The 263904-nt window shown below is 41.3% G+C and overlaps 4 protein-coding genes across 11 annotated transcripts; 3 read left to right on the top strand and 1 right to left on the bottom strand.

Moving 5' to 3' along the window:
• The first annotated feature begins 25017 nt into the window (after positions 1–25017).
• ZFAND6 (zinc finger AN1-type containing 6) lies at positions 25018–61648 on the top strand. 4 transcript variants are annotated; one of them, XM_054077742.1, is made up of 8 exons: positions 25046–25113; positions 27604–27696; positions 49218–49339; positions 49912–50082; positions 51799–51910; positions 54046–54146; positions 59946–60059; positions 60685–61648. In XM_054077742.1, exons 4-8 carry the CDS (start codon positions 49932–49934, stop codon positions 60831–60833), a joined length of 627 nt encoding a protein of 208 aa, XP_053933717.1. In that variant the 5' UTR covers positions 25046–25113; positions 27604–27696; positions 49218–49339; positions 49912–49931; the 3' UTR covers positions 60834–61648. The 4 variants fall into 4 exon arrangements, with proteins under 4 accessions (XP_053933718.1, XP_053933717.1, XP_053933715.1 ...); XM_054077740.1 differs by lacking the exon at positions 49218–49339 and having other exon boundaries at positions 25049–25113; XM_054077743.1 differs by lacking the exons at positions 27604–27696; positions 49218–49339 and having other exon boundaries at positions 25018–25113.
• Positions 61649–64465: 2817 nt separating this feature from the next.
• On the top strand, positions 64466–81548 carry FAH (fumarylacetoacetate hydrolase). The gene is made up of 14 exons (XM_009561723.2): positions 64466–64728; positions 67147–67257; positions 67881–68002; positions 69110–69159; positions 70997–71087; positions 71628–71725; positions 71985–72037; positions 73458–73557; positions 74305–74435; positions 75172–75247; positions 75840–75886; positions 76896–76997; positions 77979–78096; positions 81346–81548. Exons 1-14 carry the CDS (start codon positions 64648–64650, stop codon positions 81423–81425), a joined length of 1260 nt encoding a protein of 419 aa, XP_009560018.2. The 5' UTR covers positions 64466–64647; the 3' UTR covers positions 81426–81548.
• Positions 81549–90762: 9214 nt separating this feature from the next.
• CTXND1 (cortexin domain containing 1) lies at positions 90763–127203 on the bottom strand. Of its 2 annotated transcripts, none has more exons than XM_054078213.1 (3): positions 126700–127203; positions 98049–98226; positions 90763–92206 (listed from the first exon to the last, which is right to left on the bottom strand). In XM_054078213.1, exon 3 carries the CDS (start codon positions 92150–92152, stop codon positions 91973–91975), a length of 180 nt encoding a protein of 59 aa, XP_053934188.1. In that variant the 5' UTR covers positions 92153–92206; positions 98049–98226; positions 126700–127203; the 3' UTR covers positions 90763–91972. The 2 variants fall into 2 exon arrangements, with proteins under 2 accessions (XP_053934188.1, XP_053934190.1); XM_054078215.1 differs by lacking the exon at positions 126700–127203 and adding an exon at positions 126428–126669.
• A 29047-nt stretch (positions 127204–156250) lies between these two features.
• On the top strand, positions 156251–263354 carry ARNT2 (aryl hydrocarbon receptor nuclear translocator 2). 4 transcript variants are annotated; one of them, XM_054077548.1, is made up of 20 exons: positions 156251–156423; positions 183045–183156; positions 189357–189404; positions 192491–192535; positions 195122–195335; positions 197512–197725; positions 217162–217264; positions 219238–219303; positions 219611–219696; positions 229789–229865; positions 231836–231970; positions 232846–232920; positions 237088–237239; positions 244481–244553; positions 244711–244834; positions 248997–249096; positions 251726–251864; positions 253963–254128; positions 256776–256912; positions 258903–263354. In XM_054077548.1, exons 1-20 carry the CDS (start codon positions 156393–156395, stop codon positions 258999–259001), a joined length of 2196 nt encoding a protein of 731 aa, XP_053933523.1. In that variant the 5' UTR covers positions 156251–156392; the 3' UTR covers positions 259002–263354. The 4 variants fall into 4 exon arrangements, with proteins under 4 accessions (XP_053933523.1, XP_053933525.1, XP_053933524.1 ...); XM_054077549.1 differs by lacking the exon at positions 156251–156423 and adding an exon at positions 176821–177014; XM_054077550.1 differs by lacking the exon at positions 192491–192535.
• The last annotated feature ends 550 nt before the right edge of the window (positions 263355–263904 follow it).

Below are 263904 nucleotides of genomic sequence, written 5' to 3'. Positions count from 1 at the left end.
TGTGCCACTCTAATACTCTGATTTTCTACATTAGGAAGTGCTTTCCTTTCTCTTACCTTATTCACACTTTGTAGTTATAAGTCAATACCTTTAATTTAATGAATCTCTGCTTTTCTTCCTGCCTGCTCTGTCTCCCCAGCGATGCATGGACGGCGTTCTCCTACAGTGCAGTGCTTCTTTCGTCTTTTCCTCTTTGCTGTATCTGCCTTGGCTCTTATAAGTGTTAATAAAAGGTTTGAAGCAGAAAATAGCTTGATATGGAAGCTCAAATGCAAACCCTCCCCTTGCTACCTGGCATAGCAAGGGGCTTCAAATACTTTAATTTAAATCTGAGCTCTGTGGATTTGACTCTACATCCTGCCCTAACCTGAAAAGGCTCATTTTCCAGAACAGATGGGAACTGAGTTGACAGATCCTCATAAAATTGACTTGTGAGAGACGATGTTATCTCCTCGTGTTCGAGACAAAACTAAGCCAAAATGACAAAAGCTTCGCTGAGCTGTTTGTGCTGCATCTGCCTTGCCAAAGCTGTTCCAGTTCCAGGTGAATATCGGAACTGTGAGCTCTTCTAAGGCAGCTGATCTTTGTCTGGAGGAACAGTCTGAGGCCTTGAGAAAATTCTTGCAGATTTTTTTTTTCCTGTTTTTCGTCCCTTTTTGATGCCCAAACCGGGACGACTTCTGTGTGCTATTGCATTTCATTGCAAAAGAACATATCAGCTCACTTATAGCTTCCAGCTGTCCTGCACAGACCTGATATAAGACTTCAGGAGGCTTTGGTGACTTCTATTTACCCTCTATTTTCCTATAAACTGGCATATGCAAACTGGCTTTTCCGTGAGCTGCAGTGGTTCGGTGGGATGACAGGCAGAGGCAGGTTTGCCCAGTGGAGTGCTGCCACCTAGTCGCAGCCAGAGGGAGGAGATCAGCACGGGAGAAATGCCTTTCATCTCCCGGGATCTCAAATACGCTCACGTCTTCTCTCCCGTGGTTTGAGAGTCTCTGTGCAGGAAAAAAAACCAACTACAATACAATAGCATTGGGACTTATCCCTGGTAATTAATCTGAATTAATAAATGATATTGTGCTTCCCAAAGAATTCTGTTAGCAGGAAAGCACCAAAGTCTCCAGTCCAAAGCTTGGAAAGGTCATCTCCAGGAGAGGTTTTACAGTTCATTCTAAACACTTCAGCACATCTTCCGATGTTTCTAGGATGCAGAAAGAATAGGAAATATAGAATCATAGAATAGTTTTGGTTGGCAGGGACCTTAAAGCTCATCTAGTTCCAACCCCCTGCCATGGGCAGGGACATCCCACTGGATCAGGCTGCCCAATATCTGTGGCAAGACGCTGGATGTCAAATTCTGTGGCAACTGAAGGAGAAACTTAGAGCTGGCTTATATTCTGTATGTCTCAGGAAATGCAGATGTAGCACAGAAGACAAGCCCCAAGAAGGAGAGGAGGATGTACCTGGGGTTTGCATCTTCTGGGCTGAGAGATTTTGGGCCAGTTGGAAAGTCAAAGTAGTCTCCAAAATAAACTAAACCAAACAGTTACTCCAGCTTACTGTTGAGCTGTGGTGCAGTCCAGAGTGACTGAGAGCTGACCAATACAGCATAAGCTCTCTCCTTCTCCCAAAAAAGCCATACAGCAAAGGCTGGGAGGCTGTATCATATGAAGATGCACACCATTGCTCTCTATTTCTCAAGCATGGGAGAATTCTCTGCAAGGCCATTCAGCTCCCCTAATGACTCTCTATAGCACTCCTGCAACATAAGGGAACTGAGGGAAGGGTTGGGTTTAACTGTGTTGCTCAGGTTCAGCTGCTGCCTCGTCACTTCCTCTGGTGACTCATCTCAAATCACAATTTGGCTGCTTCCGGATCCCAGCTTCTTTCATCATCATTATGAGTCAAGAGCACAGCCAAACACACTGCTCCACATGTGCCATGTGTCACCATAGGCATATGTGTAGACACATGTTCTACATTCCCATAAGCCTTTCCAAATGTTTATTTAGGATTAGGAGAATTCGAACATATAGTCATAGCTGTCAGCAGTGAGCTACAGAAACGTGGGGCTCCAGAAGCTTCCCAAATGATGGAGCATGAATAAGTAAAGTCTTGGCAGGAGCTTTGCAAGATCTTGCGGATGCCAGCAGAAGCTCTGTCTGCTGAAGCCAGCTTCATTGCTGAAAATACTTGATCCCAGAAGGGGGGGAAAAGGCCTGCTTGCGGATATTCATGATATAAGAAGTCAAGAGCTCAAGCCTCAATATGATAACCAAAAATTTGTGTCACTGGCATCCACAAGGCGAGGATGGTCTTGACTTTTGGTTTGTTCCGCTTCAGCAGGTGCACCATGAACATGTGCAAAGTCCACCTGTATATTGATTGCAGCTTTGGTTCAAATCTGTGTCTTCCAAAGACATGATACCATCAGGAGAGACAGGTATTCAACGTCAGCTGCATCGGTGCTTCAGAGCTACTTTAAATGGTGGTGACATTGAAAATGTGGTGAGACAGCATTTCAGTAACATAGCTGAGCCTTACTTAGCATATCGACAGTCCCACTGGATGAGATTTTCAAAATGTGAAGAAGATTTAGGTAAAAAGTTTCCACTGAGTGTGAACAGGAGACAGGTGCCCAGTTCCTTCAGGTGCCCTCAAAAAAAATTGCAGCTATTCGATAAGGCTTGTAACAGTTTAAAGTTAGGCATACTTTTAAATTCTTCGCTGTTTAATTTTCCAAGGAAAGCTTATGTATCTCATGTTTTTTTAAAATACATTGCTTAAAAATTCAAGCTCACTTCACCAGGTACAATTTACCCAGATGCCTCAGAGGTCTGCAGTCCTCCCAGGAGCGTGCTTGCTTCTGTGCTTCTCCCTCATTTAAATCACGCCTATATCTGCTTCTGTACTTCTCCCTTATTTAAATCAAGCCTGCATCTGCTCCTGTTAGTACTAGAAACCTTTGCACTGGGTCAAGTGTTAATGATTCATAGATTAAATAGCTCTCCTTTAGAAGATAATGTATTCTTCTAATAAATCATTTTATTCCCCATTTATAATATACCCTCAGCTGACAACCCTGTAAAAGAGGGTTGTATCAACACTACTATTTCTACTATAAATCACTCTTCATGCAGGTTCATAACTCATCTTTAGTTTGTTTATATGCAGGGTTCCAGTCTCTGGGCACATTTGTTTTTATTCCCCTTTCAAATTGCTTTGAATTATTTTAAGTTATAAAAATGGACAAAAATACAAATGTACAGCGTACAGGTATTATTCTCTTTTATAATCAATCCGGATCTTTGAATAGAAATTATGTTTCAGGAAATTAATGTCTAATGTGATTTCAGTAAATTTTTATATAATGGAAATAAATATTTCTATTAAACCACATTTCTGAACACTGTTTCAGTAATTTTGCTGTACTTGTATTTGCATTAAAATGTTGTGTTGCTGGTGTCTACTATTTACAGTCTTTTTTTTTAAAAAAAAAGCCCTTAATCTAACATACGAGGAAGACACTGAATACATCACCTTTGGGTAGGACTTGTCTGAAGCCTAACAGCAGTTGATCTGAAACTTGTTCCCTCCACCTATAGCCTAAGACACTTCACATATGGTGAACTAAAATCTCCTGCGTAAGTCAACCGCAAGGAAGAACTTGTGAACCTAATATCCCAAACAACCCTTCTGGAGGGGGTTTTAATTCAAACTGCAGTTCTCATTCTTCTGATTTCCACCATTTCAGCAGACACTCTGCTGTTGGCACTGTGCAGTATTTTCAAACCCGCTATGATTATGTGTAAATTGCTGCAAATTATAGCAAGAAATTAGCTGTAGCTCCCCTGGTATATTTTTATCCTTGTGTTTATTATGATTTTCTGATCCTCCAAAAAAGCGTGCTGAGATGGCATTTCTGTGCTCCTAGGAGAAGGCTGTGAGCAGAAATAGCTAACTAATCTGTCTCCCCAGGTATTTATACCACATTCATTGCTGTGCTGTCTGAGCATGTAATGCTATCCCTTCAATCTTTTTAAGTGAAATGACGTCCCATTAAATAAGTGTGGAGGAAGCTGATACTACCGTGACTAGTTATCCAAACCTCCTGCCATTCTTTAGCTGGAGCAGAAAGAAATGTACTTTTGAGCTCATTTTTAATAACTTTACAGTGCTCTGTGCTTTGAATTACATTTGCCCATCACTTCATTGCCGTGGCTGTGCGTAGAGCCCCAGGTTCATCCAGGGAATTAAGGCTGCCTAGACGCTGCACGGTGTGTTAGCAATGATGCGAATACTGGTGCCTGCTCTGGCCCTAAAATGCTGTCTTTCAGAAAGGCGAGTTCTTTTAGACCCTTTCAAATAATCTCAGTGCAAAGCATTTACTTGCTTGTGCTGACTGTTACAGGCGATGGAGCAGCACCTACACACCCCAATCAGGAGCAGGGATTGTCTTGTGCTGGGTGCTTCCCCCATTAAAGCCAGGAAGAGTTTCCTGCTCCAGCTCGGTGAGCACGGGGAGAAGTGCTGAGCCCACACAAAGCCCACTGGCTTCACAAAACAGCAGGACGGGGACCGTCATAGTCTTTCATTAGGCAACAGTGAGGATGACTGCATTTAATCTGCGAGGCGTTTTAATGGCTATCGGTAGCAAGAGCAAGCGAGCTCCGTACCAGCAGTTCTGCGTATGTCATTTGGAGTTTTCACAATAAAACCCCCGAATGCCCATTCATCCTTAGCCGACTTGCCTGTGTATCAATTTGGGACCAGATTCTTGGCATGCCAGGGAATTATGCACCATAATGACTTAATCAAGGGCTTTCATAGTGTATTCTAGAGCCGAGAAACCTTTTTAAACCCAAATGCAGATGGAAGCTTGGACCCAGCAGTGAGTTCTTTGCTCATGAAGTCAGAGGAGCTCTGCACAGACTGACCCCCTGTGCCTCAGCAAAGCTCTATTGATTTTGGTAACTTCATCTGTGCAGGGATGTGAATCTATCTACAGGGAGCTAAATGACGCCTAGAGTTACTGATTTTCAAGATAAAAGAACTTTAGTTGAAAATCTCCTTTGGTTTCTTAATTACTTGTGATTTTGAAACATGACATCAGAGCAGACTAATGATACTAAGAAGCAACAGTAAATAAAACAGCCAGTTTCACTTGATTTAATGCAGCAAGGCCAGAGAGGATGGGGTTGACCGAGTTAGACAAGGTTTTTATTTGCTCTTTGTGCGGGATAACTGTTAATCACTCAATGAGAAATGCATTTCCAATGGACAGTGCCCAAGCAACATAAATAATAGCAACATCCTTGTTTCTCCTTTGCCCTTAATTTCCTTTGGAGGCTTGACAATAAACAGCCAGTCCCCATCTATTTTGCAACTCAGAACCCAGATCCAAAAAGCCTCCATCAAGAATAATTAGTTTTCTTTACATCCCTCCTCTATATTCCTGAGCTAATAAATGGCTGCTGCAGTTCCAGAGGGAGTTCATTTTTCTGGCTGCCTACGGGGCATTGAGAGTTGTTGTCTCACTTGAGCACAACTCAATAGTTGGCTGGATGTATTGGCAGGAACCAGCGCTCTCTACAAAAGACAGCTAGCCACGACATTTGGAGTCATTATACTTAGTATAAAACTTGGTGTTCCTATGGCCTGGCAGATCCCTTCAGCTCTCTGAGCTTTGGTTTCCCCATCTCTGGGATCCAGAAAGATTGACTGATTCAGCAAATACAATTTAATTTTTCTACATAATACCACAGCTTTCTTACATGACCTCAGGAAAGCGGCTCATCTCCCTGTGACTCAATTCCCCGCTTCTAAAATAGAGGAAATTAGACAATTACATTCAGGTGAGTGCCTTTTGCCTATATTTAGCAGCCTTCCCCATGAGGCACGTTAAAGGGAATTTATGTGTGTGCCTCAGCTGTTTTGGGTCATGCTGGGTTGACTTAGTCTGGGCTAGTGATGACAACAAGTCAGTGGCCACAAGCCAAAACTGAGCTGAAGCAGGTAAGAGCTGACTCGGAGCTCACTCCAGTCATTTGTCATCTGTGTGTGAGTCAGAGCCCTAATATTTGTTTTTGTCTATCCTTTGGTGGAAGTCATTGGAGCTGTTTATTTGTACAACAGCTAGCACGTTAGGACCTTGATCTCCGCCAGGCCTTGGTGCTAGTTTTAATTGTCTAATGTAGCTTAGCATAGAGTGAGATGCTGATTTTGGCACATAGATATTTATGTTTGTGTATGTGTGTATATCTCTTGGATCCCATTTTTCTCCCATGTGACTGTAGATACTAAATAGATCTGCCTTAGAGATGCCAAAGGTAGGGCACTCATAATTCTTTGGACATACGTTTTAGTTAAGTCACCAAAGACTGAGTAGACTGAGCGCTTGTGAGGCAATCTGAAAGAGTTTTATCAAGTTCATCTTTTCAAATCACTTTTTTTTTTTTCACGGCAATGCTTGCTAGCTGGAAAATTATTCTATTAAACTGTGTTACCACACTCTGAGGCAATTCATTTTCTTGTGCATTGATCTTTAATCCAAGGTACTTGCTCCTGAAAATGTTTTTCCTTTTTAACCACTTAAAAGCTACTTTTGTATAACCTGGAAATTGGTGTAAAAAATCATTGCTTTTGTAGTCTGTCCTTTGTTATTTGCTAATCACTCTTTCTGGATAGTCAGTTTGTGAGTGGATTCCTAATCAGTCATGGCCAACATCTTTAGTGCTTAGTGTACTAAATGAATTTGTTGTGTAGCTCTCCAAAATAGTTTAAAATGATAGATTTCATAAAAGGGTAGAAATCTTTGTTTACAATAAAGAAATAGTTTTATCAGTATGTAATGCTTTACAAATAGAAAACTGGAAATAATTGTAATAGCAATAAATGATATTTAATTATATAATAATTATCTTGTAATGTAATAGAAACTGATCTCCCTCAGAAGGTAGAAGCACAGCATGCTTGCATGGTGTTACCAGGTTTTCTGTTCATGGTGTCCAGCTGGATACTCAACAAAGAAAATAACTAGTGTTTTATTGTATTAAGTCCTTGCCAAACAAGGCTCTTGACATTCACTGTGGCCTCTTGAGAAATCGGGAGGCATTTTAGCTGCACTGGGGCCTCTAGCTATTGTGTCTCTTTGAGACATTGCTGTTTTCAAGCTGAAACATTCATGCAATCCAATTCTTTTTCTTTCTTTAGATGTAAAGCCCTTTCTGCAGCGTCGCAAGCATGTGTGTTTTACTGATGGCGCATCCTCCTGTGTGGAGGAAGGTAGCGTGCAGCTCCAGGATCCAACCTGTAAAGCTGCCATGTCAATTGTAGAGAGTTATGAACACTTCTGTCATCTCCTGAGGAAGGAGGGCTGGATAACAAAGTGTGGTCCAAAAACTCACATTCAGGAACAGTGTCCAGTTTTAGCAAATGTATTCCCTGATTCCTGACAATACTAACAAGTTAGGAGTGCTGAGACAAACATTACAACCCCAATGATACAGTGAAAGTGGTGTTCTGCTGTGAAAAGTGACTCGGTGAAAATGTCATTTCCAAGCTGCGGGATTATTGTCTCTCTTGAGTCCAGACCAAATGTGCTCGATTTACAAGCAGATATATAATATTTCCTAGATGCCAGTAATAAAAAGGGGTTATGCTCTAGGTTGGTTGCCCTATAGCCCAAGTAGTCATTTCCCCAGGTAGGTGCTACAGTCATGGCTTGGCAGTGTTTTACATCTGCAATATATTTACACTCACCAGGTTGTAACTGGATGTGAATGAGGTCAAAATGGGTTCCTTCCTTTTGATAAATGTGTGGCTCTTTGAATTGGATCTAGTCAGCCCTCTTTGACACAAACCATAGAATTTCAATTAGTACCTTCTTGTGGGTTGCTCAGAAGTCTCAGCTAAGACAGACTCTGCTAGCTAGATGAATCCCCCACAGCTTTATCCTTTCATTCCTTTTAATGGTTTTGCAGAGATCTAATAACCCAGAATGGGTGCTATGATTCACACATGCTGATGACTTGCCTTGCAACCAGCTGTTGTAGTTCTTTCTCCCAGAATTCATTCTCATTCTCCCTTTCCTGCAAAGGCAGCTCAACTGTTCGTCAAGCAGAACCTAAACTGCTGCAGCCTAGAGCTCAATGGATCAAGGTGGACAAACGCTGAGTTAAATTGTCCTTAGTACCCTGGGTGCTCACTGGGAGCAGTGCAGTAGGTGTGATGTGACAGCTGAGTCATCCTTAGAGCAGAAGCAAATCTTCCTGCTGCCTTGCTGTAAATCATCAGAGCCTTCAGTAGATGATTCTTGCATGTGACTCTGGAGCTATCTGAGTGGTGGTGCAGTAACATTGTAAACCATCTTTCCATCCTGAGGTACCTGTTTGGTATTCAGTGAGAGTTTGTTCTGTGTCAGTGGTATATTTTGCAGCAGTTTCAGTGGCTGAACATCCAAACTGGTAGGTAAGAAGTTGACCAATAAAGCTAAATACCTTCACTGCAGGTATCTTTCTGCCCATGTTTCTATACATCCCTGTACTTTAGTTAGGATATAGTGGCAAACTATTCTGTACTCTTTAAACAAAATAATGTTGATGTCTCTAGTCCCCGTGTCCCCTTTACTGAAGTCTGAGATTTTGGTACCTTCTGATATTCAAATTGGGAAGAATGCTGAGTCAACACAGTCTGTCTCTTGTTATTGTGGGTAAATGATTGCATCAGTCAGTGTTGACTCCTAAGAAATTTGTAGAAGTTTATTTCCAGAGCAGCTGAGTTATCAGCTTATAAGGGACTGATCGATAGCAATTGGTTTCAACTATTACAGTGCTTTTAATTTGGTATGTTGTCCTTTTGTCATGCAACATCACAGGCTTTCTTCTGGCTTGAGGTACCTGAAGAAAGGAAATATTGACTCTGAGTGATTAAAATCTGGGAAGCTTTACCTTCAGTTTGTCTATAGCATCTCTGTATAGACAGAACAAACTATTGAAGTTAAAAAGATTATTAAGGCAATACTGTGCAGGGAAATTATAGTGCAGAGATTTTGGTTAAGTGCAGAATGCAAGCACCATCTGAAACTGTTTGTTTGACATACTGCGTTTGATGCATGGGAACCAGAGAGAAAATACAGCACCGCAATGCAAATACTCAGTACTCTAAGTGAGAGGAGGAGTCTGGTGTTAAGATAAATATGTCTTGGGGCATCAGTGCTCACTATAACAGATCCAAAGTCTCTACTGTGAATCCAGCTTTTATCCTGCTGCTCAGAATGCAACTCTCTTACCTTAGGTCTCAAGAGTTCAGTTGGGTAACTCTTGACTGAGTTGGGCTCCTGGCTTTAAAAATGACACTCAACTGTAGGGCGTAGGTAATCTTTAATTTCCAAAGAATTTGGCACTGATTACAATTTGGACACAAATGACTATTTCTATAGTGAATTTTTCCCATATCTTCCCTGTAAGCAAGATTTGAGCATCGGTGTATGCTGGTTTGGTACTTGCCTTCTACCCTTGACAATAATTTTCAAAGGGAAGGTCTGAGTTGTCTTCCGTTGCGGTACAGTTCCATTTGTATAATGTAGGTTGTATAGGCAGCATGATCTTGAAAGAGTGTCAGGAACTATCTGCTATTTCAGATAACAAGTCCTTTCATAACTACAGATAGCAATACAGTGACTTAAATAAAATGTCATAACAGAAGAATTTCTCACCTTCCCCATATTAACTCTGATCTTCTTGTCCTTCAAGTATATGTGGCAGAGCCAACCCCAAAGCAGAAGTTAGAGCAAACTGTGGGAATGCCTGAATGATGTGTCTCTCTGAGTCCAGCAGAGTGCTACATATCCTCCCACCACATTTAGGAAAGACTGTCTGTTAAATTGTGTGGTATTATCTGCATTACCACTCAGACATCAGCGAGGTGCCTACGCATCCCTGGCTGAAGTCTGCCTGTCATGCACCTTCCCACATGTATCATGTGTTTGGGCTGTAGTGAGTAAAGCTGTGTGTGCTCAAGTTCTCCTAAGCTAAAGGGAGCTGGGCTTCACAAGTCACTGGACCGCTTAGGAAATTTTCTAGAGAATCTCATGGTCTGCTAGAAATTAAACTTTTCACTCTCCAAGTCACAATCTGATCCCTGACTTCAGTTGGAAATAATGTGCAAAGTGAAGTGATGGGGAACCTAAAGCTGTTGGAAGTGGCATCACTCACAAGTGCTGAAACCATCTGAAAATGCTCCAGAGCGTAGCTTTACAAGCAGCAGCGTACCAGCTCTTATGTCCTCATCATATTCCAAATCAAGTAATTAGCTTTCAATTTCAAATGGCAATATTATTGTTTGCTTCGCTGCCTACTGCACTCATTAATGCTGTTTGTGCAGGATGGTCACTATTTCTCCAGCTTAGCAGCAGTTACGTTTTAGCAATGAGCAAAAAGACCTATTATCAGCCTCCACGGCACCTTGATTCTCTTCAGGATGAATGGTGCAATATACACGTAGAGGATTATTTAAAAACCCATTGCAAATACTTCTAGCATATTAGCCATAATAACAGCCTGACTGTTTTATTTGGCAATAATCCAATTCCTTCATCAAGATACACTACCTGGTGTGTGTACTCGCAGACCAGCAGATCTGCTCATAAAACAGCAGGGTGGCAAAATTATCAGGAAAAACAATGATGTGGTTTTATGTTGCTGTAAGTTATGGATGTGTAATAAAAGGGGGACATGAAGTTCTTGAGCCAGTAAGCACAAAGGTGAGAGGTTTATGGCAGCTATAAGTTCTGAAGTGTGTGTTTAATACTGGCTGATCTTTAGCTGCCCAGCCTGATTTTTGTGTGCTGGAATAATGACAATAAATGTGAACTAGATAATTTAGGAATTGGGAACTCTAGAAAGGCAATGTTTTCTTTGAGATCACGGAGCAAAGGGAGGTGATGCAAAATGTTTCAAATCAAAAATAAAAACGTGAGTTCCACTGTAAAAGCACAAATGAGACATTGGCCTGATTCACTCCACATGTAGTTTATTTGAAATCAGAGGGGTTTAAAAGAGAAAAGTTCACTTCTTGTATTATTGTGGCTACTTTGTTTAAATCTTATGATAACAGATTTAGTTTCTATGAGATTTGGTTTCCAAATCTAGGATTTGTTAATGGATCTGCAGCAGTTTTACAACGGATGCTCCAGGGTGGAATAGAGACATGACATGGTGGTGGCATTGACAAAAACATCTTAATTGGCACCTCTAAATAATATGTTTATTAAAGTTGCTAATACTTATTGGTATTAACCAAATAATTCCCTGAACAAATGATGTCCAGGGTTTTATGCACTGATAGATTTTTAATACTTTATCTTTCAATCAAACATTTGCTTAGGCATGAAAAAACTCCCTGGAAGGGTTTACTGAATCGCGTTGTCATGCTGTCAGTGATTGCTGACAAGTTTGGGTGTTGGTATGCTTTGTATGCTCAAGGCTGGCAGAACTTCTGCAAATAGGGATTTTATACTGGGCTCCAACCTCGGCACATTTCTGGAGCAGTGTGTCTTAGGCTTAAGTGAACAATTTTTAGAAGTATCTCCAGGAAGATATTGTGAATTCTTCACCCTCTCTGTGGCTGATTGAGAGTTGACCATGGAACAGGGTCCAGGTGGTCCTCAGTCACCTTGCCAGCTGCTTGGGATGAGTCTGTGGGCTTGCCAAATCTCAACTCCCGTACCTTCCTATTTGTTTCTACCAAAGGAAAGCTTGGAAAGAAGCAGATCCTGGTATCTATGTTCAGCTCAGCTAAGAGAAGTATTACCCATAGACCTCATGATCTAAGCATTAGAGCACATCTACATTGTGGAAGCTTATTATCTTTTCAGTTTCTAGAGTGGAGCTCAGTCATTCACCTTCTTCAACTATGGAGTTTCTTCCTTCACGAATAGTGTCACTAGGGAAGAAAATGTTACTCAACATGAGTAAATGTGACAGCAGCTGGGTCTTTAGTTAAGTCTAATCTACTCTGCAATGAGAACTGAAGTAGGCCTAACCCTGCTGGATGAGTCAGTGGCAGAATCAGGTTGAGAACAAGAATCCTTTATTACCAGTTCTGCGATATAAACACATGCCTTCCCTCGCTGTCTTCCCAACCGTTCATTAACACAGCGGTAGCAGTTAGATTCAGTTTATTTTTTTTTACTCGGGATCAACTTTCACCTATTTTTGAGATAGGAATCCCTCCTCCCCTATCCTTGTTCTTCATCAGCTTTCTCTGTTCCCATAGAACACCAGGAGTGTCCTCTTGTTTGACAAAAAGCAACAGCAATTGCTGGCAAATACAAAATGCTTGGCTACCACTAATCTGTCACCTGAGTACAGCTCCTATGGTAGCATTTCATTCTTTGTGGGACACTGCATCCCTATATGAACAATTAAAAACTGTGAGTCAGCCCTCCAAGAAAAGTCATGCATGACTTAAAATCACAAGGATGATCAAAACCAATAAAATGCATATTTTCTATTTGCCTTTGGGTTTTCTAAGGTTGAGGCACACCCATTTCAGGTCTTCAAGCTCTTATTTGTAACCATTAAGGGTAGAAAATCAGGGCATTCTTTTTTCATGAGTGACACAATTCCTTCTTTTCAGCAGAACAGGGAATATTTTAAGACCTAATGGCCAGAACTGGCAACACTGGTGGTGTCACTGAATGTGTTTAGTGAAACTAAAGGAGTGATTTTTTTCCCCCTTTTCCATCTGGAATAAGGGGGTTGATTTTCACACTGGCCCAATGGCTTAGTGTTTGGATATGTCAAACTACCTGAAAAGCATAATTGCTTTTGCTGAGACTTTAAAAATTGTATCAGTGGGTTGGTATTGGATGAAAGTCACAGTGAGATGGGCTCTCCCGGGAGTGTGCTTTCAGACTGTGCCACCAATTTGGCTTGGCAAATTCATTTCATTTCTTCACCCTCACAGCTTAGTGCAGTTAGACTGAATATATTTCTGAATTTTCTTCTTCCAAGCCTTCTCTCCTTTTTTCTTTTCTTGATGTAAATTTTGAGCGTTATGGGAAGATGCTCGAAAGGCTGAACTTTGCATATCCCATCATCCAGACCTTCGGGCTAAACACCTAGCTGGCAGCTGCATCCCTTGGATAAATAGGATTTTGCAAAATGACAGGACAGCTTGTCTGGGCAGGGGACAGGCCCCATCCCAGAGTCAGTAATGAATTCCCTCAGGGGCTCATGGCGGTCACAAACATTGCCACCTTCTGCTTCCTTTCCTAGATGCAATTCCTAGAGTTTACGTTCCTGGATACAAATACAGCGCTAATAGTACCTGCCAAGACATGCAGCCCTTCCCTTGAAAAAAAAGACGAGAAAACAAACTCCATGTGATAGAAGTTAGTCATGTTTCTTATTGCACTGTTGGCACAATCTCCACCTGGGGCTTCTATACGTGCATCCAGGATTTGGGAATGAGTCAGACATACTGCATATGTACTTATGGATGATCTGAGCATACACAGAACATAATGGGAATATCACTCTGTCCCAACATGCTTTTGCTTCCTTTTGTGCAACAGGATGTCTATAAATCCTAGACTGAATCCTTTTTCTTCTAGACAAGGGTGCTGGATGGAAAAACATAGCATACCTATAGGGAACTGCATGTACGGGAATATCAGTTAGTTTGCTGGAATTGAATTGACTGACAGTGCTAAATCCTACAATGTTGCTGCTCACCATGTGGCCTTGATGGTGATTTTCTGAAATCTCTCCATTCCGGAGTCATGTTAACACTCAAGCATCTCTACTAAACAAAGAGTTTTCAGCCTCTACGTTTGTAAGATAAAGATGGTTTCATATGATTCTCCAGCATATCCAAAGGGAAGACAAATAAGAACACCCTGAACCTGTATTTTGAAAACTAAAAGTCTGTAAGCCAGTTGTTTAGCTTTGGGAGACCTGAAAAATTATCTCTGAACAGCTTGTGTCAGGAAATTTCTAATTTTCCTTTAATAGCTATGTCTGTGCTTACACAATTTGTCTTCCTACACCTTCTGTAATAAAACTATCAATGTTATTTTGTATATACTAAGTAATTTGTTTTATTTTTCCTTCTAGTTCCAGAGTCACTAACAGGAGAGATAATGTTATACGCAAGGCAATTATTCAGGCCAAGATTAAAGCATGGAATATATTTCCCTTGGAAATAAAGTTTTCAGACAGTCTTTTCCACATATAGAAAAAGGATTAAAGCTTAAATACTGCCTGTTCTGGTTCTCTGCTTCTAGCAAAAGAGACTTTTTTTTTCCTTTCTTGAAAGCAGAGAGATTGTTAAAAACAAGAAACCAAATCTGGAAGGACAAAAAGAAGTAACAGAGCTAAAGTAACTTGTTGAAGTGAGAATGTTTGTTAGCCCTCAGTGGTAATGTCTCACTTCCATGAGGCTGTTTTACTGCAGGCAAAACACAACAACATAGCAATGAATAAAATATTAAATGCTGCTGAGACTTTTATAAGGACATTTTTATAGTTCTAGCAGGTGCAGTGGCATTCTTTTAATTACCTGGACATGACAAAGAGTGCTGCAAAGCTGGAGTGTTGTTTTACTGGTATACATAAGGCAATAAAGGTAACAGCCAGGAAAGGGAACTCGACTGCAGGTGCAAGATTCTTGTCTTTGCAAAGAAATGGCCAGTGTTGTTCTGATCTGTCCATAGTCATTTCTCTGTTAAAAGGTAGAAATAATTTTAAAGGGTATAAAATCCACTCATAAAAAAGCCGCTTGCTTTAACCATCAAACTAATTCAAAGTACTGGTGTCTTCCCAAGTGTTGGCACTCTCCCATTGTGTCTTATTCAAGTTAATATACATAACGCTGTAAGGAGGAATGTGCCTGGCCATCTGCTGATGCTTACTCTTGCCTACTTCCACCCTTGTACTATGTACTAACACTCTTCACCACCAAGGAGCCTTATGCTGGTGCAGCCCCTGCACATCTGGTAACTACTCTGCTTTGCTAAACAAGTGAAGCTGGTGCAGGATTGTTACCCCATCATTCACAGGATTTCACTCATTAGAAATTTTACCCAAACATGTCTAAGGACCTCACCAGGTGCTCATTCCTCAGGAAAGGAATCAATCCTGACTCCACTGAAATATTTCCTACAAGTGATATCAATGAGAAATCAAACAACCATTTTCTGGTTTTGCAATTAACGAATTTGTCCACTGAGTATTAACAATGTAAATACTTTCCCCTACACTAAACCTGCTCCCCTTATGCTGGTTAGGGAAATGCTTCCTTAGCAAGAGACAGAGCTTGAGAAAGCCTGAGCTTCCATCATGCCCCTCAGCTCCCGCTGACTTCACGGACAACTGAACTCATGCCATTTCTACCTGTCTTTAAAAGCTCTTTCCCTTCTTCAGGACCTGATACGATCCTATTTAATGAGTACTCCTTGACACTCGGCAACTCACAACACAAGCTATTATAAAGTAGGGAGGTATTATCTAACACCAAGGCACAAAGAAATTATGCATCTTGTCCAAGATCATGCAGAAAATCTGTTGTAGCACTGGAGGAAAAAAAGAGGCTGGAAAAGAAGTAACTTTTGTGTTGGATATGAAGACATAAGTCTTCAATATTTATGATTTTCTCTGTTGCATTTTCTCTGATTTACTCAAGCCTTAATATTGATTTCTAACTATCCTGGGGTGTTTTGTTAGTAGATAACCTTCTGTTTTATGGTTTGTGTTTCTCCTGATTTCTCTTCTCCAAGAGCAAAGGCTCTGCAGATCAGCTCCTGTTTATTTAGCAACAGTGTTGTAAATGGTCTGGGCTTCTCCCAGTATTTTCTGTTGACATCATTGACACCAGCATGAAAGCAGCACAAAAAGGTAGTGTCTATGCCGTAGCTCATAGTCCAGCATCAGCACCAATGCATCCCCACCACTGCTTTAATCTGTGAGCTGTGCCAACTGAACTATAAACTAGGTTACCATATCTTTGTCCCACTTCCATGAAGGTGGAAAAATCTTACTGAGAAGAAAGATGAGACAGAGGGGTATGATGAAATCTTGTCCTTCTGTAGCTAAGCCCACCAATGCGCATCTGCAAGAATCATGGCTCAAGGCTGAGATCACTGCTGTGGAGGTAGACACACTGGGCAAAATCTTCATGAGCTGGTTTGATTACCAGTAGTAGTCTAGTTGCTAAAACCTAACCGTGGCACAGGCTAGTGAGTCTAACTCGATAAATATTATTCTGATAACTTTTGCAGCATGTAGCTCAGCAATGGCTACACTTGTAGCAGTGCCCAAGCTTCATTTTAGGGTGGTTTGAGTACATTTGTGTTTCTTAAGTCACATCAATGCCTGTCACGCAGACATAACCTAATATTGGCTTATTCAATTATACACCTAGGTATGTCAGCAAATTAACAGCAGACTTATTCTTTGCAAAGCTACTGAGCTTGGTATGGTATGTGTAAATATTATTTTGTACCAACGAGGATAAGAAAACAGATAAGATGAATATTCCCAAGTAGATGCTATAGAATGCTACATAAAACAGCAAAGCACAGCATAGAGTAGATTTTATAAAGCAACATTTATGAAGAACTTGAATTACTTACACAGTTTGACTTTCTCATGACTGAAGTCCCATCATATCTTCACACGTGGGACTTCTTAGGGCATCAGAAGTGAGGAATGTGAAGAGCAGAGAGGGAGAAAGATGAAGAGAGGAAAAGATCATGAGGAAGAAAGACAGAATCACAAATGTACCCATGAGTGTGATGTTAAGACAAAGCCCCTCTTCGACCACAGACCAGTCAATGATCCAAATCATCAACCTTGTTCTGTATGTATTTTGCTCAGGAAGCCAGAAGAGCTATAGATGTTGTCTGTCTGGGCTTCTGTAAGGCCTTTGACACAGTCCCCCACAACATCCTTCTCTCTAAATTGGAGAGATATGGATTTGATGGATGGATTGTTTACAGGAATTGGCTGGATGCTCCTGTTGGAGCAGGTTCAGAGGAAGGCCGCAAAAATGATCAGAGGGATGGAACACCTCTCCTATGAAGAGAGACTGAGAGAGTTGGGGTTGCTTAGCCTGGAGAAGAGAAGGTCCCACCAGCCCAGGCTGCTCAAGGCCCCATCCAACCTAGCCTTGAACGCTACCAGGGAGGGGGCACCTACAGCTTCCCTGGGCAACCTGTTCCAGTGTCTCACCACCCTCATCATGAAGAATTTCTTCCTAATGTCTAATCTAAATCTTCCTCCTTCCAATTTAAAGCCATTCCCTCTTGTCCTACCATTGCGTGCCCATGTAAAAAGTCCATCCCCTGCCTTTTCGTAGCCCCCACCTTATTGTCATGGGACAAGGGGTTTAAACTAAAAGAGGGTAGACTTAGACTAGATATAAGCAACAATTGTTTTACAATGAGGGTGATGAACATTGGAACAGGTTTCCAAGAGAGGTGGTGGATGCCTCATCTCCAGAAACATTCAAGGTCAGGTTCAACAGGAATCTGAGCAACCTGATCAAGCTGAAGGTGTCCCTGCTTACTGCAAAGCGGTTGGACTATATGACCTTCAAAGGTCCTTTCCCACCCAAACCATTCTATGATTCTAAGTCTATCAGGTATTTACTGTGTGTAACTCTGGTAAGTCACCGGAACATGTTTTTAATATGTCCTGTACAGTGCATGAGATGTTAAAAGATAGTATAGGGAATCAGGCACCAAACTTTCTCAGACTACATTAAATTGAACCATATGTGAGCTGGACCAGATCTGGTTTTATAAAATGTAGCAGGGATAGGGTGAGAATGAGGATGGATGAGCCTTTGTTCCCTAATTCTCTGTGTCATGGTAGTCCTCACATAGGCTCCAGCTGTGTAGGGGCTGCTCCCATGTGCTGGTACCCAAGAGATTTCCATCTGTTACGGAACAGGAACACGATACCTCTCTTTTTCTCCCTCCCTTTCTTCTCCCTGTGTAGAGAGTGCAGTGAGTGTGGTCTGTAACCTATGCTCACTAGCAATTTCTGGGGAACGGCCAACATGGGGGTAAGAGATGGATAGACTCTGTCCTTCCTGATGTGATACAACAAGGACTAAAGTACACTTCAGAAAAGCAGTAAGGCTCTGTCATATTTCTGGCTAGGAAGACTTAAGGATTTCTGTGATTGCTTTAGGATCCTCGAATGAAAGGTACTACCCCAAAGCAGACACAGCTATCGATTTTCCAACAGGCTTCTTTCTTAAGGTAGAATACCAGGACGGCAGTCATCCCATTTCAGCTTGACGCCCCTTGCCACAGTTTATGAGAAAGCTCAAAGCTGATAGCAACAAAATGCTTGGATATTATGGGACAAAAATACGTGTTCTAGGTATATTAAAAGTCTCAGCTCCAAATTTCCTAAAGAAAATACACAAAATCTCAGATGCATTATGAGCATCTGTGAAGTCGTATAATTGTCTTGTTTTATTGCTTTCTCCAGTAAAACATTTTATTGTTTTTAAATCCAGCAAAATCTGATGACATTTCGACAGAGAAGATTCATTGTCTCACTTGAGGTAATACTGTTCAGATTTGCTTTGCTGTAAAGCTTTTTATTTGCTGCAAATTTCAGGTCATTCCAGTATCCAAGACTGTTTTAGAGAAAACACTTCAGGCATTATAATTTTACAAGTAGTGAATAACTGCTTGGATATTTTTGCAAAACAAATGGCTTACTTTTAAGCAATCTAAGCGCCGGTTTAGCTTCTCTAATGAGGTACTTCCCTCAAGGAGCTCGAGAATACTGACACTAGATACTCCCTCTTTTTTTGCAGCAGGTTTCTTTGGCATTGACAAATAGCCTATCTGAAATAGCAAGGTCAGATGGACAGTAACAGAACAAATAAAAGCATCAAACTTGTAGTTTGCCAGTGCTCTTGGCATTCCTAGGCAGGCAGGTAGACGAATGAACAGACATTTTTGTCATTTGGAACATTTGTATCTAGATCCTTGACAGACACTTCAGGCATACCGTTTGCTTTCTAGACAGCAGGATGCACCCAGGCACCAAGAGTATTTACGCAGAACAGGCTAGCCATTGCTTTGCCTTGAAAACCAAGAATCCAGCGACACAGCCTGAGATAAGAACTCTGCTACATGTAGTGGAGGCAACAGAAAGTTGCAAAAGAAAAAATTACCCCAGAGCAGCCTCAGGGATGCAGTAAATTCTGCTGGGTTTTAAAGGTCTCAGGAGTGCTGCTATTAAGGGTTCACCAAGCAGTGCTGCACTGATGGCAGGATCTTTGCTCTCCCAAAACTGTGAACAGGGTCAGGTAGGGCCAGATTTCTTGTGTGCACGGATGCTTTCAGTTCCTCACGGCCTAGGAATACTGCTGTCCTATGAGAGCATCTCTGGTCCCTTTATAGTTGTAATTTCACACTTGGTAGCCTTTGGACTTTCTGCGCACTGACCTACTTGTGCAAGGGTTTATGCAAGCATGGTATATGGACACTTCAATGTCACAGAATTTAGGACTCCAGATTTTAGTTTTAAATAGTAATCATAGAATGGTTTGGGTTGGAAGGGACCTTAAAGATCACCTAATTCCACCCCCTCTGCCATGGGCAGGGACACCTCCCACCAGATCAGGCTGCCCAAGGCCCATCCAACCTGGCCTCGAACACCTCCAGGGATGGGGCAGCCACAGCTTCCCTGGGCAACCTGTGCCAGCGCCTCACCACTCTTATTGTGAAGAAATTCCTCCTTACGTCTAGTCTAAATCTGCCCCTCTCCAATTTGAAGACATTCCCCCTAGTACTATCACTACATGCCTTTATAAAAAGTCCCTCCCCAGCTTTCTTGTAGCCCCTTCCAGGTACTGGAAGGTCGCTATAAGGTCTCCTCAGAACCTTCTCTTCTCCAGGCTGAACAACCCCAGCTCTCTCAGCCTGTCCTCATATGGATGGTGCTCCAGCCCTCTATCTTAGAATCACAGAATCACCAGGTTGGAAAGGACCCACCAGATCATCAAGTGCAACTGTTCCTAACGCTCCCTAAAGCACGTCCCTAAGCACTTCATCCACCCGTTCCTTAAACACCTCCAGGGAAGGTGACTCGACCACCTCCCTGGTCAGCCTGTTCCAGTGCCCGATGACTCTGATCATCCTTGTAGCCTCCTCTGGACCCTTCTTGTGTTGAGGATCCCAGAACTGGACACAACACTCCGGATGAGGTCTCCCAGGAGAGGAACAGAGGGGCAGGATCCCCTCCCTCCCCGCTGCTTTGGATGCAGCCCAGGACACGGTTGCCCTTCTGGGCTGTGAGCGCGCACTGCCGGCTCGTGTGGAGCTTCTCATGGACCATCACCCCAAGCCCTTCTCCACAGGGCTGCTCTCAGGCATATCATCCCCATCCCGTATTGAACCCGGGGATTGCCCTGACCCAGGTGTAGGCACTTTGCAATTGGCCTTCTTGAACCTAATTAATGATAAAAATCCTGTTTCAACAATAGGGTGAACTACAATCCTACGCAGCTGAAATGGTGCTGTTAGGGGTGGGACCGAGGAGCAGACAGAGGCTCTCAGCGAGATTGGAGTTTGCAGTGTTTAATGACCTGACACTCATAGCATGAGCCATTCCTTCCCTTGACTATCTATGTAAACAAAGCAGATACAGGAGGAGAGAAAGCACAGAAGTATAAAATAATTTCTTTTCCTAAAGTTACTCATTGGCTGACAATGGCCCACAGTTCTCCTGAATACCAGGCTATTTAACATGCATATTAAAAGCTTAAGTAGGGAGTTGTTAAGGCTTTTAAACGCCCCAGCCCAGATTTCTAAACAAGGCTATCTAGAAGAAAGCTCCTAGATTTTAACCGTGTAGCAAAACAACCTGCCTCCTCGTTGAGCAGCCCAGTGACTCCCACCAGAACCGGGCTGGAGCTCTGATGGGTGGAAGGACCTGTTTTTACAGTTTTGATCCATTCATTCTCAACCTCCACCTGTGTTTTCACCTGTTGTCCTTGGTGATCACTCAGCTTTCCCTGTATCTCCTCCTCCCACCCCTCAAGAGACATAAAAACTAAGTTTTTTTAGGGGTGGACTCACCTCTCTGACTAGGAAGCCATAATACAGAAAGCAGAGTATTGAACTTTTGTATGTTATGAGGTTTTTTTTTTTCATTCTGATCGTTTTCACAACAGAATTGATGAATAAGACTCCAGAATGCCATACATAAATGCCAAGAAATGGGATTTTCATTTCTGCTTTTTTTTTTTTATGAGTTGTTTTGGAAAATGAATGCTGAAAGCTGCAAATCCTAATGGTAATCAGTGTTTTTTTCATTTCCATATGTGCATCTTTCTTGCAAACTATGTAGCACTGGCACAGTAAATATCCTTTATGTAATCTAAAAGTAAAATGCAGCCTGAAGCATGCTGTTAGCTCTTGATGATAACATCGTATAGACAGAAGCATGAGGGAATCTGAAAAGATCTTGGGCCAATTTCTGCTCTTGGCTAAAATCCTACAACCCCCTTGAAGTCAATGGCATTCTGGGCTTGCAAATACAAGCAGAATTTGGACTCTAACTCTACAGATCTCTGAATGCGGGCATTGCAATAGAGAGCTGGCATTGCTGCTCTTGAAAGGCCATTGCCAAATGACTGCTGTGCCTGATTTCCAGTGAGCCTGGGTAACTGAAACTCCAAGTCATCCTGTTAGGATAAGGCATAGAACAGAGGTCAAAGCGGCTGTAGAAAACAAAATCCGGTGAGATTCAGGATCAAATAAAATCAAATTTAAAGCTCAGTTCTTCAAGAAAGTCTTGTGCTTATTTCTTTTGGATTTTTATAGGCTGTCTCTAAGGAAGCAGGAGCTGCTTCTGCTCTCATTAAAGCCTATGGTAAAAATCTCAGCAGTCTCAGGGGCTGCATGCTGGGCCCCAAACAACTACATTAGAAGAACTGAAATCATGTTAGCACTAAACACCTGATCCAAAACCACTGAAGTGAAGAAGAGACTTTCTATTTACCAGCCCTGAAGATAAATCTACCTCAAAATGAATATATTACCAAGATTCCTCAAGTGATTTCTAAAGCTTTAGCGAAAGAAATAACAAGCTACTACAGCAGAAGCAAACATAAAAGAAACCAAAGAAAAAGGTCCTCTGTGCTAGCAGATAGATTAGATGGATTTGGGACAAGGCAGTAAAAATTAGAAGAAACTCCTTTCAGAAAATTTGTGCCAATGCTTTCTGAGGAGTTATATGAATAGATGGCCCTTAAAACCAAGAAAATAAGTTCTGCTGAGGTATCAAGGTGATGGAAGCCATAAAATATGACAGTCTGATCTAAATAATGCAGGTCAAGGAGATTAAACAGTGTTACAGTTGTGATGTTATAAATGAGGAAGCAATGTTCCCTGGCTGTTCCATTTTGCCATACATCATCGAATCACTGGCATAGCTGGCAAACCTTTTACCTCCCTCCTGCACGTTTCAGCTTGTACCGGGATCCCCTACTCAGTTCTCTGGAGCTTCTTTGTGACTGCTCTGCTGAAACAAAATCATGCCTAGCGGAATGAAGTCATATCAAGCTCCATATGCTTCTGGCAGTCCTGTGTTCTGCTGAACATTTCTGTACTCTTAAAAATCAAAATTATTTCTACAAACTTCAAGTGGGCAATTAGTCTCTAATTCCTCCTCTGCATTTTACAGAAAATAGGCTTCTGTTTTCATCTGTTGGCTTAGGGTCACTTTTGACTTCCCATCTTCTTTAGCTGATTTCTGGCCTTTTTCTCCTAGTCAAGGATGCCCTTTTCTGGGTGGTTAACAGTTTAGTCATTTCACTGATCATACACTTCCCTCCTTCCTTATCCTACTTGAGTTCAGCAAAGTTCTTTAGCCTACCAGTCTTGAGGTCCTCAAATGAGAAAAATGAATGCTATTCCTTCAATGTTACATCTTCCATTCACAGTGGATCAAGATATAAATTTAATTTTTAACAACATCCTTTATTATCCCCCAAGAATAAGCCTGGCCACCTTGTTTATGACTTTTCTCACTCCAAGACAGTTTGACTACTGGCTCTATTTCTGCAGGTGACATAAAACTTTGTCTTCCTTATTTCCCAGTTGTTTGCCTCTTCTAGGTTGTGACAGCTTCTGCCCATATCAAACAAACTGATTCTTAATGCTTCAAGAAATCTTCTTACTCCAGCATTACTGAGTTTTCTCGGGTTGGCACATCAGAAAACAGACAAACTTCATACACAACTTAAGGAATACCACATCTGAACACTCTGCTGCCCCCCCGCTTGACATTTGATGCCATAACTTAACATTTGTTCCACCATGTGTTGCTGGTCAATAACTCCTGGCAGGAGGTGTCCCATCTTGTTCACCACTTGCATTTCCCTTTTTATTCCTGCTGCTTTACTGCCAGCTGTTGTGCTGGTTGCTCACAACTGCAAAAGAATCAATTGCCCTTTTTCTAAACAGACATTGTGAATGTTCCACTCTGCTATTCTGCATTTATATTTCTAATGATGAGATGACACCTGACACAAAGAAAACAGTCTGAGAGAACCAAAGGGAATTTAAGTTTAAAAAAAATCGTATAAAAAATATGATCATGGAGAGGCTTAGAGGAATGCGATCATCACTCCCCACAGCTCCTTATGATTACTGCCAAGACCATGAAAGCTCTCCAAATAATGTTGAGGGGAATGCTGTGATACCCACGTGCAATGCAGGTCATCTTCTGCTCATGCAACCTGGCATTTGGAAGACTTATTGCATCAGCAAAGACAGCCAAGAGTGAATAATCTCTACCAAAATAGATGTAAAGCTATGTTAGCACTTCCATGCTGGTTGCACCAGCAATTCTGGTGTTGATCCAATCTCAGATACTCAAAACAAAAAAATTAGGGGCCTTCTTCCGTTAAATCTTTTTGCCACGTTTATGGATCTGCCTACTTGGCTTACAACATTGATGATATTGAGCTCTTCCCAATGAAAGATCTCTGCTTGGACTTTATCTTTGCTGAAATCTTTGTGTGTCCTCTTGCAATGCCTTCCTTAGGATAGTCTCAAGTTCCTCTGCTCAAAAAAGACGAAAAATTTTAAAATCTGTTCGCTGTCCTCCTAGAAAACGGAAACATTTTACCCATCCTCAGCTTCTCTGGCTTCCCTCGAGCTTCACAATTGCTCATTTTTGATTCCTCCTTCAAAACTCGCTCCAAACTCAGCTCACCTCCTGGCAGCTCCTCCAGCCTCGGCCTGCTCCTCTCCGCTATCCACAGATAAAATTCCTCTTTTTTTTTTGGCTTGTTTTATCTCTCTGGAATCCCGTCCTCCCTTCGAGCCGCCAAGTCACTTAAACCTTCCTTCACGGTGTGGTTTACAGCGGCCCATGACATGGAGACCACAGAGTGGGCACAACTAGAAAACATTCTGTATAAAATAAGCTCTCGTGTAGTGTCTCAGAGCCACACAATGAAAAAAGAAGAAACAAAACGTGTGACTTATTGTGCCCAGCAAGAAGCTGGAGACCTCAGCGCCTTCCACGCAGGGATGTCAGGCGGGTGGTGAGGGGTCCAATTCACCCCAAGCCCACCCAAGCAAAACCCACTCTGGCACGAAACCTTTTCCTTCATAGATTTGAGCTGGTAGAGGGGCAGCCACGAGGGATTTTTGAGCTAAAATGAATTTATTCGGGAGGGAGGAGGGTCAACGATGAGCTGGTAGCATCTCATCAGGGTGATGGCGTGATGATGGGTGATAGCAGCGTCTCCTCACGGCTGGAGGGGAGCAGCTCGCCGCTCGCCTCAGGTCATTCGCGGCGAGGGGGGGGGGGGGGGGAATGGAACTCCGTGCGTGCCGCTGCCCCTTTAAATAAAATTCGCTGTTTCACGTCGCCGCCGTCTCCTTGTAATCACCCGTCGCGGGACGTAGCACCGCCTCCGTCCTCCTCCCCTTCCGCGGCTCGGCCAATCAGCGCCCGCCCGCGTCACTCTGAGGGCAACGAAACACGGAGAAAGGGGGAAAAAAAAAAAAGTTTGTTGCGGAGCGAGCGGGGCGGTTGCGGCGCGGCGGGGCCGCAGGTGAGCGCGGCGGGGCTGGGACGGGCCGGGACCCCCCCCCGGACCGCGGGGTGCTTTATATGCCTTTGGTGGTCGTTTCCTTCCTTCCCTCCGCGATTGCGTTGCGCGGGAGCCATCCCAGGGCAGAGGTGTTTGTACTCGTGTCCTTGGGTGGAAGGGGCGAGGCGGGCCGCCAGCTCTGCCCCCCCTCCTGGCGGTTGTTTCGGTGCGGGGGCAGAGCTGCGGGGGTGAGGCGGTGTTCGCCGAGTGGAACGGCTTCTCTCGCCTGTGCGGGTGCCCCCGGGCTGGGGGAGCAGCGGGGGGTGCTGCCGGGGGCCGTGGGGGTTTGGGGCCGCCCTGCCTGGCGGTTTGCGGTACGGAAAGTTGTCGTGGAGCGTTCGCCCTGCGTGGTTGAAGGGAGCTCGGCTTCTCCTAGGCCCTGCAGGAAGCCTGGAGCGAGAGAGAAGGGGTGTGTGAGCATCGCAGCTTGTTTCTATAGGGTGTTGGGATGGGGGAGGCTTAAAAATAGCTCTGCCCGTGGCACGGGGTTTGGAACCGGGTGATCTTTAAGGTCCCTTCCAAGCCAAACCGTTCTATGATTCGATGATCTTGCTGCCAATAACGGCAGGGAAATAGAGACGCTTCCCACAAATGTGCTGATGTAATGTGGGGGCATTCGGCGAAGCCGCCCGGAGTTCCTTCTCCCCCAGCACCGGCTGACCTAAAGCGTACCGTTGTGTTCTGAAGTCCATTCCCTGGATGTTTGTCCAGGCTTGTCCTGTAATAGATGTCATTGCATAAGTGTTACAGGGAGTAGAGAGTGTGCTGAGTTCCTTTTAGTCTTCTAAGGATCTCTGCTTGCATCTTAACTGTGCCAGACTGTTTGTGTACACTGAAGAGAGAAGGGCGCAGCTTGGTAAGGTGCCCTGTGAACCTTGGGGGTTGGAATAAACAAGAAACTCTTCTCTTCCTCCTTCTGCTTCTAAGCAAATAAGTTTGTTTGTCTAGTGTGACGTTAAATTATTTCTTTCATGAGTGCTAATCCTCTTCTGAACTGTGGATGATGGTAACTCAACAGTTGAGGAAGAAAATATCTCAATTCCTTCTTTAGTCTCTTTCCTTGTTTTTCCTTTAGCCTTTATGGCTTCGCTCTTTGAATTTTGTCTGGTTTGTATATCTCTTGCTGAGGTATCTCCTACACCTGTTCCTTAATTATAGCCTAACCTAGAACAGGGGGACTGGCTCTTCCTCATCTGTCATATTGTCATATTTGTTCAGGCCAAAATAACTGTGTTTGGGGAGGATTTTTGTTCCTTATCATACTGAACATCAAAGTCAATGTCATATCATTGGCGTAGCACCTTGGGTTTACAACTTTTCTGATAGAAAGGAGGAAATTCTTCACTGCTAAAGAAATTATCCCCTATTTGTATTTCATCGGATAGCTCTTAAAATATTTCTTGTCTTACAAAACTATGAATCATAACATAATAAATAATATTTACTTCTCTAGTAATCATGAATTTATGGCAAAAATGAGCAGCTTTGTATGTTACACTTTTAAGAGTGTGAGCTAAGAATGTAAGTTTACATTTACACTTATTACTTTGTGGCCTCAGATGGCACATTCAGAACTTCATACAAATAACTTGAAAGAGATAGTGGCAAGTTATCAGGAGAGTATGATTAACTCAAACTACTGAAAAGTTGCTATAGTTACAGATAAAGGTAATCCCCATTTCTGTGAAAGTGTCCTTTTGTAATAGCTATATTAATCAGTCTGATTGCTGAGACAGTTGTAAGTATACAAACTTCTGGCTCTATTTTCTTGGCAGCTAATAGTTATGCAGCTTTTTTTTACATACTGAATGGGCTATCACTTGCATTCAACATACTTGATTTAAGCAACAAAGTATTATGGATTACACACAAATGTCCTTGGAGCATGGTGAATTCAGTGGAAACGGGCATACTTCTTTTTTTTCACCTAAGAGATATCTGATGTCAAGGAAAAGGCTTTTTAAATGTCTAGATATGGTCTCAAGGACTCTGACTGAAGCAAGCGGTGTGACCATCTATCACTGGAGTCCTTGCTGGTGCAGCTGTACAAGATATAATTCTGTGTCCTGATTAAAAAACAAAAAAAAAAAGCCCAAAACAACATAATAAAAAACTCCAGACAACAAAGAAACCCCCCAAACCAAACCAATGTGGTCACCGCTGAGACTGATTGAGACCTGCTAAGCATGTGCCAGGAGATAAAGGGGAAGGAAGGGGAAGGTGATTCTCTTAATGGCTTATTCCCTACATAAAAGGAAGCAGTTGGAATTCAACACGTGGATGAACTTCATGTTTTCAGGTTAGCTAAGCTTTGGGTGGTTTGAGATAGCTGCTAAAACTTCCAGGGGATGTGTTTGTGTCTGGTGCATCTGTGCTGTTCTCCAGGCAGCTAACCAGTCCTCTCTGATAAAGGCCCGGTATTTACCACATGCACCTTTTTGTTATTTCCAGATTTGATTGTTGCGGTGCAGCGGTGTCTCTTGGATTGGTAGCAGCAAGAGAACTCTCAAAGTCCTTAAGGATTACAGAAATCTCATCAGTCTGGTATGTTGTTCTCTAGACTCCTGGAACAGCAAGCTGAATTGTTTGTATATGAGGACCTCCTTAGTTATTCCTTAGGCTACTAAAGTTTCATCAGAAACTTCATTCTCAGGAAGTGATATGTGACTAAGAACTATGGAACTATTGGTTTCATAGTTTCGCTGGCTTGTGTAGAAAATTGGGGTTTTTTTGGTAGTGGTGTTCGTAGCAGGACAATGAACCTGCGCTCCAAAGCCTTCAGTCAACATACACTCTGAACTTGTTTTCATCTTGCCTATCCAGCCTGGAAATTCCAGGTACTTTTGCACACTTTTTAAAACTAAAGTCAGGTTGAAGAGAAAGAATATAAGAATATGAAAAGGAAAGGTTCTTTCATTGCACAGGGAATTCTCCCCCGCCCTGTACTTAAATTGTTATGGCCTTCACGTAGCTTATATTGTTTAGATTTGATAAAAAATGATTACTGATGTCTCAAAATCATTTCTGAAATGCTGAAGTTCTGTAATTCTTACAGTGATGTGCTTTTAAAATTGATAAGCTTGCTATATAAGACATTTTTTGAAAGGTATGAGAACTATTGTTTACAATAGAGGATTGCATTATCTGAGGATGTGAAAGGAATGGGAAGCTAAATATTACTTTTAAAGCTGTCTCTGATAATAATAAAGCTAAAAGAGCTCTAATTGTTTAAAAATAATACATAAAAAATTATATCGGCACATGCTGTAGTGCTGACATAACTGACAACCAGAGGGTAAAGTCCTTTACAGTGCAAGTTCAGTGTGTGTACGCAGCAGTTCAGTTGCTTTGCTACTTATTAACATGTGCAGAATCCAGGAGGTATAATGTATTCAAGACTGTGGAAAAACAGGTGCAAAATCCTGAAGAAAGCTCTTGTGCTTTGTTCTGATCTGTTGGGAACTGGACAGCGAGTAACCATCTCTTCATCTAATCCCCAGACAGCTATCCCATGTAGCTTTTGATCGCTACTATTCTGGTCTTTTGAACTGGTGACTTAAAGATGAAAGGCTCTGTTCTTGATCTCCTGAGCTGTCAAGGCCTCCAAACTTGCTGTCTTCTGTATGTGTAAGATTGAAGAACAAATGGCTTTTAGCTGTTCCATGATTACAATAGTCAAATGAGAGTCAGGTGCTTTCTCTTGTTACTGTCCTCAGTGCAAAGTTCAGTGGCAGCAAACTGAATCTTTTTTACTCTGCTGTCAAAGCTTCTCTGTTTAATGTATTTGCAGTTTCAATCTGCTGGTTTGGATTTTTCTGCATTTCACAGTTACTATAAGAGTAACAAAGTCACCTTCCCTAGAGGTGTTTAAGGAACGGGTGATTGAAGTGCTTGGGGACATGGTTTAGGGAGTGTTAGATATGGTTGGACTCGATGATCCAGTGGGTCCTTTCCAACCTGGTGATTCTGTGATTCTGAAAGGCATAACTTGAACCTGGACCTTAAAATGGTGTTCCATGTATGTGTGTTTACGGGGAAAATGGGTGGGTTATGTGTGGAAACTGAGCTTAGAAATCAGGCTTTTTAATGTCTAATTTGACTGTTTCCTTCAGCAGGGGATAATAACTTGAATAGTAATATTTTAATGTCTGGATTACCAACATCCAGCTACAGATGTGTTTACCCATGATTTCCCATCCAGTGAAGTAGGATCAGCTGTGAAACTAGTTTTGATAACCCAGTTCACAGACTCTCTGGGGATCTTGGGGCATTCTTAGTGTGCTAGTTTTGTTTTGTATGGGCTTTTTTTTTTTTCGTTTTAAATGAGGTAAGGTAAGCAAATCTAGGAGGTCACAGGGCTGACTGGAGGAGAATCTGCTTTGCCGTTCCCCTAATGCTTTGGGTAAGCCGTGCTCTTGTTTCTCAGAAGCTGGCTAAACTTCTGCCAGATCAGTGACTCGGAGGCAGGTGGAAGGGACTGATGAGCCCCAGCGCTGGGCTGAGGGAGCGGGTCAGACTGTGTGACTGGGAGGGTAGAGGTGGGGAGAAAAAGATGAAACTTCTCCCTTGTAGTGATAAGGAGCTGCTAGTTGCCTGTGTAACAGAAGCATAAGCTAAGTGTGGACTGTTTGATGATAAAAAGTATTTTTTTCATCACTGTGGCAGTTGTGAGCTGCCTAGGCTTTTGTGGTAGCATACAGAGCTGGGGAGTGTTGAGGTAGTGTGTATGTGCTGGGTTTTTTTTTCCCTTTTCTCCCTTTTTGAAAGTATCCAAACAATAACAGTGACTTTAGGGGTGTGTATCCCCTTCTAGCACTAGGCAGTTTGGTTGATAAGGCTTGTGACTTTTGCTGTTGGTTTTGTGGGTCTAAAGTTAATGTGCTCTAAATTGAAGCTTTCCAAGATTGGTTACTGAGATACTTGGAGGATGCTTTACTGGTATGTTTTATTTGCATGAACTATGTTCTTGGTTTTGATTGTTTAGATAATGCTTGGTCAAAAGTGTCACGTAAGTATGGCCTCACAATTGTCCTCAAGAGACCTGATTAACATCTTGCAGTACTGACTTGTGCAAGGCGCTGAATTTGGGTGCACCAGTTAAAGGGTGGTTCTTTCATTTAGGTTCTGTAGGGGAAGTTACGTAAACCTTGTTAATTCGGTTCTTATATTTTTTTCATTCTTATTAACTTACATCTATACAAATTGCTGCTGTTCAGTCTTGTTTGGATTTACGGTGTGATAGATTGCTTTAAAATAGACGGTAATACAAAACGTGATATTTGACTCTTTTGAAGGAGTTAAAACTCCTTCCTGAAGGCGTTTTTTATGCTCTTTTTGGTGTGTGTATCTCAGCTGAAGGCAGAACTTAGCTGTAAATATTCGGTGGTATTTGCAGTAAAGCACTATGTTAAACTGTCTTGGACCTGATTAATCTGCACTGGGAATGTTAAAACAAACACCAGTGTTGTGATGTAGGCAGTAGGGGAGGGCAGGCTGCTCCAGGCTGGCTAGAGGAAAGGTGGCAAGAACCAGAAACAAGGGAGGAGTTTTCCCTTTTATTTTTTTTTTCCTCTTCCCCCTGCACCATACAAAACCAACCCAAACGTGCTTACGTGTTGACAAGCACTATGCCTTCCTCTAGCTTAATATTTTTAGCTCTTATACAGAACATTTTCATGTGTTTAGTGTAAAAGGCAGCAAGTCTTGTGTAATGATGATGATCCTTTGCGGGTGCAGGAGGACACACTGTGTCTGGCTCTTCCCTGTGTTCCTTGTTTGGAATGGGGCAAGGTTTTTCTCAAACGAGCTGTCATATCTGCAGTTGGGAAATATTTCTTAAGCCTTGTTTTGGTTTTACACTTCTTGCGTGTGTTCTAGGCTTTCTCGGTATTTGCAGGGCAGGACACAAACACTTTTCCACGTGAGCGGCAGGTCTGCGGTGCCAGGGGGAGGCTGCGCCCCGAGAAACGCGGTCGGTCGTCAGACCGTGAATAGAACCTTGCCGAATCTGTTCAGTCAAGCGAAGCCTGAATAAGCACAAAAAGTTTCTGGCAGAAGCCATGGTACCGTGTGAGATGGAGAGAGTCACTTCCTGCCCAGCTCCTCTTCTGCTGACTCACGCTTTAAACTGGGAGAAGTCTTCCCAACTGGCCGACCCATCGCCTTTCTAGCCGGGGTCACTCGGTGATATCGCGTGCCCGCCTTCCCAGGGCATCTCCGGTCGCTTTGGGCTCGGGTCCCACGTCTAATTTTATCCCGTCAGCTGCGCCACGGCGGGGGGAGCAGCGCTCCCCGCCCTGCTGGGACCGGAGCCTCCGGACCCGCTGCCCCGGCTGGAGCAGCCTCGGGGCAGCGCTCGGCCGGGAGGAGGTGGCTCGGCCCTGTCCCTTTAAGAACCAGCGTGTTCTCCCCTGCCCAGCCTTAACCTGCTAGCGAGGAAAAGTTCTTTAAATAATGGATACGCCGCTCGGCCAATGGGGGCGCGTAGCCTGGCCGGGGGGTGGGGCTTGGCTCAGCTCGGCCAATGGGAGCGCGGAGCCTGGCGGGAGGGGCGGGGCTTGGCTCGGCTCGGCCAATGGGAGTGCGGGGGCGGGGCTCCGCGCCCAGGCTCGGCTGCGCCGAAGCGGCTCCAAGTGAAGTTAATCTGGGGTGAAGCAAACAGAAAATTGTGGAGATTTCCTCGGTAGGAATTTTCCGGTTCTAATCGCGTCGTGTGGCGTTAGTTCGCCCTCCGAGGCGGTGCAGTGCACGCGCGTGGGGCTTTTTGTCCTTGTTTGGCTTCCTAATGATGGCAGAACATTAACATTTATGCAGGGAAGCAGAACAAAAGGGCTCTTTAGACAGGAAATAAGGTGTTGAGAGGCTCAAACTTGACCGAGTTTCTTTTGTCATCTGTTGGCTTCCGCCGGTTTTTCTGGCGTGGAAGGATCGAGTCGTTCTACCTTATCTCATGGAGAAACGTTAATTCTAAAATAGGGAGGATTATGCTGCTGGTTTGGAGTTACACAATGTTACAGGAAGAGAGCTCGATTTTAACTCTTAACTTCTCTGATTCTGATGGGATTGAGCTAACTAATTATGACAGCTGCTGTGGGCTTATTCAGTGATAGCATTTGCTCCAAGTCATTTGTCTTAAATTGTCTTTTGTTGTATTACTGAAGGCGGCTGTGCTGTTGTCTGTGTATTTGCTCTTGATGAGATCAACGTCTCACAGGTCCTCAGCATTTGGAACAAAGATATGGCAAAATTATGTAAAACACTGCAATTTTTCTCTTATTTTTTAATCAGTTTTGCAGAATATCTGGGTCTGTCAGAGCTCCAATTACAAACGCAGGCAGGAAAATTAGCTGTTATTGCCCTGTGTTGCCGCTACTACCCTTTAAGCCCCCCTAAAAAGGGGAGGGGGGGGATTTTTCTTTGGAATTGGTCAGAATCTCTCTTGAATCCTGTGTTGCCCGATGATAGCAGATGTTTTCGTTGAGGGAGGATTATTTTCAGTTTCTGTTCCAGGTTTATCATATATGGTATTTTTAGTGGCACTTTCGGCATCTGAAAGGTCCTCAGGGACAGGAAAAGTACAATTTGCCATGGGTGCCATGGGATAGGGTGAGAGGGAGGAGAGCAGGAAGTGGCGAGTCAGGAAGCAGGGGGATCTAGTGAGAATGAAGACTTTCTTTAATTGTCATCCTTTCTCTGTCTTTGACAAGTAAGTTGGATGAGGCTACATACAGAACAATGCTTTCAGAATGGTGAATATATTTTCTTACTTCCCTAAATATTTCCTGGGTTTTATATAGACTCTTGGGTCCATATACAGCTGCTCTTGGGAACTGGAAAGAAATACTTGCTGCCTTAGTACTTGTTGAGTCTGAGGAGTTGGATGGGATTTCTATGATTAGTCAAGACGGTGGAAGAATGGATGTGAAAATTGAGCAACAGTCTTCCGCATGACAGTGGAAAGCATTTGCTTAGACCTTTACTGAAAGTAAACAAACGTGATTATTAAAGTACACCTCAGTCTTTCGGTTTTACATTGAGCCATTTTGTTTTCTACCGAAATGCTGGGGATGGATTACTTATATATGTCATTGTCTTGACACACTGGCATCTTGCCATGCTCCAGTGGCTTATAGGTCTGAATTACTAAGTCATGCCTGATAGCTGTTTTTTATCTGTTCATAGCATTTTTAAACCCTGGAAATACTGCTTTAGAATGAGCAGTGACTCTATCGTCTTTTAGCTGAAAGGTGGGCCAGATCATCTGTATCAAGGGGGATACTTAAGACTGGGATATGCAAGTGTTTAAATAAAATGATTTTGATTAGTTTCTGAACTTTAGTGATATTAGGCCTAGGCTGAATGGCCAGATCAGATGTCAGAAGTGAGGGCAAGAACAATGGTATAGTTTGCTATAAATCCTATAAATTTATGTTATGTGTATTAGACTTTCTTAAACAAAAGAAAGTAAAGTTAAATATTTGTTTGCTGTTAAATACTATACTTAGCCAAAAGCTGGTTTTGCTTAGGACAGGAAAAAAGCTGAATACATGAGGCAACTTGAGCACATACTGCTTGGTGACTGAGTACCATTCTTCTTGGGTCCCCTCTGCCTCCCAACTAACTTAGGTAAGATTTATTATCTGGGACCAATTTTCCTGATTTATTCAACACACAAGTGAAATGCTCAATACTCTCACCACATGTATACAATTCTAATGCAGGCTGTTTGTAGAAAGCAAATCTGCCCTAAAGGATAAACACACCACTTTGCTGGCACAGCTGTACAACTTCTGTATTCAGGCTACAGCAAATGTTTCTTGCCTGCATTCAAAGCCGTTGCTGGCAGGACCCGTGTTGTCCCTGCACGGCAATTGGTTGTTCCAGCATCTCTTGTTCATAAAACCTTCTCTTGCACACGCTCCATCTGTAGATCTTAAACACTGTGAATGTGTTGTGTGCTGTGGGATTTATGTGTCTGCTTCTTGTGCCAGGATGGAATATACATCTCTGTGAATAAGAGATTCTTAAAGTGATTGTAAACCTGTGTACAAAACGCAAGACCAAATTTTATTCCTGTTGTATGAGACAAAGGGGATCTGTGCTCTGTAGTCCACCAGCTGCTGGTGGTGCTTCCAGTGTTGTGAAGTGGGTGGCCCACCACGTGCTGGGGTGGTAACCCCGCGCTCTGGTTTTGTTTAATGCTACTTAGAGAGGGCTGTGCATCTCCCGTGAGATAATCTTTGTGAAACGTGCCCGGAGCCCTAGGGAGGGCAAGCGTCCATCCTGCAACAGTGACCTGGGCATCAGGTCCCTGCTTGTGGAGTGCTCTTCTGCCGCTTTACTAGCAGCGTGGGTCTTGTGAGCACTGGAGGCAAGGTCTACTGGGCTAGCTTAAATTGTTTTATATTAGTGGCTCAAGCCAACCCAACTGGCTCTTTTACCCTCCTCTTCCTCCTCCTGTTTCCCAAGTGGTTAAGTGGTCATTTCTACTAATTGCTGTGTGCCCAAGGCAGAAGGGAGTGGGGGAGAGGGATAATGTTGACCTAGAGAATTCCAGCTATATTAAAAAAGAAAAAAAGGGACATCTCATCCATAGTTTGAGACACAGGGTTAGGCCTGTAACTAGTTTGCTTGCAGTTTCCGGGAAGGACAAGGTGAAGGGGTGAGCTCAAGAGCTTGCTGATCATCACAGCCGGGCTGTTGCAGGGGAAAGATTGGTGCTGGAGGGGCCAGCCCTCTCCTCCAGATACAGGAACTCCTCACTGAGCTACTTGGCCTCCTGTGGTGTGGAGCTCAGTCTGGGTGGGGCAGATGATCTGACTGGTGATGTTGACGCTGTAAAAGGTTTTGTGAAAATAAGCAGTTAATTACACGTGGCCTACAAAGGAATAAAAATAGCTTGGATCAGTTCTTGCTTTAAAATCTATTTAACAGAGGCATGAAACGTTTGGGATTTTTAAACCTGCTTATTTTTTTTTTTTACCTTTAGAAATATCAGGAACATTAAGTCCTTCTTCCCTGTTCTTGTTCAATGTCTCAGATGTGTCATAAGCCTTTAATTGAAGGGGTGGGGTGGTATATTTTTAACAGATCCCTTCTTCCAACTGTGTTTATAGGGCTTTTCAGCTAAATAGAGATTAGCAAAAACAAAGCTTTGGTAGTGCAAAAATAATTTCTCCTCAATCAAGCTGTGATATTTTTGTTCATTTTCCAGTTGTGGACAGGAACTGATTTTTTTTCATTTGAAAAGTAACTTTTTTTGGCCATTAAATTATTCATTAAGAGTTAAATGAGTTAAATCCTAACTTCATCCATCTTCTGCTTCATTTAGATTACTGAAGACAATCTTTTGAGTATCACTTAGACAAATGAATGCTCATGTTTGAGTATTTCCTAAAAATAGCTCCTTTTTAAGCAGCAGTTTTATTAAACGCACAGCTTTTCCTTTAACTTAATGGTTCAGCAATCTTGCAGAAGCTGAAACCACCTCCACACTGAAGACCACCCCTACTCAGCCATTCTGCCCTGTCAGGATGTATTTGTATCACAGGACTCTAACCTTCAGGATATGGTATTTGTCAGGCTGAAACATAATAATCCTGTGTCTGGAGAACTAAACTATAAACAGTGTGGCTGACTTGGCAGGCCTTGGCAACCACCTGAACAGTTTTACTAGCCCGGGGTTTAAGACAACACAGTACTGGTGTGTGCTGTGATTCATGATGCTAATGCATTTTTATCTGTGAAGAATTAGAGTAACAAATATAAACTTAATAATCAAATTGGAGCGGTATTTTTGAAGGACAGAGGTAAGGTGCTTTCAGCTTGTTTAAATATTTTGCATTGGATGTGGATTTTTTTAAAATAAGGAATGGAGTTTTCACCTTTAGCTTGAACATGCCAGGATGTTGGAGAGTTTTCTTATGTTTGCTGTTGAACATAAATGGGCTGATAAAAGCTGAAGATTGCATGGGGAAGGCAGATACTTTTCCAGTTAAGGTTTCAAATTATATTTGGAGGGGAGAGGCAAGAGAGAACCACTGATTCTGCAGGCAGAAATGTAGAGTTTCTGTACTAAATTTGACATATTCACACCTTTTTATGGAAAAGGCTTTCTTTGAGTTAGACTGTCAGAAGAAAACTTGTAAGGGGTTGTTGATTGTGCTGGTTTTGAGGATGGGGTGGCAGAAGAGATATCAGACTGCAAGGAAGGATAAAATTGTTTCTCTACTACCTTAAGTACGGATTTAAGAAGTTTTTCTAAAATCATGTATGAAATAGAGGCCTTAATGCAATGGAATGTTACGTAGCAGAATGTTTTCTGTGCAACACGATGACCTTGCTTTGGAGTCTGCACCATTATCAAGGTAGGGGCAAAATAAGTGGTTGTGTTTTGTGTTAAACGTTTGGAGATTGTTCTTCCTGATTCTTCAGAGTCAGATAAGAAGCTTACAAGGTAACTTTGGTTGCTGATACAGGGGAGCTTTCTAAGTAAACTTCACTAGACTTCTTATGTTGGGATTATGCTATCCAAATATCGTGGTAGTATGATGTACTGTTGCATACTGGTGGTAAGTCCTTGAATGAAGTGATTTTTTAGGTATTAATTAGGATTAGTTATGAAACAGGTGCTATTGACTGGGTGAAAAGTAACTAGAAAAGCGATTATTTTAGTGTTTCATGATATCAAAAACATTTGGTTACTAACTTGTAAAAAAAAGAAAAATGTGGCAATGTGGAACATGTTTTAGGGAAGAGACTTTCGGATTGGTCAATAGGATTGTTTGGAGTATCTGTGTATTTTCATGGGGTTTGTTTAGAGCATCCTGGGAAAGGAGGAAAGCAGCATGAGTAACGATAGGTCAAGGTAAGTGTATTATTAGTTACAGAACAAACACATTGTCAGCTGAGTATGACAAACCAGGGGCTGAGGCTGGTGTTGAGATCAAGGAGTATTTGATTTGTTGTGGACTGGACTGGCAGTCATGCATAGATTTTTTTTTTTTTTACCTTCCTAATAAATCTGGTCAAACTTGACTTAATGCTTTGATTGCGATATAGAACTCCTGTGCATAGCAGTGGGGTAATCAGCTGGCCTAAACTTACTTGGAAAATCACCACAAAAATATATCTAATTTCACTATTGGGTCACTTAATAGTTTGTGTTGCCTTCTTGCATTTGCTTTTCCCTAACTTGGTGTCTGTGGAAAGTTTGACTGTTACCTATGGCTGCAAGAATTAGCTTGTTGTTTTGCAAAGTCATAATGTGACTATGACCCATGGTCTTAAGTTTATACCTAGTCATTCTGTATATAAATAAATCCCTGATTAGTTGCTACCTACTTATCCTCCTATCTTCTACCTCACATCCCCCACTGCACAATAAGAATGCTTGAAATACCAGTCTGCTGTGTTAAGGAACATCTCTGTCCTTGTTGCAGCTCTGACACCTTAATAATTTCTCAGACTGTCAAGGCCTGAGATGAAAAATTTATTGGAAGTTCTTTGTATGGCTTGATAGCTCTATCTAGTGAACTTAAGCAGGGTGTCCTGTACAGTGGAAAATAAATGCGTGTTGCTGGGTTTACTTAAGCAGCATCAAGTTGTTAAATTGGGAAAGTTGAAGCTCAGGGTTGTGTGTTAAAATTGGTGATTTTTTTTTTTAAAGGCAATGGATATAAATATTCTTCAACAGTAGTATGGGTATTTTGCCTTCACAAAGGGAGTGTAAGATGAGATTTCTGGGAGACAGCATTAGGGCTTCTGTTTTTCAAGCCATAAGAAGGATGTGGTGCTTATGGAATTAGTGTAATGCAACAGCTGAAGCTGTGGTGCCTGTGAACGCATCTTTGGGCCAAGCTGAAGTGTGTTGGTCTTGCTGATCTCCCTCTTCTTTCTGACCTTATGCGATGATAAATGGAAATGTACTGTGCTATTTTTGCATTGTTTCCTGAGACAAGCTCTGTTGGCCGACGTTTGTGAATGGAAGGGAATGAGCATTGTGATAGAAAGCCACACTTTGCTGACATTTGAGGTCCAGTATCTTATGAACAGGTTTTGTTCCCTCTTCATCTATTCTAAAGAGTGGTATAGGATTTAGTATGCCAAGCAAAATAATTGGAGAAATCTGGCTTGCATTTCTTATGTTTGTCTAATTCTCCTTTATGTCACAAGTTTTCTTTTCTCTAGAAAGTGCTATTACTTTTGTCATTTATCAATCTGTTCTGTGGCAGAATACAATCACTGTGGCAGAGGATAAAAATAGAAATCATATGTACTTAAAGAGTTATTGTTCAAAATGCTTCTAAAATGCAAATTTCTGTTTATGTGGCTTGAGGAAAAAGGGGAAATCCCATGGCACTACTTAGCAGCTTAGCCCCTTTTGGATACAAGTCCCTCCCTTAAAGCCATTTATGGTTGTAGTTTTCTATGTAGAATTGTAGAAAGAACTCTGTACAAAGGTACCATCATAATAAATGGGGAGACAGTGGCACCCAGCCATGCTATTTTTAGGCTATTGTGCTCTTAACTTGCTGATCTAAGTGTTCTGGACAGTAAGTGGGGGAGACATTGTACTAGGAATGCAGGCTCACATAGCTGAATGTTGTCTAAAAACAGAATGAATTGCAAACTTGGTTATCAGAAAGACAGTTTACAGTTGTACCTGGAGTATTAGTAGGTAAAAAGGGTGCCCTGGTGATTAAAGCACAATGTTTGTGATGCAGACTTCTACTCAAAAGCTGTCAGCTCTGGCTTTCTTGTCAGTTGGGAAACTGAAATACACGCAGTCTGTTCTGTATGGGCTTAGGAAAGAAATGTAAAAAAACCTATTTTCTGTTCCATGATGGCAGTGGGAAAGATGCCAGTTGTCCTCAATCAAGTTTCTTCCAATAGTTTTGAGGCTTTTCCTAAACAGTGTAACAACCTCGCCATCTGAACAAGTGGTGTAGTTTTGGAAACCTTCAGGAAGGAGAGAGTGCCTTATGCTCTGCATATTTCTGATCATTCCTTAGCCCCTTATCTGTTAATCTGACACTATCTTGGACAGTTAAGACTGACTCAAGGCGACTCTTCCATAGTTTTCACTCTGAACTTTTGTTGGTTTGTGCAGCTAGTGCTACAAATGAGGCTATGCCTTTAAGTTCAGTTCTGGTACCAACTAGGTAGTTTCACCTTCTTCCTGCATTAGAAGTTTTGGCACAGGACTGTAGAGCTACACCATAAAGCAGATACAGGAGCCAATATAAGCTTTTGAAGAATGAAGACTTCAAGGTAAATAGTTCCTGGCCCAGAAACAGTGTGGCAGAAGTATCTAAAGCCCCAGGTTACCTGTACTGTGAAACCATTGCGTTGGTTGCATGTAAATATTGACTCTGTGTCTTGGTTGCACATGGATGTTTACGCGTTGCTGTGTTTCAGGCAGTGTAAGGTGAATGCTAGGATGAAACTGTAAGAAGATTAAAAACTTCATTTTGCAACCAGTGAGTTCGTATATTCATATCTTCAGTGAAATTTGACAGTATATTGAGTGATGGATAAATATCAGTTGCCCATGGTGGCTGCTGATCAACTGTATAATATTTTCCTATGCTTTGTGCAGGGTGATAGATTTCAATATTTAGATATTCAGCAACTTGTTTGGGAACACGTAAACTGGCTTCCTCAGTGACTGAAATAATAATTGGGGAAAAAAGCCCCACAACAACAAACCCCCCTCTAGAACAGCATTAGGGTTAAAATAAAGTAGCACCTTTGAGTTCCTTGGCTAAATTTAAGTGCATTGCAAAAGATGAGGAATGCTGCTTTGCCACAGGGAACTTCATACTTATACCTCTTTTGCTGAAAACTTGTCCCTAAATACCCTCTTTGTTTGGTCAGGCTTGAGCTTTAGGTTGAGTTTGCCATCAAACCACAGTAAGGGTATTGTATAATTTTGAACACTTAAATTAGACATAGTGCATAGTTCTAAATGGAGCAGCACATCATGCACGATAATCATAATGTTCTTGAAAGTTAAGTTGAATTCACGATGCCCTAGCCAGAAATGACTATAATGATGGTAGTTTTATTAACAGTTAGGAACCCTAATACTAGAGCAGGACCTCTCTTAGCATTAGGCCCATGTAGCATTATAAGCTAATTAAAATTCTACATAGTGCTGTTTACAAAAACAAATTAAAATGTGTTTTGTGCTTACTGTCAGTTCTCAGCAACAGGTGTTTTTGCTGACAAGAAGCTGTCTATTTTGGGAACTTGTGTTAAAGCACTTTTTATCTCTTCTGGGTTTGATATGCTTAAAATAAGTGAAACATGCTGTATTGAGAGAAGATTACTTATTCACTGAAGCTCAAAGGAAGCGATTACTGAATCTTTATTCTTTCAGTAATTATATGGGTAATCTTATAAGTGTTTGAATCCTTCTTAGATTATTATTCATCAGTTTGTAAAGCCAAACCTGTTTCAAAATACAGCATCAAAGTTAGTTTATGGAGTTGCCGTCTTTTTGTGTCCCTTAAACTTTGGTCTGATATCTTAGAGGAATGTAGAGAATTTTAGGCTCTCCCGATTCTAATTTTACACAACCTCTGATTTCTGAAATGACTGACTTCAATGTCTAATGGCAAAGAGAGCAGAATGTAGCCTTGTCTGTTTCAGCGTAGCTTTCTTATCTTTTCAAGCGTTTTAAAAGAAGACGTTTCTGTACTCTGACAGATTTCAAATAAACCCTAAATTCATAGGGTTGGGCTGGAAAAATGGAGAGCAACTTGAGGATTCCTGCAGTCTTTGGCTTAGGTACCTTAGTGCTGAAGTACAGCTATGAGATAGCCCTCCTCTTTTCTCCAGAGTTTTTACTCCTCAAGCAATATCTGCAGCTGCTGCAGCTCAGTGCTGGTTCAGCTACACAGGATGGAAACTGTGGTTCGTGTGAGTTGACGTAGCAGACCAGACTGCTGACAAGTAATTACTGAGGTGGTTTGATTTTTCTAATGGGTGTAACTCCTGAATTTTTATTCCTCTTAAGTGGAGACGCCAGAGCGAGTACTGCCTAGAAGTATGTTCTATCACAAGTGTAACTTTACGTAAGGTTTCTGTGGCAGTCTGGTCATAGACAGCAGTCTTCTGAAAATGGACCTGCTGAGCTTTGGTGATCTGGATAGGTTAAACTGAGCAAGTACAACCTCACATTTTGGGAGAAGAAGCTTTGGTCTCTCCTCTGGCGTGTGTATGGACAGACAGCCCTTTGGGTGGGGCAGAGTGACCAGCAGGGCAGCTGACCGGTGTCCTCTCTGCATTCCTCAGATATGCCTCTTGGACACCGTGATTCTTCCAGAGGTACCAGGACAAAATCAGCTTCTTTAAACATCTGACATGCTCTTTTCTCATGTACACATTTCTTGGTTTGTAATTCACTCAAAATTATCTTTACTTTGTACAGAACAACTGTAGTTACTGTGTTGGTCTTGGTGCTTTTAATGTTTAACTAGTGATCTTTATTGACGGTCCCTGTTATGTCTTGCTGTAAACAACCATGTTCAGCTCCAAGGGGTATTTGCTATTTTTTCTCTCAACCCAAGAAGTGACTTCTGTTGTGTGTGTGGGTTTGGTTTTGTTTTCCACTTGCATTCAGGTTGACCTCTCCAGAAAGGCAGCTTTGTCATCTTAGGTTTTTCTGATAGTCATCATTGAAGAGATGGAAACTGAGAATGTGCTTGTGCTCTTTCTGAAAGCATCTACACACTTATCTGGGCTTGAGCTTCCTGGATTAACTGGGGTTGCCTACTGATATGTTGTGCTGCTGGAGAATAGGAAGTAAATAAGAGGCTGTTAAGTTTTCTAAGTCTGAGGAAAAAATGACATTTCTTTGACTTTCTCAAAGTTTGAATACTGTAATATGCAAGGGCCTAGTTCTAGTAGTGCTGCAGTGTTAGTCTTGAACAACTAACTAGTCCAAATATGCAATAACAATGATACGCCTTGGCATCTTGAGTTATGTTTTGCTGCTTCAGGGTGAAATTGAAATGCACGATAAATAGGAGGAAAATTCTTGAAGGCTTTATACAGAATGCTATAATTAGTCTTTCAGGTGCTGCAGCAGTTACCAGGTGCTCCAGCATACAGTAGTTTTCATTCCTGTGAAAACCTGACCATCATGTAGTGGAAGCTGGTAGCTCTATGTGGCATCTTTCTGGAATTCCAACACTTTCATGAAACTCCTTTTGTCTGTACTCTGCCTCTTTGAAATCCCACATAAACAAAGTGTGGTGGTTCCTCATAGTCCATGTACCTGTTATATCGCTCGTTGTTTTTTAGAATTTATCTACAGTAGAGCAGTGAAATTCATGAAATTGCCCTGTGATTTGATGTGGTAACTACACTAAAAAACTTAGAAACCAAATAAGAAAATTTGCTTATACTTCTGGGTTGTATTTGTAGACCTTAAGTGATTGCTGCAAGTAATGTGATGGATTTGCATGAGGTGAATGAGAGTTTCTGAGGTACTGTTTTACAGCAGTTAATCTTTGGTGCTAGTAATCCGTACTTTGTGAAGGTTGAGTGTGGCCACAAGTAGTAATTACAGTTTCAAAGTAACATCTATTAATAGTGTATGCAGACAAGCATAGAAAGCTGAATCCTTATTATCAGTGATCTTCTTGATACCAGTGTACAATCTGTGCGTCTTTGTTCTGCCTAGTAAGAGTGACGAGGTTGTAGTGAAATGTTCTCTTGTTCCTTGTATAACCGTGAGTACAAGAGCAGACAGCTGTAGTTAGCAATATACGTGCTTTAACACTAGAGGCTTTGTCTATGCCAAGTGTTCCTGGGTTGTATAATGATGTGACATTGGTAGTATGATATTCTGGCTCAGTTAGGTTATGAAAGTTGCTGATGTACCTTCCCTTTCTAAGACCTGAACTTTCCCTTTTCTGTTCATCTGCCACTTCTGAGACTGCGCTTTCTCTCATGCTTGTGGCTCTTCCCCCCTCTGTGTGACACTGTACAGGGAATGTAGCTTTATCGAGGGTCCAAGTTTTTTTTATATTTTAATTCTTGTACTGAAGGATTTACTTGCTGATTCCTTAGAATTAGAAGTGAAGAAAGGACTTTCGTAACTCCTTCTGTCTTCTTGTAAAGTTTCTGCTAAGAGTGTCTAATAAATGCTTGAGTTTAGCCTAAAATAAGCCTGTGCATGAAACAAAAATAAAAAGCTGTTCAACAAGAATAGACTGGAATGTAAGTAGATATTGGATGTCCTGTCAAGTGAGTTGAGAGAACATCTTACCTAAGTCTTTGGTCACTAGTTTGACTATTACATTTTCAATATTGAATATTGAGTATTTCAATATTGAATCATGTAAATTCTGCTTCAGTGGTTCAAATTGCAACTGAAGGCTGTACATAGTTGTGAAAAGGAAGAAAGCTGAAGGCCTACCAAAATGAACTGAAGGCTTTAAAATGCATGGAGTCTCTTGGTGCTGAGGAAGTTGGATAACTCCTGTGTTTTGAAAAATGCAGCAGCTGTGTGTTCTGCTGCTACAGGGACAGAAAGGTCAGTGCCCTTACAGATCTGCTTGCATAGTTGGTCCTTAACCATATTCACTTTTTTACCTCAAAGCGTTCTGATGAAATTGGGTCAGAGTGTAACTACACATGTAGCTATGTGGGCAAATCTGAACCAGCTGTAGTGTTTTCACCAGGGTGAGCTGTAGATGAAATGACATGTCTGACTGCAACCAGCAAGCTGTGCTGAACTGTTAAGCACTGAGGCCCCTATTCAAATCTGCAAGTTCTTCTTGGCTCCAGAGCAAGTTGCTGGGACATGGTAATGCCTTAAAGCAGCTAGAAGTGACTGCTCAATGAATGTAAATTGGGGGCCTTTTGGGAGAGGACAATGGAAGAAAAAAGAGAACAGGACCATTCTGTAACTTGTTAATTTTTGACTCTAGAGCTTTTTACCCTGAGTAGTGTCCTGCTTCCACACTGGAGCAGCTGTGGCTCTGTAAATTCTACTGTGAAGTAGTATCCTTGAATGTAGTTGCTGCTTTGGTAACTTCTATAGCAAGATTCAACAGAGCTCTTGTCTTAGGCCTTTATTTGCCATTTGTTTTGATAAGCCTGCAGAGGAATGCATTTCCTATTCATTGTTGGGGGTTTTTGTGCTAACATGACTTTTCATATGGCAGTACAAATGGTATCAGATAACCATACCAGTACATGCTGTAAAATGAAATGTATTTTTGTCTTCAGAGCTTCATGTCTTGCTTTTATTTGTGCATGGGATAAAGCTTTATGTTTTTAAGCAGCACAAATTACATTTTTTGTAGTTTTTCCTCCTTGCTTCATTAGCATGAGGGGAAAATGACCATTTGTACTGGTGCTACTTAAATCCGTGTTGAACTGCTTCATTATAAAGATGATTATGATAGAGGAGGGAATATTTTAATCACTTGCTAAAAATTTGAGTCGTCCTTTGAGGTGAGTGTCAGCTGAAGTCTGTCAGTGTGTTGGTCTTCTGCAGTCAAGAGAGTAGCTTACACTAAATGCTCAGCTTTCTCTTTCAGAAGCATTTTCAAAGCTGGCATCAGTGTGGTTCAAACTATGTCTGGTTTGGTACTGCAGCTGAAGCAGGATGCTCTTTGGGTGGTCTTTTCAGCGTTAGCATTTGGGAGGGATCCTTCTCATACCAGTTATGAATTTTAGGAGTGTTCGCAGAACACAAGTCTGTACTTCAGCTAGGGTAGTGGCTGTGAGGATCTGCTCACTTTTCCTACCACAGTTTGAAGTATGAGGACTACTAGAATTCAGGAGACTTTTTTTTTTTGAGAGAAGACAGATAAAGAGAAAGCTAGTTTTTGTGGGGGATTTTTTTTTTTTTGTTGAGAGAGGTGAAAAGAGATTATTCCTATACCTTGTGTTTTTAATCCTGTTAAATACTGTTCTCTCTGATCTGACCGATTAACATTTGAAGGCCTATAAAGTTAGAGTATCAGTTATTTGAAAATAGTAGCCTATAAACCTTTAATTAAAAGGGAAAGGGGGGGGGGGGAACCCAAACAAACAGTATCATGGTGCTTGCTCTCTGGGGAAGGGGTGTACAGAAGTATTTTTTGTCACTTGCTTTACAGAGTATTAGAAGAGGAGGCTCTCTACCTAGAGAACCTAATATCCAAAAGACTTACCCTGCCTTAGCATTCCCACAGCTTCACCTCCATATACATTTTGTAGTCAGTAATGTCATTTATATGATTTATTGTGGCTATTGGTTGGTACAGAGAATAATTTACTCTCTGAGAATGTACGCTGTTGAAGGGGGAATAGTAAGACCTGTAGCAGGAGCAGTAAGTAGGCCTTATAGATGCATGAAGTTGTCTGTGTGACAGGAGTCACGGGAATGGGTAGATTTAAAACACCAAATTTGTAGGAAAAGGACTTAGCCTGCAGAGCTGTGTGCTACCATGTTTCTAGTGACAATACATATTTTTGGATTGAGAAGAAAATTATCAGAGGTAATTTTGTGTTAAGCACAGAATTTCTAGCTAATAAAAAGGCCGTTTATTCCATATTCTTCAACAAAGTAGATGTTCTGGGCTTGCATGGAGGGAATGTTTAAGGCTCTTGGCCTTCCCTCCAGTGAACTGCCTTCTCATTAGCACTTGTACAACTGGTTATACAACTGTACTGTGAAGCAAAGCAGGGAACATGCTTAAAATATTGTAAAGGGTTTGGTTGTTTTCTTTAAGATGAAATTCAGATGACCCTATGAATGCTGTGCAAGCACAGCTTGCAGGGGGAGAGGAAGAACCTAGAGGGATTTCTACCATCTTTACAAGTTTGTTTTGTGACACTTCAAACCAAGCAGGACATGTATGTAGCTGTATTGCTTCCAAGACCTTGCTGCTGCTTCAAGTTTTTACTAAAGTTGAGCTAGGAGACCAGTTTTGAAACTATAGATAGGGTATACTCTTGGGATGTGTTTTACAGTAGACTTGCCTACTATTTTTAGCCTTGTTGCTTCCTTTGCACTCTGTCAGTTCTCTAGACTTGGTCTTCTGTCAGATCAGCAAGCTTTCCAGTCCACCAAAATAAATATTCCTGTTTTTTCCATCAGATGGATGAGCTGATCTGACTTGAGGAAGGGGCGGGGGCACACAGCAGGGGCCAGAGCTGCAGGAGCACGCTCACCCCTTTCATAGTGCTTCTAAGGGTGCAATTTCAGTGACAGCCCACCATTACGGGCTTATGTGATGGTTGGGCTGGGCGATACTGTGCGTCTTCCTGCATGAGGAATTGTGGATAGTTTTGAAACAAAAAAGCTAAGCCAAGGACTGGAGTGAGGGGAGGTCTTCTGTCTCCACCCTCCTCAAACATCCTTCAGTGATCTGTTAGTGTTCATGTTTGCTGAGATGGGGACAGTCAAGCTGCTCTGCTTGCAGCTGATTGACTCCTGCCTGCTGGAGTAGTGAGGAAGAAAAGTCCCTAAGGCACCGTGCTGTGTCATCGTGGCTTCTGCCCTCATGCAGTAGTGGATGTGTACAGGAGAGGTGTGTCTGAAATGCAGCAGCCGGAACTGCCAGTGCTTGGATCTCTATTCCTTTACAGTTTCAATGCCCAGTTTTGGCTAGTGGTTCTCTTAATGTTTAAAGGCTGCTGGGCTGCTGAAACAAGTGGTTCCAAAGGTGTCTTCAGCTAGACCCACCCTGTCATGCCTAAGCAGCAGTCATGACAAAGGCAAGCTTGGGAACCGGTCAGTGTTAAAACTAATTGGCAAAAGATGGAGTGATTGGTTTTCTAAGTTTGATCTCTTCCTTGATTAATTTTGATGCATGTGAGCACCCAGGCCGGGAGGAACAGCATGGGAAGGAGTGGGAAGCTGGGGAGCAGGAGCTTCTTTTACTTGTTTTGCATTCTGTGGCTTTAGGGTTCCATATAGATTGGTTCAACCATCTAATCTAGGAGCTTACAGGCTGACACAAGAGGTGGTCTTATGTGTTGTCCCTCCTGGTCACATGTCATCACTCACATCAGTTCCAGAGTTTTTCCCTCTCTGTGTGGTGCTTTTTTTCTTTTTGTTTTTTTATTTTCTTTGTGAACTGATTGAGCTCACTGAACTGTCAGAAATCTTTCTGTGGTGGTGATGGCCTGTTTTTCTGGTGTTCAGGGAGCTAATTGGGTCAGTGAGGGTCCAGCCACACACTGGAGCTGGTGTGGGGAGCGTGGGCGATTGCCCCTTCTGAACACAACAAGCTGTTGTATTGGCTCAACTTCCTTCTCATTTGACTTAATAATGTTGCATCAGTTTGATCCTATCTCTTCTCCATTTTTATTCCCCAAGTATTAGCAACCAGTGAAGGATCTTCCGTTTCCTGTGGCTTTTATTAAAACTCTCCAGAAGAATCCCTGGCACTTCCCCTTGGAGATTTAAGTGCTCTGGAGCTTCATGCCAGTGGCTTGTGCTTCTTCTGGTGGCAGGATCCACTGGTTAATGAACTTGGGAACTGGCTTAGCTGGAACTCAGTCCAGCTTTTCTGGTTTTTCATCTAGGCATCTTTGTACCTTTCACAATTTGTTTATTGAATTGGAGCAGGCTTTTTTTTACATCCACCTTAGAAATTGTTGTGTTGCGATTACATTAGCACCTCGTCCCTTCAGCAACAGTTGTGTTGGGGAATAAGAACATTAGCAGCAACTGGTGCCGTTATTGAGTTCCTGTGTGCTGCTTGCTTGAAGCAACTATTGAACACAAAGGCAGTCATGGCAAATTTTGAAAGTTAGTGTGGTAGGGTTCTTTTAATGTGCTGCTGCCTAAAATTAAAGAGATTAGTATTTGTATTGTGACATTGAATCTCTATTAGCCCTTGAAATATTCTGTCCAAGTGTTTTTTAATTAGTCTTTCGATCTTAAACAGTCTGTGCCAAGAGTGACTTGCGTAAGGTTTCATCTTTAAATTGGTTTGAGTTACCAAAGCATAGAAAACTCATGTGCATTTACCCTCCACTGAAATGGCTTTGCTGGATGTTGGGCCCAGCATAAGAATTGAATTCCCACATACGGTACTTGCAGTCTCATTCTAAAGAGCTGTCTGGAGAAAGGCAGGAATCAAAGTACTCTTTCAGCTGTGAGTACAGTACTTGAGCAAAATCAAATTTAGCTGTCATTTGTGGTCAATGGGGGCTTTGTATGTCAAAAGCAAATGCTTCTGTATTGGGTGGGGGAGTGTAGTCAAACAGCTGAAATAAGCTTAATTGCAGGTTGGAGCTGAATAAGATACTATCAGAGATTTTTTTTTTTCCTCTACTTGCCTGTATGCCTTCCTTGTCTTATCTTGAATGCTTTCTCATCTTTAAAGTAGAGTACCTTCCTGCTGTAAGCAGAAGACTTGCCTATCATTTCTGTATTGCTTGTAGCTTTGCAACCCAGAGGTTTGCTTGTGAAGTATCAATTTCATATGCTGTGAGGAAATAAAAACAAAATGCAGTGGATGTGGGTGTGAGGAGATATTTGTCTGAAAACAAAATAATGGGAAAATTGTTTCTATTTGGCTTCAAATGCATCTTACATAAAAGGAAATCTTTTCACCCTGGTGTACTTCTTACTGTGACTTAATCTAGTTTTATAACTTGGCAACTGATGAAGTATTCAGATATCTTGAAGCTCCGTCTCCTCTGGATTTTCTTTGCATTGCTTTTGAAATACATACTGATGTAACTTGAAAGATTGACTTTTTCAGTAATATTGCTTATCTTTCATTTGACTTGCAAGAATTAAAATTATCCATGCTTCAGCCTAATTTTTAACCATGAAGTATAAAATGGTAGATTTAAGTTTATCTCTAAGGAAGTAATTGATACCTTTAGATAGTTAGTTTCTTAATGAAAAGCTTTTTTCAAAACTGATACATAAATCTACAAGAATATGGAGGGGGAGGAATGGGAAATTAATTTTATCTCAGGGTGAAAAATGTCAATATTGATTTAAAAGTGAAACTATGTGAAAATAGTTAGGAGGCTCAGAACACACTTGACAATTTTCATTTGTTGTAATTTTCTTGTGTGGCGAATTTTTACAGATATTTACAAGCCAGGGATAAAATGTATGAATTGTACAGTGTTTATGAAAACCAAATCCAAGGATGTTGTATGAGTTGCCTTGATATTTAGTATATTTTCACACAACATTGATGTAGAAGAGGTATGTGTACTTAGTCTAATATTTCTGACTGAAAGGATGATTTTCCTTTTGCATGTGAAAAATCCCAGTGTGAGTTTTGTGGAGAGTACTTGTGTTGTCCTACACTAATGATGTGGTGACTATATAGTAACTTGCACATTCATGTGGCTGTTGATAATAATAATGCAGTAAGTAAGCATGTTACCATGCCTGTTTTCGATTTTATAGTTCTCATTCACACTGTGTGGCTTCGTGAGGAGTTCAGCATAGGTGCCCAACTCCCTGTAACTCACTGCCAGAAGCAATAATACTTAAAATATTTTCCAAAATTTCTTTGTGTGCTATATATTGACCATAAAATGGTGGGGCTGGAAGGGTCTGTATGTATGGGTCATGCAAAGCATACATAGGATTGTATTTGTGTTACTGGACAGACTTCATAGACTTAGGAAAGGGCATTGGGTTACCCCCAAGGCTTCTTTTCTAGAAGCTCTTTTTGCTGAGTTATAGGAAACTCCAGTTTTTCAAATGTCGACTGTGAAAGAAGGGTTTCCTCAAGCCTCTAAATACTGGGTTTTATGTTTCGATTTTAGGTTTACAGAAGAAGGGGAAAATGGCTCAAGAAACTAACCGTAGCCAAGTGCCTATGCTTTGTTCCACTGGTTGCGGATTTTATGGGAACCCTCGTACAAATGGCATGTGTTCAGTGTGCTACAAAGAACATCTTCAAAGGCAGAACAGTAATGGTAGAATTAGTCCTCCTGGTAAGTAATGCCAACATATGTCTGTTTGAACAACTCAAAATGAGACAGTAGACAGCAACTTGCTTCCTGATCATGTCCAAGTATTAGAAGTGTAGGAGCTTTAGTGCAAACCATTTTATTCAAGGATCTTACCTTATGGAATGAACATGGATGAAATGCTTATAATATATCATATTGTGATTAATCTGCTCAGAAGTAGACTCTTGCTAATACCTTTTTGTATTAATCTGAGTGTTTCCAGTGCAGGAAAAAAATCATATACCAACATATTCTCCCTGAAATTGCTGACAGTGGAGAGAACCTTTAGCTTGGGGAATGTTTATGAAAAACATTTAAAATGCAGGTATTTAATTACTGCAGCCTGATGCTGAAGGATTGACCTGTAGAGATGTTTAAAAATAGCTTCTCCTAACTTCAGACAGAGGTACTTTTTTGTTCTTTTAACTCTGTGCCTCCCATACTGCAGTCTTTTCTACAAAGCGGTGAGACCGCACCTTGAGTACTGTGTTCGGTTCTGGTCCCCTCACCACAAGAAGGATGTTGAGGCTCTGGAGTGTGTGCAGAGAAGAGCAACGAAGCTGGTGAAGGGGCTGGAGAACAAGTCTTATGAGGAGCAGCTGAGAGAGCTGGGGTTGTTTAGCCTGGAGAAGAGGAGGCTGAGGGGAGACTCTATTGCTCTCTACAACTACCTGAAAGGAGGTTGTGGAGAGGAGGGAGCTGGCCTTTTCTTCCAAATGACAGGGGAGGGGACAAGGGGGAATGGCCTGAAGCTCCGCCAGGGGAGGTTCAGGCTGGACATCAGGAAAAAATTTTTCATGGAAAGGGTCATTGGGCAGTGGCAGAGGCTGCACAGGGAGGGGGTTGATTCACCTTCCCTGGAGGTGTTTTAAGGGACAGGTGGATGAGGTGCTGAGGGTCATGGTTTAGGGAGTGTTAGGAATGGTTGGACTCGATGACCCAGTGGGTCCCTTCCAACCTGGTGATTCTATGATTCTATGAAAGCAGATTCCCTTTAAAATAAGTGCTGTCTTTCACCATTCACTCTCGAGAGGAAGCTAGAGGGCTTTTCCCCCTTTAAATTAGTTAGGATTCCTCTTTCTGAGGTCACTTTCTCTTCTGTGTTCACCCAGATGTTTTCAACTTCAGCATGTTCTGCTGAAGAAAGGAGCGTTAGGAAGTGCTTCCTTGAAGCTTCTAAAATGTCTCTTCTGGCTTGGCTTGAGTGGTCCCTTGAAGACTTTCTTCTTTGACTTAATATTAACTCTGCTTTTAGAATTGAAACAATAGTTCAATTTAAATCTAGGGATCTTAGGTTCTACAGCTTCACAATGGATCCTAAGTTGACTCTAGGATGCCACAGTACTGTTTGCCACAGATCCATCTTGGTTATTTTAACAAAAAAACCAAGCTTATGTCAGAGTACTGCACTTTATGCTGAGAAATCTGTTTGTACATGCTTTAATTAGCAGAAAATAGTAGTTATTTTAAAGCTCTAGCTTCAAAATTTTGTGTAACTTTTAGGGGCCTGGGGCTGGAAAATGATCAAAATACGGCCAAACGTAATTACTTTTTGTAAAATCATGTTTCATTATGATATTGGCTGAGATTCAATTACTTTCCTGGCTTGTGTCATGGGGGTCAAAGAAATTGCATTGTATAACTTTTGTAATCCCAGGAAGTGCTGTAACAAATTTTACAGTAGTGTTTTCCTTCCAGAAACTTCTGTCAGTAGTATAACTGAGTCCTTACCAGTTCAGTGCACAGAAGGCAGCACCGAGGAAACTCAGTCAACTTTAGATTCTACATCGACTCCATCTATGCAACCAAGGTAAGCTGTTCCTCTCTTATTCTATGTTTTTGTGTAAAAGTTATATCAAGTTGATTAAATGAAGTGTACTAATACTGCGCAATTAAATGCTAGGACCTGCATTAGGAAAACAGCATTTAACTGGTAACTTTAAAGCATGGGACCTTACAGTAAATAGTAGCTGATCTGTTAGCTACATGTTGTATTCAAATGAAAATTCATCTTTGTAATTTAGCTTTAAATAGAGAAGTTGCCAGTTTCATGCTGTTCTACAGAGATTTGTCCGGCTAGTCTTCTGATTCCACAACATGCAGTTGGTTGTACACTGACCAAAGAAGAGTTCTTTCCTCTTAGAAATTTGAGGTTTTTGTAAAATGGCAGAAAGCTGATGACTAGAGCTCTCATAAATAAATGTATGATAATGTATTATTGCATCACAAAAACTGGCACGTACTAGAACAGGGGTAACAGATCTGAGTCTTAGTACAAGTTGTGCTACTGAACTGATTTCTTATTAAACAAGTAATTTCCAACTGGATTATTCAAAGAGACATAATGTCCTCTTGTAACTCACTCAGACTTACTAAGTGCTCTCCATTTGTAAAAGCTAAATATTTGTTCATTCTTAGTGGCTGCATTTCAGCGTAGCGTGACAACCAACAGCGATTTAAATGCTTTACAAATTTTTTGAGTGAAAAATGTTAGTGTGTTATACTATGGAAGCTGACTTGGAGTAATATACATTCTGTGTGTCCTTTAAAAATCAGAACATAGTAAAACAGCAGCCGAGGGCGATTTCATCAGTTACTGTCGACTGATTCTGTTCAGACTGTTTTCTGCTCCTTAGCTTTTTATAGGAGGTGTTATCTCATGCTTGGGTCCTGCATATGAACTGAATGCTGGGTGCCATTGCTTGATGCTATTTTTGGTCTTTCCATTCTGGGATTTCTTATTGGGGTAGAAAATAGATATCTTACCATGGTACAACTCTTCTGGTATGTTAAAAAAAATAAAATAAAAATCATCCAGGTCAGTGCACAGAGGTGAACCACTTATAGTGCCTTGGGTTGTTCTCACAGAACTTTTATAATGCCAGGAAATAGGAAAAAACGTATCTCTTTGATTACTAGCTTCGTTGCTGATTACAGAAGAACTGGGTAGATGGTTGCTCTTGGACTTGCACTTCAAAAAAAAATCAGTGTAACTTGATCTCTTTTCCAAAATAAAAGCAGAGATTCAACTTCAGTCTCTGGTAACATCTCAGAGTCATGATACTCTGAGGAAAGTCTAGTAAACTGACAGTGCCCTTTGGTACCAAAGCTGCAGTCCAAGACCTACATGCAATTTTTGGCAATTGAAAGTGCAGGTCAGATGCCCTGGCTGCTTCGTGGACTACTGGTAGGGCTTTGCAGGTTCGTGAGCTGATGGATAATCCCATTTCTTGGATTCAGAGTGTATCCCTAAGTGGAAAGGAAGAAACAAATTAGGCAAATGGGGTAATGCTCCCTCTTGGTGGGGCTTTCAGCTCTGTCTTGTCCATAGTAGAGCTGCTGGATGAACAGTTCGACTGCAAGTGACCACTAGTATCGATTCTCTCTCCTTAACTGTCCAGGGTATTCATCTGTGAGTTTTCAGCCGTTATGGGATTTTAGCAGTATGGCCAACAATTTGGGAAGCTTGGCCAGCACCACTTTACACTGTGAAAATCTAAGGGGTTTATTACTATCTATGATGCTTTATTACTGGAAACATTGACATACTGCAATTTTCTTGTTCATATCACTAGAACACCAAAAGTAGCTCGTCTACAATTATCTTGCTGACTTATGATATAAAAATCCTTGCATATTGAATGTTGCATTGTTGCTTCTGTGTGGATGGGTGGTATTGCCAAGCTACCCCAAAATACTTTCCTCTTTTTATAGTTGAACTGGTATATTGCACTCAATATGAATGCAAAAAATGTTTAACTTTTTCATCAATTCAGATTGTCCAGTATTCTTAAACACTAAGATTTTTAAATGGTTACAGAAATAACTTCAGTATGAGTTTTGTCATACTCTTTCATCAGTACATACTGTAATTAATTTCCTTCAGGAATGTTCTGTGGAACACAAACATGCCTAATAAACTTTATTCTTTTCTGCCCCTCCCAGCCCTGTGTCAAGTCAGTCACTTTTAACAGAATCTGTAGCATCATCCCAACCGGATAGTACGCCTGTGGACAAAACAGTATCCGAGACAGAAGATTTGCAAGGTTGGTGCCTAGTTTTCAAAGACTGAGCTTATGAATAACGTTTTTAAAACTTTGACTGTTCTTAATATACTCCTGTTCAGGAAGATGGCTTATTATCAAATCAAATATTCTGTGAAATCAGAAGGCAAAGTAAGGATAAACTTTCTTTTCTTAAAAAGCAGGTCTTCAATTGAAAATGTTTAACTGGCAATTTCGTATCTGCCATAACAAGTGTGTTAATTGGGGTTGGAAATGCATGTGGTAAATCGACCTAAGGTTCTTTCTTTATGCCACAGCTGTTACATGTAAGTAGAAGTTTGAGTATCTGTTACTTCTCAGAGTAGTCAGTTTCAGCAAATATCACAGAAGTTTATGAGCATGTTTGTGATGGAGAATGCTATGGCATAGCTACTATAAGAACAGTGTTAGTATCTCGTATAAACAAGAAACACTTATAAAAGTAGTCACCTATTAACTGTAATGGTGTGATATTTTGACCCACTGAAATATACTTTATCAAATATAAAACTACCAAATCACAAAATCTAGTTGCTTGAAGGAAAATGACTGTTGGTCACTTTAACTATATTGACCTAAAATCCTTATTGCTGGTAAAATATAAAGTTTTTTTTCTTTGCTTTTTTTTTTCTTTTTATGTGCAGGCTTTTGCAGAGCTTAAAACTAAAGATTTTAATATTATTTCTTAGGAAAATGCAAAAATGCCAAATAGTATACAAAATTTGCTCAAACTTGTAAACCATAGGCATTATAGAAGGTATTAAAAGGTAAGTCAGTAAGTATTCTGCCTTTGCTTCTGCTAACACAGCTAAGGCTTTAGTGGGTACAGTTATGGTTCTGCAAACTAGTCTTAAGATAGGAATTTGGGCTTTCCACAGATATAACATGTAATTCCACTTAAAGATGCTAAATATAAGTTTTTTTCATTGTACTTCTGGTATCAAAGTTCTGCTTTTGGATGGAATAGAAGAGTTGCTTTTGAGCTGCTGGTCTGAGTAAGGTCACCTCACGTAAACTGTACCTGCAAAACTCAAAACGGTTTAGTGGTAGAGCCGTTTTGTACTAGCCTTTGATATGTCAATTATTAGGAATATGTTTACTCTTAAAAAGATACATTCTAGCCATATATTCTAATATCTACTCTTTTAGTTTGTTTTCTGGAGCTTAGATCTCTTGTTGCTCTAGTCTTGACAATGCATATAGCGCATGCTCTTTAGTGTCAATCAACGATGTCTTACCCAGCTGGAGAGAAGAGCAAGTGCAGAAAAGGCTTATGGTTCTTAAGTTCTATATATTTACACAGCAGAGGTAGGTTTGCAAGCTGGATCAGAGTAATACAGATATGGCTGTACTTTCATCCCTGTTGCGTGGGAACCTGAGTTGTGCAGCATGCAGTCCAGCTCCCGCATAGGTACATCCCGTTCTGGGAACCTCAGGAGAAGAACACCTCAGTCAGGCACATGAATGCTGCGCTGCAGGGTAATGCTGATATGAACGTGGCAACTTCTATAAGCTAATCTCACTACCCTGATTTTCCTTTTTCTTCTTTCTGCTAGTGTCATGATTCTTCATCTTCCGTCCAGTGCCTGAATTAGTCTCTGGTTGCGTATGCATCTTCCTTACTTGGCTTGGCTGTAAATTGAAACTCTAGTTTGCAGCACCCACTATCTTTTCAGTGGGAAGCAGGGGAAGTGCTTTATTTTAAAATGGTCTTTGATGCTTCTACTGTCAGGTAACTTGGGCCAGCGAAAAGACTTTTCCCAGCAAGTTTTCTGAGAAGTATTTCTCTTCTTACCCATTTGGATAAATCTGTGCTCCTTCTAATTCTTTTCTCTAAAGCTAATTCTCCCTATGAGAAGGTAAGATAGATTTCTCAAGTAGAGGTTTTGATTTCAGGGTGTATTTGCACTTTACAGTATGCATTTCAAGGATCAACCTATATCAGGTGTTTAAAGTATTCAGTGTGTCCTGTGTCCTTTTCTTTGTACCATAGTGTTTTCTAAACTAAGAACACCACCACCATGTAATTGCAGTCTAAATTACAATCCCTATTTATAACTCACTGTGGCAGTGTCAACCTCATTTTCTGAAGAGTTGCTTCTGTGCTATCCCTTTACTGAAAATCATAGGAAATGTCATGTTTCCACTTTTAAAGTACTTTCTTTCCAAACTTACACTTTCAAAGCAAAGCAGCTTATAATGGATGCTAAGTGGATTTCATTGAATTGTTGTCACAATTGTGCATCCTAAAGCTTTTCCACCTTGTCATTCAGAATTTGAATTTTAGGCTGCTGTCAAGAATGTAACAGAAAAGTGTGAATCAAAGTTACTTTATTATTGTGTGGCTTTGTAGCATTTAAAAAAGAAAAAAAAATGCACAGAAATGTGGTAGCTGGTCCCAGGCTAAAGAGCTTATAATGCTACTTCTGTTGATATAGGGGAGGAAAATAAGAAATTGTCTGCTTTGATAATTTCTTCAGTATTTATTCTGATAAAAATCTTGCTTTGTTGGAATGTCTGTCCTGGAGCAAATTGTTCTATGGTACTTGTAGAATAAGTTAGTCTATTGTATTTAGTTGAGGTCCCCTCACCTTGCCATTTATCAAAACATACTAGGCTACAATAAGTGAATAAAAGATGAGGTGATTAGCTAAGCTTTCTTAGATTATTTTTTGAAGTAGAGAGGTGAATGGGACTTGAGCTGTGTGCGCAGCTGTACTTGCTGTTTGAGACAAGCTAAAACTACAAAGGCGTAAAAAACCTAAAGAGTTCAGATTTATCTCCATTGTATTTATGCATTGCAGAAGAAATAGAGAAAAACTATAGAATATGTTAATAAATCTAGATACTGCATTTAGTGAGTGTGTGATAATGCTTATAGGGGTGGAACACTTTTAGCAAAGCCCACATGCTAGACAGGGACTAATAGAATATTTTTGTCACTGTAATGCTCTTAAATATCATGAACATAACATCGAAGATAACCTAAAGTGAAACTCATTAATTTACAGTCCACCTATTCTAGCAGCTTTCTTCTATTCTGAGCATCTCTTCAGCTTGTTTTAGATTGCATCATGGGCTGTTGTACTTTTTTGCTCAACTGTATGGCCTTGTTAGGATTTGCCAGTAGGGATTACTTAGTTGTTAGGGAGAGAGGAGAGAACAGACCAGGCATCAGGAGTCCTGTGGCAAATGCATGGAGTTGTTTGTTGTGCCTGCAGGGATGCAAGGACTGGAGTGTGCTTTATCTCATGGGTACTGTTTTCATAGTCAGAGGCACTAAAGTTCAGGCAGGGTTGGCACATGCAAAGCAGTAGCAAAAGTGTCTGCCTTCGGGAGGAAATCCAGACCTTGCTTGTTTTGATCAACTAAGAACATGTTCTGTATAACGGGGAACTTCTAGCAGCCAGTGCAACTTGTCAGCTCGAGAAAAATGAGTGCATCTTCATGCTTTATTCCTTTTTGGTGAATTGGCAGCTTGTACTGGTGCTGCCAGTGTTTCTGTTCTCCAGCTAAAGGCAGTGCTGGGGCTGGAGGAAGGGAGGGAATCGGTTCAAGCAAAGCAGGCAGTAGCATCCTGGAATCCAGACAAAGTACAGCAGCTGGGAGTGGCTGCAGCATGTTTCCTGTGAACTCCAAGCTGGCTGGTGTTGCGTTTTACCTGACCTTTTTCTTTGCGTTCATTACACTAACTTGTAGATGGAGCACCAGCACTGGCATTTTGTCATCTAAAGGTGGTTTAGTAGTTGGGACATTCATGATGATCATAGAGCATTTTGAGTCAAATCTCTGGCTCCTATGCAAAAACAAATTATGGCTACTGCAGTAGATAAGTGATGTGTGGCAGCAGTAGAAGAATCTTCCCCCGCTCAGTTCTGCAGTGAGCAGCAGCCCTTAAAAATACTTAAAACCTTTTGAATGCGAGACCTATATGCGCAAAGAAAATTTAAGTATATATGTATTAGAGAGCCTTGTTACGTAGGGAACAGTGCCAATTTTTTCTAAGGTTTGGCTAATAGTTACAGAGGCATTTAGTAAAACTTAGGTAACTGGATTTTGCTACAATGGGAAATGCAAACTTGAATGTTAGCTGCTAAATGCTAATTCACGGCATGCAGGTTTCTTAATGAATTAATAAATACTGCACTGTCTGTTCTGTATAACACTGCGAGAGTTTAGTTACGTATGTCTTACCATTTCTGATACCCGTCTCGCATCTTTTTATCCTTTCTGCTTTTGACTCTTATCTCACAAACTTTTGCGTATTATCTGTCCACTCAGAAATGTGCTCTTTAACAACCATTTAATGCCATTGAATCCTTTTTGTAGACTATCAATTCTTATGTGTTTCAGCACAAAGAAAAGCTCTGCTTGTAATATAAATGGTGATTTTTAAAAGATTTAGTAAATCACATAGAACAGTCTATCTTTGGTGATTAGCCTTTGGCATACACTGTCTGCTTGGGCAAAGTCTTTGCTGGTGGTCAGGTATTTTGCTACCCATTAATGTTACTCAGTACAGACTACAATGTTTTGATGCATTGCAGAAGTGGAAAGTGCCTTTTCTTTTCTTTTTTTTTTTTTTTTTTTAAATAACCGTTAAAATAGCAGCATCGGAAGAAACCCCACCAGAACTGTCATGCAGAATAGTAGTCAGCAGGCAACGAACTAGCACAGAACTGCAACTGACACTCTCCATATAACAAAAGTCCAGCTGCACAGAATGCCTGCAGCTTTTTCACTGACAAATGTCTGGGCTTGCTATTGTATTCCCTTCCTTACAGCAGAAGTTCTAGCTCTGCTTCCATTGATGCTCCTCCCAGCTGGAACTCGCTTTCATACTTTGCTTCTTTGCTGCAAATATTCCTAGGTTCTATATACCTTACTCACTGGAGACTTGTCCTGCTGTGATCTAGCAATGACTGGTAGGCAGAGATTGGCTCTTAGCCCTTCTTGAAATGAAGCTGGGTTTTTTGGTTTCTATTTCTGTTTTGTAATGTAAGGAATGTGCAAATACTTGAGGAAAAGCAGCCAATGTTCTATTTTTACCTGGGTCAGGCAAATACTATCATTACTTGTTTATATTCTCCCACACAACCTATAACCTATCTCTTTCAGATGCAAGAGTATATTCAAGTAGGTTGAAAGTTGTCTTTAAAATGTTTACTTGTTCCCTTCTGGGTATCAGGATAGTGTACTTCCTTCCTGTAAGTCTGTGAATCTTGAGCTAATGGAGTCTCAACCCAGGTAGTGACTAGCCCTTGTGTAGGCTTTTTTCCAGGTGTGCAAGAGCAGCAGCATCAAGGTGACAGAGATTGTTCTGAAACACTGCATTTTGTGTGGCCTCAGCACTGCAGCCTTCAGCAAAAATAATTTTGACTCAGTATTTGAAAGTGTGTCTTACTCAAATCTAATAAATGCAATGCTTCTTGTAGGCAGATTTTAGGACCTGGACTAGTAACACCGATGGGCAAACACTTGGAATTGGACTCTTTTCCTGAATCTAACAGCACTGAATCTTACTTGAAAACCTTATTTTAAATAATTCTGTTTCTTTGTGGTGTTTTTGTATTGTGAACTTTGTATAAGCCTTCAGTGACTGAAGGTCTAGAAGGGAATTCCAGTACCACTACTGAGAGTCTGTTACATTTCAGACATGTAAGCTACTGCGAAAGGGCTAAGCTTACAACCTAAATGTACAGCATAGGCTTTAGATTATCATATGACTTCAACAGAGGAAGGAGGGGGAAGAGAGAGAGAAACTTCCCCTTGCAATGTTCTTATTAACTTTTTTAATATTAGCTTCAGTGTCGGAGAGTGCAGAGCCTACACCTGAAGAACAAGACAAGTCGCTTGACAAACCAAAACAGAAAAAGAATCGTTGTTTCATGTGCAGGAAGAAGGTTGGACTGACTGGTAAGGAATTCTGATTTCAGTTTTCTTAGAGACTTGTTTAGGCTTTGGAGCTTTGAGAAGTTCTTCTCTTAAGGGGAGAATGGGGCATGGCATCTCAGTGTCGTTGATTTTGAAATAAAACATGGCCAAAGGTGCATTCAGCTTGACTCTTAGTAGATTTGGTCATTCATGTGTGATTTTGTTTTTCAGATCCCTGCTTTAAGTGAAATTCATAATTCCAAATACTTCCCTTGGAAGTCTGCTTAGCTGAGGCATTGGATGATGATTTGCTGCTCTTTGCTAACCAGCTTTGCAGTGGTTCAGTGAAAGGGCCTAAGAAAACTCAAGTTCTGCAGGGTGAAGATTCATAAACAAAGAAAAAGAGCAGGAGATCTCTAGCAGGAAGTCACTGTTGTGTGCTAGTGTATCATGTGGTAGGAAGGAACGGTCAATTGAGTAAAATCTTACTGTAATCACTTAAAAATGTATTATTTGTGATTCTTATGCTTTCTGCAGCAGAGACTCTTTTGACTGATTGACAGTGGTGACTGAGATGTATTGCTAGTGAGTGAACACATTCAGGATTTAAAACAAACCAGTGTAATTAAGAATGTTGAAAAGTCTAATCTAATATTTCTGTCCACAGGGTTTGAATGTCGGTGTGGAAACGTTTACTGTGGTATGCACCGTTATTCAGATGTACACAGTTGCTCTTACAATTACAAAGCTGATGCTGCTGAGAAAATCAGAAAAGAGAATCCTGTAGTTGTTGGGGAAAAGATCCAGAAGATCTGAACTGCTGCTTCTGCTGGAATACAAAATCCTCTGACCATCTGCAGATTAAATTGACTTGAGCTTTTTTCCTTAGTCATCAGGAATGTAGAGCAGTGTATCTTGCCTAGACCTTTTAATCATGCATGTCATCAGATGAATAGATTTTTTTGGTTTTGTTTTTTGTTTTGAAAATGACTCTGAACATTTATTTTCATTGCAGTTTTCTGTGGCTGAAGACTTAAGTAAACTTTACAAGTATTATCCTTTAAGATCATTTTCATTTTAGTTGAGTGCAGAGGGCTTTTATAACAAACGTGGAGAAAATATTGGAGGGCTGTGCTTTTCCAGGATAAAACGTGCATGCGTTAACTTTGCAGTTTATTTTCTTGTTGTATATAGCTTTTCTCTGCAGCACAATTTCCTTTTTCTTTTTTTTTTTTTGATAATGCCTTGTATGGCACAACTAGTTATCAGTAACTGAATGTATTTTAATCATTATGGCTGCTTCTGGTTTTTTTTTCCCATTAAAGAGAGGTTATACATGTTCGCATATTAGCTTGTTTGCACCCTCTACCTATTTATGTATGAATCATTTGTAATGAGAGTGTGTGCTGAGATTGTCTGTGTGGGTTTGTTTTGTTTTGTTTTTTTAAATTGGTTTTTGTTTTTTTGGGGGGGGGAAGGCTGTATGCACTTCATTGACTGCAGGTTTCATTGGGATTACATCCATCAGTCTGTCTGTACACAAATATGAAGAATGATCTGAAGTATCTGTGCTGTATTTATGTTTATCCACGTCTTAACTTTGATTAAATAAAGTTTAAAAAAAAATCGGAGCCCCTATGGCTGTCACTGGCATCTGTTACTTGGATTTCTTTTGCTTTATTTTCATGGAGACCTTCTTTACTTACAGGGTGTTTATTCACAGAGATAGCTGGCACTGGGATATGGACTAACTTCTGATTCTTTTATTTTTTTCTTACCCTTTCATCTATAACTGTCAAAGACTACAATTTCCAGAAGCTTTCTACCTCGTGCCTTGACACATTCTGCGCAGGGAGTTCTCTGTGCTTCCTGTGCAGCGTGTCACTCGTGTGCAAGTTTGGGGTCATTTGTGGCAACTCATCTACAGGTAAAAAGATGTGGCCAGCGACTGGGCTGTAGGTTCACACCCGTGATTCTTGTTCTGGGAAATAGAGCTGTGAGGTTTGTGATCCAGTATCTGACAAGCAGCGCTGCACAGACTTCCTCAAAGTTGGGTGAGAAAGTGGTTCTTAAAAAAGTTTCTCCAATGAGACATCCTTATTTCCCAGGTTTGAAATCTATAGAATTCAGTGTAGAACACTGCTACAGCCACCTGCCATGTACTCTAGTGGATCTCTAGGCTTGTAAGTGATCCTCATTTGAGGGTAGGAGGAATTGCTCTATTGTCTTGTGAGGGTGCTCAGTAACTTCCTTTTAGTTAAGACTACCTGTCTTGTTAGATCAGACTCTGCCTCACTGTTCAACCACCCTAGTCATCCATATAACTTAAAAGTTGTGTAGTTTATGTAGTACTGTGGTACCTTCAGCCAGTGTTGCTCATCACCAAACTTAACAGTGCACTAAAGTAGAACTAATTCCTTTCCAGATGGTACTGATCTTGCAGTTGAAATTTCATTTGGTGACTTAAAGACTGCTGTTAAGCTTTTTTGAAATAAATGAGATTGTATGGCTTTATTTAAAATGCTAAATTTTTAATCAAAGCTGGCTACATCCTTCTGAATGCTCTTTAAAAGCTATGGCTTGCAATTAGTAGATAAAGCACTACATTTAGCATATAAACACTACGCAGCAGAAGGAGCTTTCTCTGTCAGATAGCTGTGGAAAGTAATCTGCAAGACCCAATAATAAATGAAGTATCTTGTGCTTGCAAAAATGGCTTAGCCACAATCTATGAAGCACAGGGGGTTTTGTAGTAAAAGAGGGAATAAATAAGTCATCCCGGCAAGTTTTGGTAGTGATCTGCCTTTTTGTGGGTCAAAGATCCTGTATTTCCTCAGAGCATTTGCTAAACTTCCTCTTAGACAGCACAGAGCATGGAAGAGAATTGGTGTCATCTTTCATGGGTGTTTCTCAGTTTGCTTTCCTCTTTGAGGCTACTTCCCAGTTCTCTTACTCTACTCGGTTTGGCTCCTCCCTCTTCTCTATTTCTGGTCTCTCATCCTTTTCCTAGAAGTGTTTTTCTCTCCCCTGCGTGCCCTTCCTCCAATCTGCCTTTCATCTAAGACAGTCATGCTTCTGGGCCAGGCAGGGAGGAGGCACTGGGGATTTCACAATGGGGGAAAACCAATCCTGTTTATTTTCTAGTATCGGAGAGACTGAAAGAAGAAAAGGTACAAGAAGTGTGACTGCCTTTGGAATTCACATACTGCTTTCAGCACTGCCTGTTCTGAAGCAACAACTCCTCTGGCCCTCAATTACACGGTAGGAAAGGTGGCTGTGCCAAGAGGAAATCTGCCTTTCAATGCTGTGGCAGTCTTGACGGTGAGGTAGGTCAGCATTGGACAACATTGCTTCCACACCTACCATTCTCAAAGCGATCCAATAAACCTTTGGTCTGGCTTGTGCGCATTTGTTAGAGTTAAGAATTTTGAAAGAGTATATGGTCCTGATACAACAACTTGCATTTAGACTGGAAATCCACCTATCCCTGACACATAAAAAGTGTGTTGTCTTTGTTTGCTTTGGCATTGGCTCTGTGTTGGCATGGTGGTTGATCTGCTGCTCAATCTGGTTCACTGGCGAAGCTTTACATTTCGTGGCATTGGCTTGAGCTTAGCAGATGAACATTTTAATTAAAACCAACACATTCGCAGCACTACAACACACTGGAGTAAATCTGTCTTCTCAAGATGCACAGTGTGTATTTGAAACACGCTTTCAAGATGTTCTTGTTTCCTTTTTGGAATAAGCAGGTGCTACACCCAAGTCCTATAGCCTTGACATGAAACCTTTTCACAGTGTTCATGTTTCTAGCAATCAGTGTAATGGAGTTGTACCTTAGGTATGGGGATTCTACAGGAAATGCTGAGAGGAAATTGGTTCTTTGGCTTGGAAGTCACAAACTTCTAACCATCTCTATTGAAAAGGGGGTGGTCTTTGATTCTGATTTCAAGGATATTCCCTCATTGGTTTCTACTTTTCCTAAATATGGGTGAATTTTCTCCTGTAGGTGGGGGAAAACGGGGGCTGGGAGCAGAAGCAGCAGCCTCTCCTCCCTGCTTTTTAAGGTTGGCTGCACATAAATTGCTGTTTTAAAGCTACTGGAACTATCTGCAATAAATGGAAGGACTCGGGTGCAGCATTACAAAACGAAAAAGCACACATGGTGCAGTTTCAGGTATGGAAGAACTGTTCAGTGTGGGCATCACCATTTCACCATTGCTCTGGCTTGTAAATGACCCCTCAGAAGAAAAATGAGCAGAGTTACCTCTGGTCTTAGAGCTGGCTTCCCACCCACAGCCATGTATTTGCCAAAAGAAGGCCCTAGTTCCATGTGAGGGTTTGTCCAGCAGGACGAGCCTGTTCCCTATTGACGGAACAGTTGAAGGCTGCTGACTCATGCAAACCTCTGGCACTAATTAACTGGGGCCCATTGCCATCTACAGCAGGTGGAGGGGTGGGATGGAGATGGATCAGTGATTGGCTTGGGGCTGAGGACAGAGGGCGCACAGATTTGGTGCTTCTGTGCTGCAGGCTGCAACATCTGAAGAAGATATTCCTCCTAGGAAGGCACGTGGCAGCCTGGACCTGGAGGCACTCATCCGTAAGCAGGGACTGCTTGGTGTTCAGCATGTCTTTCATCCAGGTAGACAAGGACTCAGACTTTCCTCTCCAGAATCTCCCCTATGGGGTTTTCTCCACTAAGGAGGAGGTGAGTAACAGCAAGCTTTGTCCTTGGGGTGTTGTAATTCCTCCAAGGCTGTGAATAAGTGTAGAAATTCCTGGCAACCTGGGATAAAGGAAAACCTCTCGGCCCAAGGTGCTTGCATGGGTTTCCTGGCTTGACAGCAAAACTACGACATTGGCTTTTTTCTTAAAGTATTTATTTTGATGGTGACTTCTTTAAAACTGCACTAAAGAAATGAAGTGTTAAGACTTGTGAGAAGTACTTTGGCTGTTACATACAGTAGTTTTTGTGTGTTTCTGACAGTTTTTGTGAAATCATTTAGCCTGTGTTTGATCCATTCACTCTAGGTAAAGGCATGGCAGTTTGCACTGACATTTTAAAACTCAATCCCTCGTTTTCTTTGTGACTGATTGTAATTGCACCATCACCGTTAACAAACCACATCAAATATTTGTTTTAATCTCCTCTTAATTCTGTAGCGCCCAGTCCTTCTTGCACAACATGAACTGACATAAGGCAAAAGTGAAGTCTGAATTGTACAGACAGTATTTGCAAGCGAGTCTTGTCTTCTGGTCTGTTAAGAGCCTGCTCTTGGTGAGTTTGGTGGGTGAAATAGCATGAAACCAGAGAACAAAACATGTTTCATTTCTGACCCATTGTGGTTTTTTGGACATAAGTTTATGCAATGATGCATTGAATGTGTGAAAGCGTGCGACGTTTGAAGCTGTGCCCAAAGACTACAGACTGAGCCAGCTTTGGGCCTTAGGTTTTATGATTATGTAAGATAACATGGTTCAACCTTTCTTCCGAGGAGTTAGCTCCCACATCCCATTTTCATGAGCACTGAGCTCTGCTAGGCTGAACCTGACACCTCCAAGTGCCTGTGGGGATGGAGCCCTGGAGACATGCCCTCCCAGAGGAAGGGAAACGAACCAAAAGCCATGTCTCTCGGAAGGACAAAGCGGAGCATTTATTTATCATTGCTCACAGAGACTTCACAGTTATCTCCTGGTTTCTGCTGTCTCGGCTGATCCATGCAAGTTTCAAAAAAAGAATTTAAACTGGGAGATTTTCTGATCTGTTATTTTTCAAAGATAAAACTGAGATGGTTTATTTAATCTCTTCCTAGATGTGTGTGTTGTTATCCAGCAAGTGTGGATTATTTTTCTGCCTTTTCCAGTAACTGTTCTCTGAAGAAAACATCTTTGGTCAAACCCTATAGAATGCAGGCAAGAATTTAGGGTAATGATTTAGGAAAATAATATGCTAAAAGTGGTCCAGTGTATTAATGATTTCAAGCTAAGGCAGTTGATGTCATTCCTGACTATCCTAGTTACAAATTAACCTGACATGACCTTTAGAGTTTTCTGCAGGAATGTTTGCTGAATAAATATTTATTAGCCCATTTGGAATCTTGTTTAGAAATTAAAAGCTTAAAAATTAGGTTTAACAGCATGAATTTTCATTGATTATTCCCTTTTAGTAAACTAGCCTTCATAATAACTGTCACTAGTTTGTCTTTCTTTGCCTAAAGACACAAATAATTGTAATTTGTCTTTGAACATTATGGTGTTTTTATAACCCCCGCACAGCTGTGGCAGAGCTGCAGTGGGACCATCCGTGCTGCTCCCCCGCTGTCGCCGCCAGCTCCACACACACTTGGTGCCGGCCCTGCGAGAGCTGCAGTGGATCAACAGGGTCTTTGTGTCTTAAGTTGCATCTGGCTTGCAAATGCATCCAGAGTCTCCCTTACATGCGGGAAGCTGTCCCTCTAGCAAGGATCTGGGCTGGAGTTCACATGGAAGTTGTGGGCTCCTTGCATGCTGTGAGGATGGATGATGTGAGGCTGCCTCATTCGATGTGGTACAGAAATAATGTGTCTGTGGTGCAATCCTGGCACCTTCAGTGGAGTCCAGAGCACCTTTCACCTTCTAGGGAGGAACCGTGGTGCAGAAATCTCTATTTCTCTCTACCATTACATGGTTATAGGGATGTGACAAATCCCACCCGTAGCATGTCTATGTTTCAGTTTCCTACCTGTAGAAGGAGGATCAGCTTTTTCCTACTTTAGAGTGTATTTCAGCTATATGGGCATATTCTGAAGTCTTTGTCATTAACGAGGAGTGGGGAAATACTTCTAGAGGAAAGGGGGCAGGGAAAGAAACCTCTACTTGTCCTATCCTTTCCCCAAAAGACGGGATGAGGGGAAGGCACTCTCCCACCCTTCAAACTCTGCATGGAGTCTGCAGTGATGCTCTGCCTCTAGGTCTTAATGTTTTTCAGCAGCTGGTCTCACCAACTAGCTCTTAATGGTCAACTGCTGTGGCATCAGAACCTTGTCCATGATGGATTAAACTCTCTAAGGTCACTGTCTTCCGCAGTGCCCTCTTTGAAGGACTTTGGGGTACAATCATAAACTCTTCTTCTCTCCCTGCTTTGCAGCCCAGGCACAGGCTCGGGGTAGCAATTGGAGACCAGATTTTGGATCTTAGTGTCATTAAACATCTGTTCAATGGACCAGCTCTTGCCAAACATCAGCATGTCTTTGACCAGGTATTTATTGTTTGGATTTTCATGCACATTTTAGAAATGTAAGATTTTTTTTAGAAACTTGTGGTGAGATAATGAGCATGAACTGAAAATGTGTCACCAGGCAGGCTCAGCTAAATCATCACACCTGCCATAGCAAGGAAAGCAGAGGACTTGGGGGTCCAAAGGACACTTTTGCAGAAAGTTTCGTTAGACTTTGGCAATGCAGAGGTCTGACACAAAGCCTAAACTTTACTTCAATCCCGCTTGTGCCTTCCATGCTTCATGGCAAGGAATCAAATGGGATTTTAATGACAGGGAGGTTGTGTTAAGGGTAAATGTAAATGCAAATGACCTCTGGTTACAGCTAGTTGAGGTATCAAATCTGCTGATGGCTGAAGTAGTGTTAGGACAGACATGATGCAAACATGCAGCAGATCCTCTTTCAGAAGTCTTGTGGTGGGAGGATGGGAGTGCAGGCAGTTATGGACAAGGAGGACAGGCAATCCAGGCAGCCACTGCTGTGCAGCCCCAGCCCTCGGGCATTCAAACCCAGGACGAAAGTGCACAACATCTTCCATGCACGCAAAGGTTAAGCGAAATGTGTTCTTTCATCTGCCTCCTTGCCTCTCTGTGTCGCCTGTCAGCCTACCCTGAACGCCTTCATGGGGCTGGGCCGGGCAGCGTGGATGGAAGCGAGGGCTGTTCTCCTGAAGCTGCTGTCAGCCAGCGAGCCAACCCTGAGGGACAACACGGAGCTGCGGAGAAGGTGAGGGAGTGGAGAGATGCTGTGGGGTGCAGGGACCTTTCAGCTGTGCCCTCTATCACCTGTATTACTCTGTGATCCAGGACACCGAAATTGAAGGTCTGAACAGGAATAATCTGGGGTTTGAGCATATTGAGAGCTTCCCTCTCTTAATTATGTCTTTGGTGAATCCTTTAACTGCCCAGAGATCCAGGCTGTTACCCTGGGAGTGCTGAGCTCTGCCCTGGGATGTACCCAGACCTGTAGCCTCACTGCAGAGGGCTGAGCTGGGCTGCCCAGGCAGGCGTGGAGCCAGGCTGTCTCCCCGGCCATACGGCCATAGGTGAAGATGTGGCTGCACGAGCCTCCACTACACTTCTCCCAACTTCCTCGGCACTGCCCTACCTTCACACCTGGAGCATCTTCTGGCATGGGGAAGCCCCTCCCATTGCTCCTCAGAAACCATCTGACTTTGCTAAAACCAAATCTGTTTGTGCAAATTGGCTTCAGATCCAGGGCAGCACACCAGTTGTAGGTAGTGTGTAGAACAGGGGAGGACTGTGCTCTGCTCTGTGTTGTGCTGATGGAAAATGTGTGTGTCCGTTAATCAAAAGCCTTTCTCCAGAGTGATGGTTTAAATGCCCTAAGTGCCTGCTCTGGCAGTTCAACTCTGCTGGAGTGATTTAGGCACACGAGTGCAGGAGAAGGGTTGAACCGTTGCTTGATACAGGCTTCTCTGAACAGGCCCAGCAGCTTGAATCGGGGATTGCGAGAGTTGCCTCACATAAAATCATCGTTTCTATGTGGCAGGGATAACAGTGACCTGCTCAGCTGTGTGTGTGGTCATCGTGTGTTTCTCTGTGCTACTTGGAAAATGAGCAGGCTTGCTTCAAGTGTGCTTCCCTACCTGCTCGCTCCTCGATGGATGCTCCTTTTGGTCATAACCATCCCAGTAACAGCAGCTTGTGCAGTTGTCTTAGTTTTTCTGCAAGGTTTTATTGCTGCGAGGCTTTGCGAAGTAAATTAAGGAAGGAGTTAGGAGTGAGTGTCAGGCTCTTAAATGCTTATAGACCACTTATGAGGGAGAGCTACAAGTTTTCTGAGAGCTGAAGTTGTCGTTTGTCATTTCAGAGCATTTGTACCTCAAGCTTCTGCGATGATGCACCTGCCAGCTGACATCGGTGAGTCTCCTGCAGCTGAGGGCTGCTCGGCACTGCCTTTTGCTCCCTCCTGGAGAAGCTGTTTTATTTCCAGCTTGCTCAGACAGACAGATCACAGCTGTGACAGGGCATGGGTTTTGCAGGAGCCAGAAGTAGATTATTGTATGTAATGAAAGGAAGGTGCTGTCTGTAGTGCAAGAACAAAAGCCTGGGGAAGTTCAGCAGCAGCCAGAAAATTCCTGGATGCATTTTTCACTAAAGCAGAGGCTGGTGCTATGTAACTCTTGTAATCAGATTGGCATCACCAAAGGCCTTTGTGACTAAAGCCAAGGAAGAAATACATGTTCATTTTCCAACATTTTCCCTGTTTACCGTCAGAAAATAATTCAGATCTTCCAGAGTTTTGCTAGGCAAATACTCTGGCAGAGCCTCATAAAGAGGCATGAGTCTCCGCTCCCAGACTATTACTCTGCATCCCAAAACTTATCTCTGCTCCCATGATTCCATGGACTGTTCTGGAGTTAGTGTATCCATATAGATATATAAACATTTTCCTGTTTTAAACAGAAATTTATATTTGGACCCAAACCAGGTTGGTGAAAATCACTCGAGGGATATGACCTTCGCTGGAGTAGGGATGCGAACTCGCCCATTTCGCAGCCAACCCCTGTTCCAGATGGCACAGCCCTAATTTTGGGCAAATTCTGGCCTGACCCAGAGGAACCGTGATGAGTATCCACAGATGTGATACCTTCCTGCAAATAGTTTAAGGCTGGATATATCTTATCAAAAAAACTGCTGGCTCTCTTGAGTGCTGCGGCTGTGAGTGCTGCCCTGGCAGCGTGAGAGCGGCTGTGTCACGCAGCTACAAGTGATTTAGGTTCTCGCCATACTTATGTTCAGCCCTGTCCTGTGCACACTTTGTGCTTGTCCTGAGAGCAAGCCCTGGCTGTATCCTCTGCTGGGGCCGCAAGGTGACTTGCCAGACAACTTAGCCCCATCCCAAGCTGAGTTTTGCCCGCCAACCCGCCATTAGTCGGGAAGGTGGGAGCTGTTTGCCGGGGATGGCAGCAGAGGGCAGCAGATGTCCTGAGGAGGAGCGGTTCCTCCTGGCGGGGGCCGCTGGCATGGCGGGAGCCGCGGGGCTCGGCTCGGCCCTGGGGGCCTGGCGGCTGCCCGGTGTCCTTACGCTTCTTCCCCTTCTTCTCTGCTCGAGGCTTCAAAAAAAGCGCCACTTTTCTTTGCATAGTTTTCATAGAATCATAGAATAGTTTGAGTTGGAAGAGACCTTAAAGATCACCCAGTTCCACCCCCCTGCCATGGGCAGGGACACCTCCCACCAGCCCAGGCTGCCCAGAGCCCCATCCAGCCTGGAACACCTCCAGGGATGGGGCAGCCACAGCTTCCCTGGGAAACCTGTGCCAGCGCCTCACTGCTCTCGTGATGATGAAATTCCTCCTTATGTCCAGTCTAAATCTGCCCCTCTCCAAATTGTTGCCTTCCCCCCTCATCACCACAAACCTTTGTGAACAGCCCCTCTCCAGCTTTCCTGCAGCCCCTTCAGGTACTGGAAGGTCACTATAAGACCTCCTCTAAGCCTTCTCTTCTCCAGGCTGAACAACCCCAAGACTCTCAGCCTGTCAAATTTATAGGTGAACTGTGCCAATCACTGCCTTTATACTATTAATTACACCTCTGCCCTAATGGTATTAACTGTCGCTACATGCCCCTGCTCGGTGCTTTTGCTGTCTCCTTTTCTGTGCTTTTCATTGCCAGCAGCATACTTTGTGCTTTAGCCCCAGCAGGTGAGAGACTTTCCTACCACTGATCCCTATTTTATGGGCTTCTTTCCATGCAGGAGATTATACGGACTTCTATTCTTCACGCCAACATGCCACAAACGTTGGGATCATGTTCAGGGGGAAGGAGAATGCTTTGATGCCTAACTGGTGGGTAGTTCAGGTTTTTCTCTGGTGCAGTGTTATTTTGCGTGCTTATCTGTATATAGATTTACTTTTTTAAAGATCTGAGAAGTTTTTCAGGAAATACTGTTTTCCATTCATAGCAGGTGAGACTATGTACTGTCAAGAATTTAATAAGAGAACTAAAAAACCATACGTCCCCAGCTGTAGCTGTGTCTGCACTGCATTTTGTTGCAGCAGCCACACCAATTATAATGCAGCCCTCTGGTTCAAAGTCAGATTTACCTAAGAAATTGTTTCTTTGCTGAATGACAATAGTGCAGGATTTAAGCTCCAAGGAATTAAGTGGAGCAGTGGCACAGAAGTGCATTAAGACAGCTACAGGGCTTTGGATTATACTTCATTCATGTCTTTATATCAGAGGAAATAAGGTGCAAATGTCCACGTCCATCTGTGCAAACCTCTCTCCTCGTACCTCACACCATTTTGGTGTTTCCACCTCGAAAAGTTGCTCTGGATGGTGATGGTGACACAGCTAACCTGTGTTCTGTGATGCTGTCTCACAAGGCTGCACTTACCTGTTGGTTATCATGGCCGCGCATCATCTGTTGTGGTGTCTGGGACGCCCATCCGGAGACCTGTGGGGCAGATGAGACCTGACAATGGTGAGTCCATGGTAGGCTTTTAATGTGCCTCTTGTGTTTTTTGGGTTTTATTTTTCTTCACATCACAGACTAGTAGAGAGGAAGGGCCTGGGATGACTTATCCAAAGCTCAGCCTGGTGTCAGGGCAAGAGAAAACCCTGAATTAAGGCCATCTTGTGTTTGCATGCCAGGCAGCATCAACTTCTCTGTTTCTTCTTGCTGTTACTTTTATTTCCCTACTTGCCTTCCTGTCATACAATACTCTTTCTTCTATTCACAGATAAACCTCCAGTTTTTGGTGCCTGTAAGCGTCTGGATATTGAGTTAGAAATGGTAAGAAGGGGCTTTTCCCCCTGCCGCTTTAGTTAAAAAACATTACAATAGAAACAGGGTAGAAAAGGAAGGTTTAGGTTCTTCTAAAATAAATAGCTCATAAGGTCCATTCCTGTGTTTGCTTTTGAGAAGTCTGTGCAGCAGGCAATAAAGATTTCTATAGTAGAAACCTTCCCTTCTGACGAGTTGCAGGATGCATTAACTCATGCTGTGGTTTGCTCACAGCTTTCAGTCTGGAAACTGGTCCTCTGGCCAAATCTGAGCACCAATGCCACAGACTGGAAACATGCAGGCATAATTCTTTTTATCAGTCACCACAACCTGTTACCTGGTTCAGAGTTACCTCTGCACTGCAGCCAGGATCCTTCTATGGACACTGGGGATTTTGGAAGCACAAGCTGTCTGTGCCTTGAGCCTTGAGCAGAGTAAGGTGTGAGTTCTTGGAATTGCAATTCAATCTCCTCATTCTTCTGGCTGAAAAGATGAAATCTGTACTGTGGATGTTGTAGCAGAGCATCCTTGGAAGGAACATCTTCTTGTGGCTTAGTGTTATCAAGAAAGGAGAGTTTTATAGGGTTGCTCATTATGGGTTTTATGATTCATATATTTTTATATGATTTATTCCCCATTTCTCCCCTTTAAAAAAAAAATGGAAGAAGTCTGATATTAAGGGAAGTGTTACTAAAAATGAACCGTAAGTGTTTAATGCTGTATGCTTTGTGGTTCAATGCTATAAAGTAGGAGGCAGTCCCATAAAGTGAGGTGAGTGAAGTGCTGCCATACCTACACAGACTGAGTTTTACTGCTGGCTGCTGTGAGATGAAGACTGAAGGTGGCTTTGGAAGAAAAAGCTTCCATATTGTTGGTAGAAAGAGACAACTGAGATTCCCTGTGAATTTCTCCGCAAAGTGCTCAATCTGTACATTTTCTAAGGGAGCAAATGTAGGCATCCAGTTCATGATCTCTTTTACATCATGGGCACATTTCTCCACCTGCCTCCTCTTCCCCACTGTCACGACAGGCTCCAGCCACGTTCAGCATTCCGTTGGATGACTTCAAACTCTTTCCTGTTCACTATCTGCAGCAAACGAAGTCACTTCAGTGGACAAACCTGTTCCACATCCGGATTATGATTAGGAGGAATCATTTTTGCTCCTGTGTTTTGACAACACCATGGCCTTATTTAATGACTATCTCTTAGCAACACAGTGTTCTTAAGTATTTTAAGCCTGTCAGCTTCATGGAGAGGAAGAAAGAGGGAGTGGGCCATGGGTTTTGTCTGTGGGAAATTTTGTCTATAGGAAATTATGCAAAATCCCATCCCATGTAGCCTCTGTTGCTTGTGCATGTAATCCTCTGTGCAGTAAAGATTTTTAGCTTTAAAAACTTCCTTAATCAACATTTTGGCTTTCAATTTCAGGCATTCTTTGTAGGTCCTGGAAACAAGTATGGGGAGCCAATTCCTATCAGCAGAGCCCATGAGCACATCTTTGGGATGGTCCTTATGAATGACTGGAGTGGTAATCAGTGCTGCGGGATTCTGCCTGGAGAGGGGGTTACAGCGTCGTAGGAAACCTTAGATAGTGATAAATGATATATTTTAATAGTAGAATAGTGATTATTGAAATCACTGTCTGTGGTTGAAAGGGATGAAAATGAAATGTTGTCTGCATTTCTTAAGCTATATCTCAATCCATCTTCAATCAATCAGTAGAACTGGAAATTGCTGCCTAATGAAGATTTATTTACTTATGAAAGAGCTAATATCCGTGTAGTTTCTTCTGGGCAGAGATGGAACAGCCCTAAGGATGATGATTGTAACAGAGGATTGATTTCAGTGTCAAGAGTAGGAAAAGGATTTGGCAGTCACAAATCCCTCAGCCTCTGCATGGATTTAAGCAGACAAAAGCGTAGTTAACTAGTTGAAACTGGCTGTACGACTGGCACAGACCTTTAACTGAGAGTAAAAGCATTAATATACTAGGAATATAAGTACTTTATAATACATATGTATATGTATATGTATACATATAAAATAAATACTGGCTTATTTAATTACTGATGACTTTTCTTCCTAATCTAGCCAGTCTAAGAGAATTGGTTTGATGGTCTCAAAGGAATGGATTTAAATCAGGATTTGGACACAATGGCTAGAAAAGGGCAGTGATAACATTTCCAGTCCGTGTTACTCTTTCACAGGTGTGACATCTACCCAACAACTCCTAGGATATGTTTTAACAGCATTGCTTTGAATTTTCCCTCCCTAGCCCGCGACATCCAGAAGTGGGAATACGTTCCTCTGGGTCCATTCCTGAGCAAGAGCTTTGGCACAACAATCTCTCCTTGGGTGGTCACCATGGAAGCTCTCATGCCATTCGTGTTGCCAAACCCTGTCCAGGTTAGCAAGAGAAAGGGTTGAAACAAAGGAAAAATAGTGCTAGAAAAATCTCTGCAGAACTGGTAGGTCCCATCACTGAAATGACTGAGTTGTACCAGTGCCAAACACTTTATTCATAGACTTTATAAGTGTGAGTCTGCTTCAAAACACACAAGACATCCTGGACCCCCTGAGCCCACCTTTAATGTCACTTAATGCTGCCACCTGGTGTCCTGAGCTGTCATCGGCCTGCTTCAGCAGAGCAGAAAAATGGTCTCCTTCAAAACATCTGGAAAATAAACTGATCAGAGAGCTTCTTGTTCCTGTTTGGTAGCCCTTGGCTCCATGGAGTGGAGAGAGTGGACTCAAGCCAAAACACTTATTTCAGGCATTTCCAGTTGTCTGCATTGTGTAGGGTTTTAGTTAAAATGGAAAAAGACACTAAAGATTCTGTAGAGGATCTTTATGTGGGCTCAGAGTAAAGGTGTGCTGCCACTGTGTTTGGGATTAACATCCATGCTCTGGTGTTGGAGAGGGCTTTAGGAGCTCATGTGCAGGAAAAGGAATTGGATTATACGGATATCACATCTGTTCAGGAAGGTCTTTGAAAGTGTGTGCATGAGACCAAGAAAAGCAATAATAAGAGCAGTAAATGGGGTGTGCAGCATAGCCTGGGCAAACAAAAAGTCACTGGGATGGCTCGTGGAATTTTTCCTTTCTGTTTGTTTTGACTGTGGTGACTTTTATGTGCTTTTAGGATCCCAAGCCACTGCCCTACCTTCAGGATAAAGAACCCTACACTTTCGACATCAAGCTCTTTGTTGCTATTAAAGGTACAATAGTGCTGTGTAGGCTATAAAGCTGAAATTACCAATTAAAGAATGTAGAACCACCATGTATTTCAGACAGTTTGCTCCTGGCTCTGCAGTCCTCTTCCATCTTTGCCCACATTGCCCCTGTCAGAGGAAGAGGCAAAGCTTTTCATGCTCCCCGTTGGCTGTGCAGCAATGTGTCAAGGAGGGAATGCTTCCCAGATGGTCAGCTTACGATGAGGTCTGCCTTCATGGGCAGATGTAAACAGGGCATGGAAAGATCAGATGTTCATGAAATTCAGATGTTAACCCAGCTCAAGCCCTCGCTCTCTCCCTGCCCCAGCCCTGCTGGCCGGTAGGTCCAGGTATTGCTCCTTTATTAGACCAGAGAGTAGGAAATGGGCGCCTAGATACTACCCCAGTTTCTTCCACATGCTTGTTTTCTATGCAGTGCTGGCCTTCATAGCCACCTAGAATATGTTATTACTTGTTTCCTGTGGGGGATTAGAGTGATAAAAGAAGTCTCCGTCCATCTGTAAAACAAAAAGACTCCAACATCATTCATCCAATACAAATAAATTTTTCTCTGTTTCGTTTTTTCTGTTTTCTGCAGGAGAAGGAATGAGCATGCCAACTATTATATGCAGGTCCAATTTCAAGGTTAGTCTCTGATATCTTTTATTTGTTTGGAATCTTGCTGATGCTATCAGCTCTAGCCTTATGCAATTTCAAACATTGAGTTTTGCATTAGCTGAAGATCACGCTTAGTCTATGTTTGTGAGGTGACAGAGGGAGAAGAGTGGAGGGTGGTGACAGTCGATTCCTCTACTGAGATGGAAACATCTGAATGCTCGAGCACTGAAGAAAGGGGCAGCTCTTTCCGCTGCTCAGTTCAGCATGCCCACAGCATCGTAAGTTGTGTGCTCATTTGGCAGGGAGCAGTGAGAGCAGAGGACTTGCAGGCAAAGGGAATTGCCTCTCACTGTGCCAAAGTGCAATACGGCTTTGCAGTTGCAGCTGGTAATTCACATTCAGACTCATTGCTGCAGCCCTGCTCTGAGTCTGGGTCTGTCCCTCTGTGGGCAGTGTGGTGGCTCTGCACCTGTGGGCTGATGGAGGGGATCATCAGTCAGGAGGTATATGTACCAGCTGCAGGATTTCTCAGTCAATTTTATATTCACATTTGGTTCTTTGCATAGTAATTACCTTAATCAGTAAATCAGTAGTCAGCAAATCAGGAGATCTTTCTATAAACCCATTCAAATGGGTTAATCATGGATCCTGGGTGAGGAGTACTGGCCTTAAAGAGGAAGAAGAGGTTGAGAATTGATATCTAGCTAAAATAAGAGAAATTTTAAATTGCATGTAAATTTTAAAATTTTAAATTTTAAATTGCATGTAAAAGTATATGTTTTATACACACGTCCTGGTTGTCATTTAGTAAACAATCAGGCAAGCCGCAGTAACTACTGAGAATGCAGCACTAAGTAACTGAGGAGTAACTGTTGCTTTTAGGATGCTGGATGTCCCTTGTTAAATAAGGAAACTTTTCTTTAGGGACAGTCTTACCAGCATCATCCCAAGAATGCCATGCGTTCTGTGTAGGCTAAGAGCCTGCTAGAGAGGTTTGTGCCTCATCGCTTTAGCCTCCTCTCCCTCCTTCCTCCAGCACATGTACTGGACCATGAAACAGCAGCTGGCTCATCATTCAATCAATGGATGCAACCTCAGACCAGGAGATCTCCTGGCATCTGGCACAATCAGTGGACCCGTAAGTGTTTAAATAACAATAGTCACTGAGAACTCGTCAGCAATCCAAAACCAACTGAGCAGGGCTTTGGGTCTAAGCCTTGTTTGATTTGAGCAGCCATGAGAATATCTGCAGTTCTTTCCTAAGGACTTTGGGCTGTTGTTTGAGTAGCCCCAAAACTGCACTGAGAAGTGATGTTTTTGTTGTTATTGCTATTTGTTTTTTAATGTCTTCCACGTTCCTTTCCCTAAGAACTATTTTACTATAGATGCAAATTAATTTCTGTGCACAAGCGTCCACATGGCCATTTACACTCTAGGAAATGCAGCTTTTTTATTTTTAAGAATGCAAAAAGTGCATGGGTATGACTTTTGGTTTCTTTATTACTACATATCTCAAACCAGCTTCACTTATTCCCCCCATACTGCCACAAGCACAGTTGTTGCAATATATGATAAGGTACTGACACTTTCTGAAAACATCAAATATAAATCCTGTTCGTGCTGTCTGAGAGACAGCTTCAGGTAAGTTGTTTCCAAGTTGGGATACCTATACTCCCATTTTGAGCGTTTCTGAAGTGGTTTTTCCTTCCTTTAAACTATTGTACTGCAGACTGGCATTAAAGACTTACAAACCTTTGCCAACTTTGTTTTTCTAAAGAACAAAATGTAAATAAAACTCTGAAACATGACTACATAAAAGCACTGAATTTGTGTAATTGCCCTTGATTTGTTTCCATTCAGGCCCAAACTACTTTTAGAAGGTGCAGCTTGATGTTAAACACACCAGACAATATCTGTCTTTAAGCATGACTGCTTATAGCAAGCAAGCAATTAAAAAGCAAAGTCAGGAAAACAAGCCAACGTATCACTGAATTCAATCAACACCAAAACTTTCTTCTATAGAGCTAACATAGTTGTGTGTCTGTGTCCAGCAGCAAGTAGCTTAACAGTAGGACAGACACTAAAAAGTTGTTTATTTGTGTGTTAACTCTCACTGCAGGAGGCAGAGAGCTTTGGCTCCATGCTGGAGCTGTCCTGGAATGGAACAAAAGAAATCCCTCTTGGCAGTGGACAATCTCGTAAATTCCTGCAGGATGGAGATGAAATCATTTTGACAGGTAATGGCTGAACAATTGCTCTTAGGCTGCCCCAAGGACATGTTTCCATATATTCATCCTAGCCATGTCAGTGCCTGGTGGGAAGGTGGGCTGTGTTCTGTCCATACCTGCCAGGCAAGCACAGTTATTTCCATCTTCCCTATCAGGAGACAAAAATAAGTGGATAGAAATATCAATAAATCTTTCCAGATTAAATTATTTACTTTACTAAGTAGTTAATGATCTTGCTTTGCCAGCGCGTGACTGCTAAGGAGATAATAGGGACTGGTTGGCCTTTATGGGCAAAAATACCCAGGGAGTAGGATTGGTGAGCAGTTGAGTTGCCGGCACAGTCCAAGGTTGCATATGGAACAATGTTTGGCAAATGCTGAAAGAAGTTATTTTGCAAATAATATTTAATTTGTAATGTTAGGCATAGTCAATGAAGTGTGCTGCAAATTAAATATGTGGAAAACAGCATGCTAGAACACCTGACCAGCTTCCCTCTGAAAAAGGCTGTGCTTGAGAGCTGTTTCATGCTGGGCCAGGGTTTTAATTTTCATCTTGAGAAACGAAGGATTTTATGAATTAAAATCTACCATGGTGTTTTGTCATTTAAATCCCACTCCTACCTCTTTTTAATCCAAAGACAAGTGGAAAACTAATCTATTTTTTTCCTTTCCTCTCCTCTCATCTTCTCAGCCCCTGTGTGGCTTTGAGGTGGCGAATATTTGGCTGGGATAGCCATGAGAAACTTCTGATTAAAGCCTGCGTACACATTGCTATGTTGCCTACTGAATTTTTAAAGAGTATCTTGTGGGATGTTGTGCATCATTAGAGAAGACCCAGTCAGTCCCACACCTGGCTCTGAGCAAGTTCATCATGCTGATGTGATCACAGATAGTGTGCACAGGGAACAAACCAGCATACACTGTTAGAAAACACAAATGTGACTTAGGGCAGAGAAACTGAGTGAATAATGCCTAGGTAGAAACCTGGAGGATGTGATGGTGTGATGCTAGTATGTGTCCACATGCCTGTGCCCTCTTGAAGTGCAAATCTCTCTCCACTAACTGTGCCAAGAGCCCTAAGTTAGGATACAGTCAGTTATTATGCATGTCCCTTTGGAGTGACATGGTGATATCCTTATTGGCAATGAGCACCTTGCAGTTTGGGAGCTGCTGGCAAAAGGTGGCCAGCTGAGGACGGATAGGACTGGATCCATGGACACGATCCATGTTGTTCTTCATTCCCAGAACAAGCTGCCCTTACTTAAATCAATATTTTAGATTCTGAATGTCTTTTATCTCTAAAGATGGCACAATGGCATCATTGTTAACCTGGATGAAGGTACCATTGCCCCAGTGGGAACATCTCATGTTAATCAGTCTGCTGTGCTATTTTAAATTAGCGATGGTCTGTGACTGTAGAGATCAGAGCGTCACACCATTTGTGAGAGCAAGGTGCTTCTGGGGCCTTCTGCTGTGGGACAGTTTGAGTTCTGCCCCTATTCAGTGATGTATGGCAGATCCAGTGGCTTAAGGCACCCCTGAGGCAGAACTAGTGCTATTGCATCCTCTCCTGAGGCTGTGCCATTAGCTCTTTCCAAGTGCCCAACCCATAATTTCTACTCCCATTTCAGCTTTGTGGTTTTGCTCCCCTTGTGGGAGCCATTTCAGAACGTTTACACATAAAATGAAATACATTTTTTTCCCAAGAAGGGCATCTCAGAGAGGGAGCATTGCAAGGGAGGGTTTGCCGCTGATGTGCTGCAGCAGGCTGCAAAAGCCTCTCTTGTAGCATCTTGGCACTCAGGCCAGTGCTGCTGGCAGCACAGAGCTTGCTTTGTTGAATATGCTGCTCTGTGATGCTGCTCTAAATTGTACTTGACAGTGGGGACAACTAAACTGGACTGAAATAATAAGCCAGTGCTCCAAGGAAAGCTGGCAATGAAACCTAATGAAACAAATAGAAACAGAGCTGAGCCTTGAAGCAAGTGTCTTACTCAAGTATTGCTTATAAAATGAGGATTACCTGGCAGATACAGGGATGTTGTCTCTGGGCAGGCTGTTACACAAGTTCTTATAGGCACTGCCATCGTTTGAAAAACTTCATTTCAGCCTGGTTGTGAGAGCTGCATCATGGGTTAAAGCTGGCAGGGTCTGCCCTCATGCTGCAATAACTTCGGCTGCCCTGTAGTGTGAGCCCACCCATCTTCCTCGGAGGAGGTTCCGCTGTTCTGTGCTAAGAGTGGGAATTGGGGATGAGATCTGTTCTGTTCGGCTGCCTCTTGGCTTCTTGAAGGCAGCTGGTTTTTATCACATGCAGAGAAGATGATGTATGCTATTATTTTAGGAAAACCCATCTCTACTATAAAATCAGTCCTTAAATTACAGCATATGCTACTTGTGTCCTTTCTTTGATCAGCTGTTGTTAGTGGAGAGCAACAGTAGGTCTCTTCAGCTGTTTCTTCCCAGAATAGTCTTCCCAGATGGGCCAGGAGCCCCTGGCTGTGTCCCCTTCCCTCCTTCATCTGCAGCATTGCTAAGGGATGCTGGTTCTGGAGCAGCTCTGCTGGCCTGGGGCAGCAAGAGGCGCTGCAGCATCTCTGTCCTAATGTCATCTCTCCATCACGCAGGAGCAGGGAGAAATTGAATCATCCTGTAGCTAGAGATGCTATCACAGACCAGTAACTTCAGCAGCAGTCAGCAGACCTTCAATGTCTGTTTATATAACAGAGGATAAATGGATATTTTGAGTCAGATGCTGTTTCTCATGGAACTATGCTACTTGATTTTAGCAAGCAAAACAGATTCTGCAAGCATAGGTCCTGCTGTTTGAGGGTGTTTAATGATTGTCTTTCTGGCTACAAGCATCCCGATGTCCCAAGAGCAGTCCTAATGCCGCAGAAAGAGAACCCAGATTTACTATATTAATTACAAGGCTGGGCCAGGCAGCAAATCAACTTGCCAGTTAGATTGATGGTACTGCAGGTTAGCCTTGAAAACAGAAATGTTGTGCTTGTTTGCTCTTTGATCGTATTCACTGAACTTGGATATTGCTGTATTTAACATTTTGTGCTTCTTTTTCTTTTTTTTCATATTTCTGGGCCACATGAACTCTTCCAAATATTCTTTTTTTTTTATGCCCCACTGCATTTCTCAAATGTTTCCAGTCATTTTTGGTCTCTTTATGCCTTTATTCACTTTTATTCCTGGTAAAATCCTACCATCCTTACAGAACAAGCTGTCTGTTGTTTTCTGGCCCTAGGTTACTGCCAGGGCAACGGCTTCCGTGTTGGATTCGGCCAGTGCTCGGGAAAAATCCTTCCAGCCCTGTCAGATCCATGACAACTGGAGTAACGTGACATCTGAGGAGGAGGATCTCTACCCCTGCCTCTAACAGCCATACTGATTTATTCCGGTTTATTATTTTTATATGAGTGATTGGAATCTTATTGGTTTTAATTATCAATAAATATCTTAAAGATGAACGTGGCTCTGGTGTGATAAGAAAAGGCTTTCAATGCTATCTTAAAATTCTTGGAGTAAGATGATTGAAATGGAAAGTGAGATTCTTAACTCTTCTACTGTATTAATAGTTATTTCATAATTATAAAAACAGGCTTTCAAGAAAACATATAAAAACACTTTCAAGAAAATCTGTGCAGGCTTTGGAGTTCAACCATTCCGCTGCAGCACTGATGAGTTCCTGGGAATAAACCCCAGCAGGTACCAGCCTGCAGCTGCTGCCCTCACACAAGAAGAGACAACTCTCCTTGCCCCAGAACAAAATCAACGCCAGCCCTGAGACAGGTGTGTGTGCTGGGGCACCCCTCCAAAAAGAACATGGAGATAGTTGGTGAATCTTGCCCTGGTTTTAGAGAAGGAATGTCCCCATTTCTCTTGCCTCCAAAGAAAGAGGGAGAACTTTGTGGCTGGAGTGAACCAGCCCAGGTGCTCACTGGTGGCTGTCACAACTTGTCACCTAACAGGGGCTGTGGAAGGAGGACACTGAGGAGGCACACCCCCTTCCTGCACTCCTCAAACGCATCTCTTGCCATGGCATCCCCTTGCAGCAGGCAGTAAACACAGCCACATGCTACTTTTCTCAAGCGTAAAGGGCATCTGCCGTCTCCCGCTGGTCTACAAATCAATTTAACTCTATGGCCAAGTGCCAAATCACATCAATTAGAGGATATTACTGACTGAAGGAGCTCAGGAGACCGGATAATGAACTCTGGTACAGAGCAAGGGGAACTTGTTAAATATTTGCTTGGTCCTCAAAGTGAAGAGCCTGATGAGGCCGCTGGCTTCGTGCAGTGACAGCAGGATGAGCGTGGGGTGCTGCTTTCCCACAGCAGCCCTGTTGCTCCTCCCAAGGTCTGACGTGTGGTTTTGCTGGTGTGGGCCATTTGATGTCATCCTGGGGAGTACTCCATGCGCATTGGGAATGTGAGCCTCTTGGCCCCATGGGAGAGGAAAATGAATTAGAAATGAAGGTTGATGAAAAAAACATGGCAGTGCAGATAAATCACTGCTAATGGGGCTTGTTCACTAAAACAGCCTCTCTTCCAGTGTGAATAGTAATAGTCCCTTTAAAGAATGATACTTGGAGGATCTTCCCCAAACCAATTTAAAATTTTAGCCTAAGACATCCCTGTATCACCAGGAGGAATGACCTGGCCAGAAAAACAGTGGCTTGTTTATCAAGGAAAAGCTATTTCCCCTTCAGGCCCTTGTGGAATCTCAGAGTTGAACTGATAGCCAGATATTTATTTAATGTACTCTGACTAGGCTGTCATTTTATAAGATGCTTTGTGGTCTCTTTTGACCTCAAAGGACAACCACGAGTTGTCACCTCCTCTGAGCACAGCCTGGCTTTACTTCTGGCAGCAGCAGGAGGACACAGAAAGCGTTTACCCAGTGAAGAAATTTCTCCACAGAAGCAACAACCGCATTGCACCTCACCATATCTGACATGTTGGAAACGCAATGTCTTGGGATAGGGGTGCACCCATAGAAACGACATCCACCCCAGGGCTTCCCATGAGCAATCCCGCTCTCCTTTCTTTGCCTCTTGCACAGGCTTCCTGGACGGTAAAGGTGTGGCAGCAGCACACCATGGCTTTCCCATGGTGCCAAAGCCCCATGGAAGGGTTTTGATGTGCTGAAAGGAAGATGCTTTTCTGAAAAGCCTAGGAAAAAAATCCCTGTTGGCAAGAGCTAGTGGATGTTGGAGCACTATGCTGTTAGCCATGGGTTTTGACCTTGATGCAAGATATTTGGCAGCCAGGAAGGACCACAGCATCAATGCTTTCTAGATGTGGGAATACTTACTAGAAACTTAAATCCATAGTGCTCTTTGCTAGCAGGGAAAAAGGCGAATCTTGTACACCGGCAGTGAGCCAGAAGAGCCAACCTGACTCTGCAGTTGCTGCTGACAAGTGGAAGCTGGGCTCCTTGCTTGGACAGGCATGGAAGGTCAGTGGTTCCGACAGCCCTGCTGCAAATCAAATCCTGGCAGGACAGAGGCCCACAGCTACAAATCGCTGCAGGCTGGGTCCCAGCCCAGAGCCAGGCTGCTGCCCACAGCCCCAGCCCTGAGAGAGGAGGGCAGCTTTGCATCTGCTGTGCCTGTACTTTCCATCCAGGGACCAAAACCCACAGCATCTGGCCAAGCATCCCTGCACTGTACTGGGGATGGGTGGGAAGTGGTAAAGTCTCCCCCGGTGACCCTACAGGTGACACAGCTACAGAGCTGAGCTGCTTTAGCCTGGGACACGTGGAGAAGTCTCAGGTTCTCAGCAGGTGGAGGTTTTCTGCAAAGGAGCTCAAAAATAGCTCTGAAGGCAGGTTTTGGTGGTGAGCTGGAGGAAGTCCAAAACCTCCCTCAGGACAGAGTCCAGAGATGTCTGCTACCTGCTGCATGGATAGGTGCCAAAAAGCAAGGAGATGCTAAAAAAGCAGAGATTTTTTTTTTTTAATGCCTAAGGCCACTTTCTTTTCACCTTCAGGAAAAGGCAGTGGGCTTCGGCTGGGCGGGCGCTCAGGAGAAGGGGGGCCCATGGCCAGGTTGCTGTCATCCAACACAGCAAGCCCAGAGCCACCAGCGCTGCTGACCCTCTCCCTGCGTCAAGGAGCAGATGAAGGGTATATCCATACTGCAATGTGCAGTGCTGTCCTTAAAATAACATCACTTTTGCCTAGGACTGGGAGCTCTACAGCCACAGCTGCACCCACTGCCTGGGGAAGCAACACTCTCCAACACAAACTTTGGGAAACACCCAAGTGCCCTTGGGACCTCCCTCTAGCTCCACCTCCACTGGAGCAGCTGTGACCACTTTGCACCCCCCTGGCCTTTAAATTGAAGGTCATGGAGCTCTGCTCTGGTTTGGGGGAAGCTGCCTGGAAGATCTCATGGAAGATTTTGTTGCAATTAGGTTTGAGCATGGCTTGGTCTGCTTCTAGAGGCTATTAATTTTATTTTGATTTAAATCTGTTTTCCTTAGTTTGCTTGCAACCTGGCTTCCAGAATCAATCAATCAATCAATCTGTTGTAGCACCAAGTCTGTGGGCTGAGTGTAGGAGAAGAGATTCCTCCTTGGATCTTCAGAGGCCTGGAGGAATAATAAAAACTTTCTGCTCTGTCAGCCACCTGGGAGACCTCAATCAGAGTCATGCAGTGTTGTGGGGGAAGAAAGACTGTGTTCTTGACCAAAGGAAATGGAAACCACAGCTCTTATGCTTGCTTGGAGTATCCTTCTTGCTGGCCGTGAGTTTCATGTCCAGCGGAGATCGTCAGTTCCAAGCAGTGACCTGTGCTGGTGTGTGGTGATCCTGGGCGTAAGTAAAGCCAATATGGGATGAAAGGTCTTGGGGGAATGCGGGGAGTGCTTCTGTGTGATACTGCCTTATCATGAAGTGGTCATACATGCAACGACTTATACTGCCCAGTAATATTTTGTCTGGTTTTATTATTGTGCTGGTAAGAAAATGAAGGGTAGCAAGTGTTTGATACCATTTGAGATGCATTTTTCTTCTGGATCAAAGCGCTGTCTGATTGGTGTGTAATGAAAAAGCTGGGTATAATTTATAATAGCACTGCTGGCATAATTAAGTGCCAAAAAAAAACCCCCCATGGACTAAAACCTTAAAGCATATTTCAGAATTTAAAGGAAACAATGGATTTTCTGTGTGAAACGTTGTCATTCTTCAGCAAAAATAGTTTTCAACAGAGATTATAATTAGAAATGGATGTGATGTCTCGGAGAGTAAATCAGTTTTGATGAAAATGTTCAGGTTAGCAATATTCATAATTTCTTCATTAACCAGGCAGTAATAACTCAAAGTAAAAGTGCTCTTTCAGTAGCCATTTTGGGTCAAGGTAGTGATTTTTGTTAAGAGGGAAAGAGCTGGTAGATGATATTCATATCGGTTTTGGCTGTGAGCAGTAAAGCAGGAGGCTTGATTTATCAGGCTTGATTGCTACCTCTGTTCAGGGTGCCCATACAGTTGATGGTTAGTAGGAAAGAAAGAGATAATTTCTGAAGACTTAAAATTGATTGGAGGTTGTGGAAGTACGTAAGGGACTTGCTGAAGTACTGGCATTGTGCTATCCCACAGAAATCCACTGTGAGCTCTTCATCCTTCTCACAACCCCTCATTCCCTCAACCCCTCGCACCTCGAATACTGTGTTCAGTTCTGGGCCCCTCACCACAAGAAGGATGTTGAGGCTCTGGAGCGTGTCCAGAGAAGAGCAACAAAGCTGGTGAGGGGGCTGGAGAACAAGTCTTATGAGGAGCGGCTGAGAGAGCTGGGGTTGTTTAGCCTTGAGAGGAGGAGGCTGAGGGGAGACCTTATTACTCTCTACAACTACCTGAAAGGAGGTTGTGGAGAGGAGGGAGCTGGCCTCTTCTCCCAAGTGACAGGGGACAGTACTAGAGGGAATGGCCTGAAGCTCCGTCAGGGGAGGTTCAGGTTGGATATCAGAAAAAAATTCTTCACAGTAAGAGTCATTGGGTACTGGAACAGGCTGCCCAGGGAGGTGGTCGAGTCGCCTTCCCTGGAGGTGTTTAAGGAACGGGTGGATGAAGTACTTAGGGACATGGTTTAGGGAGTGTTAGGAACGGTTGGACTCGATGATCCAATGGGTCCTTTCCAACCTTGTGTGATTCTGTGATTCTGTGATTCTGTGATTCCCAAGAACATCTTCATGTCAATGCTTTCTTTGTTGTGCATATTTGGTTTATCATGAAGTTTTAATTAGAGACCTGTGCTTTATAATTTTTATTCCATTTGCTCTGTGTTATCTAATAGGCAGCTGTAAAAGACCTGGGGTAGATAGAGTTAATTTTAAAGGAATATGGTACAGGAGTGAAGTCCCTGGTGACCGCTGAGTGCCCGTTGGGTCAGCTTGTAATGAACATTAAGGGACTGGTTGGGGGCTGCAAGTGCAGGGGGAGTTTCTTGTCCCCCTTCTTGCTGTATGCTGGATCTAGGGCAGACGTAGGTCAGGGTGGAGGACGCTCACCCAGCCACTCGGCCGCCCTGCGGATTGATGGATTCCCTGGAGCTGCTGTGTCCCAGGACCTTGCTGCAGTGGTGGCTCTGGGGTTCACCTTGGGGTGGTGGGGGGCTCAGCTCTGCTGCCTGCTTGCCCCTACCAGGAACCTCATTTGTTCTACAGAAGCAATACAGCTGCTACTTGAGAAATCCAGTTAGTCTTCAGTATAAAATATGTTACAAAAACCTCTTTCCCTATGGCTTTGGCACACTTAATGCAATTTTAATACATTTTTGATTGGTTTCTGAATTCCCTTCAGAAGTTGCCTGGCCACGGCCCAGAACAAAACGCAGAGCTTTGTAACCAAGGGTATCATTCAACAATTCCCAGCGCAATTGTGAATTGAATTGAACCCTCAGAATAAACGCAACCTGGAATATTAAACTGTATATTGCTTTAAAAATGTATGTGAGCAGGGGTTTCCTCCTGGTTAGCAAGAGGGCCTAGAGGCCAAAGGGCATCAGCTATTTTTAACAAAAGCAGATTTCTGAAAAATAAAAAAGTGCAAATGTAAAACAAATGACTGAAGTAAAGAATTCCTATTGCAGCATTAAGACATTATTAAAATTGGGAATTTCCTATGCTTTAATTATATCAAATCACCTGAGATGTAAAATCATGCAACCACCAAGACTGGTGGTTTGAAGCCTGGCAAATCTGGGTTCACAAGGTCAGAAACAGAGGGTGATGAAGGGGAGAAGATTAATTTAAATTTTCTAGACTGTGTTTAGCTGGATTTTCACACCGTCAGCAGCTCAGCCAATGCCACCATGGACCAGGACTGAGCTCAGTGTGAAGTGGGTGAGCTGGTGCGTGGGGGTCACTCGATGCATTGCCATGTTGATCTCAAAGATGCAAAACTGTAGTGGTGGTTGCTCTTTTGGCTGACCTGTTGCCCCAGCAGTGATGTCCAGTCCGCATGTAGGTCCTGCTGTCACGGCTGTCCTCGGGTCTCTGCAGGTGGAAGAGCCTGAGGATTTGTAGGCTCAGTTGTTGCTAAGCGCTGGTGGGGGATTGCATGGAAACCGCAGGTAGCGCAGGAGTCTGGCTTCATAGAACCTAATTTGGGGCTGTCTTGAAAAGTCACTGCTTTCATTTCCCATACGCTCTTTTCTGGAGCACCAGCCCCTAGAATCAACCAGTAACATACCTGAGGTTTACTGTTTTTACCTCCCTCCCTAAGCGAGTGCCGCGGATATTGCTGCTGTCTGAGTGTCATGTTTTCCCCATCTAAATCCTGAGTTAATTTGAATTCTGAGCTGTACTAACATGGGTTGAAGTTACCTATTGAGACCTGCGATGCCCTGGAAAGCTGGGGACACGGACAGCTTAGGCTGCAGCAGCAATGCTGGCATCGGTCCCTGTTTCTTTTAGAAAAATCTGTATGCTTGCACTTCTCCAGGGTATCCGCCCGAATTCAGCCACTGCGGGCTTCAGTTTAGGTCTGTTCTCAGGCATAGTAGCTGCTCTGAAAACAGCATGAGGAGTCCAGCCTCTGCTTCTGACTAGGGCCACGGTTAACAATCTGTCAGTGGGGTTTTGTCTGCACGGCAAACTGGGCTGCAGGCACCAAAGTCCACCAAAGTTTCTTCGAAGACACCTCATAGATGCTCTGTGCTCTGTATTTTCAGTTGTTTGTGGGAGGGACTCCAGTTTCAGTGGCCGTTTCTTTTGGTATGCAATTGCTGAAATACCGTGTGCTGCAGTCCTCCACTGCAGTGAAGCTCTGCTCAGCTCAGTGCTCTCCCTGACCAGGTGAATAACCTGGAATAGTCACTTTGGGAGGGACTTGTCTGCCAGCAAAGCCACAGCAATGCTTGGAGCTCCATCAGTTCTACCCTGAGCTCCTGAGAGTCTGTGATGGTGGTGCTACAAAGGGAGCAGCCTTCTACTGTCACTCCCACCCCACAAGGAGGGTGGTCAGAGGTGTGTATCTTTCTTGAAAATCATGTTGTTGTGTTATGGGAGGTTTTTAAGCGATCCTGGCAACTAGAAGCAAACCACAGCAGAGACAACGAGAAGACTTTCCATGTTGAAGCTGTTTATTGCATTAGATAAATACATTTGCAACAGGTTTGAATTATTTCCTCTGAGTGCAATTGCTGGTAGTATGGCATAATGATTAAAAAAAAAACCAACCCATAACTAGCAGAGGCACTTGTTGCATGCAGCTGAAATTACTACGAAGCCCAGCGATGCAGCTCCTGCTAAAGCAGGTCTTCTGCTGGCCGTGAGCGCAGCTTGGCTGATGGCACTGATGGGGTCGGCGTCAGGTGGGAGCTGCAATGATGAACCTTGTGTGGGCAGTCCCAGCTCTGAATGCAAGGAGGATAACACTTCTGCTTTTGGCATGATGTTTAATATTGCTTTTGGTTAAAGTGGTGAGGTTGTGTTATTGTAACCAGTGGTGGAAGGCAGAAATCAGAATAATTTGTATTATCTATATAAAACAATTGCATTGACTTTTACAGTCATGTGAAAAGGTTGTACGTGAATATGCAGATGTTTATGGAGATCTTTTTTGCTAACAGAAGGATGGACTTGACAGGCCATGCCAGGAAGATAAGTACCTTTTTATTAGAAAATCAAGCCACCCATAGGAGGTCTTTCCTTTAAGACCTTCAGAGAAATCCATAAAATGGTTTGTACAGCTGCACAAAGGGAGAAAAAAGAAGTGGCAAACATTCTTGTAAAGCAAACTTGTTAAATTGCTTCCCCAGCATTCGTAACCCTTTATTATCACACAGCAAGGGCTGTGCTTTGCTGTTCCTGCCCTGCCAAGCACACACGACATGACTGACTCTGGTCTCTATGTAGGCTGGCAGCCTGCTCAGAGGCTTAAACTTAAGCACGTGTGCAAGCCCCACACGACAAAGCCACAGAGTTCTGTGAGCAGATAAACACTGAATGGATTATTGATGTTGAGGAGAGTGATGGCAAGCTCTGGTCTTCCTCTGCATCAGCTGTGAACACAGCCAGGTGCCTAGCAAACCAAAAGTCTCTAGCCTGGAAAACAATATATTTTTTTTTCTTTTTGTTCTCTAAGTAGGCCCCACTGGTATCGAGGCGGGATATGAGATCTGCTGACAAAAAAATGCATTCTAAGTTTTACCTCAGGGAACAGAGGTGGTCCCCTTTGAGCTAGGGCATCCCTTCCTGTAGTACAGATACACACGCTTGCAAATAACAGAGACCAAGGCATTTCCTCAAAGTATGGTGAACATTAACATTCATGCTTGAAAACGTCCTGTTACTGGTGACTAACTAGTGGGCTAGTAGAAACTGAGGCTACTAGTACTAGTGGGCTAGTAGAAACTGAGGCTACTAGTACTAGTGGGCTAGTAGAAACTGAGGCTAAATAACACCCTGGTGAGCAATCTGCAGTGGGTGACTGAAGCAGTGGAGGTTTCTTGGTAGAAAACGGGACTCTATTGCCAATCTTTGAATCTCCTGCCTCCTAAATGGGATCGCCTGCAACAGAGACTAGCAAAAAATTGTGTAGTACAGAAGATCCATGCAAAAATCTCAACGTACCTCTGTGGAATATGTAACAAAGCCAGGTGCTATTTGGCTTGACTCAAGATACTACAGTCTTAATGAGAGAGTAAACAGTAGTTTGGATAAGTCATGTGCCTGGGGAGAACCTCCCTTGCTGTATACCAAGATTTCCCCCAGTAGTTTCACAAGGAAGAATTGTAAATCAATACCTTAAATCTGTATCCCTATCTAAGACTTTCCAAGTGCTTTCTGGTATTATAAGACTGACAAAACAATGTGAGACATGTTAATATTGTACCCATTTCACTGATGAATAGACGGAGGCGTGTACAGAAGTGACTTGTGTGATCATCAAATGAATCTGTCTGAGCCGAGGATTGTAACCTGCAAAATTAACATCCCGATTCCTTGGCTCCACCTTTCTCACTCATTGTGCATTGCCTTATGGCAAGAACCTATGTGTCGGGTAGGATGGTGAGGAAGAGGAGGAAAAATGAAACATGCTTCTTGCAGATTTGTGCTTTTAATTCTTGTCTACTCATGATGTTTGTTGTGGTTCCAGTACCTACTTCTGATTGCTTTGGCAATTCCTTGCAATCCCTTAAGCTAAATAGGTCGGGGGGGGGAAGGCAGCTGTGAGCAAAGCTTAGAATTTGGGGGACAGAGGACATCAGAATCTCTCAAATCCTACTCTTCAAAAAGTAAATGATAAATTTCTAAAGCTTCCCTGTTCACTTATGCCTTCTTGCATAATGGCTGTCTTAATGAATTGCAAGAAGGAAATGTACAGGTATTCACCTTACAAATATGTGGAAAAGTTCTTCTTTTAAAGGTGCTGAATTTCGCGGAGGTAGAATGCATATTATTGTGTGATACTGTAACTGTGACACTGAGAAGTCTGTCTGATTGACAAAGCTAGGAGCAACATCTCCTTGTTTACTGTCTTTGTCATTCTGTTTGTGCGTCATCCCACTGAGGTGTTCCTGAAACAAAAGACTGATGAAGTTGCATGTGGAATCGCTCTTTGAAAATCACAACAAGTTCTATGTAGTTAAAACCAGGAGTGTCCAAACTTTGCTCCATGGACTTCTGATGCCCACCAATCTCATCATAGGTGGTCTGACATATCTGGCTGATCCATGGACTCACAGCTGAGGATAAAATGCCATGTTTGCATGAGCAGGATAGAGTGAGATGATGGTACAGGGTCAACAATAGTCTATGACCCCCTTGGGAACTGTCATCTGAGTGTTTCTGTATCCTAATCACTGAAAATATGACTGCAGCCTGGTGAGGAGTGTATGTACAGAACCAAGAAGTGAGTGGAGAATAAAACTGCTCCTGTAACCCTACTTAACCAGGGATCCTTTGGCTCCTCTACTTAGTGATGCTCAGGGATACAACATTATAAAATCTCAGTCTTTTTTCAAAACACAAATACAATAACTGCAGAAGGTACTTGAAGCAATCTATTTCCAGGAAAGACTAAATGTTTTTGTTGCTTCTCTGAATTCTGATGGTTACCCTGGATTTGTGGGAGATATTGAAGGGAGGACAAACTGTGCTAGAGCATGAGTTATATGGAAAGGTCTTGTGCTACTCAAGTTACAATGATAACTGTTTTCAGTAATATAAGGGTTGCTGCATAGTATTAAACTGTGCTGCCAGAATGGCTCGCTGATATTGTGATCCGCTGAGCAAGAATCATTTGCACTGTGTGCTCTTAAAGATATTGCCATTGCCCTGCATATCTGAAAATGGTTCTGTGTGTTGGCCTTCCGAATAGGAAAAGGCCTCCTGGATCACTGCATTTTATGGCTCTGTCTAGTGAAGTCAGTCATCTAGATGCTGCTCCTCCCATGTAGACGTAGGGATGGCACTATAAGGGTCCATGATGACTTTTGCACAGCGAATAATCATCACAATCAAGAAGAGGCAGAGGAAGACGAAACATGCTAACGTCAGTCCCTTGTCCACATCAACGTACACAGGCTCTGGGGTTGGTCCCTCCATTGCTTATGCCGCTCTTCATCTGGGTTTATAGTTACTCCTAACATCATCAACCACCTGCAAAACAAACATTGTGTCAGACACAAGTGATTGCTGCTCCTGAACATGGGGGATTTCGGGGGTAAACTGGAAACAGAAAACCTCTGTGATATATTCTTGTAGGGAAATAAACCTGCTTGGAAATCTCATAGTAACTGAGATCTGTGGACAGGAGAATCTTCAACTTCATTTAGTCCATGAATGCTTCTTGCTAAAATATTAGAAAATAAAATGATGTTAACAAAGAAAAGCAGAGCCGTGGTGAATGGTTGCTCTCCACTTGTTACATCGTCTCTTAAAAGAAGTACAGACACTGTTCTTGTCTCAGCATTTCCCAGTCATAAAATATTTCCTCTCCTCTCCTAGCCTGAAAGAGCAGACAAATGGCACAGCAGACTGTTTCTATCCCAATTTTCCTCTCTGTCCAAACATTCCCTGTCTCTCCCTGGCACAAAGCAAAGTGAAAATTATGCATACTTATTTTCCATAACATTTAATCTCTGATATTCATAGGTTCTCCAGGCAGTAGAAGATTTTTTTAGGAGCAATGTCATTTTTAAGTGGATGTTTTATCACCCGCAGAGGTACAGATGATTATGTGATTAGTACAAGGATTATCTTATTCGATGCAGATAACTGCATAGCTGAAGGTCTCTTCTGACCTCATCACCTTAACCAAAATGAGATCAGCAGAGATTGACTCCCTTCTGCCTCTGCAAGTTTGCCTCTGGATAGTTCATTATCTCCTAACACAAATTGTTTTGTCTGATGATGCTGAAGGAGAGGAACTGCCCAGGCGTGTGGGAAACTTTTCCTGATGCCCACCTTTGCTTAAGGTAAGAGGTAGAAGTGTTGAGGGTTACTAGTATAAAAAAAAGCAGGAATATGGAATCACCCTTTAAAGCAAACAACAAAGAAGTCATTCACATCAAATGCAGTAATCAATCTGAGAACCAATCCATGCTTCAGTTGGAGAAGAGAGGAGGTGGGAAAGAGAAGATATTGAACCATAGGGAAAACTGGGTGACACTTGAGTATAAAACAGTCCAGTTGCTCTCTGTAACTACATTAATGCAATGAGGAAATCCCAGGTACGGATTTTATCTACACAGCCAAGTTTGCCTGGTTACATTTCCAGTGAGCTGATGCTGCTGGCTGTGGAATTCCAGTAGCAGATCACGTCTGGCTGGAGCATTGTGTTCTTGCAACATCATATTGTGCCAGCTCCGAGTGGGTGTCTCCGTGACTCCTGAACTGTTGCACCCTGAGAATGTTTCTCAGGGTGAACTTGAGTACCGTTTATAATAGAAGTTCACAATTCCTTCTCTGTCTCATAACTTACTCCTTTTCAAGTTGTTTAGCAGTCTCACTGCCTCCTAGATCCTACAAGGCAATTATAAATCAGCTGGGCACTCTATTTGAAGAGCAAGGACAGCAGATTCTTTTAATTTCCTGAAAGCACAGAAATTACTGTGACAGCGAGTGCTGCAGCAGGGAGATTAAAGAGAAGCTGATGACACAATTAAGGAAACCAAGCAGACATGGTCTGTATTTAACAAACAGATCCTTAGGCTGGACTAGCAAGTTTGGGCTCATGAAATTCCCGAGGAATGGGTTTAGACTTATAATGCTTACCTGGCCTGATCAGAAGGTTACTATTCCCAGAAGATTCTATTACCACCCTATTTCACTAGCTAAGATAACTTGTGTTGCAGTTTATAATTCCATTTGGTGAATAAGAGTCAAGACTTTGTTAGCAAGGCTGAGTATTAAGTGTGGTTACTTATGATTTTTGTAGAGCAGGAAAAAAAAAAAAGTGTTGACAAAACTACTAATGTAGCCCAGTCCTTCCTGAAGTAGTGAAGGTGCAAGAAGGATGGATTTAATTTTTCCCTCCTGACATTCTGGCTGTTGTACCATGTGGTGCTATTCATAGGATCATAGATTGTTTAGGTTGGAAAAGACCTTTAAGACCACTGACCCTAACCCTTAACCTGGCACTGCTAACTCCACCACTAAACCATGTCTCTAAGTGCTATATCTACACATCTTTTAAATACCTCCAGAGATGGTGGCTCAACCACTTCCCTGGGCAGCCTATTCCAATGCTTGACAATGCTTTCAGTGAAGAAATTTTTCCTAATATCCAGTCTAATTCCACACTAAGTTACCTCCTGCAGAATATCAGGACTACCTGATACTTCGATGAAAAACTGCATTGTCAATCAAATGTACTTTCTTCTAAAAGATGAATTGTTTACTTGGAAAATGAACCGAGACATCGAGTTCCGTCCCCTGGAGATTTTCCTCTTCATAATGGCATCACACAATCCCATGAGAGTTGCTTGAATGCTGCATCCTTTTGCTTGCTTCTGCCCATGGGACTGTGGATGGGCAATGTTTCCTATGAAACACCCAAGCTATGGTGCAGCCCTTGCCCGTACTGGAATAGAAAGACATGTTATGGGAAGGATATGGCAGGCAGAAAGTTTTATCCAGAGTGAAAGCATATGGCATCTGAGCTGTAAATTACACAGGAAATTACAGTGACAGGTGGAGTCTAAGAGTTTCAGGTTTAGTTTGATCGGTTTTGACTAAAAAAGTCAGCATTTTCAGTGAGGGTATAAATTTTTGTTCAAAAAAGCTGTATCCTTGAGGTTTTATAAACCATGTCTTCTCTCCTTCCGCTTTCCCCATAAACTTGATAACGTTTCTATGCTGTGACTACTGTTCGGTATTAAGTCATTAGCGCTGGAGGATGTATTCCTTGGTGCTGGCCAGACAGGCCTGGCTTTCCGAATTGCTCTCCTTGCTCACGGCTTGACAGCTCACTTGGACCTGTCTGTGCACCAGTGTTGTCAGAAGAGGAAGCCTCCTCTGCAGATCCACCTTGTCGGAGCTGCACCAGCATATAATGCTCATGCTCATCTGAGTTGCAGCATTGCCGGATTAAGTGTCGGAAGGCATTTAGTAGTGTTCTGCGCTGTTAGTTATCGCAATTGCATTTCAGGAGACTTGGCCGTGCAGAAACAGTTATTGGCACAGGACAGATGTAGGTGCTGGAATGGGGTTCTGTCGGAGGCTATTGTCTCCAGATTCATTTACTATTGCTGAAACATACAGCTGTTTTAGATCAGGCATCTGTGGACCAGCAAGATTTAAAACCAGTTATTTGCATATGTTCACAGGGGCTGGTTCCTCCTGAGAAAGTCCAGCGATTGTGCAGTTTGTTTATTGTTTCCTAAGAACCTTTCAGCACTGCTGCAGGTAGGAATCTGCCGGTGGATACACAAGTACGCAGGGAGGGAACGAGCTTGTTCCCATGTGGATATACAACATGCCTTGCATCTCCCAGACAGCTGTGGCTACTCCACGGCAATGATGTGCTTACACACGAGTGAGGGTACAGCAACTACAAGCCCCTCCTGACTGTCTGCCAGGTACTTGTATTCCATCTCTGTAATAGCTAAACTTGTTCTGCTTATTTTCCTATTCCTTGGCCCGTGCCTCAAGCTCTGCTTTCATTTCACCCTATGCAGTGCTACAGACTAGGAGAAGTCTGGCTAGAAAACTGCCTGGAGGAGAAGGACCCGGGGGTGTTGGTTGACAGCCAACTGAACATGAGCCAGCAATGTGCCCAGGTGGCCAAGAAGGCCAATGACGTCTTGGCTTGTATCAGAAACGGCGTGACCAGCAGGTCCATGGAGGTTATTCTCACTCTGTTCTCGGCACTGGTGAGACCACACCTTGAATACTGTGTTCAGTTCTGGGCCCCTCACCACAAGAAGGATGTTGAGGCTCTGGAGTGTGTCCAGAGAAGAGCAACGAAGCTGGTGAGGGGCTGGAGAACAAGTCTGCCGAGGAGCGGCTGAGAGAGCTGGGGTTGTTTAGCCTGGAGAAGAGGAGGCTGAGGGGAGACCTTATTGCTCTCTACAACTACCTGAAAGGAGGTTGTGGAGAGGAGGGAGCTGGGCTGTTCTCCGAAGTGACAGGGGAGAGGACAAGGGGGGATGGCCTGAAGCTCCGCCAGGGGAGGTTCAGGCTGGACATCAGGAAAAAATTTTTCATGGAAGGGGTCATTGGGCACTGGCAGAGGCTGCCCAGGGAGGTGGTTGAGTCACCTTCCCTGGAGGCGTTTAAGGGATGGGTGGATGAAGTGCTGAGGGTCATGGTTTAGGGAGTGTTAGGAATGGTTGGACTCGATGGCCCAGTAGGTCCCTTCCAACCTGGTGATTCTGTGTTCCTATGATTTCCTTGGTGCCCAGTGACACAGCCAGGCTTACAGGGAGTACGGAAGTGTTCTTGCAGGCTGAAGCAGAGTTGGTCCATGCTGGAAGAAGCCCTGCCTGCACACCCTACCATCTATCTTAGCCACAGGGGGATGTGCTGTCTGTATGTTACCAGAACAGTTTTGCAGGTCCCAGTTTGGCTTGTGAAATGCACCAGTGCTCTTAAAACCAACTCTCATTCTGCTACAAATTGGTTGGCTGGACGCTTTGCTGTTATTTACCAGCACAGGCGACGTTGATAACATATGTGTATATGTGTCGGGGGGAAAAGATTAGCAGAAACAATTATAAAGGGTCATGCTTGAATGGTCAAGTTTTCTCTGAATAGCTGAATTGTAGCAAATTACTTTTTTTCCAGCTTGTCAGAACCCAGCTGTAGAATAATATTTTTTAATTTCTTCTGATTTGTTGAAAACAAAATTAGGTTTAAACAAAGCCAACGGATGAAGAAGAGCAGTCCCTGGTTCAGATTATTAAGCAGTTTAGCAGTTTTGTGAATATGTACTCTTCTGTAAATGCTCCGGTGCTTCAGTACAATCTCTCCCCCTCTGCTGGCTCTGAGAATAGATGGGCACCACAGGGAGAGCCTCTTAGAGAGGGCTGTAGGACTGCGTGCTTCTCTGCATCTAGGCAGGACCAGCAGAAACCCTGGTAGCCTGAAACCAGCCCAAAGCTTTTTCAGAAGCTCAGAGCCATATTTCATTCTGTGGGTGCAATTTGGGAGCCTGGTGGTCAGACAGCGGCAAGTAGTAATAGTAATGGCATTTAAGAAATTGCTGCCTCTGCGGCTGCAACCCCCCAGGGATGGAGCTGTGCTGACTTGCCGTGGGAAGTGTAATTCAGTACCAAAACTGATGCTCTGCACTTGGCTCCCTATGAATTGCAAAAGCCCAGGACCAGGCAGCAGTTTCGTCTCTTCATGGGGTCAGTATCATCTAGTTTTGATGTCCTGGTCCCTCCATCTCGTTCTTGTCTGACCATTCATGCAGTCGGGAAGCCTGGCAGTCATGTGCAACAACGGTCCGGGACCCTGGACTGAGGAGAAAGAACTTGGGTACCTCAGTGAAGGATTTGTCCTGAGCATTTGGTCTGCACTCTGCTCTTTGTTTTGCGTTTCCCAGTGCTCTCTCCATGAGGGATTGGCACAGAAGAGAGGATAGATTAATTTTTTTATGATCTTATGTACACATGCAGACAGAGATATGTTGGCATCCTCTTTACTCTACCAGCTCTGTTACAGACTATAAAACACTTGTGCTCATTGATGTGGCAGAATTTCACAATCATTCTTACCTATACAAGATACTTTTAAAATACATGGGGTTTATTTCCAACCCTGACAATGGCACTGTCACTTTAAATATAAGGTGATAATATACATCAGATATTATAGAGAGCTGGTCTAAACCATACCAGTTCCTCTGCTGGTTAATCATGTTTGCACTCATTTCAACCCATCGGATATATTCCAAAATATTTTTTTCCTTCTGCACTCCTTTCCCAAAATAACAGATGTGCGGGGAGGGGAGGGATGGGAAACTGTGATTTCATATATGCAAGCAGATCCCTACCTTCCAGACCTGGGTAGGAATCCTGTCACCTCCTGGCATAGCAGCATTGTGGAGTTAAAATCCTGACTGTAGTCATATTTTAAAAGTTTTGCTCGTCAGTGTGGCTTTAATGGCGTTCAGGTTCCACTCAGGTTCACGTCCACCCAGACCTGGAAGCAGTTCTCCTCACCGGTGTGTTCTGGAAAAAAATAATTCACAATTGCTCATCACGCAGGATGTGGGCGTTACAGATTCATTAAGCAGTTGGGAATCACTCCAGTGACAGCCTGAGGCAATCGGGTACAGTCATATGTGCAAGATGGGTTTATTTATCAGACATTCCCTAGAAGAACATTTATGATATAAGGAGCAATATTTGAGCCCAAAGGCACTACAGCTTTATATCTTCTTAAACAAGTGAACCCCCCATTTTTAATACTCAGTGAACGATTGACCAGTTCTGAATTGATAATGCTCACCAGTCTGTATCTTTAGTTATATTATTTTTTTCAAAAAAAGGCCAGAATTGAAGTGAAACATTTCAGTTGCTTAAACAAAACTATTTGATTGAACTGAATGACTAAAAAACTTCATTATTTGGATTTCTTTCAGTCTGATTTGGGGGGATATCCTTTCTTGCATGCACACAAAATAATTTCAACGAAACAAACTCTTAAAACTTGCTGGGTGACAAACCCATTTCCCACTCGATTTTGTTAACTCTCTGAAGCTTCTTATGGCCCAGAGCCCAGACCACACTTCAGTAATGCTCCTCAAACTCTGCCCCACCACCACCACAGTCAGATGTAAGGTTAAGAAAACTTGTTTCTCTTCTTGGGGAACTTGATGTCTGATGAATTCCCATGCTTACAGCCCTAATTAGGCCAGGGAAGGAGGGGCTAGGCCTGGCGTTCAAACATATGTGATACCAGTAACCACAGTGGACAGCCCTGACTCCTGCTCAGTGGCATCACTCACCACCTCATAGAATGACTGCTTGAAACCTTACTTTTGTTCATTGCTACGTGGTCGTTAGGACTTTGCTGTGGACTGTAGCTATAACACCATGCAGAGGTTTCCGTGAGCATGGATCAAAATGACACAACTGTTCCACAGAAATTGCAATCTAAGTGTGAAGAAAAGATAGTATTTGTCTTGGTGAGTGCGTGGTGAGACAAGTAATGGCTGAAGACCCACCAGTCTGAGTACCAGGGGACAGTGAGGTTCACTTTGCAGATAGCCTCTTCAGGGCTTATCTTTATTTCTGAAGGGGATTTGGGTGCTAACCAAGTGATAGATGCGAGAACAAAGGCCAAAGGGAAGTGTGGATTGGTCTTTCAGTAATGGAGATGGTAGGAAGAGCTGAGGAGAGGCTGCTGTGGCCCTTGAAAGAGAAGGTGGATCGCATGTGTCTGTGGGAAGCTCCGAAGGAAGGGGCAGGAGCTGATGTCTGCAGTACTGTTTGGAGCAGTGGTTGGGTAAAGCGTTTGTCAAAGTTGGGGAGAGGAGGTTGTCCTAATGAAAGCTGTTAGGTGGTAAGAGCCTGCCTGATTGTTTTCAGGATGCCTGTAGGAATGGTTACTCTGAGGTGTTGATATGGAAAGGAACTTTAAGAGATAGGATGTGAAAGCTGGAGAGAAGAACAAGCCAAAGATGCCCCTGAATCTCGAGTGAGGCAACTAAGCAGAACACGGTTTTACTCCAGGGGAGGGAGTGGAGGTGAATGGCCGGGAACGAAGGTGAAGTGCTGCTTCAGGGATGTATTTTTGTGTGTCAAACGAACTCACCTTCAATTCAAAGTTCAAATCTATAACAGAGGAGTCCAGACGCTCCATCATACTCTAATATTCTTAACAATCTCGTTTCGATTAAAAACTCATTGCCTCTGAGCAGAGTCAAATGTTGTAGATGGATATAGACAGATGAGCTTCTTTCTATATCGAGAGAGCAATAATATGACCAGTACCTTCATTTAAAAATTAATTGTCTTTTTATACTTACAGATCTTTCAGCAGAAAATCAATACTTTATTTCAATAACTCTGGCTTCCTATGAGCATGATTTCTCCTATGTCCCTGTAGCAGGCAGGCAGGTTTAACATTAATCTTCGGGGTTTTCTTTTGGCTTTTTTCTTTTCTTTGCTTTATGTTTGACTTTAAATCTTTGTGCTCAGTTTAGTTTATGCAAACTCATTTTCTCAATCTAGCCACTCGGTTACGGTCAAGAGATAGATAATCTTCCCTAACACATTTGCTTTTAGCCAGTAATAAATTGCTAGATGTCAGTATTCCCTCTGAAGGCCTAAGAGATCATTTATAAGTTCCCAAAAAGTTGAAAACAAATAAACACATAAATCAATCTGGAGGAAGTGTTAAAAATTGCTGTTGCACAAATGTTCCCTTCTTACATAACCCTGTGGCAAGAACAACATTAATCTTCCTTGAGAAAAAGATGCAACATACACTTAAAATAACTGTGGGCTGCTTATAATTTGAGAGCATCCTGAATTGAATAATAATTTCTTACTTGAGGAGCACGTGGTATTACTTGTTAACAAATGAAAAAAAGGGTGTTGTTCTTGGGAGCAAGTTGCTGTTTAGAGCTATTCAGCCGACTGATGGACAGCTGGATTCTGGAGAGAAAAACACCTCCAGTCTCCCAGAGTTAAGCTTGTGTGGATAATCCTTGATTAAACTAAGGGATCTCAGGCTAAAGGGAGAGCCTGAGAACACTCAGGAACCTTTTTCAGAGAAAGACTGGAAATGGTGACTACCATTAGTTAGGGTGGGGTAGAATCTGTGATGACCCTATGAATTGTTGGCTCCTGGGCACAGTGGTGGGAAGTGCTCGGACTTGAGCAATGTAGACTAGTTAAACAGGAGGAGGGAATCCTGGGCTGAAGTTGTAATGTTGTCTTTGTACCTGCTGCTTTCCAATCCATAGGGGAGCAAGAGAAAAAAGGACATTCAGCGCTCCCTTGGACCCTAGATGAGGTTTTTTTGCTGCATCTCCCCAGTAGTGTCCTCAGCTGGGCAGCTCTGAGCTGTGTGTAAGCAACAGCCCGGCTCAGCCCTGGGAAAAGGAGACCTGTGTCCCTTGTGCCAGCTGTGGGGACATTTCTTTGGTCCCCTGTTTGTGTTTTCACTCTGGGCTGAGTGTGAGAGCTGCAGTGATTTTTATAACATGATTCAACCTCTCCTCCTTGTGGTATTCATGTCCACATGGGGGGCTGTTGGAAACATGGATTCACTAGGTCCTGGAATCCTCTAATAGATGATGCCAGGAAAATGCAAAGCCACACCTCTGATATGCAGAGTTTAGATGGGCTTGGAAAGGAGCGTTTGTCTGCTGCAGGACTATCCTTCATTCAATACCCATTTCGATAAGGAGTCTGAAACTGCTTTTCTTATCACTCGGTGCTACGATGCACAATATGTGCATCCCCTTTCATCGTGGTGAGTGGCAAACATAAAGAAGTCTTAGGGAAACAAATGGATTTGGCTTTTCAGCCAAGACTTGTAAGGTCTGAATAGATACGATATGAACTCATTTTAATGGAGTATCTGCTGTTTAAACTCTCTGCTGTTTAAATTCTATGGAAGAGACAAACATGCCTGTTGGTCCTGTCAGTTATTTTATAAATTAAGCTGTGGCTGTTAGCCAGGAGAACCATAAGCAAAGCTATGTGGAAATTTTTCACTGCAGCAAAGCTGACAGGGAGGAAAAAAAGAAAGCCATAATTTTTTTCCACTCCTGCTCTGAAGATTTTTTATTCTTTTTTTCTCTTTTTCAAAAACAAATGGTGCACTCTATACTCCTTTTTACATGAGCACCTACCTTATGGTGGAAACATCCAGTGTTCTCTAAGTTTCAGGATCCATGTCAGAGACATCTTTTGCCCTTTAATTTTGAAAAACTACATATGCCTGGATAAGACTGAGACTGTATCAACACTGACATTTAAGGAAAAGTATTTGGGATAAATGCTTATCAAAATACCTGGGTGACACTGTAGAAGTGCCACAAACATTGATGTGAAGAAATCCCATAGCCCTGCTTCACTTATAATTGCTTATTTAATAATAAGAAGTTCTTACTAGTGAAGGAAACTCCTCATCAAAGGGGTATTAATTTAATACGTCAGAGGCAAAACAGAAAACAAACAAAATAATTACAGGTAGCTTTGCTATAGTAGAAGATGTAGGTTTTGTGCATGCAAGTTCTCATCAATCGATATTGATAACTAATTCAGAAGCTTTTAAAATACACGCTTCTCACAGAAATTTGTGGGGAGAGGGATTTGATGAAATAAACATAAGCCAAAACAAAGCTTAAAGCCTGGAGTGTGGTTTGGTTCAAAACAAAATGATAACAGGTTTTGCACTGGGGTCCCATCAAAGATGCTGTTTGTGTTTGGGTTTTTTTCTGTGGGCGACAGTAAGGATGGAAGTTTGTAGCTTGTGCTGATGCGTGTAATGTCCCATGATATTTCTCTCCTTCTTCATGGTGATCTAATCAGAAGTGTGATGCCAGCTGAACTACACCCCATCTTAAACTGAAAAAAATTTGCAAAGGAGTCTTAAAGGCTGACTGAATAAGCCATGGGGTGCAGCGGGGCTCCTGTGGAGGAGTATGGATTTGACGGCAAAGCAGGACTCGATGTTATATACTGCTCGGCATCTGTTGCCAGGTCACTGGGCAAAAATGGGCGTATGGAAGGAACAGTCCCAAAGCCCAGAAATGTTGTTGGGTAAGGATGAAATGCCCTTAAAAAACATTGGTAAAACCTACCCTCCTAAACAGGTTTATCTCTTGTCACAGGTATAAGGAACTGGAGGAAAAAAGTATTTATGAAGGTCTGAAATGAAAACTTAGGGGCCCCAGGTGATCTGGAATGAGTTTGGGTCAGGATTGTTTCAGGGAGCAGTGCTTTGTGCTGTGTGAGACCTCCAGAGAAGCTCGCTGTTCCTCGTCCTCTCCTGCTGGAAAACCAGCATTGTTGCAGCACGTTAGTTCTTTTTGCTTATAATTTGCCAACAGGAAAAGTAGAAATATCATTACTAGTTTTTCCCCTGTTTTCTTTTCTCAAGAGAACAGAGTGTTTTCTTACTGCTATAAGAACTGGGAGAATGAAAATTGGCCGAGTTTCAGAGATTGAGAGCCTGGAGCACCATCTGGAATCAATGTGACCAACCAAACAATCTTCCCGTTTTCAGACACCTCCTCCCCTTTCTGTACAGTTCTGCACGTGAGTAGTGCATAAAGGATTCTTTCTGATGTGGATCCATTTGGCATCCAGATAAACTATATTTTCAGCTGTCTCCCAGTCGGGATGGATTGCATTTTCCTTCAGAGAGAGGCCAGATGATTTTTATTACAAATGAACAAAAACCTTGAGGCAGGACATGCATTACATTTCCATGACAGCACTGGCAGGCATGAAGGATCCTGATAAGAAATTTGAGGGTAATTGAACTCCAGTTTCCAGCTCTGCGGGTAGTTAACAAACATAGCGGCCTCCAAATTCTGTGTGTCACCAAGTGAGGCTGGGTGGAAGGATAAATGGCCCATTGCTCAGAAGAGCGAGGATCAGTTAAGATCCTGACTCTACGGCCCGGAAGTTCATGGTCTCTGTCTCTTGTCCTTCACAGGACGTGTGGGCTTTATCTGTACTAGTAAATCAAAAGTGTCCAATGCTAGATTTTGGCATTGAGGCTGACTGGCAAAGAACAGCCCATGCAAATGGTATTAAACTCGCTTGACCTCTGTGACAGATCATTATGCCATGATGTGGTTACATAGATGGATGACAAAGCAAACTTGTAAACTTGGAGTATCTTCTAGTTGCAGAAATATATTTATGAGGAGTGCCAGAGAGATGGGTGCAAAATGCAGTTTGTGTTTAATCAAAGACAAAGAACAGTCAAAAATGATCTCTGGGAATGGTAAAGTAATTGGCCACTTTCTGAATGGGCTTTAGAATACTGATAAAATGACCACCAGCACAGTCTGGCATTGAAGTCTGTCCAAGTGGTGAAAAGTCACCTAATGGCTCTTACCCTGCTCTCTTTTGTGGGGTGTGTTCCCTGGATCACCCCAAACCTGCAGTCTTTGGGCACCCATACCCTGGGAGGCTGCTGCAAGCTAGACAGTAACACAGCATCCCTGAATCAGGCTCGATCTGTGCTAGCGATGGCTTTGGCCGTAGCTTTGTTTGTGCTTTGGATTTTGGGGGTGGTTAATGCCTTTCCATTCCCTCCTTCCCTCTCATCCCAATCTATATTGATGGTATTACCAAGTACCACCCAAAGCCTGAATTTTGTCTGTGTTTCTACATGTTTTTTTGTGATTGTGCTCTAAGTACATGTGCAACCATTTCATTACATGAAGAGAGGTCTTTTCCTCAGCTGGAAGTTCATTGACTATTCTATAAAACTTGTAGTCAGAGCCACTCTTTAATTAGGAGTTTACTGAAAGAAGCTTTGATTCCAGCCATGTATTACAGACTGATGTTTTTCTCTTTGTTGCTGCAGCAGATTATTAGAAGTGTCATCGTTGATTAAAAAATTGTGTGCAATTACATTCTCCACGTCTTCAGCTAGATCAGTACCTTGTCAGTGGGTCATTGGGAATCAGATTGCCAGAACCTTTGTACATGTTCAATTTATAAAAGTCTGTGTTTCTGGCACAGTACCCGACAATCCTATACAGACAATACCTTATTAATGCGCTATTAGCCTCAAGGAACATTTTTAAGCGAACCTAATGTACGGAGAGCGACAAGAGCTTGCCTGAACCAACTCAGCAGTTTGAAAGGTTTGTTTTCTCTCTTGCAGGGATCGCACTAACTTCTGAATGTGCTCAAATGTCCCAAGTTTAAATGCTGGTTTTCCCCTCCTAGCTATTATTTGGTTTATTGTTTTGGTTTCTGGTGGGCTAGAATCATTCTAGTTTGAAAGCAGATCATTGCTGAGGAGCAAATACCTTCTATTAGGGAGTTCTGTTTAGAACAACTGAAATGGTCAAAGGGGATGATTTACAAGTGCCTGAAGAAGATGGGATGCTTCAGTCTCGGGGAAAAGGTGGCTGAGGAAAAAATATGTTTGGCAGAACAGTTTCCTTCTAACTAAAAAAGTTCACTGGTTTCCAAAACAGGGAAACTTGGGGGTGTTCAGTGGAACTAGTAGGAAATCGGCTTGAAAGAGACAAAAGCACTTCTTTATTGAGCAAGCAGTGACTTTTGGAAAGTTGTTGCCACAGGAGACTGGAGGTGGTACCAGCAGGATCAAAAGGGGTTGGATGAGTTGTGGACCACAGGAATAGATGCTGAAAGCACTAAGCAGAGGTCTTCCCCATAATGCCCCCAATACCACAGTTGTAGATATTTTTTGAGGATGAACTGCCAAATGTGGCCAGGCTTACGTGATATCCCTAATAAGCATTTCCTCTTGACTCTACTGAAGACAATACTGGGCTGTACGGACAGCTCGTCTGACCCTATGGTCTTATTTCTTTGATTGCTGACACTTTCAGGCTGACTCCTGGAAACTCCCCATTAACAAAAGAGTAAATATTAAAGGTCTGATCCAATTTCAGCTTCAATCCCTATTTATAGCTTTAATATAGCTCTAATACTTTTAAAAGTATCTTTGCTTCTAGCTTAACTCCATCTCTTTATGTTTACATATTCAGTACAATAATGAGATTCCTCAAAAGCTTTTCATGCATGAAAGAAAACTAAGCTCAAACGGCTCAGTCCTATGAATAATAAGGTGAGATGTGTCCCAGTGGGTCTCTGCCTGCCCCCTGACTGGTAGTTTTTTATTTATTGTCACAGGTTCTTTTAACGTCTATGCTCTCAGGGGTTTCGTTAATTGCAAATGCAGGCAATGAAGGCTGGCTGCCTTGCAGAACACTTGACTTTGGGCCAGAAACAAGTACACATCTAGCATTAGAAATTACATCCCCAGATCAGTGTCCTGAAACACAGAATTACCTTTGAACATCATCTCTCCAGACGCATAAATCACTACAAAGCATCCAGCCAACAATCTTTACAACTATGCAGGGAGCAAGATATGAGGATGCTATTAGGATTAACTAAATTTTCTTACCTTTTTTGGTGTACTTTTACATTAAGATTTATGTTAGGATAGGAGCCAACAGGGCTGTAGTCATATCTCAATACAGAGCTTGCCTTTTTCTCAGGTGAATTTTCATATATGTGCAAACGCAGATCTGAAATTGTTTTTTGGACTAAGTGTTCTCTCCTTCCCCTTGGATTGTTTTCCCTACAAGGTCTTCTAGATGATTCTTGTCCTATGGTAAGGAATGACTCCAGATCTTCCACAGGTTCAATATGCTACAGCTAAACCCAGGAACATCTGGAAGGACAGAACATTCAGCTCCAAAGCAGCACTTGCTCTTCTGTCGCTCAGCTGCAGTTCTACCTGGTGTTATTCCATCAGTGCTGGGTTCAGAAGCTACTCAGCTACTCCTCCTCTTGTGCCTGCAACAGTCAGGTTTCTTAAAAAAGGGATTTGGATGGAGGAGGCAAAGAGTGAAGGGGCAGAAAGAGCCTTTGGCTCCATCGTAGTTCAGCATGGATCTTCTCTTAGAAGGTGAACAAGAGCAACTGGTTTTCACCAGTTTTGTAGTGTTTCTGACATTACCCGACTCACAGAAATAACGCAGCCTGTGAACTCCTCTGTCTCTGCAGATTAACACAAGGAATTATCTGGTTGCTGTGACTGAGAGAAAATGGTTTCCTCTTGGAAACTTGATCATTTTCCTTTAGGTGTTTTTTTTTGTTCTGCATTGACATAAAAATGAGATTTCTGCATGCGTACAGCCTGGGTGGTAAAGGTGTGTGAGATGCTCACGTTGCGCGGTGGGAGCTAACACAGACCACAGGGATTCTCTTTGGCAGGACAAGGCAAGGAGCCTGGCTCTGCTTCAAGCTGGCTATTTGGAGCAGGACTGTTTGAGCCACCTGGAACGGGGAGGAACAGGTCTGAATTTCAGCAGAATTTGGGTGAATACATCTAAAGGAAGGCAAATAAAATCCTATGATCTCTTCTGTTGTTCTAAATAAGTTGAAAGTAATTATGAACTAAGAGTAACGTATTAAGCAAAGATACAAGGCAGCTTCTTTAAATAACAGAATGCTCCAACGCTGCCCCACAGTCTGTGAGTCGGATCAGTGCCTGACAGGGCTGTGCTTTCCATTCAAGCACGCTCTGCAAATTGAAGTTTGCAAATTGAAATTTACTCAAGCAACTCCATCCATTTACATGACAAAACAAACTGCGCTCACAGCTTTTGAGGTGAGGGAGCAGCAATGAAAGGTAGTTTGAGACTGCCATAAAATTTAGTTCTTATGAGGACACCAAACCCTAAAGTAGGAAAGACATATATTAACTGGTTGCTAAAGAAGATGGAGTGTAGGAAGGAGGTTGGAGAGGCTTCTCACAGCCTGATGCATGTAATGTTACCAAGGTCAGCACTCCTGTAGTGATATCCTGAGCAAATAACGAGGCTCATATGGCAGAGCTGCCTATAGCATCTTTCCTGGCTCAAATGAACATTGCAACTGCAAACCATTCAAAAGCAGTGAGATATATAGCACTGAGCTAGAAAATAGTGCTCTCTGGGCATGTTAAAATATGATCTTCACACTACCTGTCTTCAAATGACTTTTTCGTAACAGAGAGTAATGTTTGACTTGTGTTTACTTGACTGCAGGCACCCTTGAACTAAATTAGTTCTGTAAACATTGGACTGGCAGTGGGCAGGTTGATTTCTAGAGAAATTCTTTCAATAATGAAATGCCTCATAAAAACTGCATTGACTTCAACCAGGCAGACTGTGGGCAGCTAGAAACTTCTGACTGCGTCACTCTAACCCAGAACTTTTGGGCTAACCAAAATATAAATGCCTGACAAACCTCGTCATCTTTTTGGCAAATGTCCCCCACGAGCCGGAAAATAAAGGGCAACAGTATTCACATGGACATCTGGTCAGTCAGGTCGGAGGAGAGAGAGACTCCATGTGATATTCAGCCTGAGTAAAGTTTGTGCTTCCAAGACACTCACGTGAAACCAGTGGGCCATATAGGTTGACTGCCTGCGCTTGGCATTTTCCATAGTATGCAGTGACATGATGAGCATAAACTTAAGCCCTCCTCCCCCTCAAATGTTTTGTTTTTATTTTCAAGTGGCACAGAGTGACTCAATACTGACTGTGTATTGAGCAAGATAGCGGGTTTTGTGCATGGCTGGGTGGGTCCGTCTGTCTGAAGGGCACCAACATGACGTCTTCCGAGATCTTCACAAAACCAGGTGCGAGGGCTGAGCAGTCTCAGAAAACCTGTCTTTCTCTCTGAGGAAAGCCTTTGTGCCAGAAAGGATGCTCTAACTGGAACGCTGCGTTCCCAAGCCAACTTCCCCTTGGTATCACCTCCCCTTCTCTGCCAACTAATAAAAATCTCATTTACTCAATGGGAAGTCCAAGCAGAGTTTTGACTTTGAAAAAGAAGTGCCAGCAATTATCTTATATTTGACATCACCAATTCTATTCATATGCAATTTTTAGTAGGAAGTATTTACATATTATTGTAGCAGTGTAAAAAATCTAAGCTTGACCACAAAAAAATGGTGTTCAAATTATTCCTTTGACATCTACTGAAGGTATAGTTCAAAGTGACAAGTCTTCACTGAAGTCTTCAGTCCGGATAGGCTGCTTTTTCCCAGCTTAAAACTTCTGAGTAAGCTTGTGAAGTAGTTTCCTGAATGCCACATTGTTGTGGGTTTTTTTCCCCTTGGTGACCTGCTGCAGTGAATACTAATTAAAGCATTTGCCAGGTTTCTAATAAATATAACCTTGAATGTGTATTAGCAATCTAACAGTGCGGTGTAGCTAGGCTGTGCATATCTGTCCATCAAATGACAACGTAAGTGCAGTGGTTAGGAACGAATGCAGATCTGTTTTTAAGAAAATTAGGACGTCCTTACTACACACCACTCTGGTGTTTGTATCGGCCCGTTATGCTGTAGGGACTCCCCTCCATTCCTTTCTAATTTTAGGGAGTTCTCATGTGTTGCCCTAAATTCCAGATATGGTTTATCAGTTGTTGAAATGATTTACAAAGACATTTCAGTCACTGGAGTCAGATGCGTTTCAAAGCACAGTAACTTTTTCCTCCTTCAAGTTTTGCTTCTTCCGTTGCAAGTGTGATAGTTTGCTATTTGTGTATGTTTAGGAAAATTCCTTCACTCAGCATCTGAACTTTTTACTCTACTCCTCATCTGTTGGATAATTAATAGTCTCATAGATGTGTTCTGTTATAGAAAGTTACTCTAAAATCCATCTTCCTCTCCTGTCCCGCTACATCTTTTTGGGTTTTTTTTTAAGCTTGAGAAGCAAGATTGCTTTTCTAACCCCAAAAACTCAGCCAGGAAACTGAATCTAGGTTCTTTCCTACCTCATGAATCACCATCCTGGAAATGACTCTGTGCTGGAACTTGGAGCAGCCTGGTAGTTCAGGAGGCAGGAGACATTCCAGCTCCCCCACACGCCCTGGCCTTGCATATGGCATTGCTGCATTGCTACTGGATATAAAAAGCCTACAGAATCTTTTTCAGTCAGGAAGCAGCTGGGACTGTGAATGCAGACGAGAAGCAGTCTTAATTCGCTTGAGTGATAAGAGGTCAATAGGAAATGAATATTATTTTCTTGTCCATAATTGCATTCTAAATACATAAGTAGACATTGGTAACCATGTGCTAAAAGGTCCAACTGTTCTTAGTTGATTAAAATAGCTTCTGAAGACTGTTCCCATTAAGGATTTAACATGACATAGTGTAATGCCATAGCACCAGGGATGGGTTTGCTGTTAGCTATGGCTCTCTTCTCTGGATCCGACAGCTTCGAATTCTTATGGCTTTCCACAAGTCAGACACTATCACTTGGTACTGGCAGTCACCTGCCTCTGCCCCACTAACCTCAACAGCAATGTGTCTGAGGTCTTTAGAGCAAAAACCCCGCTGTCTCACAGGTGAGCTGAAGGAGTCCAGTGCTTATATGAAGTTCAGCTGCTAGAAAGAGGTAGAGGTTAGTGGTCAGACACGCTGAATTGAGGGTATTGTGTCCAGGTGATCTTTCTTTTTTAATCCTTTCCAAATTTCACCTGATGCCAAATTTCTGGTATAAAAATATTCTGTTGTTTCACCTCAGTCAAAAGAGTTAAGAAACTTCTCCCTTAATAACCCGGAGTAAGTCTGGGAATGACCACAAGGAGGAGTGTGCTGGCAAGCTCCAGGGGTGTCACTATGAAGGGGAGAGTGATGGAGAGTTTGGGATGGACAAGTGGAAATAATCCCTTATCCCAGGTCAGTAAGGTGAGGAAGGACATGTTTGGGTGTATCCCAGTAATAGTGCATTGAGTTATAGAAGCATGGAGATAGGAATTGAGTTTCTCTTCTGTGGGATCTTCAGACCTGGGATCTGTTCTGATGCAAGCCTGACTTATCTTTCCTTTCTCAGAGAGGGAAACAAAAAAGTTCATATCTCCCTGTAAGATGAAACAGTATAATCAAGGTTCTGTTTTCTCTGCCTGTGAATGGAAGATTCTAGGAAAAGTAATTTTCTGTAGAGTCCTAGAATGAAAATATTATTTATATTACTGTTGTCATGAAGGCTTTGTTCTCTGGCCAGAGAATGAGAAGTGCACTTCTGAAGTGCCTTGAACTTGGCTGTAGTACAGGTTGCTCAATATTAATTAAAATAATAACAGCATAATCATCATGGCAATACCAGCACAGTGTTTTATCCCACCACCTTTATACAGACTAAATAAATTGCTGACTTAATAATTTTCCATGAAGTAGTATGGCAGCTGCTCCAGTTTATTGACATGCAGGCAGACAACAGAGTCCTGGCAGAACCTTAGCATTTGAAAGGCAGCATCTCTGGGCTTTGTCTTTAAATGGCAGAGCATTAAATCATACAATCCATGTAGCTGTAGGCTGCCTCGGATGTGTCTTATGTTAACCTGTTGTCAAAATAAACTTGATTTCCAAGTATGCAAGAGTCAGGCAGATATTTTAATTTTAGATCACTTCTCTAAATGCAATTTTCACTGAAGCGTTTAAACCCACGCCTAACTTTAACTGCGTACTTGGGGCAGCCATAAGAAGTAAAGCATTAAAGCCAAGTTGACTGACTGCATTTAGGTTCTCGGATTCTTTCAGACTTAAATGAATGAAACAGAGATTCCTATGAAGGATTTAGGAGCTGTATTCCTATGCCTTTGACTTTTAACCTAAGTCTAAGTAATACGATCAGATTTAAACACACAGTCTAAGTATTCATGCGTTCCGCTGAATGTTATACAGGATATCCTGTACATCACAGTCTCTGTACAAGATCTGGAAATTCTCTTTCCAATCTTCACCTCTAATTTTGAATGGTAAGGAAGAAAATCGAAGCATTGCTGATTACAAGTAGGAAGGAACTTTCCAACTTTAGAAATTTATGCATTTATCTGAAATCCTTCCTGAATTCGGATTATTTCCTCATATATCAAGGAACAGTAGCTATCTCCTTCCTATAGGTCAATGTGCATGCATTAATTTAAATCCATGTGACAAATTACATCAGACTGAGCTGAAAAAACAAATCACGAGTCTATGCTGACCAGGCATATTTGTAAAAAATGGCTAGAAATAACTTGCTTATTAAATTAATACAAAGCCTTTGACATTATAAGTGCTTCAGACTAACATCCAGACGGCTGGTAAAATGGAAGTTTGTTATCCTGAGTATTAAATGGGGGGAAGGTCAGAGAAATTAATTAAGCAAATATATAGTTAGTCTGACCTAGCAGTCATTAGAAAAATCAGAACAACGGGCACTTGTCTTGCAGGACAAAAAACATTACTCTTTAAGGAAATATTAAAGAAAGGGGTACATGGACCAAGTAGACTGAAATCTGTTTTGGAGGGCTTTTCTTCCTAGTACAGAACCTTTTCAGAGCACTTTATTTACAAATGTTGGACTTTTCCATTTTGTAACTGAATCCAGTCCCACACGTACTGAGACTGTGGCTTCATATAATCACTTTTGTAGCATTTTCCCCAAACAACAGCTAGATTTTGCACACCTGATCTTATTGCACAACTATGACAGCAAGAGTTACTGTGCCAAAAAAAGAACTCCTTGCAAGAAGACATTGGCCAGAGTTAAAACAAGCAGATTAGTGTTCCATTTTAAATTTTGATCTGTGGTGAAATTAATAAACGATAAAAACAGCCTTAGATCCTAGAACGTGCTGAAATTCATGACTGGAAGTTCTATCACAGTCAGGACTCAGAGGACTACACAGGCTGGGAATCATCCTTTAAAAATGTGGAGTTCTATGTTCTTATTTGGGAGACATGCAGTAAATAACATCAATACCAATGGACTTGCGTATTTGTTTTCAGCTTTATTTTGTTTGCCAATGAGATGTTACTGCCAGCTTCAATCATGTAGGTTCATGTCTATAGTGTCTCTGAGCTCTTTTCAGGAATGGCAGCAATCGAGTCCATGTTTCTTAAAGTCTACTATTCCACTTTTGTTTATTGTATTGCAGCCTGGTTTTAGATCAATGAATGACTTCTATGATTAACCGACCGCTATTGGTAACTGCTGTTAGATGCTTCAAGTAGCAACCTTTTAAGAAGAAAAACTACTTCAATTTCAGATTCATTTGCTTATACCCTAAACTTTGCAGGATTCTATTTGTATAGATAGAGTTTGCCTAATGCTGCGCTTGGTGGCGATAATACAACCCAGGAGTATTTCACCGGAGCACCAAACACTAGACAGGAATAAAACTTTGTTCTTCATTCCTGATATGGTTTAGTTGTAGATAAATTCATCTCCCATAACAGTATACACTTTGGTTTGTTCCCCATGCATTCTGCTTCAGTAGTTCACTTCCCGTTACTTTTATTTTATGCTGGCGTAAACCTACGGTAAGACAGTGCTGCACAAACTTTATAACCTCAAGGAATTATTTGGGACACGGTGAACTAGGCATAATTCTGTCCTCATTTATTCCTATAAACAACAAAGTCCATAAATCATCTTCCATCTCCTTTGGCATGCAGTGGCACTCGTGAAAATGCTATGCAGGACTCTCCATCATGCAAATGCGGGCTGGGACCTTGTGGCCAGTTAAGTCAGCAGTGCAAGATTTGCTTCCAGACAGCAAGCAGAGAAAAACACGAGAGTAAATCTTGATTCCTCCTTCCTTTCTTGATTTTTTTTTCTATGTGTGTATATATATTATACAAATATAAAACCCCAAACCACACAAAACAACGCATGGACCTACTGGAGCATCTATCTATGGGTTTCCCTTTACTTAGAAACAGCCTTTTCCACATTTCACACCTTCTGATCTTAGTGAATTTTATTAATTGCATTTTAAATTACAGGAGAACTGAGCTGTGTGAGGGCTCTTTTTTTTTTTTTTGTTAAAAGAGAAAATCTTCTCTTTAAGGGTTTGACTCTGGATACATAAGTGAGTCTCCATTCTGTCTGGAAGTGTCCACAGCTATATAAAGTGTCAAAAAAAAAAGGGGGGGAAAAAAAGAGTATTCTGATTTTGTAAGTTTTTGTGGTTATTTTGGTTATTTATTTATTATAAATGTAGATGACTATCTGGAGAATCCTCTGGAAGGCCTTGAGTTCTGTATACAAACTCAGCTGAAATTTTCAGCAGTGGCCTAAATTTCTTGCCTTAGGTTGGTCTGCGGTGTCATCACAGAGAGCACACGTGTATCTTGACATTAGGTGCCATGCTCCAGCAAGAAGAGCTCCTACTGTCCTGTCAAAGGACATTATCTGTAACACGTAGGGAAGACAATTACCCTCCTCCTGCCAGCACTCAGAAAGCTTAAACTGCAAGCTATAATATTTAGCTATGAACATGGCAAATTAGGTGAGAAGGGTATTGTATTGCTGTGAACGCTCTTTGGAAATGTTGAGGCATATTAAAATACTTCGATGCCATTTAATGAATAATAAAATATCTATTATTTCTATGCCACTCAAGCAGGGCAAACAATATTGGCTTTCATAGAACTATGCCAGCAACCACTATTCAGCAAACAGAAGCTGATTGTGGCCGGAGTCAAACTATTTTCTTTAGCGCCATCTTCTCATTACAGCTTCCTCTTTGCAAAGGAGAATTGTGGTTTTCCCCTCTCTGCATTCACTTGTACTTCCTTGCTTTTTTTAGTTTCAGCAACTGGAAACTATTTTTTCACCCTCTTCTTTTTTTTTTTTTTTGGTAATCTGTTGAGAAAGTGCTCTTATTACTTCACAAATTCCTTATCTAAACAGTAACCAGCAAAGACTTTGAGTGGTGATTTTCACAGCATCCTTTCAGAGTCCCTGTAGTTGTTCTGCTGTACAAGCAAATGTGGCGTGTTTTTGAGAAGGATTGAAAGTAAATTTCCCCAGAATTTTTCTTCTGTGCTCGCACTAGTCTCATGTTTTTAAATGGTAGCTTTCCAGAAAGTTAGTGAGATCTAAAAAAGACATTTGTGGAATTATCTGTTCTATTTTGAAGACACAGTTGTTATTCATTCAAATGCATTCTCACTTGCTAGATGTGCTTTTACTAGATCTTTCCTAATTCTTTAATCCCCTGTATGCCAGTTTGTTTATGGGCTTATCGAATGACAGGTTAATCAAATACAAGTTTACATTAGCGATTGCCATGTGGAGGAAAAAGAAAATGTAAATACAACCAGAAGAAACTGTAAGAATAGAAATCAGAAAATATGTCTAGAAGTAGAGTTCATTCTTTGTGTTCAGTTCTTCAGATCATAGGAGGAGAGGGTAACTCCTTGAGACAATCTTACAAAGAGATCACATGGAAAAAAACCAATGGTTAACCCATGTGTTAAATGAGAAAATCCAAAAACTTGTAGAAACTTGACTGTCCCCCTTCCTTTTTCCCTCTGACATAAGGTTATAGTTAGAGCATTTACTGATTTTTATTTCAGGGTAATACAAATATGGGAAAAAAAACGCTGAGACTATGACCAAGAGAGCCTAATTCTGATTTTACTTATCCTGCTAAGTTCTGGATTAGCGCTAGGTTCCCTCACCTCTACGTGTTCGGTCTTCTGAGTTTATCGCTTGCTTAAAAATTCTCTTTGATTCGACTTTCAAGGTGAGAAATATGCTTAACAGCAGCAGTGACAGGGCACTGCACATGGAAGAACTGGCACAGGCATCTGAAGCCTTCTTTGCAGCTGTTACTGCTTTCTGATCTCTCTTATAGAAGCATTTTGCAAAAATCCATTATTTTTGAAAGAAATGCATTAATAATGGAGGAAAACCAAAAATTTAGAATAGAGAGACGACGTTTGCTGAGATGAAGTAAGGTGGAGATATTAAATAATAGATCACGTACAGTAAAGGTTGAAAATTAGTCTAATCACTCAAAAAAATTTTGAAGGAACAGCTATTCTTGTTTCCCCCGATGGTTACTAATCTGTTTTATGGCTTAAACTCCTCTGAAAAATGCTGAATTTCTCCATGCAGAAGATCTTCCAGATATTTCAGAAAAGTGTGTAATAAAATTAATGTCTGCTTGTAATCGTATACCCTGCTGGTGTTCAAGGAGCCTCTTCTTTCAGGATAACTAATGAATTTAATAGAGCTAGTGGAGAAACTTTTCTTTTCCTGATCAAACTTATTAAATTTTCCACAAATTCGATGGGCAAGAAGCTATGTTGGATCACCTGATGAAGAGGGGGAAAAAAGATGATGAGGAAAACATAAGAGCAGAGGAGCTGCAGCTCTAGTTTTGTGCATTAGAAGAACTCCTTCCAGCACAGCCCCTTCCTCTCTGAAGAATGAGGCACTTTGGTGGTACTGCTCTAGCTCCGGGGTGAGGTGCTCCTGAGTTTCGTTTGCTCGAATGAGACTTGGCATATCGATGGGCTGAAAACTTTTCAACTGTGTTTAGATTTCCAGTTTAAATTGCTTATTTTTCATCTTACACAAATTCTATACACAGAGATAGACTTAATAACCAAACCCCCTCTATTGGTTAGCATGTACTAAAAAAAATGGTTGTTTTGTTTACAGAAAAAAAAAAGTCAAAAATACTTAATGTCATCTTTGAAAAAGACTTCTTTTCTCCAAGATTATCTGTTTAGAGTCAAAGTCAGGTTCTTGCAGAAAACATATTTGAAATACGTTACTAATTGTATTAGTCATTGTCAATGACCTCTGCCCAAAAAGACAATGATGGCAAAGTCCTTTGAGTGATTCCCAGGGTTTCTCTGTCTCTAGGATCACAGCCATGACACGGGAATTTGAGGTAGTGATTATTTCCTTGGGATTCTATTTTGGTGTAGTGGTAATGCAATAGGAAAATGATTTGTACTGGACATCACGTGTAGAGAGAGAGAGAATAAATCTTTCATGGCTTCTTTGAGATGATCAGAGCCTTGTGTTGCCTGATAGTCTTTGGGAAATGATTGCATCGTTGGCTTCATCGCTGGAATGAAGATTGCCTGTCCAATACAGTGGACTCTAAGGACTGTATTGCACCACTTGTCATGAGAAATCATTGATTTAAATCCTATTTTCCCTAGACCCAAAGCCAGTTTCCTGTAGCTGCTCCTTCATCTAATAGCTGTCCGCCTGCATATGCCCAGACATGAGCTTGTGGCAGGAACTGCTCCTTCCTGAGTCTCTGAACGCACCCGGGATGCCTCGGTCAGTGCCGCGGACGAGGCGCTGCTGTTACCTGCAGTTAACTCTGTTCGACTCTAAACAGCGACCTGCTGGTGTCATGAACCGTGTCATGAACCGTGTCCTGTTTCTAAGAAGCAGCTACCTAGAATTATCTGTTGTGTGATTTCTCAGGTAAGATTTCACAATGCCATCCAGGCCTTTTCAGGCTAGGCAGAGCCCTTTTGAGGATTCCTACACACCCCAAAACAAGGTCACTTTGGCACATCTCTAAACTCTGCCTTGGTATTTCACTGTCCTGGATGTGCACAGACTCTCAACGCCTTCCAGCCATGCAGTTCTGCATGCTGTTCATGCGCTTATCACTGTTAAATATCAAGGATATCCTTAGAACAATCCTAACTGTGGTGTAAACTGCTTTACATATCACAAACTTCGTGTAAGCAGATGTTACTTGCCAAGTGGAGGATGATAAAAAACCCTGTTTCTTGCTACACCTTCTAAAAAAGGAATAAAAAGTAGTAGGTGAGGTAGTACAGATTCCAGTTGTTTATTGTTTTTCGTTCTTTGTGGTGTGACTTGTTCCATCGCCTCTTGTTGTATTTACTAATGTCTAGCTTAAATTGTTAGTTAAGCAATCTCTCAATTTAACCAGAAGTTTTAACGTAGGAGCTTAAGGAGATTGCAGGAACTAATTTTCAGGAGAAAAGAAAGTTAAAAGCAGTGGATCTGACTCCTACAAAACCAAGGAAAAAACACCTTGTTTATACAGAGTATCCCATTCCTACTGAGTCCAGTAGATAAAATTCTGGTATAAGTGCCAGTGTAATTTCCTTCTTCACTATTAATTTTTAAAAACTGCTGTAGACATTAATTTTTTGCAGATGCTTGCTTAAGCTACAAATAGATCTCTATATGTAAATAAGAAAACGCGATGTTTTTCTTGCTGTGAGATGGAAAATCACTTGGAAAACCACTTGGAAAATTCTTCTGCACTGTGATCAAAATATCAGCAAAGTATTTGTGCGCTTCGGTGTTCCAAGGCGATGTTCCGAGTATGGTGCCAACTGTCATTGATTTCCATTTCTGAATGATTCCTTTTAAGAAGTGTTTCAGTTTGAACAACCTAAAGCAGGCATAATTATTCCCTTTCTTAACAATTCCATGCTAATTCTCTGACAACCATCCACGTAAAAGCTTTATCTTTGCTGGGTGGGTAGTAGGGAATGCAGAAAATCACTTTAGTGCAAAAACAGTGGGGTTTTTTGTATGTATATGTTTTCTGACAGTCTCTGAGACTCGCCTGCCCACCCAGAGGCTGTGGTATAAGCCACGCAGTATTGCTTAAGTCATACAGCTGGGAAGGATGGGCTTCAAGACCTCTACAAGTTCAGCTGGATCAGAGTTGGATCCGGGCTAAGCCTTTTGTGGCATAAAATGTCAATAATATATGCACCAACCTTGCCAAATCTCTCTCTGTCCTCTGCTTAGAAAGCATTGACTCCACAAAACCTCCTTTTAGATGCCAATTGCATTTCTTTACATTCCTGTGCTCCAGTCAGCATCCAAATAGACTCTACAGCAGCTTCTTATAGAGTCTGCTTCAAGTTCGCCAAGACTTTGAAGTACACTAGAAAGGCTCACGTTTCCTGGAGATGAAAATTTCTCTTTACCTCATTCACCTGAAAAAATGGCTTTCAAAGCTGTGTCACAGTTATTTCTAATGAAGCTCATGTTGATGTCTTTCAGTTATTACTATCACATAACACATAATATGGCAATAACTGCAGATAGGGTAGCAAACTTTTTATTAAAATCATACTTGCAGTATGGTAGGGTTATGTTTTCAAGACAGCAGGTAACCAAGGTAATGTGTCTTTAGAAGTTACTTCTTGTCAGCTGAGGCAGAATAATAGACTACCTATGAGCTCTCAGTCCATCTCAGAAAACCAAATAAGTTTAAACGGCTAAATCACAGACCATAAAAACGCTCAGCCTAGGTTGATTGCATCTGTGGTTCCTTTACACAGACAGTCTTTTAAACTTAAACTGTAACTTCAGTGAATTTTAACTAGGAAGAATTCATTGAGGTCCTCTGGCACCAAACTGCCCACTGGAGTCACTGGAGTACATAAATGGCTTTGAGGACAGTGTGTTTAGATGCACAGTTTAATTTTGAGTCCGTGGAACCAGATTGCTACAATAGCAGTGGAACTCAATGTTTTTAAAGAGCTAGACTGATCTTTTGTATTCAGAAGTGATGTGTAGGCTGAAAGGTTTCAGCTATGGCACATATAGCAGGTCCAGATGTTTGGAACCCAAGAAAATATCACTGAAGAGTTTGTTCGATGCTTGGTACCTTTATGCTTGAGCACTAGCCAGAAGAAAAAAAGCCTAGCAGTCAGTTCAGATGTTTTCTTATGAGCAAGCAACTGTTTGACTAAATACCTGAGAACATAACACCGCTTTTCGACCAAGATCCTAGCTGTAGAGGAACCAAAGGAGAGCTGTTCTGTTGACTAGGATGTGTTCTAATGGCATGGTTTAGCTCAATCTGTGTTGTATTTAATCTGTGCTTCCCCACCTGCAGGCAGGGGTAGGGAGCAGTGCTCATAAGGCACTGTTTCCCCAGGTCTTCAAGGTCAAGGGAGGAAACTCAGAGATACCACCTCTGTAGATGAGTAGTAAAAAAACCCAAACCAAATGAATAATGGGAAATCTTTGTGCTTTTTGTTTCATAAGAAACTTAGTATCTTCCTTTCATACTGTGGATAAAATCTACAAAAAAATGTACAGTTTGTGGGCTCCAGTTGCTCTCAAGCCTGTCTTAGCACCCCTTTTCATGGGCAGCTGGTGTAAACCTCGACGATGAACTCCAAGATTTGCATCTGTGTGCATGTCCGTGTAAAAAATCATATATAAAATGCTCTAGCTGTATTTTACTGTTATTCAACCGCTTCCATTATGGGCAGTGGTGATTTGTGCATTGATTGCTCTTCCTAACAGCTAGATGGTAGCCTTTTAAATCAGTGTAGTCACAGTATAGTTTTGGAAAGAAATACTAATATCAGCTGTTTCTGAGACTGCCTGCTGTACGAGTCTTGTCCAGTAAGTTTGAAATGAAGTGGTGTATAAATATACCCCATCCCTTAGTTGCAGCTGAATGGCCACCTGCTTTCATCAAGAGAGACAGGTATATCCAGCTGGGACCCATTCAGGTGGCACATTGCTTTTTCTCTTAAATTAAAGACAATAAATACTGTTTAAGGACACTTTCCTGTAGAATACACACTGCTTTCATTTCCTTTCCAAATCTTGATTTATTGGGGGGGGGGGTTTGCTTCTTTCAGAGATAGTTCTTCATTTGTGTGCACTTACTACTTCTACCAAAATCTCAGTTTTATGAGGAAGTATGAAGTAAATTCTGAGAAGAAGTCATATCCCTGTGCTGGTTTGCTCCAGTGGGCTACATTTTGAGATCTAAGAATGTCTAAAGGGCAGTTTAAATCAAATCCCAGTCTATAGAGTACTATACAAAACATTCTCCCCAGACACAGTATTTCTTCATAACTTATTCTGTGTACTGAAGTTATATTTGAAACCAAATTTTATTTGCGCTTGTATTGTGCTTTCATTTCTCTTTTAAAATATTATTTCCTTTGTTTCACACATAATTTAAATCAAATCACTATGAGAAAGCAGGCTGGCACTGAACTTCATTGTCTATGGCAATCTCTTTATAAATCTTTAATGTACTTGCAAGGACTCAGGCAAATAAAACCACTGATGAAAGGCTGGCTGTTTACACACAGGGTTGCTCACAAAGGCAAGTGTTTGCAAGGTCAGGATCTCTTACGCTCCTTTTTTACTGCACTGCGAGCAGAGTAAATTTCACAAACACGAGTCGTTTTAGTTAACCAAAAGTATTCTCAATATACCTTTCACAAAAGTCTCTTAGGTTCTGATCCAAAGTCAGTAGGAGTCTTGTCGTTGCGTTCTGTGGATACAGGATCAAGTCCCAAAGCAGAAGGCGGCTGGGGAAAAGCTCCTTTACAGATGTGATTATGGGTTAGATTTTTTCTTAACTTACTAGAATGTGATTACCAACCTGTTCCCATTCTCCAGGCAACTCTTAAAAGAGCTCATTACTGAGCTCTGGCAGAAGGGAAATGCTATGAAGCGACAGCAGGTGTTTTCTGAACAGGAGAATCTGCTTCTTTTCAGAAAATACCCATTGTGAACATGAGGATGAGAACTGTAAATGCTGTAATGGCGTGATGGAGTCTGAGTGGAGAGAGCACATCATCCTCTTTAACGTGCAGAGCAAAAACAGAACAGGAAAAGAGAAAGGAGAGATATTTCTGAATACTTTTGCAACTGAACAACGATTGGATCAGCTTTACTTGAGAATTTCCTTTCTGGCTGCCTTTTGCTTATAACTTGCAAAACTGCTATGAAGATATAGTGAACTCAGTAGCAGAATACAATCCAGAAAACAGTACTTTCTGGTTGTTTGCAGATGCAGACAGTAGACAATCCTTCAGGAATCCTAGGAATCCTAGGAAACATTCCTAGTGGCTGTAAGACACAAAGACAGGCATGTAAAATTGTAACAAAAAAAAAAAAAAGCAATGTTTTGTAAAATTCTCCTTCTAAATGTAGGACTTATCGAACTTTTAAACTTGTATAACTTTGATATACAGTGATGCTTTTGAAGCTCTGATGAGGTAATTGTGCAAGGATCTCAAATTCTTGTTTCTAAAATGCTCTCATATGCTTTTAGATGAAAGTGTTGAAGGATGAATCCTAAAAAATCCAAACAAAATGAAGAATAAAAGGAATGCAGTGTATTTTTTCAGAGCTCAGTTTTTTGGGGGTTATCAAAGTTTCATGACTCCGATTAGTTATGATTTGTCATTATTTGGATTTCTAATAATGGGTGACACTTTTCTGCCAAAATCTTGCCACGAAAAATTAGCTTCTTCAGTGTTGAAGGCTAAGGCTTTCTCTCATCCTTAGTCCCACTGTTTTTCATAGTCTCTGATGGGGTGTCTGGCTCATGGCTCCCACCAGGCTTTTGAAAAATCACTGCTAAAAGCAAGCAAGCACTGCTCAGCCACTCTGACATATTTTTATATGTTCCTTTCCCCTGATTTTACCCGTAAAGAAAGCACAAGGATTGCAAAACAGCTTAGGTAACCCCACTGACCAGATGCTCCATTTTGATAGTGGAGGCAAAAGGATCAACATGTTAAGACTCAGTGTGACAAACTGCTAATGCCTCCAAGTGTGGCAGAAAAAATGATCTATTACTATATCTCTCCCTGGATGAATCACGTTCACACTGAGGGCTGAATTTTAAACTAAGCTGCTGAAAATCCAGAACAATTCTGCAACATATGTTGTGTTATGGTTGTTTGGTAAGAAGTCATAGATACATCGGTGATGGTGACAGAGGGAGCAGGGGCTTGTATTTGAATATGGAAACAAAAATTGGATTGGTGACATTGGCTACTTTGGATGATTTTTATAATACAGACAAAACGTGTGATGCAGCGAATTCTCCAGTAATCATGAAATCAATCATACGGGGCAGGGAGAGAAAGGGGAGGCTTTTCCACCAGATAATTTAGATTCGCTCAAGCATGTGGCTCTTTACAGCCATCAGCACTGATTGAAAGTCTAAAGGAAAGCAATAAGAGAATACCTGTGATTTATCATAAAAAGAAATAAGTCTTTTTTCCTGTTTCCAAGAGAAGAAATGTGAGCATCTGGGTTTTCAGCAGCCTTCTGTCCTGTTTCCTCCTCTTTACCTCTGAACAAAGTACTGGCTGACACAGGGGATATGATGTTCCTCCTCTCTAGAAATCTCTGCAGCTGACTACTATGAATTCGGAATATCTGTGGATAGGACCCTCAGAGGCTTAGTCTCACTAGGGCTGGGTGAAATAGATTTGAAATTTAAATGCTAAAATCATACTGAGGAAAGGTAGACGTCTCTGCAGCCATTGTTCAAGCAAGCCCTTCTTCAGTTCACATGCTATTTCCTTTGTATTTATGTTCAAAAGGGATGGAAAGATCTTTAAAGATTCCAGGAACTAACTCTTGGAGATTCAAAAGCGAGCACGCAGCATTTGGAGTTTCCACCAGATAATTCATGAAAATCAGATATCTGATTTGCAGTCGGTCACTGATCATCAAGCTTATTAGGATACATACTTCCAATACCTTATTTTAAAGTTCAGTGTATTGAATTATCTTTCAAAAAGCCAGATGTCAGGATTCTTGCCTAAAGCTTTACAGAACAGGTGCATAAAGCGGAGGAATTTTGGACCGGTTCTTCTATATCTTCTGAAGGTCAAACTGCCTCACAGGAGCACTTTGAGGGTATATTGCAAAATGTAGAGTACAATTTTTCTAATGCTGCGTGGGTTTCGAGTGCATACCTGTACCTTTCGAACAGCATGTGGAAGATGCAACTACATTACTTTTGCACATACAGTTCAGGCAGCAGTACTTAGGAAGTACTCAATCTTAGTCCTTTAATCCTCCTTGAATACTACTGCACTGCTGCCTTAGGCACAGTAGGTTCTGGGGGTTTGTGTGGGTGTGTAAAGTGAAGAGAGTCAGTGTGGTAAAGAAAGTATTCTGAATTGTAGTTATTAGAGAGCATTAAGTGACGGCCCTTGGTAGGAAGTGATGGTAGCAAATAATAGCATATTAATTTTGCTGTTGTGAATAGATTGTCTAAGCATATATTTGAAATTTTTTTAAATTCCAATTCAGTTCAATCTTGATGCTTGCAGCAGATAAGTATAATAAAGATTCTAAGAGATTTGCTTTCATACATATGAATAAAATAATTATTATGCAGCATGTATAAGTAGTTGACACCGTGAGAAAGTCTACCCTTGAATAACAGGAAGGAAAGAAAACGTCCTTTCTTTTGTAGTCAAAGAAAGTATTGACTACATATGTGGCACATTTCGGACACCACTAGCTGTAAGATATTTTTCTTTATAAACATGACAGCTCTACTAAGCGTGGTAGAAAAAACTCTACTCTTGTACAAATACAGTTAAGCTTATCTGTTTGAGAACATGCTGAATGTCTTATCTTATAATGTAACATTGTCTGCACCATTGGTTCCCGGTGCAACTATGACACACTTTTTCACTGTGCTTTGAAATGGTGGAGCGTGTTCATCCACCCACTGTATATTCTCTTATACAGTTTTGTACTAAAAGTTTTGTCTCTAGTATTTAAATGACAAGATGGTGCAGAAATATTTCATATTGTAAGGAAACAGTGTTTCTTCAAGTGAAAAATTGGAAGAGATATAGTAACATGCATTAAAATAGTTTAGGTCACTACAAATGTTGAGCAACTACTGTTAATTAAATTGACTTGCAACTCATTACTGGCGATGTAAGTTAAAATCAGTAAACTTCCCTTTGCCTGTCTGTCTCTAAGACTGCAATGCAATAAAGTAAACTTGAGTTATGAAGAAAGGCACTTGCCAGGATTACTTAAGAGAGGGTGAATTGAAAACGTTTGTTTACTAAAATACTTATTCTAGACCATTGAGAAGTTAGATTTTATACCTAATGTTTTCCATTTTAAATTTGACATGGACAATATTATCTGGCAAATAATTCTAAGGTTCCAGTTGAGGAAACGCATTTTAATTAGAGGCTCAGCATTGCGTGAAGGCATAAAACTAGCTAGAATCTTTCTTTTTATCTTGTAATTTTCTTTATGAATCCAGTATCTTCCCAATACCTACTCTTATTTGCATTTCTTTTCCTCCCCCCACTTTGTTCCTTAGAGAAAATAATTTGAAAACAGTAGCTTGTTAAATTACCAGAGTTAGATTACCTAAAATTGTCTGACAATGTCATCAAAACTGCAAGTTGTGAGCACAGTCTAGTTACAGGTAAAATCCCTGCTATTTCCTCACAGTAGACACATCAATACTGGGCTTAAGTCTTATTCAGATCATATATGATCTAAATTCATTATTGGCTTTGCTGGACATATAAAGGAAGAAAATGGGAGCAGATGACACATTGATCATGAACCCATTACTGGAAAAATTGCACTGATCTTAGATTCAGGTCCTTCAATGAGAGCGACTATAACATCTACCAAGTGCTCATAAACAGAGAGGGAGAAGGCAATAGGGAGGAGGGGAGCAGATCAGACTCAAATGTGATTCAACCTCCTTGCAGATTTGTCCATCTTCAAAGCTGTACAGTTAATGAAGAATAATTATTGCTTATTATTTGCCCATTATCTTAATAATAACACTGTGTTTCGCAAGGATCCTCTTAGGCAAAAGGAGAAAATTCTCTTGGCTGCAGTGATGGAGGAAACAGCCCTTATCAGCGTCAGAGTATCAACCCCAAGGAGAAAAGTCTCTAAGATACGCATGTTGCATACGAGTGGAAAGGTGTGATAACTTCGAGGGTGTTTCTTGGTGTCATTGACTGTGTCTGGGACTAAACATTACATGCATATTTAGTAGCATCCCTGAAAAAACTCTTTCAGCAGAAACTGATATAAATTTATCTAATTTCTACGAATTATCCTTTCCAATAAGTAACACCACAAATTTTGCCCAAAAGTAGAATGGCAAAGTTAAATCAAAGAGGAAATATTTTCTTCATGTGAAGAAGTCCTATATGTTTTCCGACAGTTTACAATAACCAAATAAACCCCAACTTTTAAAGAAAAATTGAGTGGGAAAATTAAAACTGGCTTTCATTAGTGCTCCTTTACAAGAGGTTGATGGCTGTTTAATATTGACATTTGATTTAACAGCAGGAAAAGCATCCCTAACTTTTGCCATTGACGTGTACTGTGCTCTAAAAAATTTAGCATGCGTTGCCTTAAAGAGTTAAGAGTCATTGCCTGAAGCCCAAAATGGCAGGTTTTGTCAAAGCAGGCAGTTATTCTAAAGCCAGAGCATTGTAAGTCGCTGAGAAAGGTATATCAAGAAACCAAAGGAATGCAGCTTAGTATTAGTCCCTAAATTAACGGAACGAAACCTGCACAGTAATATTTGCTTTAAGTGCTTCAGTTTCTTTCAACGGCATGCAATTATTACTCAAACTTTATTTTTTGCAAACACTTTCAAACTATGTAAAAATCCCTTCTCTTATAAGCCAAACTTTAAATGATGCTTTCCTTCCCCTACCCGGTACGAACAGAAAGCTGCTACTGCAGCGTACATAAAGGGAACGTTTGGATCTGAAGAAAAGCACAGCTATGCTATGATAAAGTACTGCTTATAAACATTTATCTACCAAAGAAAGCACCTGCAATTTCAGACCATATTGAAGTATCTCCTTCAAACCAGAAATTAGCCATATCTGCTGAAGTCAAATGAAAGTACTCTTTATCATCAAGGCACTCATTCACACGGTTGCAAGCTACGATTTATCATTATCCAAAGGCACGGTCCCTATAAATCCAGCATTAGTCTAATAACACAGCAAACAGTTTACACCCAAGCATAGGGAATTCTGCTGTATAATTAAGAGAAAGCACACAAATGTATGCTGACGTTAAGTTATTAAGCAACATCTCTGTTTAAACACTGTTAAACATGACCGTAGAAAAAAGCTACGAACCTAACAGTACACAGTTCAGCACAGGACCGTACAGCAAGCGCTCCCCTGCAACACGCACGCAGCCACACAATGCAAAATTATTCAGTTGGTGTCACTGCATATCGGCTCGATTCTCTCACTTCATTTAGAAACAACAACAACAACAAAAAATCATGCAGCTGTGACACTGTTCCCGGACTGGAGGTTTCCTCTCTCCCAGCAAAAGCTGCAAGGCTTCAGCTCCTGATTAACCCAAGGAAACCAGTGCCTGCTGCAATATCCGAGTCACTTACTGCATTGCTTTTCAGCGGAACGAAAGTGGCCGCTCTTCCCGGGCACACATGGCTCTCAGCCGGAGGGGTTCTCTATTCAGCACAATTCAGCTCCAAAGTCTCTGCATGTGGAGGGTAATTGCCTGTGCTCTGAACGGGGGTTTTCTGGCTGCAGTGACTGCTCACCCTATCCATTGCCTCTGGTGTATGCTAAGTAAGCAATCCCCCGGGTCTTCATGAGGAAAGGATGAAGAGTCACAGCTTTGGAGAGCAGATAAGGAGTTCTGCCGAAAGCCTCTGTGCTTCCATGGCATTTTAAAGGCGAAGGGGCTGGGGATGCCTTCGTCTTGCCTCATAGTCCTTTTAATAGTGCAAGTTGTTGTATTCTGTAACTTGCAGTCAAATTTGCAGCCAAATGCTATGTTTTAGGTTTCAGAGAGATCTTGAGTTTACGTTACCATTTCAAGCCCCAATGTATTTTTAACCGATGTGGAACAAACTCTTTCAATTGAACGTAATCTTCTATTTTTCAGAAGTACAAGTGAAGGGGAGGGGTTTCCCAGCTCTGAAACGGACTGTACCAGCATTGCTTATACAAAGGGTACAATCAAAATGCCAGCAGCCTAAAACTTTACGGATTAACATCCCAGATTTAACATGCCCCAAGCACTGTTCTAGTCCTGAAGGAGGGACTGTCTCCCTTGTTCATTGTCTGCAGGAAGGGTGTCTGTCTGTGGATGGTGGGGGACTGGTCCTACAGTTTGCTGATGGGGTAGAAATAACAAGCAGTAATAGCAAAGAGGCAGAAAGAGCAAGAGCCACAGTAAATTCTGTCTCATTAAGGATCCTAATTTTTTCATGTTTGACTCTGTGCCTTTGGGAAGCTGAGAGGAATTCCGCTTGCTTTCCTCTGTAACCAGATTGAGCGAGGTGTACAGATGAGCAGTTTTACAAACCCAGACTGCTGCCCACTCCAACCCTGACCTTCAAAGGGGCATTCAGGAGAAAAGACCCATTCTGCTGCTGTGCTTGTTTGTTACCCAGGTCAGTGCCCCACTGGTGCTAATTGTGCCTAACCAAGTGTGGCAAATTTGTGAAAACAAAACACATTGCAGTCCTGAAGGCAAAAATGTGGTGCTCCCTCCACACAGGTGCCCCACTGTATAACTCAGCAGTCCATTAATTAAGATTTTTTTAAGACTTAGGTGTTGCATAAGGTGTTGATTCACTCCTCCTCCTAAGGCTTTTGCATAGAGGAGATTTTTCTCAGCCACTGATGGAAGCGTTAAGACCTTATGAGAACAGCAGCAGCTCTGTGTTGGTGAGAGGAGGCTTTAACCCCCTTAGTAATGGCTTTGAGCATCCCCAGAGGCTGAGCCTTTCAGAAAACATGGGGAAATCCCAGCCACCAAAACAGGGCTGCTCATACATTTTCAGGAATATTAATTGAATCCTTTAGAAAAAGGTCAGTCAAGGACAGAGCTCTAGAAAGAACATGTCACATTTTCCCTTTGGAAATTTTTTTATCAGCTGGCTGTTAACTTTTCCTGGAATTTCTCTGTCAATGCAGCTTTGTACAGTACCCCTCAGCATTATTGGTACTGTGCCTTTTGTTTTCAGTGTTGTAATTTCTGCCTGTGAAAATGCCAAAGATTCTCAGTCTTCCTGGCTGACAGATGTTGCTGGAAAGGTGCTGGTTTGCACTTCCACAAAAATAACATCTCAGAGAAGGTAGGAAACCAGCGCACAACATATTGGTGTCAGCGTCAGTGGGTTTTTGTGAAATGAGAAGACACTCCTGTAGTAGAAAACCTGACCCTTTTTTCCGTCTTGTACTTAGAATTGCGTTTAGCACCGCAAGGTAACAAATTTGTTGAGTCATAGAAAGTAAGAACCAACAAAGGTGCCTTGAATTTTAAGTTTGGTATGTATAGTAATTATGTATTATGTTCTCATGTCTTAACTCTTAAAATGCAGAAAAGACATAGTGTCTGTCTCAAGAGTATCCACTAAAAATTAGACAAAATGACACAGTTGTGTAATAACAAGGTGACAGCCCTGTTGCAAGAAGAGCAGGAAAATCTGGCTGGATTTGAGAGCTGCAGCATTGGTAGCAGAAACAATTAACTCACACTGAAGGACCTCAGCTTTTATATGACCCTATAGAAAGGCACTGAAATTCTCCTCTTTATTCCTCTTTCACCTTCTTGGAGCATATTGATCCTTCCAGTAAGTCCATTTACTTTCCTTGGTTGGGGGATAAGGTATAATGGATTTCTTTGAAGTTTCAGTTGGACAAAAATAATTGAATCAGGGCAGTAATTAGGTGTGGACCTTTTTAACATTCCAGTAGACAGCAGCCCTGGCCATGGGCAGATAAGTAGTTATTCTAACAAGCATAATAATCTTATGTTCTGGAGCTGTAGTGGGGGCAGAGGGAAGGATTATGGATTTCAGTGGATCATTTTCCTCTAGTTTTCTGGGCTCTTTGCCTCAGCTCAATAACACAGCAAACCCTGCTATGCTAACACATCACTTTACTTTCTGCTAGTAACAGTATTTTAAACCCTGAAAGCAAAAAGAACCAAGCAACTGATTTACTGGAGAGAGGCACAAAGGACGACAACATTGACTGAAAGCCTTTAGAAGACATTTTAAATTTAAAAACACAGTTGTGGCCCCATGCCACACAAAAAGACCTTCAGCCCCCTCCCCCCCAAAAAAACCAAACCCCAAACTCTATGCAGTCATTTCAATGAAAAATAAATAAGTTGTAAAATAACTATCACATTTATTGAATAACCAATAAATACCCTGAAAGTGCAGGGCTGTCAGTTTGTTGTTGAGTAGGGAGGTACCAGCGACTACGAAGCAGTCTTGCACAAGATGATTGAACGGAAGAGCTTTTCCAAACCAGCTGGAGAGTATATTATATTTGCAAACTGCAATAAAAGGGAATTGAATTTTAACCTTCCTGCTAGGAAAACATAAAGGGCTTATAATTGACTCGGGATGTGTAATATTGAAGAAAGACATATAGTGCAGAGTGCTCATCCATGAGAAAAGTAAACTAGTTCACATATGAATTTGTTTATTGTAAATCTATTTCTTTCTTTGTCATAAATATATAAAGATTTATATAGTAGCAACATAGTTGTGTCAAGAACAGACTCCATAAGCCGAAAAGAATTTGGGAGCAACCTGGATATGCCTTTATCAAATTACTTCTTCTACAATACATGACAGATTTACTGTGGCTGCATTTAACAGCTCTAGCTATAGTCTGAGATAGCTTCTGGTAGATGTTGTACAGCAAGGTGAAGAGCATGGCCTGCACATTGGGCAGCTGAGCTAGAGCTCAGTGTTTGCAGGAAGGTCATCTTGTTATTCTGTTCCCCACCCTTATCATTTAAGGGTGGGGAATAGAAAAACGGGAAGGAAAAGACTGAACAAAGCCTGCTTCCTTCCGAAGAGTTAGGCAAAAGATCGTCCTTTTTCTTTAGTTATTCAAATAAAGCATGTAATTCAAGTTTGAAGTATTATCTTAATTTCACTATTTTTCAGCTGGCTTTGTAGTCAGCTCTCACTGGGATGCACGCAAATCAACCACTGGCAAAAGGACTTCTTTGCTGTCATCATCATGAGGTAGTAATTAGTAGAAAATCATAGAATGGTTTGGGTTGGAAAGGACCTTAAAGCCCATCCAGTTCCACCCCCTGCCATGGGCAGGGACACCTCCCACCAGCCCAGGCTGCCCAAGGCCCATCCAACCTGGCCTGGAACCCCTCCAGGGATGGGGCAGACACAGCTTCCCTGGGCAACCTGGGCCAGTGCCTCATTGTGAAGAAGTGAGAGTTGGTCTGGAGGATCTCCAGAGGTCCCTTCCAAGTGTGACCACTCTGATTCTTTCAGATACTACAGCTTATGGGGAAGAAGAGCAAAAGGAACTGAGTGTTTAGTCAGCAAAGAATCGCATCTAAATTACCAACACATTTTCTAAGTTCATGAGGCAATTAGCTGCAGGCATCAATATATTAATTAGCTTATATTTTTCTCTTAAATTAGCAGATTGTATGCTCTTTCATACTCTGTTTCAGATTTTCTTCTTGTGCTACTCTCAGTGCTGTTACTCTCATTGACTGGCTACAAATAAAATGCATTATTTAATACACAACTTCTCATCTATAACCGTTACCATGTAAAGCCATGAGTTCAACTTTACTTTTTTTATTAACCATTTCCTATATGGCCATTCTCTCTCAGGGCAAGAATTAGGGGAAATCCTGCTGTCATGTGGGAAAATAGAGGCACGTCCCCAGTAAAACTGGTAGTGGGGTCATGGAAATTGAACTTGGTCTATCGTAGAATATTCAAGATCATTTTACAAAAATTGTAGTCCTTGTCCCCCCAAAAATTCCTTCAGCCCTTCACAGGTAATGAAAAGGCAAGTCTCGTCCTAAAAAATCCTTCAGTCTGGCAAAGATGTTCTCTGAGATGTACTATGGATGCTATGGTTTTACATTTCAGCACAAGGGAAAGAAAAGCAGAGTGTTACTGAGGAAAGCAAATTATGTGAACTGATAGGGATGCAGACAGCCCTAATGGTCCATGAGATCAGAGAATATCTTTTCTCCAAACACATTTTGGATCTTGCTACTGGATTTTGGAGGGAAATTGTTGATAATAAACAGTGAAGGGTTGTGTGTTCCTTTTGGAAATGATTTTTACTTGAACAGAGATAACTATAGGTTGAAGGGTAGTTTAAATTACGTGGTTTTGGTTTTGCCAGCATTAGGATAAGAACTTGAAGTGGTCATAGCAAAAGCGAGGAGCTGCTGAGAGTCCTGAAGAGACCTAGGAGAGTGCTGTGACATTTTTATAAAGAGCATTTTAGCTGAAGAGAAAAGGAAAGGGAGACCTGGAGGCTGAGAGCAAACCACAGCCCCAGCTATCGCTGTGCCAGGACAGAGGCTGGAAATTCATACTCTGATACAGGGTGAAGGCAGGACAAGCAACCAGTGTCTCATTGCTTTTCCATGACAGTTATATACTGCACAGCAGTGAGAGATAATGAAGTTCCTTTTGCATTTGCAGAGTTAATTCTACCTATCAACATTTCTTTGGTACTGAAAATTCAGAGGTATAAACCAAATTATTTATATGTAGTGAGTTCCCAAAAGCCTCCAAGAGAACAAAAATTGGATGAGCTCTTCTGAGAAATATTTTCTTCTCTATGCCTTTGTAGAGATGTATGACCTGATGATCTCCTTATCTGTGTGTCTTTATTCTTATTCTCTTCAGAGTTGAAGTCAAGCACTCGAAAGGCTGGGTCAAAAGAAGTGCAATAGCAGACAAAATAATCTGGCTGCAAATTAAGGATTTAGTAAAATGGGACTTTTATGAAGCCAGCTTCTACAAAGAGAAAGACAAATGCAATGCCCACGCTATCTCATTAATATTCTGACTTAATCTAGAGGAGCTGGGATGAGAGAGGAATTCAGGTCTGAGGGTCCATTACTCTCTTCAAGGCTTTCTGACACTGGTAATGGTGCTTTCGTGCAAGCAGTGCTTTAAAGAATCTTCTATCTATGTTAAAAAATGACACCTGTGAGTTATCTTACTAGCCCAGTGTCTCTCCAGGAGGGAACTGCATTGCTCCTTGTCTTTCTGGTTTCTGTATGATGGGGCAGAGAGCACTGAGCAGAGAGCTAATGAGCCCTCATGAAAGCAGATAGACATTATTGCTTTGCAGAAAATGATGTGCTCGGTCTTTCAGTGGAATTGAGTCAAAATGACTGTGGTTCCTACCGGGGGAGATCGGTGACCTGGGACTTACTTTAAGTAAGAGTGAGGGAAAAAACTTTTCTATTCGCTTAAGATGGCTTCTGAGGGCAGACTCAGACTACCGGAATTTGTTTCAACACATGAATTTTAGCTCATTACCTAACGTCTGGATACATTATGTGGTCAATAGTTGGGTGTGAGTCTGTTTTTAATGCTTTGTATTAAGCAACAACTAAAAACTTGTGTATTATGATGTCTAGGAAACTAAATAAAGAAACAATTACTGTAAGTTAGATCTTAAGAAATGGAGACAATCTCAAACAAAAAATAGTTTTTTACAAGATGGATCATAAGACCTGTGGGTGATTGGGTCATACATTACTCCAGGTTCCTTTCAAAAGTTTACCACGGTGCATGGCACGTATCCCTTAGATTAGTGCACAGGTAAAAAAAGCATCATATATGGAATATGTAAGTCAGATGAGGAAGAACAGCTATGGGCGATCTCATTCATCTGTGCATAATTTTCAGATTATGTTGTTGTTACTCAGTATCACAAGACATTTATGACTGGGAGAACCAAAATGAAAATATCGACTTGGAACAAAAAACATTTCATCATGCCAAATGGAAGGGTTTTTTGGTTCTTTTTTTTTTTTTTTTTAGAGAGCAAATCATGTCTTCCTGCTATGGATGCTTTGGGGTTTCTGTGCAAGAAGCAGGCATCTTGCAGTAGTTCAGAGAACTGCAAGAAAAATATCTTAAATGATCATAAGCCTTCTATTCTTTCCCTTGCTAAAGAGAATAAGTAGGAATGTTAGGTTGAAAAATAGTCTGGAGGCATTTCCAAAAAAGAACTAAAAGTCAGGCTGCTGTTCTGTTTAGCTTAGGATGAATCAAGGGAGAAAAAAATATTTCCTAGGACATGGGTTAAGAAAAGGTTGGAAATATCGGAGAGAATTTATGATTCTTCTCTGTAAAAAGACAACCTCATTCTGCTTGAGTAGTGGTGAAAATATGAAATTAGTCATATAAATTGATAACTGTTGGAAAATGTTCCATTTCTGTTTCCTTTCAAACTCACCTTCAAAAAATTGTGTTCAGAGGGAAAATGTCACAGCTTTTACATACCTGGTCTTTGGTAGGAATAAGTCCTGCCTGCACACAGTTCCCTCCTGAGGTTTTGATCTGTGCTTAGAAGCAAACCAAAGTATAAATGATAACCACAGGTCCCCAGATTTCCTTTGCTGATATAAAAAGCATACATACCTAGGATTCATATGGAGAAATCATAAACCTCAAACTCATTGGTAGTTTTGCAATACAATTCAGTGGAACTGATGCTCCTCTGGAAGTGCAATTATGCTAGAAAGTGGCCTTTTGTTAATGAAGCTGATGGATGCTGGGCTTTGGATTGGACACATCTCTGTCTTGTAGTCACGGTCCTTTTTCTTCTTTGGAGCATTTTTTGGCCATATGAAGGTCAGCACTGTTACAGTCTCAATTTTCTTCATTAGACAAAATCATTTTCCAGACTTATCCTCTGTGATTTCCAAGGGATGCTGTAAAACAGCATGCCAAGAGCAATTTAGACAAGAACTATTATGTTTGAGGTTTTATATCTGGTGTGCTTGGTAAGATGGTATTTATATCGCACCTATGGGTTTATTATCTAACCACACCACAAACTTCACTATAGTCCCGAGATCAAGCTGCACAAATAGGATTTTTAGTTTGCTCTTCTATCTATTATATATTAGTCCGTTCTATAAGTTGGTGCTTGATTTGGCACAAATGATCAGCTCTGTTCAGAGCTGTAGATGTAGAGGGATGAGCAGAGATATCCCTATAATTTACTTTCTACGTGTATCCGTTGATCAAACCTTATAGCCTTAAAAATTAACAGGTGAAGGAAGGAAAGACTGCATTCAGGTAGTGAGGAGTGTTCTGAGGGATACATCTGGTGCATTAGGAGTTTATTCATTGTGCTGTGATAGCAAAAAGATGCAAGAAAAGTTTGAGTTACTAGTTCTAATAAAAACAGCTCAGTTAGTCACAAATTAATCAACCTCAGGCGTGATGAACGACAATTCCAGCTGAGACTTCCATTTCTTTATGATGAAACTATCAAACATTATTAAAAAATCATGAACACATTTTTTTCTGTAAACAGAGAACACTTCATCATAATATCTGCCACCTGATCTTCAATGCCCAGCATATATTAGCAAAGAAAATTAAATGCCTTTCCTTGAAAAAGAAAATATAAAATACAAGTAGCAGAGCATATTTTCTTACATACATAGAAGAACGTGGTTTTATCACACACACATTTATTCTGCTGCAAGCATCTTTTTTAATCAGAATAAATCTCCACTTCTCAGCTGTTTCCGAAAAAAGCTCTACTCCAGTAAAGTTGAGCTCAGTTATAACAGTTCATTACAGCAAACAAAAAGCTCAATTCCCTACAGAATAATAACATTAAGAATGATGACTTGTTTGTTGTTTTATGACCAAGTGTCTGTGAATGGCCCAGTGGTGAACTAATTTCTTTTAATTTTTGCTCATATTAGGATTATCCATCCTTTACTGAAATAGCCACAAATTGAAAGAACAGAAAAAATTCCCTCTAGACCTCAGCCTTGTTATTGTAATGTTCTTCTAGGGTTTTGAGGTTTTAACTTTTTTAGTGACCAGCAAATTCTTTTCACATTTGAAAATATAAGCGAGGTTTGTTATTTATTTAGGACTGCTAAGTATTTTAGTACAACTAAAATGCAGAAAAATATCTGAGTCCTATCTTAGTTGAATATGAGCCAGTTTGCACCAGAGTATCTATCCTGATATGACTGGTATCTTCGTGGGAATCCCTTGTCAGACTTTTTCATTCACTATTCAGCTACGAAGGACATCAGAGCTTGTTCTGTCCTTTTCTGAGAAGCCTTACACATAGATAATAAGAACTTTTGCTTCTTTCTGCTACTTGGACCACACTGATGGATTTTTTTCATCATGTCCCAGAGAAAAGAGAATGAGTTCCTCTCAATAAGTTCCATTGTCTAGGAGAATCTGAAGACATAGGGCGGACTTGTCCTCATCGGCATCCCAAAATCTGTTTCCACATCCTACCCCAAAAGTGGGTGAACAGCCTTCAAAGGCCGGGAAAGAACTGTTCCCTGTTATAGTGTCAGTGCACAAATGTGGTCCTGAAGCTGTTCCTTACGTGCTACAGCTACTTTGCTTCTGTTGCTTTTGTATCAAGATGGTACAGTTTACCAAATGCACAAAGGCTTTCGAAAGGCTTTTTGAGCCAGCAGTGTGCCCAGGTGGCCAAGAAGGCCAATGGCATCTTGGCTTGTATCAGAAACGGCGTGACCAGCAGGTCCAGGGAGGTTATTCTCACTCTGTACTCGGCACTGGTGAGACCACACCTTGAGTACTGTGTTCAGTTCTGGGCCCCTCACCACAAGAAGGATGTTGAGGCTCTGGAGTGTGTCCAGAGAAGAGCAACGAAGCTGGTGAGGGGCTGGAGAACAAGTCTTACGAGGAGCGGCTGAGAGAGCTGGGGTTGTTTAGCCTGGAGAAGAGGAGGCTGAGGGGAGACCTTATTGCTCTCTACAACTACCTGAGAGGAGGTTGTGGAGAGGAGGGAGCTGGCCTTTTCTCCCAAGTGATAGGGGGAGAGGACAAGGGGGAATGGCCTGAAGCTCCGCCAGGGGAGGTTCAGGTTGGATATCAGGAAAAAATTCTTCACGGAAAGAGTCATTGGGCACTGGCAGAGGCTGCCCAGGGAGGTGGTCGAGTCACCTTCCCTGGAGGTGTTTAAGGAACGGGTGGATGAAGTGCTTGGGGACATGGTTTAGGGAGTGTTAGGAATGGTTGGACTCGATGTTCCAGTGGGTCCTTTCCAACCTGGTGATTCTATGATTCTATGAAGGTACCAGTGCCATGGGTTTGAGGATCCAGCTGCTGGACAACTGATCCAGCTGCGGAGGCAGGTGAGCAAGCCCTGGCAGCTGGCTGAGTGGAGAATTAGGCATCATTCCTTCTGCCAGCCATACCGCACCGCTGCGCTCACACGTTCGCACCGTCTCTCACACTCACCCACTCACTCTTTAGTGGATTAACATTGACATTCTTCTTGGAAAGAACGTATTCTTCAGAAACTCCTGACTGCAATGTGTGGCTATTTATAAACACCAACACGCTGAAGAGTTTTCCTGCCTTGCAAAGGAACCTTTCCTAATTCTGCAGTGAGATATTAACGTTTCTGCAGTTGGATATTTTGTCTGGGTGGATTTTGCAGTGGCTCCAGCAATTTTTTACAAAGGACCACAAAACCCCTGCTGTTGCAATTCCACATCAATGCTGAAATAGGAGAAAACTGTTCAGCCTTGCACTAAATGTGAAGAGAGCACCGAGTCTTGATAGGAGAAGTTAATTCCAGATGGATCCAGGCTACTTCAAGCAAGCTTTCTCTCACTGCTTCTGTTGTATTCTGTATTCTGGTGTATTCTCACCTTGTTAACCGTGACTGGGGATACGGGCATATTCAAGCTATCAAAAGGCACAAAAGATTATAATACAGTGTTATGTGGACCTGAACAAGACAGAGTTAATGACAGCAGTTGTTGTAGCCCTGTCTCTTTTGTTCCCCCTGCAGCTTTTTGTAGCATCGTATGTGTTCACTGTATAACTGTTTGTACATGTCAGCTGATAAATCTGACATACATGCTGATTTAAGCTACCTTTTCCCAGAAAACTGGAAATGGATTTCTATGTTCTTTTTCCTCTTTAGGGTATTTCTGCTGCTCTCCCTAGGTTTTAAGCATATTACATTTTAATTGCAAGTAGCAGAAGTGGGTAAATAGGCAAAGGAATAGGATGCAGTGCTTTCTGTTTGCAGTGCATTGCTCTACCCATAAATAGTATATTTTAAGAAGCCTTGAAAAATATTTTCTATTTTATGCCAGAAGTGTTCTTTTGTATTTGGTTCTCCCCACTTCTAAAAAGAAATAGAAAAAAGTAAGAAACCCCAGGCTATCTTGGAAAAATATTCTCAGTATGAAAATATTACAAATTGGAAGAGGGTAGGAAAAGAGGAAACAGAAGTGCCAGAAAACTAGAAAATATTAAAGAAAAGGAAAATTTTAGCAAGTGAATTTACAAAGTGTGGAAGCTCTGGTTGCTGGGCTTTTTATAAGGACAATACCTACTCATATCATACCTCAGGTGATGACTTGCCTGCCTGCTCAGCCCTCTCTTGAGAGGACCTACAAATGAAAGCAAATTCAAGAGTTAAATACCCCACAGCCCATAAGTCTTTTGCACCAACAATCTAACCTATAAATCTGGGACTTGATAGTATGACGTTCTAGATTGCTGATCTTAACTACTGTGGTTTAGAGAACCAGGGGAATTAAGTATACTGCTTTCGTGAAGAGTTTATATGCTTCAGCCTGTGCATGTGAAGATTATTTATAGAGTTAAGTCCAAGAAAGCTGTTGATTCTGGGAGAAGACGGAAACCAGTGGGCAACAAAACATTGATTGAGACATGATACCTGGAGTGAACAACTTCAAGTGAGTTAAAATAACAATAACTCAATAACCAGTTGGGAAAAATTGCTATTTTCCAGGCTCCAGGCAGTTACACAGCTGCTTTGCTGAGTCTGAGAGCTCAGAGATCAAAAATAATTTGAATCTTAAAAGTTCTGTGTTGGAACAGGAAAAGAAAGAGTGGGTTGTGAGCAGCTGCCTGCAGATGAGAGGAAGAGTCTGAAAAAAGAAAGGCAATGTAGCTGAGCCCAAAGATGGAGATAGATGAACAGGCTGGGAAAACGTGGGCTGAAAATCACTGCTGCACAGTGCTTATTTCAGCAGCAGGTGGAAGTAAATCCTAGCACACCTGAGCATATGGCATCTAGAAATAGGTAATTCCCATAAGGTTTTGCACTGACACCCAGGCTTTTGATCGGGTTTGATTTTCAGCTGACAAGGAAGAAGGCAAAACCTAAAGCTGGATTTTGGAGGTGAAATTCTCTCATAGTTTGTGATTAATTTTTTTTTTGGTGCTAATACTTCACTGAATTAGCCAGACTGTTCTTTCTAGTGGATAACATTTCTTGTCAGCTTTACTCATAAGGATCTTTAAAGTGCCAACACCTTTGCTAATCAGGTAAAGTTCATCAAGCCACTTCATGTTGGCTGAAGCTTCTTCTTTTTCTCCTTTAACACTGATCCTAAGCCATACAGACTAAAAAAAGCCATACTCAGCTCTTCAGTAAATTAACTGTGATGTTCCACATGCAGCACTTCTCTGCAACCAACGTCACATCTGCTAAGTCCTGGAAACTATATTCAAAAGCAGTAAGGTTTTCTACTCGAAACGAAAGCTGGCTGAGACAACAGCATCTAAGCACAAGCATTGTCTGTGTGGGATGAGAGTTTATGTTTGGAATGATTCTTCTATCTTTGAAGCCTTGGAAACCTTAACAAATATTCTGGAAGCTGATTGCCTGACTGTGGATTGTTTGGGATTTTTTGGAATCCCATCATGCTTGCCTCCCACTCATCCCACAGCTTTGTCTTGTCTATCTGCTGTGGCTCATCAGTTCAGCTGCATGCTCCATGGAGCAAGGATTGTCACCAACCTCATGCCTCAATGAGTTGGCCACCACATGCTCCATAAATATTTGCTACAAAATGATGATAACAGCGCATCCAAGTGGGATTCAGTTAAGCACTGAATTATTGCTTTTGAATTTGGAATGTCTTGTGCAAATCTTCAGGGAAATACTAAGTTTTCTGAGAGGAAATCCTTCTGAAGTATGAAAGCCATAGCCCACAGCAGAACAGCTCATTCAAGAGCGATTTTCTTGTCGGAGTTTGTGGAGATGGAACACAAAGCCTTAGATATGTTTCTAAGCTATGGCAAATGATCAGCATTTTGGATTGAATCTTTGATGGATGTTGGAATAAATATTGCACTTTTATGGGTAGTTAAAATTCTCCCAGTGGGCCTTAACTATAATACAGTTTGCTGAGCAGTTGCTAACAGACCCTTATGGTGTAGCTGAGTATCTCCTCAGTAAAATGAATGTGTTCCAGTTGTGTTATAGGCACACATCTGGCCGTTTGTGTCAACGTGGATGCAGGCTCAGATGTCCAGGTCCACCAACAGATCAATGTAAGCACAGAATATTGAGCAATGCAACAGCTCAATTTTTTCCATCTCTGTAGAGAACTAGCTTAATATTTCCATTGAAGATAAAAACTATACAGCAGGGGATTATAGAGTCTGTCAGTAGTACTGTGCCACAAGATTTTTCAGAGTGATGTTTTAGCCTTGTTCATCTGCCTCTTCAAAATTAACATACACCTAGGCGACTCTCTGCATCTTGGCTAAGAGCCAATCATGTTCTCAGCCCAAGGCAGGGAAAAAGAAAGCTCAGGACTGTTCCCAAGAAACTGCCATCACAAAGGAGGCTTTGATGGCCATGGAAGGCCAGGTCTTAAATCGTCACAGATTTACAGCTCCGATGCGTTACTCAACAGCATCCTCGCTGGAAGAAACATGTGGACTTGGAAAAAGTGAGTTTTGAAGGGTGACTGAAAAAAAGAAGACATTAATGGCCCTGCACAGTATTCACAGAGAACCTACTCTGATATGCTGCCAGGTATGTTCAGTGTGTGGATATGGCTGGAGAGTCGTCTTTGAGCGTGGTCTTTTAATACTCAGATCTCCTGAACCAGCCATAACCCTCAGTGACCTTTCCCTGTGCAGCCTTCTGGGACTGGCAAGAATAAGAACAAAGAAAAGAAAAAGAGCTGCATTCAGAGATGTTTGTGTTTTAGTTACGCACATGGGAACGCTGCCTTCTGGAGCACCAGTCGATGTCAGCTTATGGGTGTGAGAACTGGCAGCATCATGTCTGGTTTCAGAGAAGTTCATTGTGTTCCATCAGTAGTAATTTCCAGGATTCCTGCTACGTTTTTGCTTTGGCTTCATCTACAGGTCTTGACCCTTTTCAATGAATTCTCTTCCTTCATCTCTACTCTTCTTCACCACAATAGACAAGCATTGTGTTTGACCTCCAAATGTAATGAATTCTTTGAACTCCCCACCAAGCTTTTTCTTTGGGAAAAAATGATTACAAATAAATAATAAAGCATTTTTAATGATCAAAAGCTCTCAGCATCTCTGACAGATGCCATTTGCAGTCTTCCCATTGACAGTGATGTCACTTGTAGCTGCATAAAGGACAGGGAGATATGCTAGGGGTTGAATACACATTTTTTAAAAATCTGTGCATTGTTGAAAAGTGACATGGAATGTGGGAGAGAGAGATAAGGACTAAATAAATATCTGAATAGGTAAATTAATGGTGATGCTTAAATAGGTAGGATGAGTTATCAAGAACTTCATAACAGCTTACTGGAATTATTTAAGACTCTTAATCCACTTATGAATTTAATTTTCTATTCTACAACAGGAACAATATATTGTCTATTACCAGGAGAGAATGAGTGGGTTTGGGAGGGTCTACTTTTATGTTTCTTTCACAGTACCCCACTGAACACATCACCTTGATAAGTATGAAATGAAAATTTCTTAATTTTGATCTATAATTTTACTGCTGGATAGGGGAAAGGCTGTCCTAGATCAAATAAAATTGAAAAATATCATTTTTATGCAGCTATCTAATACTACTAGCACTCACTGAATATGTAAAAATGTATTTGCTCTGTATTCTGACACTCATTCTCTAAGAAGGTGCACCACAGAAAGAAATTGCTTGCATCCACATCCACCATTTTGATAGTCTGGCTTCCTGGCTTTTTTGCAATAATTCTAATTTGATCCATAGGATAGAAAATCAGTGTCTCTGTATCTGTGCACGCATTTTCTTCTTCCAGCATGTATTCCAACAGTAATCTCATCTCATAAGTAAATAAACCCAACAACATACATTGTTACCTCTTGCTGTTCTATGTCTGCTATCCAACCTTACTTAATAACCCACTGAGTTAATTAGGGGATTTTTACAAGGCATTGCTGGAAATGCTGGTCAGACATAATTCCATTGGACTGAAAGAAATATTTTTTAACCTTGTACTGTTCTGCGTTGAAGTCAAATTCGTGTCTGGGTAGTTATTATCTCCTGTTTATGACAGATAAGATAGTAATACAATACCACTGTCTCTGCATTGCTCATGTTAGGAATTATTGTTTAGCAAGCTTTCACTAACAAGCTCTTATTTGTTTCAAAGAAGCATATCGGAAATGACATAACCAATGCGAGAATTTAGTTTTTGTGGATCTCAAATTCTTCTTCTTTACAAATATAAATTAGTGATTTTCAGGAATGTTTGCAGTGGGATTGTATTTACCTTTGCCTCTTTGATCTTTTATTTACCTTGTACTTATCCTTTGTACCAGGGGTATATTTGACTCCGCATCTCAGGGTTTTTTTTATTTCCATCTAAACAATGGTTTCCCTTCCATGAAATAGTTCTGAGCTCTTCTGTAGAGCCAAAGTTAAACTTATTTATCTAGAGGGTAGTAAATAATGGTTTCTCCTCAGAGAAACTGGATTCATGGACTGAATCTATGGAAAAAATATTATTGTTAATAAACTAATCTATATCTTATTTCTTACCTTACGTCAATCTTTTACTCACCCATGAAGCAGACTGAGAAAAAAATTAATTACATTGTCATAAGCACTGCATGCATGTTGACAGACATGCTATTCCTTCATTAACTTAGATCTGTTCCCTATCTGCTGCTTCTGCCTCTGTGATCTGGACTCTTTGTGGAATTCAGGGTTACTTGTGTGAGTCAGACTTTCAAGTCCAAATGTCTTCTTAGCTGCAAGCAATGCCCTTAATGGAAATGAAGAATGCAAAACATTACGTCTTGATAGACAGAACACCTCAACGTTGCAAAGTCACCAGCCAAATATATCCCATCTGTTAACAGTGTGGTAAGAGAGACACAAATGTATTGACGTTAATAAGCAAGAGATCTTAATAGTTAATTATGCTTTTTATTATGTTTTGGTGCTTTTTTCCATGGTTCATACAGCACAAGTCTTGTACACTATCTAGGGTTGCTCTCTTGGTGATTTAAATTATATTCAGTTCCTCAGTCTCATTTTACTGTTCATTAATACTCATTGCTTACCATGAGAAGGTCTTGCATCTGCGTACTTCTTTAACCCACTCGCACTAATGAGCACTTGCTCATTTATGCAAGAGCTGCAGAATTTCATTTAATGCTAACATGAAGCAGAGAAGATACTTTAAGAAACACAATGTGAAATTACCATTGCAAAGCTTTTTTTTTTATTATTTTAACAAAAGCAAGTTTGAATGGTGGGTTTTTTACACGGTGCATTGGTCCCACACCTTATATATTCATCACTTCCTCTTTTGATTTAAAGGTTTGCAAGTAATCAAGTACCAAGCTGACAGTAAGAAATTGATGTCTTACTATTTGTGGAATAATTTGGTTTCCTCACAACTCCTGGAGGTCCAAAGGAACTAATCCTGCAGAGCTACTCATTCATATGAGGGAGGGAGTGGACTCCAGTACTTCTGGCTACTAACTCTGCTTCCGTCCTGCTCCTGTCCGTAAGTGAGTGTGAACTTTGGAAGAGATATACCCCAACTTGTGATGCTGCAACTTGGCATTTCATCCTTACATTTTACTTTTAAGGAAAATACTCCATGGTGTGTGATCCGGCAACACACTTGTGATAACCTGCTATAAAACTGGTCTATGGGTCTTCTTAATAAGCCCCTTAAAATGACAAATGACAAACTCAATGACAAACTCTCTTCTGAGGAGAAGGATCTGGGAATCCTGGTAGACAACAAGTTGACGATGACAATGTGCCCTCATGGCCAAGAAGGCCAATGATATCTTGGAGTGCATCAAGAAGAGTGTAGCAAGCAGGTCAAGGGAGGTTATCCTCCTCCTCTACTCTGCCCTGGTAAGGCCACATCTGGAGTATTGTGTCTGGTTCTGGGTTCCCCAGCTCAAGAAAGACAAGGAACTACTGGAGAGAGTCCATTGGAGGGCCACAAAGATGATCAGGGGACACAGAGCATCTGTCTTATTAGGAGAGACTGAGTGAGCTTGGTCTGTTTAGCCTGGAAAAGAGAAGACTGAGAGGGGACCTTATCAATGCTTATAAATATCTAAGGGGCAGGTGTCAAGAAGATGGGACCAGACTCTTCTCAATGGTGCCCAGTGACAGGACAAGGGGCAGTTGGTACAAACTAGAACACAGGAAGTTCCACCTTAACATGAGGAATGCCTGGACACATTCCTATGCATCTTGCTCTAGGTGAACCTGCTTTAGAAGAGAGGTTGGTCTAGATGATCTCCAGAGGTCCCTTCCAAATCTGGGCACTCTGTGATTCTGATTTTATGGGATCTGATTCTTCCACTTATGAAATTAAACCTTACGTTCAGAGTAATGTCCTTGATTCCAGTGCCTCAGGTGATAGATTTAATACACAGTCCAACTTGCACGATGAAAGCAGAATCTGGGGATTAATTTACATCTGTATGAAATTTGTATGATTCAAATTACCTCTCATGACCCTTGTGGGAATGTTATTTTTTGTGTGATTACAGACAAAAATGATTTTGCCCATAAACTGAGTAAACTGCATGTAAATCCTTTATTTAGGGAGTAGGATTTTGGAATTTGAGTTACATACAGAAGGAATACAACATGCAGAAGAAATTGCTTTTTCTAGGAAAAAAAGGTGATTCACTGAACTCCATTTGGTTTTTAATTTCTAACAAACTTGCCTAATCTAACTTTCTGTAGCTTCTGTTAAAATATTAAATAACATCATATCAAATACATCCCCTGTGATATTAAAGGAAATGGAAAGCTTAGCCGCACATTAATTGCATTCCAAAATGCAGCATGTAGCTTAATAAACCTAATTTAAAGAACCTTTGAACAATGACATTTATGCTTTAATTAGAGCAAATGAAAGCTGTGCTGCACACTTCTAGACAAACGATTTTTCTTGTGGGACTGGGCCTTTCCAACAAGGTGCAGATTTCCCCACAGTATGGCATGTGTTGGGCTTGTTACACAGGCAAAACTGGCTTCCTGGAGATGGACACTGGCAAAAAAAAAATACAAGAATAAAAAGTATTATAAAAACTGAGTAGACAGTATAGGCAGCTTTAAAGCAAGGCTTTCTAAAGAACAGATTGGGCTTCCCAGGAAAATGAAGTCATTTATTTTTCTTTAAGGAGAACACATTAAAAGGATCAGATATGTTCCAGAACCAACAATAACAGTTTAAGACTATAAATGTTATTTTAATGATCCCTATCTACTCTGGTATTCTAATCACAGCGCATACGTTTAAAACAGAAAACAACAAAATCTGCAAAGAAACAACTGACATAAGATAAACCCTCCATCCAAAATCAGAGATAGATTAATAGATCTTGTTTACTTCTAAGGTATTCACAAACCGTTATAAAAACAGATTGGTCATAAGACTTAAATTTGTTACCATACGCATCTCACAGATTCTGTGTTATGTTCCTTATGCTGACAAACTGACTAATGATTTCAAGACTGTTCCCCGGACAAGAACATGACAACTTGTAGGTTGTGCATTAAAGCTCATTCTGCTCTGCAGCAGAATGAAACATAAATTTTGCAGAAGGATTCAGATGTTCTTTTGCAATATGGTCTGGTAAAAAGGAAATTATGTGGCAGCTTAGTATATCTTTAAACTTGAGACTCTTCACGCAGATGAGTAATGTAGTATGTAGAGTGTATTTTCATTTACTTTCATTTTATTTTTTAATGTTGTAATCATAAAATCAGTATTTTATTATTGTGCGGGTTTTTCTGTTGAGGGCTTCTGCAGACCACTTGGCTGTTGTCTTAGGTGTGTCTGTTTTTTCCTTCAATTAAGCAGAATTTGGAGGCAGTGGGGCTCACAAGACAAACAGAACAGCCAGGTAGACTTGTTGAAGATAGCAGCAATTGAACTGTTCACTCTGAAACTGAACAGCACTTAATTAGAAATGTCAACATTGTCAACAATCCAATAATGCACAAGGATTTGGAAATACATCCAAGATTTATCCTATTTTGACCTTAATACTAAAGTATTATTACAAGATATGACAACAGTCTAAGCCAGATAGATAAGAATTGTAGAAAAACCTAAAGGTTTTTCACTTTTCGATATGACTGGAGTAAAATCAGTGTGTTAAAAATGCTTCCCCTTTTTTTCCAAAGTTCTTTTTGGCAAAAAAAAAGTGCATGCTCCAGAGGAACACTTTAACAAAACTGCAGATTCTGGAAAAAACTTTTCCATTCAGGAGGTGTCAGTGACCTTTATCTTGGGGCTCATTCAGGCAATTCAATAAATATGAAAGCTAACACTTTTTTTCCTCCCTGCTCATATTAAAGAAGGACTCTACAGATATATTTTTCAAAGAGAAATTAATTTTGGAAGACAGTAGGTCCTTAGAACCATAGGCTGTGTGTGTGGCATCAGGCCAAAGACTTGATATTAACTGTTAAGTGGAATTAAAATTCTTACCTCCTTTTGCAGGCATGTATGCCTGGAATGTGCTAAGAGCACGGCAGTTCTGTGCAGGACTGTATGTTACAGAAGTCCTTTCGAACTCTTCCTATAAATGGTCGCACCCTCCTAGCAAGTGGTGCAGGTCTAACTTCCAGTTCCTGGTAGAACAGAAACTTAGAGTTGGTTCTTCTTAGCCCGTGGTGACCCCAAGTATTCAGAGCAAGCCCAGCTGGCACGTGTTCCTGTGCTCCACTGCACAAAATCTGATGCTGATGAGCTATGCAATGGATGTCAGATGATCTGGCAGTGAAGCTCCAATCCCAGATGACCTGGTGGGAAGGGAAAGTCATGGATTTACTGAGTGTTATTTCTTTTGCCTGGCAGTGAAGAACAAGTAGCTACCGCTGAGTTTGCCTCCTCTATTTTAATCCTGAGACACACCCCACAGCATCACATGTAAACCTGTGAAAATATTGAATCACACCATTTAATTGTGGGTACTTAAACCTTCATTTGACTGTGGTAGTGTTTTGATTCTGCAGATGCAATGCAAAAACACAGAAAATTTGGAGTTATCCTGTACTTACAATGATGGGGTAAATACAGTGTGAACTCCAGGAAAATCACTGGTATTTCAAGAAATTGCTTTTCTTCCCCATTACCACTATTCTGTTGTAACACAAGCCACTGGAGTGGGCTTTGCATGTGTGACTGTGTGTTGCCAAGTGATGGCTAGATGATTAGTAATTCAATATGACCTTGAATTCTATCACCTGCAAACTGGTAATCACACGGCTTATGTCTATTTTGCTGTTGTTTTGAGCAGAAGATGGAAGGATTTCCCTTCTTCATGAATATTTTAGCAGCAGGGCTAATCTGGTTCCATATGGTATTAATAGAAGTTAACTTTATTTTTAAAAAACAATTTGAATAATATCTGAGAACAGCATTTGATATTAGTCATGACAACATGAAAATACTGCATCAACATGTTTTTCATGAAAAATAGTGCAAGAAAAGATGTATTCTGCAGATTCTAGTCTTCAGGACATATTCCTATTATTCAGTCACCTGTGCTCCTGGAGAAAGGCATTAGCTGTACAGGAAATACCCCAAACACATTCCAAAGAATGTGTTCATTTGGAATGAGAAGAAGAGAATGTTCTTCACTGGGAAAACGCAGAGTACTCAATCCCGTCTCTAGTGACCATCTTTTATCTCCTTAAAGATCCTAAATTGACTAAGGGAGCTGAAGGTAAATCGGGGGATGCAGAGCTCGCTCAATCCTTGTTTTGCCACTGAACAATTTCAAAACCATGTATGCGTTCCTCAGTCCTAGGCCTTGACCATTCAAGAGACCAATCTACCCATGTGCCTTTCTAATAGCCATCAGCTTTTGGGCAGCCTGATCACTAGGAAGTCTTACTGTTCTCTACGGACATTATCCGTTTCAAGCAACAGGAGCAGCAGAGGAAACATTAGACTGATGCTGAGTATGATTAAAGGCATATTTAGACAAGGATCAGCTGTGTGCAGCACCATTCCAGGAAGCGTCGGGGTCAGTAGTTTCCTGTGATCCCAGATTGTTACTTGGGTTCTGGCTAACCACATTTTACATAGCTCACTACTGCACTGGCTCAGTTCTCTGGTCTGTCTCCATCGTGTACAGTCACTGCCACACATGCTGGCAACGTAATTGTAGCACGGGATAAAACCACACAGACACAGTACAGCCTTAATATGGTCCCTACTGGGGTTTAGGAATTAGCATAATCTCTGTGATCGTCTATAACTCCAGTGCACCAAGGGCATTTCTTGAAAATCCTGTTCTCTGATTTTGCCTTCCATCACCATTCAATACTCTAATTAATAGATTGTAGCTTTGAGGTGAAGCACAACGTGCTTAGAATGGAAAATTCCTGACAAAACCTGTAAACATCACATTACGAAATGATAGCTCAGGCTCTGAAGAATCAGTCATCAATCCGTCGTTCTTCTGATGTCGCTGTATCTGTCCTTCTGCCTCATGCCAATGGAGAGGATAAAATACATCATGAAGGAGGCAGTATGAAAAACCAGCATCCTGTTTAAATCCCACCAACAAGATTTAAAAGTATTTCTTTTCCCAGATCACTGTGAGCATGCTGCCCTGGAATGAATTTCCTACACACTCAGGGAGAAATGTTGCTCTGGTAGTACGCGGCTCTTTCAGAAGTGTGAGTTTGTCTGCTGGCCAAACAGGAAAAGCCCACGGTATCATCCTAGCCCTCATCCCATTGTGTTTTGCAACACGGCGATTGAATTCCAAAACAGTGAACTACTTTTTCTTCTTTTTGTCTTAAAGATGAGAGCGGAAGGGAAGATGTTTATTTTCTTGCTTCCAAGCCCCCAAAATGCATTTGCCTAATATTTTTCAGGAGCCTTATCCTCAACAAAAGTTTGTGGGTGTGAAACACTCCGAAATGGTGAAGGCAGATGAGATGAACACAGTAAAATGCATTTCAATCGCTGCATGCCCAGGATAGTTTGTGATAGAATTCCCTACTATTTAGTCCAGTTGAAATCATACGTTCCAGACATTACTATGCCAGCCTTTTTTTTTATCTCAGTGTGCCTTTCAGTGTTGTTTGCACTGTACTATGATCTCCTACCCCAAAAGATGTGCTATGAAACAGTAATCTGTGCCAGCTCTATCGTTCCACCGTTTAAAATCCTGACACTCAGCCTCTTGTTTGAGGGGATCAATACATGTTCCAGCCCAGATGGATAAAAATTAATTGATGTGACATTTTACAATTAATTCAGAACACTGGGCTAATGCTAAGAAGGGTTTTAATTATGCAGATGAAACCTCCTACTTCATGAATTCCCTTAGTTGCAGTTTGCTGAAAGCTGCAAGGGTACAGCAGAGGGAAGTATAACTCAGTATTAGCCTTGTTTTTATCCTCTTTTCTCAAGCATTGCAGAGTTAGTGGACATTGTCAGAAACAAAATGCTTGGCCAGATGGATCTTCAGATTAGTTCTTATGTATTGGCAACTATTTTTAATAGAATAGACTTTTATTTTTAGATATTAGCAGATGCAGTAAGATAATTAGATTATATTCAAGGTGATCTGGTAGGATGGATAAGAAAGAAAAAGGATGTGTGGCTATATATCCAGCTCTTAAAATATTCAAGATGGTTGTTCCTTCTTTGTAAATGCAAATGCAAGAACCATAAAGCATATGGTAAGGGATGCTCCATCACTTTTAAAGCACAGTTTTGCTAATGTAGAGATGAATTATGCTGTATTCCATAATTCAGGGATTAGATTTTTGAACATAATTAAGCATGTACTATCAGGTCTTTGAGATACAGGTACATATCTTCAGTTTGCCTATTTCAGAAATAAAATCAAGTCGGAAGCTACCAAAAATACTTTGTGCGAGCTTTTAAATGAAAGGGTCTGCTGAGAATTTGCATAATATCTTACTCATGAAATGTAAAGCCTGTCATAAATCATAATTCAATTTATAAGACAATTAAATGCATGTGTTTCTGTTCTCTTTTATGGTTCTTGGAAATTATTATCTTCTGTAGCTGGAAAAGAGAGGCTAAAAAAAGCAGAGAAGGAGCACATTACAATAGAGGACAAATATCAGACAGCCACTTCCTTCACGTATTTATTTCTTCCAGCTGTCCTGTGCTCAGCTGAAATAGCATGGCATGTGTCAGATTCCTCATAATTTCTTATTTTCCTTAGGATACAGATTACCTTCTCTGTCTCATGGGACTCAGATGGTTTTGTTGCAATTAACTGTGAGAGATTTTCTGCCACTTTATTCTTTTTGCAGCTCATGATCCTCAGTGAATCTCTCTGATGAGATAAAGAAAACTCCGTAAAGACAATAAAATGTTGTTTATAAAACTCGCTGAAAGGCTTTTCATACACTCTCATTTCAAACAAGGCAAAGACCTCCACCAAGCTGGCAGCACTCTTTTGCTAATATACAATGTTCTGAAAGTATATTTTTCAAAATGCATTGCCATAAATGTAAAATGTGTCTTAGTTCTACTGTTAGTCCTATTTTACGTCAGAATGTATCAATCTTTTGTGGATTACAGATAGGTCAATTCTAGAAATATAGTTGTAAACCAAGAAATTATGATCCAAGAAATGAAATACTTTTGTCAAGATGTGTGGATGTTAAATTACTTGAATCTTTACATTTTATTGCGTTTATAGGCTTTGTAATAGATGGGGCAGCAGGAATCTGAGAAACTGGCAGTTTGGTTCTAGTCTGAGGAGTGAGTCAAAAAAGGTCTTTTTTTTGCCACACAAAAAAAAACAGTTCTATTTTTTTATTAAACTGAATAATTTATTGCTCCAGCTAGGACTATAGGGCTAATGAGTTGAAGAGATGTCAGGCAGTGGTAAAACTGTTAAAGAAAGCCTTGATCTTGGTGAAGGTGATAGAAATGTGAATATTTGTTTCTGCAGAACTTAGCTTTCTCAAGGTGGAAAGGGATAAAATGTACGGCACTGTCTAGCAAACACGGAACTCCATTTCTATGTATCCAATCTAACAGATTTCTCTTATGCTTTAAATTGTAATATCCTGATTGTGATACATCAGAAACACATGCCTTAAAATGAATAAACTTTTATTTTATTTCAAAGAGACAAATGTGGTATTGTCAGGGGAAAGGCTTTACTCATGTAGTTCTGATCTCTACGTCAGTTTGCTGATTTGAGCCTCAGTGCTCTTTCTAGGATCTGTCTTTTTGTTCGTGTCTTGGGGCTTTGGTAAGCAAACCAGTATCGTTTATAGCTTTTTGGTTTATATCCGGTTGCTTTACAGAATAGTTTCAGGGATATAATTATGTATGTGCTGTGAAAACTATATTCCCATATGCTTTGTGGTCAGTTCTGCCTGAGGTGACCACCAATAGCTCTATCAGCGTGATGGGGGCTGTTACTGGCACTGCTTCTTCCAGTGAGCACTGTCAATATCAGAAAATAAAATAAAATAAAATAAAATAAAATAAAATAAAATAAAATAAAATAAAATAAAATAAAATAAAATAAAATCTGCTTAGTAAACATTGTAAAGAAAACGAGTTCTGTTTTAATGTGTTTGCACCAGCTATTCCTCTCTTAGGCCCAATAAACAAGTTTAATTGTTTACATTTTGGTTGTTGATACATGCTTACATTTGTACAAATCTAGAATAAGCTTGAGTTAAGAGAGGAAAGATGCCTCCGTGTTTGATCCCTAGTCCATACTTTTGCTAGCATAGGAACGCTTGTCTGATCTCGCTTACACTTCTTAGGTAAGACGACTTCTGTCACAGACATTTCACCTCTAGGAGGGTTTCTCTAATACTCAATGTCATTTTCGCTAAAGGAAAAGCACTGCAGAATTTAATAGCAATAACTGCAGAGAACATTAGAGAAATTACATTTCTATACCTCCAGGTCTGAACAGAGATTAATATAACTTCCACATTCTTATCAAGGTATTTTATTGCATTTTATAGGAAGAATACAATTTTCTTTTAAATTATATAGTATAGTTTAAAGAACAAGATTGTAATTTCTTAACAAATGCTTTTAAGACCTTCCTATGATAGTTCATGTTTTAAGTGTCATCATTTTCTCTAGAGCTTATTTAGGCAACTGTTGTCATCCATACATGATGAACCAATTTGATAAAGGGCACATAATGTTCCCGTTCCAAGTACTTGGGTGGAGGGGATTGCTTAATATACATATATCATACTCGTTCCAAACTATCTAAGACTTTTGGATGAATTTGGTACAATATATTAACTCAATTACAATAGAAACACAGATCAAAGAATGTAGCTGGGAGGTCTTATTAAAGTATGAGACTTCATTAAAATGTCCTTGGTTTGGATCATACAGGATTAAAATGTCTGAAACTTAACTTAGCTTCTTTATATCGTCAGAAAAGAAAAAATCTACTGGGGAAGTGTAGGTTCAAGGTTTCAGACCTCAATTTTCAATCCTGTTAAAGTGGAATTGTCATAAATTGCTAAGAAAAGGCAAAGACCTTTTTTATCCATTTTTGACAAGGAACATATTTCCTTATTCACTTCAATTTATTACCTTTTTCTTTTGTTATTTTTGTTTCTGGACTTTACCCATTCAATGGAATAAAAAAAAATTTTGGAAAGACTTGCATATTTTCAAAGGAAATAACAAAACCCTCCAACTTTTCCCCATTTAACAGAAATTGAAATATTTTAGAAACTATTAGTGCATGGCATGAGATGGAAACACATAGAAAGGTACAAATTCAGGCTTTTTAATGTGCAGGCTAGGGCTGAACTTCCAAAGGAAAGATATTAATGAAAAGCAGTTACACTGTGCTGCAGGGCTCAACTGATCTATTTCTATTTCTAGTGCCAAGATGTAGAGTAAGCAGGTATGCTGAGTACTGGTATCAGTGATAATAGCCCTCTAAATTGGAAACAATCCTTGTAAAGACACCTAACATTCTCTGGGACATAGTAACAAGACTGTGATAAAAATGCCTTTTCTTAATACGTTTACTTTCCTCTTGCTGCACATCGTGTCAACACTTGTTTGTAGTTATATTACTATGAAAAGTGAAGCACCCCCTGTTGTGCCACGTGAACAGCAAAAATCTTAGATTTTGCACTGGATATTGATATAGTGCTGTCTAATCTCTCAGCGAGAGCAAGGGTAGAGCCCAGTGCTGACCCTGCTTTTGTGATGAGGAACCCTGTTCCATAAGAATTAGGCTTTCAAGGTAAACAGCTTGGCGAAACATGAATTCAGTAAGTAGATTGATTTCATGCTTTGCTGCACGTGTGCTCATTGCATAAAAGCAAAACACAGAGTATGTGTTTCCACCATCACTAATGTTACAGATTTCACGACCGATACCGAAAGGCTCAGAACAAGTTAGCAAGGAAGTAGTTTACTACAGATAAGCAGAGGATAGTTCGATTCATTTATGGGTTGTTGCAAGGATTCTGAAAGACCCTGCTAATGCTGCCTATTAAGATAGAGAAGCCGAGGAAGAGAAAAAAAAAATCAATCTCATTTCTCAGTCTGTTTAAGTGAACAAAGAATTGTATGTGGAACTGAATGGAGCAAGTCAACAAAGCTCACACCCAACGAAAAAAGAAAAGCTTGATTTGCATAATTATGTCTGAATCACAGTAGATTTTACAGAACATGTTCCAATCTAAGCCCTAAGGTCTTGCTTAGGTGGAGCACATTAGCAAATACGCTGGCTGTAATGTGCTCTTTCTGGGCTAATCTAATGTCTCATGGGATGCTGCACAACGGGACAGCATACAGAGTCGAAAGGTTTCATTGGTTTGTATTCAGTCATTGTCTGGCTTATTCCATATGTCTATTGAAAGCTATGATAGAGCACTGTCATATCTTTCTGGGTTTGTTTCATCCAGGGTGGTTTCCTTATCCGTAAAATAGAAGTGAAACAAGAAATATTAATGCTTTTCTGAGACAAGGCTTAACCCACAAACACTTGTAAATACCTTCAGAGGACATCTCAGAAGTGCCTAATGCTATAAATTATGGTTTTATAGGGTATTTCACTAACACTGCAGTATCAGGGGTTTGGTCCTTTAACCTGTACACATGTATGTAACTTGACATAATGTAGGCTTGCGGAAAAGCTTTCATATACAGTATTACCTCTGCAATTAGAACATGAGACTTTATAGAAACTCAAAGAAATTGAGCTATGCCCTGTTTCCTGCAGCAGGGTCAGCTACTTGGAATGTTGCCTTCCTCATTGAAAATAAGAATCTAGAAAAGCTGTGACCAAGGTTCTCTAAAATCACAAAAGCATAGTTTTATCTGAATGAAAATAAGCATATTTAGCAAATTGCTGATATTAACACAATCTGCTAGTATTAAGAGGGTAAATGCCTCAAGATGAGAATTAAGAATGCCTGCTGAGCTCCAAAATTCCACAGCATCAGGAGGCACTAAAGCAGTAAGATGCTTAGAAAAACAGCTCAACATCCTATAGGCAAAAGCATAATAAACCAAAGATAAAGAAAACTTTCTAGATAAGTGGGAGCGTTTAATGCTGCTCTGATTAAACCCACCTAGAGGAAATGAGTAAACACAGCCTCCATGCTTTCTTCATCTTTCTGCCAATTTACATCTTAATGGCTAAACTGTTTCAGGTTACTTATTCAGCAAAGCAAGGGATTGATTTGCAACTCCTCATTTTGAGTGCTTCCATTAACTTCTGCAGGGCTGAGCACAACCACAGGGAGATATTAAAGATTAACAGGCCTTTGCAGCATTCCAGGGGTGTAAAAAAAGCCATTGAATTTAGTTTTCAGTATTACATACATACTACGTGTGACTGCTGCACTGGTGGCTTTTCACAAATCTTGCAGTTTGTTAATTCCCTGATACTGGATTTTTTTTCCCCCTTAATGACTCAAGTTATGAGATGATGTGAAAAATCTCTGATTTACTTCAAAGCATATTTTTAGTCTGTGTTTTTCTAATCAAAAGCCCTAAAATGAGAGCTGAGTAAGTTACAAAGGATCAGTTGTTCAGTTGCACTGCTTAGCTTGAACATGAGCATAGCAGGAGGTAAATACAGATTTTAGAGAGATATGATACAATTCTTATTCCCCACCTGGAGGAGAGCAGAATGTCTCTGAATTCCTGGATATTTTTTTAAAGGATTCCAAGTGTTATTACACTTTCTTTTGTAATTCCAGGAAATTAGTATTATTAACAAAGGGCTAAGATGTTCCTGTACCGTGCTATCCATCTGAAGCACCAAGCCTACCACCTTACAGTCAGACATAGTCTTAAGTGTATTTGTAACATGAAGATGATACCACGGCTCCTGTTTTCCCCGAAAAAGCTCTAGGGCTTGCTTCACACTTGACTGAGCTGAATGCCAGCCCCATGTCAGAGTGTGTGTTGATCCCAGGGACCCACAGAAATGGCACTCCTGAACCCTGAGCAGAGGAAGCCTTGGAGGTGTATGGCCTCATGGGGCTCCATCCCACTTCTGTCTCCCAGAGACACCTTGGGGGAAAAAGGATGTCTTATCAGGATGATAGGGATGGTGGTGACATCATTTAATGGTTCCCTTCCTCCAGCCCCTCAGTGCAGCCTTAATTTTGGGTGGTAGTAAGCTGCACCCCAACCTCCCCCTCTCAGTTTTGGGTGGTGGCAGGCAGCACCTCAACCATCACCCCTCTGTTCTAGATGGCAGAGTGGAGCACCTCAACCATTACTCATCAGTTTTGGGTGGTGGTAGGCACCACCTCAACCATTACTTGTCAGTTTTGAGTGGCAGTAGGCAGCACCTCTAACATTACCCATCAGTTTTGAGGGGTGGTAGGTAACACCTCAACCACTACCTGTCAGTTTAAGGTGGTAGAGAGCAACACCTCAACCACTACTTGTCAGTTTTGGATGGTGGAGGACAGCACCTCAATCATCACTCATTAATTTTGGGTGGTGGTAGGCAGCACCTCAACCACTACTTGTCAGTTTAAGGTGGTGAAGGGCAGCACCTCAACCATCACTTGCCAGTTTTGGCTGGTGGTAGGCAGCACCTCTAGCATTACCCATCAGTTCTGAGAGGTGGCAGGCAGCACCTCAACCATCACCCCTCTGTTTTAAGTGGCAGAGGGCAGCACCTCAACCACTACTTGTCAGTTTTGAGGGTTGGCAGGCAGCACCTCAACCACCATGTCAGTTTGTGGTGGTGAAGGGCAGCACTTCTAGCATTACTGATCAGTTTCGAGTGGTGGCAGGCAGCACCTCAACCACTGTCCCTCTGTTTCTGTTGGCAGAGGGCAGCATCTCAACCATTACTGGTCAGTTTCCAGTGGTGGAGGGCAGCATCTCAACCATTACTGGTCAGTTTCCAGTGGTGGAGGGCAGCCTCTCAACCATGGCCGGTCAGTTTCTGGTGGCAGAGGGCAGCCTCTCAACCATGGCCGGTCAGTTTCGGGGGTGGCGGGCAGCACCTGTAGCATTCCTCGCCCGTTGCGGGTGCCAGCGGGCAGCAGCCCATCGCCCATCGCCCGGCTACCCCCGGCGCCGCGGGTTCGAGCCCCGCGGGGGGCGCTGCCCGCGGCTCGAGCGCACATGTGCGGGGCCCGGCACATGCTCACTGCGAGCGGCGCATGAGCAGACGCGGGGCCATCGGACATCTTGGGCCGCCCCGCACCGAGCGGGCAGCGCCGCCCCGAGCCCCGCGGCGGCACCGGCGCCACTCGGCTGCCTCCTCCGAGCATCCCTCCCTCCCCACCCCCTTCTGCGTTTGTTTGAACTCCTCTCAGAGACGCGATGGCAACGCCGGCGGCGGTGAACCCTCCCGGTGAGTAGCCGTGCTGCCAGCGCCCCGCACGGAGCCGCGTCTCGCCCCGGCTGGCCCCGCCGCGCAGCACGTGTGTCCGCCACGCAGGTCCCTGAGCTCGCTCCGCAACCCCTGGTGTCGCCCCGCAACCCAGACGCTTACCCGGCGTCCCCTGGGATCGCCCCGCATCCCGGCTGCTCGCCCTGTGTCTCTGGTACTGCCCTGCATCCCCACACTCGCCCCGCGCCCCAGCCACTCGCCCCGCGTTCTCGCCCCGCTTCCCTGGTATCGTCCCACAACCCAGACGCTAACCCCGCGTCCCCCACGCTGTCGCCCCGCATCCCCGCACTCTCTCTGCAACCCAGATGCTCGCCCCGCATCCCCCTCTCACCCCCATCCTTGCGGTTGTCCTGCATCCCAGCCGCTCACCCTGCATCTCCAGCTGCTTGTCCCCCATCCCTGGTATTGCCCCACATCCCCCATACTGTTGCCTCACATCCTTGTGATGGCCCTACATCCCCACGCTGTCGCCCCGCATCCCCGCACTCTCTCTGCAACCCAGATGCTTGCCCCGCATCCCCCTCTCGCCCCGCATCCTTGCGGTCGCTCTGCATCCCCCGCATCCCTGCGCTCTCGCCCTGTGCCTTAGCCACTCTCCCCGCATCCCTGTGGTCGCTCCACGTCCTTGGTATTGCCCTGCATCCCCGCACTTGCCCGGCAACTCAGATGCTCACCCCGCATCCCTCTCTCACCCGCATCCTTGCGGTTGCCCTGCATCCCAGCTGCTCGCCCCACATCCCTGGTATCACCCCGCATCCCCAGCTGCTCGCCCCCCATCCTCGGTATTGCCCCGCATCCCCCACACTGTTGCCCCACATCCTTGTGATGGCCCCACATCCCCACACACCCGCCCCGTATCCTTGTGCTCTCACCCTGTGCCCCAGCCACTCGCCCCGCATCGCGGCCTCTCACCCTGCGTCCCTGGTATTGCCCCACATTCCCTACACTCTCGCCCCACATCCTTGTGATCGCTCCACATCCCCACGCTCTTGCCTCGCATCCCTGCCACTCGCCTCGCATCCCTGCAGTCGCCCCACATCCCGGCCACTTGCCTCGCGTCCCTGGTAACGCCCCACATCCTTGCGTTTGCCCTGCAACCCAGATGCTTGCCCTGCATCCCCCGCCGCTCACCCCGCACCCTTGCGATTGCTCAGCATCCCTGTGCTCGCCCACACCCTGGCCACTCGCCCTGCATCCCCTGCTCACCCCGCAACCCAGATGCTTCCCCCGCCATCCTTGCAATCACTCCACAACTCAGATGCTCGTCCCTCGTGTGCTCGCCCCACAATCCAGTTGCATCCTTGCGGTCGCTCAGCATCCCCATGCTTGCCCCGCTTCTCTGTGTTCTCACCCTACACCCCCACCCCATCCTGCATCCTCGCCCCGCATCCCCGCACTTGCCCCGGTGACGGGACAGCCTCACTGCCCCGGGTGAGGAGCTGCTGGTTGAGCTTCTCTGGGTGCAGGAAGGCACAGTTTTGCATAAGCACATGCGGTCACAGGGCAGGGAAAGAGAAGGGACATGTTCCCTTGCCAGAGCCGTGAAACGAGGCGTCTGCGCCAGGCATACCTCTTGTGTGCCCCGGGGATTGGCGGGAATGTTTGGTTTTCATGCCTGTGCTTTGGGCAGGGTTATTGTTGGGAAGTAAAACTGGCTTGCGAAACGTTGCTTGGAACCAAAACAAGGCGTCAAAACTGGCATAGGGCACCTCCGGGCGAGTGGCACCTTTGCCGTGTGTGTATTGTGTTGCCAGTGGGTGTTAGTAAACACTTAATAACACATTTGTTAAGAGAAGAAACTTACAAAAATGTTGTCTTTAAGGGTATTTTTTTGCGTGTGAAGATGTTCGCTGGTGTTGTGTTATGTGTCTATGAGGTGCAACATCAATTTTGTTGGGGGCATGACAGAGTGAAATGGGTTTGGATGCAATTTTGGAGAGGTACTTGGTCAATTTAGTGTTGGCTCAACAAGTATCCCACACCAAAAATAAGTGGAACAACAGGTCTTGCACTGGGCTCAACACTAATGAGGAATATTTTTATCAAAGGTGGATTCCAATCTTGCTTGTTTTAATATGTGATCACATTTTGTCCTTTTTTATAATATTGAGTGTGATTTTGACAGTTGAGGGCTGGCTTGAGTAAATGTCAACTGATATTTAAAGGCTGTCCTTTAGATTAAATCCATCTGTAGTTGGGGATGTAGTTGTCCTACTGAAAGTGAATATTATGGTATAAACAATTAATTTTGTTCAGTAAGTGTCAATAAAGTAAGCAGGAACAGATCTTTGCCAATCAGATTAAGTTTTAATATCAGAATGCTACATATTAAATAAAAATTAATACTTAATGGAAGGTTATTAGATGAATATTATTTAGCTTCCAGGACACCGTGCATGATAACGGAGAATTTAATTGCGTGGACACGTAGCTAGAATTGGTGAGTTGTTCTGCAGACAAAGTAGGATATGAACAGCCTTTTTTGACTTTGGTTTGGTTTGCCGTTCTCCTGTCAAGCTATGCATAGAAGGATCGCTCCTGACATGTCAAGGTCTATGCTGAAACTGCTGAATTATGATAGAGCCTGGTGGCCCTTGTGCCCCAACCGTTTCCGTTTGGTTTTTACCAAAGCCACAGAAAAATGTGGTCACAGGAGGTATGGTGTGTATGGAGCACTGTGCAGCCTCAGGGTAAGGCTTCACAGTTGCTCTCCAGTGACCCAAGGAATACTCAATTTGTTAATTTAGAAAGTGTTATGGAATTATTGAAGAAACGTGAAAAAAAAGTGAGGGAAATGAGGGCCGAATGTGTTGGCTGTGTGCATCTCTGCAGCTATCCAACACAGTTGAAGTTACCTTGCAGTGCAGTCCTCAAACTCTTTCAAACACAAATTGCTGGTCTGCCGGAAGGATGAGGAAACATGTTGGTTTCCTGAAGTGAACCAGAACTTACTTCTGCAAGGCTGAGGTTACAGAGCATCGTTTCACTCCTCATCTAAGCAATTGGAACAGATCTGAGCTGAAAGACAAATTCAGTGTCTTGTTAATAATCCTCCCACGTTTTCTGTGCCTGAGTGTTGCTGTCAGACAAATGTAGGTATGCATGGACAAGTCAAAATGAGGAGGTTTAGAGGTCTGAAGAGGGGAGGAGACCTTCCACCTGCAGTGTGGTACTGCGTTTGCTCTACCCCCGACAGCACAGGGTAGAGCCGTGTGAAATACCTTGATTTACACTGTGTTCTTTTAGAGTTGTTGTCTGTTGCTTATGTTATTTTTCTTTGATTAATTGCAAGGCAACACAGAGGAACAATTGAAAGCTGTAGCGAGAGGATTTTAATACTTCTCTTTTCTCTTGGGGCCAGACCCTCAACTGGAGTAATGTGAAAGTGGCCCTATTAGTATTGGTGAAGCTGTGCTGCCCTACGCCAGTTGACTTTCTGATCTGTGATGTTAGGGAAGCACAACAGAGAGATTAACTTGTTAAGCATCTTTAATGATGATTAGAAATTACAATATGATTAAATTTTTATTAAGCAATTGTCTGGGGTTCTAATAACAGTTGATGATTTAGGCAGGACATTAACTTGCAGCTACTACAGTACAAATACAAGTAATTTTAGTCATTTTCTAGATAGTAGAATGGGGATTAGTGCAGACAGAAAAACTGAGTGGGATCTCTTGGTACAGAACCGTGCACTGCTCTGCAGCATCATCTTTGTTCTCACGATAGGTGCAGATTTATCCGTTTTTCCACTGATCTTTTTTTTAATGGAGAGTTTGAGTTACGGAAGTTCATGGCAGTGGGAGCAGTTTGCAGCCTGACTGGGGCTTGTGGGGACCCTGTCAGTGTGAGGGACTGAATCGTGGTGGGGGTCCAGCCACCTGTGTGGTTCTTGGTCTGTGTTAGATCTAGAGGCTTGGTCTCTTCTCCCAAGTGATAGGTGATGGGATGAGAGGAAATGGCCTCAAGTTGCGTCAGGGGAGGTTCAGATTAGACATCAGGAAAAATTTCTTCACCGAAAGGTTTATTGGACACAGGAGCAGGTTGCCCAGGGAGGTGGTTGAGTCACCATCCCTGGAGGCATTCAAAGGACGAGTAGATGAAGTGCTCAGCGATACGGTTTAGTAGTGGACAGGTACAGTTGGACTCTATGATTTCAAAGGTCTTTTCTGACCAAGCAGTTCTATGATTCTAAACCGATAGTTCTTTTTGGTGAAAGTGTTTATCCCATAGCTGCAATTAAGCATTGCAGTGACAAAACTGGAGGGCCTTGTGAGGTAGTCTTCTTTCTTCCCCTTCCTGCGTGCTTAGCCTTGGGAATGAGATTTGGTTAGAAGTACTTTGTTCATTTGTCGTAATCTGGATGACTAACTGAGGTGTGAAACACAATACAGGTGTGTGGGAAGCTCATCTGCATTGGCACAAAGCATCAGAGTTAATTTATTTCCTCCTGAAATAAGATTGGCACATTAAATGGAGTTTAAGAACAAAAAAATTGTGGAGGTGTAACAAGCATTTCATAAATTACAGCTTGCAGCAAAGTAACTTAGCGCCATATCTGTTTTAAATGTGTGTATTTCTGGAATAAAAACTTACCCATAACTGTTGCTACTTTGGGGTCAAATTTTGTTCGACTTGTGTGCAGTACATCGTGTAGTCGTACTGGCCAAGTTGGGATGGAAACATAACAATTAATTCAGTATTTTGTTTTGCCTGAGACGTTACTTGGTCTTGAGTGACAAGTTCCAGTCTGGCTCAGTCTGTTGGGTGGTCCCAGAGTGGGAACTTTCTGCTCTGATCAGGTGATGTGAAATAAACTGGTTGTATCCTTTCAGTTTCTCCTGGTGAGGTATCCCTAGAGGGAATGCCTCCTCTGCGTGGTCCCCACAGATGTATCGCCCCTCTTTGAGTCTAGTCAGAAGAAATTATGAGATTTCAGAGTGTATCTAGAGTTGCAGTAGAGGGCACATCCCTCAGGATGCATTTTTGGCTACATTTTAAGATTTTGTGATTATTTAGGATTGTATTCTTATATTTAATTGAAAGAAACATAGTGATTAGGTTGTTCACATAATCACTAAAGCTCCTTTAATGATTTCTTTTAAAGCAGAGAGCCCAAAGTGTAAAGTTATAGAGAACAACATGTCCCCAAAAACGCATCTTCTATAGCTCTATTTAGACAGGGGTGGTGGGTCGTGAGAGAAAGGAGTGGCTGTGGATTAAGGTATTACTTTTACAACTACAGTAGCTGTTGGGGGTAATTTTAGCTGATGGCTAATCCAAGGTATAAAAAGAAAACAGGGGTTGAACTTTAAAGAAAGATGATTAAACAAACTTTCTTTACTTTCGATTTGTAATGAGTGAACAGCAAATTTTATGTCATATGAGCAAAAAGTTGTAATTGAACCCTGTGCCTGGACTCTTTTTTCTTTCTTTTTTTTTTTTTTTTTTTTTTAAGCAAGTATCTTGGGTTCTGGGAGCTGTTTTATTTTTAGTTTGAATTGGAAGTTGAATGGAGACAAACCATTCTCCCATCTCAGCTGGACGATCTGAGAACAAAATCCTCTGTTAACCAGTCTTAGGTTTGCACTGAAGTTACTGAGATATGAAGCCCTGTGCATGAATTTTCTTGATGCTGCCCATTCCATGTCCCCAGAAAGCTTTCTAAAGTTGTCAGTCTGGCCATTCTTTGGCTTTCATACAGCTTTGTTGTTGATGATTAAAAAAAAAAATAAATCTACTTCAGTGTTTTAGATTTCAAAATTGTCAACTCTGAGCCCAAGACTTGTTGTGTTTTATTGCTACCGTAGTACCGCTTTGCCCTTATGTTGCAATGAAGACTATCCAATAAACTCCAAAATCCATTTCACGGTGTCTTAATGGGTAAAAGGAGTATTCTAGCAATGGTGGTTAAAATGGGCCGTGATGTTTCTAGGATGTAAAACATAGTCTTCTTTTTAGGATAATGTTAAAACAAAGGTCTCAAAAATGTACTGATTCACCAGTGGGAAGTTTAAATTGCAGATCTTTTTCTTGTATTTTCCTGTCTTTCTTACTGCAGAGTCGCTCCTTATTTTAGTCAGACTGTGGTATAAGATGATAGTGCTTCTTGAGTTGTTTTGTGATAATGTTGTCTCCTTCAGGACTACGTACTGAACAGCAAGTTGCGTTGAAGAAATGACATTTTTTCATATTCCTAATATACAGACCGTACAAAAAATTTAATTTCAGGATGTCTGTTCTGTTACAGGGTATTTATTTAAAATTTGCATATGTAGCTTGTGATTAGTTCCAAGTGTTTTTCCAAATGGAATTGTGTTTCCCCATGCCTCCTAATAAAAAATGCAAAACAAAGCAGATATTGCTGATTTCTGTCATACCAGATGGTATTGTTAGTTTTTCTTTCCAGTAAGAAAAAATTACTATAGAGATAGGCAGCAAAGGAAAAAAATAGCATTTTCCAAACAGTCAAGGCAAAATAACACTGTTGATGTAGTGATTATTGTTATTAAGAGGCCAGAAATGGGGCTGTCATTATGAAGATGTACTTGAGGATTATGCTTAAATGGCTTGTGAAGATCAGATATGTATGTCATTTAGGGTAATTTTGGGGAGCTTACTGCTTCATGACTGACAAGTAAGAATGGAAAAAGCCTTAGTTCAGTGCTACCTGCAGAAAGTACAATGTTATTAAAATTTGCATTAGAAAAGGGAAAGGGGGGGTATTGAGTTTAACACACAGGAATTTAGATCTCGGGTCTCATCAGAGATCTCTGGCATATTTTCTAGTCTGTCTGTAGCAGAGCGTCTTTGGGTGGCCAGCAGAATTTAGGGATGGATGAGTTGGCTCTGGATGAACTGTTCTGTCTAGCCAGCGCTATGGAGAGGTGCTGCCTTGAGCACAGAAGCATGCAGATACCAACTCAAGCTATGTTCTTTTCTTGACTGTAAGAGTGTGCTCAATAAAGGTTACGTGGGAAAGAAAACCTCAAAGATAGAAGGGCTCTGTCACTCATTGTGTAAGATAATCTGTGGGACAAAAAAATAGATTTGCTGGACAATACAGGCAAAAGATTTGAAATTTCAGAAATCTTGGGTGGGCGCTTGCTGTATAAACAATTGGTACAGTTTACTTCTTGCTAACAGCATTTTCTTTGTTCGAATGTAAAGCATTTCCTGTCGCCCCATCTGTATCAATCATGCTGTCAAATGACAAAAAGAGAAATTTTATAAAGCTACATTTATACGTGTTTGTTAGCTTCTGATTGGAATTCAAAAAAAGAGTCACATCGTTAGCAAAGAAAAAACGTCAAAAGAATTAATCGTCTTTCGTTGTTTAAAATGAAAATTAATTGATTATGTAAATCCACGTGGACTAAATGCCTACTCTTTGGCTACACCAGAAGTAACTACTTTGTCACAAAATGATACAAGATTTCAGCAAAATCTGGCATAAATTACATGGTTTGAAACTTTGGTACCAAACATAGAATGCCTGTTTTTAAACAAAAGCTGGTTCAAACTTTGATTTGGATAGTCAAAATTTCAAATGGATCTTGCTTTTATTGTTTACATGGATTAATGGCGGTAGTCATGCCATGGGTAATGAATTAGAAGCTGTTTTCAAGACAGATGTAATTTCCTTTTTTTGTACCCAAAGCACGCTGGACTTCCTTGAGCAAAGCCATCTGCACAGGGAGAAAGAGAAGTTCTTTTGTTTTGGGTACTCTACGTATTGATGGATGTTTATAAATTTTTTGCTTCTTCTCTTTTTTGTTAGCTTTTGTTTCCATTTTCCCTGTCATTAGTGTTTCTGTCCTGCGTTTCTGACGAGCCTCTTCCTTTCTCACAACTCCTGTAACTGCCCTGTTGGAACGATGGTTCCATGCGGAACTGTGGGTTGGCTTCTCGGTTACTGTTGTTTAAATATAAATGAATAAATTGTACTGGTGCTTCTCCCAAGTCTTTCAACAGCTTATAAATTCAGATTCCATACTGTAGGTAGCATCTGAAGTCTCCCTTATAGAAAAGCAGTACTGTTTCTGTTGTAAGTAATGACTGTGCTGCCTTCGGTGTATCCCAGCGGGTCCTGCAAGTTATCATCTCTTGGCTCGGCTGAGGAGCCTCTATGAGCTTATATCTGCCCTAGATGTATATATGTTGCAGTTTTGTTCAAGTATGGCTCATAATATTCATTTCAAATGTTTAGATTTGGGCTGCTGCGTTTTTTCTCATCTAAATGTCAACTGCTTGTGACAAATAGAATAATTTTTTCTCTAATCAAGCAAAAGAAGCGTTGAATTATTTAATTGCTGGCTTTGCCAGCATGCAGATGGAAAGGCTTTTCAGGTAAGTTGCTCATAAAAAATGTCTGAAATGGATAGTAATTAACAACTGGCTCTTCATTGGTATGTTAATTATGCTGCCATTTGTCCTGCTGCCTCTCCTTGTTTAATGTTCAGTTACACTGAACTGAAGCGTTCACTTCCTGGCAAACACAGAATGTATCGGAACAGTTTGACTCTCAGATATATGCAAATATTTTATGGGAAGAGGCATGCCAGTAAATCACTGAGCTGCGAAGAACAAAAACACTGTATATTTGTATTCCTCAAGGGTAAAAGCAAAACCTGTTTCTGTAGAATATACAGGCCTGATTTTGAAAAACGGTCTCCAGTACTTTCCCAGTAATAGTCCAGAGCACAATTTCATGCAGGTGGGGGTGATTTTAGGGAGTTGTTACTGCTGGCTCTCTGTTAGTAAGTTAAACGGACATCTCAGTGCTGTAATGCATCAATGCATGTATTTTTAAAACTGGATTGAAACATCAAACTGAACTGGAAATGCTTTTAAAACTCGGGATAAAACTGGTTATTTGAATGCAAGGAGAATTAAAATAGCTTCTTGTGAATACAGCATGTATTTAGTCTCAGATCTTATTTACTTATAGTTTAACTCTTTTGAGAATGCATTTTGTCTTCTGTTATTTGAATGGTGCTTTGCAGAGTGCATCCTCAATTTCCAGATACTCCTGCAGTAAATAAAAACACACTGCATATGTTTGTCTCTCTAATGTCAGGCACGAAGAGCGAGCAGGCTGATGAAGTTATGTGGCTGCCTAGTGTGTCAGGATGAGGCTGGTGTTCAAATTTGCTGAGCTTCTGTCAGGTGAAAAGTGGTTAATCTGCCCAGTGCACAGTGACCCTCAACAGGTGGTGGAAATCATCCCCTGAAATTAGGTGCTGATTGTAACAGTAGCTGTGGGAAGTGAATTACAGTGGTAAAATTAAGTTTAAAATTGCACTAGCTACTGTGTATCGCTGCCCTCTGAGTCAGGTTTGATCTCTTTATTGACAAAAAATTGTATTGCTGTTGGTGCTGGAGAGCCAACGTGGCCGTGAACGAGCTGGTTTTCCATTATTTCATGTCCAACAGGCAAAGTAACTAGCTCCGTTTCAAGTCCAACGTCAAAGACTTAAAGTGCTGTTAGCTAGAAAAGCTTGGTTTGAAATGCTATTTCTCGTGTTTCCAGCCACTGAGAGGCAGCTCATTTAACAGCAGTCTGGGCAGGCTGGTGAGAGACTTTGGGAAAACAGAGGTCGGTCTGATGACGACTCCTGTGAGTCGTGTTCATGTCATAGTGTATGGGGACACCAATGCTTTTCTCAGATTTATTTATTTTTTTTTTCCCAAGCATCTCTGGGAGATCACCTGGCCTTCTGCATGCAGCTCTGTCACCCTGAAAATCATAGTATCATAGTATAGATAGGGTTGGAAAGGACCTTAAAGATCATCTAGTTCCAACACCCCCTGCTATGGGCAGGGACAAAAATTCTGCACTTTCTTTAGTAAGTAGTGGTTTGACCAGTAGGAAACAAGGCTGTATGATGAAAACTTCCCTATATTTTTGAGATTTTTCAGTGGCCTTAGCAATGGCAAATTTTTGGAGCTATGTAAAGGTTTTGGTGTTTCTGGGATGAATGTTCCTTTGCTAATTTGTTTGGTTGATGTTGTCATGTAAAACAGACATTTTTACTGGTATATTTAAAAAAAAAGTATCTGAAAATGGAAAGTTTGAATTGCTGTGCAGTCAGGTTTGTGGGAACAGCAATTGCATCTTAGTTACATTGTATTTTTGCTTAGTAGCCATGTGTTTTCATTGTTGAAATTGCAGTTAATGAACCTTCACTAAGAAAAAAAAAAGCAGGAGCATTTTCAAACACTCTTATGACAACTGGAAAATAAGAACGCTTTTTGAATGCATGGGCACATTTAAAATGTGAACTAAAGTCCTGTTAATTATTCATCAGCTCCTTTCTTGTAGACATTGTCAGACCAAAGTCTCTGTGAAAATAACTGGGGATATTCAGGTTGTCATTGTCTACAAAGCACAGTTTAGGTGGGAGAGGGGTATGTGTGCACTGCAGGAGGAACGACGCCTCCCGCCGTGGTCGGGACCTCCTGCCTGCTGGGTTCTTGGACCTTGCCATCCAAGATGCTGAGAGGGCACAGGGGGCTGTGCTCCACCTCTGCTGCACCACTGCCCTGTTGTAGATGAAGGGCTAATGCGGTTGGGTTTGAGCTCCATCTCTGAGTGGTGACTGTTAGCTGTTGAGGTGCTGAGGACACGTTCTGTTCTCCTGGTGGTGATGATCTCCAGCAAAGAGGATAGTGGACTGCTGGAATTAAGGATGTCTTAAATGAACATAACAGTCTTCCCCAAATGCCACATGTTGGGGCCTGCAGAATCCAAATTTTCCTGTTCCTACACAAGTCCTTTAAAAAACGTGTAGAATCTCTGTAGATTCTGTGCCAGCAGCTCTCTTCATCTGTGAGTTAAGGTTGTTCTCAGTGAAATGTCTTTCTCTGTTACGTAGGTGATGCTGGACTGGATTTTCACTAGCGTGCTACGTCAGACTTGTGCTGCGTGGAAACCCTGTCCAAAAATAGCCCATCATAGATACTTTAGAACAAAACATAAAATTTCCATTATGGTTATTTATAGAATAAGACAGCAGTAGAGAAGTTTCTTTCTTCTTTGTTGTTGCTGGGCTTTAGGAAGTACTTACATTTATAGGAATCTTTGAGGCTCCTTGTAGTTTATCCAGCATGAAACTTAGTTCTTGAATGATCACAGCTGTTGATTTTATTTCTTCTAGATTAAACCAACTTTTTCTGGACTTGCTGTGCTTTGTGGTGTCTTCCTGATACAACCTGTGCCTTTCTGAGAGGCGGTAGTCTTCTGGTGAAATATATCTTAATACTCTTTCACTTGCCAAACAAGCTGCCATCATACATTTCCAGATTGTTTCCTGACTCAAAATCTTCCCTTTTTCAGTCGTGTCCTCCTTCTACTTCTTAAGCCCTTTAATTCTGAACTCTGAATGGGACTGAGGCTTATTATGGATTTTAACCTTTTAGTGAAAGCTGCCAGTTGGAATATCTTTTTCTCTCTGGAAGTTTTCCCTTCTGTTACTGGTGGTTTTTCCTCCAGGTTACGTGCATGTTTTAGGGAAGGAGACTATGTAAATGTGTAAGCAGTGTTTGAGGTCAGGCAGCTGTGGGATGGCACTGTAAAACAAAATCTTAGTGCTGGGTTACAATAACTGAATTGAAAGAGAGGTGGTTTTACTTGTTGGCATTTTGGTTGAGTGGAATCAGTTGGAGATGTGTGAGTGGGTGGAAAGAACATTAGCATGAAGTTCATACTGAATTATGTTTTGCTTGACGAAAACTATTCATTAGTCTCATAGCTGGCATATGCCTTTTTATTCCTTCTCTAAAGTAATATCTGACTACTTTGATGTAAAGGTTGATATGACATGAAGGAATCGGTTCTGCCTCCTTCTACTGATGATGTGCAGAAGCCTTTCTGCCCCTGGCAGAACTGAGTAAGACATAAGTCCTCACTTTACTCTAGGAAGGGCATATATGTGGTAAACGTTTCAGGGTACACACAGTCATGGCTCCATTTCTTGGAATGTTACGTGTGGAGGTTAATAATGTATCTGAGTTCAGCTCCAGAGCTCTTTATGTCTCCACGTAAACCCCTTTGTTGGTATTGGTTTTTCAAGGTTTGTCTTAAGGACAAAATGTTCTTGCATCATTACTAAATTTAAAACAACTGTGGTAATTATGAGTAAGAATTTCAGAGACCGATGCATTTTCACTGTGCAGGAAGATTCTTGGCTGTTGCAAGCCCTCTGCATTTTTCACTTTTACCCTGGCTACCTCCTGTCTGAGAAGTGACCAGGGAAAGACAGGCAGTGGACGGCATTCAAATTTTCTCTTACCTCTGGTTTGCATGTCCTGTCTATAAGAGTGTGTATTCTGGGATGCTTTTTTCATATGTGCCTGTCATAACATGACATATTTGTAGGAGAGGGTGAGGTGACTATCCTGGAGCAAGCAGAGAATATGTTTTTTTTCATCGTGATGTGCTAATGGATGACGTTTTAATAGGACTTTTATTGCAACCACATTTATGTTGCATTAGCAAAGATTTTCTTTCTCCCTTTGGGAACATAAAAACCCAGAGTATACAGCTTCTTTCTCCTTGGAAACAGAAGATATTATTTATTCCAGGTACATGAATAACCATTAATTTGTATTTTCTTTATACAGTAGGTATGGCATTGGGATAATGTGTTTTTTAAGAGGCTTGACAAAGTATATATATAAGCATAGATGGATAGCTGAATCAGTGTTGAACTACCAATGGTCCCCCTAGCTTTAAAATCTTAATATAGGCTTTATAACTTATTTCTTGCTATCTTGACTTAGAGTTGCTTTTGTCATTTAGTTTGCCTTTGAAAACACATTAGTTTCTTCTCAGCCAGTTACAGTTTCAATTCAAAGATTGAGAGCAAAATTTTCATTGCATCACACACAGAAGAAATAGTCAAACTATATGAAAAATACAGTTACACAGTGTGAAAATTATGAGATAGCTTTGAAGTGTTTGCGGTGTGTTTGAGAATTGAATTTAAACAGTAGGAAAATGCATTACATGGGAGTATTTGGTTAGTCTATTAAACTGCTCTTTAAATCAAGTTGATGAGCTGTCACTGGAAGTAAATACATTTTCAGGAATCATATCATTCTTTCTAATGTTGAAATGTAATGATAAAGTATTTGTAGTGATTTCTTGGTAAGTGCATTTGGGTACCACTTGTTTGCTTTGGTGCATAGAGTCCCTGTATTAGCTGGAACCTGATTGCAACGTTAGGCATTCGGACTATTTATATGTCCCTTGTACTTGTCTGTGCAGCTCTTCAGTCAACAAATATCAAAGCAAAAAACTTAGTTTTGTCAATATTTATAGACAAATACTCAGCTTTTTTTTACAAACATCCAGTTTGTTTATTGTGAGACTGTTTTCAGTATTGTTCTTTACTCTGTATTTGATGTGTTCAAAGAACTGTCTGTATACTTTTGGGAACAAGTGGCTTGTAATGGATGTCGAATCATGTTTAATATGAATTTGGCGACATGGAAAAATAATGTTTTGTTGTTATATGTTTTCATCTATTTAGTAATTCACTGGTAGTGAATTCTTGTATTTTGTAATTCTGAAAAAGCAGCAAGAACGTGGCCATTACGGCTGATCGTTTCTTGAAAGCCTCGCGCAGCTCACCTGGAAAACAGAATTTTCTCTCTTATTTTAAAATTGATAATTTTAAAAAGTGAAGTATGAGATTCAGTATTATGAAGGCTCTTCAGGAAATAGCTCTGTGAAGAAGTTAAGGGGGAAAAAAAGCATTCAAAATTGCTGACAAGTTCTTGGGTGGGTAGTAAACCTAACGTAACACTAAAGAATCTTCCGCAGCAGAGTATAGCAGTATTTTGTATTTACTGTATGCCTATGAAGAAGTCCCTTGTGGCATAATGTTGGGTTGATCTATTTGGAGCAATGTGGAAATGAAAAGTGCTAGAAAATAATGAAAAAAAAATGCAAATGTGGTTATCTTTGAACTTCCAAAACCATGTGGGCTTTGTTGTTGATGTTGTAGTTATTTACAAACATGAAAGATATAATATATGAAAATACTTAAAAGGCAGACTATTCAAAAAAGTGTTATTAATGATCCTGAGGCAACGAAAGGTTGAAAAATCGGAGACCTTTGTTAGGAACTTTTGTTTTTCTTGCAGAAAAATTCTGATTTTGGGAAACTCAATTTCAAAGATGAGGGTAGCTGCTAGTACGAGTTGGTGTGTCACATCAGTTAAGACTTCAGAAGATGTTCTGAAGGTTGTCCTCTACAGGAGGTTAAGCTGAACAGGTCCTGATTTCTCCTTGAATGTTGTGGAAAGACTGGTGGAAGACTTTTCAGATGGCTTTTCAAGATCCAGTTTGATTGAGTCTTGAATTTTCATATCCACAGCCCTTTTCCACGGTCTGAAGGCTGGACTATAGTGCTTCCTAAACTTTGGAAAAATAATGGTTTGGAGTGATAGATAACACAAGCAGTCAGTTCGCTTGTATATCTCGTTGGAGTTGTATGAAGTTTTTGATCTTGTCACTGCTGTGTGAAAGGGTTAGCTATTTTCTGCCGTCTCTAGGGAAGACAAAGTTAACCAGAAAATCTCCTTTGATTTACTGGAAGTTCAGTAAGGGGTAAAATGAACTGAGTATTTAATATACAAAGCTTAGGCTGGGTTTTTAAAATGGAGTTAAATGTGGCATTTTTTTCCCACACAATTTTTAGACAGAGAATGTTGCATTAGAAAGTGTGAGGAAAAGGAGAGGTGCTAAACCACACCCTATTTTTAGAAATCATGTTTTGTGATGCATGCATAGTGATATTCTTTTTAAGGTGTTTCACATTAATAGTCTTATTCTTGGTAATAAATAGGGATGTGGAAACACCTGAAAGGCCAATTAATTATCATAACATCAAATAAGCATCATTTGCTTGTTGATCAAGCAGAACTGAAGTCATTAGTGCTATCAATAAAATACTGTTTAATGAAAACAATAGCATTCTCATTAGCCAGCAGTGCCCAAGAACAGTGTAAATATACTGATAATTAAGTATTTGGTAATGCAAATTGCTGTTCTGAATGAAATTTAGAATTAACATAGCCTTCTGAGGCACACTTAAAAAAACAACTTTGTGATTAATGTTAAAGATATTTGAAGGACATAAGTAAGTAATTTTCAATGAATAATTTAAATCAGAGTGGTCTAAATTTTACACCTTTGTAGTTGGACTAGGTTGTCCCTGAGCTTTCCACAGCTCACGAGGAATGGTTGTTTTCATGTGTGTGGGTGCATCACAAAAGCCTCAGATCTTTGACCCCAGCTTGGTCGGTGGCTTGCAGGGCAGCTCATGAGCCATCGCCACAGCAGTAGTGGTCAGTTTAGTTTGATGTAGTTTGACAGTCACCACTTCCTCAGAAATACTTTGTGCAGATCTTTCATGGAGAGGCCAGTAAGGAAGACCATGACTTGGCTCAATGAGATGACTACCAGAGATCATTTCTACTGGTGACTGACCCATGTTGTGTTGTAGTAGGAAGGTCGGGTGCAAGATACCACTTCTGTCTCTGGCTTCTTAGATTTTCCGATTTTTAAGTTCAGGATAAATTTTATAGATACTTGCACCTGTGAATTTTCTGTGCCTGTCCACCTTAATGAGAATGGATTATAAGAGTATTTACGTGAAACAATTACAAGAGGGGACTAAGAATGTATTAATTCTCAACAACATCTCTGCTCATTTCTCAAGAAATATCTTGCCAAAGTTCTTCAGCTTGAGCCAAAAGTTACAGTCCTAATTACCATCTTGCACACTCATGAAATCTGATAGCTGCCTTCTGTTGTAGTTAACAAAAAATATGGACAAGGATCAAGTGATGTTGGCTGTCAGGTCACATAAAATTACTTTCATGTGAATTCTCTGCACTTCTGGGTAGAGAGAAAAAGTGAAATAGTCAAGAGAAGTCTGTGGGTTCCTGGGAAACTACGCTACCCCTGATCTGCATTTGGTTAAGATTGGTTTTGGTCAATGCTGTAGGCAGATTTATTACCCATTACCATTATTTTATTGCATATTTACAGCAATTCATTATGTTTTATGTAGTTGATAGGCGCGTATAGCACTGTTATCTTGTTAGATGTTAACTTTGGAGGATGACAGTATCGATCTCGGTGGGGTTTTTCTCGTGTATACCACTGTAAGCATTTCAATAGCAGTTTCAAAATGATTTCTGCAAATTGACACTTGTACATGAATGAAATAGATTTGTGATCAAGCTCTGATATTTGGTCGAAATCTAAACCAACTTCTGTTGCTGGAATAAAGTTGCTAGTTAGGTAGACCATAAAAAGCCAGACTTTGTGATAGAAGATAATGGAAGTATTATTTTAAAATAAATAATGTGAAGATGAGTGAGTAAAAGTGAAGTCTCAAATGATGATGTAGCTGCTCAGTGGTTATTGGCATCAAACAGTTTCATAGGAATTTATAAAAGGACATCAGCTTGTAAACATCATTGGACAATTACCTCATAGAGCAGGGAATGAAACAAGATGAAGAATTTGGGGAAGGACAAATAGCAATGATGGCATAAAATCAGTAATCGGTGACCTGGAGCAAGGGCGTACTATGGACAATGCTTGATTTGATTGTCCACGTAATAAATTGGTAGTGATGGTTGGCTAATTTCTTACCTTTGTAGAATCAGCACACTTGAGAAAGGTTGTGTCTCCTGCTCGTGATGTAAAAACTGGCTGTCCTGTCAGAAAAAAGAAAGATTTATTTTTTTTTTTCCCCAAGCTCAGCATTCCTTTTCCATGGCAAAAAGGGGATGCTTGAAGGAGTATAAAATCAGAGCAAGCGTGTGTGGTGCTTCCCCGGGGTACCTTCCCACCCTCCAGCCGTGCATGACTCAGAGGCATCTTGAGCCAGGCATGATACTTGCATTTTGTAGCACTTGGTGGATTTCTTTTCCAAAATTTTGGGCAGGCTCTTCTAAAATCCATTTAAACTTCTAGCATCCCCAGCTTCCCATTGCAGGGAGTTCGGGGCATCCAGAGATGGTCATGACTGGTCAGGAAGGCTTGGCCAAAGGAAGATAACAAAGGTGAAAAGAAGCAAGTTGTGGGATGGTTTGATGGTAGCTGAAACAGTTTCACAGTGCCTGGAGGAGTGGGCAGGCTCGGGATGGCTCCCAAGAGGGGACAGGCAACGTAATGGGAGAAGAAATCTAGGTTTAACTGTTCTGTTTTATACATGTAGTCATGAAGATGGCCAGCAAGGGACATAGCACCGAGTAAGGCAGGAAAGGAGGAACGGTTGGATGAGAGAGTTTTTCTTTCTGTGTAGAAAGAAGTCCAGTTTTAGCAACACAGAGGCAGATGTGACAGAGCTTTGGCCATAACTGGAGTCACAGTAAAGCTGATGATATGATGGGTTATGCCTTGGTTTTTTTTAACTTGTTGAGACAAATCGAGAGTTACCCAGTTGGCTCTCTGCTTTCCTACCGAGCAACAAATCTTACCAAGCCCTTTTAACAAATAATTAGTGATAATCTTGCGGGGCAGGGCCATGTGCAAGTGTTTTGCCTACTTCACTATTATTGTGCCTGATTTTTGGTAGCTTTAGCTTGTCTTACAGCTTCCACTTTACCTCCTGGTGTTTTACAGGATGAAATACAGCAAGTGTTCTGTTTTAAAAAAAAAGAAAAAAACCCCTGTCCTGTATGTGAATTTCTCATTGAATGCCAACCAAAACAAGCTAAATGAAACAGACTTGTTAAATGAAGAGTTAATGGACTGAGCGTGATCTGTCTCTGGGAAACTTGAAGGAAAGTCATTACACTTTATTATTTTTTCATCGTGTTTGTTTGCCCGGGCTGGGTGTGTGCTCCTACAGTTTTTGTGAGTTCATTAATAGGTTAGCTTTGGCCACTTCTGCATAACAGAACAGCCGTATAGGGCATTTGCTTCTTGTGATGCTAAGTAAAAGTTATGGAAAATAACTTTCAACGTTACCTTCTGTTTCTTGCATACAACTTCTAATTATGCAGTTATTTTTGGCAAATCCAAAATGTCAGAAGAGGAGGGAGGATCGCCGTTCATTTCAAATGGAAATGATGCATAGTTTGAGGAGCCTGAATTTTTGTAATTTATTTAGTAATGTTGCTGCCTGTCACTGGGGCAAGTTAAGGCAGAGAACAGTTAAGTGAAGAACTACATTGTACCAGTGCGTGATCACAACCAGGTAGGGTCACTTTCTGAGCATAAATGATCCTCCTGCTGGTGACTGCTGTGTCACTGTGACCCTTATGTACACTAAGGACCTGCCTCTCCTCCTTTAGTAAAGGCTCCATCGATCCTGAAACAACCATTCAAAGCCAGATTTTCATCCTCTCTGCAAACTGGCCTTTGGCAGTTCCTGCCCTGCTTCCCTGCTCGATTTGCACATGCACTTTCCCACTTGTGACTATTTGTACCTGAGACACTTATCAAGTGTTTGAGACTCGGGTTATTTTCAACACAAGGCCAGTCCAGGTCCTTGGATTTGCTTCTAGCCCACTTTTTGGTACACTAACAGACTTAAAATGTGGGAACTGCATTTCTTCTAATGCATCTGTCCATTGTAATCACGGTGGAGACCTAAGCACTGTTCTGCTGGAGTTAAAGCCCCCACTACTGCAGTGAGAAAGATATATCCAATTTTAGAGGCAGACCAGGTGTTTAGGTTCAGGTGACTTCTTCATTTTACAGTGAAGATAGAAGCCTGGTTTTAATCCTGAGGGGAGTTATTGTTTTCCAAGACTAGAGAGACACTTTCAGAACAAGAGCCCTTAGGGCCTCTTTTTAAATCTTTTCTCCTTTTTTTGAATTCCAGCAACCTCTTTTTTTTTTTTTTTTTTTGAGGGGAATGGTCATGGTTTGGCAGGATCCAGTGGTTGGATGTATTGGCTTATTAGAGAGAGTTCAAGAAATAGTTTGTCTAAGCCACAGGCTGAATAGGTTGAGAAGAGATAACAAGGAATTATGAATGAGAAGTGGAAAAATAGCTGGTGAGAAATGTGTGGGCTTATATGAGAAGGTGAAATGGTGCCGTGCTGTTTGTCAGGAAGATAGGAGAACTGAAGAAGCAGCTACCCTTTCCTTTCTTCCCAGCCTAACCTTAAATAGAAATGTGTGTCTTCTGTCTGTGCTTCAAGTTGAAGTGTGTAATGATCTCTGCAGTAGGTGCAGAGATGTGATTCCATGTCTTTTTCTGGATCATGCTAAAGGTCATTCTGGATTTACTCAGTTGTATGTGGGTTGTTGGTCATTCAGGCTGAGAGGACACAGGCAGCAAGCATGAATGTGGTGCACATCCTTTTCTTGTGCTCTGAGGTCTGTGGAAATTTTTGTGCCTCAACCATGAGGTAGATCTGGATGAACGGTATTACCAGACATGACTGGAACGAACAAGTTGATTAGCTTGAAAATTGGAATTAAAAATAAGAAGTCTTGTCAAAGTAGCATTCAAAATCACTTAGGATGCTTCAGAGGACCCTGATTTTCACTGTTGGCTGCTCATCCTGCAGGGATCTGTCTCACATTGTCCCTCAAGCTCAGCACTTAAAGCAAGAGTATCTCCTAAAGTAGACCAAAACTCTCTTTGTCAAGGTCTGCTTCTAATTCTGTGTTTGCATCCCACCTTCTTTTGCACATCCCCATGATGGTGTTGGAACTACAGGGCACGAAAAAATAGCATGGTTTGTACTGAGATTTCAAGACTCTACAGATGGGTGGTGCAGACACAACAGTGAAGTATGGAGGCACCGTAAAGGATTTCACCTCTTTGGCTTCAAAACCTGCACTCCCCGTATACCGATGGGACATATGGTAGATGTCTTCAAGATTTGTTACATTGCACTAACTTTGGCATCTCCTTCAGAGTCACAGCAGAAAAGGTGCTGAGCAAGATAACCGATTTGGCCTCTAGACTGCCGGTGAGGCCACCGTCTTAGACGGCTGGTCATTGCCTTTGCTGAACAGTCAGTCCCCCCCCGAATAATCAGCTTAATTGCATCATTCCCATCCCCCCTTCTTGTATACTTAACATTCACCTGTGATGCAGAGGGATGAGAAATTTCTGATTTTAATTTTAAAAAAGGGAGCGTTTCTCTAGTAACTATTGACAGTACGCCCTCATTTTTCTTCAAGATTATGGGGGACACCTCCTCCCTGCCAAAGTACAGGGCATCTTGGTGGAGGGGAAATTTTTATATCCGGTAGGATTTATATGTTGTTCATAAAAGCTCTCTCTATCTTAGTAGCTGTTTCCAGAACCTAAACGGTTAAAGTAGAAAATGTTAGTAATTTTGCTGCAAATAAATTGATCAGTATGCAAGACGGTTGTCACCGGCTGAATCATGGTCCACAGTTAAGGTAAACAGATCTGTGATGACATTTTCTGAGCAGAATACCAATGCTGCTACATTTCTTCCCAGAGGTTTCTGACACTTCTTTTATGCGGATGAAATTTCTCTCTGAGAGGTTTTCTTCACAGGAAAGAAACGGCTTCTAAGAGTCTTCCTTAAAGGTGGGATTTCTTATATATCCTGATTGGTTTGTTATTGTAATTCTGTTAAGAGTATGGAAAGGAATGTTTTTGCTTTTTTTTGCATATTCCCTCTGTACAGTAGATCTTTCTGATGTGGAGTCTATTTAAAGTATCTGGCAATGGAATGCAAGTAAAACGGAGTTATCAAGAACAATGTTTTGGTTTTTATATTCTCTGAGAGTGAGGTCTGTTTTATAATCTCTGTGTTAACATTTAAAAGCAATGACTGAATATGCAGCTAGATTTTTAGCCCAGGTGTTTTTGTGAAATATTTTTGGCTATGTGATGGCTTTGTATTTTCATTGGCATATTCTGAGGAGGCACGGTTTAGTTTATTCTTAAATATCTCTGTGCTAGGCAGAAAACTCCATTTGCAGTTCACTGCAATCAGAACCTTTTTGCTGAGATGCGTCTAACACCCGTATGACCTCAGGGTATGGAAAAATAGAGTTTCCAAAGAAGTTTCTGAAACCTGTTTTTTTAGAACATTTAAAATCTCTGTGTTTGATGCTGTTCATAGGAGAGGGCATGTTTGTAATTCTGTATTAACCTCAGATCCACATTTACTTGGAGATGATTGATTGACATCTCAGTCATTCTATGGATTAGCAATTGGAAATCTGTTGCGTTTGTATTGATAAAAGTAGAATCTCGTTTGTTTAATCAGATGCTGGTATGTGACTTTAATCCCGTTTATTGCAGTAGATACTGAAGGATAAAAGAGCCCTGTGGAGAGCATGCTCAGTGGTACCCGACATGTAATAGCAAACCTGGTCGTTCAAGTTAACGTTGGGTATTCAAAGTCCATTGAAGTTGGTTTAAATCATGTTTCTCTGATAGGCTTCAGAGTATAACCCAACCCTGTCTGTGTCTGGCGTGTTTGGGTGAGGGGAGTCCAGCCTGAGCTGCCCAAGTAGCTGAAAACAGTGTGGTTAATAGGACCTGCTGTAAGATGGACTTAGAAAGTCTTGTCATGCACAGCATCTGATTGTATCTCAGCTTCACAGCGAGTTGTGTAGCTGTGGTTTCTGGAGAGGAGAAACGCTGCTGCTGGAGTGGTGAGATGCAGGCTGTGAACATACCTCACCAAAGAGCTGGGCTTCTCTGGAGGTGTCCCAGCAGGTCACGCATTTATGTTAGAGATGAGTTAGAGCTGCATTTCAGGCAATGGATCTAGGGTGGGGCTCAGGATTTAAAATTTAGACTTAGGAGCCATGGTTTAATAATTCCCTGCCTAAAAAGAGAAGTCCAGGTTCATCCGGGCATGTTGCACTTTCCAGTAAGTCTTTCTGTGATTATGGTTCACGTGCAACTTTCAAGATAGCTTTGTGCAGCATTTAGCTTGCTTTTCATGTTTTGCTTTGTAGGGTGTATAGTAGCTGGTTTTTGTCAGATCTCTATAACAAAGTTTGAGATGAACTTTGAATTTATTGGGAATAAATCCCTGTGTTTTATCTCTATATTTTTAATATATATTTGCAGATTGTCTTTTATTTCAGAAAGATTCCTGAATATTTTGGGGGTGACCTACGTGCAGTGCTGGAGGGAAGTGTAATATCCAAGGTTGGAGTGTTCAGCAGTGAAATTAATTCTGGACAGAAATCGAGGGACTAATTCTGCTGCTTTACATTGAGCACTGACACTGTCCCTGGATTGGTGTGACTCCTCAGGGAGCCAAGATGAACATGAGTGTTCGAGGCAGGATGAGGTCAGTGCCTATGCATGACAGCAGTAAAGCAAGAGCTGTTAGGTGTCATGTAACTGGAAGAATATCCACTGAAGACTGAATGTTGTGCTGAGTTTTGTTTTAATAGCAGTTCTGTATTCTTTGGCAGATCTCTAGGTAACTTTCTAGCTCTGAAATTAAATACTGTGTGTATTTTTGCAATAGAAAAGTCATTTCTATTTGACACTAAGGAACTTATTTTAAATCATTTTTTTTTCAGAAAATGTTGATGGTTATTGACGATTTTCATGAAAATTCAGCTTGACCTTGTTTTACTTTCTGAACATTATACCCTTATGCTAATGTTTTAATTTTGAGCAAAGTAAGCAATACTTGTTTTATTTCTGTTGGCAGAAGGGAAGTCCGCTCTCAGAAGGTCTAATATCAAAAAGAAAACAGCTTGTTTCCTGATGTTCATTGCTGCTGAAAAACTTCTGTGAACATCCATGTTAACACATGTCTGTACTTGGATGTAGATGAGCCTGGAAACATGATCTTTGGGGTTGTTGACCCAGCATGTCCTTCTTAAAAATATGTGTAACCAAGCTGACAATTGCTTCTGCGATGCTGGGCTTTCATACTAGTTTATGCTACAACAGAATAGCTAATTTACTTTAACGGAGCTGCCCTAAGTTTATGTTGATGTAACTTTGCACAATTGCAGGACACCTTTCTGATTTTTTTATATGTATTTGATATTAGGTCTGTGTATGATATACTCTGCTTTTTTTTTTTTTTTTTATGGTAATGAGCTCCCTGGAGTACTTCTCTACCACAGTATTTATAGCTGACATTCCAGTCTATGGTGGTTTTTTTTTCCTCCATCTCTTTTGTTTTCTTCCCAGAGCACGCATAGACAGGCAGCTTCTCAGGTGCTTAGCCAGAAAAGCAGCCGGCTGTTCCAGCAGGTTTTTCTTCTGGTTCTGCCTTCCCAGATTGGCCCTCAGTTTTTGAGATAACATGTTTATGCTTTTCTGACTAGCCTTTTCTTACAAATGTAAAAGCATCATCAGAAGATCTGGTCCTTTTAGATGCGTGTGGATGTGTAGGGATGGCAGTAATTTGGGAAGCAGCACAAATCCATTCCATCTCTTCCCCCGAAGTTCTTGCAGCAGGGAGCTGCTCCATTTCTGAGTAGTTTTTGCAGCCACAATCTAGTGCTTATGTTTCTGTGCAAGCATCTGATGTTGATGTGGCTTCCAATACCCAGTTGGCTGCAGATGAGCAATGGCATCACCTCATCAGCTCTGTCCCTGGAGTCCCACTGTAGTGCTCTGCTGTCACTATTTGTACATCAAGACCGTGTGTGAGGTGCTTCACTACTTCTCTGGCTGCTCCCCCTAAGGGAGGTCGGGTCTGAGTGCACCATGCTCCGTGGTGGTGGTGTCCTTGGAGTTGTTTTCTTTGCTGTATTTGCTATGTGGCTTGAAAGGAACCAAATCTGTCTCGATTTCCCCATCTGCAGAACTCTAATTCTGTGGTGTCAAGAAAGAAATCTTGGAAAGCTGCCAGCTTTTGGTAGCAGTGCATGTCCACCCTTGAGGGTCTTCCAAAAGCTGCAGTTGGTCACACAGTGGCTGGTGCCTCTTTGGCATGGGAAGCTCTGAAGTGGAAAGGTGATTTTGATGTCTTGCACATTGATGCCTGTGCAGGTCTGTCACACCTTCAAACTGCTGCTTAACGGGAAGTCTCTGATTTGAAGGGCCTGAAGCTTGTCTCCCTCTTAGTTGAGCTTTCGTGTGGATTAATGTGTGTGGATCCCCTGATTTTTTTTCTTTTCTTCTTGTGTTTATGTCTTGGAAGTGGATACTTCTTTATGACATCCTTTTAGAGCGGTCAGCTCAATGAACTTGATTTCATTCTCCCAAGACTGTGAAGATGTATTTGGCAGCTGCTCTGTGTAGGAAGTTACTTTATTGATGGCACTGGTTTTGATGCTATTCGAGAGATTGCAGCTACCGGCACGGTAATTCTTTAGCTTATGCCCTGATAGACAGATGATCTGCTTGTTGCAGAATGTTTTCTTTCAGGTGTTTTTGGACACTGATACAACTGAGCCTGTGGTTTGGCCATTCCTCTAGCTTTTGTGTTTTTCTTATTAAAATATACAATGTCTCTTTTTTTTTCCTTAATGCTTGAAAATCACTGGCTACCCTTGCCTCTCATTTCTTCATACATTAAAGGCTGAACATAGGAGCAGAAGACCAACTCGTTCTGCCTCACCACAACCACCTAAATTGGACATCTAATCAAAACTCTCTGTCTGGGTCTCCCTGAGTTGTCAGTGGTGAGAGCAAGGGACCTATAGAAAGAGGTTTACTCAACCTATTTTGGATGCATGTCTAAGTATGGGATGCATAGTAGTGCAAGGATGGTGCTTTGTTTCCCTTTTAGTGATCTATAAAACTACCTTAAATAATTAGCTTTGGCTTTTAGACTTTTAAGAGTAGATGAATCCAACCCCTAGCTTGGTTTTTCATTGTCTTTGTTTTAAATTGAGGGAAATAGGTTACAAGAATTTCTCATCACACTTACAAATATGATGTTGTTTTTCCTCTCAAAATACTGCTCAGAAGCGATCTGAAATTTTTTTACAATCACCACTCTATTAAAATTCTGATCTCCTTGATGATCTGTATTGAAATGTGGTTGTGAGTGACAGGGACGCTTTGCGGGTAGATTTATTATGTTTTTTACCATCTGTTTTAATAAATGAGTGAGCAGAGCATTTCAAAATGACCTTAGGTTTTATCCACAAAATGTGAGTTTGAGTGTTCCAAGTGTATTTTTTGCATTAGACCGCTAAGCATACTTATTCAGGAAGTAGTCATTTACCAGTTGTTTGGATGCTCGTGCCTTTCTTTGTATGGAAATATACTAATAAACATTTAATGTAGTGTTCCCACATAGCAGCAGCTTTAGACCGTGGCGTGGTGTTGTAGAGAGAGATCTCATTGTCTGTCCTTGCACATTGAAAGTATTGGATGAGTACTTGGCTCTCTTGCCTTTTTAGTTGAAAAGGACTTAATGAAGTAAATGTACTAGAAGAAATTAATGGAATCAATGAGCAGAGAAAATGTTATTATTTTAAATGCATAATATATTTATATAAAATGTGGCAGAGATGAAGTGCTCTCCAGACATGATGAAAGAACGTGGATTGCTGTTTCCCTAATTGAAATCCTTTTGTAGTTACTGGTTGGTAAAAAAACAGCAGGATTTTTTAACAGATTTGCTTTCCATTAGTAAATATATTCATCTGTATCTCCAGGTGTTCCATCAAGTTTTAAGAAAAAGAAAAGCTGGAAGGAAGATGCATTAGTTTCGAGATAATGTTGTGACTGTAGATTTTGCCAGTAGAGCGAGTAAAGTTTATCTGTATTAAGAAAGTTTTAATTGCTTACGTAGTTTACAGGAGTTGCAGGGAGGCAGAACATGCTTAATCTATGGGATAGAAGACAAGGGTATAAATACATTATATTCCTCTTTTCTTCTTTGAACTGTGGTGAACTTTTATTAATAGGTTGTAAAAGTACGGGCCGTTAGTGGTCTGAAAACTGTTGCATAAGTTGTGCTCTTGCTGTTCCTCAGATCAAAATTCTGATGTTGGAAAATCTCATTAACCTGGGACTATACTCAGAGCACTGGCAGAGGGGTGAACATCAGCCTGGATTTGGGGCTCCTTTTGCTCTGCAAGGCACCATGCAGAAGTACCGATAGACTTTGAGCTCTGCTAAGTTCAGTCTGGTCCTCTGAATGCCACCAGAATAGAAATAATAAAAAACAGTCACCTGATAATTCATCCCTGCTCTAAATTCTTGCCCTTGCTGGTAAACTGAAAAGTTTTTGAAGTTTTGTTTTTATTCATACCCTGGTACCGTGATCCACAGCTTCATATGTCTTGGGAATTCAGCTCTACATTTCTCTGCGGGGCAGTTTAGTAATTTTAAGAGGTTGAAAAGGTTGTTGGCCTTCATCTGACAACCCCTCTGAGAAGTAAAGTTAGAACTATTAGGTAAATTGAAGTACGGAGATACCTTCCTGCTTTTCTCCGTCTCCCGAGGCACTCGTGATGGCTTTTGGCACGTCTGGGATGAATCTCTTGGTCTTTGATAGGTGAACTTTACTTTTCCCTAGAAATAACAAGGAAAGTTTCCTTTGCTCATTATTGAAAGGACCTTTCTCTAATGCTGTCATCACAAGTTTCTCCTTGAAGATAATTGATTAAAGTGGTTTTTTTTTTTTTATTTTCCCCCCTCCCTTTCCCTGCCATTACATTACAGAAATGGCATCTGATATTCCTGGCTCAGTGGCCTTGCCGGTGGCACCAATGGCAAGCGGACAAGTGAGAATGGCAGGATCCATGCCTTCCAGAGGAGGAAAGCGTCGTTCTGGGTAAGCTATTTTGTTTTCTTTCTGGTCTGAAACTGGAAGTGGCTGGTGTTGAAAAACTCAAAATGTACCTATATGTGTATGTTTATTATGTAATGTTTATGTATGTCAGCCACATTGTGGCATTAGTCACTGATGTTTTGTTTTTCTCTTCCATGTAACTGTTTTTCCTGCAAGGTCAAACTTGTTGATAAGTGTTATTGTTTTGCATGTTTCAAAAGACTTTCAGGTTTGGTGTATTGCCTACATCTGTTTAATCTCAAAAAGGTTTATCATGTGAATAAAGGTAGTTAAACGTGTTCTTGCTTGCACGGTAGTTAAACGTGTTCTTGCTTGCACGTTCAAACTTACTCAACTTCGGCTGGAGTTGCAACTTGGAACGTCTCAAGTAGAAGCATTTTGTTAAATAAGGCTTTTTACAGTCCCGGGGCAGTAGTAGCACAAGTAGTCACTCTTCAGAGACCGTAGTTTGCAATATTCTAGGTCTCACTGCAAATGCAGCAGAATCTGCTTCTGAGAGAAAGGGCCTGAATCAAATTCAGCCCTTGCACTACCTTGAGGGCTCTGCTAAAGGAGAAAATTTGTTTTATCCAACTTCAGAGGCTGGCATGGTGTAGGGATAGTTTTTCCACCTCAGGCTGCTCTGTGGCAACTCACACTAATCCTCTGTGTTAGAGAAAAGTGTAGCAGGAGCTGCAGAAGGGCAGAAAACTACTCTAATATTAACGAACCCCCCACTTTTATCAAAGATTAATCACAAATAAGGGTATTTAGGTGATGCTTACTCAGAGATACCTGACCTGAGAGTGTCTGCAAAAGATCCATTACTCTTATATTTAATCCTAAATATGGCAGTGGTAGGGCTTAACAGGATTGATAGTGTGAGTAAATCTTCGCTGATCGACACCTAAAGAGAAGACGTTATTCCTTGTGAGAGCTGCTCTAGGGATTGTTTGCCAGGGTACATTGCCAGTTTTAGGTATCTGCTCAAGTATCAGTGCTGGAGTCTCAATGCTGGAACGATTTAACAAGGGCGAAGGTGGACCTTGCCTTGGATGCGAAGATAAGTTGTTTTGACATGAATGTTCAGGATGGTTGTTCTGAGGGGCATTCCTTCCGAAAGGACAACTTGGAGATTCACCTCCACTGTGTGTGCTTCGTATGCTGAGCTAACTCTATGAAATTGGTTTGAGACACTCCTGAAATCTCTTTTGACAGCCATCACATTTTTTTTTTTAAATTGTTCAATGAAAAAGCCTTTTCAAACTTGCACTCAAGAGAGAAAAGAAAGCGACATAACTTATATAAGCTTTTGTACTTCTGAGTTGCAGGACAGTTGTTCTCTTTTTTGATCATAAACTATGTCAACTGTGAATACCAGTTTGCCAATTACTGTTACCAAGGGTTGATGCTGCTGACTGTGGAATATTTTGATTATATTAAATTCTGATGTGATATTAATTGAAAGCTATGCTTTAACTGTTGCATTTTAAATATCATCATCTATTTGTGAAGAAGTGGAGTGGGGGGAGGGTGGGAGGAACATAAAATCAAATTATTTAAAATGTGTTTAACATGCAAATTCAATGAGTAAGTTAGTATAGATTTGCTGTTATACCCAGTTGCTGGTATTTTATCTGTGCACTGTAGCGCTGAACTAATAGCCCTTCTCCAAGCCTGAGCTGAGAGTGCATTTCTTTTTTTGTTCAGTGTGTGTGTATTCAGACCTTGAGGGAAAGAATGCCTGCTGTGTCTAATTCCTCCTAGCTTCTTTTTGAACAAAGTTGCGACTAACACTTGGTCCTTTCATTACTGTCCTGGTGATACATCTTTGTACACCTAAATCCTTGGGCATTTTAGAAATGAATGCTTTGTGTCAAACATAAAGGAATGTAGCTAGTGAACACAGTCATCTTTTCCAGCTTCTGTTATCTCTGAAAATTGTTTCTTTTCTCATAATTGCTGAGGCAAGCTGGCAGAATAATTGCTGTATGGACTTGAATGTAGATCAGTTTAACCTCGTTGGCTTTCCAGAAGGTGTTTCTGTCGTGTAAGCATTCAGCTTCATTGACAGCTCGGGAAAATATTTTTCTTTTCTATAAATTATACCAAGCACTTTATAGAAAAAAAGTGACAACATAAGATAAGTACTGCAGTGGTCAGTGACTGCCTTAGGTTAGCGTCATGTCAGTTCTTTTTATTTAACATGTGTTTTTCTTTAGGCTTTGCTGTATTAGAGGCTATTGGGCTTTTTCACCTTCCTAGGTTATCTTTATGTGGGAAGGGAGGGTTGGTAGGGTTTTGTTGACAGGTTGGTTTACAGTTGCATTGGCTTTGTTTCAGTTCAGCCTATGGTCTTGTCTTTTCTCTGACCCAGAACTCTAAGATCTGGGGAGAAGAGACCGTAGCCCACCAGCCTCCCTCCCCGATTGTATCCCTGATTTTGTGCTGAACAAAAGGCACAGATCTCCATCTGCCTCTCGGCTTCATCTGCTCCTGATCATTCCTGCCTCTGCCTGCCCTTTTCCTATGCTGCATAATCATGGGAAGCCATCTTTTGACATTTCTTGGGAATTTAACATAATAATTTTGTTGCAGTGTTGAAATCCTCTCCCATTTCAATTTTTTAACCGGAGCAGGACCACCTTCTTGGAGATTTTTTTCTGTATGAAAACGTTTCTAAATAAAAATCGATAATTTTTCAAATTTTTTGTCTTAGTATTTATGGTACCCACACATCTTTTGAGGAAAATACATTTTGATAAGTACCTCATACATCAGGCCTTTTCACAATTGACATGAACAGTTTGAAAGTGGAAAACAAGATTTATGCTGTCTCTTCAAAACAAAAGAGCAGAGTAGAGCTCTTTTTTCAAGTCTATTTTTAATAGGAATTTTAAATGAAGATAAAAGATGCTCTTTCTGAAACTTCTGAAATGATGTCATTTGTCTTCTTGGAGGCTGCTTCTGCTGTTTTGCTAATGTGCAATATATTCCATCTGAATAGAAGATCTTATCTGACAGGGTATGAGGAGTTTGTTGGAATATTACTTGGATGTGTTCTCCTGTGTTCTGCTAAAGGTTACAAGTGATTCCCTGTCTTTCCCTCTGCCTTGCTGTAAAGCAGATATGGTGGTTCAGGCAGGGCTTTATAATCAATAACTTTCTATCTGAGATGTTTTTTCAAGTTTTGAAAGGGATTTTTTCATTTTGCACAGCGAAATGTGAATTTAGGAAATGTCTTTGTTAATGAAAAGGATGCAGAGATACATTTGCTATTGTATTTTTACAAGGATTGATATTTTTATGAACTTTATGTTCAATTTCTTATTTTTTTTTTAAATCTTGCATTTGGAATGAAGTCAGAGCTTTTAGGTAGTTTAACGGAGCAAAGGCGTTATGTAAAGATTTAGTCTGCTACAGAGTGGTGTTACGCTGTAGGCACTCAAGATTTGCCGTGATGAGCCCACTATAAATGTGGTAGGTATTACCTTTGGATATTAACCCATCAAGATCTTGCGAGATGAGAAGCTGATGTCCAGCCATCTAAGTAAATAGGTGTGTTAGTCCCACTGACTTCTTTGGAAGCAGATACACAGCGTGGGCAGCAGGATCAAGCCTTAGACTGTCATCAGCTTCTCGGTAATTCTCTTCATTATATTCCGGTTATAATAAAGTAGACTAAATGCAGTAAAGATTATATTTGATTGCAGAGGGAATCCGTCTCTTGGCACTCTGCTGGAGCATTTGGCTGGAAGCTAAGAAAATCTACCAAGGCTTGGGATCTCAGTGTATTGGAAAGGAAGGAAAGGAGTTAAAAAATTAATCCATCCCAAATTAAAGCAGTGTCTAATTAAATCCCTGAAGAAGTGTCTTTTCCCCATAGGCATGTCTATTATCTGCAGCCTTTTCCTGTCGAGTTTGAAACTGGAGGTTTCTCTTGGTTGTATTTCAGTTGCCGGTGAAACCAGTGAAGGATATGCCTGATGTGTTGCTTTTCTGAGTGGTTTCAGGTGGAGCCAGCCCACTGGTGGCCGCACGTGCCCTCTGCTTGTTGGCAAACAGCTCCCCTGTAACACTGAATTTCACATTTTTGCTGTAGGTAGAAACATTGCAATTGAAATAACTTGGAAATTTGTTCTGGAACATCACCTGCAGGCGCTTTATTATATGAGGGGAAGAAGCAGGTAGGTAAGAGGAGACCTTTGGCTAGTTGAGAACGCATAAATGTTGAATTGCTGGGAATATTGTATATGCAGCAGGTCTGGGGAAATTCCAGCTGCTCATGCTGGCACTGAAGACCACGTTTGGGGTGACAGAGAGCAGCGTGTTGGCCAGGTGCTGGCTTAGCCGCAGCCCGGAGCAGAGGTGAGGGTACTGGTTGCTGGAGGCCAGTGGTGTTCTGTACAAGGCAGCTGACAGGTCGTGGCTCTGAAACTGCACTGGGTGATAATTAGGTGAGCAAAAATGCAATTCATAGTGAGAATGATGATTGCATCAAACGTAACTGAATTAAATACACATCTTTTTTTAAGACTCTGGGGAAAATGGTTTTCCCTCTGCTTTCTCCAGAAATGAATAATCTCTGTTACCATCTGGAAAATATTACTGTGACTTTTCTAATACCGTTTCTGATTCCTGTGCTTATGTGCTGCCTTTGTCCTGATTGTGCGTCGATTGCTGTGAGTCAGACACATCTGTTATAGACCGGTCTGTCTTGGTTATCAAAGCTAGAAAACAAGGCTGTATTGCCTGACAGGCACTCTTACTTCTCTATGCTGATGTAGTTTTAAAGAGTATTTTTACATCATTGTTCCCACACTCTCAACATATAAATCTTTATTTTTAATTGGTAGGGGTTTATTTTATTACTGAGATAAATATTATTATCACTATGCAGGCTTTTTTCCCTTTAATATGACTTATATCTGTTTTTAATATGAAGAATGTTAGAGGCATGGAATCTGCAATTGTGTAAAGTTTTACTACACTGAAATGTTAGAAAGCTTAGAGCGTTAAAGAAACCTGATAAAACTGTTTGCAAAAAAACCACATGATTTCCTCTCTACACAAATTACATTTAAGTGACTGGTCAAGGTCTGTATACCATACTAATGTATTTTCTCATTAAAATAAGAACACTAATGCAATAATTGTGCATGATAATTTTATATCGGCTTGGTTCTTAGTCTTCCTTAATGCCGCAGTCACACCCTTATGATTAGGAAATGTATTTGCCTACTTCTTTTTAAAGATATAAAAATGTATTAAGTGATTTGAAAGTTATAGTATTGCATAACTTTGTAGGGACTTAATATCAATGAGAAGGAGACACTCGCACTGCCTAACGCAGGAAACTAATTATGGGTGGCTTAATTAGGCAGTTAATCTTCCTAGCCTCTCTGTGTAACAAGTGACAAAAGAGGTTCCTGCTTTTTGTGGCTCCCTGGAGGAGCCTAACTGGAAGGTTGGGATTTGACCCGAGGAAGAGCTCGTCTCTTCCACTGAATTAGAAGATGCTGTGGGGCATAAAGCAGGTAAGTTAGGTGCATGGGAGACCCATAGGTCACTTTAGTAATAACTACAGGAATACCACAGAGTAGTTGCCATCTGCTGACTGGTTGGGAATGTGTGAAATGGTTGGTAATACTGGGCCAGTCTAAAGAATGTACCTCAGATACAATCGATAGCAGTGACGTGGATAATCCTCTTGGCAGGGAGGCTGGGAGGTTATTCTGCTTCACCTCTAACGTGCTTCCTTTGGACTGGGGCAAAAATAGTGGCCTGGTATTTATTATGTATACAGCTTTAGAAATTTTATTTTCTTTAGCCTTAATGTTAGTCTTCTACCATAGAGTCTCCACTGATTTTTATAACTATCAAATCTAAGAGATGCTACTTCTGACCATCTCACAAGACCAGCATTTATTACGTATTTCTATTTATTTGTTAATTTTTACAGTGCAGATTTCTGCGGAGCAGAACAGCGATTTATTGCTTTATTTTTTTTAAACTTATTTTTTTTGCATTCCTGGTAGCTGATGAGCCACTTTTAGGGGAGAATATGTGCAAGGCTGGAGTCTACAGTTATTAACACCTCCAGGCAAAATATAAATCAAACAAGGTTGAGAACTGCTGGCTTGAATGTTCATGTCACCATTGCCAGTGTCACAATTACTGATTTGGAAATCTTGCTTTTACAGAATGGACTTCGATGATGAAGATGGGGAGGGACCTAGCAAATTTTCAAGGTGAGCATTTACCAAGACTTGGCCAAATCGCTGACTTCTATCAGTGGGGAAAGACAACGGTCAACCTACTGCTCTTTTAAAGCCAGCATGAGTATGGGCTGAAGAACTTGCCAACCACTTGACCTAAATTCTAGTTACTGTTTTTATCAGCTTCCTCTGCAAATTAGGCATCCTGGCAGAAATCTGCCTGATGTAGCTATTGGCTTACAAAGCTGACAGTGTGTATGTGTCGTAATTCCGCTCTGCAGCTTTATCAAATGAGAAAATTTGTGGCTTTTAGCTTATTTTTTCAACTGCTGTAGATGAACTTTGGTTTTTTGACATTGCTGAAGTTGTCTTTCTGCCACTGAAAATGAATTTTAGTTTGAATTTATTTCAGATGTTAACTGCTTGTTAAGACAATATGACAGATCCTAGGTGTGTGTATTGTTTTAAGATTAAAGCTCATTATGTATAACTAGGTGTGACTGAAGAGTAAAAATTGCCAAAATAAATGTGAATTAATGTGGAATATCATAGGCTAAAATTAAAAACAAACATTAAAGCATCATTGCCATTTTTTTTACTTTTCCTTTTTTTTTTTTCTGGTCACACTGCTTGCATTTTTTCATTAGAAACCAAGCAGCTGCAGTAAGGCCTGAATACTTTGAGGACTAAAGATAATTGCCAATTATCAAAATTCTAACTGCAGCTCTGTAGCAGCAGCCGTGTTGAAGCACAGCTGTCACCATAGGGTTTTAACAAGATCTTCCTAGTCAGTCTGAAAGATAAAGATGCTGAAGATGTGTCATAACACCATATCATAACCTACTGGACAAGACCAGCAGCACCCCTGTTCAGCTGATGTCATTTACAGAATGGATATTCCAGTCTCTGGTGTTAAAACTGGTGATCTAAGGCGCTGGTCCCAATGCTTTCTAGAAAATGCACATAAAGGAAAAAGATTTGTGATGAACGTGAACTGCATAAGCATCGGGGTTCCCAGGCACACTGGTGCACGTGTTTTGATCTCTCTCTGAAAGGTTCAGCCTTTCAAAGTTTGGTGGAGAGAGCCAATAGTTCCATTATTTTTACTAGAGAGGTATGCTGTGCTGCGCTTAGACTCAGCTGTCGGATCAAAATCTGATATTTAAATCTTAAATGCAGATTGTTCTGGTTTTAGAGAATACAGAAAAACAGCGCAGAGACATTCAGGGCCATTGTCAGGCATCCTCTTCTAGCTGTGCCCTCCTTTTAGGGATTTTCCTTCTCCAGAACGGTCATGTGACTGATTCCTAGTTTGTCTCGGTCAGAATTATTTGCTTAGCAAAAGAACTGCTGTTTAAATGTTTAAGCTAACCCAGCTGGCTTTGACTCAAGTGCCTAAAAAAGCGTGCGCACAGAGAGGTTCGCAGGGAGGCTGGAAGGGAGAAAACAGTAGTTGCAAGCAATGACATCTTCAGCCCAGCCAACCAGACAAGGATGAGTAAACAAGCCCCAACAAGCTAGTGGAGCACAGGAGGTAGCGGTGTTAGTACCGTGCTCCACCGGAGGTAACACACCTTGCTTCTCAGGGACTTCCAGGCCAGCTCAGGTATCTCTGCATGGCATCTCATCGTCACACGGAGGCGTATGCATGCACTTCTCACATAACGGCATGTGGCCATTCCTCGTTGAATCCGTCTTTTTGTTTAAAATTTTTTGAGTGCAGTCTGTTCTCTGGGCAGAGTTAAGGAGAATAAAGTGGCGCTTTCGCTTGAATGTTTTGAGGATGTGGGGGTTAAACACAACATAGGAAGAAATGCAGCTCGAGTCTCACTTAAGCGTTGTCTTCAGCATTTGAATGAATCTTAATGAAGGAGGAAAATATGAAACTTCATGGAGGAACATGCATAGTTGGGGTACTGAAAATTAGTTTTAATTCATTAGAGTTGAAAAAAAGAAAAAGTTCATTGTTAGCTTTTTAGAAGAAAAAAAGATGCTTATTTATGCTGTATTATTTTGCTAGCTAATACCTGAGACCTTCATAGGCTATCTGTAAATCACTTCATTTTGAAAAGGTGTAATTCTGACACAAAATCTCACTTGACTATTCTTGAGCATTAATGCTCTTCACTTCTAGAAAAAGCATTAACCTTATTTTTGTATTTTCAAAAACCTGCATTTTCTTTTTGGAACAAGCAATTTGGTTTCTCCAAAAGTAAGACCTTTTTCAAATAAATGCATCTTTTTTGTAACTATGCAGGCAAAAATCTAATTCCAAATGATTATTATGTTTTTAGAAAAGGGAAAGGAGGAGCAGTATGTCATTTTTTTAGTGAAATGTCACCTCGCTGCATGTCTCTGGGATAATGCTTCAGAAACAGCAGAGCTTTAATCCCATGGGGCGAATTTCCCATTGCTCTGGATTTCCTCCATAAAGTTGCTGCCAATACACTACAGATACCTGTTCGGGCATCTAACTTTTGTTGATTTGAGTAGGAATGAGGTACCTGTTTACTTCTAGGAATTTCAGCCAGTTTTAATTTAACCTCTATTTACCTAGCAGTTTCATCTGACTTTTGCCAGTCCTCCCCGCAGACGGTGCAGTGTCTGTACCTACTAGAGCTTTTTTTCTGGAGGTGTTCTTACATATTGCATTGCACTGAAGCGCGTGTCTCTGCCCTCCCGTGTTATCTGTAGACCATCAGTGCCCTCTGCTGAATGGAGTGAGTTGTGGTTGCAATCTGGAAAAGCTACGGCTCTTTCACATCCAACACAACAATGAATATCTCATGGGCTGCTGTCAGTAAAAGCTCAGTGGTGTTTTCTGTAATGGTGCTGGTGGTTAAGTTTCCCAAGCAATGAGTGTATGTCAAAGTGTTTGCATAAATCCACTGAAACATGTCTCCAACTTTTTTAAATATACAAATGAAGCTTTTGAATCAGCATGGCTTGAAAGTTTCATCAGACTCTACGTTTTCTTTGCTTTATCGTTCTCATGCCCCCGTTTTCCTTGCTTTTATTTGTAGTAGTTTGCAGTGGTGACCTTCTTTGCTTTCTGCTGTGTGTTGACTCTTGTGTAATGCATAACCCTCATGGATTTATTTATTATCTTTTGTTTCTAGGTATGATGGTGATCAAATCTCTGGTGATAAGGAAAAGTTTGCAAGGTAGGCGTGTTCTGTAGAGTTCTTCTGCTGAGAGGATGTTCATGCCCAAAAAAATCTCAGTAGGTGTGCCTTAGTTTAGAGAACTGGGTATTGTGTTTCTAGGTGGGACGTTGATCAAAAGTACTGCTGACACGGAAAGGATGGCCAGGTAGGAATAAGGAAAAACAAATATGATTCGCCTCCTTTTTTATTTTATACAATGCCATTTTGACTTATCAAAAGTCAGGTGTCTTGGCTGATCCAAAAATGCTTGAAATCAGAAATACTAAACCTAGACTTAAGTGAGTTTAGATCATCTCCCACAGTTTCCCAAAATTCAACGTCCATCCACAATTTCCAGAGTAAAATGAAATTAGAAATGATTCACATGTTTGTGAATGCCAGGGTTCTTAGGGCGAACATTTTTGGAAGAGGAGTACAGCCCTTGTTTTCTTTTAAGAGTTTGAATTTGAACTAGTTTCAGGAAAGTTTCAGGATATTGTTTGCTTGAATGTTTTTATGGCCAGTTGATTACAATACTATTACTTTTCAGCTTTTATGTTCATAAATGAAATGGACTGTTGGATATTCTCTTCTCAGGAAGTTTTGCAATCTTTTTGCTTACTCTTTATAATGGTTGTTTTCAATGTTCAGGAGTATTAAACAGTGACAGACAATGTAATATGTACTTATAAATGTAAAATATTTGTTGAATATGTTTGTTCTTTCTCTGTCTCTCTTTTCCTGATCACCATTTCTGTGAAAATGCTGAACTTGGAGTAAGCTTTCATCATGTAAAAATGCATTTTTCTTCCCCTTGTCCATATTTATCTGCTTGTATATGCTGACATGTACACGTGCACTGCCACACAAGCTGTTCTGCTTGCGCATGTCTATACAATCCAATTCCTACAGGCACTGTTCTATCCTACATCTATACAGAACCGCACAGATGCTGTTGATCAGCCATTTGAAATGGAAAGATTTACTATTATGGCATGATAGATAGGTAAGTAGATAGCGACCTTAACGAAGGGACTGGCTGTAATTTGCTGAATGACCATGGGCTGTCATTGCAGGGATCCATAGATGGATTTCCTGAAAATCAGATAGCATAGGCCTCGGTAGGAATAATACCTTAACAAGTAGTATTTGTTAATACCTTGTAGCCTTAACAAGTGGTGTTTCTGGAGACAATGCCTCATGCAATAGTGCCTGTGCTTGCAGGGGTGGGACACGCACTGCACAGCGGGGCAAGCCCATGCGTTCCTCTTTTCAGGAAGCAGCATACTACAATGTGGATTCTTTCCTGCATTCTAAGAAAAACTCCATTACTAAAAATAGCCAAAAAGTGTAGCAGGCCTAGCTTCTACTTGCACAATCAGTCTTCGTAACAGTCAGCTCCAAAGAATGTTGCAGTTTCTTTTAGTGTTATGTTATGGTACCAGTCAATGCTGGTGGAGTCTCCAAGTGATCAGCTTTTGTATCTTGTCGGATCAGCCAGAGATCCTACAAGAAAATGTGATGCACAGCTTACTGAAATGAGTGGAAGATGCAGCTCTGACATCTGAAGCATCATGTACCTCTTCTGTATTTATATTTGGCTGCCGCCTGACAGGTACAGTATGGTACTACTGAAGTAGTCTGGGTCCATTTCAGGTGTATATATTGCTGTAATTTCTTAAGTAGTGGTGATTTACAGTATGAGAAAACTGAACTCCCAGATCTTCAGTTCTGAAAGATATTAGTGACTGTCCATTTTGAGAATGTTCACATTTGACTCACCCCCTCAGTCATACGTTTGCTATAAAGGGTGAGAACATTAGAGCTCAACCCAAAGGGGGGCAGCATCAAATACTGTCACTGTCATTTCCTTGCTGTGCTGGATTGTTCTCACACGTAAATTCTGATATATGTCTTAACATGCCAGATGTTTACTTACTGTCTTTCATATTCATTTTATTTATATTCTGTGAAGTTTTTTTGTATGTAGTGTTATACCATATACGGTCCCAGTCCTGTGGTCTGATCCCGTAGGCATGTAGTGTCTCTCTGCAGGGGTGCGGGACCTTCCGCACAGCGTTACAGGATTGGAGATCTGTGTTGTCATTGAGTGAGGTTTTTTTTGGTAAGTCAGCGTTGACACTGCTGACCTGATCGAGCTGTTAGTGAAAGGTTTTCTCTAAAAGAACCTTTTATAAGCAGATCCAATACCGTGAGCAAGAACTGGAAGCTGAGAGATGCATCACTGCAAATTTAGGAGTTGTCTGGAGTTGGCAGTTATCAGTCCCTCACATCTTTCTACTTCAATTTTTGTCCTTAAACCAAAGAAGATTAAACTGGCTAAGAGATTAAGACCACAAGCCAATAGCTAGAAATATGGGTTCTTTTCACAGCTATGGCCAAACCATATTTATCCTTCTGTGGCCTGAATTTTCTGTCGAGAAACTGAAAGATGAGAGCGCTTAGCCTTGTAAAGCACTTTGCTCTCCTGGGGTGAAAACAGCAAAACGAGAGTGAAATATTATGATTCCTTACCTCCAACTCAAATTCTTACACTGATCATGTCTGCTTTTCTGTTGGTTTGGTGTTTCTTTAAATGTTCAGGGAGAATCATAGTGAAATTGAGAGGCGCAGGAGAAATAAGATGACGCAGTACATCACCGAATTGTCTGATATGGTACCCACTTGTAGCGCATTGGCTCGTAAGCCTGACAAGTTGACAATTCTTCGGATGGCTGTTTCACACATGAAATCAATGAGAGGCACTGGAAACAAATCTACTGATGGAGCTTACAAGCCTTCGTTTCTTACAGAACAGGTATATTTTTTGCAAATACCTGTTTTTTTCTGATTTGTGGTCTTAAAAGACATGAGGATGTCTTTTCAGTCTTACTACTGAAAGGAGTAGTCTCAGCTTGATCCTTTGCTGTTGTGTAGTAACTGGTGCAAGCTACATATCCATGATGTGAATAGAGATACATTTTTGTGACTGTTTGGTCTTGATCTTAACTATATAACAGATATTTCTCTCTGAAGCAGCAAAATGGGAATTCTTCTCATTGAGGTCTGTCCTTCTGAAAAACAAGTCACTTGCTGCCTCTCATCACGGGAAAGGAATTTCTACCACTAGAACTAGGTTGTTCCCATCCTAACAGAGATTCTCTAAAATAGGTAAAAATGCATCAGGGAAAACCTGCCTCTCCCTCCTGGGTTTGAAGGAAGGTTAAAAGCATTGATTAGTCTTAATGCCTAAGTTCCTGGCAACTAGCTAGGCAGAGATGAATCCCATCTGTACTGGCTGAGGTACACCCTTAGTTACTTTTTTTGGTGGAAGAAAGAAGATGCACCCAGTGCTCGAAGGAAAACTGTATTTAACTGAACACACTGAAAATTCCTACCAGCTTCATTGTTTTCTGAAGTCCTATGGGTGTAATGTGCATTTTTGTGGTCTGAACGATTTAAGCACTTACACGTGTAAGTTATGGCTGGAGGCAGTGCTTTTTTCTCTTAGAGAAACGGCAGCTGCTGCTGACCTCTCAGTTGTCGCATCTCCACTTATTCTGGTTGTCCTGAAGTGTGTTTCTGGAGGCACCATTCAGCTGGTTGTTGGTAGGGCACCTTAATCACCTCTCATTGCAACTTGTTGGTTTTACTGAACCATGCAGGATGACAGTTTATCTTTGTCTTTATTAATAATGCATGCGAAACAGGTCTCATTATCCTCTGTATAGCGCAGCCAGCTATGCGATGAGGTTTTTTATTTAGTCAATAGTTCAGAATTGATGTGCTTTCACTACAATAACGTGGCGGAAGTTGACAGTCTAAGTGTTTCTTGATCCATTTCTTTGTAGAATTTGCCAGATGTCAATCCTCACCTTATCAGCGAATATCTGCCTATTGCACAGAGCCGTACTGAGGTGGCTAACCTGGAATGGGACTCGAATTGTCCAAAACTCTCTGCCTGAGTTGCAGATGCAGTATCTTAACAAGCTCTGGTGGTCATTGCACCCACCTAGCAGAGGCTGTTTGAGTTCGTTTCCCAGGAACTGGAGTGGGTGTTGTTATTCTTTTCCATGGGAGCTTTCCAGGCTCTGTTAAGCTGAGGTAGTCTGTTTGTGTGATGCACACAGACAGCTGTTTGCATCTGCAATTCAAGGTATTAGGCATTGAAACCCGGTGTCTGGAACTGAGGGACAGGAGTACCTTCCTGTAAAAGCCTGTGATCCCCCTTCCAGCACCCAGGTGGGGTTTTGGGGCTCACAGAGGTGCATCTTAGGTGGCTCTGTAGGTTTCTCAGGTCAGAAGGAGCAAAGGTGATGAATGGGGGACCAAGTAAAGAAAAGGTGAAAGACAGGAGTTTCTTGACCCTTTGGGTCTCTGAGGCTTCATATTTACAGGCTGGGAAAGGAAAGCAAGAAGTGAAACAACCTTCTTGTGCAGTGGCTCAGCCCCCTAATGGGAAGGAGGGCTGGGAGTTCCTTGTCCTTGTTCCCATTTCACTTTCTGTGTTTTATCCAGTGGCTGTTTAATATACAAAACAGTTCACCTTGAAGAGGGAAAAAAAACCCCTAAACCAGAAAGACTTGTTGGTTTCTTTCCAATTAAATTATTCTGGACATTTAATTAAGGGATGAGTTTGCCATAAGAGATATAACGGTTCATTTGCTGTTTGTACTCTGAAATATGTTCTTATTTTAATGTTAAATCATGCAAAATGCAGTGAGTTTTAGTTACTTAATTTTCCTAAAGTGTATTGAGATCACCAGATGAAAGGCAATAAAGGAAAAGAAAGTGTTGATTATTATTAAGATCAGCACTTTATGGTTTGCTGCAAGTTTGGTTGCGTTGTTATATCAATACTACAGTGAAATTTTCTGCGTAGGCTGTGATCAGCTATTAAGTTGGCAAGAAACCAATGTTCTTTTGCAGTGACAGATGTGTTATTTAAATCTCTTTTTCTAGCTGGCATTCTAATCAAATCCTTTCTTTGAAAGGAACTGAAACATCTTATCCTGGAGGCTGCAGATGGATTCCTGTTTGTAGTTGCTGCTGAGACGGGAAGAGTCATCTACGTATCAGATTCTGTGACTCCTGTGCTGAACCAGCCACAGTCTGAATGGTTTGGCAGCACTTTGTACGAACAGGTTCATCCAGATGACGTGGAAAAGCTGCGAGAGCAACTGTGTACATCCGAAAACTCTATGACAGGTCAGATATGTCTGATGTATGGTTCTGTGTGTTATGGATCCCTGCAGAGCTTTTCTGGCATTCAAAATGCCTGGTTTGAAAATCTGGTAAAAATGAAATTCAGCAAGATTAAACTGCATTTTCTTGCAGGCAGTGTAGTGATATAAATCTTCTTTTGTGTGACTACATTTTTCATTGTATTTGATTGACTTCAGTCAAACCACCTTCACGTAGCTCTCATTCAAACTTCTGGCTTCGGTAGGTTTGGAATCTGGTTTGTTTTCAGGCTTGGGCTGGAAATCTAGATTGTTTTCTTTTTGTCTCTATTGAACTTGTGACTTCTCTACAAATGTGTTTCTTTAGGGCAGTGTTTATTTTGATGGCAAAAACCATACTTTAGACTTTTCCATTTTCATAAAAGTTCCTTGCGGTTTGCTAACGGGAATCCTGGGGAAAAAATCCAGTGCTTGGCAGCTGAAAATCTAGTGGATTTTGAACGAGAGGCTTGCTGCTTTAGCAGCGGTGTAAGTTAACTGTAAGTTGACGCCCTATCATTTTGCACATGAAACTAAACCATATTTATATCTTCAGCATAACTCTGGCTTTTACAGTTATTCGTGCTCAAGACTGCCAATAAGAAACTACCCTTGTCTTTAATAGGATGTGTGTAAGTTCAAGTTAAGAAAATTAGTAAAATCCTGTTTTAACTCAGACTTGGAAAGGAGGATACTCAACTTTCCTTTTTATTCTTCCAGATAGTATGTTTGTAGCTAAAGGAAAAGAGCTGAGGGAAAATATTTCTAACAAAATCCTGATCTATGCAAAATTCACATAATTTCTCCATGCTTTAGTACTTCAGAATTCTGACCTGGTTCAATGGAAGTTTTGTTGTGTTTCATAACTTAAAAGACAGTGATCCAGTTTTGAGTGAACCTGCACACTGTTTACAGCTTCCATGTCAAAACTGTGCCAAATTCATGATTTCCTGTGGTTTGAATGTGATGTGGTTTTGGCAGAGCTTTCGTGTATTCAAATTGGAAGCTCAAAGCAAAATTCTGTGGTGAAAATCCAGATGGATCGAAACCAAGTGAACAGTTAGGAGAACCTGTGCAGAGCAAAACAGCTGAGTTTCATACCACGAGACTTGCAAAAGAGCACCACCTCTGTTTTTATTATGTAGCGTGTAACACATTTTAATGTAAGTACCATCTCCAAGAAGCAATTACTCCAGCGCCACTGAACAATCATGTTTTGACTTCCAAAAGTGCTCTGTTATGAGGCATAACCTGCTCAAACTAGAGCAGGACTAGACAAATGCAGAGCACTTCTGAAAACCCAACTGTGTGTGTTTTCCAGTTTTTAATTATGTGCTTTTCTTTTACGCTGAATGCATCCGTAGCCAGTGGAAAAAGAAGTTCAAATGATAGTATTTACAGGGCTGAATCTTTTCCCTGCCTGAGTCTTTTGGAGTTGTCAGATGGACACAGAAGGCCCTTAAATCTGCTGTACGTGGACATCTGAACATTTTCTCGCTGTGAGGAAAGCATCAGGCTGTTTAGAGCCAGGGGAGCCTGCTTAGCTACACTCGTTAAGGTGCAGAGGCAGATTGGATGTAGAAAGGTGCATTTCAGGGACTGCAGAGTGTGTGTAGTTACAACCGTTCCAAGCAAGCATGAGTAAGAACAGTGCATGACTGTTCCGAGCTAGGGGGGACATTGCTCAAGTTCTCCTTTGCAGAGTTATTATGGTTACATGTACAGTGCATTTTTTGGCCGGCTGAACATCTCACAAACTATAAACCCAGTCATCAATCTGCTTCTGAATCGAGCATAGACGTACAGTTGTATGTACATCATCTCTGATAAGATCATCATTGAACAGATTTTTGAGATATCTGCTGCGTTTTTCTAGCTCTTTACTAAAATTAGTGTAAAGCAAAGTGACATCATAATACAGTCCCGCATTCTGAGTAGTTTTGTTTTAAAGATGTGATCGGTGAAGTACATTTAGTCAGTAAACTACTAGTCTTGTCAGTCTGTGGAACATACAGATAAACAGAAAGCTCTAGATTTCTTATATTAAACTTGCGTTTCCTTGACCCTGTAAGGTACCTTTGAATAAGAGAAGCTGTCTTCTATAAGGACTGTCAGTCCAGCGTCAATTTGCTTATAAGCAGCATGCAACAGGACTTCAGCAGCATCACTCCTGCTCCTTTAAGATACCCTTCTGGGAGCAATGTAAGTCTAGAGTCTGTTCAACCAGTTACACTTTCCTTCCTGTCATACAAGCCATATTGAGAGCAGCAGCTTTGCAACAGGAAGGAATAACATGAAATATTGCTGAAAACAGAAATAATGGGTGTCTTGGTGACATGTTGAAAGAGGTCAAGTAGGCAAATGCACTTCCTTTAAGTCAGTATTTATCAAACCATTTAGGCAGCCCCCAGGTCTCTCTTGGCTTTCCAAGGTTATGTTTCCCGCAGAACAAAGGGCAGTGAAGAGCTTGAAAGAGATGCAAAACCGCAAGCCAGCCAGCTGCATTTGACATTTTTCCTACTTAAAGTGAAGATCACTACAGGCAGCAGGGAAATCCTCATCTTTTAGTGAGCTCTGGCTGCTAAGAACATGATCTGCTTAGGGAAAAGAAGAGATTTGCAGGTGAAAGTGTAATGACATGTTATGACTTTTAATTCTTCTATCTTCCTCATCTTCCCAGGGTCCATTTTCTCAACTCTATAACTTACTCCTTCAGCCTCTAACAGCATTTTCACAGAGGAGAAAAACTTCATTTGCTTTGCATCTGGTCAGAGCAATGTCCTTAGATTGTAATTATTTGTCTTGTAACAAGTGCTGTTCATTCACGGTGCTTTGCTGGGTTTTGCCCAGCACCTCTTAGCAATCCTGCTACCTAGAGAAGATGCTCCAGAACCCCAAGGGCTTGGGAAGCTGCCACTGCCAAAAGGGAGCGACAGAGAACAAGTCAGTGGAGAAAACAGGCTCCCGCTCACATTTCTGCCCCCAGGAGTAAGACTGAGACTGTGGTTGCATGAGTGTTTTGGCAATCACAGTGGCTTATGCAATCCTCACCTCATCTCACCCTTTCCTCGTTTGGCATTTATGCGGTACTACAACGAGTCACATCAAGGGGGCTCACTGAGCTGAAAGCTGGTTTTGGTCGAGACCGCTCTTTTTGGCCCAGGCTGCCATAGGGTTGCTTGAACTCCTGTGCTAACACCACAAAGAAGCGAGGAGTTAAGGGTAAGGAAAGGACAGGATTTCAGAAGCAGTGAAAGCATATGCCAATTGAAGTGGCTGTTTAATTATGACCTAAACCATGTAGTGTGTTTGGGAAGTTAATTACTAGCTTTATTTTTAACGCGGGGTATGGAGAAGGATGGATAGTTTCTATTCCATTTTATATCCTTGGAAATTTTATTCCCTGGAAGTGAAACAATTGTCTGCTCTTTTTATTGTACATTAATCGCTAACACATTGTAGCAACAGGAAAGCTGAACTGTGAAGTGTATGTACAGTTTGAAACAGTCTAAAAAAGACAGCAGCTGAGATTTGATGATAGCAACAAATAGTGCTTCCCAAGTTTTTACATGCGTCATGGGCTTGATTAATCAGATATTCAGAGTAATAAATTACTTTTTGTCTTTATACTTGGAAATGTGCAGATGGGAAAACAAATCACTTCAAATATGGATGAAGATCAGATCCCACAGTAGGATCCATTAGCAAAGACCCCTTTGCCCCTAGGGTGCACTGACGAAACTTCATGGATGTTGAGTTCAGCTGCAGGTTCAGAGTTGGAAGTTGATTAACACACAGCATGGTGGAATCCTAATGCAAGCAAGAGCCTCTAAGCAGCTGCACAACAAATCTCTGATGGAGCAGAGAACAAACAGAACTTAAATCTAAGTGCAGAGGAGAATAGCTTTTGAAGAACATCTCTGCTGCATTTACTCACCAAAAAATGACTGCGCAAGTATTGTAGTTGACTGTTCATTCATTAAAAGATGGTGTTTGAGAACATTTTGCCAGACTGATTCATGCCAGTCTGATTCTCCATTAGCAGTTCATGAAAGAGTAGATTGAGAAATATAGATACCTCTGTATGGTTGCCAGGAAATACTCCAAGTGATTCCATGATGTTTCTGAGATGTTTGTTAAGGCTGTGAGGTCCCTCTTCCTGCAGTCAGCATCTCCAGTGGTGCAAATGGGAAACAGCGAAGTTTTTTGTATTCAATTCTGAGCTCCAAGCAGCACAGCATGTCATAATCCAGCTATAACATCTTCCTTCAGCCTCACTCTCTATGGCTAAGGAGAAACAGGAGGCAGCATATGTAATCCCATCTATGGCACAAAGCCTCCTCAGGACATTCAGTATCAGAATGACTTCTTGGAAACTGTTTTAGCTGAGTAGTTAAAGGGATGCTGAAACTGCAGGGCTGTTAGTGCAAGACAGTGATGAGAACCAGAACCTTTACAACTTCCAAGTGATGTAAAAATCACTAAGTCGATTTACTTGCTAGCTGAAAAAGATTAATTGAGGTTACTCCTGGACAGAACTTGTATGCCAAGTTTAATCTTGGCATAATGTTTTATTGCTATATTTTATAAGTACAAAAAATTTGAACTTTATGATGGAAATGCTGACTGACCACAGAAAAAGTTGAGCTGATAGGTACCTTTTTTTCTAAAAAGACCATTGTTTGACAATTCACAGTGGTTCCTTATGGAAACCTCACTCCATGTTACACAGACATTTGGATTTGGGAACCTGTCTCACAGAATCTTCAAGTAATGTGTTGTCTTCCAATGGTCATATCAGTATATGCCGTTTTCTGTCCAACTGCAAAGCTTTCTGTTACTAAGCAGAGATTGTAGCCACAGCCACAAAATCCAGATGCTGTGGATAGCGTGAAATTGTCTGTAAAAATGAGAAAAATAGTGTTCAGCTCAAAAGAGGGCAGTGCCAGAGACCAGTGAAGAAGCAGAATAAAGCTTTCCACAGCACTGAACAGATTGGAAGTGTTCAAGAAACGGTAAATAACCGTATGAAAGAGTAACTTCTCTGCAACACATACTCTTCCTGAAAATCAGTACTGTGAACTTTCTTACACCTACATGTCAATTTTCCAACTCTGATTTCTGCATGATCTTTCTTAGAAGAAAGGGAACTCTTCTCATACACACCGCCAGCCAGGGAATGCAAATGTGCTCTTATTCACGATCACTGTTTTGAACTCTGACTTGAATTAATGGTTTGTGGGAGACTTCAGCTGGTGCGGAGACTAGCTGGATGAGACTCCTGTTTGGCTTCACGTGCACAGTTCTCAGAAGAAAGTCAAAGAATAACCTAAGGCATGACCAGAAACTCAATGCTGACAAATGTAATTGTTATATGCCTTAAATGTCATCTTCGTGAAGAGGATGCTCTGAAGAGTCTGTATAGCAGCCTTCCAGGGGGCTACGGGAGAGCTGGGGAGGGCTCTTTATTGGGGAGCACAGGGATAGGATGAGAGGAAATGATTTTAAGCCAAAAGAGGAGAGATGTAGATTAGATATTGGGAGGACATTTTTTACTGCAAAGGTGGTGAGGCACTGGCACAGGTTGCCCAGAGAAGTCGTGGCTGCCCCATCCCTGGAGGTGTTGAGGCCAGGTTGGATGAGGTTTTGAGCAGCTTGATCCAGTGGGAGGTGTCCCTGCAGGGAGAGTTGGAACAGAGTGATTTTTAAGGTCTCTTCCAACCCAAACCGTTTTATGATTCTATCATTCTGTGATTCACTAATAGTAAATACTCGTGTTTAATGACAAAGCAATGTATTATCAAAACATTTAATTTATGAGATGACTTCTGTGCTGTATTAGGAAACCATGGAGTTAAAAATTGGGTCAGCCTATTTATTTATGTTTTTTAAAAAAAGGTAAAAAAAGCTTACTTTAGGTATTGGTGCCCAAAATTTTATAGCAGAACTATATGAATGTTTTTTTCTACTTAGAACTGCTAAAACTCCTTGAAAAAAAAAAAATTTTAAAAATTCCTTTTTTTCAGGGAAGTCTGTCCTTGCTGAGGCAGTCGACAAAACGAGGAACTGTAGCAAAGCTCCTTTGAGACTCTGTTCTCTAACCTTTGGTACTAAAGAGCACATTTATCAGAGGTTTATGCATTGGGAAGGTACCATGTGTGTAAAGGGCTGTTTAAACTGCAGTGCTTCATTTCTTTATTTTTTTTTTTACTTCTGTCTGTGAACTCTTTTGAGTACATGAACCCTAAAGAACCATCTGTCTCTGAAACATGCCCAGCCCAGCAGCTTAGGAAGTCAAGAGTACAGAGAATTAAAACCAGATCTCAGTATTTTAGATCTTAACATCTTAGCGGAGGATGACTGCCCTACTAAGACTGTTCGCCTCTGGGCAGGTAGGGAATGAGTTGTATAATTTTTCTGTTCATAGGGAGAGTTTTTTTATCCAAGGGTAAAACAGTGATTCATCATCAGCTGTTTTCACTGAGCATCTATGAATACCAGTGTGTAGGGTGAAGATGAGCGGGCATCTAGTAAACAGCACACACCAAAGCCGGCAGGATGGGGAGGAGCGAAAGTTTCCATATGTATGATATGAGATGTCCTGAAGTCTTTTATGTCTCTGCGGGACAGTCTGAAACTTGACTTCTAATATTTTATGGGATTTTCCACCTGCCCGCACACATGTGACGCCCCCTTTTATTCCTTAGAAGGGTGTAGGCAGAAGACAGCTGTGCCAGGATTATTGCACCTGCAATGGGAGGGAACACAGAGGTTTTTGAAAATAGGTGTTCAACACTGAGGTTCTCCAGAAGAAAAGAGGTCAATCATTGAAATATGCTGCTGTGTATAGAATACATATGGGTGTTTCATGTGAACAGAGTGTTTAAGGTTTCAGTCTCATTTTACTGTAGAAAAAGCCAATTTTGGCAAGGCATGTTTTCCTATTTGAAGTGTGAAATCTTGGAAATTTGGCTCGTTGCTGACAACTACCAAATCACCATGTGATACCTGTTTTTCAGCAGAATTGCATGGTCCCAGCGGCATTGCGGGGAGTGAAGTGGATGTTTCAGATGTAAGACTTTCCATACACCCAGCCTGCTGCTGTGCTGTTCTTCCAAAAAAAAAAAACTTATGCACACGTTTTTGTGGACTGACTGTTCTCATAGCAGGAAGGTCACAGTGCCAGACGGAGATGGCCTTTGAACTCAGGCAGTGCCGATTGTAGGAATTTGTGGGTTTTCAGCTTTCGTCTGTTCAGCTGGTGGGTTTTTTACGGGTAAAATGGAGGAAATCGATGTTCTGCTTCATCCACCCCCATTCTGTTTACAAGCAAATGAAATAGTGCAGTAGATGCTTAAGAGCAGGGGGCAAGAAAGTTGTTCCTCTGTGGCACCTACATCTTGGTTATCCCACTGGCGTGTGCTGAGAAGTGATGCTCAAAGCTTCCATGTCTTCATCTTCTCTTCTGTTGTCATTTGGTTTCATCAACCACAGTTTGGCAACTCATGACAAAATAGAAAAGCTTAGTGGGTGAGTAAGAGCTATCCGAATCTGAGAATGTGCTGGGCTCGCCAGAAGGAAGATAAGGGAAATTTTAGATATATTGTGCGTTAAACTACACATGCAGGACTTAATGTTTCGTTTACAAGGGGATCACCCTAATTTTCAGTTGAAGTGAATGATACAAACCCTTCATTCAGTGGCTGCTGTGTGAGCAATGCCTTTAGTCCCATGATCCTACAGGGCTAACACAGAAGGTGGAATTTGACTTTCTGTGTTGTTTATGTGCCAGAGAGGACTTTGAGGCCTCAGGGCACCATTCTTGCCCTTTGACAGCCTAGATAATACCACTGAAATAAGAAAAACCCAGTCAAAAAATAGGTACTTGCAAATGATCGTATTTTAAATGTATGGTACATTTAATCTCCGTAACTTATTCCAAGATAATTTTGTTTTGCTTTGGTCTCTAGGGCTGTTTCTGGGGAAAAAAAAATGCCAAATGTGGGGAGAAGCCAGCTATGTATAAAACAGTTCATAAAGCAACTCCTACACGAACACAGTGATCCAGTGGTCTCCCTGCTGCTGAGACACTCTGGTGGGTGGGTGGTACTGGAAGAAAAACTAGTGATAATAAGTTGCATTTTTAAAATTACTTTGATAATTATAGTGGTGGTTTAAAGAGCTCAGTACATGTTTTTACTGAAATAAGGGAGCAACTTTAGCATAGTACTGTGAAACAGACTTATTACACCTGATTAGCATTTGGGAATGCTTTTAGTATAAATTTTCAGGTGCTTGGGTATGCACGTGCAAATGAGTTTTGTGGTTCAGTCTTCACCTTGAGTCTCTCACTTGGACGCTGCAGTGTGCTAAAGTCTGTTATTACAGATGTTTAACTGGATTGCTTTCACTTGCTGGGTTTCAAGGGTTGTAGTTCTTTTTCATGTTCAATATTTAGTCAACCTACTCTGTTTTGTTAAACATGATGAAATATATGGAGTTAGTGATTTTTTTTTCCCCCTTGTAGAAAATACTAGTGTTTCACAAATACCTCACGAACTTCTTCCATTAACACGTTGCCAATAAAGCAGTCTGAATAGCTTGCATCCTTTTGCCACTGGCCCTGCGTACAGCTCTCTAAATCTCAGGTGCTTCTCAGGTTTTGGTGGGAACTCCACAGATGCTGGGAGGATGCAGTATTAGTCTTAACATTTGCCCTGAAGAGAAACAGCTTTTCCTTTATCCTGGTTTGAATGTTGTGTTGTCTCAGTGAAGTTAATACAATGCACTAAAATATTTCTTTTTATTATGTGGTGAGTTGTTGCAACAGGCTCGGGAGGCACAGGGAGGAGTGGTGCCTGGAAGTGATAGTATTCCACCTGCGTCTCCAGTTGCTTTGAAAGGGGAACTTAGCCCATGCTGCTGTCATCTCTGTTTCCTTAGCTAAAGTTTCCTCTTCCATAATACTGGGACAGCAGAGGCAGGACTTCCATGGTCTTTGATCCTTCCCTAGCCTTCTACCACCTTGCTGAAACCAGGACACCCACTTGCTCCTTACTGATACCCTACACAGGGCTGCATAGAGGAAAAGTTTCCCCTATGGCATCATATACCCAGAGGGGTAGCATGGCCCACTGTCAGTTTTCTGTGGTTTGATCTCTCTTATTACAGTACCTTGTATCAGAACTTATGTCATCAAACATTCTTCTCTCTGTTTTTGTAGTATGGAGACTTTTGCATTGGAATTTGTGTCTTGAATCTTCAAAAAGAGAATTAAAATCTATAATGATATTTTGCCTTATTTTAGCTGATCTAAAGGAGTAGTCTAAAAAAAAAACCAACGAGACAGCGTCCTTGAGCGTTTTGTTCTCCTCCCTCTCTCTCCTTTCTCGTGTGTTTAAATTTAATTCTGTCCCCAGTGAAATATCTCACAAAGTAATCTTGTAGTCATTATTTATTTCCTCTAATGGATCATTCCATGTCCAGGGAATAATGACATTCCATGTCCACGGCTCGTGTGGAACAGACCACAGCCAAATTTCAGAACCGGACGATGCTAGTATTTATTAATAAAACATATATCCCAGTTATTTGAGTTTGGTAATGAAGTACAAGTAATACAGAATGCCAGAAGCTGAAGCTTTTTTGGCAGAAGTGTTTTTCAGTAAAGCTTCCTGCTGAGCATTCAAGTGAAACAAACAGGTCAATTTAAAAGCTACTTACAACTTTTATGTATTGATTTATTACACAGCTGTGAATGGAAAAAGAATAAATTAGATATTGCAGAGTTATTTTGGATAGCTGTCTCTGCTGATGGTGCTTTGGAGTAACTGTTTCTGAGGTTTTCAATGCTTTTTCTAGACAGAATCTGCTCTGTCTTTTGAGGAGCTCTTTGTGTCTTGGATCACTGGCAGGATGTAGTATGATAATTTTCTGCAGCTCAGACTTTCCTTCAAATAAATCTGGTAATAGTAACAGAAGTGCTACCCCAACTGTCCAGCTCATTGAACCATGGACTTGGTGATATTTATTTGTTTAGGGACTGAGCCTGAAAGTACCTGCAGAGATCACAATCTGGCTCTATCAGGAGTTAGATGAAACTAAAGCGAAATAAAGCTTCTGCTGCTAAAGTTTAAATGGACGGTGCAAGGGTGGAAAAAGAGAGGATCATCATCCCCCTTTACAAAAAGGGAACTAGAAATAGAGATAGATGCTGTTGTACTTGTGTCTAAGGAGAACTTGCACATCTGTATGGGCTTTTCTAAGCTATTTTATGTGGTATGCTGAATGTTTCCATCAGATAACCATTGTTGAGACTTCAAAATACATCTAGTCCTTAAAATATTTCTGGTTTTTTTTTTTTTTGTGTTATAACTTAACTTTCAGCATGTGCTTTGAATTATTTGCTTGGGGGTTTATTTCCAGGTCCATCAGCAGAGAGGCTCGCATGTGATCTGTAACACTACCTCCTCAGATAGTCCCTTGAAATTAACTCAAGAGCAAAGCTCGAAAGCCCACATACTTTCCTTTTTAATTTAATTAAAACGATGCATATTTGCCCAACACTGTGGAGAATTACATGATGCAGACTGGTTAGTCAAACATCAAGACAGGCACAGCAGAGACCTTTTGGCCTCATGAGCTTTTATAAGAAGAAGTTGCATTAAGCAAACAGCTGTGTAACGTGAGGGGTTTCTTATTGAAAAACACGAGGGGGTGAGAAAGCTTCTCAATTCCCCCTTTGTGGGTCAGTGTCTCCAGCTGGTAAGTAGGGGACAGACAGATATTTAAAAATAGCTACATTTCAATTGCATTACTTCGTTTTTGTTTTTTTAACTTTGCTGTTGATTGGATCAACTCTTCATTCTATTGTAAGAATGTCATAACTTGACTCTAATGCTTATACAACGCCTTTTGCAATTAGATGATGTAAACCATAACATATTTAGAGAGGTTCAAATAGTCCCCCTGAGAAGCTAGGCTAGTGGGGAGAGTGAGCTTTGATGGTTTATATTTATAAGTGGAACATGAGCCATCGTCGTGGGATAGGTAGTTCAGGAATTTTTTCATGAGTGCAGAGGGAAAAATGAGCAATAGAGAACATGTCCTGGTTCTAAGCATCTTGAAAGTGGGGTATTTGATTCAAGTGAAATTTCTTTTTCTTATTTGGTCTAATTTGTATCAGGTTCTATACTGATACATCAAGAAGTTGTCACTGGATATAAAGAAAAATCAGCCAAGCAGCCTACAGTTTTCTTTTGGAAGCATAATCACGGTTATTTTTCATTTAAGCTGATTATGCCCTGATAAGCATATAGTTGCTGTGGGATTTTAATAGACTTTCTTACAATCACTGTGGATTGTATTATTGAGAATTTTCATGTACAGCTAGTGTGTTGAGAGCTCCAGTTCTGTATGAGCTTGGACCTTGTTCGTAGCTGCACCTCCACTGCTGGCGGACTGCAGGCAAGAGAAATCGCTCCTCTGGGCTTCAGCATCCTCGTCTTTAAATAAGAGTAAATTGGTGGATCTTTTCTGAAAGTTGCGTTACTGCCATCAGCAAGTACATGCTTGGAGCCAGTTATTTATTTTGTGTGCTCATATAGTTGTTTAATGGTGTATCAGCGATGCTTTGAGATGTAGCGGTATGTGCAGTGGGGTAGGGATACACTGCTGCATTCTTCTGCACGATAAAACGAGCACACGAGAGCAGCAAAGCTCCAGCCTGGGAGAGCTAAAGCGGTCTCATAGGAGTTGGGTGGAAGGCACTGCCAGCTTTGGAGCAAGAGTGACTGCATTTTATTCTTACTATCCCATGAGCTTCTTGGTTGATATGTATGCAGCATAATGACAGCTGGGAGGTCCTGTGTGGTCCCTCATTTTGTTCCAGGCTGTGTCAGGCTAAATGATTTTACAGTTGTGCTGCATTCTCGAGGGATGTTGGTATACCACTGTCCCCATGGCTTCATTCTTCTGGAGAACTCGGGCCAGGGCACAAAATCCCATATGGCAAAGGTATAAATGTTGGGTGGCTCTACAGCCGTGCTGATAGGGTGCAGTGTCCTGTGGGGAGGTCACATCCTCTCTGTACAGTCAGACCAAGTGAGAAGCAAAGCTGGAAAGTGTGCAAGGGGGGACTTTGTTCACACCTGCAGCGCTGCCTCCCTCAAAGTCCTACTTATCTGCTCCTTGAAAAATTTGGTAGGATCGTGGTTTTAATACAAAGAAAGATTTTGTAGATCAGTCTTAGATCAGCCATCTCCATGTTTCCCTTTGCCATGTCCTGAGCTTCCCATAAGCTGGAAATTGAGGAAATGTGATTATGGTCCATGAAGGCTGTGATACCAATAAGGGGTGACCTATGCTCCCAGATACCTTCCAGGCAGAACCCAGGAGCTCCTGCACCCACAGGGAGAGAGTCTGGAGAACAGACTCTTTCCACGTGTGAATTAAAACTATATGTGCACTGCTAAAAATGCAGCTTTGATACTGCTTGTGCGTGAAACTGATGTATGGAAGAGAAAAGCTTGCTGCCTGTTCTGAGCCCATCTGCTCTGCAACACTGCAAGCCCTGGCAGCATCCCACGGGGCGGTGCTGCCTCTGATGCAGGGAAGGGCCGGCGTGTTAGCGGTGCCAGTGCCTGCACTCGCCGGTTGTTTGTGAATGAGTTAAGCATCACGAGTTAGCAAACGTCTTCTGTAAAAACAATCTCATTGAGCTCTTACTTTCGAGAACTGTGCATTCTTCGTGGCCTCTCAATGTGTTTTGTTATCAAGAATTGATGTCTTTGTAGATTATTGTTGAGAATTTACTACTCAGCAAATATGAATTAGCATTGTTAAAATAAACAACAGGTTTAAGGCATTGCGTGTGTGAGCTGCCCTGTACCCTCTGTTGTGGGTGAGAGGGGTGTGCTCTTACAGCAGCGCTGGGTTTGGGTGCACAGTGGAACTGATGCCAGTCGTGGGGTTCTGCCCTTCATTTGTAATTTGACGTTAGGGGGATCTTAAGTCCAACTATGTTTTTAGTGTCCATGCTATCCTTACTGCTCGTGTGTTTGCTTTCCTCTCGCTGGGGGGGCAGGGAGATGCATTTTTCATGGGTACGGTTTTAATGGGATTGTATTGTTTGGTGTGTTCTCTCCACATAGTTCCTGTGTTTGGTGTGATGCCGAAGGGATGCTCTGCCTTTAAGGGATACTTGGATGAATAGCAGCATACTTCTGCACTATGGCAGTCGTTTTTGGTCTCACCAACCCTGCAGTAGATACCTTGTCATTTGTAGGGCAGGGACTGGGGCTTTCAGGACAGGGACTGTCCCCTCTAATAATACGTGTATGTACACGGTAGATGTATATTTGCTCTTATAGACATTGCCTTTATGTAAATAATAAAACCCAGAAGGTTGAGACAAGAGCTGTGTGACCATGATTTCATTATTTTTTAATGTATATATAGTTTTATTTGTGAATTGCAAGCTGCTTCTTGTTTATGTAAACATGAATTCCTGGAAGAGCCTTCAAATACTGTGTTTGCATTTCAGTTTTGATTCTTAATGTGTTCTTAGATAATCTGTAATTTTTTTGATACTGGGATCCACAGGGCGGATGTATATTTATTAAACTTAAAAGAGCTTAAAGCACTTGCTGAGCTGCATTAAACATGAGATACAATTTTATCCCTTAAAATTGTAAGGGTATACATTTTTGAAGTTTTTTATTTTCCTTTAATTTGAATTAATGCAGAAAAATGACTTTGCTCTGGCATGAGCTTATTAAGAGTAATTTAGCATAAATTGATCATATTTACACTATTTCATCTTATTATTGAAGACATTTTGTTTATGTGTTTGTAATGGCAGCTTGTAGTTTTAGTTGAGAACACAGATCTTTTAGCTGATCTCTGCCACTGCTTTCTAAAGACTTAATGTACTAATAAAGCATCTCCATAGAAGAAGTCCTTTGTTCCGTGACCCTTCAGTTGGAGGGTCAGCTTATATTTGGAGCCGTGTCCAGAAGCATCAGTACCTTGACCATTACTTTGCTTTTATTTTTAATTATTTCCTCTTGTTTTCCTGCATCCCTGTCTTGCTTTTTCCGTTTTTCTAGTAAGATAAATATGCCTTTAGTTTTCATAAGGATTTTTGGGTGCATCATTCCTGTGTCCTGTTTGTTTACCCCGAGTAGCCTGTGGAGTATTTTTGATGAGCACAAAGTCATCTTTTGTTATTTTGTCCAAACCAAACTTAGTTTATCCTTTATTTTATTTTGCCTAGAAAGAAATATTTAGACAATCCGGTGGCTGAGAATAGTTATGAAATATCTGACTTGTTCTTTGTAAGGCAAGACACTATCAGCTACAGCGCAGCGCTCTCTGTGTTGTTGAAGATACCGAGGGCAAGGCGAGACTCCATATATTAATTCAGACTGTTTCCTTATCAGGTCCAAGATTCTGTGCGTGACAGCAGCCCGTCTACTGATGAGTTAGAGGGGAATGGAAAATTGTATCATGTACTTTGCCAACAGTATTTTTGTGTGCTTGAGACCAAAACAAATTGCTTCTGATCCTTTTAAGCAGGGAGTAGTCTTCTGTTGCAAAAGAGGGGTATTTCCATGCTGCAAACTGCATGTGAATGCCATGGGATTTTTTTTTTTTAGCCAGCCATTTCAGCTTGCACTGAGATATTTTCAGAAGGTTGCCCTTCTTTCTAATTACAGACTGTAGGATTTTTAGGAACTGGAAATCCAGCAGAGAAGGCATTTGTTGTAGAATTAGATGATGAAGCTCATGGATTTTGAATCCCAACAAAATAAAAGAGAAAAGAGCTGGAAAAAAGTAGCAAAGAACAGACTGTGTTTGATTACCAGGCAATAAACCTTACCATGCAGTGCTTAAACATGCAGGAACGAATTTCTAACAGGCTGGTGCTATTGTGTAAAGATGGATTTGAGCCAAACTCCCAGATTTGAAACCCCAGGAACTTCAGTAGGTCTGGGCCAGTCCTTGGCTTAGGTTCATCTCAAACATTCCGAGCACAGACAAGGTATTTGAACATTCACAGTAGCAACTGGAGATCATAAAGGGGAGGGTTCCTGCATAATCTATTTGCCATGTGCACACACAAGGGGCAAATCAGTGCCAATGTGAACATTTGTCCCATTGATCTTTTTGAGAACGTTTTTAGACCATCTTTGGAAACAACGCTGCAGCATAACACAAAGGGAATGTTTTTAGCATCTGTCCTCAGTACTTGAATTGGTTACTGATCTCTTTAGTGGGAAGAGCTTTATATGGCTTCTCTAGTTTCACTCGTATGATGAATCTCTTGCACATTGTTCTGACCTCTGTGGTCCTCTCTGACAGCCCTTTCCTGTAACGACAGCCGACATCAGGTTCCTGGGTCGCATGATGGATTCCTGATCAGAGGACAACTGGTTTATTACAGGTTTAAGCAATGCTGCCGTCTGAATAGGGACTGCAGTTGGTAGATTTCAACAAATTATCAATCCTACCCAGACAAACTGGAGACTGATGTGCTGGTTTTAATAAGCGTTGTGCTCATTTATTTGCTTTCTCTTTTGCAGTAGGATAAACTCTGGTTTCCTCCAGGTTGTGCAGCTGTTGTAAATGGTAATAAGACAGCAGTGTCAGTCACAGTAGTGCTGTGATGGAGGGACGCATCCTGCCCTTGATGTATATGACGATTGTGTCTGGAGCGGGAAGGGGAAAAGTTGAACATGAAAATGAACAACATGTAATTACCAATTTATGGGGAAGCTCATAAGGGATCCAGCTGGTGGTAGCACTGGGTTGTTAAAACTCTTCTTCTGAAGAAACTAGAAGAAGAAATTAAAAAATGCACATGTGCACTGCTTGGTTTGTAGAAGTTGCGTCCTGGAATATTTCTTACTAATAAGAATATAATTGCCAACTTTTACATCAAATGTACTTTGTGTGTGTTATCCTCTGGAGAAACCTAAATGAGCGTTTATCACCAAGGTAGCAGCACCAGTATAAAAGATGCAGGAACACATGGAGATATGAATACTTTATGGTTCTGTGACAGAACTATCATTGGAGCGTGCTGCCTCCCTGAACTGAGCTGTCTGTGTGACACTCAGTTGTGATTTATGCCAGCTTGCATGACTAAAATGTTGGACCTGCCAAGGTCCATCACATGAGCAGCTGCACCAAACTGTAGATGCTGTGAAAGGAGGTAGAAGATGACTTTACTGTTCCATACTGGCAGAAGCTGAGCAGTGTGGGTCCATCCCCTTCTCAGAGTCAGATGTGGAGTGGTGAGGAGCCTGGGGAAAAATGGCTGTGGCTTTTATCTTGAGACCAGGTGACATTGTCACAGTTGCAGGTTGGCATAGCAATGAGAAGTCACAACAGGTACTGTGGTCCCAACTTCACCGTCTCACTCTGCTCTTCTTTAGAATTAACTGGTAAAAGCTAAATGCTGTAATTCTGGGTCTAGAAATGAAGAATTTTTTTGAGCATTTAGCACAAAAAAAGGGGTAAGACTGTATCCAGATTGTGGGAATGCTCTCCAGAGGAAGCTCTTAGCGGTGTGCAGACCATACTGTGGACAGACACGGGTTGCAAGCGCTTGGGGATGTTATCCCATTCCTTTTCCCAAACTTAGCATTTACCTGTGCTGTGTGGCCACATGGGTTCCATAGAGGTCTCACAGTGGGTTGTTTCCCGATTTAGTCTTCCAGATACGCTCAACACACCTGGCGATACTGATACTATTAACTTAAAAGCTCCAACAGCCATATGAGCCCTGGGATGTGGTGTCTTAGGAAATCTCTCTTATCCCAGAGAGTGCACTGAGAGGCTTGTTTGAGTGAAATGGAAAGCTTTGTCCTTAGTCTTTTCAGCTATAATTCTTCCTCTTTTTCAAATAATTTAAATATAAGTTTTTAATAATATGAGAGAGACAAACTGCTTAGTCTTTATCAAGATCTGCACTATATTGTTAGAGCTTTGCAAGGTCCGCATGTGCTCGATGGGCTGTTGAAACAAGCTGCTGAGAGAGCTTTGTCATAATGTTTCTGTACCAAACGTTTCTCTGACTCATACCCCCACATACCTCCTGCAGAGATTTTGTAAGTCAGGGTAAAATTTAGACTACCATTTGTTATCTGGTACATATTTCTCAAGCATTGCCAAACAAAAAGCTAAATTTAAAAACTATGACTTTTGTTGTCGGGGGTTCCGGACTTGCCAAAGAAACATGTGTCAGCAATTGTAGGCTTAGCGGCCACATAATTGTGAAGTACACTTATTTTTATAGATGCTCTTGGACTATAAAAGCTGAGACATTTCTATTAGCTGTCAGAGTTACTGTTACCATCACCGTTTTTTGATTATTACTGTCACTTCAGGAATTTGTATTGGAATTGGGACAGTGCACAGAAACTCTTCTTTTGTTTATGACAAAGTTTTTGTATCAAAAGAGAAAAATGCTTTTCATGGTTTGATTTGGCCTCTGTGCTCATGTGGACAGCCCTTGGGTCCTGCACATACATTCTGTCTTTATTTGCTTCATCATGTACTGCCTTCATTTGTGAGTCAGTTTGCCTCCTGCCTAATGATATTTTCTTACTCTAAATTGTTTGATTAGTTGAGGGGATGGGAAACTGTAACTTTGGATATAGAAAATGAGACCAAGACAGACTTCTCTGATTCAGGGAAGGGAAGTGTGTTTGAACCTCAGTTCCATCCTACATCATGGAATCAGTGTAACTGAGGTGGGAAATACGGTGATATGGCTTTTCCCAGCTCACACCCAAATCATACATATATTAATATATAGCCGAGTACTCTGAACTGAAGCACTTTTAGGAATTTCTCGCAGGCTTGCTAGCTTCTTAAGCATCTGAGATATACCTTGGAGAGTCACCAAATGGCACAGTCTAACCTTCTGTTGACAAGACTGGCTTTCCTCCAGAAGTACTCTTTAGCATACTGTAAGAAAAAAATGCCACTGCTTAGTTCCTTATCTAAGATACAGATCTTAAACTGTTTCGTAGTGATTTTATACCTATTCACGGAGGGAAGTAAGTATTTTTAGTTAAACTGATCCTGAAATTCATGTTTGGCAGTAGGATTATTTCAGAACTTAATTTTTGGACAGAGATTTTTGAAGAAATATGATGAGGGAAACATTGAATGTATTCTGCATGATTTCTTCGACTTAGCACAGTCAGGCTGTGATATCTTATCCTGCTGTAAACTTGTCCGTTATATCACAGGAAAGGTGTAGGCTTGTCTGGTTTCAGTAACTGAAAGATACTGTACCTACATTAAACATGTAGGTTTGCTCATTGCAGTGCTGGTGGCTCCCATTTATTGTCTAGCAGCTGTTCCGCTGCATTTCTCTTGCCCACTGTCACTTCTGCATCTGTCTCCAGCCCTGAGACATTGTGCATCTGGGCCAGTGATTCATTTGTAGTCTGTGTAATTAATGTAAATAGTAATCTGTTAGTAATTGAACTATAGATGCAGAAGTCCATCATGTTAGTTCTTTGGTGATAAACAACAGGATTCTAGGTGATACCCTGTACTCTGCCATCACTGATCTGAACCTGTCTGTAGTAATCATAGCCTTCTGTTTTGTCTCGGGAGAATGGAAACATTAATCTGTTACTGCTACCTTTGACTTTTAATAAAGACCTCCCTTAACTTACACAGGAGTGTCAGCACTCTCTCTGTCGTGTCTGTGGGGTGAGATTCTGAGGGTTGTAGTCAGTTTATACTGACCAACAGGGTCCAGCCATGGTCCTTGCGTGGACTCATGTTGCCGGGTGGTGAGTTGGATCATCTCACTGATGCAGCTGAAAATTAACTTTAAAAATATGTTGAGTTTTTTATCAATTCTTAATGGGCCCCACCACAAGCGCTGGTGTGACATATCCTGTATCTCATCATCAAGGAGAAAAGCTTGGTCTTATGTGTTCCTCGCCGTCATTGCAGTCCTGAATACTTGAGGTGATGTTAGTGGTGAGAGTGTTCTGGGTATATACAAGAACACAGGGGAGTAGGAGCAGCTGTCAAGGGAATGATGTTGCTTTGTGCACAGTTCTGGTAGAGAGTGGCACAAGCAAATGAAGTCAAAAAGCTGTGGTTGCTGTCATTGTCTTCTTTGCCTCCAGACGTTTGACCCTGCCTTGGAAGCTGGTCTTGAGCCAGCGGAGAAAAGAGCCATCACTGTCATGTGTCAGTCAGCTTTGCTGAAATAGTAGTTAAGCCAGCATATAACTGATGTGGACCAGGGTTAAGAATTTCATTGGTATTTTTTCCCCCTAACTAGGCTAATGGCGTTTAGCTTGTGATCTTACTGTTGACTTAGTTTGTAGTAAATGGAATTAAATTTATGTACTGAACATCACTTGCTCACTCTGGTTTTTCTAGGACGAATCCTGGACTTGAAGACTGGAACAGTAAAGAAGGAGGGTCAGCAGTCCTCAATGAGAATGTGCATGGGATCAAGGCGCTCTTTCATTTGCAGGATGAGGTACACATTTATCTTGTATTCCTGTGATAGTTCCAGTCCCATCTCAGATTAGACTTCAGGCATTTCGTTGCACTGATTTGACCTTGCTGAAAAAACAAAACAGTACTGACATACTCCCGTTTCCAGAATGCTTGATTTTGGAATTGGAGTAAAACTGAAACCTGTCTTCCTTTATGATTAATGACAGAACAGCACCTCCTTTGTATGTAGCAGTTATTTTCATTGGTATGGGGTGTAGGATTCTTTCCCCAAAGACCTTCATGGCAACTTCACCTCTGGAATGTAAGCCATTGTCTCTTTTAGTCAAATTATTCAAATCAATACTTCGGGAACAAAGCTTTCGCAAGTGTAGTGAAAGCCCAGCTCTGTGTATTCTTTCAGCAAACCAATAATATTAAAAGAATCTTGAAGACAAACAGGAATTCAGTTGCAAACTTGCCAGCTATGTAGGAATTAACCTAAGCCTGGTATGAATTAATCAGATGTCAGCTGAGTGATGCTAGAGAAATGAGTAATTGTTAGAGGGTTTTTATTTTGCAATTTTCCAACTTCTCCTGCATTGCTTGGGTTTCTCTAAACGGATCTGCCTGCCCTGTGCTTCTCACTGGGGCTTGTGGGCACTTCTGTTGTTGGTAGTGCTAATGGGATAAAATGCCTGTTGCTGTAGCCATAAATTTCTCACTGTGTGGTTAGGAGGGGAAAGTACATCATTGCATTGGCAGCTTATATCCAATGGATGTGTTGAAAGTAGGTGATGCAAAATTTATTATGGAATCAGGCACCAAAATCAAAATATTTGATGCGTTACAACAGATACCTGTTGCATAGTGGATTTTCTTCCAGTCATGTGAGGAAGTTGAATTTACAGCTCTTGTGTGCCTTTCTAAGGTGTTTATATACTTCATACCTGCAAGGTTAGACTTGAAAGCTTTGGATCCTTTTTCCCCCTTAATTGTGGGAAAGGAAATGCAACCTAGTAGAGAAACACTTGAAATGTTGCTTTCTCTTCCCCCAGCTGCACATAATGGTCATGTGAGGAGGCTTTTTGTGCAAAGAAAACCAGGCCTACTGTCCCGTTTACAGTTGTTCCCCAGCTCTTAAAACAACATTTCATATTGCAGTTGCTTCCTAGCACCCTGATTCTGTAAATTCCAGTGCATGACAGTGATTTTATACGTGCCAGTAACACCATTGTTTTTGTAATTTTAAATGTTATTTTAATTGTTCATTCCTTCTCCTTGGAAGTGACTGGTATTAAAAAATATTAAGAAGAACCTTGCGGGCAGAATGAGCCTCAAATAATATGAACTATCCTTGTGATTACTTCTTTTATTGTTCTTTTTTTTCCATTTCAAATGAACTGGTTTTACCCTTCAAACTGTTTACTTAGCGTTGAATGGATTGTTAAAATTATACAGCTAGGCGTAGTTAGAATTACCACAAAATATACATGAACAAGCGTCACACCAAGTTACTTGGCAGTGTAATAGTCTGTTCTCGCAAACACTGGATTAATATCTATTAACATTTCATCTGGTGTATGGTAGTGGAAATGCACTGTCCAGGGAAGCAGTTGTAATGCTGAGATTGTTTTGCGTGGATATTTGGGGGCCTGACTTTAGTTCTTCTCTAGTTTTCACTCTTGTTTTAAAGTATTTTGAAATGTATGTATTCTTCAGCCTCTCTTAGAATATCTGTTGCAAATAGTCTTCAGGTCTAGGGGTGTGGGAGGGAATCTTTTTGTAGTTACTTCTGTTTTTCTTTCTAAAATAACAAAAATATTTGTAGCTCACCCAAAAAGCTCAGCCCGTGGAAGAAGCAAGTTCTAAGAAAACACGAACCTGCAACTTTTTATCAGAAATAAATATCCATTGTTGTCTACTTATATGTAGTAATCAATATCTTAAAATGCATGTTCCTCTTGGATATTTATATTCATTTTTGAGCCCTTTGACATATGAATTTACTTTTAGGTGTGGAAATGCTCCTCTGGATCATTTACCTCTGAACAGAATAACCACCATGAGAAAAAGATACAGGTACTATTTACTTAATTTACTGCAACACTTATTTGCCATAAGCGCTCTCATTTTCCATTGGGCTAATGCTCCGTCAAGGAGTACTCCCTGGGTAAACAACTGCATTAGCACACAGCATAGCACTTCCAAGAAGTTATATGGAAAACAGGAAAGACTTGGGTAGCTTTGTAATGAAGCTGACTTAGTACAAAACTCTAGGTTGTTTCTAATGTACAAGTATCTGTAAATCATTAGTAGTGGTTAAAAAAACATAAAGCTTTTTGGCGCGTCAGTCAATGTGATATTAATGTGTTTTCTTTTCATTTAGGAATGGCCTCGGCCCGGTAAAAGAAGGCGAAGCACAGTACGCTGTCGTCCATTGCACGGGCTATATCAAGGCTTGGCCACCGGCAGGTGTGTATCTGTCTCATCGAACTACCTGCCAGACAGTTGAAAATCCAGCTTGGGATCCCTTTGTGGTAGAAAAACAGGTTGAAATTTAGGGCTGTAACCCATTCAGTCTCATCTTGAGAAACTTTTGGTATCAAGAAATCCGCTATTGTTGCTCTAGGCCTCCCCATTTTTCCATGTGAAACCCTTTTCAGTTTCATCAGCACAGAGAGCTGTAGAGCTGTCAGTAATGTGGGATTACAGCAGCTGGGCCCAAAAGTTTTCCATCTGATAAACCAACATAAAAATGGCTTCATTTTAAGGAGGTAAATACAAAGCATTTGTACCTCTAGAAAACATGAGCTAGAGCTTTTTTATTTAAATACTGGGTAGTAAGCATCTACGTATGAACACGTGTAATTTCAGTTTAGACGCACGGGTCTCCACAGTGGTGTTGTTAGTGGGGAATGTTCAGTGTTTCTGATAAGTTCTGTTTTGAGGTTGTTTTTCTGGGAAACGACTGTTGGCATATTGCTTTGAACTGCAGAGGAAAACATTTACCTACTCTAAGTCAGTATCACATATGGGAATATTTACCTTTTGAAAAATTCAAAGAGGAATCAGTGGAGCTCATCCAGACATCATCATGAACTAGGTTAGTTGACCTTGGCGTTTGCAGTAGTTGAAGAGGCTGTTTGCGCTGTGACAGCGCCTGCTGGCGTGAATCAAACCAGGAGTTGTCCTGCCCTTTTGCGGTCGTATGCCACAGGCATAAATCACTTTTATCCAGGGATTAGGAATGCTAAGAGGTGGTTTGCACCAAGTCTATGCAGACACTAGCATGTGGCTGTGAACTTCTTGTTGATTTCCTGCTGAACTGCAGTTTCAGAAGAAGAGGAAAACCTCCCTCTTGTTGCTAATAGAATTTAGTTTACTGCAGTATACTCTAGGAGTCAAAAATGTTTCTTTTCAAAAGACTGAGAACACTGTTTGTGTGTAAGTTGCTCTGTGAAAATGAAAGGGATTTTTTTTGTTTTCTTCGACAAAAAGAAGCATAATTGAAGTTAGCCTTGCTATACAGGATGTCCCTTCGCGAAGGTGCAGGTCAAATGAGATTTCTTTCATCTCCTTGCTTAGCTTGAATGAAAAGCTTGCTGCGTGTAACGGGATGTTTAAAGAGATTTCACCCTTCGGGGTATATGTTGCTAATGCAGACCTGCAAATGCGTGAGCTCATGTCAGCACGAGGTGGCAACGTCAGCAGCGTGTGACTACCAGCTGCCTTTTCTGCAGGGCAGCAGGCGCTGCAGTGCAGGAGTGTGAGGTGAGAAGGATCTTCTGGATATTGGAGTGCCTAGTTGCCAGGTATCACGTTGTAAGTTCCAGTTTACATTAGTGAGGCATTTTCCCTGTTTCCAGCTCTTCCAAAACCTCACTGCTCTCCCATGCTTAACAAGCTCTCTTAGTTTCCAGTTTATGGGAAGTTTATGCCAGTGTATTCTTGGATTATATTTCACTGAAGATCAAGCAGGAGTTTTCCTGCCTTGTGTCTGTCTCTCTCCAGTGTTTTAGTGCATTACTAGAAGGAGGTCGTATCCTGTGAGCCTTGACTTTGCTCGGTTAAACCAACCCACTTCTTCTAATCTCCATTCTTACAATGTATTCCCTTCTTTATCCTTGTGTTTTTTCTCTCTGCACTTGTTCATGTTTTCACATAACATTTCAAAATGTGGGTCGCTGACACTATAAACTCTTGCTCCAAGTGAAATTGTAGTGATGTGTAATGAAAATGATATTTCCTATCTTGACTGGCAGTATACGATTTAGCATACTTTTTTATAGTGCATCCTGCTGGCATCCTAATCACTTGAGATAGATATAGATATATATATACAGACAACTCTGCCTTTTTCTCAGTTATCAACTCAAGATCTTCCAGTTCATAGCAAATATAGCTTTGAATCTTGTGATCTTTCAATTAGTAATATGAATTTTCATCCCATTTCTGTTGCTTTAGTTTGCGACTGTTATTAGTCCCCAAGTGCATGCTTATGCATTTAGTAATGTTGAATTTCATCCCTTTTCTATTACTCCACTCCTCATAATCACATGGTGCTCCCTTATGAGATCCAGTGCTCCTCCACAATGTTAATGCCTCCAAACTATAGCACAATCCTAGGGGATGCTTTCGGTTTTGACAGCCTTATGTGGAATTTCAGTGGTCTTTTATGTTACCATCCAAATTGTTACTCATAATAGTTATGCCTGAATGCCTTTTTCAGGGCATATAGTACTGAATCGGAGCATCTTTCCTGAGTGTTTATTTGCCCTCCCACTCTTCCCCACTTTGTGTTGGTGATTGTCATGTACCCATTGACTTTCAGAGTTGAATGGGGATATTCATGGACTGAATTGGTCCCTGATATGTTTGGGTAAATAAGAGGCAACATAACTGCATTTCATCTCATTTCCAATGGTAATTCAACTGTAATCTGCAAAGCAAATGAAATAACTGCAGCAGTAATTGAATATGCTAAGGTTTTTCTACCCTGTGATAAAATTTCTTTGGTTTAAATCGGGTAGAGAGTAGCAAGCTCATGGCCCTTGCATCATCTCTGGATTCTTGGGAATAAATGTTTTTGTGCTAAATCACAGCAGTTTAAAAATTCAGTTATGGAAAAGATAATTTTCATTTATTTTTCAATTGTCAAGTAGACACTCTTTAACATAAACTCCATATCCTCTTCTTTCAGAGCGTGCCATGTGGCATGTGCATTATACAGTTTATATACAACACAAAGTGTACTTCCATAAACAAATAAGAACTATTTAGCAAATGCATTTAATCTATACTTAATCTTATTTCTTTAGTGCCTGGTATTTTCTCTTTCTGGATTGTATTGCATTGTCTGTGGCCAGAGTCTCATGCTGACTAAAACACAGTATTGATGCAGAAATATCAAGACAAGAACTGCTCTGAGATCATTCTTGGTGTGATAGACTATCAGGTTTGACAGCGTTACAGCTGTGAGTAGCCTATGCTAAATCTCTTAAATAATTAAAATATTTTAACAGGTGAAACAAATGACAGCTGGCATCAATATGGTTGTGTATTTTAAGGACTGGGTTTTTTTTTCCCAGAGATCTGAAGTAGAAAGCAAGTTCTTTTGTGGCTCAGGTCTGTGGTTGTCATAAAAACACTTTTGCACATGTAGCCGGAATTTTTTTTCCTTATACTTAGTGGAGCAGCGAGGCTCACTTATTGGCAGACTGCCTTTAGCCCCCCCTTTCACTGAGAAACTGGAGAGAAAATACAGGAAGCATCATGCTTCATCCTCTGCATGGGCTCGGAGCGTGCAAGACCCATGGGTAGCACCTTCCTCTCCCATGATTCTGAATAAAGCAGAGCCAGGAGTGCTGCAGCCTGTGCAGTGTGTTCCCCTAGAAAATGAGATCCTGGGGTGTTCCCTTAATAATATGTGTTTGCCTCTGGGTGAGTGAGCCGCGGGGAAAAGACAGAGGCGCTTTGAGGAGCAGGGTCCATTCAGCCTGGTTTGGTTCATATTCCTCCGTTGTGCCTGCAAGAGAAGGGTAAAACTAAGCTCAAGTATAAAACCCACCATATGATACCTGCATGCTTATATCCCTCTAGATGATACACTAGACTCAAGTGGCCTGTGCATCGGGGTAAACTTTATGTGGAAGTCAAAGAAAAAGGAATCAGATATTGCAGATCAAGGTTCCAACCAGCTACATTGCTCATTTCTTATATGAGTGGTATGTTAGAGTAGATAATGGCAGTGCAGTGTTGGATTATTTTGAACAAATTAAAAAGACCCCTTGTTTGAAACTGGCTGAGCACCAATACCAGCCTTTGTCCATCTGTTCCTGGAGAAGCAGCACGTGGTGCTTAGCCTAGACAGTGCTTCGAGTTCATAATCACTCACAAAACTGAGAAATGCTGACCTTCTCCTGATCAGTTTTCAACTTAAGCAAGCGTTTGCTTTTCTTCTCTTTTTTTTTCCCCCTCTGAGCATCTCATTCCTGGAAGGAAATTAATCTTATGTGGTCCGTATGTTATTTTCCTAATAGGTTTTTTCTTTTTATGCCATAACAATTGATGGAAAATATTTGGTGAAGAGAGAAGATGTAGTCTGTCAGGATGTTGTTAGTTTTCTGTAAATCAAAGCCAGGACCTGCAGGAAAACAGATAGTGAAGAAAAGTCTTATATAGATGCTTATTTCAAAAACTTGAAACAAAAAGCTCCAGATAACTTTAAATAATGTTGAAATATTTTTTTTTCTCATTAGTTTTTTATCTTAAAAAAAGAAACATTTTAGTCTTCCAAGTCAGACTTACGGTAACGTCTTAACCACAGCATGCCAAAGCTGTTAGGTTATTTTAAAGTTTTGGCCAGAATCTGGATGCTTGTGTAAAGTACTCCCTCTTCCAATACAAAACAAAATAGTTGCTTGACTATTCTTTGCAGTGCTGTAACTTTTAAGACTTTTTTTTTTTCTTTAAAAAAAACTAAAAAATTGTTTTTTTCTTGGGATTTTTCATGAGATTTTTCCTTGGTATGCTGTAAACACCCACAGCCTTTTTTGTGAAAGCCTTTTTCCATGCTTGTGTATGGGAAATAAAGCCACTCAGTGCAGTTTCATGCACAGGCGCGTAGCTGTCAGTAATGGTTCTGATGCAGATAGGCGTTAACAGGGGATTGCTAGTGACCACTGGACACTTAAATTACTTCCTTCTAAAGACTCATAAATAATTTTTTATTGTAGTGAAGTTAAACCACAAATCTACTGACATCGTTTTCTGTCCTGCAGAAGACATGGGGCAGAAGGATAGAGAGAAAAGGCAGAAAATGAAGTTGTTCTGTTGTTAGAGCCAACTAGAAGCTCGTTGGGAAAACTAAAAGGTTCCTTATGTCCACAGAAACACATGCCATTACCCTGTGGGAAACTGTTTGCTGGCATAAAAGACATTTGGAAATTAAATATAACCTCTAATGGCACAGCATTCTATTTGTAATGCTTAGTTGCAGGGTTAGCTTTGCAAATTGTTGATATTAACTTGAATAAGCATCGCGCTATATTTATTATTCAAGAGGAGCATATATTTGATGATGAGAAATAAAGCCTTTCACAGGGTTACACCTAGAGAATGTGGATAACTGATGTGTGTTTATTTTGTTGATGCCTCCTAAAGATCAGTTTCATGGCTGCTTTCCTAGAGGCTTTTGCAACTTTTTTCTAGATACTGGTGGTACATTATGTTAGGAGCTGGACAAACTGCTACTAAGCACAATGCACAGCTCTTTATTTATCTGTCTCTATTGGAGTATGTTCAAGAGAAAGTATGCTAAAGAAAAAGTAAATCTCTGGATGAATGCATCTCATATACGAGCTCACCCCCAGTTCAAACTTTGTAGTTCTCAGCTAGCGAGCAAAGAAAACAATTTCCCTCTATGGAATGCTGTCAGTAATGGCACCTACGTTGCAGAGAAGCAGACAATCCTTTTGGTGTATTTTTACTGTAGGCCCTTTTAGGGAAGGGTCAGCAATTCACTAGGTTGTGTATTGATTAATTCCAGACAGATTGTTTTTTATTCATAGGGTGTCTTGTGGGTAACTCAACAAATGCATTTTCCAGTGTGTTATACAGACCAAATGTAATCCATCTTGCAGGGGAAAAAAAAAAAAAAAAAAGGTGAAAATTAGAAAAACAGCTTCTCTTGCCAACAAAGTGACATCAGAAATGATGTTGCTTAGCTAGGTTTAATTTTGGAGATTGTTTATGTTGCTTTGAGTTTATTTGGGCAGTAGCAAGCATGGACCAAGTTCCTAAAAAGGAAAGTGTTGTTGAAAGCTGCAGAAAAAAGATTATGCGAAGTGGAAGCCATCCAGCTGAGTGTCTTTGCTGTCCTTTGCAATACACTGTGCCGCTAAGGAAATGATTGAACAAGTTTTTGAAGTCAAGGGATACTTTAAATTTGTCCTTCTCAAACGACAGACTTCATTTTAAAGGAACCTTTTGGTTAAGGTTATCCAACTAGAACGTCTAGAATTATTTCCTTAAAACAGCGCTCGGGCCCCTGTGTCTGAGTGGTCTAATTCTCAGAAGTACCAGGCATCCACCAAGAAAATCCTCTGGAGGTGGTGAGACCTAGAATCACTCACCATCTTTGAAATCAGACCACCTGTACCAACCTGTCTGAATGGAACCATGATTGCTTCAGGCATCAGCTTTTAAAATGTTTATTCTTTTGGCTGACAGTTGAGCTTGGAGGTTTTGGAGTTCAGGTGTGGAGTTCAGCTAGAGAACTCTGATCCATCTCCTAAGGGGATGCAGTCCCTGCTGCCGTCTTCCAGCCAAAGTGTTAGGTCAACTCTTCTGTTACTCCTGTGCTTCCTTTCTTCCCGTGGTTGTTTTTGTGCATGGCTACATTCCTTTTCCAGTAGTCAGCATCCTTGTGCTTCCTCCTAAACCACTGCATCGTTTAATTTGTCCTGCTGTCAGTTCGCACCTGTAGTCACTCCTTTGGAAGGTGAAATTGCTGGTTTCCAGTTATCATCCCCTGCAAACTGCACACAATTCTCAGTTAACCATTTTCTACCTGCTTAAAATTAAAATTGCTGATGTGGAAGACTCTAGGTTTAGTTTGGGAAGCTCACTTTTCCAGGTACTCCACATGTTTTTAAGCAGATAGCAGCCGTGTGTCTGCCCAAATTTTGCCACAGACTTGAGGAGATGTGTATTACTGCTTTTTCAGGGTAATTTTCTCTCTTTTTCTCAAGAGGCAACCAAATACAAGTTCTTTGCCTATTGGAGCTGTTGTTTGCTTATTACTGAGTCTTGTATTGAAGAAATAACCGTGTATAAATACAGCAAGGAAGGAAAACAAAACACTTCTGTAATATGAATCTCTTAACTGTAGTTTCATGTCAGTGGTTTATGCGTTCCATGGTATGCTGGTGTCTCAGAGCGTGGGACTTACTTGTGTTTGGGCTCCTGTTTGTAGTTTGCCTCGTGTGTAACAGAGACGAGACTGAAATAGCAGGGTGTGAAATGCCGAAAGAATGCTCTGCAGTTTAACTGCTGGAAGGATTAACTGCAGTAGTGCAGAACAGTCCCACGGGGGGATAAATGCAGGTTGTCTTCATTTCAAGGCCAGGTTGGATGTGGCCTTGGGCAGCCTGATCTAGTGGGGTGTCCCTGCCCATGGCAGGGGGTTGGAACTAGATGATCTTTAGGGTCCCTTCCAACCCAAACTATTCTAGGATTCTGTGGTTTCAACATGTTGTATATCAAGTGAAGGATCTTCTCCCAAATAACCAGTGATGGGATGAGAGTTGCACCAGGGGAGGTTCAGATTAGATGTTAGGAGAAATTTCTTCACTGAAAAGGGTTCTCAGACCCTGGCAGAGGCTGCTTAGGGAACTGGTTGAGTCACCATCCCTGGACGTATTTAAAAGACAGGTAGGTGAGATGCTCAGAGATATGGTTTAGTAGTGGACCAGGTACAGTTGGATTAGATGATCTCAAAGGTCTTTTCCAACAGTTCTGTGATTTTATGATCTTGAGTGAAATTTTGGGTTCCTGGTATGATGATGATGGATGACACCATGCTGAGTGGTGTAGTTGCCACACCGTAAGGATGGGATGTCATCCGGAGGAACCTGGACAGACTGGAAAAGTGGGCCTCTGAGAACCTCATGAGGTTCAACAAGGCCAAGTGTAAGTTTCTACACCTGGCTTGGGGCAATCCCTGTTTTCAGTACACGATGGGGGGTGATGTGCTTGAGAGCAGCCCTGCAGAGAAGGGCTCGAGCCAGCAATGTGCTGTCACAGCCCAGAAGGGCAACTGTGTCCTGGGCTGCATCAAAAGGAGCGTGGCCAGCAGGGAGGGAGGGGATTCTGACCCTCTATTCCTCTCTTGTGAGACCTCATCTGGAATACTGTGTCCAGTTCTGGAATCCTCAATGTAAGAAGGATATGGAGCCATTGGAACAGGTCCAGAGGAGGGCTACAAAGATGATCGGAGGGCTGGAGCACCTCCCATACAAGGACAGGCTGAGAGAGTTGGGGTTGTTTAGCCTGGAGAAGGCTCAGAGGAGGTCTTATAGTGGACCTTCCAGTACCTGATGGGGCTGCAGGAAAGCTGGAGAGGAGCTATTCATAAAGGTTTGTGGGGATAGGACCAGGGGGAACGGGTATAAACTGGAGAGAGGCAGATTTAGACTGGACATTAGAAAGAATTTCTTCACCATGAGAGTGATGAGGCACTGGCCCAGGTTGCCCAGGGAAGCTGTGGCTGCCCCATCCCTGGAGGTGTTCCAGGCCAGGTTGGGTGGGCCTGGGGCAACCTGATTTAGTGGGATGTCCCTGCCCATGGGAAGGGTGTGAGAACTGGATGATCTTTAAGGTCCCTTCCAACCCAAACTATTCCACGATTCTATGATTCCAGTAACCCATAGAGGAACATTTATTGTAAGCACTAAATAGGGTTGAATTGAAAAATATTGTGGTGTTTCCTTCCAATGTTATTTTAAACTTAGGTGTTTAATGATTGATTTCTTAAAATGTACTCCTAAGGTCACAAACTGCCACCTTGATTTTCTCATACAGCTCCTAATAAAACATTTCAGAGGAGTATCCTGGTTTTTGGTGGAGGGTATCACAGAGGTTTAGAAGCAAAGGAGTTATGTAGAGGCAAATTTGTATCTCTGGATGGCAAAATCATTGTGTAAGTGACAAGGGGTTTCTGCTCAGCTCTCGTAGTGTGTGATGTTGAAATTTGTACTCACCTCAATTTCCCGGTTACTAGAAGGGACAATAATGCTTCTCCTTTGGAAAGCTCTTGGGATCTCCTGATAAAATCCTAGTTATCTTCTGTGGGCTGCAAATGAAGTTGGACACCCTGGACTATGAATTTCATTGCAAATAAGAGTTTGAATATATTATACAAAGATATGCGGTTTTTGTTTCATACTTTGTGTATTTTTTTTAAAATTATATAGCTCAATGGGAACTAAAAAATACCTGTAGAGTGCTATTTAGAAGCTGATTGACAGATAAGATTGAATTATTTTGATATGAAATAACTTCCTTCAGAGACCACTTCAGTCAGCAGTTATCTTCCAAGAAAGCTATATGCTGTCGTCCTTTTCATGGTCCAAAGGTTGACTTACATTGGGAATTATAAATTTTAAGAATAAAGTGGCTGTTGTTTCATAATTGGTAGCTGCTCTGCAATTAATTTCATTAGTGCTCTAGTGCCTCTTAAATGATTCATTGCCTGTTGTGACTGAATTCCTTGAAAAGCCTTGTGAAAGAGTTTACAAATCACTTAAAATAAATCGGCAGCGTCACTCTTGGAAGGAGTTTTTTAAGTGCTTTATAGGAAATTGGTACCTCAAAACTGAGTTGGGAAATACCCTCAACTAAAAGCTTATCCAGTCAGCAACTAAACAGGACTAATCTAAATGTTCCTATTTATGAAACTCTGAGATGGAAAACAATACTTATGTATGTTTTGAAATTATTCTTGTGTTTATAAAATCCTATTACACAAAGGAAACAAACGCTATTAGCAAAGCATCCGCTTTTTTTTCAGTCTTTCAACGTAATGACCCAGATTTAGTCCATTATAGAAAAAAGTAAAACCAGCTGTTAGATAGGAACACGAGGTTAATGACAAATCTAGGCTGCGCCTTGTTTAGAGGGCTCATTATGATGTACTGTTCACAAAGAAAACTGAATATCGTGTGCATTCACTGAACGTGTTAAGTGACCACATGGTTCCAGTAACATGCCTATGGAACAGTACTCATGGAAATGTTATCGTCCATCCCAGTGTATAATGGAATTGTTGCATCTGCTTTATCTTCAGCAGCCAAAATTGCTGCTGTGCATGTGAGGTATGTAGGATTGAGCACATCTGAGAAAGGTCATCTGGTCTGAACCCAGAGATCATGCCTGAATCCTAGAGAAGACAGTAAGGTTATTTTGTATGATTTCAGGTGTCTAGAATAGTATAGAAACAGCTGGCAGCGTCTCTGCTCATCCCAATTTCCTAATTGTAACAGTATTTGTTATTGTTTACTCTAGGAATGACTATACCAGAAGAAGACACTGATGTGGGACAAGGTAGTAAATATTGCCTTGTGGCAATAGGGAGGCTTCAGGTAATGCCAATCTTTCCTTATATAAACTACTTCTGAAATCATAATCAGTCTTGTGCTTTAGTTATAAAGGACTTGTACAACGTTCTGGTACTAAACTGTAACCTTTCACGTGCCTCCGAAATACATGAAGTGCCTTGATGTTGGTGTGCAGCCACTGACTTGTTTAGAATGTGTCAACAGAGCGAAATGAAAATGAGATTTTGGTGCATATGTGTATTTAACCCAACAACAGCTGGAAAGACACTCCTGGAAGATCAGTACATACAGACGTGCTGTTCTCTAGAGTGCATAGGGCTGGCATATTCTAGACAGAGGGAAACACAGGAGTACCCATCCTACTGATGGTAGGTTAAGTGGCTCCCAAAGCCAGTGATACGTTTGCTCCCTGCTATTCTTTCTTTCATGCTCTCTCTCTGGCTCATCAGCTACATGAAAAACTGATTGCAGGGATTATGCTGAAAAAGATAAAGATCTGTCAGTCAAGACACACTTCACAAATAACAACTTAATTCTTAACGCATATTGTACTATGCAGTCAGATGTGATGTGAGCTGAGGGAACTGTGAGAATAGAATTTTACTTCCTTTTTATCCAAACAGTATTATAATTTCTTCCTTTGTCCATTGCTGACAAGAGTTTTGAGCGGGAACTAAAGCAGTCGCAGTGAATCTCCTTCATTGCAGCAGGGAGGCTAGTTTTCATCTGGGAATTCTGCCATGGGTGAACGTATTTGAGCCTCCTGCATGATCTTCTGTTGGCCTGCACTCGGTGCCATCTGCTAGGATGGCATTGCTCTTTCTGACAGTGTAGAGTGACCCATTTGTTAGAGCACAGGTGCCAAACCCATCTTATCTGAGGTGAACAGCCTGCACGTTATGGCAAGCGTTAGCACTTCTGCAGCATCTCCATTAGAACGGCAGAGCTACAAAAGTATTGTGTGATGATTTTTAGGTTAATCATGCTCTTATAACCAAGGGTAATATATTCCACTAATGGAGAGAAGGAATTTATGGGGATTCATGTGTTACAGCTGCCAGAGAAAGATGATTTCCGAGAAAATCACATTAGTAACATGTGGAGTGTCAAAACATCTGTTACATTAGAAGAGCCAGCAGAATATGTGAGGAAGGGCAAGAGGAGGCTCTGTGGATGGGTTTAATCACAAAGGAGTCGAGGTGCACAAATTGAAAACTCTGTTCTGTAACAGCAAATTGAAATCTAGTGTACAGTTAACTGAACAGGGAGGTGGGTGGGGGGAAGACATTTCACTCTTTTTGCATTAGGACCTTCTTAACAGAGATTGCTCTGGAAGTTGTGTAAGGTCTCATTTGTAGTCCTGATAGGAATGAATGGATATGGAGTGGCCTCATTGCACAGGTTTCAGCCAGCGAGCTGGAAAGGAATCATTCTCCCTGATGAGATTTGAGGAGCATTTATAGGAAGACTGGCCTGGTATCACCTACCACGGACACTGGAGAATTTTGTTCACATTCTCTGGGTGTTTCAGGTGATGTTCATCTCACCTAAAATTTGAGCGTTTAGTCTGAGTGATCATATTGGATATGTCTACAGATAATGACTTTGCCTTTTCTATCTTAAAATGGGTGACTGAATTGTCATCTGCAAGTCTCTCGTTCTTTTTTGACAAAGGTAGGAACTAAGATGCCTAACTTTAATGTGCCACAAAGGGAGATTAATCCAGCTGTATGCATATCCTTACTATATCTCTCCGTCTTGAGAACTTCTGGTGTATTTGTTGTCCCGCTGTGCTCTTAAGCTTAGGTAGATGCCATAGGATGCGATATATGCCCTGCAAACTAGACTAAAGGCTGTTCTGTGTCGTTTATCTGTGGTGGGGTTTCATTTATGTCTTCCTTCAGTAGTTAGCAGTCTGCCAGCAGATTTTGTGTTGCAGTTATATAATCAAATTTGACTTACGGTGACTGTTCTGTGGACTTCATTGGTCCTAGGTAACCAGCTCGCCAGTGTGCATGGACATGAACGGTATGTCGGTCCCCACTGAGTTCTTGTCCAGACACAACTCTGATGGAGTCATCACTTTTGTTGACCCAAGGTGCATCAGTGTCATTGGCTACCAGCCCCAGGTGAGTGAGTCACTGGAACTGTGGAGACTGGTCAGAGCTAAGGAAGAAAATTCTATTTGTGCATAAAAATAAAAGCAGCAAAACATGAAATATTTATAGCTGATGTGTCACGCACTAGCTGATGTTTAATTTTCTTTGCTGTCTGCGCTGCTGTAAAATTTACAGTTTTCCCCTTTGTCAGGTAGAGTATCTTTTTGTACCTGTTAGATGTAATTAGAATTCTAGCAGCAAGATGCTTTAAACCTTGCACAGCTTTCCAGTGAAGACGTTTCTGTGATAAAGTTAACAGTGCTTGGAGAGAATTTTAGTCCTCTAGATTTTACTTCTGCCAATCTATTGAGCAGTAAGCAAACATAGTTTATGGCATCTATTTTCCTTCAGGCTTACATCTGCTGCTCTGAGTTGGTGGCTAGTCACAGAACTGAGCAGAATAGTTCTGTGACTAGCCAGTCACAGACCTGGCTAACACAACTCTCCCTTAGATAACTCTGAACACTTGGAATTGGAGGCAAAACCAATTTCTTGCTCATTTATTTTCCCATTTATTTTGGTTTTAGGTAGCTTTATAGTAACTTTTAACAAAAATTAGCGTCATAAAATGAGTTGTAGTAGCGGATGTCAGTCTCTTCAAGACTTCATTTTACAGGTATTTAACAAATCACTTAAATTTTTTTTGTAATTAGTTATGTCTTTGAACTGTACAAATATAATGTTGGACATGACGCCTGCAATCCTTATTTGTATGATTCATCCATGATTAACTGAGTAGTTCCATTAAGGGTGGTAGATGTAGTGTCTGCAAAGTTTACTTGAAGATCTGCATATGTATTTGTGTTGTGGCTTGGGTATTTACATAGCTTTATGTTTTATTCTAGGATCTTTTGGGGAAAGATATTCTAGAATTCTGCCATCCTGAAGATCAGAGCCATTTGAGAGAGAGTTTCCAACAGGTGCTGTGCCCTTTTCCTTTTCTTCCACAATTTATTTATTATGTTTGTTATTATTTTGTTCAGAGAAATAGCTTTTATTTAACATTGCACAGTATTTTCTCTGTTATGCTGGAGAAGGAGATTATTTTGTTCAGAGAAATAGCTTTTATTTAACATTGCACAGTATTTTCTCTGTTATGCTGGAGAAGGAGTGGCAAAATAAGAAAAATCTGTTGATCAGTTAGTAATCAGTTAAGCTGCATAAGTGTTATTTTGAACTGCAGCATGTCTTGGCTGTATTTTCAGAAATAAGTCACTCAGTTACACACTTTTTGTTTTCACAAAAAAATAAATTGAGTGTTCACTGTGCAGTTAGAGCTGCTTTAGAGATGCCTGTGTAGATCCCACTACGATAAGTGGTAACTGAAATTATTTACCTTCCAATGTGGGCTGTTGATTTGAAAGTAGTTGCACCCCTCTGTAATGCTGGATTGTTTGTGACCTAAATTCTCTGCTAGCATCGATGATGTGCTTCATATCCTTTAATGGAGTTACACCACTTTACATCAACAGAGAATCTGGCCCTTTTCCCTGGTAGGAATGGAAATGCAAGGAGAAGTAATAAAGGAAATGCAACATATGGAAAGAGTTTCTGATTTGGATTCATTTTTATAGTGGGCCATGTTTTCATCAGCTGTATCAAAGGCATTTGTCTTGTTGTAGAGCTTACTGTTTCAGATTGGTCTGGGACATACAGTAGGAGTGCTTTCCCCAAGCCTTCTGCTTGTTGCTGATCTTTTCAATGCCTTCTCTGCTGCACTAGAAAGCACTGCATAGTATCCTTAACCAATTACTGAGGTCCAGTTGATCTAAGTGGTTCCAAATTTTCTGACAACAGCCTAGAGCTCAACCAAGTTTTTTTGATCCATCTTGTGTTGGATGTTGATATCTGTTTTCAGTTGTGAAATGTGGATACGAAGCGACTTGTAAAATAATTTGTATAGCCAACTATTTATTCAGGCATAGCGTGCAAAAAATGGGGCCTTAAAAGCCTCTCTGGGGAAAACAACTAAATGCTGTTCTGCGTCCATAGAATAGAATGTCAAACTGAGTTTATGATCTTGACAGAAGTGTTTGAGATAGTGGAAGATACCAGTACTCCTGCACTATTTCCCAGCGTCCCCTACTTCAAGCCAAGACTACAAGTCCCACCAGTGAGCTACTGGAAAAAACTGTGGGAGTACTCTGCATCCTCTTCAGTGTTCCTTGAGTGGACCGAGTTCAAACAGCAGCTAAAGACTTAAATTCAAGATACTGATTCAGAAGCCTGAAAAAGTTAGATGCTTGAAATAGCTCACCACACCTGGGCCTCACTTTCTCTGCCTCATCTTGTTTGGGGGTGTGATGCTGCAGCAGAACCTGCCTGATGGATAGCTGACACCAGGAGTCAGGTCCTACTCCCCCACTTCTTTCCTCCCTGACCTCCTCTCTATCCTTCCTACCATCCTGCTACTAATTAGCGCAGATGTGCTTGCCAGGTAGGCTAGCTAAGGGGCTAATTGCTTTTGCATGGGACTAGCTTTCAGCTGGTTCAGCTCCCTGAAATTGTGCCCGATCCCATCGGTGGCTCAAGAAGAGCAGTGAGAACACATGTGCTATTTTTCACTAATGCCCAAGTGATTGATTCTGCTGATTTCTCCAAGAGATGTTGACAGATTGAACATGTCAAACATCCGTGTGGGGCTCAGAAGAGCTGACTAACTAACGTTCAAGTTAATGACTTGGTCCTCGCTGTGTTCACTGAGAGCGAGGTCAGGCCGTGGGAGGCTGCCGGTCTATCCCTGGGCTCTGTTGCTGAGGACTTCGGTGTCGCTGCTCATTGTTAGGCATGTTTATAAGTGATTTGCTGCATCAGGGACCTACATGATTTGCTTAAGGTCATACAAAAAGACGGCAGGATTAAAATGCAGATTGGAAGTGAAAGTTGCTGTTCACTCAACCTGTGTCTGATCTATGAAAGAATTTTGCCATTTCTTTAGTAGGCAATTCCTTTTTCAATATATTTTTGTTCAGTACAGTAGCAGTGTGATTGGGGCTGTTATTTCAATCATGCAGTAACAGACTGAAGTAAACAGTTGAGCTATGCACCAGGTGGTTTTCATTTCCAAAGAATGGAAGAAAGTAAAGGTTAAGCATTAGCTTTGAAATTTTTTGTGCTGTCTTGTTTGTGTGCACTGTTTTAAGTTCAGGGTTTTCCCACCAGCCATCTCTATGCTTTATATATTATTACAGAACTAATGTTTGCTTAATTCAGACTTCAGGACAATAGATCACGGCAGTTTGTTTTATTATTGTTAGTTTGGCTTTAGAAATATCTTCATTAAAAAGGTAACTGTGATTTCCAATGAACTCTTTTTCTTCTAAAACCCTCTGAAAACTTGACATTTCTAATTTGCTGACGGTGTCAGAACCACATTGGTGCATAACAGGAGGAGGGAGGGAGAGTTTTGCAGGTTTTGGTCAGTTGCCAATATCCAATCTCAAAGCTTTTACTTCCTTGGGAAGATAAATTCATTCATCAGGGTGGGAAAATCAGGCCAGAATACGATAGTCTCAAAGCCAAGATCAACAAATAGGGTTTAGTATCAAAGCATCCAGAATACAGCTATTTGATATCCAGTAGGATGCTACTCAGATTGGACACTTTATACATAAGCTCTGTGGGTTTTTTTACCCTGGGTGTGGTTGTAGAAAGTTGCTGATAGAAGAATGTCACTCACTGAACTTGAACTACAAAGGCATTCTAAAAAAAAAAAGAAATAAAATAAAAAGGCATTTATCTCAGTTTATTTGGAACTTTCCTGGGCATTGCTAAATCTTTTTGTTTCTTCTACTGCATTCTTTCCATGTAATCCTGTATCCAGCTGATCAATTTGAAATGCAGACTTTTGGAAAAAGGGTTGGAGCATTTTTCTTAATGCAATTGCCTGTCGATTAAGGCAGGGAGGTAAATACTGGGGTTTCTACCTTTAGAAAATTCAAGCTGCAGATAGCTAATGAAAATTATATTCCAATGGATAAGGATTAAGTATCCACAACAAGATGCGGCGTTTATTTGTAGTAGATCTGCCAGTTCCTTCCCTGAGGCACCCCTGAGATAGCTTGGTGGAAAAGCAATAAAAAATGGACAGATAGCCTAGGTAAGTGCCCGCTGAATTAATTGAAACCATATAAATTTTCTTCTGACTTAAACCAAGGTTGTTAGAGAACACTAAAAATGCAGTTACCGTGCCAAAGTGCAAGTATTGTTTTGAGTATATTTCTATAGCTGCTTCTTAATTCTCACTTGATGCCCAGCTATCAACTTCAACAGAACTTCAGCTACCCAAACCAGAATGAGTGTTGCCAGACATCTGTTTCTTAGTTATAAGCAATTAGGCTGTCCAAGCAAAGAATTTGCTCTCCGTTTTTGTTTATATTATTAAAATGGACAGTGGCTTATTGGTGTTCTCTCCATTCAAAATCTGGCTCACTGTTTCTTCTTTTGGAAGCCAGAAGCAAGTGTTTCTTGGTAGCACTTTGCCATTGTAGGGAGTCTTCTCATGTGTTTGGGGAAGAAAAAAAAACCTGACTGCATACAATTTCTTAAAAAAAAACCACTGTGTTTAAATGTTATCCTAAATTTTGATGCTGAAGTGTGATTTATCACATATATGAATTGCATAGCTAGGGATCCAAGCAGAAAATCAGACAGTCAGCCTCAAAATATTTTGTTCTTGTAGGCTTTTGTTTCAGCTGCAATGTTTAGTTAAATATAAACATTTAAAAGATCCTCAGTTTGGTTTCTGTCAGTCTCTCAATAAGCATTCCATGTTAAAACCTTCCTAAAGCTTCCCTGTTGGGATAACGGCACAACCTGTTGGTTGTCCTGAATCTGTATTGTTCTTATGTGTAGGCTGGAAAATGGTATTTTATACAACAGAGTATGAGGGTTTAATTCTGAAGGAAATAGCTGCAAACACGAATCAGATTTTGCTTATTCTCTTCAAATTAAGAATCTACTTGCTGTGTCCATAGTTTTCTGCAATTCAGGTTTAAAATACACCAGTTACTGATATTTAGTATTGATTTGCACAGCAGGTAGCAGTCTCCTTCTCCTTCTGTTAACCTTTCCAAATGATTTTGCAGGTTGTGAAACTGAAAGGTCAAGTCCTGTCTGTGATGTATCGTTTTCGTACCAAAAACCGGGAGTGGATGCTGATCAGAACCAGCAGTTTCACATTTCAGAATCCTTATTCTGATGAAATTGAATACATCATCTGCACCAACACTAATGTAAAGTATGTGCCTTTTCAGATGCTCGTATGCGTGGTTTTGAAAGAATTTGAGCGTTGCTTTTTGCTGTAAAGCACATTCTCATTTATTTGTGGCCTGTTTCTAGCTACATTTCTTTCTCTGTAGCAATACAATATGTAACAGGGTTTTTCTGCATCATGAGATCTCACAGCATAGTTGTTTCTGTGTCGTTATCCTGCTGTGCTTCCAGGGCTTGGCTGCGCTAGGAGAGAAACGTCACTTATCTGTTATATCATTAGACGAGCCCATTGATCTCAGTCCAGGCTGCCCTAAGCTAGCACAGAGCTTCCAGCAGCAGACGAGCTATCCTGATGTTGGAGGAAGGTTAGCCTGATTCCTAAGCCCAAGAGAAATTGCGTGTCCATGCTCATTGTCAGCATACCATCCCATAGTTCTGGGCTCTGTCATCATGGGCTGTGTATACTCGTGGCCTCTGAAAGCTGACAAAATGATTTTCTGGTAGACTTGAGTGGGAAGGGTTCCTGGTACTCTGTTAAGGTTTGGTGGAATATCCCCAAGTATGGCGACAGATCCAACCCCTTGTCTTAAGAGGGGAATTGAATCATCCTGTCTTTGAATTAATACTTTCCAAAAATCTGTCATTGAATCTCTCAGGGTGAGGTCACCGTGGGAGTAGAGCAGAGGTTCATCTCTGTGTAACTGAGAAGAGAAGCTTTTGAAGCCTCCTGAGTTCTGAGCCAGTAACTGCAGAAGCGAATCTTAAGGAATCCATTGCTTTATAGTGTAGGGCTTTATTTACAAATATTTCATCTTTGCAATATAAAATTAATCTATTTCTAAAGCAAAATCTACTTCTGGTCTAAACAAAGATATTTTTTTCTTGCCAAGTTTTTGGCTCAAAGGAATTTATTGATTTTAAGACCTGTTAGACTCTATAGTTGAAATGCTGAACAAGCAGTCTGCTAGTGGAGATGCATGCTGAGAGCTCCGTTTGCAAAACTAAACCCCTGGAGCTTTGGTGTTTGAACTTAGAAAGCTAGTAAGTCTCTCTGGGTGTTCCTTGACTTGCTTCTTTGGACATGACACGTAACCGGGCTAGAAGGGCTATGCTTTGGCGCATTTGAAACCCAGTGTTGCAGTGACTTCACTCATTTTTGTCTGCATACCCTAAAAGCTGGGCTTAAAGAACTGAATAGTTAAGCTCATTGAAAACAAGCAAACGTGTCTTGAAATCAGACAGCTTACTATCTCCCTGTCCACACTGTGCATCAAAATAGATATTTCCACTTTTCTGCTCTGCCATATTTCTTTTACAAATAATTCTTATATGCAAAAACAGGCCTGCAAAATAAAAAGCAAATTCTGCTATCTATCCCAGGATGGCTTAACTGTGCTTTGTTCCCAAGAGTCCAGAGATGAAAAAGTGGGTCTGCAGACTTATGTTATGTTGACTCTGGGAGGGTTTTTTTCAAAGCCTCCACTATACTGTTCAGTTTGGCATCACAGCACTTACTGTGATGAATAGGGCTGTGCCAGCTTCTGGCTCTTGTTACATTTCTCTTGCTAGGTTTGAATAGCAACCCAGAAATGTTGACCTAATATGGAAGTTGCCTGCTGCTACTTTGACAGAGGATGTTCCCTCTTTCCTGTCATGTTGAAAATGTTCTAGTCTTATGGCAAGTTACAGCCCATTATACGTCTGCTTTTGAATAGTGGAAAGAATGCGTTATTCAAATGGTTTTCTGTTTCTCCCCATGTTCTCTCCCACTTCTCAGACAGATTTCCGAAGAGGTCTTACTGTAATGTACTGCTGTTCCTGCCTGTTAATGGATTTCTTTATTTTTTTATCACATCTGGGGTCATGTTTTGACTTCTGATTTCCTATATGCCTCGGGGAGTTGTACGTCATGGTAACTGTTGATTTCCGCCTCCTCATTAAGCTCCTGCTGGGGCCGATTGTTCAGCACTGACCCCGGTGTACACGATCATCTTTACGTATCGGTGGAAGTATTGGATGCTCCGAGTCCAGCAAAGTGCTTCACATGGAGACCAGGCAGGAATGCCTTCCACTGTGTAGTTGTAGGCAGCTCTGCACAGAGACAAATTTCCATTTGTCTGTCGCTGTGATAACCTTGCCAGCTCCCTAACATACCGGTTTGAGGCAGTTAAAAATTCAGCATGAAATTGAAAAGAGCAATGTAGCCAAAAGACCTACGTTTAAATCAGTTCTTAACTTGGGATGGTTTCATGCCACGGTACATGTGTCTGTTTGTGTATGTTAACGAAATAGCTCTCGACTTCACAAGTGAACAGCGTTATCCGAAAAGACTGTAGAGGGCAGTGGTGGTTCCAGTTGTGGAGGGATAAATTGATTATTTAGTGGTGGTGGTGGCTTGGTTTGTTTGGTTTGGGGTTTGAGTTTTTTGGAAGGGGGGGCAGGAGGCAGTATTTAATGACTGAAGCTCCAAAGGAGTATCTTTAACTTTCCAAACTTGCTTTTGGTGCAGAAGGATAATGAAAGATTAGGTTCAAATGTTCACTTAGTTCCTTATGAAAAAAGAAAACAAAACTTCTCTCAGTTTCGCTTGAGGGTAGTCATCCAAGAGAAACTTCCTGGAGAAATGAAGCATTTAACATTTAGCATTTGTGCTGCATTTGGCCGAAAGGAAGAGTCCCCTCTTTGACCACATCTTCCTGTATAGTTGAAACTGTTTGATTTCCAAAAAGAAGTAATAGTTGTGATCAGCGTTTATTTAGCATACACATAGAGCAGCATTTGGATAAAATAATCTGTCACGGTGACAGATAAAGCAATATAAAAGTCTTTATATACATGTATCTGTAAGAAAGATGTTTTTCTGACCTTTATGGAAATTATGGTGTTTCAGTTTTTTAAGCCTCACAGTCCTGCATTTATTTATGAATCCCACAGTTGTCCTGAATCTCAAGATTTTTGCCTCGGAGTGAGTTGGCACAGGTCAGTGCTAGATGAATCACCCTGTGCTTGTGCGAGAGATGCTTTCTGTTTCGGATTCTCATGGACCAAAATATTAAAAAGATCAACTGTTCAGATAAAATTCCAGTCTGTGGTAGTGGTGCTAAAGACTTATTTTCTCATGATCTCCATGCCATCTGTAGGCTACCTGGTGTTAGACCCTTTCACAAGGGTGAATTGAAGCTGTAGGCTAAAAGAGGGAGATTTTGAGAGTTTCTGAAAGAGGATTTTACAACGGCAGCCCCAAGGCTTTTATTACTCCCTTTTTTGTCCAAACCGGAGACAGGAAGCACATGTGCCTGTATTACATAAAAATAGCTTAGTAGAGATACAGTGGTATTGTTTCTCTCTCACCATAGAGAATGTTAATTTTAAAGTTCAAATCCTTTCTCTGGTTACTCTGTTGCCTGGAAAAGGAACAGGTGACTTCAGCGTTGATAGGGGGAGATTAATTTGGCTGAAATTTTCTCCAGTGTCAAAGGGATTTTCACAGAATTTTCCCTTTTCAAAAGGCAAGTTTTTTCCAAAGCCATTTACTGAAGTAAATTTGAATTATCAAAACCTTCAGAACTGTTGAACCATTCCTTGCTCAAACCGAGGGCTTTCCCAGTTTCATACAGAAATTGTGGGTGGGCCAAGAGTTCCTCAGCACAGGCAGAATCCTCTGTTGATCCAGACAATACCTTAACTTGCTATGTTGAATATCCTGTAGAGCCAGGAATTTTATTTCATTTATTCTTTGAAGCTGAAATTGAAACCAAGGATAGTTTGGGTTTTGAGTTCGAAGTGCAATTTGAGATTTGCCCAAGGTGATAATAAACCCTTGTCCTGTATCATCTTTCCAAGCCGATCTTGCAGTTCCATGACTGAAGGGACATGCACGTGTGGACTGTTCAGTATGGTTAGACGGTAAGGTCTGAAACAACCACAACAGCAGCGCTCGGCTCTCCCTGGTTGGCTGGTCCATGCCTTGCCGCACAGCTTCTTTCAGGTTTCAAGCATCATTTGAACCGTTTATACAGTAGCAGCAAAAACAACAGCAGAAGATGCTAACCTGGCTTTTGCATTTCAATCTTAATTAAGCGTGGTATATTTCCTGCACAGAGTTCAGGAAAGATGCACTTAAGTACTTGGGTTTTATAGGAAATGGATTTGGGGGGGTTGTTCCCAGATTTCAGTGCTGCTAATACAATATATTTATATTGTACTGCAGCTTAACAAGTATTAGAGATGAAAGATAAAGAAGGGCAAAGGAGCACTAAGTTAGAGAAGTGCCTACAAAACAAGTAACCACTAACTATGTTGTTTTGTTTGGCTCATTTGTATGCATATGGCTGAATCAAGAAAACATACTTTATACGGAACAGAAGAGACCTAATGTGCTGTTTATTGACACACGCACCAAGTTGTTGGTAATAAAAACAAATGAAACAATATAATTAGCTTTCACGTTAACAACAGGATTTAATGGGTGTTTATTGTCCACAGAGTGGTATTTAGGAAAACCTCCCCATAGATTTGCCATGATTAAATTACCTCCCATAGTTCTGTTGGAAAAGTATGCATTTTATGCTTGTGAACAAAGGATTTCTTTGCATTCCAGAGGTAATTCCTAGGAATTTTCTGTTGGCTAAAATAATGTGGAAGATCTGTGGCTCTCTAACAACTTGGAGGACTGACCTTTATTTGTATGTTACTTCTAGGACAAAAGTGATTCTGTATATCATGTGTCCTTACTCCGTAATGCTAGCAGAAGGCTTTTGGCCATCTACTCTGATCTTCTCTTTGATGCAGGTCAGATTTTTGTCCAGTTTGCCATGGAGCCTAGTGACTAGTGTCTGAGCGAAATGCCTTCTGGAAAAGGATCAAGGGATGGAAAAATTTGTTACTGAGTTCAGTAGCTTGTTTGAGTGGTCCCTCGCATTCCCATCAAGTTTGTGCTTTATTTGTCTTTTGTCTGCAACTTTGTCTCTCAGTCCCCTTGACATCTGGATCGGTCTACTATTTTTATATATATATTTTTTTATATATATATATAATATATATTTAAAATATTATTTGGATAAAAATCTAAAATTCAAGCCTGTGACCAAAAATGTATCCAGTGTTTTCCAGAGTTTCAAATCCATGATCTTGCTATTTTGCAAAATCTCATCAATGACCGCCCATCACATTATAGTGTCTCTCTGGGGAAGACGCATGTGGTGTTTAATACCTCTTCCTTAGGTGACCTTTTTTCCCTTCAGAAAGAGGCCAGAGGCATATAGAAGCTGTAACTACTGCCAATTGTCATCTGCAAGTATCAAGCTTACTTTCTTGTCAGTGCAACTCATTCTTACACTGATCTCTGAGTTTTAGCATAACTGAACGGAGCTACCCACACATCCTCAGGCCAGAAATAATCTTGCTAATTGTGATCACGTGACAGAAGGCAACTGCTCGTGGAAGGTGCAAAACCTTTAGATGATTTCGTGGCCGCTGAGGCTTTTTGTCATTACCCAGGCAGCCTTTCTTGAGACGCAGTGCCCGCAAGCTCCCGCCGTCGAACTCAAGAGGCTGATTCAGTGCCTCTTATGATGTTGGCCCATACCAGAGCAAGGCTCTGCCTTCTCCAGGGCAGCTTCTTCAGATAAGGGCCATGGCAGAGCCTTTGCTTTTCACAGGGAAATCTCCAGTTGTAACCGCAAGCTGCTTTCAACATGAAGTTGTGAAGTGAAGGCAATGCTCTGGCCGAGCTGTTCAGCCTAGAGCTGAGCAGAGCTGCTGCTGTGCTGGCGTGATTGTGTGGCTCTCACACTGCCATCCCAGCTCAGCGCCGGGATAAAGCCGCGTTTGTGTCTGCAGACAAAGTGGGAGATGATCTAAGTCCAAACAAGAAAGCAGAAGTTTGCATTTTAACGGTAAACTTCTGGTCTTAACATATCAATAGCATTTTGCCTTTCATTTCAAAGGATTGGGGTTTGTTTCTGATAAATAGCACTGCATGGTGGCTTTTTATGTAGAATTTTCTTGTTACAGTATCTTCAACATTTCCAATAGCAATAATTAATATAACTGTCTTCTATTTTTTTTTAAATAGGAGCTTTGAATTTCTGTCCTTTCAGAATAAAAAAAAAAAAGCAAGTGAAGAAATTGATTCAGAAGATCACTGTTCTAGATATATTACAAACATAAAAGAGCTGTATATTATAACTACGTAATATTTGCACATGTAGAATGTGAATATGCCTGACTTGCCACCACTTGCATGCTGTCCCTATGGGTCACCTCTTGGTTAATTTTCATGACTTCCAATGCTTTTATCTGTCGATATTGGCTAATTGTCATAGTTAAATAACAGCACCTGACACTGAACACAAATCAAGTGCTTCTCAGGGATCTGCAGAGTTTTCAACACTAAAGTTCTTTCCTCATTCTGGCAAATGGCCCCTCATGTTTATTAGCTCTGGCAGTTTCTTTTCTATTGCTGCAGCACATTTAATTTTTCCTAAATTCATATAATTGGATTAAGGCTATTACTTCCAATGATTTTTATCTCATTTAAGCAATGGATATTTTTTGCTCAGGTCTGACCAGCATGAAAAGGAGATTCATATTTTCTGTAGTATTTGTCAACACAAAATTATTTAACATAATGTCTTGATTTTACATAGTAGCAGAAATAAATTAGTTCTGGACATTTACTGCCTTAAAAGCTTTCTGAAAAGGAATAGAATCTCATCTTGGATCCTGAGGAGACAGTAGAACCAAAGCACATTAAATAGGTTTTATTACAAAGAAGAATTCATTTGCAGTTCTTTCTAGCTCAACAGGTTGTTCCGTTTGGTCTGACGTGCTTCAGACAGAGCTTTGATCACTTTTTCTTATTGACTGGCATCGTTCTACGTTAATGTTACTGCAAGCTTCCTGTTGACTTCAGTAGGATCAGTGAAGGGGTCCAATATATTCATCATTAACACAAGGAAGACATTCTTGGTGTCTTAGTTGTGAACTCTTAAATCCTTTATAAGCAGGTGGTATTCCATCCTCCCTTACTCACCCACCTGCGTTTCTGTGCTATTACAGCAAAACGCTTCGTGTGCCCTGTTGCATTCCTGTGGTGGGGGCTTTGTCGATGAGAATGCTTTAAAACCAGGTGAATCTCAAAGGAAAGGATTTACCAAATCATCTGAGAAATGTTTCACTCAAAGTATAAAATAGGAGACCGTGGCTCTTCATTTTTGTTTCTCAATTGGTTTGTGTTACAAAGTCATTTTGTCTCCTTTGCAGACAGCTTCAGCAGCAGCAAGCAGAACTTGAAGTACATCAGAGAGATGGGCTGTCATCCTATGACTTATCTCAGGTGAAATTTCTCAAGTTTTTATTTTTGTGCCTCTGATCTTTTAAAACGTAAAGCAATGGCAGATTTCAGCAAAATTAAAAATACGTTGTGTCTGTCCCTGAATTCCTTTTCATCAAATACAATGGAGGAAATTACCTTCCCTTGTGTATCTCAACAGGTGCCTGTTCCAAGTATATCAGCTAACGTTCATGAGGGTGGAAAGTCTGTGGAAAAGCCTGATGCTATCTTCTCCCAGGAGAGAGATCCTAGATTTGCTGAGATGTTTGCTGGAATAACTGCTTGTAAGTGAAAGTCTCTGATGTTTAATTTTGAATACTGTGTTAAGCTTGGTTACATGATGTGGAGCATAGCTTTGAGAGGATGAAGAGAGACTACAATGTGGCTGAGAAATTTCCAAGCAAAGTCAGTCTTCAGGACATTTCTTAGGTTTTGTCTTTAGCTGCTATTTCCCCAAAAGATGATGAGTGGTAAATTCAAGCAGACAACAACAGCTTTTGTGTCACCAGACCTACCTAGTTTTGATTCTCTTGTCACTTCATACAGGCAACTAAGCAGTATTCATAGATACTAAACATCCTGAACAGAACTTGCTGTTTCTAAGTATGTATTTTCTTTCTTAAACAGCAGATGCGAGTTCACCTCTCTAAATAGACATGGATTAAGAAAGTTACCATGTAGTCTTAAGACAGGCCTGCAGGTTTTTTTTATCAAAACACCAGCTTTTGCATTGATTCTTTCGGAGACCTATGCTGCCTTGAAGTGTCGTAATATACTTGTTTTGCGGTCAGTTGAGGCATCTCCAGTCACTGGTGGTGAATCCTTGCTCTTTTTCCCACACCTTTTGAACTTGCTGGCAAGTTCTTACAAGAGTGATGGGAGTCTCAGAAACAGTATGTTCTTCTATATTTCTTGAAAATTACTGTGAGGGCAGAGTCCTTACTGAGTGCCCTCACTGGAGGTTTTCCCAGCCCTGTACCAAGACATAACTGGCAACTGGTCAGTCAAACAGATATATCCGGCTCCGACTGGCCCAAGCCTATGCTGCCTGTTGCCCTAACAAACAGAAATCATTGAGAAGACTGGCAGCTGAAGGGGGTGGATCATCTGAAATATATCTGTATGAAACCAGGCTCGTTAATTCCACTGCTCGTGGAAGAACTCGTTAATTGTTTATTGTTCTTAACTGTCCTCACGGACAAAAAAGAGAAGTTTTTACATTTGTTTTAAATAAATCACTGTGCAAGTGTCATGCAGTGCACGAAGGAAACGACCCACAGGGTTTGACTCCAGGGGTGTTGGGAGATGACCTCACTGCATTGGTTTCTTATGTCTGGCTTGGCCTGTTCAGATGGAGAAGGCACTGTAACTGCAAAATGGACTTAATATGCTGTCCTCCTGTCACTGAGACTTCTCTGTTATTCCTCTTCATCCTTGTCCGTCTACTCTAACAGCGAAGTCAACAGCTGAGGCCATAAAAGAGGCCCATTAGAAGGTAGCAAGACTCCAGCCCTAAACACCAGAACGTGCTTTTCCAAGCAAGAACATCTTGCTTTTTGGCTGCCTTATTGGCTCTTTTTCAGGCAGCTCTCAACTGTTTGTGAGGAGGGGTTAAGGTTAAGGGTCTAGCAAGCTGTGAGGTAGCTGTGAGGTTATGTTCTTGGAAATGCCATTTCTCTTTTCATTCTTATCAGTTTACAGACTATGCTTTTTTTGGGACATTCACTCTGTCTGAATTTCTCATGGGAGCAGTGATCAAGGTCTTCTCTGAATGGTAAAAAGAGATGGTTCACAGTCAGAGATGAGATACGCTGTCCAAAACCAATATTGACAAACCTGCGTGCAGCCTACAAGACATTTGCATTATGTTGATACCCAATATCATTCTTTGCTACGTTCTTTAAAAGTACAGGTTTCACGTAGGGAGAACGTTGCCATAATTGCATGTAGTGGGCACGCGTAAATGAAAAAAACAGTGGGGAAAGAAAGCCTGTCTCCACAGATTCATGCAAGTGCCTTGAAGCATGGCACGGTGTGCTGCTTAGAGAGGGTTTTCATTCTGCAGGCAGAATCACGGGTCCTGCTGGGAGAGGGACATATCACTGACCAGTACGGTGGTGGGGTTTAGAGAGAAACAGGTTTAAGTGTGCAAGTTAAACACCAAAACAAAACAGGCGTTCAATGCTATACCAAAAGGTAAGAGCAGAGAAGTATGCATAAAGTGCATAAAGATCTGGGTGGGAATACAGCTGGGAGAGACGTGGGCCAGATCTGGAGGCTAACAAGCAATCAGGAAAGAGGTTTTAAAGCTGATTGAACTGCTTGCTGTTAGTTTAGCTATTCCCCTTGTCTTGGCTTCATCCTGTGGCACAGACGCTGGTGGGTGCCATGGCAACTCTGCTTCACTTGAGGAATTCCAGTTCATTTAGGGCACTCTCAATTTTGCTGGTGAGTTGTTGTCAAATATCTAAAGCACCCGCGGGATTTTGGCTCAGTCTCTTCCGACCCTGAGAGTTTGGTATCCCAGTAAAGGGTGGAAAAATAGGACATCTCTTGCAAGAGTGACATCACTGAAAGAAAGAGAAAATCATCTGTTCTCCTTTTCAGGGACATCCCAAACCATTCTCAGTTCTTCCTACTACATACGTTACCTTCTCTAGATCTTTTTCCCAATTCTCCTTGGATTTTTTTATATGGCACTGTAGGTTTGCAGCCCAGACTCGATGTCTGTGCTATGACAATATGTAGCCAGTGAGGAATTTCTACAAATTTCTGCATTACAGAGGAAAAGTAGTGAGAGCTTGCACCAGTGGCATGTGTGCTCCTTCTCCAAGGCTCCTGTCAGGTAATTTGAGGTGACATTTCTTTGAGAAAGCTAGCTTAGATTCTTGTTAAGAACATAACATAAGAAGAACTTAAGTAACGGAGAGGAGCTGGTGTGTGCTGGAAGCCTTTGGTGAGCCACACTCACAAGGTCTTTTAAAGCTAGGGAAAACGAAAAAATACTTATAAGTTGAGTGGGATTGTGTCCAGGAGAGAATCCTGTGAAATGAGTGGGAATCTGAAAAGAGCAAAGGGGAAAATGAAGAGGCGTACTTGATTTCTAGGCTTGTCAGAGGGTGCATAGTAACAGATGATGGCAAAGACATCAGTGAGCTGGGGGGTGTTCAGCACTTGAAGGTAGTGAGGGAGGATGAGGAAAGTGAGTAAATGGTGGTGGAGCAGACCTTTAAATTATTTTATTAGGAAAGTAGTAGTAGTGATGTTTCTCTGGGCTTTGGAGTAATGCAGTGCCAGAAAATTAAATTAAGGACACCGTTCACCCGATCTCATTTCATTCAATTAGAGATTGATCTCCAGTTGCCACATTAAGAGTAGACTATAAAAGTTAATGGCATCTCCACATGTGTGTTCTTCACCACACTAGTCTGTCTTACACCCCACTGGGATGCTTGCATCCTGTTTCGTGGCTCCCTCAAGGCACGTATAGGACAGCAAAAGCTGTAAGAGACCAGTGCTTTGCCTTGCCACAGCTCCAGTGCCCCAGTCTTGCAGACACTCAGAAGCACAGTGCCTCCAGCCACCTGTAACATTGAAATGCAAGTAGGGGCTGCAGGATCACCCAGGTTTGTTGGCGGTCACCCCAGGATCTGCAGGCGTGCCACCAGGCTCCCTGGGAGAGTCGGGTACTCCTCTCTGGCTGCCCTGGAGGGAAATGGGCTGCCAGCTGGTTAGGAAAGGAGTTCTTTGACACCATTCTTTGGGATGTTTAACCAAGAGATGTGAAGCCTCTAGCTGCTACCTCAATGCAAAGAGGCTGCAGTAACAGCAGCAGCCCTGGAGGGTGTCTTCTGGAGCCAGAACCATACCCTTGCCTAAGGCCATCCCCAGGTACGCCACAGAGGTGCATGTGCGTCAGACCAGGCTTGTTTTCTGTGACATTCTTCTGTTCCACTCTGGCCACTGATGGGACAGACTCTCCCATCTTTCTTCTAGAAAATCTTTGTTCCACTTCCCAGTCTGTAGCTGGGACTCGTGTGCCCATCGCTCCCTGCCTCAGCCAGGGTCACTCTCTGTCTCCATTCCTACTCCTGCCTGCGTGGTCAGAAGCAGCTTCCAGTGGGCACAGAGAAGCTCTGGGCAACGTGACTGGAGAGCACATACCAGCATTATGTTCCATGCGAACAATAGCATTAATGAGATACATCCTGGTAGGAGGGTCTGAAGTAGACACAAACCAGCTGTGCTTCTAGTTTCATACCGAATTGTCATATAGACCTTTTGTGTCATTCTTAATGTATTCCACAGGGCTTCTTCATAAAGCTTTAAGGAGGGAAGAAAAGTCCTTGCTGCATATGTACATCATGATATTTATTGAATAGTTTTGCCTTTGTTTTCTCATCCCCTAAACTTTTCTCTTTCTGTGATTTGTTTTTCTTTCTGTAGCAGATAAAAAAATGATGGCATCGGCATCCACAGCAGGAAACCAGCAGCTTTACTCACAGGGAAGCCCATTTCAGCCAGGACATTCGGGAAAGACTTTCAGGTACTGTAGTCCAGATGCTGAACGCAGTGGCTTTTGTCTAATAGTGGGGAACTGTTCCCCTTTGATCTAGTAGTGGAAACAAAACTGACCTAAGGTTCAAGGGCTTTCTTTGCATGAATGAACTTTACTTGTATACACTTCACTCTTACATTTAGGTCTTGGCACTTAGGCTAGACTTACAAGCCGAAATGATTTGGATATCTCTGTTGAAAATACTGCCTAAGTAAGTAGATATGTGTTGCTGTGATGATGTAATTGGGGAAAAAAAAAAGCTAAGAAGCATCAACAACTCATGAAGGGAAATAAGTCTGAAGGATAATGGGGCACGCTCAGATCTGAAGAACATTCAACCGAGCTAAGAAGGTGCAAAAATTTGTTTTGCAGTTACAGCTGTCAGTACTTCAGCAGGGTGCCTTTGAGGGCATCAGTGTGGACACCTTATTAAAGGGAACAGTGGGGAGCTTGCTCCGTAGTGCCTGGTGAGGGCTGAGACACAGGCGTCAACAGTTTTCTAAGGCAGTTTCCAAATGCACATAAGATGGTGGTCTGGCATTTTCCAAGGCGTTTTTGGGTTATTCAGTGTGCACGTTGTTGCCTACCAGCTGGCAATACAAATTGAGCTCCTCTGAAGTTTAAGAGTTTGCATGACTTTCCAGTCATTTTTTGAGATTGTGGTAACAGTGATTGTGTTTACCTTAATGCTTTTCCTGTCATCGCTTTCGGACTGTGATACTGAAGTTTCATTCTCCTGCTTTAGAAAAAACAAGACTCTGAAAGTGAAGGAACAGCCACTCAGAGGCTGTCAGTTCCCAGAATTAGAAAACATCTGCAAACGATAATTTTATTTAAACCAATGTGTTCTTAAAGTTATAATTGCTAATAATCTCAGTGGGGAGAAATAAAATCCCTGTGCATGTATTTTGTCAATTTAAAACCAAGAATAACTTGGGGAGGCAGGATACGACAATAAATTAAAATGTCTTTTAATTGGATATTGTATATTACTGAATAGTTAACTTGCTGTCTTGGGGTTTGGCGTGTGTTTTGTTCGTTTCCTTTGTTAATTCCTGATGTTTAACTAAAGTTTTTTTCCTACTGCTGTACTATTACATCAAGTTATGACACAATCTGCCAGCATTTCCACCCTCCATGAACAGTCCTCCCTGAATGCTCTCCAGGCTGGTCCATTTGGTTACTGCGCCTTGGCAGTCTTTAGTCCCTACTTTGGAGGCTCCTGGTTTCAAAGTATGTATTCCAGATGCAGTCCATGCCCCTTAGACGATGGGATTTGCCAGTCCAGCTGGGAAGGTGTCGGCAGTAGGGCCAGCCCTTCCCAGCAGCTGTTGTGTGCTTCCGAGTTCAATCAGATTTAAATGGATTTTCTCATCCGCATTTCCCTCTTTGGAGACTCTGTGGTAGTAAAAAATAAAAATAAAATAAAGCAAAATAGAAATTAAACTCCACAAGGAATTTCTAAACACGCATTTTGCTTCTAGGCAGCTTAAGAAAGACAGGATAATAAATCCCATATTCAAATGTGTGCCATGTTTTGCTTACCGCTCTGGGAGAGATTTTGTCAGTCTTCTCAGAGGATTCAGATTCCTACTTTCCTCTCTGTTCAGCTTTGTTTACTTCTTTTCCCAATCTGCTCCTCTTTCTTTGTAAAACGATTGTGAAAATAGGCAATAGGGAAAGGACTGGAGAAAAGAGCGAGCTCTTTCAATTGATGCACAAAAGCATTTTTATATGTTGTGCCTTCAGTTATACGTGACATGCAAAATAACAGACAGGTGTTTCTATATATAAAAATATATAAAAGCACATTCTCAATGTGTGGTTCTATAGATTCAGTTATTCGAGACTTCCTTGAAAATAAAATGGCAAAGTGGAACATTTCTTCATAAAATTTTCCTTCCAGTGAGGAATTCTGGGAAATGTATCCGTAATGAATTTCAGTAATTAGGAAAGAGCTAAAATATAAACAAGTTCCTTTGAAAATACTTTAAAAAAAAATAAAATCCAAAGCTCTTATGTTAGTTTAAGTTTGTGTCTTGAGCGTTCTTTTCTTAAGATATAACTGCATGTTCTTTTTGCATCACTTGGTGAAAATTGGAATTAAAAGCTGAAATTTCTAATACATAACACACACTTCTTCATTTCCCAGACAGGAAACAAATAAAGAAGTACTTACAAGTATCATCTTTTTGCACGTCTTCATTTAGGATGGCATTTGAGCAAATGCTTAAGTACTGTCGACTTTAAGCACAGATTTAAAATTAAGTGCCTGCCTGAGTGCTCTCTGCAAGCAGGTTTTTTTTTGTTAATGCATTAAATGCTAAACTAGTACGGAGCTGAGTGTTTACGCACCGTGTGTTAGGCTGATTTTATTCTTGCAAGCCCTTTATAAGAGCTTTTAGAAGTGTAATTCAGAATAATTTGCTCTGTCTGTTGGAACTGACATTTTAGAATGCAAGTACGTCTCATAGTTTTGTGATGGTTTTAAGTTATTTTTCATTAAGGTGGATTGAACAGTTAATTTTAATGTGATTATCAAGATTTACGCATCTGGCGTAGTATTTGTACCTTGAGAATATATCATACAGATTGGGTACTGCTTCTTTTCCTCTAGTTCGTCTGTGGTACATGTGCCTGGTGTGAACGACATCCAGTCGTCTTCGTCAACGGGCCAGAATCTGACACAGATCTCTCGCCAGCTAAATCAGAGTCAGGTTGCCTGGACAGGAAATCGCCCACCGTTTCCAGGACAGGTATCGATTACAGGTCTTTTATTTTCATGGCCGTAAGATTTGCAATCTCTGTGCGTCTTACAAAAGAATTAGTAAACCCCATTTATAACATAATTAAATGTACTTTGTCACTATCATTTGTGGTTGGAGAGAAATTGGTTCCCCCACTTCTATTCCTTGGCACCTTATAATGACTTGAGATAGCTGCCCTATGTGCAACTGCGTTTAGTTCGTAATAGTGTTCATTACGGCAGTTGTGACACTGACATAAATCCCATTGGAAGGTCTTGGTTCTGCACTTCTTTTTATATATGCACTGAATTAAATTAAAGCAGACAGCTGCTAGGCATTAGTACTGAGCTTGTGCATTAAATCTTTCTTTGCCTTGCACCCAGCGATGTTCTCCACAGTTAGCAAAGTTATTAGAAAAGGGCATATACAAATCCAGGCATGAATTCAGAGCAGAGGCTACAGAGCCCGTTGCCCCTCTGATAGTGCAGCCAACTGCAGCCCGCGCTATGTCATCTGCTGGAGGAAAGGACATGTCCCTCCAGGAGATTACTGCACTCTCGACAACGTTAGCCCAGAAATTACCTTTTGCTCTGTGTAACAAAAAACTCTGTTAAAGACTGTTAAATAATCATGTTTGATTTATCATTAATGCTATTCTTAATCACTGTTGACTTTCCATCGTACACTAGGCTAGAATAGCATGTCGAGGAGGGCACTGAATATTTCCATGTTAACCACGGTTATGCTGCCCAGCCCTCTTTGTGCCATGGTTATTCTGTCACACCTGTTTAATGAAATCCAGCTACAGCGTTGACTTCTTTTTTTTTTAATGATACGGAGGATGCAAAAAAATGACTAAAAAAAGTTACTCATCTCTCATACTGTCCAATTCTGTCCAAGTCAACAAAGTTTGTATGTGACTGTAGGGAAATTGGAATTAATTCATCCATCATAAATAAAGTAAAGTAGAGTTAAGCCTTGCAGATGTGACATGTCGTGCTCTCACTTTCATTGTGGAAACCTTTAGAAATGTATGATTTCTTAGTTTGGCACCAAGCTGAAAACTTAATAGTATCTTAACCATTTTATATGCCTGTTGGGATCTCTTTTCCTCCCCCCTCTCCCTTTCATTTGTCCAGGAGAAGAGCTTCACTTGAGTGCATTGATTGCCAATAACAGTGCACATCATTAAAAATATCCAGAGATGTAATTTACTTTAATTTCTATTTGTAGAACTGGTTAGGCACTGAGTTTTTCTTGGAACTGCTGGATGTGTTCATGATGGGGAACTGGTTTATAAGCAGATTCTGTCTGTAGCATTGTGAATTATTATTATTTTTTATACATTGGATGAGACACTTCATGTCTCTTAGTCTCAGTGTACGTGTTGTACATGTCTCTAAGCAGTCTGCAGTGTTTAATCATTTGTGTAACATGCTTGGAGATTCTATGATGAAACCATTATGTAGATGATAGTGACAGCAAGATGGTTTTTAATACCCTTGAACTCAGCTGCCCAGTTAAAGTCAGACTGTTTCTTCTCTCCTCCTGGGGCTGGTGATTCACACTTCCTCACAAGCCTTTTAGAAGGCAAAATAATTCTGCTGCCCGTACTTCTTAGGCAGAAGGAGAAAGCAGCTCATTAGCTTTGAAACTTCTTTGGCCATTTTCCCCGCAAGCGCTGGAGACTCTGGTCATCTGAGAACTGCATATAGCCTACAAGGCATTCAGATAACCGTGATTTTACAGTGGCACTGCAAAATCAAAATACCTGGCAAATAAAGGTGAATTCTTTATACCTGTTCAGTTTGAGATTAATCCTTGTAGTAGAGGTGAGGGAAATCATGTTTTTCCAATTAGCTCTGGTATTGAATACATGCAAGTTAATCAGCAGGAGAGCTGTAAGTGTTGGTTTATAGGTTGTTGTGTTCCTTTTGCAGCAATAAGTTGGCTTTGACAGAAATGAAATGCGGCCGAGACAGGAATAACGTGCCTGTTCACATCTGCGAGTTTATTTAGTCTCTACATTACATTGTTTAAAAGCGAGTCTGCTGTACTGTTTCTTAACAATAAAACTCATTCCTTTCTTTTACTCCTTCTTCCTCAGCAAATTCCATCTCAGTCTGGCAAAGCTCAGTCATCTCCCTTTGGGATTGGAACAAGTCACACCTACCCAGCTGATCCGTCGTCATACAGCCCCCTTTCCAGCCCAGCCACCTCTTCCCCGAGTGGGAATGCCTACTCTAGTTTAGCAAACCGAAGCGCAGGGTTCGGTAAGTTCTAAATGACGTGACATGCACATAAAAATGAAATGCATATAAAAATGAAACCTTCCAGCGTTAACTTAATTAGAACTCCTCCAGCGTGTTGATTTGGTGGGTTGGTTGGGAAGCGCAGGGGATGAAAGGCTTTTGCTTTCTCCCATTGAGCAGAGTGGACTGAGGTGACCTGTTTCCTCCGTGCTGCATCTCCTCCACACCCAACATGCTTCAGAATATTGTGGTGGTTTATGGTATGAGGGCTTTCTTTTTTTTTTTTCAGTAAATGGTGCCATGAAAGATTCAAAAGTTGCTTACATCATTAGCACACATCCTCCCAAATTGTGGCTGGCAGGTTCAGTTTCTTTTCACTTCTCAAGAGAACACTTCAATGGCACAAATTTACATTCTTTTCATTTTTCCACTTCCCTGACTGCATGCTGCTGTCCTCTTGCCCTGAGATGGCTTATTGGAATTTCGCTGGAAACAGGATTTTTTTGCACCCACACTGCTACTAACCTAATCAGAGTAGGTGCCATGTTTTGAAATGGTTTTCTTTTCCTAATTCATGCTAATTTAGTGGCTTTCGGTCTCTGACCCACCGCGTGACCCTTCAATAAGTTTTCTGCACTCCACCAGCAGAAGAATATTCAAAAGTAAAAATGCTATCAATCTGTCAGTGATATACACAAGTGGAGTCCATGGAAAATCTTGCTGGCTGAGGACAATGTGCAGTTCCAAAAAGCATAGGTAGCAGCATGCTGATTTGTGTCATTTTTTCTCTTATCTATTGAGGATAAAATTGATGCAGATCTGTTGCAGATCAGCCATACAGAGCGCAGACCCGTTGCTTAGAAGAAGTGCATTGCAATGGAGCCCTTCCCACTGAGCTTATTCGTGCCTCCACTTCCATTTCCACCAGGCTTTGTACATTTGTTTAAAAGACAGCCTTGCATTTCAGGCCTAAGCTACTTGGCAAGAACCCTTTAACCTAATGAGAAACATTTCCTGACCTACATCAGTTTGGATACTATTAATAACGCAGCCTTCACAGAGATGAATGTTTTGAACCTCCGGCTGGCAGTAACCCGTTTTGCTGAAAAGAAGCATTATTTGCCTCACTGAGTTAATGTCAATATATTGTTCCAAGGAAAAACAAAACAAAAAAAAAAAACCAAACCAAACTTGCAGCTTTCTTTTAAAGGGCAACTCAGATGAATTTTGTTTTGCCCTATAAAATGGCTTCAGGGTTTCTGAGTCAGCTGAATTATTGATTATGGTAATGTCAGTAAGGGAGGAGCTGTGATGAGCTACTTCAGATGTGACAGAAATACGTCACTACAGCCTGTTTAATTTCCTGTAAAACGTTTGTTTTATCTGTTTTGTGGGGTTTAGCTGTTAGCCAAAAGGATTGGATCGAGCGCGTGTTTCTGTACGCTCTAAAGCCATGACTATGAGTAGTGACTGATGTGATTGAGTCTGGTTATCGGAGACCTGACATAGCACACGTGTTTGGCGCAGGGATTTGACAGCCTCGGTAGAGGGTGCTGGGGAGTGGGGAGAACCAGATGGACACATCTTGGTTCTCTGCGGTGAAGGGAAAGTAGGCACAAATAGTGTGAGTAGTTATATAGGAAAAAAGGGAAAAAAAGAAAGAAGGAGGAGACAATAATTGGAGGAAAAGCATCAGTCTGGTGACGGGGTTTCTGAAGTGCTGGTTCTTAGAAGGAGAGATTGTAAATAATTGAAGGAAAATCAAAAAAAAAAGTTTTACACTTGTGGCCAGTCTGTAGAAATACGGGTAAAATAAATCCAGCTTAAGTGACTGCTCACGAGAAGTGTATGTGTAACAGGTAACCTAATTAGCGTGTGTGGCATCATGTTTTTTTCTGGTAGACTATTTAGAAGAAATCCATCTCCCTGAAATTATCATTTGAAGCATATTTACCATAAAATCTTGCTGTTTACATTGTCTCTGTGAAATTTAAATGGCTTCAGACTTTTAAGAAACCATCACCATACAAACAGGATAATAATTTGCTATAAACTGCATGTTAAAGAAATCATTTTGCAGCTGTAAAATTGGACAGTCCAGCAAACAACACTCTGCATTTGATACATCAATGACTGCATTGAGTACAGCAAGGTGGTTGCCTGTAACCTTTTGTTTTTACAAAAAAAATCAGATGTTTTTACATCTGCCTATAAAATCTGAAAGCGCGCCTCTTAGATGAGCAGGTAACTGTGCACCCACTGCTCTGCGAGGATGAGTCTTTCAAAGAGAAGGAGCATCGAGGCGATGCATTTTTGTTTTTAAGTGAAATGGCAAATATTCCTTATTAGTGATTGAAGTGTGGTGGAGAATGCTTGAAAATTATCTTCCAGTGCCTGGCTTGCAGTCTCACCGTGTGTTTTACTGGGGGCAATTCACCTGTCCTGTCTGTGCAGCCACAGCGATGACCTTTGCTGTGGGTTGGCCCCCACCCTGCAGTCAGGGCTGAAACTCCCCTTGGCTTCCACCCCGCAGGGCTGAGTGTCACTCACAGTCTTTTTTTTCTAAGGCTCATTGGCGAAGATGGAGATGGATGTGTGAAGCCTCAAAAGCAGGCAGGCTTTTTGAAGGAGCTGCTCTCTGACTTGTGCCCTTTTCGTCCCCATCCAGCTGAAGGTGGCCAGAGCAGCAGCCAGTTCCAGGGGAGACCTTCTGAAGTCTGGTCCCAGTGGCAGAGCCAACATCACAACCAGCAAAGCAGCGACCAGCATTCGCACCCGCAGCCCAGTCAGACCGAGGTGTTCCAGGTGAGGAGAGTTGAGCGATCCCAAAGTCCTGGCAGTTTCTCACTGCTCAGTTAAAAGAATTGTGGTCCTCAGTGGTCACGGTGGTAGAAGGGCTTAAAGCAATTACTTCTTGCTGTGTGCTGCCGTGAGTTTGCACTGCTCTTAGGAGGCATTAGCTACAACTGAGATAGTTTAGTTTTCTCCTGAAGAACAGTGTCTTTGTTGATGTGAAGCGCTGTTTTCCCTTCTTTTTGCCCCCCTATACTTAGGGCTTATGTGTTTTGCAGGGAAGTCATGAAATAGTTGCAAAAAGACTGTCTGTCCTATGCTGGTGCTGGCCTCTAAAATCCCTGTCAAGTCCAATTAGACACTGGCGTAATTTTCTTTGATAGCTCAAGCAGGAAGCCAGTCTGATACTGCATAGAAGATAGTGGCCAGTAACTTTTTAAGGTTAAACCCATTCAGGTATCAGATAACTGGTAAACAATCCTCTTTAACTACCTAATTTTGTAATATAAAGTATTATTTGGGCCTTCACTATAGATAACTTAAATTTGTAAGTTAACTAATACGGTCTCTGTCCTTGTATAACCTGTTTTGAGATTAGATCAAGAAGACAGTTTGCAACAAAACAGTGGAGATAAACGCAGAAAAGACAGTTTAAGCCCCATGCAAAGTTTAGAAGTGAGGCAGCTCATTATCTTTTAGAAGGTAAATTTACCTGTAAGCCCAGGCCCATGCTCAGTTGCTTGCTCCATTCTGGTGGGGCTGATGGCAGTGCGGTCGGATGGCCTGAAGCCAGCCCTGGACAAATGGCGAGAGGCAAACCCAAAGAGAGGAGCTACCCTGCTGGGTCCGCACCAGAAGAGACCGTGACTCAGAGGCCCCAGCAGCAGAAATGCCTTCAGAGGTGGAAATTTAAACAGGCAGTGGCAGCTGCAGCTTCCCTTTGGCCACGGAGGAATGTGGGAAAACATAAAATAAGTGCAAGTTTTGGTCAGAAAATGAAGGCTGACCCTGGCAGCTGAGAGACTGCCAGTTATGCTCACAGCCTCTTTCACCACCATCCACAGGGATGCTACAGAGACCTCAGATGAGTTTTAATCTTTATTTTGGGGTAACTTCTCAGTATGCAGCGGCTCTCAGTAGTTATTCCTTCACAGAGCAGGTCCTGTGAGCCTTCTTATTTGCTCTTTAGGTTTTGCTTTATTGTAAGGATAATGAGCCATCCCTGGCAAAACTTGGCTTTGCAGTAAGAGCTTATTATTGTAAGAACTGACAGGAAAAGCAAACATAAACTCTGGTTTTCTCAGCAAGGGGTATCTTTCCCCTGTGGCTTCAGTCTCCAGCTGAGAGGAAAGGTTGAGTGTTTTTTGAAGCCTCCTGCAGGGACCTCACTTGGCTCAAGACACGTGGGAGCAATTATCATGAAATCCCGTTTCTTCTGAGAAGTTCCTGCTATTTCCTCTGCCTTTGTACATGCATGAAGGCTGCCGGGGCACCTTGTTAGCTGGGGTGGATGCACTGTCTAAAATGTTCCTTAGAGGATGAAGAACAGTAATACATTCAGTCACAGAGTGCTGGTGAGACCCTCTCCAAACCCGTCCTCATACAGCAGGAGCTCCTTTCTGTAGGGTGTGGGAGTTTGTCAGATGTTGAATACTTCCCATATATTAAAATCGGAGAGGTTGCTTCTCTCCATACATAGCCACACATTCCAAGGGGAGTTGTTTCAGCCTGGGAGGAGTATGGGGCAGCTCAAATGTGCTTTATTCAGAGGAGCAATCAAAAACTATTGCCCTGGTGAAGACCCACCTTCCATTCAGAAACACTCCTGCACAAGTAGCACACGAACCTTAGCCCCTGCCCCTGCTCGGGTCCAGTTTTCACCGTGTTTATTGAACCTTTGGCCTTTTCTGGTTTTACACTGAAAAGATGAACAGGAAACAGTTTGTGTCTGGATAACGTGTTAGCAAGTGACACCTCACTTTGATTTTTCCTTATCATGCAGGATATGCTGCCAATGCCGGGGGATCCGACGCAGGGTACTGGCAATTACAACATTGAAGATTTTGCTGACCTGGGCATGTTTCCACCATTTTCTGAGTAGCTTGCGAAGCAGAAATAGAAGTTCTTCTCTGAGGCCATTTAAGTGTAATTTTGGCTCTGCTTTTTCTGTGTTGCATTTCTGTAGAAGCTACTAAACGAGAAGACTCATTTCTCATGTTTCAGATAGTGGTGTAGGGCTCGCTCTCTCCTCGTTGGGCCGACAGAGGAGTTCCAGCACTTGTTAGTGTTCATTGACAGCTCCATTTTTTTTTGTTAAATTTTATGATCATCTACCTCAGAGATGAAAAACTTCGCCTGATTTAAAAAGAAAAAAATCTCTGAGTCTTAAATATTTTAATGTGAATGATACCTAATATTTCCTTTGAATGGTAATTTTTAAATAGATAACGAAGTAACAAAGACTAATGGAGAAAAGGTAAGGTAATGTCTTGTTACAGTGCCTACTGCTCAATTTCGATGCCTTGCGTTAAGCTTAAGTTTCTGGAAGCAGACACAATATTCTGTTTTCTTTGATTGTTGTAGTTTTAGGTCACTTTAAATGTGAAATTAAGCAACGTAATGTAGGCCTCTTCTCACCAGAAGATTCAGCTCTGCCTTTTCTAACTTAAACTTGAATGTGTGTACATTTTGGTACTTTATGTATATCTTGTGCTGTATGAAGTGATTTCCTGTACTGATTTCTTTTGCCTTTACAAAGGGTCTGTTTTGGAGCGTACTGAAAAGGTTGACAATATATGTGGAGGATTTAAATACCATGGAAGTCTCCATCACTTCACATAGGTGTTCTTACTTTTAATTCAGGTGGTTCTCTATTCAGAACAAACATTTACTTACATAAGCTATTAGTCTGTTTTTGCACTGAATTGAGGCCTATAACTCTATACATTTCTCAGTGGCTGCTTTAATTTCTATTGTTCTTGCTTTCCCAAAAAGATTGCCTCATAAAAAAATTACTGTAAACACATCAAGATTGCATTTTCTATATTAGCTGCATTTTCTTTCTGTGAAGTACTTTTTTATACTGTGAAACCTCACATTTTAACAGTGCAAGGTGGTGGCCTATTACTAGGAAATCATTCAGCTCATTTGCTGCAAGCAGTAAGATGGTTTTGTAGCGTATAATTTTTTTAGAGTGAGTTGGTAATAGATAACAATGGGACTACTGCCCACTGCGTACACAGTGATAACTTGAATTTTTGCTTGGATTCCCAAGCAATCACTTCTGTTGAACCCTGTTAACCCTATTCTGTTAAATAAGGGACTTTCAGCTAACCAAGTATTTTAAGGACTCTTGACTATTCTGAATGCTATATGCTTTTCTGCAGAGGTGAGTGAGTCATCTTCCTCTTGGATGAGTCACTTACTATATGTCTTCATCGAAAGTGCGGCAGAAGGGGTTTTTTTAATTCAGTATTTCGTATGCATGACAAGTTACAGAGATTAGGCTGTAAGGTCAGCATTTTTATCCAGATCATTTCTTCTGGAATAAGAAGAGAAGGAATCACTCATGAAGGACAGGGAGCCCGGAGGTCCCGCATGTGGAGTGTTCATCACTTTTGAGGTTGGATGGTGGCAGCCAGCCTTTGCAGAGGAGGAGGTGGGCAGCTTCCCTCAGCCTTTGCCTGAGCAGGGACCATTATGGACCTTGAAAGAGAAACCCCAGGACGTAGTCCCCACCCAGAAGATCTCCATGTCTGCAGCGGTTCTTAGAACTCTACAGCGCTAAGACCTGTCTTCTCGTAGCGCCTCTTGAACTCTGAGTGCCTATGATGGTAGTCACCGTGCACACCACCATAAGTCTGTCTTGTCAGGGTATCTTCTAAGCAGGTGGGCCCCATCCTGCTGCCAGCGCTGGCCACATGGGTTTCATGCTGACAAGCAGTGCAGGCAGCGAGCACGACCTGGGGAAGCGGCTTTAACAGTTAACTGTGTGGTGGTGTTCCTATCTGACCGTGCTTTCCTGGCTTGCTCCAGGAGCAGCATGTAGTTTTCAGTATCCAGGAAGAGTCCTTCCTACTGTTTCTCTTGCTAAATCTGGGACCAATCTCTTACCCTATGTGCAAGTGGGGCTAGGGACTTTTTTTTAGGATATTTTTTTATGTCCATAGATGCAGTACTGGAGAGGCCTCAGATCTCCTGGTCTGCACTTGCCTCACCAAAACCATGCTGAGAACACACAAAAAACTTGTATCTCTTCTTTCCCAGAGATCAGGAAAATACCTTCTTAGGTGAGCAAGCCATGCGCTTATGCACTATTCTTTTAAATACATGGATGTATATTCTCTTGGAACCTTCTCCCTTTCTGCTCACACTGCTGCCATAAATGACTGCTCATTGAATTAAACGGGCAAAGAAAGCTCTACTGTCCCAGACTGAAATTCGTTGATGTCTGTAAAAGGCACCTCAGTGTGAGGCTGAGTGAGGTGGTCAGCGCACGTACAGCAGGGCTTTTCTTCTGAAAGAGGCTGATCACGAGGGAGAGAGCAGTAGATGAGCAGTTCGTATCTCTGCACAGAAGACACTTGACATGATAAACGTCAGTTCTTCTTAAATGTTTTTTGAAATGTTGCTCCGTAAAGTGAAAAAAATAATCTTAAAAATGCTGCTCCTCTGTTTTATTTTACCCAACAAGCTGCTTTAAGTATATTTATAATTTACATTTGTTCCTGAATTCGATCTAGAAAGAATTTTTTAAAGTAATTTTCTTTCTCCTGACATCAGCAATGATAACTTCCTCAGTGTGCCAGGGTTTTTATACTACTGTAGGAGGCTTCTTGTGTACAGAATTAGGTTGTGCAGTTAGAAGTGCACTGTTAGCAGAATATAGTACATATCTCTTTTTCGTTGTTTTTTAAATACAGTATTATTTTTTGAAGCCAGTATGCCTAAGGCATCAGAGCATGGACTGCTTCTTCTCTTGCAGACCAATCCTGCCTTTCTGGTTGCAAAATGGGATGGCTACTCTGTTAAGGGGCGGTCCTGATAGTGCCAGGTTTGGGTTTTCCCTGTGAGCTATTATCATTCCCCACTTCTGTTCTGCCGTCCCAAGCCTTTCTTCTTGGCATTTCCATCCTTCCTCCCCTCCCATTCCTGGCCATCCCATCTTTGCAGTGCTTTCCCACGCCCATGTGGGAGACATTCGATTGCCATTCCCGAGCCAGCGAGGAGGGAGTTTCTTGAGCTTAAAGAGGTTGGCAATTCCGTGCTTCTGACCAAGCAAACGAACAAGTTCAGCATTTACTGCCACTGCTGAGCATCCTGTGCTGCCCCACCGTGTGCTGCCGTCGTGTCAGTGGCTTGCTCCTCTGAAACAGCCTCGTCCCAGGTCTTGTGGCCAAAAAAAGCTGTGTAGCGTTAGCTGTGCTGTACCTTTTTGTCATGTGTTTAGTTACTAAAGCAACTTAACTTATCCTATAGCTGAAGTTATAAAGTGCATTTGGAATGCTGTTTTTGTTTCGTGCCATTGGTGTAGCTTTGCTGGCACTTTGGCTGCCTGTTTCCAGAATTTCACAGGTGGTGGATTTCTTGTTTCTTTTGTAGTTTTAAAGCTGGAAATAAAATTGTGATTTCGGATCAAACTGTGTTGCAAACACAGTGTGTCTTGAAATGGAATCTTTTGGGTTTTTAAACTGATGGAGGAATAAACTGCAGATCGTAGTGATCTAGGTGAGTTATTTCAACGAGCAGGCGTGTAGACTGAGAAGATTTTAGATACTAAAATATTTGCGTTCATTATTCAGACAAGCAATCCTGTTTAACCAGAGGGACTCCATCGCATTACTTGCTACAAGTGCTACTGCAGTACCTACGGTGATGCTTTAATCAGATAGTTCCATTTGTAGCTTTGTTGCCTTTTTTTTTCCTTTGGAAGTACAGTGTGAAACTGTAAATACTTCTTGCAGTACTGCCTTTTTAACTCTCAATTACTTTTGGCACAGTGTTAAATAGTGTTGGATTTACCCAATTGCTATGACATATATTTTTATACATAGGTGTACTCTTTTTTCGAGAATAACACAGCCATTTTGTCATTAATGCCTTATCAGTGTCATATTGCTGTTGCTCTTTGTTTGCAAGGTATCGAGTGGACTAATTTCTAGTTCAGATATTTTCACTTTTCCTGGCAGTGCTCAAGTTTGGCTTCAGGTGATTTTTGCCAGAGTCCCATTTTTCACAGTTGTTAGCTGTGAGAGGAGGAGAATGTGAGCTTAGGGTTTGTTTCTGTTAATGGAGCGAAGAAAAGGTGATGGCATCTAATTGTCTTTAAAAGGTCAGTCTTTTCCTGCTCTAAACCAGAGTACATTTCATGGAACCGATGACTGTGGGCACTGATTACTTTGTGTAGATTAATGGTCTTTAAGAAAATAAAAAAAAAGAACAACAAAAAAAAAAAGAACATAAAACAACTCCAAAAATGGGCTTCTGTCATTGTTAGGCACTTGGTTACTTATCTGTTTAAACTCTTCATATTGATGTGAAATTGTGCTGTGGAGAAAGTGTATTTTGTACTTCTGAATGTTCTATATTTATGACTAACAAGTACAGAATCAGTTGTGTGTATGTATAACTAATAACTGCCTTTTTAAATTTCATTAAAATAAAAATGTCATGAGCTGTTGTTAATTCCTGTCCTTCTGTAAATAAATAAGATATGCTCCTGGAAATCGTCAAGTCGGAAATAACCCTGAATGATAAGATTTGTGCCAAAAATTAGAAGATCAGGCATTGATCTTTGTGTTTGAAATCTTCTCCTATGTTGTGTGGTCGTGGATGGGAAGTTCCCCTTTTGTCTGTCTTGTATAAAGGATGCCCGGGGGGAGCAGGAGAGGAGGGGTAGTGTGAGATCTAACCTTTTAAAAGAGGTTCCAGAAATACATTGATTAACAGCCCAGTTCTGCTGACAACGCGGAGGTGTGTGAATCGGTATCTGTATTGTAGAGGGC

The sequence above is a fragment of the Cuculus canorus genome, chromosome 12 (genome assembly GCF_017976375.1).
Source record: "Cuculus canorus isolate bCucCan1 chromosome 12, bCucCan1.pri, whole genome shotgun sequence".
NCBI classification, from domain to species: Eukaryota; Metazoa; Chordata; class Aves; order Cuculiformes; family Cuculidae; genus Cuculus; species Cuculus canorus.
Note: the sequence above shows the minus strand (reverse complement) of the source record. Positions and strands in the feature narration are given on the sequence as shown.

Coding starts and splice junctions, on each gene's coding strand:
- ZFAND6 (XM_054077743.1), top strand. CDS start 49,932: ATGGCTCAAGAAACTAACCGTAGCCAAGTGCCTATGCTTTGTTCCACT. Junction 54,147..59,945: donor CGAGACAGAAGATTTGCAAG/GTTGGTGCCTAG, acceptor TTTTAATATTAG/CTTCAGTGTCGGAGAGTGCA. Junction 60,060..60,684: donor GAAGAAGGTTGGACTGACTG/GTAAGGAATTCT, acceptor TTCTGTCCACAG/GGTTTGAATGTCGGTGTGGA.
- FAH (XM_009561723.2), top strand. CDS start 64,648: ATGTCTTTCATCCAGGTAGACAAGGACTCAGACTTTCCTCTCCAGAAT. Junction 67,258..67,880: donor ATCAGCATGTCTTTGACCAG/GTATTTATTGTT, acceptor GTCGCCTGTCAG/CCTACCCTGAACGCCTTCAT. Junction 75,248..75,839: donor GCTCTTTGTTGCTATTAAAG/GTACAATAGTGC, acceptor TGTTTTCTGCAG/GAGAAGGAATGAGCATGCCA.
- CTXND1 (XM_054078213.1), bottom strand. CDS start 92,152: ATGGAGGGACCAACCCCAGAGCCTGTGTACGTTGATGTGGACAAGGGA.
- ARNT2 (XM_054077548.1), top strand. CDS start 156,393: ATGGCAACGCCGGCGGCGGTGAACCCTCCCG. Junction 217,265..219,237: donor TCTTTCATTTGCAGGATGAG/GTACACATTTAT, acceptor ATTTACTTTTAG/GTGTGGAAATGCTCCTCTGG. Junction 256,913..258,902: donor GTCAGACCGAGGTGTTCCAG/GTGAGGAGAGTT, acceptor CTTATCATGCAG/GATATGCTGCCAATGCCGGG.